At 40.2% G+C, this 288358-nt stretch overlaps 17 protein-coding genes, 2 long non-coding RNA genes, 5 other non-coding genes and 2 pseudogenes across 31 annotated transcripts; 9 read left to right on the forward strand and 17 right to left on the reverse strand.

The window, feature by feature from the left end:
• Positions 1–30633: 30633 nt before the first annotated feature.
• On the reverse strand, positions 30634–35526 carry htatsf1 (HIV-1 Tat specific factor 1). Its single transcript, XM_063486650.1, has 10 exons — positions 35325–35526; positions 34740–34904; positions 33419–33665; positions 33192–33239; positions 32912–33066; positions 32517–32680; positions 32278–32374; positions 32042–32131; positions 31810–31947; positions 30634–31041 (listed from the first exon to the last, which is right to left on the reverse strand). Exons 2-10 carry the CDS (start codon positions 34902–34904, stop codon positions 30787–30789), a joined length of 1359 nt encoding a protein of 452 aa, XP_063342720.1. The 5' UTR covers positions 35325–35526; the 3' UTR covers positions 30634–30786.
• Positions 35527–35585: 59 nt separating this feature from the next.
• On the forward strand, positions 35586–62496 carry LOC134636298 (uncharacterized; annotated as a pseudogene).
• On the forward strand, positions 42504–42575 carry trnad-guc (transfer RNA aspartic acid (anticodon GUC)). The gene has a single exon. It is a non-coding gene; the product is annotated as a tRNA-Asp (tRNA).
• On the forward strand, positions 44954–45025 carry trnad-guc (transfer RNA aspartic acid (anticodon GUC)). Its single transcript has one exon. It is a non-coding gene; the product is annotated as a tRNA-Asp (tRNA).
• trnad-guc (transfer RNA aspartic acid (anticodon GUC)) lies at positions 45605–45676 on the forward strand. The gene has a single exon. It is a non-coding gene; the product is annotated as a tRNA-Asp (tRNA).
• trnad-guc (transfer RNA aspartic acid (anticodon GUC)) lies at positions 46257–46328 on the forward strand. The gene has a single exon. It is a non-coding gene; the product is annotated as a tRNA-Asp (tRNA).
• On the forward strand, positions 46909–46980 carry trnad-guc (transfer RNA aspartic acid (anticodon GUC)). Its single transcript has one exon. It is a non-coding gene; the product is annotated as a tRNA-Asp (tRNA).
• A 111-nt stretch (positions 62497–62607) lies between the features above and the next one.
• On the reverse strand, positions 62608–66614 carry bnip1b (BCL2 interacting protein 1b). Of its 2 annotated transcripts, XM_063486222.1 has the most exons (6): positions 66531–66614; positions 65059–65151; positions 64844–64935; positions 64489–64596; positions 63497–63615; positions 62608–63399 (listed from the first exon to the last, which is right to left on the reverse strand). In XM_063486222.1, the coding sequence occupies exons 1-6, from the start codon at positions 66612–66614 to the stop codon at positions 63203–63205; spliced, it is 693 nt and encodes a 230-aa protein (XP_063342292.1). In that variant the 3' UTR covers positions 62608–63202. The 2 variants fall into 2 exon arrangements, with proteins under 2 accessions (XP_063342292.1, XP_063342291.1); XM_063486221.1 differs by having other exon boundaries at positions 64844–65151.
• Positions 66615–68397: 1783 nt separating this feature from the next.
• On the reverse strand, positions 68398–101314 carry crebrf (creb3 regulatory factor). 2 transcript variants are annotated; one of them, XM_063488424.1, is made up of 10 exons: positions 101189–101314; positions 94141–94374; positions 89514–89639; positions 85772–85947; positions 82445–83595; positions 81721–81918; positions 80792–80981; positions 80500–80573; positions 80070–80189; positions 68398–78974 (listed from the first exon to the last, which is right to left on the reverse strand). In XM_063488424.1, the coding sequence occupies exons 2-10, from the start codon at positions 94147–94149 to the stop codon at positions 78856–78858; spliced, it is 2163 nt and encodes a 720-aa protein (XP_063344494.1). In that variant the 5' UTR covers positions 94150–94374; positions 101189–101314; the 3' UTR covers positions 68398–78855. The 2 variants fall into 2 exon arrangements, with proteins under 2 accessions (XP_063344494.1, XP_063344495.1); XM_063488425.1 differs by having other exon boundaries at positions 94134–94374.
• A 5120-nt stretch (positions 101315–106434) lies between these two features.
• LOC134637755 (prenylcysteine oxidase-like) lies at positions 106435–115845 on the reverse strand. Its single transcript, XM_063488273.1, has 7 exons — positions 114812–115845; positions 113098–113304; positions 112711–112885; positions 111483–111694; positions 111019–111159; positions 110322–110733; positions 106435–109689 (listed from the first exon to the last, which is right to left on the reverse strand). The coding sequence occupies exons 1-7, from the start codon at positions 114918–114920 to the stop codon at positions 109440–109442; spliced, it is 1506 nt and encodes a 501-aa protein (XP_063344343.1). The 5' UTR covers positions 114921–115845; the 3' UTR covers positions 106435–109439.
• Positions 115846–115960: 115 nt separating this feature from the next.
• On the reverse strand, positions 115961–136409 carry tcerg1b (transcription elongation regulator 1b (CA150)). Of its 2 annotated transcripts, XM_063488271.1 has the most exons (21): positions 136358–136409; positions 134674–134905; positions 133088–133240; positions 131666–131942; positions 131338–131580; positions 128602–128661; positions 127369–127569; positions 125932–126038; positions 125738–125826; positions 125468–125628; positions 122674–122755; positions 122413–122548; positions 122156–122245; positions 121930–122048; positions 120837–120987; positions 120552–120716; positions 120120–120302; positions 119719–119898; positions 119489–119572; positions 117896–117996; positions 115961–116690 (listed from the first exon to the last, which is right to left on the reverse strand). In XM_063488271.1, the coding sequence occupies exons 1-21, from the start codon at positions 136402–136404 to the stop codon at positions 116489–116491; spliced, it is 3063 nt and encodes a 1020-aa protein (XP_063344341.1). In that variant the 5' UTR covers positions 136405–136409; the 3' UTR covers positions 115961–116488. The 2 variants fall into 2 exon arrangements, with proteins under 2 accessions (XP_063344341.1, XP_063344342.1); XM_063488272.1 differs by lacking the exon at positions 128602–128661.
• A 1786-nt stretch (positions 136410–138195) lies between these two features.
• On the reverse strand, positions 138196–141620 carry LOC134637949 (transcription factor Sox-14-like). Its single transcript, XM_063488526.1, has 5 exons — positions 141425–141620; positions 141188–141322; positions 139783–140022; positions 139409–139676; positions 138196–138436 (listed from the first exon to the last, which is right to left on the reverse strand). The coding sequence occupies exons 1-5, from the start codon at positions 141618–141620 to the stop codon at positions 138196–138198; spliced, it is 1080 nt and encodes a 359-aa protein (XP_063344596.1).
• A 1671-nt stretch (positions 141621–143291) lies between these two features.
• On the reverse strand, positions 143292–154872 carry LOC134636972 (clathrin interactor 1-like). The gene is made up of 12 exons (XM_063487257.1): positions 154546–154872; positions 152034–152138; positions 151822–151918; positions 151342–151450; positions 150903–151079; positions 150375–150543; positions 149865–150081; positions 149398–149479; positions 149227–149304; positions 147154–147476; positions 146794–146977; positions 143292–145761 (listed from the first exon to the last, which is right to left on the reverse strand). The coding sequence occupies exons 1-12, from the start codon at positions 154584–154586 to the stop codon at positions 145361–145363; spliced, it is 1983 nt and encodes a 660-aa protein (XP_063343327.1). The 5' UTR covers positions 154587–154872; the 3' UTR covers positions 143292–145360.
• A 2710-nt stretch (positions 154873–157582) lies between these two features.
• LOC134635256 (pinopsin-like) lies at positions 157583–161565 on the forward strand. Its single transcript, XM_063484659.1, has 5 exons — positions 157583–157904; positions 158220–158388; positions 159608–159779; positions 159883–160116; positions 161371–161565. Exons 1-5 carry the CDS (start codon positions 157583–157585, stop codon positions 161563–161565), a joined length of 1092 nt encoding a protein of 363 aa, XP_063340729.1.
• Positions 161566–161673: 108 nt separating this feature from the next.
• On the reverse strand, positions 161674–174473 carry LOC134637001 (protein-tyrosine sulfotransferase 1-like). Its single transcript, XM_063487312.1, has 6 exons — positions 174171–174473; positions 169701–170396; positions 168393–168551; positions 167987–168240; positions 163779–163980; positions 161674–162319 (listed from the first exon to the last, which is right to left on the reverse strand). Exons 2-6 carry the CDS (start codon positions 170106–170108, stop codon positions 162284–162286), a joined length of 1059 nt encoding a protein of 352 aa, XP_063343382.1. The 5' UTR covers positions 170109–170396; positions 174171–174473; the 3' UTR covers positions 161674–162283.
• Positions 174474–175718: 1245 nt separating this feature from the next.
• crcp (calcitonin gene-related peptide-receptor component protein) lies at positions 175719–183293 on the reverse strand. Of its 3 annotated transcripts, XM_063487941.1 has the most exons (7): positions 182168–183293; positions 181236–182048; positions 178642–178678; positions 178442–178540; positions 178258–178352; positions 178083–178140; positions 175719–177057 (listed from the first exon to the last, which is right to left on the reverse strand). In XM_063487941.1, exons 3-7 carry the CDS (start codon positions 178657–178659, stop codon positions 176911–176913), a joined length of 417 nt encoding a protein of 138 aa, XP_063344011.1. In that variant the 5' UTR covers positions 178660–178678; positions 181236–182048; positions 182168–183293; the 3' UTR covers positions 175719–176910. The 3 variants fall into 3 exon arrangements, with proteins under 3 accessions (XP_063344011.1, XP_063344010.1, XP_063344009.1); XM_063487940.1 differs by lacking the exons at positions 181236–182048; positions 182168–183293 and adding an exon at positions 179589–179669; XM_063487939.1 differs by lacking the exons at positions 175719–177057; positions 178083–178140; positions 178258–178352; positions 178442–178540; positions 178642–178678 and having other exon boundaries at positions 180680–182048.
• Positions 183294–188764: 5471 nt separating this feature from the next.
• Positions 188765–189427, reverse strand: LOC134635257 (claudin-4-like). The gene has a single exon (XM_063484660.1). The coding sequence runs from the start codon at positions 189425–189427 to the stop codon at positions 188765–188767; it is 663 nt and encodes a 220-aa protein (XP_063340730.1).
• A 1442-nt stretch (positions 189428–190869) lies between these two features.
• Positions 190870–193757, reverse strand: LOC135933602 (serine protease FAM111A-like; annotated as a pseudogene).
• A 2919-nt stretch (positions 193758–196676) lies between these two features.
• Positions 196677–197339, reverse strand: LOC134635259 (claudin-4-like). Its single transcript, XM_063484661.1, has one exon. It carries the CDS (start codon positions 197337–197339, stop codon positions 196677–196679), a length of 663 nt encoding a protein of 220 aa, XP_063340731.1.
• A 2196-nt stretch (positions 197340–199535) lies between these two features.
• Positions 199536–200201, reverse strand: LOC134635260 (claudin-4-like). Its single transcript, XM_063484662.1, has one exon. The coding sequence runs from the start codon at positions 200160–200162 to the stop codon at positions 199536–199538; it is 627 nt and encodes a 208-aa protein (XP_063340732.1). The 5' UTR covers positions 200163–200201.
• A 9475-nt stretch (positions 200202–209676) lies between these two features.
• Positions 209677–213601, reverse strand: LOC134635261 (serine protease FAM111A-like). Its single transcript, XM_063484663.1, has 5 exons — positions 213484–213601; positions 212016–212076; positions 211384–211464; positions 210684–210746; positions 209677–210468 (listed from the first exon to the last, which is right to left on the reverse strand). The coding sequence occupies exons 1-5, from the start codon at positions 213528–213530 to the stop codon at positions 209677–209679; spliced, it is 1044 nt and encodes a 347-aa protein (XP_063340733.1). The 5' UTR covers positions 213531–213601.
• Positions 213602–215301: 1700 nt separating this feature from the next.
• Positions 215302–217649, reverse strand: LOC134637308 (uncharacterized). The gene is made up of 6 exons (XR_010095102.2): positions 217248–217649; positions 216848–216936; positions 216583–216734; positions 216437–216467; positions 215948–216132; positions 215302–215470 (listed from the first exon to the last, which is right to left on the reverse strand). It is a non-coding gene; the product is annotated as an uncharacterized LOC134637308 (long non-coding RNA).
• Positions 217650–224144: 6495 nt separating this feature from the next.
• On the forward strand, positions 224145–228763 carry LOC134637511 (uncharacterized). Of its 2 annotated transcripts, XR_010095127.1 has the most exons (6): positions 224145–224393; positions 224589–224767; positions 225226–225314; positions 226200–226374; positions 226519–226670; positions 228422–228763. It is a non-coding gene; the product is annotated as an uncharacterized LOC134637511 (long non-coding RNA). The 2 variants fall into 2 exon arrangements; XR_010095126.1 differs by lacking the exon at positions 224589–224767 and having other exon boundaries at positions 224150–224393.
• Positions 228764–247920: 19157 nt separating this feature from the next.
• On the forward strand, positions 247921–254971 carry asl (argininosuccinate lyase). The gene is made up of 16 exons (XM_063488274.1): positions 247921–248046; positions 248262–248456; positions 248871–248954; positions 249700–249756; positions 249840–249937; positions 250038–250115; positions 250209–250286; positions 250364–250416; positions 250537–250599; positions 250709–250823; positions 251880–251964; positions 252701–252760; positions 252853–252936; positions 253439–253519; positions 254328–254434; positions 254589–254971. Exons 1-16 carry the CDS (start codon positions 248032–248034, stop codon positions 254731–254733), a joined length of 1398 nt encoding a protein of 465 aa, XP_063344344.1. The 5' UTR covers positions 247921–248031; the 3' UTR covers positions 254734–254971.
• A 2626-nt stretch (positions 254972–257597) lies between these two features.
• Positions 257598–266463, reverse strand: ca4c (carbonic anhydrase IV c). Its single transcript, XM_063484665.1, has 8 exons — positions 266409–266463; positions 263541–263588; positions 260305–260469; positions 260016–260161; positions 259556–259648; positions 259408–259474; positions 258124–258287; positions 257598–257786 (listed from the first exon to the last, which is right to left on the reverse strand). The coding sequence occupies exons 1-8, from the start codon at positions 266461–266463 to the stop codon at positions 257598–257600; spliced, it is 927 nt and encodes a 308-aa protein (XP_063340735.1).
• A 1031-nt stretch (positions 266464–267494) lies between these two features.
• On the reverse strand, positions 267495–280552 carry aldh3a2b (aldehyde dehydrogenase 3 family, member A2b). Of its 2 annotated transcripts, none has more exons than XM_063485966.1 (11): positions 280424–280552; positions 278756–278917; positions 278020–278251; positions 275461–275546; positions 274863–275071; positions 273569–273686; positions 273210–273351; positions 271358–271524; positions 271156–271255; positions 270784–271022; positions 267495–268289 (listed from the first exon to the last, which is right to left on the reverse strand). In XM_063485966.1, exons 2-11 carry the CDS (start codon positions 278915–278917, stop codon positions 268275–268277), a joined length of 1470 nt encoding a protein of 489 aa, XP_063342036.1. In that variant the 5' UTR covers positions 280424–280552; the 3' UTR covers positions 267495–268274. The 2 variants fall into 2 exon arrangements, with proteins under 2 accessions (XP_063342036.1, XP_063342034.1); XM_063485964.1 differs by having other exon boundaries at positions 278756–278951; positions 280424–280548.
• Between the last annotated feature and the right edge of the window lie 7806 nt (positions 280553–288358).

Here is a 288358-nt window from a genome sequence, read left to right on the forward strand (position 1 = left end):
CCCATTTGAGATTTCTGGTTTTTAGACATGAGACAGGCATGAAGTTTTTGGTAAAGTTTCAAAGATACACATTAAATTTGCATGTTTCTTGTCTCTTCAAGCACATGTATTGTTATTTAAGCTCTGGAAAGGAACAGACAGAGCAGCATTAAGCTGTTTTACCCAGAACAGAAAACAGTGATTTTTTTTAAACCGGATAATTAAATGAATGTATTCTTGTGAGTGATATGAAGAATGGCTTTGCAGATCTATGTTGTTCTCTGCTGACAACTGTTAAAGGAAATTTATCTTGAAAGATGCAATCACAGACTAAGGGAGGCGATTATAAACATTTACAGCTGTTGACATCTCAACATTACCGCCTTTAAATCATTGAAATCAAACAGCATGTGATTCATTCTTTGTCTGAGTTTTCTTTTCTTTTTTTGAAAAGCAATTAAGATTTTAAAAAGATTGATTTTTGCATCTCCAGCCACCCCCCATACCTGCCACCCCCCACTGCAACATACACTTAACATACACAAATAAATGTGCAAACACTCACACTCACACACACACTCCCTCGTGAGATCTCACACTGAATGTTTGAAGCTGTAGAGATTGTCAGGATGCATTTTTGCCAGAAAGCCCATGGGCCTCATTTTCATCTTTAAGAATAGGGAGGTGCTTTCACATGTTTCATGTGGCATAGGAGAGAGGGTGATGTAGGTAAAAAAATAAAAATAAAAAAAAGCTGAAGAGAAGCTTTAGCTGTAGAGACTTTTAGATCTCATATTAACAAAAATAACGTGTACAACTCTGAAACACATTTTGTCAGCAGAAACAGAAATTTCATACAGTAGCAAAGAAGTGTGAATATCCCTTTAAAGCCTGAACCATGAAATTATTGGCATAAAACTCTATTTTGGGGGGGGAAATGGAGAGTTTATTGAACCATCGGACAAATTTGTCTAAAAATTATTTAAAATTTGAATTTTCATACATTATTATGAATATTTGCTATACCAGCATTTTAAAAAATGCTTAAAATTTTCTGTGCAATTCATTTAGTTTTTTCAGGGGAAAAAATTACATTGATAAGTCTCAAAAACTTTTTTAAAAAAAACTTTATGTATCAAATATGATAAACTTGGCATTAAGGAGTTAACAGACAGTGTTGGGGAGTAACGGAATACATGTACCGCCGTTACGTATTTAAAATACAAAATATGAGTAACTGTATTCCGTTACAGTTACCGTTTTAAAAGGTGGTATTTAGAATACAGTTACTTTGTTGAAATAAACGGATTACACTGCGGTACTTTCCTGTTTCATATTGTCACGGGTCAGGATTGTTTGGTTTTGTTTGACAGCTATGTTCTGTTGTTCCAGGCGGCAGCGTTACGGTTGCCATGGTTACAGGGCGACGCTCTCTCTGCGACTGTGTGTTTCCTGGGTGAGAGAGCGCCTTTTTGTTGTTGTTGTTGTTGTGCTAAGCTAATAGGCAGAGTGTTACAGGCATAGCTCTAAAGAATGTACCCTCATGGGCAGTGTAGTCCGTGTTGCAGGGAGAATGGACTGCCATACCCGTTATGTGTCTGTGAGTGCAAGGAGGGAGAAAAAGGAGAGTGGAAAAGTACGAGTTGTCATTGAGCAGAAACGGGAGCTGGAAGCATGTAAATATAATAATAACCACTGCAGCCAAGAAGAGTGCCTGACGAGCCCAGTTGTAAGTAAGACTCGACTGTACACTGTGTTCGTGTTTTCCTCCGAAACAATAAGTTCCGTTGGAGCAGCCTTTCAACGCCTCTCTCTGTCTCTCGCAAGCAAAGTTGACCCAGACAACAAAGTAAAGCTATTTTTCGGCTACGAGCCCAACACGGACCCCGCCGTATTAGTCAGAGGTCCCTTTACTACGGTTAGGAGCCGCGGACCTTGAGTAATAGTAATAAATCACACGGCAATAGTACATTCACGTAGTTGTAAAAAGCATGATAATATATAAAGTTAATCCAAAGTATTCAGAATACGTTGCTGTCATTGAGTAACGGAACAGAATACATTACAGAATACATTTTGGGGCATGTATTCTGTAATCTGTAATGGAATACATTTTAAAAGTAACCTTCCCAACACTGTTAACAGACATCTTCAGCAGCAAAGCTAGATGGTTAAGAACTTAAATATATTAGACCAACTGAACCCTAAAGTGCAAAACTAAAGAAAGGAGGTGGCTCTCTTATATGGCAATACATGATCATGTTTGTTTATATTCTTATTATGCATTTTAACACCTGAAAGCCTGGACCAAAAGTCTATCACATTTAACTAAAGAGGAATGTGTCTTGATTCAAACAGATGTAAGCTATGAAAATCTTCCACAACAAGAAGGTTCCTGGTTCAAACCATGGATGAAGTCTTTTTCTCTGTGCCTGCATGGGTTTCCTCTGCACTGCAAATGCCCCCTACAGTCCAAAGACAGAGGTAGATAAAGTGCTTATAGAAGAAAGTGCTGTAAGTATGGTTAAAACTTTGAATGTTCAGTAAGCCTTGAAAAGTACTATATAAATGTGAGAACATTACTTTATTACACAAACTGACATAAGTAGTAATCCTTTTTGTCGTTCTCTGTGTAATTGGAGAGTGGGAGCGAAGAGGATTTAATAAAAACAAAAGGTTAACTTTAGCGACTCTCTGCACTCTTATGCACGAAAAACAAAACATTAAACATTTGAAATATTTCATTTTTTCTGCTTCCTGTGAGTTTAAATTGGTTGTACCTAACTAACTAAAAAATCAATGACCATGGAAACTTTCAGTATAAAGGTTTCTTAAGGACTGCACAGCTAATTAAGCCCATTCAATATACTGTATATACTGGCAGTGATTACACATAAAAACACACACACACAGAGCCGCACACAAATACTGTCGTGAGCATTCAGCTGCAAGGAGACCCTAACTCTTCATTAGGGAGAGTTCCTAAAAAATGATGGTATAATCAGCAGAATTAGTTAAATTCACTGTGTCTCCCGCACCGCCACCACCACCCCAGACAGGCTCACGTGGGTGGCAGCACCAGTTGTTGTCGCTGTGGTTAATGTAGCTGAGGTTAACACAACATCTGTAAATTACTACAGCATGTACTGTTTATAACAATACATGAACTAAATGTGTGTATGTGTGTGTGTGTGTCTGTTTGACCATGTGTCACATCGCACTGCATGTCCATGTTTGTGCGCTGTTCTAATTGAGCAGCCGTTGTGTGTAACGGCTGTGATGTTTATCAGGGTGGTAAGGTCAGGTATGATAACGATCTGGGTTGCCAGGTTTGGTCTCGGGGTTGCAGGACGTGGTCTTGTGTCGAGGGCCCCTCCTGCACTGCATTATGAAGCCTGTAATGAGTGACAAAACAACTTAATAGAGCAGCAGAGGGGGGTTTGCTTTTTTCTGGTTCATTCCCAGAGTACTGAACGTCTGTTATTTATCGTCGCTCAAGTCTGAGAGCCTTTCAATTTATTTATAAAGTTGGATCAGTGGCAGAAGCAGACCAGCCTTAAGCAGCTATTTTGGTCAAATGTGTATACAAGAACGCTTCATTGAACATGGACTTTAAGATTAATTAAACTCTGTGATCAGTGAAGGCTTTTGTACTTAGTTTACCTTAAATGAACTAAAAAGTCATACATTTGTGTTGTTGACCGATAGCAAAGCATTGTGTCAGACAGATGTTATGTCTTGTGGTTCCTAGGGCATTTAAAAGTAGAATGGGAGGCAGAGCCTTCAGCTTTCAGGCCCCTCTTCTGTGGAGTCAGCTCCCAGTTTTGATTTGGGAGACACACACCCTCTCTACTTTTAAGATTAGGCTTAAAACTTTTCTTAAGCATATAGTTAGGACTGGATCACCTGATCATCCCTCAGTTATGTTGCAGTAGGCATAGGCTGCTGGGACATTCCCATCATGCATCACTGTTTCTTCTTCACACATCTCTTTTCAGTACACAACTGCATTTAATCATTAGTTGTTATTCATCTCTGGCTTCTTCTTCTACTCTTGCCCCATCTTCTTTCCATCCATCACAGCAGATGGCTGCCCCTCCCTTCCTGCTAAAAGGGAGTTTTTCTTTCCCACTGTCACCAAGTCATTGCTCATAGGTGGTTGTCTTTCTCTGTGTTATTGTAGGGTCTTTACCTTACAATATAAAGTTTGGTGCTATATAAATAAAAATGAATTGAACTGAACTGAAAGTGCTCACCATGAATGGAAAATGACGAGTTTAAGACTGTATCAAACCTCCCCTGAATCAATCTTGATCTTGACATTTCAATGGGCTTTGTTGAGATTAGGAAAAAATGGGGATTACAGAATATCAGATAACCCAGTATTTGGGTGGTTTAGCATAGACCGCACTGGCAAAAATGTTCACAGACCCAGAGTTTGCTTTCCCAAGTGACTGACCAGACGTTTGCTGTATATTGTTCTTCTACTCTCTATTCCAGGCAAAATGCTTTTATTCATGTTTTTTGTTTTGTTTTCATCTCTATATCAGCTTTAATTTGATAAAGACAGAGCATAAAAGAGGGGGGATTTCATTTGGTTTATAGAATATATATGATATAAAGATGGATGTAGCTCCTGAGCGTGAAACGTGAAATTTTTCAGGTTCAAAACTCCAAGTAGACAACAGCGAAAAGACCACGTCACAGGCGTACGTCCATCTTTTATACTGTCTATGGTTTAGCTCAGCACCACACTTGATCATTCTGTTTGGCTGTAGTTCGTCAAACAAACTGGTGTCAGACTACCAGTCTTAAGCCCTTTTTTTCCTCCCAGTATGCTGTGTAAACATACCAAAACAACACAGACAAACAGGGGTTTAAACACAGCAGTCTAATGGTTTCCATAATGTGTTCAGCATTCAGTGGCCTGAAGGGAAGAATGGGTAAGCCTTACTCTTGAACTTGCAGAGTGCCTTGATGCTAAGATCAGGTCCTGGGCGAATCTTAAGGGCAGCTGCACCCATTCATTTGTGGCCACCCAGGACAAGCCTTTGCATGTAAGTGTATGTGTGTATGTTTGTGTCTGTCTGTGTGTCTGTGTGTGTGTTATTGAGTGAGAAGGCAGGACAGCTGCAGAGGTCTATTCATAGTGCACTAAGACTGATGTCTCCTCCGTGCTCTGAAAACCTACCATCCCTCCATCATCTTGACTTATTTCTGTCAGTTCTACCATCACTGTTCTTTTACAGCTTTCGCAACTATCACATCATCTGCAAGGAGGATGTAACACACCTGTGAACAGGGCAAAGCAGAGATGGACTGTTTTTTATCAAAGCTGCTCGCATCACGCGGATATGCACAAGGCGTCCACAGGAGTTCATACTGAGAGGCACAGAGGTTATGATGAGAGTGGCACACGAGCATTTTGCTCTTTAAAAGAAGACCTGGCATTTAATATTACATCGACACCGACACGACAAGGTATCTCACAAACATAAGTGACAGATTTTTTAAATCCTGGATTACACAGTAAACCCAATACAGAGGACCTAGTCCCTTTTTTGTTTTGCATCAGCCCTTTACACCTTAGTTAATTTTATTTTTCATGACAATGCCATGAGATTGTGAAATGCAAAAACATCAGCTACAAAGTTCACTTGTGTTGTCTCTCTTGTGTTTTACCCCAAACAAGTCCGACAGACACACCACCAAATTTGGAAAAGAAATACTCCCTTGTCTGCTCCATCTGTCGTCCCAAGCTACATTTGATGGTCCTCAAGGGAAATTTGAATGTAAATACTGACAGGGGAGTGGCTTCTCTGTACTCTATATATCTATCTATCTGTCTGTCTATTGTACCTGGTTTTAAGTTCATCTTCCCACACCCTGTTTTCTTGTCCTCCAAATGGTCTATAAGTCCATAACTGTTAATACAGTTATTAGCCTCATCAAAAACTTACTGAACAAAATGCACACACATACACACATATAGACACAAACAAACCACAACTGGCCCAGCAGAAGCACATTTAACCAAGACGCCTCAAGGGACAGCCAGAAGGTAGCCGGAGGGTAGAAAATAGAGCGAGAATGAGGTGGAGGGAAGAAAGAAAAGTGCAAACATCTAAGGTCACATACCTCGTGGTGCAGCTAGCTTCCCTCTTTGATTAAAATTGATTTGAAGTTTTGTACCTACAATTATTAGCATTAAAGAGACTCTGTGTACGTGGGAGTATTTGTGCATGCCAGCATTTCTTGACTTAACTCTGACAGACATCGTCTTGTTCGTGTAAGCCACATTCTTCCATATTTGGGCATCATTCCCATTTCCTGTTATGAATATGTATGTAAGGCGCTGGAATCTACCATAAACAGACCACAGAAGGCCTCTAACACACACACACACACACCTGAATACCAAGTAGAGCTGATTGATGTGTATAACCACATCAGTAGCAAAAAAACTCAAATATACTTAAATATGTTATATATAAGATATATCAGGAAAGGTTAAAGCAATGATCATTATCTGCTTGATTAATAAATAAAGTACCACCAGGTTGGTCAAAGTTAATTGTGTAACTTCCACAGAAACACATAAATTTACCAGATAGTATACCTTCGTTGCTATACTGACTATAACCAACATGTAGCTAGAGTCCTGGAAAATAAGAGAAATGATGAAGATGGCTGTGTTTTGTCCTAACTAAAAGGTAAATAGTGTCAGTCTTTTCATGCAGCTTTCACAACAATTGCCTTTACCGCTGTTAACGTAGAAGTACAAAAATAACTGTCTACAGCTTCAAAAGTTTGAATTTATTGTGGGAAAAGAACAAGAATGTGACGGAAAACTGTGAAAACTGTACACAGGCCAGAAACAACTCTCCACTGCTGAAAACACACTATCAAATCTCTCCAAGCTCTTCCAACGGCAACATGCTAACACTGAACTAGCAGTAAAAAACACTTGAATGCACACAGGCTTGTAGCACCATACATTTCTACCAGTACCTCTTTCTGTCGCAGATTCATCACCACACATTTTTTGTGAACTTTGTTGTTAGCCTTGTTGTAACATTCACTACTGCAGAAGGATCTTGTGCATGTTCTCCTTCTTAGAATGTAGGGATATTTATGTTGTATCCCCTAAACATCCACCAGGTCAGGGCTGGGTCTTGTTTTAGCTACATGCTAAAGATGCAGATTTTTGAGCAACTAGACAATGCAGCTGGCTGCTGAGTTTAAAGTTCTTTGAAAGTAGTGGGAACCCTTAACCCTGACCCTAGATGGGTTGAACTGGTGAATGTTAAGAGGTTAAGTGATCCACTTATGGTTATTTTACTTGTTTTGTTTAAAGCTAGTATAGGAAATAGTATACTAGCTTTACAATAGCTAAAGGTTTCTCTGGCTAAGAAAGAAAATCAGTGGACTTTTTAATAATGCTACATTCACACTAAGGACAATGGTAATGAGGATCACAGCACAACTCTGATGATTGAAACAGTGTACAATGAACTTACAATGTGGTTGTATTTAACACAGAGAGCAGGTGTGCAACCACTTGCAGTCAGTTACCATCTTCAAAGCAACTTTGATGCATGGCTATAAAACAGCTGTTAAAGTCAGTCCATATTAGTTTGCAAATGAATGGGGTAAAGTTAGCAATTACACACAATGTGTTTGTGACAATACAACAATTAACTGTGATAAATCAGCAAAAGCTGCAAATCTGTTGCGTCTACATACAGAAACATTTACGTCACAAGTCATGATTACTGAAGAACATTGATTTTGCGAAATGACATAGGTGCTCGGTAATCTTTTATATAAACATACAACAAGAACACAACCAGTTGGCAACCAGCTGAGAGGAGTCCACTATTGCAAAGAGATGCATCAGAGATGGGTTGTGCTCATCGGTGCAGACTGACTCAGATTGATTGCAACATGTTAACATTTTTCTGCCTTTAGAAATTAGATTCTAACAGTCACCAGTTTTTCTGAGAATGTCAAGTCAGTCCAAGTTTGTTTGGAGGCAGTTTACCTCATGAAGTAACTATTTGACCAGATGAAGTGGCATGAATGCTATTAGAGTTTCTGGTCAGTTGTAAGAGTCACAGACTGAGCTGTCTGCAGACACCGGTAAAATTTCTTTACCTCTCTCTGTGCAATGTCCTCGATTACACTTAATGTCCAAACATTCTGCACATTGTTGTTTGTTTTGTTTTGTTTTGTTTTGTTTTGGGGTTTTTTTTTTGGGGGGGGGGGGGGGGGGGTTGCAGATGATTGCACACTTCAGAATCAAATCATTACATCATTACATTGAGACAATGCTTATGTTTCCAATTAGCTCAGTATCTCAGCCTTTTAGGTAAGACTGCAGAGCTGTGCAGCAGCTATAAACACCTATTGTGAAACAAGAGCGCACAGGACACAAGCTGAGTGAGTATAAGTTGCAAACACCTCTGACATGTTAAGACAATCGGGGGGTGAGGTGAGTATCCACAGTTTTTCCTTATTAGTGTCACAACATTTAACCTCAGCACAGTATCGCACTGCTGGAAACAGATGTGCACCACACAGACACACAGACAAAAACCTCACTTTAAATAACGTGCATATTACACACATAGACATATTCACTCTGTGCTGCTGCTACACTGTGATGTGTGACAATGATGTGGAGCATCATTACACAGAGACAAAGCAAACTATTTTTGTTCTGCAAAAACAAAACAGGATTCAACACTTTGTAGCATTCTGTTTGCAGACAAAGTATAAACAAGCAGTATAATTATGGGCTCATTTCGAGACAAACAACCAACGTATTGTGTGTGTGTGCGCGCGCGCATGCACATGTGTGTAAATCTCTGCAAACAACTACGTTCTCTATCAGGGATGAGATGAGAGGAAAAGGATAAAAGATATCTCTGTCTTACTTGGCATATGACAAATAAATGACGGCACGCACACGCATCGATACACACCTACACCCATGTATACGCACGTGTAACAATCTCGCACGGGCACACACACACACGCACCACACAAATTTGTTAGAAAAGTGACAGAAGTCTCACACTGTCATTACACTGCTTATGGCTGTCATTTTATTGTTTCTCATCAGTACATCACACGGACAAAAAAAAATGTGCTCACACATACATGTGCAAGCACACACACGCTCACACACACACTGCTACCATACTAAGCTGACAAAATCACTTTAACACAAACAGTGTGCGTGCACAACCTGGGAGTTACAAAACCTCTTGCACTGCTACAAAACAAACTGCCTTTTTAGCTGTGATGAAGCTCTAACAGCAAGTGCTAATGAATACAAACACACATATGGTGGATAAAAGGATGTATGTTCATATGGGGTGATATTAGCATCAGAAACTGCCAGTTCTGTTCTCTCGAGGGAAAGCAACACCACACGTATAAATATGATGGGTTTTTAGTGTAAATATCATATAGCATCCAACACCCCTCATATGTCACAAACGTTTAAATGCATGAACAAAATGTGGTTGTGGGCTGACATGACTACGGTCTGTAACAGAATAAATAAATAAAAGGCCAATCAACATCTTAAGACTAATTACTGCTTTAATTTATTTTGCTTGAGCTAATATCGCTGGTGAATTTGCAGTAAATCACCTCAAAATGTGTTTGGAGCAGTCACAGTATAAACAAGCGTGATTATCTTTTGATTAAAACCATCACAAACTTCCCCAGAGCGCCTGTTGCTACAGAACTGGCTCTAAAACAATGCTTTTCAGATTTCTTTTATGACTTCTGACCCCTCGGTTGCAACATGTAAAATCCATTTCTCCCCCCCGAAATGGAAAGACACTGAATCACGAAGAGGTCGGCTCTTTTTTGGCTCAAATTTTCTCTTAAGTAATTCTACCCTTTTTAGCTTGAGGGGGGCGCCAAAGGAAAACTGTGTTATTTTCGCCTTTGTTTGTGCAAACTACCAAACTACATTGTTGCATTTTTCATTATGACAACAAGGGTAGAAAATAGGTCAAACCGAGAGCTATGTCACTCTTTAGCACTGCCTCTATTGAGATTTCCAGCTGCTGGAAAGATCACATCAAGCTGCTTTAGAATATGCATAAATCATATTGTATTCTATTACAGTGTAAAGCGCTGTCTTGTACATTGAAAGAGTGCTTTGGCAGACTGAAGGGTGTGATGGACAGAGCCACACTGCCCCCTGTTGTTATTGTTGTCAAACAGAGTCATATACTGTATATATTCTAAATTAAAGAGGCTCACGGCCTTTCCTCATGAAGGTAACAAATGCTCAGCAAGAGGAGCTTTTAATGTGTCAGTGTGTTCATATTTCTCTGCAGCAATGGCAATTTTTGAATCCTTCAGTAAGCTTCTAATAGGTTAATGTAATAAAAGTTTTAAAGATTAAAAAAAAAAAAAAGCACACATACACGAAAATGAACGTGAACAAGTAAATTAATTCAATTCAAAGTAAAAGTACTCGTTTTGTACAAAAATGACTCATATATTATTAAGTATGGTATTTGGGCTAGTTTAGGGTACTGCTCCAACCTGATGCTGGACTGATGCTGACAGGTGAACCTGTGTTTAGGTTCACCTGTGCACCTGCTTGTTTATGTAGACATCTATTCAGCCAATCACATGACAGTGCATTTATTCAAGCAGACATGGTTGAGATCATCTAATGGGAAGAAATGCAAGACTGCTGATCTGCTGGTATTTTCAAACACGACTATTAGCAGACAATGCTTTACTGATGCCAGAGGTCAGGCGAGAATAGTCAGACTACTTCAAGCTGATAGGATGGCAAGAGGAACTCATATAACTGCCCATTATGACCGAGGTATGCAGAGGAGCGTCTATGAATTGACAAATTCTTGAAGCAGATGGACGACAGGAGCAGAAGACCACATCGGATGCCACTCCTGTCAGTTAAGAAACAGGAAACCAAGGCTACAGTTCACACAGGATCACCAAAATGAGGTAATAGAAGACTGGAAAACTGAAATAGGAAAACTGTTGCCTGCACTGAGCAGTGTTGATTTCTGCTCTTTGTTGCAAAAACAATATATTAAAAGTATGACGTGTATTTTTATTGAGCTAAATTTGAGAAGACTGTCCACGAGTTTCATTACAGCTAATGATGTTATGCTGTTATCTGTGTGTGACAAAAAAGACTTGAAACGTGAGAGCTGGGTCCTCTGCTAAGGGTCCACACATGTAGGGGCTATGAAGACGTAGCTCTGTACAAAGAAGAGGGCAAAGAATTCTACAGTTTACGTTTTTTATGTTTAAAATAATGGATCAGTTTAGCTTTGTTCTTTTAATCTGCTATGAAACTAAAATATATCTGAATTCAATCAGGAGCCACTCTCATAATCTTTAAAACGTTATGTTTTTTATTAGCCTGTCGTGTATTTATATATGTCAGTGTATGTTTTTAATGCCAAAGTAAACTCGAACTGTGAATTCATAGAGAAGGGAAAGGTCAAGTGAAACTGAAGTCTTTAACTCAGCAACAAATGCCTCAGAATTTCACTTAAGGACAGTATTTGAGGAACTATAATTGCTTTCCGCAAACTGGTGATCTGTATAAATAGTGTTTTATCACTAACATAAAAATGCAACTGTGCCTTGTAACATTTTCATTTTAGTTTTTAAGTTACTCTCCCACAAGATTGCACTGTTTGACCCTACATTTCTCAATTTTCTCTTTCTTTCTTTCTTTCTTTCTTTCTTTCTTTCTTTCTTTCTTTCTTTTGCTCTCTGTTTGTCTGGTAAATTTATCCAAACTTGGCCAGATGACTCGCTACTGGGGCAGAGAGCTTCATCACCAGAGGGGGAGGGAGGGAGGGAGGGAGGAAGAGATGGATGAATGCAGAAAAGAAGAAGACAAAGTGTAGAAGAAAAATAGTAAACTCTGACAGATGAGCGACAAAAACAGAGGCCTGAATGGAGAGATTGATGGCTGGCTGCAAGAAAGATGGAGGGTAGAAGGGGAGAGATGGATAAAAACAGTTGAAGCTGGCAGCCAAAGTGAGTGAGAGGTTGAAAGAGGAGATGAAAAAGTAGAGGAAAGGTTCATCTTTCTCCCTCTCTTCCTCTCAATCCCTTCCTCTCTGTCTTTCTCTCTTGGCCTGTTGACAACTCAGTAGGAGTCAGACGACCATCTGTCTATTGGAAAGGAGTGAACACCCTTCCACCTTCTTCTCCTCCTCCTCCTCCTCCTCCTGACTAGCCTCCTTATCTCCCTAAATTTTCTCCTTCTTTGCCTCCTCATGATGAAACTCTTCCTCTCCATTCTTACAGCGTGTGAAGGAAAGAAAACCAGACAGAGCCAACTGACAGACAGGATGCTAATACACTAATATGCTAATCCTGCTTTGCACTTGTATGCTATCTGTGCTCGAAAGAAAGTGTGTGTGCATGTGTTTGTGTATGTGTGTGCGGCAAGACCAAGCCCCTGGGTAATAAAACAATACAAAGAGAGCTTTAGGCCTGCTGGGCCCGCAACAGCACTTGAATACCAAATCAGCCAGCAGAGATCACTGGGGGAAAGGTGTAGAGTGTGTGTGTGTGTGAGTCTACGTGTGCATGCATGCGTGTGTGTGTGTGTGTGTGTGTGTGTGTGTGTGTGTGTGTGTGTGTGTGTGTGTGTGTGTGTCTGTGTTTCTGAAGGAGTGAGACAGATAGCGGAAAGCAGCCTTGTTTTTCCAGTGGTGACCGTTGTTCAGTAACTCCTGCTTCTAAAAGTAGGAGAGCAACTTCGCAACAGCTCTGGGCACAGCTGGATGAATTTCTAAAAAAGAGAGGAAGATTGATGATGGGGGTGCACGAAAAGCAAACAAGAACGGGTATTTATAAAAAGACATGGAGCGCCATAGAAAGGATTGTACAGTTAAAATGCTATTTCTACTAGTTTCACTTCTCTATTGGCTGACACGCGCACACATTCATATAGAAACACACCCATCGCTATTTTTTTTCCCTTTTTTTCACCCTTCTTTGTCGCACCCTTGTCTGTCAGCCAGCCCTTGCCTTAATGGACCATACACACAATTACTACTGATTAATCTACCACTTAGCATTTTGACCCCACTCAGGCAACACACATGCATACTCCCACCACTTAACATTCTGGCCCTGCCCTGGTATCGCTGGCTTCTCAGGTACCCAGCATGCTGCAGTGAAGCTCTGGGGCAGCCCCGCTGAGACCACTGCTGTCTGAAGAGGATGGTAAAAGTGTGCATGTGCATGTGTGAGTGTGTGTGTGTGTGTGTGTGTGTGTGTGTGTGTGTGTGTGTGTGTGTGTGTTTGTGCGTGTGTGTGCGAGATGAGAACATGCTGGTGCCAGCCCCTGAAGGACAACCATCCAGTTCATGTCCTCAGGGAGCCTCGACACTTTAGGAGTGGCACTACAGCGGGGTAGCACCACAGCCAAGAGGCCCACAGGGATGAATGGTGTGTGTGTGTGTGTGTGTGTGTGTGTGTGTGTGTGTGTGTGTGTGTGTGTGTGTGTGTGTGTGTGTGTGTGTGTGTGTGGAGAGGATGAGGTCTAGATCATCATCAAGGGGCCCAAAGGGAAGACGGACTGATATGTGGGACGTGGAAAAAGATTATAAATGTAATGGAGAATGAGTGAATGTGAAGCTGCCAAAGTATCACAATATCAAAGACAAATTTAGCTGCAGTCAAACGCATCACTTATACCGTCAATAATATTAGATTTACTCGTAATGGAAGCATGAAAAAAACAAACAAAACCTGAGAAAACATTACAAGCGAGTGAAAAGCAAAATAAAGGTGGGTTCAGTGGGGAGAATGAGGGCTAAAGACTTAGAATTTTATTATTTTATCATCCTCATGATTCATTTGAGTCATGCAATAATAATACTATTCTTTTGTAGTGTTTTGTTCAGCTGCTATAGGCCAGGCTTGATATGCTTTCCTATCATAAGAGACACTTTTAAGCAATTTTAAATCCAAGAAATCTGTAAGGAGCCACAGAACATATCTGAGTCTTATATATTATAGCTTACTTATTTAAGCCACTTGTTGTATGTTTGTTGTGTCTTGATGAAGGTGATTCAGCCTATTAAGTATAAATGAGCCTGTCAGCGTAAATTTTATATCTTTTACCATGTGTGACTAATCCACAGTGGGCCATTTATGATTATTTCATGCTTTAACTTTCCATTTCACAATAATACCATGTTTTTTATTGAACATATAGAATCACAGAACTACAATACCTGAAATTGTTTGCTAGATATTTACTACAGGCCACATTAGGTGCTAGCTGTGCCTTTGCAAATGAATCAAATTTGATTATAAATTTAAAACAAAACAGCAGACTAATAGGTTTAAATGTAGTGAAAGTAAACAAAAAACAGGAAAGTTTTGATTTTGTTTTGACTTCAGCAGTAGATCAGGCATTGCAGTTAAACTGAGAACAAATCTGTCCCCACACTGTTACATTTTCCTCCAAAACTTATGTATTTTGGATACTGAATCTATAGACTCACCACTGGCCATTTATGTGTTTACAACCATGCTAGAAGCTGCAACAGAGATTCAGCAAAATTGAGAGGAAATTTTCATTCAACAAGTTCAGGACCACTCACTGCGTCTGGCTGTTGTTTGCTGCTGGGCAGGTTTTTGTTTTTGTTTGTTTCAGAGTTTTTCATTAAAGATGTTTGCTTTCTGTGGCTGTTAATGGTGGAGTAACAAAAGCTGAGATGAGCTTCAGAGAATCAGGTGAGGGTTTTCTATTGGTTCATAAATATGAGCCACCCATTAACACCTAATTTTCATTCCTGTATTATTAAAATGTATTTGCCACACACACACATGCTTTATGGCACTTTTTATCATTGCTGCAGTGTATTGTTTGTAAACTCCCAAATCTAATACTTCCACAGAGGGCACAGGAGGACTGGCTTTCACAATTCCAAGACACTCCCTTATGGTAAAGTTTGTCTGCTGGTGATTGCAGAGGTGTTTTACATATTAAATGCTGTGTGTTTAGACAGGGACAGCATGTGATTCACTCCACTGAGTTTAAGAGAACTAAATATTCCACAGTCAACTGTTAGTGGGATTATAACAGAGTGGAAGCAATTGGGAACAACAGCAACTCAGCTAAGAAGTGGTAAGCCACATTAAATCCCAAAGCAGGGCTGAGGTGGAAATTTCTGGAGAGTCAATCCCTGCAAACCTCCAAACTTTATGTGGCCTTCAGATTATCTCAAGAACAGTGCACAGAGTTTCATGGAATGGGTTTCCACAGCTGAGCAGCTTCATTCACACCTCACATCATCAAGCACAATGCAAAGAACTGGATGCAGTGCTGTAAACATGCCACTACTGGACTGAGAGCAATGGAGACGTCCTCTCTGGAGTGATGAATGACACTGTCTGGCAATCTGATGGACACGTCTGGGTTTGGCGGTTGCCAGGACAACCGTACTTGTCTGACTGCATTGTGCCAATTGTAAAATTTGGTGAAGGAGGGATTATGGTCTGGGGTTGTTTTTCTGTTGGGCTGAGCCCCTTAGAACCAGTGAAAGGAACTCTTAATGCTTCAGCATATCAAGACATTTTGAAAAATTTCATGCACCCAACTTTATGAGAACAGTTTGGGGATGAGGGTTACCCCTTCCTGTTTCAACATGACTGTGCACTGAGCAAGTCTGATGTGGAAGAACTCGACTGGCCTGCACAGAGTCCTGACATCAACTAAATAGAACATATGTGGGATGAATTAAAGTGGAGATTGTGAGCCAGGCCTTCTGATCCAGCATCAGTGTGTGATTTCACAAATGCACTTCTGGAAAAATGCTCAGAAACTCCCTTAAACACTCCTAAACCTTATGGAAAGCCTTCCCAGAAGAGTTGAAGCTGAGGTTATGGCTGCAAAGGTCGAGCCGACATAACAAAAAAAAACCCTATGGATTAAGAATGGGATGTTAGTTAAGAGAAGTACTTTGCAAAGTGATGTACTACAAATCGAGTTCAGTATAGCCAGACTATCTTTGCATCGTGTTTCATTTATTGTACCAAAATTGTTTCCATTTATATAGACGGAAAGTCCATGGAGTCATGTTTTCAACCAATGTAAACATGGTCCCATGCAGTCCTCCAAAATCCCAACATGTTGTTCGAAGTGGACGTTGCTGATTGGTTGACAATAGGAAATAGAGTGACACTGGAATTCACCAGGTATGTGAGAAGCTTGAAAAAAGGCAAAATGGAAAGCACAGAAATCGGCTGCAGTGGATACTTTTCACTGTAACACTCAGCTTCACTTCAGCTTGTATGTTAAAACTTTAATCTTCTCCACTGCAAAAGCGAGAGTAGCCCGAAGACGGACTGCACTACATATTTTTGACACTGTCCCCATCTGACAGCAGTAGCTCTCTGCAGGTAGACGAGCACGCCGAAGCTGACGACGGGCTGCGGATGGACTGCTGGCGCACTACCACTGCTGAAGCACAGTTTAGCTGACTCAACAAAACCAAAAACCCTGGTCAGTTATTCTCAACTGTCTCTTTTACCTCAGGATTTCTGCTGCAGCATCTGTGCACTAACCATAAAAGGGGGCGTGTCATCTGACTCTGAGAGGAAGGGGAAACATGTCTATGAAGAATAAGACATGAACAGCTGCAAATAAAAGAGCAATGCTGCAGAAAATGATTAATCCATAAGTTATGTAATTAATTCCCACTCAGTGCGCTCTATGTGGCGATGTCTATTTCTAACATGACAGCTGCACATTAGAGCTGGAAAACTGCAAAAGTGATGACAGAGATCTGGAAAACACTCAAAGATCAAAGTGAAACCATTTTTCCTGGTTTAATATTCTTAATGATAGAAAAGCTACAAAGAGACTGATTAATTCTAATCCGTGCTTTTTTAGCTGCAGTTGAAGTAGTGATAAATGTGGCAAGAAATTAGGATAGAGCATAAAAATGTTTTGTAAATTTTCTGCATAACAGCCTAATCCATGCAAATCCCTGTGACTGATGTGAATATGCATCATATTTACTGCACAGCTTCCTTAAGTGGTGGAACTAAAGATACACATCAGGCCACATGTATGCAATGTATTCATGTAAGCGGTCATAGCTATATATAGTTATATAGAAGTTAGATCATACTTTAAGCGTGTCAGTAGAAAAGGAGGGAAATGTAGTTACTGGTGAACACCTGGTCTGGACACGGTTGTGGGTTCAGCAGGGTGATCCAGCAAGGTCTGGCTTTAGGCTCAGCATACCTCACTAAGCCATTAATTCCACTTCACAGTACACCCCCTCAGGTCTGTAGTCTCTCACAAATATGGTCCAGTTTAAATGGACAAAACTGAAAGGAAAACAAAACAAACAAACAAAATGCTGACTCCTAACACGCTCTAGTAAGTGAGCTCACATTAGAATTTGTTATAAGCATTCTCACATGTACATCCAGAGCACTAAATGGAAAAGCTCCAGGCTATATATCTCAGCTTCTTGTTAAATAAATACATTTTAGTTACTTACTTTTTCCTCAGTGGCTTGGGTCACAATGTTTTTGAAGATTCTGAAGATTCATTTCGAGCTAATGCAGTTCTTGAATCAACACTTTATATATAACATCCAAAAAGTCTGTATGCAGTTCAAATCCATTACGTTTTTGTCAGTGAACAAGTCGCTGCCACCAAAACAAAAAGTTCCTTTGACAAAAGCAAACAAGATGCTTAGATATTTTTTGTCAGAATGACACAAGACTTAACAGGGATGTTTCTCATCTTCTAGTTTCCTTAAAATCTTGCTCACATGTATTCACAGATATTGATAAAACTAATATTTCTTTGAGGATAAGAGAACTGCTGTTTTGTCGCAGCAGTAACATGAATGTGTTGTTTTGGGTACACAGTAAAAACAATATAACAGGTTACACAGAACTTTAAAGAAACATTAACTACTACTACTCATACTTTGTTTCTTCATAATATATAATAGTAACAAAACAGGGCTAGAAATCACTGGAGAGCCTGTTTTCATGTTCCTTTGGACACAAGTAACAAGGGAAGAACTGCAATGTCACTTCCCACACCTTACTCCGACACTTTTAATTGTTTTTACGGGTATGTTCTTGAAATAATGTTCTTTCTGACAGTTTGCCGGTCAACAAGCCTGCAAGGTAATTTCAGGTTTAACCAGAGAAACTATTCACTTTGTTATGGTAAGAGTGTGGAACTGAGCTGAGAGCAAAAAGGGATGAAAGGAACACAAATAGTTAGGGGAATTAAACTACATGAAAAGAGAGAAAGAGAGGAAGTCGAGACGTGCTGTATATTGATAAAAGGTTTGAATGTGGCACAAAGGTAGCAGGGAGGGAGAAAGGAGATCAAGGTATATCATAGGGGGCTGTAGCGATGGTGTGGCAAAGATGGAGGGAGTGCGAGTCAAAGAGAGATGAGAAGGGGAGAGGCGGATACTAATAATTTCCAGGGCAGTGATGTGAACACACCAGGGCCTCATGCACTCATGATGTAAATATGAGCATGCTTCTAACATCACACAAACCCAAGAGGCTTACTTTGTCCAAGACTACAACAGTTTGACAGGTCAGAAGTTTGAGTTTTTATTACTGCACGTTCAGAAGTGACAGGAGCAAACTGGGATTTAATTTATTTTTATATGCTCGACTGAAATTTCTCATCTATGCACAATGCATACAAGAATCTGAGCTCTATTTTCATCAGCGATGAAAATACTGTGAATACATACATGCACTTTTTGAACTGGACTCTTCATATTTACTTGAGTAAAATATTTTTTGCGTTTTCTCAATTTTTACTGTCATCACAAGAACAATAAATAATTTGAATTCAATCAACTTAATTATGCTGACTCTAAAGGCCCGTCAGCCACAGGTAGTGACGAGCAGTGTCATGGAGACCAGAGGCCATGGAAAGTGAATGGGATGCAGCAAAGTCAAGTGATGATGGACAGAATAACCACTGGCAAGTGAAACAGTGAGGTCCACGGTTAAATTCTTCCTAACTTCAAGGCGAACAATAAACACGCTTCTCATTCAGTGTGCAGAGTACCACTGACTGGCATATGACTGGGCAAGAAATACATTACCTAACTATCAGAAACAAAGCAATGTGAATGAGCAAATCATTTCACTTTTGTGGATGAGGCTTTATGAACATGACAGTTCAATAACACCAGACCTTGACAGTTCAATAAAACACCGAATGGCAACCTTATGACTGCATTCATGATGCATATGTTTGTTCACATCTAGTGTGCACTTGCTACATTTTTATGCTACATATTTTATAGATCAAGTTATCAAAGAAAGCTACTATTTATATATATATATATACATTTCAGTGTGTAGTTGCAATTTTGAGTTTGTAAAAGGAGAAAAATATATGCACACAGGTGCACCTTCCACTGTCACTACTTCTGGCTTCTTTTGACAAGAATCTAATGAAACACGTATAAAAAAAAAGAAGGTCGCACAAAAACAATGCAGCCAACGAGGCTCTCAAATTTTATGGTAAATAACATGTTTCGGGAATTATGTATGCATGTTTGTCTGTGTGCGCGTGCCTGTGTGCAGTCCACTAATGAGATATTGACTCCATTGCGACTGTGCTACATTGTTTATCCCACTTATTTATTTATGAACGTTTAATATGTGAGTTCTGCCTAGTTCCTACAAACGCAAGTGGCGAATGATTGAGGCACACTGACGGAGAGATCAATGTGCAACATTAACACGAGATTGTCTTTAAAGTTATTTTCATTTGGAAAACACAGATCCGCTGTTTATTTCCACTTCCACAGTCCTCATTCTCTCGTGATCGGTGCCAGCGGTGCTCCTTACCTCAGCCGTCTCACACCCCACCTCCCCCATCTCCCACACTCTCACATGCATCACCCGGCCCTCTCTCTCTCTCTCTCTCTCCTGGCTTTGTCAGCAGCAGCACCAGCAGTACTTGGGTCTTTGTGTCTCCTTCATATCATCTTGTTAAAAATTAAAGTGATTCTACTTTCCTCCATCTTCCTCTCTCTCTAATGCTAATCTGTTCCCTGTTGGACCAGTATGTAGATGAGACGCAAATACAGCGCAGCCTGATGAATAGTGATGAGCCTGCAACATGTACACACACACACACACACACACACTCAGGCACACACCTGAGCAGCCTTGGAATGCCCTGTGGTTTACCTGTCTGTCTGTCAATCAAAGCAGTGACCTAGTGAGGGAATATTTGTGTGTCTGCGTGCATGCCCTTTAAATTACTCCTTAAACTAGAAAGTACCTCCTGAAATACTCTAATTTAATTGAATATATCATGTGTTTAATTTGCACATTACCAGCTGATATTAGTGGTAAAATTCACATTTTACACTGTCCTTTTAGTGCAGAAAACTTAGCATATTTTCCCTTTGATTCATGGGTGTTATAATGGAAAGCACATTTGTTTAAATGTGGCATGACCCCAGTCTTAAAGTTGGCAAACACTTAAAAAAAAACTCACTGTATAAATACATGAAAATCTGTCAACTGTGAACCCCACTCAAGTGTTCAGCCACTACACTATGCTTCTCTAACTTAACAAGGGAAGTCCCCTTTGCCCCAGTGGGAGATGTATGGTTTCCTGCATGAGTGACCCGTATTTCAGTCCATTACATAGATAGAAAAAGGAAGACGAAAACAACTGGCTTAACATGTCCCCAAATTTGCATCCACACTGTGATAGTTATTAGAAGATGGTGGAAAAGACAGGATGTTTAATCACACCAAACATTATTTGCTAAACTGATGCTGAGTCCACACTGTCTGCAGACTAAGGCCTGATTTGGACTTCTGAGGGAAGTCATAGCGCCTACAACATGACCTACGTCATCGCCTTCTTATGCTTGTGTGTGGTGCATTATGTGTTAATTACCATGCGGTCATGTCCCAGTGTTTTATATGTGGCCAGTCGGCAGAAAAAACAAGGCTGGGTTTTTTTTTCCCTCCTGGGTCCCCACTCTTTGTTGTGGTCAGTTTTTTTGGGGGGGACAAACATATTTGTCCTTCTGGTTTTTCCACTTCTTTGCACAATGCCTCACATCCAGTGCGACAGTTTCAGTGATCTCCCTCCAGGAGTTTGCTGACATTTGTGAGTCCTTATACTGATGCTATGATTATTATTCCTTATATGAGATGATGACTGTTATTCTCTCACTGAAAAATATAAAATCTGTGGTGAAAAAGTAGTCGCAAACACATAGGAGGAATCGAGAGTACTAAAAAGGCCAGTCACAATAGTTGCAGGCTGCGTCCTGTAGTTACATTACTTGAAAGATTAATTCAAGCATTAGGCATAAAACTAAACATGTTAGATGTACACAGTGAGAACTAAAGAACATTAGGAGAAAAAGCGTCCTCGAATGTCCTCGAATGTCCAGTTCTAAAGGAAAGTCTCCCATATTAAAATAGCCACTGTTACAACAGAAATAAACCTGTCTACAGTGTGGTACAAATAATATTTCTTGTTTCTGTAGCAAATTTCCCCGTTCACAGCCCCTTTATAAGGAGATAGATTTTATTATAACTGACATATTAAATTTGTAAAGTTATATATATAATCTGCAGTGTGGTCACTCTGCCACTGTCAGTCTGTTAAACTCACCATCGCTATTTCAAGTGTTGAGATCAGGTGACTAACTTCACCACTGAAGAATATACTGAACTCTTAGGTTTGTAATGTGAAACTCTGATCAGTTTTCCAGCATTTGACAGAATCTGAGCAGACAGTGTGGTCATGTACACCTCACAATTCATCCTGCCACCTCTGCCAGCAGTCACATCTTCAATAAACACTAGTGACCGGCAGTTATACATACCCATGCCATAACACTGTATCCACCATGTTTGACAGATGATGTTGTAATGTAAGATGATCGTGAGCTCCATACTTTTCTCCTCACATGAGTCTGATAGAAGAATTTTTCCAGAACTGTGCCGCTGCATTTAGATGTTTTCTGTTAAAGATAATCTGGCCTTGCTCCTCTTCAGTGTAACCAGTGGTTTGCACTTTGTTGCAAACCCTCTGTGTTTCTTGAATGTATTCGATGTTGTGAAGTTGTTTTTCTGAACCATTGAAATAATTCTGTATCATCCCCTTCAGTGATCTCCTTCAGTCTTTTCAGGGGGGGTTTATGTTGCTGAGCTGGTCACTTCATTCTTTGTTTCTAAGAATGTACGAGATTGTCGGATTAGCTGCTCCTGCAGTTGTTGCTGTCTCTCTGACAGTTTTATTTTGTTTTTTCACACTAACGATAGCCTCCTTTACTTGCATCAACATTTCCTTGTACGTCATATTGAGAGTTCCAGTGAAAAGACACTAAACAGAAGTTAAATACTTTGAATCAAATCTAGATCTTTAATCTGTTTAATTTATCATGAAATAACGAGGGAACAGGCCTCACCCGCCCGTGAAACTGCTTGTCAGTCAATGATCCGATTCATTTTAAGTTCCTGAAAAAGGGGGACTGTGTATAAACATTCTTGTGATTCCTTAACAGTTAATGCAAAAATTCTTGCTAACCCCTCAAATTAAAACTGAAATCTGAACTTTAGCTCATTTAATTTATTTCCAATCCACTGCAGTAGTGTATAGAAGCAAATTTACCTAAATAAAACCCAAATGTGCCATTGTCCAAAAAACATATGAACCTTACTATAAGATAAATATCAAGAAGTTCAGTTAAACTCAAAAAGGCCAAACTGTTCTACAGTTTAGGATGAAAAGAGAGAACGATAGAGAGTGCCTCACATTTCCAGTTGTGACATCGTGTAATGCCACAGATCTGTGCACTCTTACTACATACATATATATTGCTTCTTCTTTCTATAATAGCAAGCTGCTGCTGGTAATGTCGAGCACACACACACAGCTGCAGAGTAGGCTGTTTCCTGTATACCATTCTCAGTGTGTCTGCATTACTGTTCCATCTGCACAGGCATTTCCTGTCCGACCTTGAAATCATGCCCCCAGCCACCACCGTCACTTCACATAAATACATCCTTATCCCCCATTTCCCTACACACTCTGTGTGTTTTCAAGACAGGACATACTTTTTTTCCTCATACACACATCCACATGCTCATCCACTGACAAACCCAACATACGTTAAGCGCTAGAAAGTGTCCAAAATTAAAGAGCAACTTGGCAGAGACAGTCACCAGTGGAATATAAATACATAAATGCCTCAAACATGCAATTATCTGTTGAGAAAAAACACCTATTGTTTTCATGACTAGAAGCTAAAATACAACACAAAACTCCTTCTTTACGAGCGTCCAGAGTTACCCTAATCTGCCACTTTCACGCTGGGAAGCTGTGATGTCATCAATCAGCAACACAGCGTTCGAATGGCGGCCAACCTTCCCCAGATCAGCCACATGTGTTTTTATTCAGCAGGAAAGTTATAGCAGAAAGGTCAGGTCACAGATAGTTTACAATAATATTATTCATGTAAGGGAAAGTGGAAATGATCCCCACTTGTGACCTCACTCTATTTACACAAGCATGCCCCGAATACATTGATATCACCAGCCAGTAAAACTCACCACGTATGCGCACACATAGAAAGAAAGAGAGAGAACACAATACACATTCATTACATGAACTGGATTTCATAAGGTGATGGAAAGGAACCAAGCCAAAGTCCAACAATTAGCAAAGATTTAAAATAACAACCGAGGGCCCGAGGCACAGTGTTAAAGCAGAGGAGACATAATAAGGGTCAGAGTTATGATTCCAGCTCACAGGAGAAACAGAGACGCTGTTGTAGTGTCTGAATATTCAATGCCAAAATGGTTACTAGCACTTGGATTAGATCTCTGGTTGTATTTAATGCTGACTTGATGAGGAATATTAATTAAAAATACGGCCCATTAAAGTTGTTGCATAGGCATTTTATAAATAAATGCTGCTGGCCTTGTTTTAAGACCACGGGGAAGGCAAACAAATGGATAGACCCAGGAGAAGATTATAAACTATGACTATTTTTGCTTTATATAACTGTATAACAGTTATATACTCTGTAAGCTGCCCAAGTGAGAGTTTGTGCTTCTCCTCCCCAACTGGACACGAAAGATCTGCTGCTCGCACAGTAAACCGTGAAACATCGGGGTTAAGTCTTTGTTTCTGGCTAAAGGACTGATGTAATGCAGTGTCCTTCAAAGTGACAAAAACAAGTCTGCGTGTGCGTGTGTTACAGTCATAGTTTCCATGTAAAAAGTGGATGCATCATCAGACACACAGGATGCAGCACCACATTTCCCATGGGAGAAAACAGAATATGGCAAGAGAGACTTAGTCATGACTGAACGTTCACATGGCTGCTGTCAAATAGTTCACACCACGCACATTTATAAACACGAAATTCCTTCTTTACTCCATGCTGAGTCCAAACCCCTGTACCTCCTGTTCGTTAACGTATTTTTACTCAGTTCTGCGTACACCATGATCTCATTCATTTAGCAAAAAAAAAAGGCCTGGAAAGAGACATCTAGTCACTGAAGACCACCATTTATCACATCCAATAGCATCAGAAGTCCTCTATAACCTGTTTATGAACCTTTAAGCGACTCTGATTGTATTTTCATATTAATATTATTTGTAAGCAAACACAGGCAGTTCTAACTTTACAGCTACACGGTCTAACTGTTTGCACTTCAAAACTTTATCATGTGGTTCCCTTTTTCAGCTGTGACTGGCAGCTTTTGATGCATACTTCATATTCAGCAACATAACATAAAGTTGGAGGTTTGTTAGTGATTATGATCGGGCTAAATAGGCTGGTGGAGACCAAAAACAGAGCAAATATTAGACTTACATTAGTCAGAAGAAGGGACTTTTTTGGGGCATTATTTCATATCAAGATTAACATTTTTGAACATTTTGTGATCAGAGTACTTGCAAATAATAAAAAGCTGGTCTGTTCATAGTGTTTTGAGTTCAAATCAATATGTAATCAAGAGCTTTCATGTTTTTCAGCAATACGATGAAAAGAAAAAAAGCATTTGCAAAAGTTTTCAAACTGATGCGTCTTCAGTTCTCCCCGTCTTTACCTTCTTTGCCCTGCTCAAAGTCCGCAGCCTCCGCTCTGTGAATGCTAAGCTGCTGTTAGTCTTTCCGCTGGTCCAACTTTGGTTTAGATTTGGGAGACAATGTCTTTTTCACAAACCCACGCACCAATAATAAACACACCCGCTTCTATAAAAGATCAACCCTGTGTCAGTTTCCCAGTAAACTGGAGCATCTGCAGCAAATCAGTGTGGCTTTTCCATCACTCCCACTTTTCTCTCTGTCTCCCACTCATTTACTTCCCCCCTCTTCCTCTATTTTTCCCCTCTTTGCATTTTTCTGTGATTAGGAACAAGTTTAACTGGCCAGAACTTCCTTTCTATTTTTCTAAAACACACACAGGCTTCTGATCCATGTTTGCTGTCATGAACAGGTGCTTGTCTTCAGCTCGACCTGCCTCATCAATCACACTTTCTCGACCAAAACCCCAAAAAAAGAGAAAGGAAAGAAGAGCTGAGGTGAAATAGGAAAAAATTATTACAGCATTAATTTCCTTACTTCCCAGGCTCTCTGCAGAGCTTAATTCACCATCGAAATGTGGCTGCGTGTAATCACATGTACTTCTTTCCTTCAGTAAAAACAAGTATTCTGTATTTCTGTTGTTGATGCCAGCTTAAATGACTTCTAAATGACTCAGCCTCGGCATAAGATTTCCCTGTAATCATGATTTTAAATTGACTGCATGTCTTCTTGGGCACTCGGCTGCTAAAATTCCTCCTTTACTCAGTGGAAGTGCCCTCCTGTTCGCGCTGTTAATGGACCGGACCTGTCTATGCAATGCGGTGGACAGAATTTCCCATGGCTGATCATCATCTACGGTCATGGGTGCCTTCCAACTCCTCCATCTTGCCCTCTCCCCATCCCAATGCAACAAAGAGGAAAAACAAATCAAACAATTCACAGTTTCCCATTATTCTCTCTGTCAGCATATGGTTCCAATCAACAGTGTGTGTGTGTGTGTGTGTGTGTGTGTGTGTGTGTGTGTGTGTGTGTGTGACACCATGTGAATGTTTTTATTTTCCATACATTACTCCTCAGATACAAAGCTCTTTGTTCACACTCTTTCTCCATCTCTCTTGCTCCTCCTTCCTCTCACGCCCTCGCCATCCTCCAGCTCTCTCTTTGATTCTCAGGTTTAAACTCTCTCTCTCTCTCTCTCTCTCTCTCTCTCTCTCTCTCTCTCTCTCTCTCTCTCTCTCTCTCTATTTTAGTCTTGCTTTTCTTGGCTGCTAGTCAGACCTCAGTCAGACCTAGAGGTCTTTTTCCCAAGCGATCTCCAGGGTGGACTCGAGGGAACAGAAAACACACACACACACTCGCAAACACGGGCCCTGCCCTCACATGCTCTTGTCCATTTCCTCCTCTGTCTCTGCTGCGATCCACAGCCATCTCCTGTCTGCACCTCTTTGTTCATTCATCGTTTTGTTACTTTTAAAAACAAAACAAAAAAACGTGTTACAGTCATGCTTTATTGAGACAAAGAGAACACAGTGTTCAAAATCAAGTATTGTGTTTTTGGCCTGGTGAACTTTCTGCACTCGCTGGTACATTACAAGCTTTGTGGCCTGTTCTAGGACTTCATTTATCCAGGTTAGTCCCTCTGGAGTCAGGCATCTCATTTACAAGGGAGACCTGGCTCAGACTGAGGCAGCACATTTTCTCACAAATAGATCAACTGCACATGCAAACAAATGCACAAGGATGAAGAAGTGATAGAGGAATTAATAAGGCACCAAAAGAACCACAAGCGCTCATTATTCAGTACCAACAACAAGTAATGGGAATTATTAGCTACCTTTCTAGTGCTGTCTAATTAATCTATAGTTCCCAGTAATGCATAAAGATTTTTTTTTGAAGCTTTATAACTTCTACGTAAAGTTAACAAACAAATGTAGTGTATATAATTGAAGATACACTCACCAGACACTTACTGGTACCATGTTGGATAACCCTTTTCCCTTCAGAGTTGCCTTAATTCTTCATAGCACAGATTCAACAAGGTGCTGGAAACATTCCTCAGAGATTTTGGTTCATATTGAAATGATACCACCACACAGTTATGGCAGATTAGTCAGCTACATATCCATGAGCCAAATTTTCCGTCCCATCACACCCCAGAGGTGCTCCATTGGATTAAGATCTGGTGACTGTGGAGGCCCTTTGAGTACAGAGAACTCATTGTCCTGTTCAAGAGACCGGTTTGAGATCATTTTAGCTTTGTGACATCACAAGTTATCCTGCTGGAATCAGCCATCAGAAGATGGGCCCACTGTGAAGTGCGATGGGGATGGTCAGCACCAATATTCAAGTAAGTTTCAGTCTTTAAACAATGTTCACTTGTTACAAAGGGGTGTAAAGTGTACCAAGTGCACTGTTACACTAGCACCAGCTTGAGACGCTGATAAAAGGCAGGATATATGCATGCTTTCATGTTTTTATGCCAAATTGTGACTCATCAGCCTTGATTTTTCCAGTCTTCTTTTGTCCTGTTTTGGTGAAACTGTGTGAACTGTGGCCTCAGTTTCCTGTTCTTAGCTGACAGGAGTGGAACTACAGCCTATGTGCTCCAAGGTCTGAGGAGGTGAGATGGTCTTCTGCATGCCTTAGTTGTAACGAGTGGTTGTTTGAGTTGCTGATGCCTACTGTTGAATCAACAATACACATTTTCTCTTTTTCATACCATTCTCTGTAAACCCTAGACAGGGTTGTGCAGGAAAATCCCAGCAGATTAACCGATTCTGAAATATTCAGATCAGGCATGCTATGTTCAAAGTCACATAAATCACCTTTCTTTCCCATTCTTTTCCATTTGAACTTCAGTAGTCTACATGCCTAAATGCATTGCAGTGTAATTGGCTTGTTAGATTATTTATGAGCAAGTGAACAGTTGTACCTAATGAAGTAGCTGTATGTGAGTGCATAATTACAACAAACTACCTCAAAGCTTTACTCGTGTACAGTATTTACTACCACTGTCTGAAAGCCATATTTAGTAAGTCTCACAGTGGATTTACAGTCCCGACATAAGATTTTACATGTCAGATTTGAAACAGTGGAAATAGTTTCTGTTTACAAAACTTTAAATCTCTTCTTTAAAGAAGCAGTGCTGTTTTGTTTCACCGTGACATAACTGAGAGAGAGCAACGATAAATGAGGTCCGCTAACAGAGGCGACGACAGGGTTACAGTGCCATCTAGTGGTGAGGCAAAGTAGCATGCAGACGTTCTACACTAACCATAATTATATGATGAGAACAAAGAAGATGTTTGTATGATGCTGCCCTCGTTGCTGTTAATAAATCCATCCATAAAGTTTGGTTTTCACACGAGGCATATGTAAAACCTTCACAGTGATTCAGTGATTTAAAAAACAGGGGAAAATGGAAACATTTGATTTAACATATTGTGCACAACATGTAACTGCAATCAAATACTTAGCAAACACATAGCCTGTGTACTCTCAGCAGCATGATTCCCTCTAAATAACCCTGTGTGTTCCCAAACTGCTGATGGTGCCTTTAAACAAATATAGTTTGCATTCTTAAAGATTTAAAGCAGCCACAGTTTGCCAGAGATGATCTACGTCAAATACATGTTTGTTATGTAGCCTGTGATTGAAGAGGGAAACTACCACAAGCCTTGTATTATTACTGATGCTGTACTAGACTTTCATCACTGGAGGGAGTATCTTTTTATTTTATTTTTTTACTGCAGGGAAAGTAGCTGCAGTAAATAAATAGACTAGACACACGCCCTGTGATAGCCTGTACAAAGTGAACCCTTCTGGTCCTAACTGATTAATGCCTTTTACATATTTACTTGTAATATTAACAGTTTACTAAATGATGGGAGGAGAGGTGAAGGGGTAAGAGGGCTGAGGAGAGAACTGGAGCGTAGGTTGGTGGAGTACGAGAGGAGGAAGGATGGACAGGAAGTGGGGCATGTGGAAAGTGGCAGAGTGGCGAAAAAGAAAAAGTTGGAGCGTTAAAGTGATTGATGGGGCTGAGGAGAAAGTAAAAGAGCAGAAGAACCTCTCTCCTTTTTCATTTTGCCCTTTTTTCTCTGTCACTTTTTAAGGCCAGCTTCTGAAATCAGCTGACGTGACATAGTTTAGCATTTTGTAACAGGAGTTTGGTTTCATCCTCCAACTTGGATTCCTTTTTAATCCACTCTTTCTACTTGGTGAGCCACATTTCTTCTGTGTTTTTGTAATGTTTCTGCAGATCTTCCTTTGCTTCTCACATGTCGGGGAATCCTCCAGAGCCATTTTTCCATTTAGCATGTCTTTGGTTTGATCTCCATCTTCTTTCCCTTGAGAAGTTGTCAGAGTGGCCTCCATCCCACTCTATCCCTAGCATCCTCCTCTGTCACACTAACCTTCTCCATGTCTTGCTACATCCATGAACCTCCTCTGAGTGCTCCCTCTTTTCCTCCTCCCTGGCAGCTCCATCTTCAACACCCTTTGTAGAATACATCAACGATCCTTCCTCATGCCTCCTCTGCACATGTCCAAACCACCTCGACCTTGCCTCCAAAACACTCAACTTGAAATGCACCGATGACATAATAATGTCCATCCTGGTCACTTTTAATTAGTGCCACCGTTTCCAAACCATAGATCACAGCAGGTCTTCATTACCATCTTGTAAACCTTCCCATCTATCGCTGCTATCTTTCTGACATGAGTGTCTCCTGTAACACTCGTCAGTGCATCTACCTTTATCTGATTTTAACTGTGAGTCTCCTCCCTGTCTTCACAAAGATGTCTCAAACTAAATAGACACAGCAGTACTGATCAGACTCTTAAACAGAGGCAGGTGAGCAGATGTCCCACCATCGTTGTCTTCACTAACTGGTTCTTGTTTTAAGATTCCTCTCATATTAAGGCCGTTGATGTGCCGAGTAATGTTCAGTCTTTGAAAAACACTTTAATAAAAGTACTTTTTGGAACCAGAAATCATCTTTTTGTTGTTTATAGTGTAAATATGTCTTTAGTAGCCAGCTGTAGTGAAAATTTGGCAATATTCTGAATATAAATACACCTTACAATTTGCACCAAGCAGCTGAGTAAAATAAATGTACAAGGAGGCCCATTTTTAAATTTTTATGCCATTTTTATGTTTTTTCTTTACAACTTTTGCTCAATGATTTTTGCAGTGTGTGCAAACGCTGATTGTTTCTCCCTTTGCAATCTCACATTTCCATCATGTGATTATTTTATGTTCCAATACTGCTCGGAAAATTGTCAGTGATTAAAGAACGAAACAAAGCAAATGTGAAATAAAATGAAAAACATAATGAAGCCAAACACATTCAAATCCAACAAAGTTTCAGTCTCTCTTGTGTTTTGTCATTAATATTTAGCTTTGTCAGCATAATGCATAGTGTCAGCAAACTGCACTGAATTATGGGAGCGCTGTAAGGTGTAGCAAGCTGGTTGAGTGCGTGTCTAATTACAGGGTGAACCACAATGATGAAAATAGGTTAGAGAAAATTAGTTTTATTTTCTACATTACAAAACAGCTCAAACTGTCCAAATTCCTCCTCCCTTTCTCAACAGGAAGTTTTCCCAAAGTTCACTTTAAGCAGGACATCCTAGTTGGTTGACACAGGGCCATAAAAGGAGGATGAGAGTATCTAAGCTTCCTCATCCTCACTTCCTGCTAGGCTGCTGTCAGTGGAGTCCACTTCCTCCTCCTGTTGCTCCTCTGAGGACTGCGGTTCTGATTTGGGTTGCTGCTCTGGCTCAGTGGTGCTGGAGGGCTCGCTAGGTTCTGTTGCTGTGCTGCTCTCTGCAGGCTTGGAGTCCTTCTGCTGTTCTCCGTCTCCACCCTCCAAAAACTGTGACCAACCCTTCAGCCGCTCCTCTCGCTCGCGTGTCGTCTCTTCTACCTGCATGTACAGAACATGAAAGGTGAGAGATATTACCACGTGGAGAGTCTAAGGCAGTCTAACGCATCAAAATAATTCAAATATAACCTGTTTTACTTAAATAAATACAAAATGGGACACCGTGCAATCACTGAGTCTACCATGAACTCCTCTGTGTACCAAATTATTCTAGAGATACATGTCAGGATGTCTGTCTGATAGTTAAATCTGGCCTTAAACTGGGTCACGAAACAGGACAATTACAAAACACTCTTAAAAAAAAAAATACATTTAAAATAAAATAAAATAAAATAAATATTTTCTCTAAAATTTAATCAGCACCTCATGCAATAAAGTGCTGCTAGCACCCAAAAAAGTGACAATAATGTACATGAACGACAGTAAAAAAAAAAAAAAAAGAAGGATGTACTAACTTTCAGGCACAAAGCATATGTTGAACTGTACAACAGAATGCTAAAGACAATTACAGCTGTCAGAAAAACTCACTGGATCTTCTTTAACTAATAAATGAAAGTGAAAGAACAACCAAGTAAAGCTTTAACTGCAAACAGAAGCACAGAAAAGGAAGCAGATTCTAAAATCTGTCCCTTGGAACAATTAAAACTTTCGCAGGTTTCATTTCATGCAGGAACCAAAACGTCACTTAGAAATTGTGTAACTTACTCCAACTTGTCAGGGAGCTAATTATATGACAGGCTAGGTATTACTAATTTGACTGTGAATCACCAAGACCCCAAAAACCTCAATATTTCTGTTGTTTTTATTTACCTGATAGTCTGTCGTTCCATCCCAAAGCTGAGCAGATAGCTGCCTTCCTCCAAACCAGCGCCCATTGAACGACAGTATACACGCATCAGCTTGCTCAGGCTCCTTAAAAGCAACTGATGCCACGCCGTCCGGGTGTCTCTGCAGCACAAATACAGCCACACATCCACTTCATCTCAACTTTTTATTATGTAATTTCCTACCAGGACTTTCAAAATACAGAAATTAAACTCACATCAAAGAGGATGACCTTCTTAACTTCCCCAAACTTCTCACACTCACTCCGCAGATCCTCACGATACTCATTCAGCACCAGTGGGTCCTCCTACAGAGAGCAAAGAGATTAATGCACAATGCTGTCTGTCTGTGTGTGTGTGTGTGTGTGTGTGTGTGTGTGTGTGTGTGTGTGTGTGTGTGTGTGTGTGTGTGTGTGTGTGTGTGTGTGTGTGTGTATACGTGTTGTTCTCACACCTCAAAGTCACTGGGATGGAACATATTCCTGATGATGACAACTTTTTCATGCCTCTTCCTCACGTCTCCTTTTTTCTCCGGCCTCCAATCCAACTGTCTACAAAACAAAACAAAGAATAAAGAAACAGGGGCCAAAAAAAAAAAAAGATTTGTCCCCTCTTATTCCAGTAGTGCTTCTACTGAGGAGTTCATTCCTGCTACGCAGAAATAAACAGATAAGAAAAGAAAACAGAATTTACTTCTGCTGCTGCTGTAGCTTCTTCTTATAATCTTTGCTTTTCTTCTTCTTTTTGCTGGCGTCATACTGCCCCTTCAGCTCAAATCGTGCTGCTTCCACATGCAGTTTATAACCTCGGACCTCTGACTCATCAATCAGGCGTATAGCCAGCTCCACAGACTCCTTCTGCAGAGAACCACAAACAAGTACAAACAGTCATTTGACCAGAGTAAAGAAAGCAAAAGCAGGAGATTTGTCTATCTACTCAACAAGAGGACTACAAATAACGTTGTTGCTTCATGTATTCTATGGCACTCTCTACGGCCAATATTGCCAATATTAAGTGACAACATTTGCACAGTTATGGTGCGTGTCTGGGGCATTGACCAGGCAGATGGTGAAGCAGGACAGACTAACCTTTAGATAGCAGCAAAGACCGTCTCCCTTCAGATTTCCTTCTTTGTCTTTGTAAAGTTTGACCTTGTACTCTTCGGTGATGGGGTCCCGCATTACAATCCCACACTTTGACATCAGCTCGGCAAACTCCTCGGAGCTGATGTCAGGAGGCAGGCCTGAGAAGCAGAGACCAGGAGAGAAAGATTAGAGCAAGAGAGCAACACGTGATAAACAGAGTCAGGTACTTTATGGGACGCCAGCTTCTTGGCATTCAGAAGAAGGATATGTAGGTGATACTAACCTGACACGTAGACATTTGTGTTTTTACTTTCATCAATATCAAACCATCCTACGGGCAGAAAAAGGAAAACTGATCAAAAGCGACATTCCACTTACAACTTAAAAATTACACATAACTATATAAATACAGTTAGTAAATTAACATAATAACAGCAGCGCAATTTCTTATTAGATTTATATTTCTCTGTGTGTGTGTGTATGTATGTGTGTGATTGGATGCCAGTTTACCTTGCTCAGCTTTCCTCTTCTCCCCTTTCTGTTTGGTTTCTTTGCCTGGCGTCTCATGCTGCTCTGAGGCCGAGTTTGGGGCGGGATCTTCTGGTTTCTCCTTTTCTGGTGGTTTTTGTGGTGGTTTGCTGTCAGGCCCGGGTGCTGCTGGGTTGGTGCTGGTAAGGGAAGTGTTCTTTCCATCCGGAGCCGATTCCTCAGTGAAGCCATAGTTGGCCTGGTAGGCTGCCATGAAGTCCTCTGTTATCTAGAGGAACAAATCAAACCTACTTAATATTAACACAGAAATCAACTCTGACCAATTTTGACACATCTAATAAAAGCTGTTATTTTAACAGCTAAATAAGCCTGAGTAGATCCTCTGTCACTCAAAGATATTACATTATTACTGCTCTGGATGCAAACAAAATGATAACACATAGTAGTGCAGTCTAACATTTATCTCAGCACAGTCTTTAACCACAAACCCAAGATTGATGTGAACACGGAGTCCATCATAAATCAGGGTCAACAGAAAATACATTTATTAGGGAGGCTGAACTCTTAATGTCATTTAGGAATTCTTATGTAATTTTTATTGTTCATTTATCGAAAGTCTTTTAACATTTGCTGGTTAATTGATGCATCTACTAGTGATAAAAACTCCCTCAACAGCATTGTTAGTCAAAGTCATTGGGTTAGGGAGAGACACTTGTGTTCACTCAGGAGAAATCAGATGATAAAGGAGGCAAAAACTCATTATGACCATGTTTGGTCATATCCACATTCAGGAAGTTGCTCTCAGACCAGTATGCTAGTAAGCTACAAACAAACTGCCCATCTCTGGCATTAGTAAGTTCTCTGAATCATAAAATAAATGATAGTTTTCACTTTAATTAAATTTTACTAGTCAGCGCTTTTATGCTATATAAAAAAGAAAACTACACACTTCCAATAGCCAAGTAAGAAAACTATAACAATATAGGTGCTCTATCAAATACCAACACTCCACAGGTCAGAGCAATACCCTGTACTAGCATCCCTCCAACAGCTGAAGCATGGCCAGGATGGGGTCATGTGACAGGAAAATGATCCCAAGAGCAGCAGCAAGTTTACCTCTTTTTTTTTCTTTCTTTTTTTTTGAAAAAATTACCCAATTAAAGCATCTAATAATGATCAGATAATTGTTTATGAAGTCCTGACCCATAAAACAAGCGTGACTGTATTTATAAGGTACAGCTGCTTCAATTCAATGTAGACTAAAAAAAAGCTTAAGCCAAGAGACCTTAAAGAAGAAATATAACACAAGAAAGAAAAGCTGAGAGTCAAAGAAAGCTCGTACTTTGGGAAACCAGGCCTTCTTTTCATGATCCCAGTCATACACAGTCCCATCCTCTGGATCGGTGTAGGTGTATGGGTCTGAGCCATCTTCATTTCTCTGACCATAGAGCTCTTGCAGCCGCAGCTGCTCCATAAACTCTTTGTTGGGATCTGATTCGCCACTCATCTACGACAAGAAAGTGACACGTTAGATTACCATGTTCAGACATACAGAGAGATACTGTATGACAACTTTATCACACCGAAATAGCCTGGATTTAATATCCTGCTCTGGAGTCTTGCACAGGTTCATGATCTGGATATTACTCACCCATCTAACTGCCACTAGCCAACTAATCACATATGAGTACCATCACTGTTACTATACTGTAACTGCCGAAAATGTCAGACAGCTGCTTTAATCCTTCATAATGTCAAGGATAACAACCGACTCAATGTAAGCTAAAACCTACAGCCCGTCTTCAAAAGGGGGCTGTATCTGAGTTAATATCAGGTTAATTCGATCATTCACCTCTGCTACATTTTTATGTCCGTGATTAACACTTAGATTAAGTGTGTTGATGTTAGCCAGCATGGCTAGCGGTACCTTTCACAGCGATAGTCCAGGCACAGTGAGCTCTGGCTGGTGCGAAAGTTAACGGTGCAGATTATCTTAGTCAGACTCCCGCCACAGAACCAGCTTTGTGCTTTGAATGTGTTTTAAATTATTCTTTTTTTATTTCTAAATGAACGTTTCAGCGCAGCCCGCTAACGTTTTGATTTACCCTCAGTTAGTAACAACGGCACTAAAACGAAGTACATCCGAGGTTATGCCACTTGTGCGCATGCGTGGAAGAAAAGGGGGAAAGGAGGCATTCGATTTGCACTTCTGCTTCTACCTTTTTTAAAAGGGCGTCTGCTGTTCAGCAAGACTAACGATCACTTTGCCCGCAGTTTGTTCGAGGGTAATGAATCGAACGTACGTCTTGTAGAATAACTAGTGTGGATAGTTAAGTGGTTGGCTAGTTCAATGCAGCTAACAGGTAAGTAATAAAATAGCCTCCTGGGTTTGGCATGGCCGAGGGAAGCGGTAATGTTAACGTCAATCCGGCCAACCTCCCACCGGGAGACCCGCAGCTCATCGGGATGATTGTGGAGCATCTGAAAAACCGGGGTCTTTTTGATGAGTTCCGTCGGGACTGCTTAGCCGACGTCGATACAAAGGTAATCTACTAACTCTGCTTTGTTTCTGTTTAACTTTAGCTAACCTGACATAAACAAAGTTGTCAGTGCCACTTTAACTGTCCTAAATCTATCCGAGTGTCTTTTTAGCTGGCTACAGTATACTACAGTATACTTTCAATGCACAGTGTACTCCGTTACTTAGTGTGCGCTATTGCTGCATATTTACCGCGCTGTTGTTGTTGTCAGCCGGCCTATCAGAACCTCCGACAGAAAGTGGACAACTTTGTCACATCGCACCTGAGCACGCAGAACTGGAACCCGTCCATCAACAAGAACCAGATGAGGAACGGACTGAGGCAAAGCGTCGTTCAGTGAGTGTTTCCTTTGAGCTTTTTGCAACCTTTCAACAATAGTTCCCCGGGCTTTCAGAAAATCCTTCAAAGTTTTCCTTTGGACATTGGCTGCTTTTTCACTCATTTTTAGTCCAGCCTTTGTACCTGACTATTGTTTTGTTTGTTAAGCTATGTAACACTGGCTTATGAATCCTTCAAGGAAAAAATGGGCACCTAACTCAAGGAATGAATCTTTCTTGTTGACACGTAACAGACAAAGACTGTATCTTTTGGCATATCATCTGTTCCGGTTTCTTTAGTTCAATCCATGAAAAATGCCAAAGATAATGCAGTTTGACAGACATAAAATGGTATTTTTGCACCAACAAGCTGACTGCCAAACAGTCATTAGCTGAAAAATTGGTGTAGCTCAGCATGGTGTGCAGTGTGTCCTTAAAAATATGAGGACACTGAATGAGTTGCAAGCCTTAAAAACTATCTACAGCACATGAACAGTATTGAGAAGTCATGCCCTTTAAAAGTTATGCCAAATTACACAACAACTAGACTAAAAATCAGTGCCAACGGGTCTGATTGAGCCATGAATCCAAATATTAAATATTTGGTTCAAATAATATTTAGCATGGATGAGGAGATTTCAGGTGGTACTTTTACACCTTTCAAGGTGTAACAATACCACCTGGAAGCATCTGATTGATAACATCTTCAGTTGTCTGCCTGAGAAAAGGGTTAATTAACATAATTGACGATGTCACCTATAAAAATTAGTTGATGTGGAATTTCATTGTTGATGTGTCATATACTAAAACCACATAAATGTGTTTTTGTAACTGCAACACACTACAGGGAGGTATGAGGGCAGTATCGCCTATATCGTCTGCCAAGACTGCGCTCAATATTAATGAAGAAGAACGTAGCGCCAACCACAAAACAGGACGAATAAAACAAATAAAGTTAAATGCAGACTTTGCAAACCAGAACTTTCCTTCCACGACAGCACTACTGCAGTGCACACTCACATGTTGGTTTTTGGGGTTTTTTACATCTAATTTCTTTACGTAAATTAGTAAAAAGACTGTAGTGAACAGGATTTATGAACAGGTTATATGTAAAATAAAGAAATGATCTGTTTTTGAAGGATCTCTATGACTCTGTGTATTGGTACCCATACTGTCACCAGTTCAGTCCTGTCTGGTCACTAGATCCGTGATGTTATATTTTACAATTTCTGATGCCCTCTTGGCTAGATTCTTAAAAAAAAAATAATAATAATTTTTTTTTAACTTTTTACCCAGATAAATAAAAGATATATAAAAGTCACTTTTCGAAAAATTAATTGCAGCAGCTACTTTGTGACAGGAATGCTTTTTTTTTTTTTTTTTTTTTTTTTTTTTGGGGGGGGGCGGACAGACTTTAGGTCAACAAGTCATTTATAACAGCTTAAATTCCCGCAATGATTTTTTTTGACAAATGCCGAACTCGCTTTTGTGTTTTTGTGTTAAACATTGTATTTCAGTTTATATTTACACATGCTTCAATAAATTGGTGTATCTATTTCCCATTTTCCTAGCAAAATATAAAGAAATGAGGAAGTGACTGAAGACTTTTGCACGACCATGCACTCAGCCATAATTTATTTATGTATTTTAAGATCGGGCATGCTGGAGTCTGGTGTGGACAGGATCATAACTCAGGTCGTGGACCCCAAGATGAACCACACTTTCCGACCGCACATAGAAACCGCCATCCACGACTTTCTGTCAGGGGACAGGAAGGAGGAAAGCACCTCAAGTTTGAACTCTGCTCCATCTGAACAGACAGAACCACAAGAGGCTCCGTCTGCCTCTGGCCCCAAAACCCCCTGAGGTGTGTGTTTAAAACCCAAAGCACAGCGTAAAGTCGACAGCAGCTCAAAAATGAGTAGTCTCTCTCTCTCTCGATACAGGCACACATGCTGGTCTCTAGTGGTCTGCACATTCTGTATGGCTGCATTAACCTTCGGAAAGGTGCAGCATCGGACGAGTGGACGATGAAGAGGAGGAAAGAGGAGGCTGTTTTGTGCCTCCAGTTCAATGGATTAGTCAGGAGTGTGTCATTGCTCCTGCGTGAGGCTGCTTCGGGAGAAGGGCTACAACGCTGAGTGGTGCGCTGTCGTCGTTTGAGTGTGGATTGTTAATTTTTTTTTCGGTACTGGCTTTTTTTTTTGTTTGGTTTTTTTCCAATGTGCATTACTTTTTTCTTCGGTTTTTTTTTTTTTTTAGCAATTCTATATTTTGTAATACAGAGCCAATTGTTCACTCACTCTGTTTATGCCTATCATATAGACATTTTCCAGTAATTATGTTTCCTGTTATTTTTTTTATTTTTTTAGGCTTGCACACTGTCTGCACTCATTTTTGATAGACCGAGGGGAAAAAAAACTAAATTACTGAAAAGCAATGCAATGAATGAATTTGTTTCATGTTTACAGGCCATAATTTTTCATTTCATCATGTCAGATTTTTCTTTGGTGTGTGTGCTTAATATGAAGTTTGTGCATCTCATGTGCTTACATTAAAAACAACTGCCATCATGTCCCTCTTTGTCTTTCTCGTAGTTGCCAAGCTTTCATCAGTTGATAAACCATATTTTTTATCAGTTTGTCTTTAAAGGAGATGGCAATACAGTTAACAGAGAGGAAATGACAGTTACGCTTTTTAAAGATGGAAACCTGCAGCATTTTCTGTGTAAAGAAAGCTGGTGTATGGTGTTTATTAGTTTTCTTTGTTAAGTCTAACATAAAAGAAGCTGTCTGACGCAGCATTTCACTCTTTTTTTGCTAAATGGATCAGTCGAGAGCGATCTACTTCAGTCGAACACATCAGAAGAGCGGTTGATGGAGATTTCTAAGGACTGGCTGAAAAAAAAACTGGTAGTGCAAATAAAATGAGTAAATTAATCTTGTGGATTCATGATTATCACAAGCACTCTGAGCTGGGAATACTATTACCTCAAGTATTTATGCACAGCGGTTAGCACTGCCTCACAGCATGAATTGATTTAAACCAAGCCCCAGACTTGTTCACATCCAGTCTGAGATCTTTCTTTGTGCAGTTTGCATGTTCTCCTCATGCTGCGTGGGTTCTCCGGCTTCCTCACACAGTCTAGAAACATCCACAGGTTTAGGTTAATTGGTGATTCTAATCTGACCATATGTGGGAATGGTGACAACTAGGGCTGGATATTTTCACTGATTTCTATAATCAATTCGATTCCGATTCACAAGGTCCTGATACGAGCTTGACTCAGACAGTCAGAAATATTATAAATCTGACACTTGTCAGACTTCATCAGAGCATCACAGCAGATGCCTTTGTGTCAAAGTAACTGAGGATAAAACAGAAAAACATGAAGGAGATTTTCCTGGCCTGGCTTTTTATAGCAGATAAACCCCTTAAGAACATTCTGCAGTGGATCAAAAACGGAAGAAAACCATGAATCAACTTATGATCATTACCTGATGCTGCTGAAGTGAAGCAGAGCAAAGTTAAAGATGTTTTATTACAGACACAGCTAAGCGTTTCGCAATTTGGCACATTTTAAAAAGTTTACATTTCTTCAGTGTTGAACAGTAAAAATGAGGCTTTCTTGTCCGAGGTCATTTTTGAGAAACAAAAAAAACAGCGGGACAGCACTGCACACAACAGTAGACTGATGCATAATAAGCAAACGAATACAGAAAACAAAGATTTGAGATGGGAAACTGTTCTTGAAGAGAGAGAGAGAAAGAGCTATGCAGGAAGTGTGATTTTATCGTGGTGGAGCAAATCAGCAAAAGTAAGAGGGAATTAATGACGATGTTTATCAAACGTGAAGCGTAGTTTTGATCCTCTTTTTTTTTTTTTTTTTTTTTTTAAACCTGTCCCGTTTGGTTCTTTTGCCATCAGAATTATTGTCTAAAGGCGAAGAAAGATGCCCAACGGATTTACTTTAACAAATTGACCATCCCAGCCTTGCCGTAATGGTCCATTTGATTTACCTTTTATTGTTTATTTTATTTTATTTTATTTTATTTTTTTTACTTGCTAGATACGGGACAGGGGAAAAGAAAAGGGAGAAAGAAAGAGGGGGGAAAAAACAAAACAAAACAAAACAAAAAAAAAACAGCGGAGAAGAGGGACGGGGATAAAGGGCAAAAAACAAAAACCAACAAAATAAGCAGACAAAAAATACATATATCGATCACCTGGATCACCTGTTGAGAAAGAAAAAAGAAAACAAGCAGAAGAAAACGAGAGTAATAGAATAAACAACATCACAATGATATATGGGAATATAACACTAAATACTTAATATTAAACATTATTGTGCAGCACGTAAGATCGACAGCGCACAGTGTGCTTTGAGGTAGGAGCCAAAAAGGGTGTAGTTTGTGTGTGTGATCACCTGTGTGTACACCTGTGAGCATGAGCGCGCTTGTATTTAAAAGGTTCCTTAATGTAATGATCTGCTAGAGGGTGTGGGGGGCCACAGTCCCATCCTCCAGGGCATGAAGCAGGTATGGAGGAGATCAAAACTCCAGACATCCAGAGGCCCCCAGAACACAAGAGACCAAGGAAGACCAACAGAGGGGCAGCCGCGCCACTGTCCCAGAAAGAGCTGAGGAGAGTCCCAGATGAGGGATCACTCAGCAACCGCGGAGCAGAAGCCAGGGGGGGTTGCAGTGACGTGCCCGTGAGCTCCGCCGGCAGCCAGCTGTGCCTGAGTGACCGAGCCCCAGGCCGAGAGGCCGAGGGCACCCCACCCCCGAAGTGGCCCGAGCGAGCCCCAGGTTCCAGGCCCGGATAAGCAGCCACCAAGGAGTGAGCCTATGTGTACCCGGACGCCCACCCCCGGACACAAAGAACCACCAACGCATCGATGTCTGAGGGCGTCTGCCACCGGCAGGGGAAGTGGTGGGGGGAGATAGGCCTCCAAACCTTGGAGGGCCTGAGATGTCCCCAGAGAGGTGGCGTCTGATACCCAGCCTGACATATAGACACAGACATACAGGCACACTCAAATACAAACATCCATTCCCACCCTCATGCTCTCATAGTAGTTTTGATCCTCTTTTGCTGTTTGTTCAGTGAATTTTGCTTGGAGAGTGACAAAACCTGCAGCATCAGAATCTGTGTGCTGTAGGCTTTCAGCACTGACGGTGTGTCTGTGTATGTGCTGTCGGGTGAGAAAGTCAACATCTCACAGATTCTGATGCGTCGGGTCATCGTTTTGTGTTTACCTTTTTGTATGGAATCCGTTCGCCTGCTCTCATTTGCTGTTTTAGCTGTTTGGTGGTTCTTGAAATAGTTTTGCTCTAACCGTTTCTGGAAAAATAAATTTGTATTTAAAAAAATCGATTCAGGATTCAATGAATCGATATGGCGTTATTCAAGCTAAAATTGATTTAAATGGGAAAATCGATTATTTAAACACACCCCTAATAAGAACGGGTCCATCTTCCATCTACCATGTACCTAAACGGTCCTGAACTGTTTCCAATTCATTCGAGTCCTAAACCACTACGAATGTAATATATTTTTTGTCCACTATACTCTTCTGGCGCTGTTGCGAGTTTATACAGTCATGGTTGGTGGTGAGTATCCCCACCTGTCACGCGGGAGACTGGGGTTCGATTCCCCGACGGGGAGGCATTACGTTTTCATTCTTAATGTTAAAAGTCACACTGTGACATCCTTGGGAAGGTCCTCAACTGCTTAATGTTTCAGGGTTTCCTTGAACAGACTCAGGAATGAAACAATATTAAAACACATGACAGTTACTGAACTTTTCTAAACTGTAGCCTCAAAACTCTCCCTGGACAGCGCTTTGAGTGCTCAGGTAGAACAGAAAAGTGCTATATAAGAACTAATCCATCTACCATTTACCGAAGCTGTTTCCATTTCCTTCTCTATGGAAGTCCTAAACCACTACGGATGTAATATCTTTTTGTCCACTATTGTCTTCTGGCGCTGTTTCAACTTTATACGTGATACGTTCATTATGGTTGTTTTGGAAGAGGTTTTGCCTCTTTCGTTGACGGTAGAGAACTCTGCGTTGAGGCTTCTAGTCATACTAATCTCTGTCTGCTATTATTTGCACGTTAAACTTGATATACATTACAGGCGTGCACAACTTCACCTATCAAAACGGGGAAACAGCGATACTATCCCACTGTGGACATAGTTGCGTCACGATCGGTACTGCAACATACGAGTCGGAAGCCACCTTCCTCGTTAGTATAGTGGTGAGTATCCCCGCCTGTCACGCGGGAGACCGGGGTTCGATTCCCCGACGGGGAGGCATTACGTTTTCATTCTTAATGTTAAAAGTCACACTGTGACATCCTTGGGAAGGTCCTCAACTGCTTAATGTTTCAGGGTTTCCTTGAACAGACTCAGGAATGAAACAATATTAAAACACATGACAGTTACTGAACTTTTCTAAACTGTAGCCTCAAAACTCCCCCTGGACAGCGCTTTGAGTGCTCAGGTAGAATAGAAAAGTGCTATATAAGAACTAATCCAAGGGCGTAGATTTGGCATGGATGAAAGGAACATGCCCCCACCAATATCCAGCGATTATTGAATTGTCCCCACCAATAATTTGATCTCTTCGAGTAAAGAAAAACAAACCCGATAGAAAGAAAAAAAACGATCTGTCAATGTCTAATTCACCGAGCGGTGCAGAAAGAGTTAAATTACATACTCTACTGGAGTCCTACCTCTTGTGACAAATATGGCCAATGTGATTGGCTGTGCCTTTCAGGGAGCTCTGTTTAGTTTTAGCAGCGGCAAACCTGCGCTGCAAGGACCTGCAAGGAGGAGAGGAGGATGGCAGCAAAAAGGAAGAACCTGGATATAAGAAAGTATTTTTCAAAAAAACCTGTCAGTCACTTAAAGTCAAGTTCCCTCATAAAATGTGTCATAATAACGTTACAGGCTATGCTAGGCTTTGGCCCACATCAGTCTAAAATTGTATCTAACCATGAATAACGTGTTTGGGAAACTAACTGCACAACAGGAAGCACTATTAGTTATCTCAGTCTCCCAGAGTAGCATTTCTAATTTTGAGTGAAACTGTCAGAGAAAACGGCAGCCTCGAGCAAGCCAGGATATTAGTTTACAGAGGCTGTTAAAATTATATGTCTAACGTTAAAATGTTGGTGACACAATAATTTCATCCTAATGGTACTGACATATTCATAGGGTTGATTTTTGAGACAAAATATCATGAGGTAGTCATGATTGTGCAAATATTCCACCTCGTAGTGCAGTTTGCACAAATTGTTTTAAAAATGCACTCACCCTACAAACATTACTGATGAGTCAAGATCTGCACAAATTGACAGAAACACTGAAGCAGCTACACATTTTATTCTTATTGTCATGTATGTCCTATTTGTAAGGTGACAGAAGAACCAACACAAAGCTCAGAGAGCAATGGTGATGCAAGATCACAGGTGAAATTGGATGATGACTTGGTGGTTCATTACTGTATTTGAAGCACATGCGTGACTGCATGTATTTAGAATGTGTCACTGTTATTTATCAGGTGACAGAGGCAGCTCTGCCATGTTGTAGCTCGGACCGAGGTGAAGAGGCGAGGTCACAGGTGACTGACTGATGATTTGGTGCTATAGATTAACTAGTATTTATTATCATGACAGTTGTTAGGCTGCTGATGTAAATTGATTCATTAGTGTACATTTGACAAAGAATCTGAATTGACAAGTCTCACTTTTTATATGGCACGAATCAATGTGTTATTTTATCAGGTGGCAATATGTCCTAGTGCAGTCAGAGGGGAAGAGCCAGGGCCAAAGGTGAGGCACATCAAGCACATAATAATAATTTTGTGGTAATCTTAGATGAGTAGTTTTATGGACAAAAACCACCAGGTCATTCAGTGTTCCCTTAATGCTAATGTATAAGAGATGTTGGTATACTATAACTGAAGTAATATTGTTAAGTCCTTAAAGTCATATTCTTTTATTGTCATGACTGTATTTGAAGCTATTTTTATTTTTGTATGATACCTGATTTATATGGAATATGGCTGAAGTAAACTAAAGTCTAAAATTCTTAGTCAGTCATTTGTTTAATAGTAATTTAACATTATAAAATTCACATATAAAACTATGAATTGTAATTTTAAATGGTTTAAACACATACAGAATAGCATATGTAGGCAAGTATATTTCTCCCCTTTTTTTTTATCAAGAAGCAAACACAAAAAGGAAAAAAAAAATGAGGGCAGGGTTCGGTGGTTGAATCATCCATCCCCACCAATGCCAAAACCAAATCTACGCCCTTGAACTTGTCCAGCTACCATTTACCGAAACGGTTTCCAATTGGTTCTCTATGGGAGTCCTAAACCACTACGGATGTAATATATTTTTGTCCACTATACTCTTCTGGCGCTGTTTCGACTTTATACGTAATACGTTCATTATGGTTGTTTTGGAAGAGGTTTTGCCTCTTTCGTTGACGGTAGAGAACTCTGCGTTGAGGCTTCTAGTCATACTAATCTCTGTCTGCTATTATTTGCACGTTAAACTTGATATACATTACAGGCGTGCACAACTTCACCTATCAAAACGGGGAAACAGCGATACTATCCCACTGTGGACATAGTTGCGTCACGATCGGTACTGCAACATACGAGTCGGAAGCCACCTTCCTCGTTAGTATAGTGGTGAGTATCCCCGCCTGTCACGCGGGAGACCGGGGTTCGATTCCCCGACGGGGAGGCATTACGTTTTCATTCTTAATGTTAAAAGTCACACTGTGACATCCTTGGGAAGGTCCTCAACTGCTTAATGTTTCAGGGTTTCCTTGAACAGACTCAGGAATGAAACAGTATTAAAACACATGACAGTTACTGAACTTTTCTAAACTGTAGCCTCAAAACTCTCCCTGGACAGCGCTTTGAGTGCTCAGGTAGAATAGAAAAGTGCTATATAAGAACTAATCCATCTACCATTTAACGAAACTGTTTCCATTTCCTTCTCTATGGCAGTCCTAAACCACTACGGATGTAATATCTTTTTGTCCACTATTGTCTTCTGGCGCTGTTTCGACTTTATACGTGATACGTTCATTATGGTTGTTTTGGAAGAGGTTTTGCCTCTTTCGTTGACGGTAGAGAACTCTGCGTTGAGGCTTCTAGTCATACTAATCTCTGTCTGCTATTATTTGCACGTAAAACTTGATACACATTACAGGCGTGCACAACTTCACCTATCAAAACGGGGAAACAGCGATACTATCCCACTGTGGACATAGTTGCGTCACGATCGGTACTGCAACATACGAGTCGGAAGCCACCTTCCTCGTTAGTATAGTGGTGAGTATCCCCGCCTGTCACGCGGGAGACCGGGGTTCGATTCCCCGACGGGGAGGCATTACGTTTTCATTCTTAATGTTAAAAGTCACATTGTGACATCCTTGGGAAGGTCCTCAACTACTTTAATGTTTCAGGGTTTCCTTGAACAGACTCAGGAATGAAACAGTATTAAAACACATGACAGTTACTGAACTTTTCTAAACTGTAGCCTCAAAACTCTCCCTGGACAGCGCTTTGAGTGCTCAGGTAGAATAGAAAAGTGCTATATAAGAACTAATCCATCTACCATTTAACGAAACTGTTTCCATTTCCTTCTCTATGGCAGTCCTAAACCACTACGGATGTAATATCTTTTTGTCCACTATTGTCTTCTGGCGCTGTTTCGACTTTATACGTGATACGTTCATTATGGTTGTTTTGGAAGAGGTTTTGCCTCTTTCGTTGACGGTAGAGAACTCTGCGTTGAGGCTTCTAGTCATACTAATCTCTGTCTGCTATTATTTGCACGTTAAACTTGATACACATTACAGGCGTGCACAACTTCACCTATCAAAACGGGGAAACAGCGATACTATCCCACTGTGGACATAGTCGCGTCACGATCGGTACTGCAACATACGAGTCGGAAGCCACCTTCCTCGTTAGTATAGTGGTGAGTATCCCCGCCTGTCACGCGGGAGACCGGGGTTCGATTCCCCGACGGGGAGGCATTACGTTTTCATTCTTAATGTTAAAAGTCACATTGTGACATCCTTGGGAAGGTCCTCAACTACTTTAATGTTTCAGGGTTTCCTTGAACAGACTCAGGAATGAAACAGTATTAAAACACATGACAGTTACTGAACTTTTCTAAACTGTAGCCTCAAAACTCTCCCTGGACAGCGCTTTGAGTGCTCAGGTAGAATAGAAAAGTGCTATATAAGAACTAATCCATCTACCATTTAACGAAACTGTTTCCATTTCCTTCTCTATGGCAGTCCTAAACCACTACGGATGTAATATCTTTTTGTCCACTATTGTCTTCTGGCGCTGTTTCGACTTTATACGTGATACGTTCATTATGGTTGTTTTGGAAGAGGTTTTGCCTCTTTCGTTGACGGTAGAGAACTCTGCGTTGAGGCTTCTAGTCATACTAATCTCTGTCTGCTATTATTTGCACGTTAAACTTGATACACATTACAGGCGTGCACAACTTCACCTATCAAAACGGGGAAACAGCGATACTATCCCACTGTGGACATAGTTGCGTCACGATCGATACTGCAACATACGAGTCGGAAGCCACCTTCCTCGTTAGTATAGTGGTGAGTATCCCCGCCTGTCACGCGGGAGACCGGGGTTCGATTCCCCGACGGGGAGGCATTACGTTTTCATTCTTAATGTTAAAAGTCACATTGTGACATCCTTGGGAAGGTCCTCAACTACTTTAATGTTTCAGGGTTTCCTTGAACAGACTCAGGAATGAAACAGTATTAAAACACATGACAGTTACTGAACTTTTCTAAACTGTAGCCTCAAAACTCTCCCTGGACAGCGCTTTGAGTGCTCAGGTAGAATAGAAAAGTGCTATATAAGAACTAATCCATCTACCATTTACCGAAACTGTTTCCAATTCCTTCTCTATGGGAGTCCTAAACCACTACGGATGTAATATCTTTTTGTCCACTATTGTCTTCTGTGGACGGGTTGTCACCATTTCCAACATTTAAACTGCTACTCGGTTGTGTTAATTGAAAGTCATTGCCAAAAAATGCAGCAGTGTATGTGTGGTATATACATAAACCATGAATGGTTATTCTGTACTGGAAAAACACCATCAAAACTATAGGAGCAAAAATTGAAAAAGAACTCAAACATGTTTTTTTGTCATGTGCATCATCAGCATCCAAGTTTATGCAGCAGTGTCCCTTCCTCTGGGATTCTTGTGCTTACAGTTTTCATTGAAGAGAAGCCCCGTCACTCTGAAATCCTCGATGAACTCTGGCTTTAACCCTAAAGTCAGTCAGTCGGCTTAGTGTGTGAGTGTGTTTGTGTGTCACTGCAGCTTGGGTAATATTATTGATTTTACTCCTTGTTTTCAGCAAGTGAGTGATCCACACTTTTGCACTGTGTGTATGTTTGCACGGTGTAAGATCCATTGGTCATCCTCTGCCATCCTCCTGTCTATCAATACAGTACTTGTGATCATCTATAGATGTTCAACTGAATTATAAAAAAAACATGTTTACTTATTGATATCTAATAGAAATCAAAGCAAAAGAAGATAAACACGACAGAGATGTCGAGCCAACTGGAACATCTAACCTCACCTTAAGGTGTTTTGATGAAACAATAATGATTAAAAATAAAAGCTTTCACTGAAAATATGACTTTATTGAATTATATTATGGCTACATTAGTGACATAAATAGAAAAATGCAGTTATTGTGGTTTGGGACATTTAAAACCAGTTATATCATCCCTGAAGTTGTCCAAGTTTTGTAACGTATTGTACAAAACACATACATAAACATCTTACATCTAGTAGCGAATCTGATTTGTGTATGCAATGAGTCAGACATGTATCGTGTTTATCATGAGAGGGCAAGAACAAGAAGGCCCTGCATACATACTATTTGCACAGCGATGTGTGTGCACTGGTGTTGTTTTGAACATGCGAGTGTGCATGTTTGTTGTTGGCAGTGACGGGTCATTGTGTGGGTGGTCACCACAAGTTGTGGGAGGCTGAATCAACTTGAAAAGTTATGAAAATAGTCTTCCAACGTCCAAATATTACCTCGTGTGAGAGGACGTCTTCCTAGACTTGGCCCCTGCATGAACACACACACACAAACATGTTCTGTCCTTTTTTTCCTTGGCCTCCTGCTGCAACGCACACACAATGTTTCTCAGTCAGTCCTGCTGAAGGCCACTTGAATGCAGTGAAGATGAAGCTAAGCTGCCAGTAGTTGAGCAGTAGAGTGAGAGTAAGAGAGATGAGGTATTTGTTTAGCTCGTATGGAGACTCTGATGAAACTCCAAGACACGAGTCAAAACATTTAAGCACAACAAATAGAGTGCAAGATGAGGAAAGAAAAATAGGACATCGGAGGCTGGTCTTTATTCAAAATGTACCATCTGATTTTTTTTTTTTTTTTTTTTAGGAATTAATTTAGCAATTAATTTCATTGCTTAATATTTTCACAAGAAATATAAATTATGGCTCATAGCACGGACACATATGAGTGGGCGCGTACAGTTAGGTCCATAATTGGTTTCACAAAGACATTGGTCCATTGGTTCTAGACTTCAGGCAGAGAATGACTGCAAATGATTTTCATACAAATTTTTAAAACAATCCAGTTATGTTTGTATGTCTGTACGATTACTTTTGAGCCTCTGGAATGGCTGCCTGTGTAATAAAATATTCCTAGTTCCTAAACAGTTAATGACATACTTTTGTTAAACTGCTTAAATTAAAGTTGCAAGTCTGCAATTCAGCATCTTCATTGTTTGATTTAAAATCCACTGTAGAGGTGTTAAAAATAAATACAGTGGCTTGCAAAAGTATTCGGTCCCCTTGAACTTTTCCACATTTTGTCACATTACAGCCACAAACATGAATCAATCTTATTGGAATTCCACGTGAAAGACCAATATAAAGTGGTGTACACTTGAGAAGTGGAACGAAAATCATACATGATTCCAAACATTTTTTTACAAATAAATAACTGAAAAGTGGGGTGTGCGTAATTATTCAGCCCCCTGAGTCAATACTTTGTAGAACCACCTTTTGCTGCAATTACAGCTGCCAGTCTTTTAGGGTATGTCTCTACCAGCTTTGCACATCTACAGGCTGAAATCCTTGCCCACTCTGCTTTGCAAAACAGCTCCAGCTCAGTCAGATTAGATGGACAGCGTTTGTGAACAGCAGTTTTCAGATCTTGCCACAGATTCTCGATTGGATTTAGATCTGGACTTTGACTGGGCCATTCTAACACATGGATATGTTTTGTTTTAAACCATTCCATTGTTGCCCTCGCTTTATGTTTAGGGTCGTTGTCCTGCTAGAAGGTGAACCTCCGCCCCAGTCTCAAGTCTTTTGCAGACTCCAAGAGGTTTTCTTCCAAGATTGCCCTGTATTTGGCTCCATCCATCTTCCCATCAACTCTGACCAGCTTCCCTGTCCCTGCTGAAGAGAAGCACCCCCAGAGCATGATGCTGCCACCACCATATTTGACAGTGGGGATGGTGTGTTCAGAGTGATGTGCAGTGTTAGTTTTCCGCCACACATAGCCTTTTCCATTTTGGTCTCATCTGACCAGAGCACCTTCTTCCACATGTTTGCTGCGTCCTTGTTCGGCCTGTGAGTTTAGGTGGACGGCCTTGTCTTGGTAGGTTTACAGTTGTGCCATACTCCTTCCATTTCTGAATGATGGCTTGAACAGTGCTCCGTGGGATGTTCAAGGCTTGGGAAATCTTTTTGTAGCCTAAGCCTGCTTTAAATTTCTCAATAACTTTATCCCTGACCTGTCTGGTGTGTTCTTTGGCCTTCATGGTGTTGTTGCTCCCAACATTCTCTTAGACAACCTCTGAGGCCATCACAGAGCAGCTGTATTTGTACTGACATTAGATTACACACAGGTGCACTCTATTTAGTCATTAGCACTCATCAGGCAATGTCTATGGGCAACTGACTGCACTCAAACCAAAGGGGGCTGAATAATTACGCACACCCCACTTTGCAGTTATTTATTTGTACAAAATGTTTGGAATCATGTATGATTTTCGTTCCACTTCTCAAGTGTACACCACTTTGTATTGGTCTTTCACGTGGAATTTCAATAAAATTGATTCATGTTTGTGGCTGTAATGTGACAAAATGTGGAAAAGTTCAAGGGGGCCGAATACTTTTGCAAGCCACTGTAAATAAAAACTACAATAATTTCCTTTGTCCAACAAATTTTAGACCGAACTGCATCCACACAGGACTGCACAGGTTCTCCTCGATTTCCTGATATCCATCCATATCCATTTTTATATTGTAGTATTAATCTTTACTACAATTATTGCGAATCTATTTGGCCATGATGATTTTGTAGGAAAAAATCTGTCCTGACAGCTGAAAGTTTTTGCACAAATAAATGTAAAAGGAGAGAGCTGTACACATTCTTAAACATGCATATGCAGAGGTGCCACTGCAGTTACACTGACTGGTTCACGTCTGTTAACTCTGCAGGTTCGTGTGCAGCTAAAACTCACTTCTTTAAATTGTATCAAGGCTTAAATGTAATTAAGGGCATGACTGCTGTGAATGACAGGCTATTCATGTATGGCCTTTAACTCACAACTGTTGAAACTGTACTGGGGCTTAAAGTCAATTAAGATCATGCCTGCACTGAATGATAGATGGGTGCTGTTCAGTCTTGTCTGGTTGGATTTCTGTGAGGGTTCAGCTTTTCAGGTTTTCTGTTACACATTGGGGGGTTTTTTTGGCTTCTCCTCCACCTTCCTGCTCAAATAACGTGAGGTTATGGTTACTGTTGGTATAAAGTGTTAAAGGGGGTCTGGCTATATTGAGTGATTTTACATGATATGAGCACTGGCACTATTTTCTAACTGATATCAGATAGTGCTGGTGGATTTATTTCTCTTTAACTCTTTCCCCATAAAGATGACATTTGACGACCTCGCCTGTTCTCTTAATGTAAAGTCTAGACACCTTAGTTTATCTCAATAAAGTTGTGGTTTGACCTCAAGTTCAATATTTGGGGTTTTTCCAAGGGTAACTGCATAGGCAGAGACCACCCTCACTAACCTCTGATGCAAACCCAGTTATTTTGTTCCCTAAGTTTCAAAAGTTGCTTCTTCTAGGCTTACAGGTGTTAAAAAGTTGAAGTTGTTCTTTAATAGTTGATCAAACATTAGTTGAGTCTCTGCTGACCCAATTTTGATTGGCCAGTTGTTCACGGGAAGCAAACAAAAAACTTGATAATAGGTGGCAACACTCAGTCTATCAACCCGACCAGCCTCTGCAGTTAAACACTAATTAGTCTTGTTGGGTGCAAAATTCAAAGAGAATTGCATGCATATTCTGCCAGCAAATGTGTGCCTATATTCACAGCCAAACCCCGCATAAGGTTCATAATTTGAATGTGTAACTAAGTCTCACACAGATAAGTATCTAAGTATTCTCAAATTAATCATTAAGTATTGCATCCAGCTCCAGTAGTCTCTTTGGTGACATTAGGGTGAAATAATATGGAGCGATTACTGGAAGGTGATCTGATATTCCTAACATGCACAAACTGTGCAGGTTATAGGTTTAGTATCAATGATGTGAAGAAGAATTAACTATAGCTACTATATTTTACTTTAGAGCAGTTTTGGGAATGTAAATGGAGGCTATGCAATAGCTCTTTTGTGCACATCTATATTCTCGCTTTCTATTAAAAGAACTTCTAAAACTGTTACTTTAGAAGTTATTGCAGTGCACTGGTACTTCTGTTTGCTCATTTTCTTTGGTTGTCAGTAAAGATGTAGCCATAGATCAGCACATCACAATGTGGGACAATGTCTCAAAAAGCGGAGTGGGCTGCTGTGCAGTCTCAGCAGCAGTCCTCATGGACAACTGGTCACACTACCTGCACTGCTTCTTAGTGGCTTTTGAGAGATCTATAAAGGATTAAGTATTTCGCGTGTGAAAGTGTCCCTGGATGTTTAGTATGAAAATGCTGCGTGTTTACGCAGAAGTTGTTTCACGCTAATATGATGTAGGAAAACTGTAGGATTTCCTAACAGTTGGGAAAACGCGTCTGACACGTTCCTCATTGCACGTCTCTGCGCCTCGCCAAGAAAGCAGCTGCAAGCCGTCAAACTCACCCCCGCAGACTCCGGAGGAACAAGCGGCCTCTATAAGAACATTTTCACTTCTGGGGAGAGCTGATGGGAATGGGATTCACTTTATTTTCTGTGTTCGCTCAACGCGATCCTTCCCATTTCTGCCTGACCCCATTTCTCTCCTCCGTGGGTCCTTCTTCGTGTTTTTTTTTTTACCAAGAAACCAAAAAAACCGAAATCACTACTTTTATCTGTTTCTTTTCAAATTCATCGATCTTCTGCTGGGGTGAGGGGGTGGAGGTTCCTCTTTGTCACTCATCAATGATAAACCTTCAGCTGCACAAGTGCTGCGCGGTCACGGCGCTAGGCTGTGATTGGTGGAGACCCAAGCTCCAGCCTTCGTGAACGCGCCGGTCTCCTGCGGACCTATATATCTCAGCCTCGATCTCGTCGTCACAGAGTAAAGTTATTCAGAGGCTTCGAGCTCTAGCTGCGCGAACATCTACCAAGAGAAGAAAAGAGCACCGCACATACGCTGACTCGACCTCAGTCATGCCGGTGAACGCGTCCGCTGTCTCCACTGTGTTTTTCCTGCTGCTGGTGTGTCATGTGCTGACCATCGACCCGCATGATGTTCTGGAGAAAGAAGTGAGCCAGATGAAAAGGCGCCTCTCTTTGCAGAGCACAGGTGAGTCGCCACATGCAAGTTTTCACAGGTCGTGTAACGGTCGCATTTAAGCGTCGGAAACTGCGTTTTGAAGAAAACTTTACATGACGCGCATGCCTGAGGCCCTTGTTGGCCCTAAAAAAGAGCTTTTTCTCCCCCTTATTGCGCATTTAATCTCATTGTAAGACAACCTGTTGGCCGTGCGCGCCTCTCTAACCTCCTGTGCTGTTGGTGACTGTAATTCAATGCGCGACTCCGGTGGTTCGACCCTGTCCATGCACATTCCCTTTGTATCCCTTTCCCGGTGTTCTGACAAACCATCCTACTTTGGCAACACGTCCTACCGTAAGTAGTTTATGCACATTTCTGCTGTCACATAGTAATTCCAGCACAAAGTTAAGTATGACGGTTTGCCACTTAACTTTGCCCATCAGAGTATGCTTGTAGCTCATATTCATAAAGCCAAGACGGCTTGCCACTTCATTTTACCCGTTAAAGTATGCTTGTAGGTAACATTCACAAAGGTAGCATGGTTTGGCACTTAATTTTGCAGAGTATGTTTCTAGCTCTTATTAACAAAGGTAGGATGATTTGCCATTTTGTCTCCACGCTGCGTTACTCTGCCTCTCCTTCACTGAACACAACTCCCCCTCCCCCCATCGCTTCACCTGCAGGTGGACAAGATGGACACGGCAGCTATCAAAGAGGAGCTCGTCGGTAAAAAGAAAACATTTGGAGATTACTATTTTTAGTGCTGCAGCGTTACTTTCGTTAAAATGACGTTAACGCCATAACTGTATTAACGCGGCAAATCTCCGTTAACGAGTTACCGCGGATCGCCCCGTGCGTGGGGCTGCACGGCGTCAACGCGTTAGCGTTGCGGTTAGCGTTAGCGGTTACCTCGTTAACGTGTTGACGCTGTGCAACTAGCACTACTAGTATTTTGACCGTTTCCAACAGCGCCATAAAGTGCAAAATGAAGAGTGTGTGAAACTGTGTGCTGTATCCCAGACCGCGAAGTCTCCCAGCCTCCTGGCCCGAAACAAACTACCTTACAAAACTCGTATACCGTATTTTCCGGACTATAACCTTTCACTAAAATCCTTTCATTTTCTCAAAAATGGACAGTGTGCCTTATGTATGAATTCTGGTTGTGCTTACTGACCGCGAAGTGCTTTTATGTGTCTAATATCTAAGGAAAGCTGATCAAAAAGTACTATTTAACATTTAAAAATGTCTAAATCCTCTTAATTTACATTCCATACACTTACAGATGGGTTTCTGATAGAGTTGAGGGGATCGATCCAAACATGATACTGTTGATACCAACGTTGCTATTGGATCGATATTAGCTAGACGGGATCGATACTTTGTTTCTATCCTCTTAAGTTCAGTATGTAGCCCAGTGAATTGTTTTTAATTATTTTTATTTTATTTGTTTTGGAAATGGAAAAATGTATACCTCTCCAAAAACATGAGTTTCAAAATGTATGAAAAGCTGAAAGGTGTGCTTCGTTTGTTAATTATTGTGGGAAGTAAACAAAAAACACAGTAATTTAGCGGTCATTAAAATGTGATCAGAATTTGCAAATGGATGATTCATCTACTAAATCATGACACACTCCTCTCCCCTACATAAGCTGCCTGTTTAAGTTAAAAGTATTATTATTATTATTATTATTACTACTGGCCCTGCATTTCCTTTGTGTTGGATTGATATGAAAAATTTGCAGTATGGCACGATACTAATTTCTGAAAAGTGAAGGCCAAAGGTCTGAGGCTTGACAGTGGATGTGTATTGTTTTTAATTCCACAGCAGCACATTATTTGGCACATACATTTACCTGGAAAGTTAATGCTAATCTCTCACTGTGTCTCGTAGTGGAGATCCAGAGTTGCCTGGTGAGTTCAGGTGATGTTGGCTGTGGGATGTTTCAGTGTTTCAGCAACAGCTCCTGTGAAATCCAAGGGCTGTACCACATATGTCTCACTCTGCTGCACAACGCTGGACACTACGACTCGCAGGTGAGGATAAACCCGTATGTCTCACATTCACACTGAAAATAAACTCATTTATTAAGTCAGTTGTGTGTCGTTACGCCTGTGGGGCACTAACTGACAGGCTGAGGGGAAGTTCAGAAGTTGCCTGGGCAGGGTTGGAGAAGGCATATCTGGATACGTGTTTTTATTTCATTTAATCCCTTCCATCATTGCACTCATTTGTGAGGAATGCTTGTTGTATAAGAAGCAGTGTATCGTTATGCATGGCAGCACAGTTACAGAACAGCGTGAGAGGGGAAGTGAAAGGAGAGAACAGGAACATCCTGTCCACATTACTAGAATAGAAATGTATGAGAAAATGATGCAGGCCTAATGTGTCCCCAGTTTGAGCAGAAACAGAAGATGATGTTCTTTAAGGATCTCTGAGTGAATGTACCTGATACAGATGGTCGTGGATTAAAGGATAAAGTGTTGCAGGAAACATCTTCAGTGCTTCTTCCCATTGGGGTAGAAATGTTTCATAACATGATAAAGATGATCACCCAGAAGAATTTTGTAGAGATTTGCAGATCCCCTAAGACCCAATACGTGCCAGCAAAAAGCCCCCCACAGCATTACAGAGCCACCGGATCCCCTCAATGTAGGGGTCAAGCATTTAGGCCTTTACCATTCTCTTAGTGTGCACCACTTATCGCTGGGGCACTAGTTGAGGGTATAGATGACAATCTGAAATTTGTTTAGGTCAGCGCCAAATGTTTTCCTGTTTTCTTCACTGCTTAACTCGCAGATTCAAATTTGTCTTTGTACATGCACAGCCACCCTCTTATTATATCTTACTCTTTCCTCACATACTGTACTAATGCGCTAGCAGCACTGTCATCAAATGACCGTACTCCAGTTGAGCAGTTGGACAAATACACTGACGATTGGGCGAGTTCACCAGCTGTCATGAAGATCCATATAGACAGAGGTCAAATGGTTTTTGTGCTGGGCTGTCAACATGTGTTTTTGGGGGGTTTTTTTTGGTTTTTTTTTTTTTTGTTTTTTTTTTTTTTTTTTTTTTTTTTTTTTTTTTGTTGTTTTGGGTTTTTTTTCCTCTCTCTCTGCTGTAAAAGTGGATGAGGATAGTCTGGCTTTTAGAGCCTACCCCAAGTGGCTGTTAGAAGAACTGCCAACAGTGTACAGAATGTAATTTAGGAAAAATATTTCTCTTAAAGTATACAAAAATAAAGTGAAATGCATAACAAGATATTTAGTTTACATACTCAAAAAGGAGTGTGAAGAAGTGGACATTTATTTAACCTCACCCCTTCTCTGTAAGTCGTAAGTTATTATTTTTCAATACAGTTCTGTTTACATAGCACCAAATAACAAAGACAGTTGCCTTGAGGCACTTTATATTGTGAGGTAAAGATCATACAGCAACACAGATTAAAAACCCCTACAATCAGCTGACCCTATGAGTAAGTGAAAGTGGGAGGGAAAAACTCCCTTTTAAAACAGGAAGAAACCTCAGACAGGACCAGGCTCAAGGTGGGGGGCAGCCATCTGCCATGACTGGTTGGGGGTTTGTGGGAGATGGCTTCCTTATTGATATAAATCTCAGGAACAACAATATATACAAATGATCAACTGCACATAATGTGATATGTGAAATACAAAATATTATCATGTGCAGTTCTTACAATAAGACAAATACCTAAAATATTTAAATGCTGATTGCCAAATGTATATAAACACAGAACAGCACACATCATATCTGGATGTTACACTCAAAATGTTTCACTCCAGACACAGAAACACAAAACCTTTCCTGCTAGTATGCACATTAACTTCAGTCTCTTATAGAAAACATACTTTCAATAATTCCCAGTGGTTGATTGATTTTTTTTTTTTTTTACCACTCTGAAACAGCACAAAATTTGTGCCGTTTGAAATTTCACCAGATTAATTAAATAGTCAGATGGAGTTTAAACTGCTATTGTCCCCCTTTGTTCACAAAATAAAACTTCAAAACATTTTTACCTTCCTCAAGCCATCAAACTTCTAAACACGAGCAGCAGGTAGGTTGCCCAGTTGGTCTGGCCAAAATCACCCCTAAGATCCAAGGAGAGTGAAAATGGCTTATGCTTATGTGGTGTATACACATGTGGGGTGACTTCCGCTGCAATCACATTTCTCCACAGGGACATAAATATAGAGTGACGTATGATCTAATACCTGTTTTGCTTTACTACATCCACCAATGAGGTTATGTTTTTGGTAGCATTTCTATGGGTCTGTAAACATAGAGTTTTGAATGAATTCTGATTAAACTTTGTAGGAGTGTAGAGAGGGGTTCGTGTTAACAGTCCATTAAAATTTGGCTTACATCCACCGCGGCCTTCAAGGTCAAGTTAACAATTTACTGGTTCAAAACTGACAAAAAGCCTTAAAACTTATATAAACTATGACTCTTACAAGCGTGGTGTGAGTTGTCAACATATAGAAAGTAATGTATAAGGATTTCAAATATCATGTCACCTTTGACCTCTGACCCACACCTGGCTTCTTTCAAGTTGACCCCAAAATGTGTTGCAGCTTTAAGGAAAGAGAGAGCTCTGTAGTTAGAAATATACTGTAGCATAATATTATATAATAAGCTCAAGCAAATCAAATTGTTATGCATTACCTACTCCTACATTATGTTTATATATAAAACACAATATTATTCCCTGGAAAGGCCACACTGGCTGCCTTGGAGCAGGCTTGTGCTTTTTGAGTGTTTCCTTCGATATTTGACTGTATTTTTTTGGCACATTGTGTTGGCTTCAGTTTTCAGCTCCAGAGTTTTCTGCTTGGTTGAAAATTATTCAGACGATAGAGGGGAAAAAAAAAAAAAAAAAAGCAGTAAAGTGGAAGTTTTACATATTTCCCAATCCTACTGTTTTCTAACATCTTTCCCATTGATTTGAAGTCTCAGCTGAACCAGTCTCAGCAGTCTGTTGTTTACGGTGAAACCTCTTTGAAAGTGACTTCGGCCCGGTCCACATTAACGCTCCGGGTTCTTGTTTTGTAGATAGACCTCTAATAGATTTCACACCTCATTGTATGTCAGTCATAGTTGCCCTTTAAGATGAACTAGATAACTGAACTTGGTGTCTGTCAGCACTGCAAGCCACTGCATAAACATCACTGTAGTCTCTTCCTGCGTGTATTCTCCTTTGGCTGTTTGTCTTTCCATCAGAGTAAACAGGACAGCACGGCGGCTGATACGCTAACTTAATAGTCCAAACTTGCATCTCCTTTCTCCTGTTAAGAATAATCCTGGTTTTCAGCCAAGATTAGCAGGAATAATAATGGTATTACTAAACTTAAAGACTTATTTGCCAATAATACCTTACTGTTGTTTGAACAAATGACAGAGAAATATGGTTTCCCCCGAGAGGATTTCTTTTCCTATCTACAAATAAGACATTATATAATAAACTGGAGTTTTTCAGACCACCAGCTGTGTGGAAGCATTCCTTCACTGATTCAGGTTTTTCTTTTATGGTCACGTTTCTGTATAGAACACATTTCTACTGTAACAAACAATATAATGTACAATTTACCGAAATATTTATTGTTAAAAAGAATGTCCTTGCTGAGGAGAAAACACTCTAATTTAAAGCTTCACTAATCATCTGTATAATTGGGATAGTGGAAAACTGATTCACATATCTGGTGCTCTGCTGAGCTTTTTATTGGATTTTTAACTAATTATTTTCTTGTAATTTGTCAACCATTAGTCAATGAAGCGCTACAGGCTGTTGTAATCGTTCCTCTTCTTGTTACTGGCTCTGGTCAAACTTGTCGCCTAGTGGAATTTATCAATGCGTTTTTCCAGTGTAAACTAATGTTTTTCACAGTGACCCCATTCACAGAGCATTTGGTTTTCTGGTCTCTGGACACCACCACAGTGGATTTCAAATCAAATCATTCAAGTGCAGATTTTAGCTTTAATTCAAGGGATTTAACAAAAGTATTGCATTAGCTGTCGCGTTAGCAATTCAGCACAAGAGTTCTTCAATGCAAAGAAATGAGATATTCTTCAATGGCCAAGTCAGCAGGTTTTCAGCCTCTGAAGATAAAACTTAAGTTAAAGAGAGCCACAACAAGCTTAAACTGAAGGTGGCTTCAGTATAGGCCTGACATACCATCTGAAGGGAGGAAACACAGCATCTGGTGATGTCCGACGGTTCTAGACGTCACACAGTCGGTCACTACAAACCATTTTCATCCAACTATTTAAAATAAATAAATAAATAAAAAATCCTTATTTTAAAATTATGTTACTTTTCAGCCTCTAAAAATCGAGGACCGTGTATAAAAATGGTTGTATTTCCTAAACAGTATTTTAGGTAAACCCCTTGATTTAAGGCTGTCACATATTGATTGTTTTTTGTTTGCGTAGCACTTTCATAGAACTTAGACCAACTCAAAGTACTTTATAGATGACTGAAAAGATGATAAATCAAACATGGACATAAATAGTAAATCAATAATAGAATACAAACTAAATGGAAGTTTTTGAATCTGATAGAAAAGACTATTGCAAATAAAAACATGGTTGCAATAAAAGATTATGTGGGAGAAAAAAATCATAGGTTTCCTTGTAATCGTCCACTCACTCTTCTTTTTTCTCGCAGGGCAAATCATTTGTGAAGGACACGTTGCGGTGCATGGCGGTGGGGCTGCGGCAGCGTTTCAGCTGCATCAGCCGGCGGTGCTCGGCGGTAAAGGAGATGGTGTGCGTGCTTCAGAGGGAGTGCTACACCAAACACCACCTCTGCCTGGCACTGCGGGATCACATAGACACCGTGGGAAACCTGGTCCAGTTCCACCTAATGTTTCCCCCTGGGTGAGAAACGCAAACACACACAAATTAACTACTAACAGCCACAATTTTATTTTTTATTTTTTTTTTTTTTAATTGAAAAATATGGTGGGAGATGCAGTGCTCTTTCCTGCTGAATGAGGAGGATTCACAGTAATCAGTGGGTTATGAACTGCTGCATGTGTTTTCTTAGGTTCACTTTGGTAATAATTTTACAGTGTTTACATTTTAACATGTCCCAGTTATACATGTCAGTAGTTTAATCACAAAGTAAAACACTTTGGCAAAAAAAGGTAATAATTTCTTCTTTATTGCCATATGTATGTACAAATAAATACATTCAAAATTATTTCATTAATTGCTCAAATGGAAAAATGAATAAAACTGGGACATTATTCTATTGTTGATTTTGGCACTTCCTGCAAGTGACTGTTTTTCTAAATGTACATTTGGACAAAACAGCTAAGTATTTTTTTATGATGACCCTGATGTATTCGCGTCCTGCCAGGCCATACGTGGAGCTGACGAACTTCCTGCTGAAGTGCGGAGACGAGGTCAGGACGTGGGTCGGACGTCGTTTGCGTGAACAATGCGAGCAGTACTGGGGGTCGCTTTGCAGCAGCTTTGCCGGAAACTGCCCCCTCTGCCAATCCGATACCCTCCACCAAAGCACTTCCCCATCCACCAGTGCACCATGGCCCATCACTGCTGGAGGACCCCTGGAGCAACCAACCAGAGCGGCTAAACCAGAGGACAGGACCAGGCTCAGTCATATAGACAACACAACTGAACCAGATTCAGTTGTGTCTGAGAAATCCAGTGTCACTCCTTCATAGACAGATGGAAACAGTACACAAAATTCTATAATACTAGCAGTAGTGGCTAAAAGTATTCAGTGTAGTAATGCATCATAACTTATTCAATCTGCTGGGCATTTGTGCTCCATTAAGGATGGAAGAACAATTATCTACCTCACTTCAATGTCACAGTAGACCACTGCAGCTCAGCCACACACACACACACACACACACACACACACACACACACACACACACACACACACACACACACACACACACACACACACACACACACACACACACAACAGGAATCAGTAGGTCAAGTGTAGCTCATGGCTCCAAGTCAGTATCCTGTTTACAAGCCCAGTTCCAAAAAAAGTTGGGACGCTGTGTAAAATGTAAATAACATTAGACTGCAATGATTTCCAAATCTCATGAAATCATATTTTATTCAGTATCGAACATAGAAAACATACCAAGTGTTTAAACTGGGACACTTTACTGTTTCATGAAAAACATTTGCTCAATTTGAACTTTTACACAGCATCACAACATTTTAGGAACCGAGTTATAAATCTGCTTTTGTATTTATGGAGAAAGTCATATTGTGTACCATGGAGATAAACAGATGAGGCGCAGTGTGCAGAAAGGAAAGCACTCATCGGTCAATATGTGTTAGAAATAGATTTTTAATGTTCGCTTGTTCACATTTCATACAGACCCCTGGTGTCGAGAATGGTGGTTTTCTTTTTTTTTTTTCTTTTTTTTTTAAATTTAAATGGATCACAAACTCTGAACAGTTTTTATTTGAATTTTATTAAAATGCAGTGATACTGATGAATAAAGAAATCTGTTATTTAAATCAGTCCTATCCTGTTGAACAAGTCTTTTAACAGCACTGCAGTTCAAACTGATATTTTGAGTTTTAAGATATCTGCTGGTGCTTGAGATTTTTAAATGAACTCAAACCCACGGGGCTTTTGTTCAACATTCACACAATCTGACACCTTTCAGGGCACCAATCATTCATCGGATTACTGGTTCAGTAGTCTGGAAGGAAGGCACGAGGTTAACTCCTTTTTGAGAAAAGGGGGGGGAAAAAATACACACTCTCCTGAGCACATTCACACTTTATAACAAAAAAGTAAACAAAAACAAAGGTTGGTGCATTTTGCACCCATGACCCTAACTAGTTCTGAATTAAAGGTGCAATATGTAGAATACTGGACTCTAGGAGGGCAACCTGCTTTTTTTTTTTTTTTTTTTTTTTTTAAACAGCACATCTGAACCCTGCTTTGTTTTTTTTGTTTGTTTTTTTTTGTTCCCCCCCTCTTAACGGCCTTTCCTTAATTCTACGGCTTAAGTCAGAAGACACTACTACAGCACAGAAACCAACCATGACTCAACAGGAACAGATGGAGTCCTACAGTGTTGCTCACTTTTCTGTCCCCCTCTTTTCTTCCTGTCTCTGTGTAAAAGTGAAGCTCCAGCTGAATTCAAATAAGGTTGCCCTCCGCTTGGAAGTGGGCAGATCACGCAGATCACCTCTTTGGATGGATTATGTGTTTATTTGCAGCAATAGAGGCTTAAAACAAGCCTCCAGTGGTCCCTTGCTTTAGTCACTGACTCCCAACCTTTCAACATGACTGACATAAGGTCAGAATCACAGACTACCTTTTCTTCCTTTTACGTTGGACTGAAGGGGGACAAAGATATTACATGAGCATACAGGCTGCTGATCTGTTGATGCCGTCTTATTGCATTATTAAACCTACAGTGTGTTTTAAGGTATCAACATTTCAAAAATTGCACACAATTTGGCAAATATGAGCATCTGAACCTTTAAGCTCTGTATTTACTTCAATTTAATGTAAATTTCAATGTAAACACATGAATTTCCTCAAGTTCAGGCTTTCTGAAAAAGAACCATCATCCAGAATGATAGAAATGGTCACATTAAGATAATGGAGTCACTCAAAAAACCCGGGAGTCCTTACTGTAACACCAGGGAGGCAGTGTGAGGCATCAAGGAAAAGGCTAAAAAGCAGCAGATCCCTTCTTCAACTGTGACCATTTGCAACATGCGTTCAAAGTTTTGGCAATGCATTGTATAACCATATCTACTCAAGGCAGGTTGTGGCTTCTTAATGTTTTCTATGAAACTCTGGATGTCAGTTTTACTCACTTTGCTCCTTTCACTGCTGAAGTGGATCTTGAGCTTCAGATATTTTCCAACCCTTCATATTGCATATTATACGTAAAAAGTAACACGTTCCCACTTCACGCCGCCTCTGTGTGCTACAGTCCAGTTTCAGTCCATGTGGTTCATGCTTCTACTTCATACCTCCTACAATTCACTGTGGTAACTCCTTCCAAGCCAGTCCCCACGTCCTTGAGGAAAAACAGATCCAGCGGGTGACCGACCCAGGCGGCCGACTAAATGAAGGGGAAGAGACGTTTCTTGAGGATGTAGAGGACGGTGGCAAAGAAGAGGGCTAGTGCAAGGAAGATGAGCAGCTTGTCTGTCAGCTCCCGTCGGTTGTACTTCAGGATGAGCTTCCTGCCCAGGTGAATGGTTCCTGTCATGCTTTTAAACTCCTCGTTGGTTTCCTGCACCGTCCTGGATGAGGTGGCTGAATAAGGAGGACGAAGAATTAAAGGCATTAAGGGTTTAGGAGGATCGGTTAGGAAATGTGGACAGGAGACGGAAACATAAAATTCGATTTTTACCTAGAGTGCCAATGGTGTCCTCACTCTGCTTCACCTGTTCAGACATCATCCTGCTGATAGACATCAGACTTTCTGTGATGTTGCTGCTGGTTTCCACTAAATTTTCCTTGGTTGCTTTCCTGAGACAAACACACACACACAGAGCAGAGCAGGTGAAGTACTGCAGATGGGTCCTGACAGGCCTAATTTATTATTAGATTATATTAAAATGATTTATTGGAGACTAGAAGGAATCTTTTTCTCATTAAGTAGTTTAGAACCTTGTGTTTCTACCACCAGTGCAACTAGCCACTCTATTTTTATATTCATTTATCTTTTTTGGTTCATTTGTGCCAGTTTTTAATCAATTTTTTTAAAATCACAAATTACCAAAAGCAACAATTAAAAAAATCTTATTTAATAATCATTCATGAAAGCATTTTAAACCACCGACATTAGACAAAAGATAGATTTACAGATGTTAACAAGTGTATCTGTAAATCAGTGTATATCAGATTAGCTGTTGTTTTGACATAGTTGTCATACTGTGATTCATCTGATAACACTCCATAAACATAAACAGACATCTGTGTAAAACAGAAATATTATTGGTGGTCTGGGATTAATACAGGAAGAAAACAGTGTAATTGTAATAACTACAGGAATTAGAGGATAGAAGTTACTGACAGAAACTATGGTATCAGTTTGAAAATCCCAAGCAGCCTTGTTCTCAAGGTGTGTATGATGCCTCTGCCCGGCAGGGTAACAATAATACCCCATCAGCCTTTTACAGCTAAACAGAAACCAGGTAAATTAATACAGGTGACATTAATTTCCTCCTGTTTGGCTGCAGGTATTCAAAAAACACTGATCAAATTTCAGACTGTATATCAGCAGCTCTAACCAGGTGTAGAAGTACGAGAATCTACATAACGCAAACAAACTCGGGGTACACTGAACTGTCTTCGTAGTACAGTGCTCTGTAGCAGAGCCTTGGCAGAAACTATATTTACCTCTGTCTGGTGTTGTGGTTTTCCCCACCATGCAGCAGTTCGTCCTTCTCCATGTTGTCTATGGCAAGTTTACAAGCCAGGTTAGCTTTTCTCCACGCTGTCTGGTTGCTGAAATCAACAGACAAGAAAAAGCAAACAATTTTGAGACTGAAAGTTTCTGTTTTAGATTTTTTTTTCCATCTTAAGTGCTCGCTTGTGTCTGCATTACCAGTTTACATTATCATCGCAACAAAACAGAAACCAACAACATGTTCACTGGGACACGAGGCAAGTGATTCAAGGGGAAAATAAAATGACTGGTGCTGCACACGCTTATTTTTTTTAGATGTGTCTGTTTGCGTCTGTGTCTAAACACCTCAGCATCTGCTTCCATTGGCTCTCGGTCTCTGTTTGGATGGCCAGTCCGTCTGACTCTTTGTCCTGCTCTTTGGCCATCTGCTCCAGATCCTGGAAGAAACCAAAAAAAAACAACAACATCATGGCATCACATGACACAGATCCAATATTAAGCAAAAAAAAAACCCAAACTGTCAGATGCAGCACCGTATGGATGTGTAGCTGAGGCCTGACCTGAATTCTGAGCCTCAGCTTGTTGAATTTCTCTTTGACCTGAGCATTGAGCTCCACAAGAGCAGACTGAGGTCCTGGACAATCCCTGATGTCCTACAGACAACACACACACATTGAGTTAAATATAATGTATTAGTTATATTTTATAATTATATCACATCGAGTAAGACATATATCATGTGAATTCATAAATGCACATATCTTTGTGTGAGCAAAGGAGCTTGTGCTTTAGGAGTATGAGACATCTGATCCATTGTTATAAAGTGTTTTGTCATTGTACACAGTGTACTGAGAGCTTGGCAGCAAGTCAGACTCATTCCCTGTGAATCCTGGACTCCACCAGCTCTGCCCCTTTATCATTGATTCTGTTCACAAGTTTTTTTGGAAGACAGTTTCTATGTGCAGCCAAGAGGTGGAGGCAGTCAAATTCAGTGGACTCAGGATCTCATCTCTGCTTTTTGCTGATGTGGTTCTGGTGGTTTAATCGAGCAATGACCTCCAGCTTGCAGTGGAGCAGTTTGCAGCAGAGTGTGAGGTGGCTGAGAAATGGTGTGTCCACTCCACATGAGCTGCTGCCCCCAAGTGGTGGAGTTCAAAGCAACTCGGGGTCTTGAGAGGGGAAGGGGGAGTAGGGGATGTGGCACTGTAATTGCCTATGTGGTGAAAAGAGATTTAGTGGTCGTTCTACATTCTGGCCCTCTGTCAGTGATGATCTGGCCAAGAGGGCAGCAGAAATCTAAACAAATATAACAGCTGTATGAAGATATTTTAAATGGCCAAAAGAACTTGATTGATTGCAATGTAACGTAGAACCATAAAAATACTTGCAAAATATGTCATTTTTTATTACTTTATATATGAAATCCATTTTTAAATCCTGTTGGCTAGAGCTATTTAGCAACATAACCAAAGACATTAGACAAAGAAACATTGGTGGTCACTTTTTGATAGGACGTGTCTCTGCACCTCAGCTTACCGCCGTTCCACCATCTGGCTCAGGATATACAGTATAAATTTTAGCACATTTTTCTCCATTAAAAAAAAACTTTACATATTTTTTTATATTCATATTTTTTACATTTTCTATAACAATTTTTTTTTACTTATTTTAATTTCCCTTACTAATTAGGATATCACGAACGCAGAACTAAACAAAGAGTGCGTCGTCAATATTTTTTTAAATAACATCTGATAATAAATTATCATTTTCTTCTCTCGGTTATTTGAATAATTAGAGATTTATTACTCAAAAGTATTATAACTGTCTCAGGAATGATTTGTTGCCTAATTAAAATAAACAAAATCAAGAATGTTTTGTGTCTTTTGACTGTCGAAAAGTTAACGTTAGCTTCTTCTTAGCTCAACTTGGAGACCTGTTGTGCGCATGTTCAGCCAGCTCTCCAGAGTTACCAACGGTTCAGAAATGGCTCAGGATGAAAGGACAAACAAGGCGCTCGTTCTTCATTGCTTACCTGAATGAGAGCTTTAATTTCCAGATCATATTTGATAATTTCTTGTGCGCAAATTCGGACGTGAACATCCGCAGAAGACGCCATTGTTGTTTTTGTATGGCAAGCTGGAGGTCCAAAAGAGGTAAAGACGAAGGACCAATGGCAGTCACTGTTAATTATCCGTGGAATAAATAAATATGTTACTTTAAAAAGGAACAAAAAAATACTTAAATAGGATTTTATAATTCCTTTTTTAAAATAAAAAATGTGCAGTTACTTATCATTCTGTAGCTCCACTATAATTTTGTCCTTACTTATTGGACAGGCAGGATCCACACTAAAATTTAAATGTGTTTTCAAATGTTTAAGTTTGTAATATATAAACTATACTTAGATACTCAAAAGTGGCATTTTTAACTAAAAAAAGCTACTAAAATTCATTCAGCCTCGGCTGTTACTAATACAAATACTCTTTTTTTTTATTAACATCATCAACATCATGGATAGAGACTGTACTATTACTTTTTCTACTAAGTGTTAGTATTAACAGTACGTACTGAAAAGGGGGGTCTTGTGTCATTTTTACACCAGCTAATTTTGTGGAAATCCTGTAAAGGAAGAAGGAGGCCCATGTCTGACCCGTGTTCCCAGCAGTAACCCTGTCAAGATAACAGGATAGACACAGACAGAAATTTCTCCCTTTTTCTGATAGACTTTGTGCTTTGTCTAAACAGCAGCAAACCAGCAAAATATGTACAATACAAGAGTGGAAGAGCTATTTTAATGTGGTCTTTTTCGATACAGTCATATACAAAAGACAATAAAACCATGAATAGAACTTAATCATAAGCACTTCCTGTTTAGATGCAGCCCTGTTCTGAATGTGTCCAAACCTAATAAACACATCAGTGAGCCACATTGTTGCTTTGGGAAACATTTTCTTTCATTATGAAAAGGTTGGGAGGGGGAGAAACGCCATCCCACACACCACTGTGGCGTACATGTAGGGCACCAAATTAAATTAAAGTATTTTTTAAAAAAAGAATCAAGGAAATTATATCTGTAGTAGAAGCAGCTGTCTGCTTTCAGTTGTAGTCTCCCAATGACATTTGTTGGTGGTAAAAATAAATTTAGAGCCATCAGCAGAAGTGTTCCTATCAGTGGTTCTCTTTGGCTGGATAAATGTGTCTCTCCATTTCACAGGCACTACTTGTGGAGGAGATAATATGGCATTACTCAAAAATCAACCAGAAACACTGGTGAAGATCTTAAGTTTCACTTCGTTTGAATGATCCCATTTTATTTATATATAGATTGTGCTGGAAACATTCCTCCGAGATTTGGGTCCATACTGACATGACAGCATCACACAGTTGCTGCAGGTTTGAGAACAGTGAACTCACTGTCATGTTCAAGAAACCAGTTTGAGATGATCTGAGTTTTGTGACATGGTGAACTATCATGCTAGAAGCACCTATCGTAAAGGGATAGACATGCTCGCAATAATACTCAGGTGGGCTGTAGTATTTAAATGATGCTCACTTTGAACAAAGGGGCCCATAGCGTACCAAGAAAGTATCTCCTACAACATTACAGCACCGCCACTGTTGATATAAGGCAGGGTGGATCCATGCTTTCATGCTGATTGCACCAAATACTTATGCTGCAATTTTAGTGAGCCCATGCTGATTGTAGTGTGGTCTTCTGCTGCTGTAATATTGGATTTGTTGTGTACTCAGAAATGCTCTTCTGCATATCTTGTTGAACTCTTTATGAACTCATTTGCTTAAAATACCTTTTTAAGCGACGAAAAATTCAAAAATCATTTATAAAAATCAGGTTGGAAAACTCACACACACTCGGTCAGTTAAATAAACAAGAGTCAGACTGGGGTGCTAATGGTTTTATTGTTTTGATATTAAAATCAATAAACATAATCAGACTAACGTGGTTACAAGCAGAGCTGTGGTACCAACTCCTGGTTGATACAACAGAGAAAAACGATTAAAAAAAAAAAAAAAAGAAGAAGAAGAAGAAGAACAGAAAATAAAGAGAGAGGCACAATAACACAACAGAGATTCAGGGCAGGTGTCTGCAGAATGTCGAGCAGCCAGAGACAAAAACTGTCAGAAGCTCTGAAAGAGAATCGGGCTGTTACAGTACAAACCAAAAAATAATAATAATAAAATAAAGGTCTTTTACTTTTCCATGCCTGTGCATAAAGCCACCCACTGTGCCTCCAAGAAGAGAAAAAATAAAAAATAAAAATACAACGTTAAACAAAAAGTTAGTCAAAACAAAAGTATAAACCCAGCACAACATTTATTACACAACATAAATATAACAACTGTCAAGATATTGTATTTGAACAGGCATATATGTGAACTACAAATATAGACGTCATTGCTAAAGAGAGGATCAAGTTAGTTTCAGCAGGATACACTTTTTCTGCAGGTTTTGCTTCTTTATGAAATTATAATCACCAAGAGATCTATTATAGAGCACTTAGCAATGAAGTACAGCCCTCCTACTGAGACTGGGGAGAGGAACACACACAGGACTAACTACAGAAAGATCCCATGCTGTTGATCGAGTCAAATACCATACAAGACCAGAAGCATCGTAACAATGGCATGTAGCTGTGGAGCTCAGTATGGCCGATACCTTCCACATCCTCTACATGTTTGGACTTGTATGGATTTCCTATTATAATCCTCCGTCTGTCTGTCATTATTAAAATTTATAAAGAGAGAATAGTAACCAAACAGATGCTTTAAGATAAATGCCGTCTTTTTTCGGTAAATGTCTCTTGCTCCATGCATTTTGGCAAGTCTGGAAGGAGATGTAAATCATTGCAGTGTTTGGATGATGAGTTGGACGTGTGTAGAAATAGAAAGAGGGGTTTTCTTTTTTATTATTATTATTAAGTGTGGATGGTTGTTTGCTTGAATCAGTCTGCCGGAAGAGGAGATTAACCCTTCCCCATCATTCATTGCAAAGGGGAAGGTGAGGGGTCTCTGCCCACCAGCCTTTAGTGGCCCCTGGCTAATCTCAGGGGTTCCCTGACAAGACAACTGCGAACCAAAGCCCTTCTAAAAAAAAAATTAAAATTAAAAAAGCACCTAGAAGGGGCAAAACATCTCTGGCGCAGTGGTAAAGTTTTACTTCCTTAAAACTAAATTTTCCCCACCAAAAGTTAGAGACCGCAAGCAAGCCAACTCCTGACCTCAGCTCCGTGACGGTGGAGCACCTGAACCTCAGCCCAGAGTCATGACCAAAGAGTCACCTGAAGGCAAGGTTCAGTCTGGTGACCCACCGAGCTTTTCTCAGGACTTATTAAACTTCCGCTTCATGGGCCCCACAGACAGCGATAATTCAAACTCACAATGAAACTGTAGTCTGACTTGGACCTGTTTACTTAGAAAATAATGAATTATTTTTATCTCATTAGACCACCTTCAGTCTTACATCTGCTTAAAGTTTCATTTTAAGTCTCCATCTCTCATCACAGCAAACATCTGAAGTCTCTTTTGGTTGCCTGGCCAAAAGAGAGTCCCCATATATATCTATATCACCTACAAAAAAACAAACGTGCATTTGTGACTATAAAGTACTGGCAGAACCGCCCTACTTTGTCTCCCGTTTCCAGTATTTGTGCTAACTGGCTGCTGGCTGCAGTGACATCAAACTTCTCAGCCAAGTTATAGTAAGAAAACAAATCATCTACAACTTAAAAATGGTTGCAATGCTCCTTTAATGGAGGGAGTCATTATTAGACTATTATGCAAGAGGATGTCTGGGTACATGTCAGCAGAGAATACCTCATGAAGCTCAGTCACACCAATCATAACTCTATTTGCACAAAAAGAGTAAATATTTGTAAGTAATAACTAATACAGGACAATTCCTTAATTTTAGTTGGATTCACATTTGACTTTTTTAAAGTTTGTAATCGTTATGTTAAAGTGTCTATTTTCCAATTTGTGATAGGTGAGCTCAGTTTATTTATCTCTGAGCATTAGTTAATGACATTTACATCTCTAGATGCTATTACAGGTATGTACAGAAAAGAGGGGAAAAATTGAGATTTACTTCCCAGTTTTTTTTTTCCAGACTTTTTTCTCATGATTTTGATTTTAATCTCAGATTTCAGCCTTTTTTTTGGGGGGGGGGGGACTTTTTCTTTTTTTTTCAGTCAAAACTTGAAGATTTTTTCCAGTGGTCCTAATTCTCTTCTATACTAATTAGATCTTTGTCAAAAAATAAATATATATAATTTTTGTATGAACAGTTTCTAGTTTCATTGTGACTTTGATTAAGATCTGTGAATCTCATGACAAGTCTCTGACTTGTGGTAAAGACTGCTTTAGTGGAAAGCTTTAAAGTCTAGCTCCAATCATTGTCTCCTTGCATTGTTAAATTAAAGGACCAAACAAATAAATAAAGAAATGGCAAGAACACTGGGATCAGAGAAGATGACAATAAAATATAATTTAGGGAAAAAAGTGCAACATTTGATAGAGTCAGAGCATAAATATCAAACCATAATATTAATAATAATAAAAAAAAAAGATTGAAACACACAAGCAGGACAGCAGCCATTAAAAGATACAACATTCTTGATCTTTCTGGATCCTGATGACAAAGAGTCTCCCTCTGTTGAGACAACAGGAAAAGCTCTGCCAAACACTCGTCTGTCTGTATGATCCTGCTGAGGAAGACTAGTCTACATTCATCAGCAAAGCAGCAGCAGCAGAATTATACCTCGCTATATCAGCATACAGCAGGTCAGAAGTCAGAAACACAAGACTGACCAGAGTCATCAACAGAAGGAATAATATGGCTAATACAGCTATTTAACACAGCCATGTTAGCACCCAGCCACTGACAGATTAGCACCACAGTGTACCTCCATGCTCAGTTTGTCGCTTCATTCGCAACCTGCGACTCAGTGCCAACACTGACTTCAAGGAGGGTCTGGCACTTCATAATAGCAAAGTTAAGAAATGGAAAGTTCGCGTTTATTTGGGATCTTTCTTTTTTTCCCTGTCTCGACAAGGTCTCAAAAGGTAGCAACAGAGTGCTCCGTGTCGAAACCTTAGAAGAAGAAGAATGCATTGTAATTGTCTAGGTAAAAAGCAGGCCTAAGTCTCCCTCTGTCTCAGACACAGTGGAAGTTTGCTCTTCTCTACGCGGACACACCAGCGGTGATAGCAGCAGCAGCCAATGCAGAATACACGATAACGTGGCATAGTGGGCAGAGAAAGAGTTCAAAACAGAACCAGGTTTCCCAAAACAATTCAATTTACAGGTTGTCTTTTCTGCTCTTCTTCAGCAAGGCTATTCTACAATCGAGACACGACTAACGGCTCTCATCTGCCTCTTAGGTTGACTATTCTATAAAATGCACTGATTTAGGGTTCAGATGAGGTTTTCATTTCATTATTGAACTTCAAGTTTAGGTTTTGGGAAACCCAGTCCCTGGTTTCTGTAGGGAAACCCCCTCCAGACTGACAGAAGGTGCAGATTTGTGTTCTCATATAACTGATTAAGGCACCTGGTTCAGCAGGCATCATATTCAAAATATTTTTTTTTCCTTCTAAGTGTACAAACCAAGTGCAAGGTGAGTAATGCTGTTGGTCTTTTAACTGCCACGGGGAGGGAAAAAAGAAAGATTGGGGGGACAAAAAAAACCAACCAAACAAAAGAAAAACCCCAACAGGTATGTGTGGTATAAATATACTGTAACTGTGATACGGACACCCTAAACCAAAATCTGATGTCTCTTTGTGCTCATTCAATAGCAGCAAGTATGAAATCATACAACAGAGCGTACAGAGAGCCCAAAAAGCCATGCAACAACTTTGTGACAATGAAGACCCTTTCCTGAATTCTTCCCAATCTGCGAGGAACTCACAGACTTGATTCTCTCAGCGCTATGCAGGGAATCGCCATGCAGAGACAGCTGCGTTCTCATTTGGGGGGAAAATGTGGAGGGTAGTAGTACATGTTTTTGTTTGTACAAGCAACAAGGGTTCAAACAAGACAGGATATACATTTGAAATGCCAAAAAACAAAACACAAAAAACCCTCAAAGCCAGACTCTTAGACCTGACAGCACAGCTAGCCCGAGGTTAGGTCATTTAACATTTTTATTCCTGTGATGATTTTTTTGGTAATGTCTATTTTACAGGGTAAGAAGCTTCCTGGAAACAAGTACCATATGTACTTTGGTACCAATAAAGGGGAACAGTAAGATCTTTTTTAAAAAACAAAAAAAAGAAAAACTGGTCACATGACTGTCCTTGTAGCTCTGTTTTGGTCTCTACCGGTTGTTGGCTGCAGCAGACAGCCATCTACTGCAGCCAATAAACCGAGACGATGAGCATGAAGCAAAACCGAAAAAAAAAAAAAGGGTTTACATGTAGACAAACTGTCCAAGTAAATAATCACTGTTTATAATTCTGGCTATAGGTAAATGGCACATTGAGCTGACATGCTGGACTCCAATTAATATAACTGGAAGTTTATGATTTCAATACTTTCTCCTGAATTAGCACCAAATTACACAAAGCTGTACTGGAGAAAACTTACTGGACATTTTTTCGGGAAATTATTACACACTGTAAAACAAAGCATTACTCTATAAAAACCGTCTCAAGAGCACTTGTATGCACTTAATTGCACTCATTCAAAACTGCTCTTTCTGAATGAAGCTACATCCACGTGATCTTTTACAGAACCTCTGTGGCTTTGAGCGGTGGTATCAAATCCGTGAGACTGGCTTTTACAAAAAAGTATTGGTACGCTTAACAATAACGATCATACAAGTCAACAGCACAGAAACTGTGTTGTTGTTGTTTTAAACAAGAAACAGTACAACTCTTCCTCTGATTGGTCCGACAGTGAGTCAGTGAAAGTGATCTGGGCAGAAGTCTGATCTGATCATAGTTACACTGAATGAAATGGTCACACGGAGAGTGTTTTCTGTAAGCACATCTGAATACGGGTGCCTTTTTTTTTTTTGTTTATTTATAAATCCTCGTAGCATTTCTCGGGACAACAAGGCGTAATCAGCACCATGTGACAAACCCCAGCTGGATCACGACTGGAAATCAGAGTGGAAACCATTCAGAGAGGAAGATGCTGCAGATTGTGTTTGCAAGAAGACCAAATTTGGACAAAACTGTGACATTTTGTGAGTTTTTTTGTAACAAGTCTGTTGGCCTTTGCTTTTAACTTTTATAGAGCATTGCACCATAGTGATTGACATTAACGATTCATAACACACACACACACTCTCTCACACGCACACACACATACAGTACGCACAATATTTTGTACAGAGTAAAGAATGGCGACAATAATTGGAATACATAAATATACTTTCTTTTGATTTTTATATGTCATCACATATGTCAGATAGAAGAACGATATTACCCTGATTTGCTGAAGAAGAGCTTTATGGATCCACGTAGCTTTTATTGGACAAGAGTAGCACAAAGTTACACACTCTATTAGCTTAATATTTGACTGTATAGGATTTATGTAATCAGAAATAAAAAATAAAAAAAAAACAGAAAAGAATAAAAGGAATAGTTTTACTGGCGTGGATTTTCACTCATTTCATTGACTGTTAAAATGCCACAGAGTCTCCTGGTTTGAATGTAAAGTTGCACAGCTTGCGCCTATTCTGTTAAATGTAAAAACCTGTGAGGACTCTTTCTTGTAACCAGCCTTGTGATCGACAGCAAAACACACGCACGCTCCTCTTGTCAGCCGGCCGTCAACCAGCGGCCCTTCAACCACTGTTGACCCCTTGCCAGACCTGGATGAAATTATACCCGAAAGCATCGCTTCCAAAGCAGTTCAAACCTTTGGAGTCATTTCCTTTCAGATACATTTCACCACGTCTGCTACTTTAGTCAAGGTTGTTTTGAGCCAGTCAGGCTGAATTGATTTGTTGTTGTTGTTGACCATATCGGCAGAACAATGTCAGGCACGCCACTCTGGGCAGCCGACTTGTCTGCCGTGTTGTTATTTTTGTTTGTGTGTGAAAAGTTATTTAAGAAGGCAATAAGTGTCCGGATTGAGTCTCCATTTGTAATTGGCTTGCCATACAGTACAGTGATATAGTAACTTCCCCCAAGGCGGCCGGGAACAACGTCTTTCAAACAAGCTCTTCCTGGCCGCCCCAGGCTAAACCCTCCTCCTCAATAAGTCACAAGTAGAAATCAGTTTACAAATGATAACAATATAGCTCTCTGAAGAAATGTGTCTACACTGTACATCACCCTGAAGAGGAAGCCAAAGCAGAATCAGTTTTTCCATAGGAAACCTCTACTGAAGGCAAATGAATCGTGACGCCAAGGGGGTCAGCATCAAGATCAACGTAGGGGCCCTGGAATCAAAACCCTCTTGTTTTTTTTTTTTCGTTTTTTTTTTTATAATTTTTGTTTTCTTTTAAGACCACAAACATACTTTCACTCGGTCCCTGACCAGGAAATAGACCTATCCTGTCAAGACACTGGGCTTCCCAAAGCCATGCAATGGTACGCTCTTGTGCGCTCATATCATGTCATGGCTCCAGAAATGTGTAGATCTAACCCTCGTCAGGTCGTACACCTGCCCCTCGCTAGTTTACAGACCTAGCAGAGTCAGGCAATAGACCTATCCAAGCAAGTAGTCGTCAAGTACACTTGCAGCATTCACGCCAGGCCATTTAGCAGCAAATGGAAGAGAAAAAAATGCTTTTCTTTTCTTTTCTTTTTGTTTTGTTTTTTTTTTTTCTTTTTTGGACAAAGTGCTTTCGTTTTTTTTAAACATATAAGATAGAGTATTCTATACATATATTTAACATTTAGAAGATACATATTAACTTATAGTTTATTTACAAAACTGAATCACTACTAAGAAAATAGCTATGGACGGTAAGGGGAGCAAGTCATTAGGCTACAACTAGTCTAAGAATCAAATATGAATCATGGATACTCGTCATTCTAGTTTCAGAAAAAGCACCATTTCTCCCTTTTTAGACGGAACGGAAAACAGTAAAAAATATATGTGTGTGTGTGTAGCACTAGCTGTTATTCAGTCACACAACACAAACTTTATCATCAGCAGACTCACGTCACGCCAGTCTGAATTCAGCTTTGTCAAATTCACATTTTTCTCGTTTTAATATGACCTCCAAATAAATCAATTCTGCTTGAATTGTGAAACATTCCCAGAATAGGTAGCATCTCCTTAAAGGACTTTACCATAACTGGTAACCAAAGTTATTCTTTATGTCTGTGACCAGTCAGGAAGGATATGACTAATGGAGATTCAATTCAGCAAAGCAAGGCCAGAGGCAGCGACGACAATCTCAGGAAAATACACAATTCAAGCAGCTTCATGCTTCAAGACAGAATACAACAGCATGCAAAAGTCTGGGCAAGTTTTACTCTGTATAGCGGACTAATATGAAAAGGCATAAAGTTAAAGATGGAATGATTATCTTTTTATTTTCCTCTTATATCAAAATGACACCAAAAGGTGAAGCTGACCAATATTGTAGCCTGATAAGTGTATTTTCTTTCTTATTAGGGCTGAATTTCCTCAGCAAAAAAGGCGACCAGATAAATCTACTTCAGCTTAGTGGGTGGCAGTAATGATGCCGCTTGGAGTAAAAATGAGTGTCAACCAGATCTTTTTTAATTGTTGTTACACTGATTCCGAGTATTATATGTAGACTATTAATTTGCATGATTGTAGCAATGTTTCATTTTTAAAGCTTAGAGTGCTTTACATTGCTCGTCTTTTTTTTGTTTGTTTAGATCATCTTCGCCGAGACTTTTGCACGCTGCTGTATGCATGAAAATCTAAACGACAGCGCTGAATCCAGATCAGCCACACTCAGATGGCTCTGGCTTTCTTACACCATCTGACACAACACTGTATCTCGCTCCTTATCTGCCCTCATGCTAGAACCGCCAACAGCGGCACTTCAACGTTCCCCCTCACAGACCACTCAAAGTAGACCAGCACTTCGCGGCATTGTGTTTTATATAAATCCAGTCTTGATTCTCTGTATTTCAAATCAGCCAGCTAAGAATAACAGAAAGGGTGGAGCTTATAGATCAAACCATCAGCCAAACACCTCCACCTCTGACCAACAAACACTCCCAAACCAACAGGAAATCTAGCAGGCAGCTAAAATACAAAAATATAACAAGAGCATGTTTTTTTTGGTTTTTGTGTTGGGTTTTTTGTTGTTTACTCTAACTTTCTCAAAGCAAGGATAGGCTTTAGAAATGTGTCATGCTTAAAAATGAATCAATTGTCATGAAAAGTGGCGTTTGACCATTCATAGATATATCATTAATGTTTCTATGTACAATATTCAGTTAATATATTTGTCTATAGACCTCATCTACATACAGAAATCAAACAAGTGATACAGGAACATAAGATTTTGGTTACTGTTTGAGAAATTTTAACAAGCAAAAAAAAAAAAAAGAAGAAGAAGAAAAGAAAATTGTAACATAGCTTATCTAGTAGCACTCTTGGTATTCATCCTAGCTAGCGCCATTAACACAATGAGCAGGTGGAGGGAGGAATCAGTTCAGGAATGAAGGGCTTCCTTAAGCAATAAATCTACTGGAGAAGCCAACAGAGGGGTTCAATTTTAGATTCAAAAAAATAAGAAGAAGAAGAAGAAGAAGCAAATGAATGTTCCTTTTCTGTACAGAATTGGACCCAAGCTAATTTCACAGTTCTATGAAGTTCCCTGACCCTCCCACAAATCTTACATTCAATACGGCGTCAGGTAAGCTGTGCAAAACCTTACTTTAACTGGCTGGTCGCCATTTCGTTGCATGTGTCTTTGGTACAAAACATAATCAAAAGATAGTGTGCAAATATTTTTTTGTAACTCTAAAAGAAAAATATCTGTCATCCTTAAACCCCCCCCAAAATCCCCAAAGACGAAAGTACCAAAAACCAAAAGTAATCTATTGCAGAGCCCTCCTATATACACAGACTCTGTGGCATCACGCGACAAGAGCTTCCATTTGTTTATGTACATTCAGAATATCTTCGAAACAGCTGAAAGACACAACAAACCCCACCAGCGTGTCCCTCATCGCACTCGCTATAAGTAGTCCTTTCCTAGGCTGGGAGTTCTGGCCGATCACCTCTCCTCGTTCAGCCCCGCTCACACTCACTCGCTCTTACGGAGACGCGCGCGCACACACACACACACATACATACACAAGGCACAATGAATAGAACTCTGATCAAACACTAGTATGAACACACCAAACTGCCTGGTCGTCTCTACTGTACAAAAAAGGGAAGCCGGTGCCGTTCGCTGGGAGACAGTTATTTACAGTTTCCTGGAGGAGATGGATCACTGTTTATGTCATCTCTATCACCGCCAACAGCACCACCATCATCATCTTCCTCACTTTCTGTCTGATCCCACACTGGTCTGTTCCACGCAGTCCAGTTATAACCAGCACAAGGCCAAAAAGCACCATGCTACATGCGCTTCCTCTTCACATGGTCAACTATGAGCCGTTAAGCTTCCTCCTGCCTGGAACGAGTTTCAAACCAGCAGGATGCCTCTCGCTTAATAAAAGCTCTAATGATAACTTTCAGCTTTATTGTTTCGCAGGGATGGCATGAACATATTTAGGCCTTCAATACAAAATATTTCTTGCCACCCCGTAACGCCTCGGAACAAGCCGCTTTTTTCCACTGCAGCTTACAAGGCCATTTTCATCAAGGTGCTTTACTCGATTGGGTTAATTTGACAACCTCAAGTCCACTTTTGTTGCCATGTGAGGTGAAAGTCTTCTGAGAAATGATAACTGGAACTTTTTCATGTAAATTCGTCCTTTGTCACTACAACCTCAAACAAACGTGTGAAAGTATTCCAGTGGTTACGCTCATGCGGCTGTTTGTCTCAGCCTCCAACAGAAACAACCCTACACAATGCTATGTTAAACACATCTAATCATCACCAGTGGATTTAGGACGTGCTATTAGCTATACACCTAACCATCACTTGCTTTTAGAGGCGCTTTTCCCCCCCAACGGACGTTCACAATGAGTTGGGAGAACTGTGATGCGCTGACTCTGCACGCAGTGTGCAGAGCCAGAAAGCTAGGGTGTATGCCATACAGGTGGCATGGCAAAAACAAGCACACATACCTACACACAGGAAGTGGTATGTGTGTTTGTGTGACTAACAATGTGCATGAAAGTCTGGGTTGTAGGGGCATGCAGAGGGGAGCATAGTTACAACAGGACAGCACGATCGTAATACTGAGTCCACTGCTCTCAGTGGAAGGCGGCCTGTCTAGATTTTGGAGGTGGGGACTCGCAGGCCGACCAGTCCGCCGGTGGGATCGCCGCGTCCTGTGTTCTCCAAGATCTTGTTGACGAAGTCTGAAGTCTGCCCAGCAACAGGTGATGGCACTGCACACACAGATACACAAAGATACATTAGAACATGTTTATACTAAATACTAAAAGTAAAGTTAACTTTACTTTCAACTGAACTAAAATACGTCTACTGTATCGATCAATTTCACTGCCTACCTGAGCCATTAAAGCTGCTATCATTAGGACTATTAATTTATTATTATTTATTGATTTTATTTTTCATTGCGTAGAAGGCATTTTTATTACTCTTTTATTTAATTGGAGGACTGTTTATGTTTGTCTGTATACACCAAGCACAGCAGTGCTTCCAATTTTGCTGTATGCTTGTACTCAGCTTATCTTATTGTGAAGGTTATAACTGACTGAATATGGTGATAAATATAATCAATGCATCTGCCTATTTATTGTGGTTATTATATCACTTTGATCCATTACTGATTATATCAATATTTCATTATCAAATATATTTGATAGTTTTGCAATGAATTTAATTCTGATGGTCTTTAAAATGTTTTTTAAGTTATTCTTAGTCATCGTTCACAGTCACCGTAAACTACAGTATCTCATTGACTGGTGGCCAGTCAACTGTAAAAAGCCCATATTATGCTAACTTAGAGGTCCACAATTTCATTTGGGGTCCGGCATTTTAGGTTTATATGGTTTAATGTTCAAAAAACATTCGTTTTTCTAACCTTGAAAATCGCTGTAGCTGTCTAAAAGTTAAAAATGTATCTTTAACTCTTTACGCCTTGAGAGCTTACTAGCAGTAACCCTTGTTTCTCTTTTCCCCATCTTCCCCATCTTCAATGTTGTCCCATGAAAAGATACAATAAAATATTTACAAAAATGTGAGGGGTGTACTCACACTTTTGTGAGATACTGTATGTGTTCAGATGCTGTCTAAATGTTACTTTCAGCCAGGGATCTTTTGCCTCACGACTGCGAGCGAGGTGTTTCAAGCAGTTGAGGCACACTGAAGATAAAAACTCCTGTTGACATGGATTTTGTGCTTTGTGAATATGCAGAACATCTGCATGTCTAAATAAAAAAGCTTCAACACTAAAATAAAGTGATAAAACCCCAGAAAGCATAATACGGGCTTAACTTGTGTTTCTTTTCGATTCTCACCAAGTGTCTCCTTTATGAGTCTCTCCAGAGTGTCAGACATGTTGGTTGGACGCGGAGAAGAGTCCTCCACTCGCTCCACTATCTCCTCCTTGATGGCGTTGATCACAAACAACAGCCGGTCTGCAGGAAAACACAAGTTTGACCACAGATTATTCACAAAAGATTCTGTGCTTTTGTCTTCTGGTTAGAAACTGTAACACTTTTTTTAAAAAATTGGTGGCAAGTATGAGCAGTTATTTAGTTATTCTTATCAATCACGATCTTATTTCTAATCTGACAAAGAAAAGAAAAACAAAAAAGAAAAAAGTAAAATGTCACTGTCATCATTGTCTATTAAGTTGCCATTGAACTGCCAACAGTGCAAGAAAAAATACATGCAGATGTTGTTTCTAGTAAAAATTTAGATCACGTAGCGTCAGAGCCACCGTACCGTACTCTGTGCTGAGTCCCCAGAGCTTCACTTTATTTGCTTCGTATTGGGCTTTCTTTTTTAAACGGCAAGCTCTGCAACACACAGACAGAAAGAAGAGTTTCTAATCAATAGGAGGAAAGAGGATCTCACTGAGAAACAGAGGTTATTCTCAAATCAGCATCTTTATTACAATCAGGCTCGAGAGGGTAAAACCTTCTGAAAATAATACTGTTGCAGTCATCACAACTTTACATATGGCTGTTCTCCAGCTGTCATGTGCACACAGCGAACACATGAATGCGTGGTTTACCTGGAGGCCAGCTTGTTTTTCTCCTTGCGAGAGCGTGGCCGTGCAGTCAGTGGCAGCTCGCTCACAGGAGTCAAGTCGCTGATCACCTTGTTCAGTTTACGAAGCTCTGTGCCAATCTGCAGCAGCTTGCGTGGATTAGGAGTCAAGTCTTCCACATCTGTGCGTCGAGACTTCTTCAGCATGTATTTTCCTTTGTAACGATCACCATAACAAAGGAGTTAGACATCAATCGCATTTTAAATGTTTCAGTTCTCAAAAACATGAACAAACAGGAGTTCTGCACATGGCACTTCAAATTAACCAGCCAACTGCAAGTGTACCTCTGTTTTTTTAAATTGCTTGATCTGGTTTAAAATAGAGATTTTCCATGCACCAACATCTGGTAACCTGCAGTGGGTCTGACAGGTGTGTGGATGCATTAATAACCTAATTATTAATCATCAAACAACAACTTTTTGACCATGACCTTAACTTTTAACAGCCTGAAACTATGATGATCAAAATCCAACATGAGTCATGTTCTTCAGCTTAAAGAACTCCCTTTACAACACTGAATAAATAAGAATATGGATACAAGAGAAATAGTTTGCTGCATTTTTTTAAATAGAGAAATCCTTTAATGTGTGAAATAAAATATGCATCTTTTATTTATTTAATAACTCCAATGTGATTACTCAAACTGTAGCATGACTGCAACATGCTGTGCACAGCTGTGGAAAATCCAACCGATCCAACCAGCCTGTCTCTGATCACTCTGCATTATCCACTAAAAGCCGTATACGATCATTTTTACGCTGATATTGGGCATGTAAAATAAAATGTCGGAAACACTTAAATGCAAACGATTATTTAATTCCATATCAAACTGAAACTCAAAGCGAGACTTTAATAATGCCTGCATGCACATATAGGTGTGCATGTGTGTGTACCGTGGAGAGGCCCGTTCTTCTGGTACAGGTTGCTAGGCAGCGTGTGTCTGTCCCACTCGGACGGCTTGAGCATGCGTTCCTGTTTGGAGGGGGTGAGCTGCTCGCTGTACTCCCAGAAGTAGCGGCGCTTTCCTCTCTTTCGGCTGGAGACTCCTGCTGTGAGCCCTTTAATGTCCTCCATCAGCTCCATGTCACAGCCTGACGGAGGCAGAAGAGAGAGACACAGAAGGAAGGGGAGGAAATTAATGCAACAGAGACAAACAGAGACAAAGAAAAGGATGGTGTATTCAGTATTGTGGTGACACCAAATACCAAGTAACACAATACTGTAATCATCTGCTTGTAATGTAGCAATGTATCATATTATTTTTATACGTTCAATGAGATTATAGTTACTGAAAATGTGAACACACGTGCCTTTTCACATGTCCAAATTACTTGACCTCACTCTTAGCCACTTAATTTCTGAATGCTTTTTGTTATGGGTACTTGTTGTGGATTTATATTTTATGTTGTACGTGTAGAATTTTTTTAATGTTTTGGGTCGTACAGCTCCTATCTTGATCAGGTCTCTCTTTTAAAAGAAATTGTAATCTCAATTAGACAACCTGGTAAAATAAAGGTAATAATAATCACTTTAACTATTTTAAATTCAAGATTTATTTTGAAGCATCATTAACATATTACTTGGTGACAAGCTGACATTTTTATGGAGAGTAGCTACCTGGCTCAGAGAAGGCGTCACTCATGTCATCGTCCTTGTCTGCTTCGTAGTCTTCGTCCTCCTCCTCTTCTTCCTCCTCTTCATTCTCAGACAGCTCATGCTCACTGCCAAAACCCTCATCGTGGTCTTCGTCTTCTAGCTCCAACCCATCTCCTTCCTCTTCCTCTGCCTCTTCCTCATCCTCCTCGTCCTCTTCCTCCTCTTCCTCTGTCTGGGGGTGGCCTCTGCTGCCCAGTCTGCTGCGGGTCATGAAGAGAGAGTAGTTGTGCTCCTCTTCCTTGGTCTTCTCCGTACCCTCAACAACCAAAAGACTGCCAGCCCCGCTGCAAATACCATCGCTGATCACCAGCCCAGAGGTGCTGGTCTCCAGAGCCTGGCTCGCCTCAACCAGCTGAGGCACAGTGGCAGACCGGCCTACAGGCATCTCTCTCCTCGCTGTCCCCTCTACTCTCCTTTCAAAGCTCGTCAGGCTGCCCGAACAGCTGGCGGCGGCAGCACCAGGAAGTCCCACTAAGGCGGCACTTGCTGAAGTAGAGGCTTTCTCATCTCGAGGCTGGGAGAGAGGTAGAGTGGGATCTGACCTCTCAAAATCCGTCTGGGGAGGCATGTCCGCTTGGGTCTTATGTACAGCACTGACACGGACTTTAGCCTTGCGCACAAAGTCAGAGCTGTAGGAAGTTGGGGCTCCCATTTTGGTTCCACGCACCATGGGCTTTATTTGAGCATGACCATGGTCCTGGGTGAGACTGAGGTGGCTCTGAGTCTTAGCCATAGTCTCAGTGCTGGAAGGAACAGGTCTGGTTGCTCTTTGGGAGCCTTCAGGAAAGTCCGGGAGAAGGCTGCGCGAAGGACGGGAAGAGGATGTGGAGCTCGGTGAAGGCTGAACAGAGCCGGGGCCTGATCCTTGGCCGGGGACCAGGAGAGTCTTACTGTGACAGGGAAGCTGGGACGACTGAGTCTGGGGCAAGCTCAGGTCAGCGGGAGGGTAGAGCGTCTCACCCACAGGCTGTGAGTCCTCGCTGTTGAGCTGAGCCAGCGTCGGAGTTCGACCAATCACCTCCTCGTCCTGGTAAGGACTGGAGAAGTCATCCAATCCGAGGAAGTCCACCTCTTTGGTGCCCCAGATATCACAGCTGGCCAGCCGTGTGTATCTGTGAAATACAGAGAGACACAGACTAGCAACAGTGGAAACTTTTGCCCTCTTGTCATAGTATCTTCATTACATCTTTGCATTGCAGCTGTTTCCTATTTTTGTCTACATTTGAATAACCTAAGCTTGTTAAATCTTTAGAATACTAGCTTGTTGATGCATATTTTTACCATGCAAATGACCCTGCAAATACAATAATCAGCCGATCAACATGATCATCAGAGAAAAACTAGAATTTACAAGTTATTATTCATGAAAAACTACTAAAACATTATTTCAGCATGCTAAACATTCATGCTCTGCTCTGTTATATATGAAACTTGAAGATGAGTAACTGACTGAAGGGAAATATTGGAAATGTTCAGCAAAACCAGTAATGGAAATATTCATTTACTGCAACTTGCAGTGAAAACCTGTTTTCCCCACAGAGGGGATGCTAAATGTGGAAGTGCACTTGTCTCTACTTAGAACTGCAATGGCAGCCTGTCACATGATGGCAATGGTCCAGTCATATAGCAGTTAAACAGCACAGCACAGCACAGCGTGACTCTTCCACTTTCACTTTTATCTTTGCAGAGCTTGAGACAAATGCATTTTTTCCAAGCTGGAACATTTCAGAGAAAATCTGTAACTGTTCAACTTTCTTTTTCAACTTTACTTTTAACTTAGTTTAAAGTTTGTAACTTCAGTGAGAAACCAGTGATAACAGTGAAGCCTCTTCATGCCACAAGATATAAACAGGAAACTCTGAGGCTCTCTCAGCACTCTCAGTGCGGTGAAGAAAACTATAGTTTGGTAAGACCAGCAAGCACCAACCATTATTTTGGTGCACCAGAGCACAACAATATAACAAAATTAATCTAAAGTTGCCGAAACACACATTCTTAGTCAAAGCTGGAAAGTATGGTTCGCACATTAGAAAAAAAAAGATACAGCAGTTTCCTCTGTTCCACTTCAGCACAACCCAAACCTAAGTCTGTATGCAGCAGATTTTTCAAACCCTGCAACAACCAGCACTATTCCACCCCAGTTTTAATGGACTTTGTTTTTCAGAGACAGTAGTCTGCCCTCAGTTTGCACTCAACATTGAGGAGGGGAGTACACAAGCTACTCTGGCAGCAAAACATCAGGGTAGCTGCAGGACAGACGGAGCATCACCTGAGACCCCGGGAGACTGCGGCAGCCAGCTACTTTGTTGTTTACAGGCCTCTTAAACCACTTCCTGCCTCCCGGCTAACCTACTATCTGCTTCAAATCCTCATCTGCTGCGTCTATTTGAGACCAAAAGGACAGGCCTTCACAATTACTGTTCTACTTCTGTACAAACCTTCAAAGCCTTCTGACCTTTCTCATGAGGCTCATAGACTGACGTCACAACAGATTTAACTAAAACCAGATTTAACTAAAATCAGTTGTATCATCAATAGCAAGCTTATAAAAAGCAGGGGCCCACTACAGGCTCCTCATACTATAAACCTGGCGTGACCACAGTAAGATGAAGGTGAAATATCTAAATAATAGTTTAAAAATACAGCATAACTTTTAGTTTCAGATTTTAAATGTTAGTTTAAAAAAATGCAGGAAGCCTACCTATCCTAATAGCAGCAAATTACATGAAAAATAAACCAGATCAACAACATGTTAATGCATCTCATAATAGTTCAACACTTTCTGCTCCGTCACCTAACCCACGTGGTTCAAAGCAAAGACAGAAAAATTAAAAATTGCATAATTTATAAGAAACAATCACACACACAAAAACCCACAAAGTCAACTTTACGGGACTTTATTGATCAAACACTGGATGTGTTTGTGTATGATTTCAATATTCAAGTTGACACATGTAATATGTGACCTATGCATTTTCAACTGTTGCTAAGGGCTTCTCGTTTTCGCTTCTTTCTTAGAGTCAGTGATTTGCTCCATTTTTCTGCTGCTTTTAAGCCTGGCTTTGTATGCTCTGTATTGGATTTTGTAAAGCACTTTGTGACTCTTTGAAAAGCAGAATAACTAGCAGATATATAAAGTATCTGCTAGTTATTCATTTACAAACCATGCCAGCTTCACAAAGTTTAAGAGGTCAAAGTTTTATGTGTCAGTTACTTGTTGTTGTTGTTTAACATGGCCTTAAAAAAAAAAAAAAAAAAAGCTGCAACACATGAATAAATAATAAGTACCTGGTGAGGTCTTCCCAGTAGGAGTCCCACTGTTCGAACGCCGAGCTGCTGCAGACTGTCTCACATTCACCCAGACCCATTAGCTGGTCCACGCAACCCTCAACCTCCTTGCCTCCATCCCCGACCCCCACAATGCTGTCCCCACAGGGGCTCTGCTGGTGGCTCATGTCTCTGTCCTGAAGAGAGCAGCAAATTAAAGAATTACCTCCATGCAGCTGTTATAGGATAGGATGATCTGTAAAGTTAGAGTGCGTGTCCTTGTCCCAGACACAAAGGATCACGGTAAATGGACTGGTCCTACTCTAATCAAAGTGCTTTATACAACATACCTTATTCATGTGAGTACCTTTTTCTAACTAAATGCTTTTCCAACAGTCATGCATTTACACTCCAATGAAAGCATCGGAGAACAAATTGAGGTTCAGTATCTTGCCTAAGGATACTTTGGCATGCAGACTGGAGCAGCCAGAGATCAAACCACCAACCACCTTCCTCCTAAACTTCAGTCATGCAGTGTCATCATTTCACTATCTAACTGAATGTGAAATATTCCCACAATCTCCTCTTCTGTTACTGAGTCAAGGGCACTGACTAGTGAAGATTTCACATTGAGGTCATGCTGACCTATTGGACATGAAGTGCCACCGTTTCATTTTATCTGATGATTAGACCTTGTGTGAGATTTTGTAACAATTAAATGCTTTGTTGAGTTTAAAAAAAAGACCTTTAAAGTCCTCCAAAGTGTTTAAAGAGACAGAGAGCTGATCAAGGCAGGTGGTAGGGTAGGTGATGTTGTATGAAATTCTACTTAGCTTAGATTTCATTATTGAATGATTTAGTTAACTTTTATAAAAGACATTTACTATAACAAGCCACCACATAATGCCAGCAACCAGGTGTTTGACTGTCTGGAAATTCACTACACAGCGGTCCCAAACAGCAAAAGCCATAAAGAACCTGCATGAAAGGACCAAGATCAGGGAGCCCTGCAACAGATGGTACAACCCCCACAGAGCTCTGATGTCAACATTGTGAAATCAGTCTGGGATTGCATAAAAGGGCAGAAGATGCTGACGCAGCCTCAGACAGGATTTCCAATATGCTTGTTAAAGAAAAGAAGAAAAAACACCCTGCTGTGCTGAATAGCTTAGAAAACTCTGCACCCTGACTAACTAGTGCTGCTTTAATAATAAATGGGTGTCACACCAAATGATAAATAAACTAACTAAAGGAGATGGCAGGTCATCCTGCACAGCATCATCTCATTAATGTGTTACTATGGTGAAAGAAATTGAGAGTGAGGCAGTCAATCACTATTGTTTAGTCTGCAGAGGACAGTAAATTAAGGCAGACACCTGCAGCTGACAACATGAGCGGTGCTTCATATCACCTGCCTGTGAGCCTGGCAAATGTCAGACAGTTTCTAAACAATTAGACACGAGTCTCTGTTTCGATAAACGCCAGTCTGGAAGTTAAGCCGAGTCCACGGCAGCATTCATTAAACGTTTCTATAAACCTCAGGATTTCTCACCATTACTGAAATAATCCCTGTAAATGGTGAGGAATCACATCCGACCTCAATATTTTCAATTGTGAATCTTGGCGAAGAAGTCCTTTTGCCACTGCAGCAGATGGTTTGACAGGTATTATCTGTTCACATGAATGATAGCTTCATTCTACAGAAGCATCCCAGAAAACCAAACTGCCTTCTGTTTCATCCCAAATGATATCCTGCCTGTTTTTCTGTTTGCAATTAATAACTAGCCGTAACTAACTATACTGATTATTTGTGTGAGAATCATCACAGGAAATGACTTTGGCTTGTTTATATGTGTTATGTTAAAAGCCTAGGGAAATATTAGTTTACCACAGTAACACTGTTGTGCCACTGCACTCAAAGACAACTCGGACTGAAAAATAAATTAATCGATTTATACCCACTAACTTCAGATCAGCAAAGTCCCTACATGACAGTCCCTGATTCAGTTTGGCTTGACTGTTCCAGTGATTTCTATTTAGATATTGCACACAGATTTAACAAATTGTCAAACAAGTTGCACAATTTGAAATGTTTACAGGAGAAGACCAGTGAAGCAAAGATGCTGAATTGAGAAATTAAACTGATGAAATAACTTTGGTTTCTAAGGTTTCTTGAAGTCAATGTTAGGTTAGAAAAAGAAGAATTGGAACATTTATAATATGGTTTCCTTTAATCAGAACAAAGATACTGGATTTCCTGCAGCTCTCCTGCTCTGTGGCCCCTTAAACAGTGTGCTGTGTAACCTTATATTGGTCTTTGATATTTGTGGGGGTGCTTGGGCCAAGCTGACCCTTAAGCAGCTGTGTCTGATCAAGCCCCGCTGGCAGAGACTGGGTCTCCACTGGCGAATCTATAAATGTGGCTTAGCACAATCAAAACCTTCTTAGGCTACGTTCACACTGCAGGTCTTAATGCTCAATTCCGATTTCTTGAACAAATCCGATTGTTTTGTCTGCTTGTTCACACTACAAATAAAATGCGACAGCAAACGCGCTCTAGTGTGAACGCTCAAAGCGGCCCGCATGCGCAAAAGAAGACGTCACACACAACGCGCTCTGTTTAGACCCAAAGCAAACAATATTGTTTGACTGATTGCCCTTAATATAAAGACTTCGGACTTTACGTTTCCCAATTTTTGCTTTAAGTTATTTTGTTATTTACATAATAATGTAAATAACCTAATAATTATCTTTATTGCTGTTTTAGAAGAGCGGTGCTTCAAAGGATAGTTGCAGATTTCTGTCAGAATCTGCAGATTGTCCAGTACAAATAAAATGTTCACGTTTCTCCAACGCTGTCTTCCCAACAGTTTCACTAACATCTACACTGGATGTCCAGGAAGTGTTCGCTATGTCTTCTCGGGCGCTTCTCCGGCGCTGATAATTGGTGTCTGTCTTGTGTCAGTGACGTAAAAGACGGATTTAATGTGACCTGACCATTCAAACAGCAGTAGCTTTCTAAAACATCGGATATGTATCGGATTCAGGACCACATACGAAAGTGACCCAGATCGGATTTGAAAATATCGGATTTGTGCCGTTCACACTGTCATACCATGATCAGATATGGGTCGCATAGGGTCAAAAAAATCGGATTTGATGCGCTTTCGCCTGCAGTGTGAACGTAGCCTTAGTTTACAGCTCAGCTACTTGAGTATGTATATGTTTAGAATAATCTTGGTGACTTTCAGTGTGTGTGTGTATATGTATATATATATATATATATATATATATATATATATATATATATATATATATATATATATATATATATATATATATATATATATATATATATATATATATATATATATATATATATATATATATATATATGTATATATATATATATATATATATATATATATATATATATACACACACACACACACACACACACACACACACACACACACACTTGTCAAAAAACATCTTTTAGAGCAACAGTAGCACTTAACAAGAATCAATATAACTGTATATACACACATTCACTGCCGTAAAATAACTTCTTCTTATTTGAGAAAGCTGTTGTGACTGTGATGGGGGAGGATATTGAGTTGCTGCTGCTAACCTTTAAACTCGGATCCTTCATTTGGATGCAACTCAGTGTCAGCTCAGCATGAGCAGCTGTGACTGATGCGAAAAGAAGCCGGATTCAAAGCATGGTTACCAAGGTCTTACGTCTTTGTGTGTGTCTACTCACCAGTTCGTACATGAAATCTGGGTCAGAGCTGGTGGCGAGCAGCTCAGTGCTGGTCAGAGCCTGGTCAGCAATCGAGTAGTTCTGAAAGGCATCCCCAAAGGGAGGCTCCATCCCACTGACGCTGGGCTGCAACAAACACAGGGGGGAAAAAACAAAACACTTGATTAAACAACAATGCACATCAACACAAGTAAAATCTGATCAACTCAGTTCAACCTTTGCCTTCCTTTTAATGTTGCTCAGTTTTTAAAAGATTATTGTTTAAAAGAATATTGTTCTGTAACGTTTGTTGTCATATTATCAGATGTGTGTTGTTGTTTTTTTTAATCATTACTATCTGACAGACACTTCAGAAGTCATATTAATAACTACATGTCCTCATAAGTGCCCCTCATATGTGGGGTCCCTCAGGGCTCAATCCTTGGTCCAGTTCTCCTTTCTTTATGTTACTCTTTTGAAAGGTATCTCCTACAATTGCTGTGCAGTAGGGCTGCCACAAATGATTATTTTGGTAGTCGACCAGTCACCGATTATTTTTGCGATTAGTCGACTAATCAGATCATGCATCCATTGAACGTAAAACGCACAGCTTATTGCATCAGCATGCATCTGTTCTTATATAACTATCATTAACTTACAGCCTGAGGTGTTTAAGGTATGTGCCAACCAAAAATAAAGACAAGATGATAGTTTATTAAACTTTTAATGAAATTTGCAGATTGTCTCGGTGGAGTTCAATAAACTTGCTCCTTACTATCTAAAATATAACAGGACATTGGAGTAAATTCTTTACCATCTCAGACTTCTGTTTAATCGGTTTTCTGTTTGACATTTATTCAGCTGTGTGAAAACTAACTTTAATCTCAGCCAAACCGATTTACTCAGGAACAAATAAAACAGAAAAAAGCCAAACAAGAACATTTTTAAGTTATCTAAGTGACTTATATATCATGTTTAACATGAGTAGCGAAAGACCGCGTGGGGTCTGAAAACGATGTGCCAGGAGTTCGCTGTTCTCACCGGCTCTAGTGAGCCTTGAATCCCGGCTAGCTAGCTAGCCCCGGCTGTAGATATGTATGTGTGTGTGTATACACACACACACACACACGATTGAGATATTTTATATATATATATATATATATATATATATATATATATATATATATATATATATATATATATATATATATATATATATATATATATATATATTCCTGTGTATACAGCAGAGCTGCTGAGACCTTATTCCTCTCCGATAATCTGATCAGTGTCTCTTAATTATTTCATCCTCCTATGTTAAAATTTAGAGGTGACCACACTTTTGAGGTTAAAGCTCCTAAACTGTGGAACAGCCTTCTTAAGCCTGTTGGCTCTGTGACTGTGGGTTGTTTTAACCGACTGATGAAAACTCATTTTTAAAGGACCTTCGCCCATATATTTCTCTTGTTCTTTCAACATGTGCATGCAGGAAAGAATGTAAGACAATATGTTTGAACATGTACACTTGACTTAGTGTGTGGTTTTATCCAAAGTGTGAAGCACTTTGTAACTGTGTTTTAAAAAGTGCTATAAAACTAAAGTTATTACCATTATTTTTACATTTTGTGTGCCATACTTTTAATTCTGCCAGGAATTATTATAAGCTAGACGGAGGAAGCTACAGGTGTTTTCTATGTGTATTTGTGTGTCATTATGATCAATGTTTGTACAACAGCTGAGTGGATACACAAATCCGACTTGAGTGCAGTTATTTGAATTATGTAAGTTCACAGTTTAGCTGACTTCAATTTCTAAAGATAGATGAAGCTATCATTTGCTGCACACAGACCAGTTTACCAGCGGGACTGTTTTGCTACGGAGCTGTGCTCTTGGAATATGTGCAGAATGTGGTTTGACATTGTCTTATTTGAAAGGGTTTCACAGAAGTGCAAGTTACCAATGCACCTCCCAGATGCATCACATCACAAATGCATTTGACCTGTGCAAAAACAGGCTGGCATTTATCGATGCAGTGTTCACAGACAGTGGGTTTCAGAAGTGCTCCCGAGCTCACGCTGTGATTTGCACTAAAAAAGTCATGTCTGCCGTTTTGTTTGTTTGTTTGTTTGTCCAAAGGCCTGAAGATCATCACCAGTCAATATTGCCTTGATTTCAGCATCATCTGTTGAATCTTTTAGGGATATTTTGCACTGTACATGGTTACATTATCCAGGCCTTTGCAATGTGACACTAACAAATGCTCAATTTGCCCACGCAGTCTTTCACAGAGTAGTGATCACCTCCTTATCCTTACTTTAAAAAAATACGCTTTTTCTTTTCTTTTTTTTTTTCCAAATACCCAATCCTGAGTCTTTTGTTGCACCCATGTGCTGCCCCTCACAATTAATAGCATAAAATTGTGTTCATACCATTTACTGTTAATTATAAAGTTTTATATGACTGCCAAATCCTTGAATACTCTTTCTGTATATTTTACATAATATCAGCTTTTTGTGATTTTGAATGAGATTCTCTGGAGGCACTTTTTTTTTGTAACGGAGATTATTACTGAGGAGGTTTCTCAGTTTTATACTCAGTGTTCTCAAGTTGACAGACTCTGTAATGAAGCTGCTAATTTCTCAAAGACTGTATATAAAAGACTAATAGTGAAGCTGGTGCAGAAGTTCCTTGAGCCTGCATGCTTTCTAATGGCTAGCAGGAGGCCAGAACTGGTTAATGAGAAAACAGCCTCAGCTCTCTCAGTATATGAACTTTAAAAAAAACAAGACTACAACATGATGCTCATGACGCTTTTGAAAATACCGTCCCATTCTGAATCAAAAAGAAGGCTCAAAGAGGCTATGACTTAAGTGGAGTTACCTTATAAATGGTATGTCGTTAACATACAAGCATGCATTGTGAGAGCCAACATGCTCAGTTCAAGCATTTAAGACGAGTCTTGCCTAACCAATGGGAGACATCCTGAGGCTACGTCCATCTTTTATATTGAGTTCATGCTGTTTCTCTACTGCTTAAATAGTCTGACAGACTCTGCATCTCATCATTCCTACATAATATAATCAGTCACAATACAATTATCTGTCATTTCAATCTTCCTATAATCATTAGATGTATTTCAATAAACAATAATACTAAAAACTAAAACAGAAAGCAGTGTGCATTTATGAGAGAGAAAAGAAAAGATAAAGCACTGACTGTGCAGTCATGTCTCATGTCAACAGCAAATAAATAAATAAATAACATTTTTTTCTGCATTTAGAGCACACAAAAAAAACAAAAAACAACCAAAAACACTGCACCTATTGTGCCCAAACACGTAACTATGAACTGAGCAAACTTAAGCTGGGCACTGAAGCATAATCAAATACATGAATGGGAGGCTTTTTTCCATTTTACATCCGCTCCCTCATACAGACAACTTTTCATATCTGATTTTATTCTGCTCCCCCTCTACTGCCACACTGGACACCAAAACACGACATAACAGACATGAAAAGTAAGAATAATTTTACCACCATTGGAACATCAGAGGAAGTGTCTGCGTGCACACCGATCTGATTAATAATCAGTATAACCCACAAACATGGCTATTGACAGGTGCATCAGGAAGCAACAGCACCTGCTACCCTGTAATGCTCCCAGACACGCTCCATGACTTTGACAGAGAATAATATAATGTAGTTAAAGGTTATGAGAAAAAAAATCATGTTACATTCAGTATATCAGTGATCTAATATGTCAAAATAATGGATGGCTGTCTGATTTTTTCCATCATCATCATCAAGAAAAAAAAAAACTTCCATCAGCAATAGAAAATACTGTAAAAACACTCCTGCAATTTAAAGTAAAACCCATTACTAATATATCTGCAATAAAGTTAACATCTACAGATATTACTCCAGAGCTGCTGTTGTTATTCTTGTTCTAGCGCTGAAGTTAAACACGTGTCTCAGCCCAACAAACCACCAGCATCTCCTGTTCTTCACTCTAACAGCTGAGGGAATTATTTGATAAGATTGCAGCTACAGACGCGCTGCAATCACAACATACTTGCACATTTTGCAAGATACCACAAAACCCTAAGAAACAAACAGTCCCTGTGGTATCTAATATGAATAATAAAAAAGGAGAAAAGAACAGCAGAAAAAAAAAAAAAAAAAAAAAAACACTGTCAAGGCTGACACCATCATTTCCGGGAGCTGACTTTGCTATGTTGCTATTAATTCGGCACCGCAGAGAATTACAAAAATGTTAAAGCCTGCTCAGAGTTGGCAGTCTGCACTTATTTTTTTTAGAAGGACTGAGAAAGTCGCTCACAGTCAGCCCATCTGGCTTCAGCAGCTGTTTGGATGCAGGGTCTACAGACATCATACAGCACTGGGGTCAGTCACTCTCCTCTTTCAAGCCCCTGAACCGTGTTTCACATCTACGATTCTGTCTGTCCGCAGGTGTTTTGCATACTTGCTCACAGGAAGTTTAGTCTCAGATTTTTGTGGAGAGTTCATTCAGACCATTTAAAAATAAAAAAATAAAGTCACTTTTTGTTCGTGGGTTTATGGGTTAATGGAAAAAAACAAATCAACAACAGCGACAGCACAATTTCCCCTCCTCCTATCGTACCTCTTACCTGAGGCATTGCCAGGGACAGCTTAGAGCTCCAGTGGTGGGAACCTCTGGGTCTCCTGTCCAGTCCCAGTGGTGTGAGGTTGTCCGATCAGCACAATAAATTACTGCTGAGGGAAACAATCGCAGAGTGCTGGTGGATGCAGGGGAGGGGGAGAGGGAGACTGTGAATAATTGGGCTCAACCTGGTCAGGTCTGGTCTGTTGTGGTCTGGTGCGGTTCTTGGTAAGCTTCAGGTCTGTGGTTAGAAGAAAACACAGAGAGCAAGTATTAAAATCAAAAGAGTTGAAAACAAAGAAGTAGATTTTAACCACAGCTGCTGTGTTTGGTTGTTGTTCTCAAACGAAACCGCAGGATGGTAAACTGTGTAATGTTAAAGCAAACAACGAAATAAAGTATACAGAAACAATTCAGTTCTGTTTCATCAAACAACAGCCAAAATGTTCAGCAGACTGAAATAACTTTGTGACATAAATGATGCATGAGGTAAAATTGATGCAAGCAAGAAAAACACACATGAAATACTAAAAATTGTGGGTAAAGATCATTAGTCTCTATGACTCGGGACTATAAACGGAGCACCGAAAAGTAGACAGCAACTCTCTACCAAATTTGTGCCACCTTCTGATCCCTGTCCTCATCAAACATTCGGTAAGCAGCCTCTTTGTCAAACTCAAATGCTGCCAAGCAATCGCTCACAGTTAATCTGATCTGTTCTGAGTCAACCGCGCATCAAGCTTAGCTGCAACCTTTTTAATTACCTCCTTCACCATCATCAAGCTTGGTTCATTCTTTGCTTGTTTGTCATTCGCTCACTTTCTTGCATCGCCAAACGACGGCAACATTTAGATTGATCTGTGGTCCTTTTGCTGCTTTTGCATAGCAAACACACGAGAGTCTGCGTGGAGACACGACCCCAGCAGCAATCTGTCAACACAATATCACACACGAATCACACTCCTCTCTGAGCAAGATAACAACATCACTTCCTCTTGCAAATGAACTTCTCACCCCTGAGCTATGTATACACACTTTTGCATAGAGACAGGAAGTGGGCAAAAAAAAAAAAAAAAAATACACAGCCATGCACGCCTCTGGGACAAATGCATTTGTAAAAGCAACACCTTCACCAACATCAACGCACATGTGAGTAAACAAGCCTCTGCATACACACATGCATGTACACACTAACCACCTTGGTCACCTATAATATATTTGGAAGCTCCTCCTCCTCTGAAATACAAATTCTCTTATTACCATATCATGATGTGCACTTCCTTCCTGGGCAGCTGTGTCTGGTTTCATGTTTAGAAAAAAAAGCAGAGTGATGACATATATGGCCTGAACAATAACAACAGCATCAATCCAAACTCGCTGCTATCACAGAGGGGAAACAGAAAGCCCATGTCCACAACCAGAGGTCCTCAAAAACATGTGGAAAATGAGCCACCGTTATCCAGTCGAAGCAGCACTGAATCTTTTCCAGCAGCACAGTTTAATCCAACTCACTACCCAGTGGGTGACACAGGCTGTGATGCAGAGCCAGATATTTATGACCGACCGTGGCAGGCTGCAAGAACCCAGAAGAAGAATTCCTCTCTCTGTTTGGTCAGACTTCAGAGATAAAAGCGCCTCCATTAGGTGTTGTACTTTAGGACTGAGCTTTGTTTAAGGCCACAGCAACCTCCGCTTATATCAGCATTCTTGTACGAGCTCAATCATTTCTGTTTTTCCTCCAAGGCCGCTTTTGGGAACATTAAAGATTTGCTTTCTTTCTTTTAGAAGGCTTGCTATGAAGATAGAAAAAGCCGCTCAACAGGTCAGATTCTTTTGCTTTTTTGCAGCATAATGTTTACATCTCGGTTGAGTCTAAACCCAGGGTCAGCTTTTACCCATCCATCCCAAGTAATAAAACAAAGCGCTCACCATCAGTAATGTAAATGACTTCTGATTATGCTGCTGGGATGCACTCTGGCTGCATCATTCTACTCACACGCTTTACACCATTTTTACAATATGAATTGTTGTTCTATATAACAACTCTTGGCAACTCATTTTGGCTTATTTGGTCATAGCGCTATTTCACTGCAAATCTATGGTTTCCTGTCTACAAAATGCTTAAAATAGTTGTCTTTGTTTCTGTGTACAATGAACAAACACTGGGTGATTAATATAAATGTCAACCGGCAGAAAAATACCGCTGAATGCAACATTTTACAGCTGATCCGTTAGTATTTATTAAAGCTTGTGAAGTCAACAAAATACCAAAACAACCTTTTAGCAGGTTATAATTCAGACAATCTGACTCTGCACCTGACCTGGGCACAGCTCTGTTTTCAGGCTTCAGAAGGAGACTTTGGCCATAGTTCAGAAAGAGGGCCCTGCATTTGACTATTTTAAAAATGTATCCCATCAGATGGAGAGACTGGCCTGCACCATTTATACACCTGTGGTGCACTGAGTAGCCCAAGCCAGCATATCATTTTAACAATAACACATGTTGAGATGTCTCATCCCATTTAAGCAGCATACAGACCCACCTAGGCCACATGACTGAAGCAACCATAACAAGGTAAGCCTTGCAGTCATAAACTGATCATAACGCTGGTGTATCTGCTTAATGCCAGCTGTTATTTACGGGTAATATTTGCGATCCCTGGTGTAATTTTTTTAAACCTCTCTCAAAGGTTTTCCCCACATTTAAAACATGTTCTCAAGTTTTAAGCTGCCTTATTTTTAATGTTTATAATGAATGTGTCTCACCTATGTGTGCATATTTATTTTGTGTGCTTTGCTGTGTATTCATGTGTGTATTATTAGAGTATGAAGCCACTGCTGATTGACCTGCTACCCATCTTGGCCTTGGCGATTTTCAATAGTTACACTTGTGGCTAAATGAAGGATAATTTAAAAAGTAACAACAACACCTGCTCCTCGTTTCTCATCACTGCACCGAATGATTAAAACGATAGCAAATAATGAGCCGATAGCGAAACTGCTGCATTTTCAATACCAAAAACCATTTACTAAAATTAAAAGCAAAACAGAAAGCGTGACTATAAGTGTGAAAATGCAACATGTGTCACTGTGCTGAGACTAAATCTATAGATTTGTGGGAAAGTAGCGTTCAAAGGCGACCATTAACTTTGAAGCTTCAGACATTTATATGTGGAAAAAAGCATTTAAAAAAATCATATTTTTTAAAACCCAGTGGTGTTTGTTTCCTCTCTTCCCTATTAGTTCAGTGCACTGAGGGTTAAAAAAAAGAAAAAAGAAAAAAAAAGGGGGAGTTAAGTGTTGAGCTCAAATCATGAGCTGCGCTATCATGCAAACAGCTCTCATTCTCCACAACACTGGACGTGGTCCAAGTAGGCCAGTCAGCAGTGTCTTATTTGGAATGAGTTACCTACTGATAGCAGTCAGCCCATGATCCCTACAGTGATAACAAGCATGAGACAGCAGTCTGTTTCTGAGCATGGACATGTGAGGAAGTCTGCAAATATCAGAAAAGGTCACCAATCCATAAGTCGTATAAGAAAACAAAGTATGAGCGCTCACTGACAGGCAACTGTGCTTAAAGGCTGGAGATTATTTATTTATATATAAGTTTACGACTAAGTGGTACAGGCACAGAGCTGTCACTAGAGCTGGCAATTCTTGATTATGTGTCGGCCATTCAGAGGAATCATCTAGTGATAAATGATCACAGTGTTTGTCTTCTGACAGAGAAAAATATTAATAATTTTAGGGAAGCTGCTTTTCACATTTAGGTAACCATCTTACACCTTGAGATTTTCCATGTTAAAACATATACCAACATTAGAAAAGCAGCTGTGTTTATTAAGGATGTACCAACAGATGTTTATCTATTTCTTTCTCTCTGCTCTTATATATCTGGAAATCAGTTTCATGCATTTTTAAGAAAAAAAAAAGTTCAGTTTTTTTACAATCTCCATGAAAAACTGTTATTTTAAACTTTAGCATGAGCCCGGATTTCATCTTTAAATCTTGAGACTGATTTCAGTTTACTGAGCAGCTTTTACCACAGCATCCTCCACAGTGAACAGATCTTAACTCTTGTTTCGCTTTTCTGAACTGAGAGGTTTCTGTCATATTTCAAGCCTGCTTATAGAACAAAATGACAGGGTTTGCACAAGAAGTTAGTGAGGATGGTCTCTGTCTATGCAGCTACCCACAGAAAAACCAGAAAAAAATCCTAAAGGTTTTCAAAGCACGTCTTTTTTGATGTATATTGAGGTGCCAAAATTCATCATTAAGGGTACGTCAAATGTCGTCTTTATGCGGGAAAGAGCTAACGCAGCAATTTCACATGGGAAGATTCAGAGACTTTTTTTTATTGAATATGTTCATATATTAAGCCAGCATATTAAGCTATAGCTCTTTTGCACACATCTGTTTCAAATCTCCATATTTTGTCTCCTTTTCTGTCTTCAGCTATTTATTTGCACTATTTGTATTTATATGTTCTATTGTATATATTAATCGGCATCTGTGGGTGGACAGCAAAGAAAGAATTTCATTGCACAAAGAAATGCCTTTTCTCTTGTGACACATGACAATAAACACTTTGAATCTTCAATCTTGAATCTTATGACCATGTTTTCACTAACCCTGCAGCTCAAAACAAAAAGTAATCTTTGCATTCAGCATCTGACAAACAGCAATCATCTCACTATACATAAGCACTGATGGCTGACGCCTACTTCACTTCAGATGCCTGATTTTAGTCCACAACGTCATACCTGCAAGAAGATTACAGGTAACACAGCGGTTCCAAAACTGCAGGGCGGCTGGCTGCCATTGAGAAGGACAGAGAGTCATTGTGCTGGGTGGGCACGTGATCGGAAGAAAAAAACGAGACGTGAAACTTAACTGAATTAATTGGATTGTCACAGACAAACGTAATGCATACCACTGTGGCAAAAATTCATGGAACTCAGCCACCTCCGCTTCTCCTGCCAAGACAGGTCTGCTTCGAAAGGCGTTGATTAACGTGAATCATTTGGAAACTATACAGAAAGAAGAGCTGTTTAAAGGTCTTAAAGCAGTCACAAGATTGCAACAAACAAAGTTAAAATGCAAAAAAAACTAACAATTTAAAAAAACAACAACAACAAAAAACACTTAAATCTGGTGATCCCCAACAAACCAACACACCAGTCCAGTCTAAAATATTTTCAAATCAATCTCAAGTTCACTATCAGCACTGCAGGACAGCCTTTTGGGTAATTAGGTTTGGCTCACTCTGATCCCAGCATTCCTTCAATGGTAAAATTGCTTTGCTATCCAGGATCCTTTTCTCCTGTTCATGGAAAGCACTGCTTTCAATAACATATGGCTGCAAATTATTTATGATAAAAGCAAACAAAATCAGTATTTCATGCTGGAAGACATTTTTTTTTTAAAACTACCCTGTATTTGAGGCATATGATGGCCTGATAATTGTATGGTACAACACAGATGTTTTTATCCTGTTAAAAGGAGCACTCATAACTAAAATCAAGCACAGATAAAAGGTGATGAATGCAGGGTGAGCTTTGTAACATCAACCCTGCACAAAGACGCAAACACTATCTGCTTCTTCCTAAATATCTTCCATGCACATCTTTGCACCACTTCGTGGTGGATGCATTTGTTTTGCAAAAGCGTGCGCATCAAAACAATCATCGGAGTATACCGGAGTGGTGTACATTACAAATGGCCTATTACAAAACACCAGTAAACCCATAAATGTCACCAGTATCTCACCAGTCACTGCACTCATCACAGATCCTCAGCAAAGCAAAACAAAGCCTCAAACTAACCATTCTGTGCCAACACCCACGTAATCCCAATCCTCCATTGGCCGAGCTGAGAATATGTCCCGCCTCTACGTGTCCTGGAATGGCCGTCGCAGCCGTCAATCAAACGAGCTGCTTCATCACAAACAGCCTGGATTCAGCCTAGGTTGAGGCAGAAGATAAACAACTTGGAGGCCTACATGCCCGTGGCCTAGATAACCGTGTTTCACAGATATTTAAAGTAAAATCCACCACCTACCACAAAACCTCAACGCAGCACTGCAGTATGACTCAATCTGGGGCACGTTTAGTCATTTATATCGAAGAAGAAACACTGAATCAAACGTTTAAGTGCCCAATCCAGGCGATAAACTATAGAGCGGTTGTTAAGGTGAAAACCCAAAGTAATATATTAACACTAATAATCGTCACTAAGGCCATTTCCTCGGTGAAAATATAAGTCTGCTGTTTGCCTTCGACCACATGGAAATTTCTGGCTGTGTCGAGTTTTTTTTTCCAGCTGCTCTCGATGTGTTGTGCATTGGGGGGCGTGTACCTTAATGAGACTTCGGGCTGCCTGCAAAAAGTCACAGTAGAAGGGGTTTCACGCAACTACCGAGGCTTTTCCTACCACAAATACACCTCCAAACAGTCTACCATTGCTCTGCCACACATATAAGGCATGTTGTGTAGTTTTAAGTGCATTCCAAGCGGTGCAGGATGATTGTAGGTAGTTTTAAAGTAGAGTTCAAGCCAATCTTCTTACATAAGTACACTTTTGACCACGCTGATCCAGAATCAGTCACTTCTGGGAACTGACCCACTACACTTTAGATGACTACATCAGCTAAACAGTCTGTTTTTTGTGGACAGGTTTAAGGCTCGGTGATCGAAATTTACCTGAGCTCGTCGTAAAGCATTAGCTAGCCACATTTCTCCACTTTCTACAGGAGCTCGACAAACTGCGGTCCAAAAAACAGAAAAGAAGAAAAAAAAACAACCAAACAGCTTGTGTTTTATTCCTTCTGGCTGTGTTTTTAACGCGGAACTGGACAGTCTCGCTTCCTTTTCAGCTGCAGCCTCAGTCAGTATGGCCTCCGTCCGCCCCCTTCCTCATCCCAGCTGAAGCCCGATACACAACAACAACCGACCGACAGTTAGCTTCAAAGCTAATCCGCCGCGGCGATGAAAACACCCATCCGCTGCCAAGCCCAACTTCCCCCGAAACGGATGAAAAACGGTCGTACTCACTTTGAGGACGCCCCCGCACACGTTTCTCTCGGTGTGGGACCTCGTGTGTGTTCCCGTGTTGGAGATAATAACGTTCCCTTTTCAATGGAGTCCGCACGCTGTTAAAGCTCTCTCGGGTTTGTTTTGTTTTTCTTCTTCCTGACGGGTTCCTGGAAAGCGCGTGACTGCCTTACCACGTGGTGCGCCGCAGGGCCAATAGGAGAACAGCTCGAGGCTGGACCTTAACATTTTTTGCAACACTTCACCATTTTTTTTTCCACTTTCTTGAGGAGGTTCAGCTCATTATTTAATAAACATTTTAATAGACTTCTGTCTGCTTTAGAAAACTGAGACCAAACACTCAAAAGAAACTATCCCCAAATTTATATTTTTTATTATTATTTTGATTTCTTACATTTTATTTAGAAAGCTTTAGATTTTCTTGTGTTTCTTGGGAATCGTGTTTCGCTATAATATGTTTAAAGTGATCTTGAATAGTTCTTCAGGCTTTCGGAAGGGTCTAATCAGTGTCTAAAGAAGTTTTTCTTTAGACACTGATTGCTTTTTCATTCATTTTTGGCCCGGTCCTTGTACCTAAGCATTTTCAGAGGAATATTTTTTGTTTGTTTGTGTGTTTGTTTGCTAAGACAGTGAACTCTGATCTATGAATCATTCAAGCACAAAAAGTCACCTGACTCAAGGGATGAACCAGTGTTGTTTCTACACATAACAAACAACTTGGCAAAGAACCAGTTTAATTTTTTTTTAATCTTTAGTCACAAAACTTTTGCTGAATCTACAAAAATGCCAAAGATAACACAGTTTGACAGAGATAAAATAGCATTTTTTGCAACAAGAAGGTGATTCCCAAAAAGCTGTTAGCTGAAAACTTGGCATATATCATGGTGTGCAGTGTGTCCTTAAAAGTTTTTTGGAAAATAGATAAGTGGAGGACAAAAGAAGAAGGGGAAAGGCTAAAAGTCTATCTGTAGCAGATGTCATTAAGAAACCAGGAAAAGTATAGCAAAGACATGACACAACACCTGAGAGATGCATCTGATCCTTCAGATGATCTACTGCTCACTGACACCTCATCAGAAATGGTCTCAGTGGAAGGGTGGCTGTCAAGAAGCCATTAATAAGAAAGAAAAACAAGGCAAAAAGGTTGAGGTATGTCAAATTACACAAGAACTTATGGAGTGATGAATCCAAATTTGAAAACATTAAGAACAAAACACCATCAGTATGAATGGAGAAGGTCAGGAGAGAACGTCTACAACTATCTGTAAAACACAGTTGAAACATTCAGATACATTTGAAATGTTACAAGACTCAAAACCAGGTCAGACAGTGGAAAACACATCACACAAACACACAAATGAAATAAGCTAAAAAAAATAAATTAAAAAAATCACTGACAGAGGCATAGAGGAAGAGTGCATAAACACGACTGCAACAGTGCAAATTTTTGCATCTGTTGGGCTTTATGAATCAGTCAATAACACTGAATAAAAACAGGAAACTCTATGGGTGTGCAGTCACTAACACTGAGCAAAGATGGACAGATTCCCTTCACAGTTTCTTAAAAGTTTTGAGGAGTGATAATGATGCGGTGATAAAGTGAGAACATACTCAGATGCCATGTGAGTTCCTGGCGAGATCAAATGAACATCCATGGTTATGACTAACTGAGTAAAGAGCAAACAAAGTTATCTAACAGCTTTTTAACAAAGAGTCTATATGATAAAACAACCTAGTGTCCTAGTCGAAGAACAGACACATTCTTTCAGATTCACAGAAGAACCAGTGGCAAGCTGAAAAATATAATTTAAAAGCTTTCAGCTCTCTGATTGAGGAAAAGCAGGACTAACAGAGTAAGTCTCCATTGAGTTCATTCCAAAAGAAATGATCCAAAAGGGGGTCATAAAGCCAACTGTTCCAGGCAGCCTCCACCCACCTCTTCACTGGAAAGAGAAACCACCAAGTGTCAACACGAGTACAGACTGCCACAAACAAATTTAAATTTACCATTAAAACATCCTTGAAAAAAAAAAAGAGCCGACTTATATTTTGATCTGAACTAAAGGTCTTGATGAAAGAAAGGGAGCAGAAAAAAAGGAGAGTAATTTTAACAGAAAATGAAACAACATAGCTCTTTCAGTTTCATTATTACTCAGTCCAAAAAGTGAAAGTCCAAAAAATGTTAGCACAGTAGTGAGGTTAATAATATGATAGTTGGGGGGTTTGATGAATCACCGCTAACTTGACTGGAGGAGTGGTCTTCAGATGTGGGGGTTTGCAGTCAGAGTACTCTCTTAAACAATCACATCGATCTCTTCAACAGACTTCCAAGGCAGACTTAAGTTGTGCTGGTAACACGTGGTGGACCAATGCCTCACTAAGACAAATATGTGTCAGTTTTTCCCCTTTAATTTGTTTCCCATCTGTATCTGTCAGGTCGGCTGAATACAGCAGTCTTACAGACTTCCACTGATTTAATAGCCTCAGAGTAAACAGATCACACGCACATCAAACGGCCTGCGGGAAGCTCTGCCAGGCTGGTAAGGGATGGGAGAGGATCAGATAGAAGAGAACAGTATGAAATATGGAGTGTGTGTGTGTGTGCGTGTGTGTGTGTGTGAGTGAGTGAGTGAGTGAGTGAGAGAGAGAGAGAGAGAGAGAGAGAGAGAGAGGGAGTTCTGTGGAATTTCTGAGCCTCTGCTGAAATTAGGTTTCACAGGAATTCACTGCATCCTCAGAGCAACTCATGTCTGCCCACTCAGCTGCACTGTTATCAATTAAATCCCTTTATTTAGCACACTTTTTTGGTTATGAGTTATTGTTCCGTCGGCCTAGAAAAGGATCATACTGCATAGTACTACATACTGATCATCTACCACAACTGGTAGGGGTGAGGGGAGGAAGACAGGACAAAGACATGTTGCAGATGAGAGCCAGAGATTAGTAATAAGTAATAATAAAATATAATAAGTAGTGTATAAACACACAGTAAGTGTACATCATGGAAATCCCCCAGCAGCCTACACCTATTACAGTGTAACTAAGGGAAGATTCAGGGCCACCTAATCCAGCCCTAACCATATGCTTTAGCAAAAAAGAAAGTTTTATACCTAATCTTAAAAGTAGAGAGGGTGTCTGTCTCCCAAATCCAAATTCAAATCTGGTTACAGAGAAGAGAGGCCTGAAAGCTGAAGGCTCTGCCTCCCATTCTACTTTTAAGTACTCTAGGAAAAACAAATAAACTGGCAGTCTGAGAGCAAAGTGCTCTAACAGGGTGGTATGGTACTACCTGATTATTCAAGACCTTGTATGTAAGGAGCAGGATTTTGAATTCAATTCTGGATTCTCTTTTTAGTCCCTGTCAGTACTCTTGCTGCAGTATTTTGGATCAACTGAAGGCTTTTCAGTTAGTTTTTAGGAAATCCTGATAATGATGGATTGCAGCAGTCCACCCTAGAAGTAATAAATGCATCAACTAGTTTTTCAGCATTTATAAGCTTGTAGTTGTAAATCCATCAGTCCAATTTCTTAACCACTTACCCCACACCTAAAATATGTCTAATAGCAATTTATAACTCTCTAAAAAATGCTATAATCAGTAGAAGTATTTCAGATAAAGATAAACCATTTGGCTTGTGTCTGTATGATACATAAACTCACCAACTACTTTATTAGGCACACCTGCTCAACTGCTCGTTATTACAAATATCTAATCAACCAATCACATGACAGCAACCCAGTGCATTTAGACATATAGACATACTCAAGACAACCTGCTGAAGTTTGAACCGAGCATCAGAAGGGGGAAGAAAGGTGATATCAGCATGAATGTTGGATGTTTGTTGGTGTCACATGGGCTGGTCTGAGTGTTTGTGATGAGAATGTTTACAGAGAATGGTCTGAATAGGAGAAAATATCCAGTGAGGAGCAATTTTCTGAGTAAAAATGCCTTGTTGATGTCAAAAGAGAATGACCAGACTGCCTCAAGCTGATAGGAAGGCAACAGTAACTCAAATAACCTCTCTTTCCAACCAAAAACACACAGAAAAGCATTGGTGAGTGCACAACACTTGAAACCTTGAAGCAGAAAGCCAAACCATGTGCCACTCCTGTCAGCTAAGAACAGGAAACTGAGGCTACAGCAACTGAGGAATGGGCTCACCAAAATTAGATAGAAGATTGGAAAAAAGTTTCCTGGTCTGGCCTGCTGGTGTAAACAACCTGAAAGCATTATAAAAACGACTGGAGAGATGAGCTATTTTATTGTTCCGTTTTCATTACTAATGATGTAATGTCCCAAGTATTTAAAATCAAGGGGAACCTTGCTTCTGAAGAAAACATCTTCAGTCAATTCATTATGAGTTATGAAGTATATAAAGGTGCATGATGACAGGCTTGATGATTTATGACTATGGTCATAACTCATCAAGCCTTTGTAAAACAGGGTAATGGTCACATAAATATTTAATTATAAGAGTTTGACCTAGTTGGCTATGTGCCCATCAACCCGGTTGAGTGAATGACGAAAAAGTGCATAAGTGGTTGAGCCTTGGGAGACTTGCGTTCTATTTTCAGCAGTGTGATTGTTTTCCTGCTGCTAGGAAGCCAAGCAGGAGAAGATACAGAGCCCATTATATGTTACATTACACTGCTGCAAGCCTGGAGATGGCTTTTATTGCCTTAAGTTTCCTACAGCAGCACCATCATCCCTTTACGTGTGATAACCTGGAAAATGCAGTATATATATTTAATTGCATTTCTTTCAGTAGATGATTAAAATGTGTTTTTAATGTCTTTATCTTCAGTAACCATCTGATCTGATCTACATCAGAAATTCTGTGATCCAGAGAACGACCAAAGGACCTCGGGTAATCTTCCTGGAGATAAGGTCAATTCTCCAGGTACAGACGCAGAGACAGGAAAAACAAAACGAATAATTCATTGTGGAATAAGTACTTACCCTGTCAGAGTGATTTAGATTATATGCCAACTGGAGCACAGAATTAAAACTTGACTGGACACCAGGAGGCTTGTTTTTCAGGACTTTGCATTATTGAACAAATCAATTTTCTTATGTGTAATTATTAATAGGGAAGAAATAAAACCCTGTCTGCTGACACATAGTCAGCACTGAAGTAGACTTTTTAGTGTCCTTGTTTGAAAACCAAAATGAACAATAGCTCACTACAATATAATAACTTTTATTCTATTAACAGTCAGAGAAAAATGCAAATTACTCTAAAATGCATTATTATGTGCATCAGAAAGATTAAATGCAACATGTTGATTAATGCCACTTCATTTTTACATTTCAAAAAGAAATAAATTTTGGCAAGTACAATATTTTACAATCAGTGTATGACCTTTTGTGAAATTAAACACTTTGTTAAACATTAACTTGTTGGTTCGAATGAATTAAGGCATCTGACCTCTAGCACAGAAATAGCCCTCAGCTCATTATTGTTATCAAGTCTTTAGGTGGTCAAGCCCCCTCAATAGCTCCTCAGATCTCTCATATGGAGGACTTGATCCCAAGGACAGGAATCACTGGACTGAACTCCCCAGCTGGATGTAAAGTAGGTAAAATTGCCTTACCTCAGCCAGCTACAAGAATAACATGCTGTATACAAACCAATAAGGTCATATACAGTTAGTTAAGTATTTGGACAATAACAAGCATTTCGTTAACTGATTAGGAACTGCAGACATTTTTATTCAGTCCTTCATTTTCCGAGGCTCAAAATTAATTGGACAATAATCCGAAACATTGATGGCCAGATTAAAGATCTGGAGCTGACTCAAAGTGTAAACCTTCCATTTGATAGCTGTTCACTGGAACTCTCTATATCAGGTAAGAAGAAATATTTGATGCCTGTGGGGGTGGACATCATTACGCTGAAAACCAAAATAAACATACAGAGAGACGGGAAAAACTTTAGGAGTGGCTAAATAAACAATCTGGTACATTCCGAAAAAGAAGGAATGCACTGACCAACTCGGAAACATCAAAAGGCCTGAAAGATCACAGAAAACAACTAAAGTGCATTATGACAGAATTATTTCCAATGGTTAAGAAAAACAACTTTACAACATCTGACCTCTATTAAAGAATGCTTTTCATTTACTGAAGACAAACCTGAAGCCACAGACACAAAAACAAGTAGCAGCTGAAGGCGGCTGCAGTAAAGGCCTGACCGAGTATCTAAAAGAAGGAAACACAGCATCTGGTCACGTCCATGGGTTCTGGACTTCAGAGGATTGGACTGCAAAAGATTTTCATCAAAGTATTTAAAACAATTCTGGTATTTAAAATTATGTTTGTCTAATTACTTTTGAGCCTCTGGGGAACTCTGTATAAAAACTGCTGTAATTTCCAAACAGTTAATGCAACACGTTTGATAAACTCACTCAATTAAAGATGAAAATCAGCACTGTGGTGCTATGCAAAGACAAAAATACAAATATTGTGTCATTATACAAATACCTATGGACCTGACAGTATAATGAGTAATACCAAGGGGCAATTTATTACTACTTTCACTCTGTACTTACAGTACAGCTTTATTACATCTTTATGAGTATACTAATTTTTACTTGTAGAGAAACCCCCCCGTCATTTAAGTACTACTGTACTACTCAGAGTGCACAAATTGGAATGGGAACATTTAGACCATAAATACAGGAGTTTGCCAGATAATTCCAATTTCAGACCCCATTCGTCTCACTACTCTTTAATTTGATCAAGTTTTCATGATCAGAACTTTACAGCTGACACAGACAAGTAGTCTGAACAGTATTAAGATGTGTATTTGCTAGAAAATGTACTGTGGCTACAAATTCTACTGTTCTGCCTGAAGAAGCAATTTTTGAAATTTGAAATTAAAAAAAAAAAAAGGCTAAAAATACACAGTTTCCACCACATTGTTTCTGAGGCCATCACAGTGTTTTAAATCAGTGTCATCAGCCACTTTTCAACACACAGCAGAAATCACATTATCCATCAACTGAAGCCCTTTGGAGTCACAAGGTTTTCTAGAAATCCACTTCAGCCCAAATCCAGTGCAGATAAATTAGAAATTCAGAAAACAAGACTACTCAGTCACATGAAGATAATCAGCTGTCAGCGATTTCTCATTGTGTCTTCGTACAAACCTTTTCCCCATTCTGAAAGTGAAACCCAAAATATTCATATGTGTGCTTTACATGATTAAAGTCTTCAGCAGAAAAACTTTTTTCCCACTGAGGCTTTTAATGCTTGCGAGAAAATGGAAACATTTGTGGTCAGCAGCAGCAGCAGCAGCACGGATCTGTCCTCTGCTTTTATTCAGTCCGCTGTGAAAGCCGGCTGGCTCATTTCCCTGAAAAAATAAAAATTTCCGCTGGATTATGCAACAAAAGCAGCAGGAAGGGGAGATAATGATGAAAGGGAGCACTGCACCAGTGGCCACTACCATGGGTTGGTGAATAATTATTAATTTACAGAAATCCTACTGAGATTACTTTAATGAGATCTCATTGGTGGCAACAACCAGTCCATTAACAGTCCCTACATTTACAGAGAGTAGCAGCAGCAGTGCTGTGGTTTTGATTAGATGACAAAGTTAAAACAGTTACATACTGTACAACAGCTTATTGTTCTAAACGCTTTCTTGGCTTGGAAACAGAAACATTTGTTTAAGAAGAGCAGTACCAAAACCATAAACTGGTATTTATATTAAATGGTGTTCATTAACAGCACCACCACCTCCTAACAGTCCATACAGTATACAGTACGCCAGCTGGTGTTCTCCACATTTGCTTGGTTTTCTTATTTCTTGGCAAAGGAAAGGTTCTTGCGGCATCATTTTTGGATGGAAACTGCCAATTAGCATTGGCAATAAATTCACAAACAAAACTGCAACATGTCTCTTTTATGTGGCACAGAGAATCAGTGAAGTGAAACAGGCCTTTTGGGTAGCAGAGCAGGACCAGAGTCTATAATGGTGCCAATATAATGACTTGATTTATGGTTTTTGATGTTTACGTTTAGTTAGGAGGCAGCAGGGTTAGGGTTAGGGTTAAGTTATGTTCAACTTACTGTACTGACTGAATAAATTCAATGCATTCATGAAAGGTTATATTATATAAATGGACATCTAAATCCGCTTGCCACTGGTCAAAATCCCAAAAAGTTTATAATTTGGTTGGGTGACTCCATACACTCAGACATACATCACATCACCCATCTGGGTCTTAGCATTCATTTGTCAGGTTATAGTTCGGTTTTGATCCTGTGCACCAGATCTCTCTGGTCCACCATGTCTGTCTGTCTATTCCAGCGGTGGTAGGCTAGCAGGGCGATGTTTTTGGCAGCCACTGAGCTCATCTCCATGGCGCTACCAGCCCACTCAATCCCATTGAGGTAGTAGAGATTGGGGTGCAGCTCCACAGGTGGCAGTCGCTGGCTGCTGCTGTAGCGAGGGTATGCCTGCCACTCCGTCACCTGCACTGAGTAGTACGACCTAAAATTGAAGAGAACAGTATGATAGAGTAAAGCAGCTAATTTAAAAGAAAAAAAAAGATGATCTATGTTGGTGGTAAGATCACTAAATAACTTGTTTAAATTAAAAAAACAACAACTATAATGTATTTAGAGGATTCTGATAACAATAAATGTTCTCCCCTAAACATAAATACCTAAATTTAACTGGTTTTAACTACCTGAATAGGAATATTTGCTGGTTTTCTCTGTCTTATACAATAGTAAATTTAAAAACTTACACTAGAGCCTGACTGATATTTACCAATATCAGCGTTGGCATTTATAACAGCCGATAAATTACAAATTCAAAAGGACGAGATGTTAGAAATACCCTTCAAACATGTAATAAAAGCACAAACAACAGCTGAGCCAGTCAGAGCCTAAACAAGTAAACGTGGAGTCATCCACGACTTGCTGTAACCACAAATCAAGTTTATTTTTAAACTGAACTGACTCTTAAGAAACGTTAGGGAACGTAATCGGCCAATATATTGGATTCTTACAGATTGGTTTTAAAAATCTCATATCCGTCAGGCTTTACTTTGGACCAAACAAATACAGAATTGCCCAGGCATGACTATGGGATCAACTTCTGGGAAGAACATGGCTAACCTGAATAGCGTTTTGAGCTGAGACTTTTCCAGCAGCTGTGGGGAGAACACCTTGTAGACTCCAGCCTCCTGCGGCTGCTTACGCCGGAACCCTGCTGAGATGTTGACGGGACAAACACTAGCTACGCTGTTAAAAAACAGATCAGGTGTGTCGGTCGTCAAGACGCTGGCGAAAGGGAACAGACGGGGGTCCGGGAACCCAAAGAAGGAAGTGTTGAGGTAACCATGGACGATGGTTGCTACAGTGCTGTGATAGCTGCCAGGCAGCTCATCAAACGGAGGTGTGAAACCTTGAAACTGGACTCCAGACCCGACGCTAGCCTGTAGAGGCGTCGCCAACACTACAATGTCATACAGCTCTGATGCCGTCCCTGTTGCTGTGGTGAAGCTCAGCTGGTACTGGAGTCCCTCTCCTGTATTACAAAAAAAAGCTCTGTGGATGACAGTGTAAATCCTGACAAACCATCTCATTCTTTCTTTCATTACAAAGAGCTCATGACCACGGGCAAGGGTAGGGATGCAGATCAATTGATAAATCAGTAGGTTTGCTTTTATGTTCAGCTCTCTCTTCAACACAACAGGTGGGTGATAATATACAATGGACACACAGACTCACAAAGAATAATCAATACCAGTAAAGCTGTCACAGCTGGAAAAAAACCGCACTTAAAAAACAGGACACATCAGGATGGAGTTACCTGTGTGGATGGGAGAGATGGAGTTGACCTGTGCCTGCAGCAGGTTAGCACTGGCCATTTTCAGCAGGCCTGAACACACCAGCTTGTTGCCTCCTTCCACCGCCCACAGGTTGTTCTGGGCACCAGCTAAAGACACAGCTCCTGAAACACACACAAGCACACGCACGCTGAACAGACAGTGCCAAGTGCTTTAAACCAATTATCAGCTGCCCACACGCTTTCCTGTTCTCTCACTCCCACAGGCCACCCCCTCCCCTCTCACCTTGCCTTCCTCTTCTACTCTCAACCCTGCATCTCTTTTCCTCTCTCGTCCTTTCCTTTCTCCTGAACCAAATCAGAAAGGAAGATGTTCAGGTCATAATTGTCCCCAAATGCACCTTCACAGCCGTTGCCCTCTTACTTCACTACTCATCATCCCTTCATTTCTTCCTCCACTGCTGCTTGCATTTTCCCACTTAGCTGACCTACAAAGGCGGGGATGCTGACATTCTGTCCGTAGTTGATCCTCATCACAGGTGCGATAACCTCATCAATGAAGCGTTGGGACACACCCAGCTCCAGCAGCGAATCGGACAGCGGCCTCCGGGTCATGTTGATGAAGCCGCTGCCCCCGAGAGAGTCCAGCAGTTCCTCTACGGAGCTAAAGGCGTAGCCATGGGCCTGGTATTTGTAGATCCTATATTTCACATGCACAGACACACAAATTATAACAGTTAATGACTAAATCAGTAGACAGAGCAATATGGACATGTTTTTTTTTTTTTTTTGGTTTCGTTTCCTGCTCAAAGTTATTCAGTCAGCAATAATCTATTGGCAACAAATCAGAGACGGAGAGAGAGATATAGAGGCTTGTGGTTGTCGACTTAGAGAGAAGAAAAGAAAGAAAAAAGTGATGAAGAGATAAAAATCACTTCCTGAGGGAGGAAATAGATGTTGGTGGTGGAGGAAGGAAAAAGCAAAATTCTGTTTCTGGTTCATCTTTCAAGGCAAAACTGAGCAGAGGAAATATAAATGTAAGCAAAAGATTTGACATGTTTGGCCCTGAGCGGGTTTGATATCTGAAATACACTCATGCAATTCTACACTGTATATTTGTGTTGCTGGAGGATAAAGACAAGTTTCATGTCAGTGGTCCTTTCTCACTGGCAAATCCCAGGCAGATGGCTATCTATATTTACGCCGACATCATGCTCGGAAAGGCACACAATGAGTCAAGATTTTGCAGTTATTATGGCTGCAGATGCCTAAGGCGCAGAGAACAATAAATAGCTCAAAAACAGGCTTCCCCCACTGACTGCAAAACCAGAAGGGAATGCTGTGCACATTTTAAGGGCAAGACAGTTGTTTTTATAGTCCAACCTTATCTTTGAGATAGAAAAAACAATTTTGGGAAGAAAAGCACTCAAGGCATGAATGACTCAGCTGGATCTGCAGTGCCAATTTTGGAGCATTCATGTCATTACCACTAATCAACTAACAATACTGCCACCAGAAAAAGGCAGGGGAAAAAATGAGCATTAAGAAATAAACAAAGCTTTGCTTCCACTTGCAGAGACACCCACAACAAAGTTATGATACCCTGACAGTGCAGTTTGTAGCGGCGCCCCTGCCACATCCCATCAAGTGTCCAACATGCAAAGAAGCTGAAGAGACAAAATAATAAAAATCAAGGCACTAAAATTTCTGACTCACCTCATAAACTTCTCCATAATCTCCTCCACCCACATCTGCAGACGTATGAAGCTAATACCGTAGCGCCACCACAGCCGGAACAGGTCGAGCAGGTACCAGTCCGTCTCCTCCAGAATCACCTCTTCGCCGTTAAACACCGCCATCTTTCCGGCCACGTTGCGACGATACTTCAAACCTTGTTTGGGCAAACACAGGACGACACGGAGGACCAGCATAGTGTCAGGTTTCTAACTTTCCTCTTGTAAAGTGATCGCTTTTGCTGGGGAATATTTTTAAAAAAACGCAAGAATCCCTCCCTTGGTTTGAAAAAGCAAAGCAAAATTTTAAAATCTGACCTCTGCTGTGACTAATTAATGTGAAGGTAGACATCTTTGTCCATAAACTCACCCAGCTGCTTGACAAACTCCTGCATGTGGAGGTTGAGCGAGTGAATAATGGAGCCTCCAGATTCATAGTCGTTGTGATTGACGGTTACGGTGGCGAGACGGCCTCCCACCTCTCCCTTCTCAAACACGTCCACCTGGACCTCTGGGCCAAAGTGCTGCCGCAGGAAGTGGGCAGTGGCGCTGCCTCCTACACCCGCCCCCACCACAGCTGGAGAGCAAGAGACACAGAGCGAGGTTGGGTGATGAAAATAACAGTTTCATCAGTATTTACTATTTATCTATAGGTGGATTGAGGACGATGACAATAAATTATGCTTTTCTTGAGTTTTTGGGTTATCTTGAAGTATAGAGGTGTTGAATAGGGCACATTGATAGGGCATAATGTTTAATCCCAAATGATCTCTTGTTACAGCACTTCCACTCATCATGGGGATGAAGGTCATTGTAATTCTGGCCTTTTAATGATTTCTTTGAACTATTCTGTTTTTCAGGGTGAAATGACTGTACAGCATACATCTTTACATATGACTTTAAAAAAACAATAATTGGGTGCACAGGTTTTGGATTTTCTTTAATCCACATAGGGTTCAACTTAAACACAGATTCAAATATATATATACACTCAGTTAAATCTTTTATAAGTGGCGCTGAAGGCTCTACAATGTTGTTTAGTTTGACAAGGCCAAGGCCTATTAACTTCTCATTAGTGATCACGATTGGGAAGCTCCCTTGTAGCCATTTGTATACAACTGCAGATTCCAGGATTATCAGACAAATGTAAATGTAAAATTTATTCAGATGTATCAAAACTTTGCCAAGGTCTGGAAGAAGAAGAGCTGTCACCCTCAGACATGAGGAAACTGGTTAGGTCAGACGAGAGAAAGAAGTATTCAAGTATTCACGCAACTTGGCCACAACAATAAGAGATATGTTTGGAATCATAAAGGTGAGGCTTTCAAACCTGAGAACACCGTACTCACTGTCAAGCATGGTGGAGGCAGCATCCTGGACACAGGTGTTTCAACAGAACAATGACCCCAAACACACATCGAAACTGTTTTGAAAAGCTAAATCAGACTAACATTAAGCTTCTGGGATGGTTTTCTCAAAGCCCTGACCTCAACCCTGTTGACACTTTGTGGACTATGCTTAAAAGCTGGGTCTGTGCCAGGAAACTAACCAATTCTGCCAAAAAATTCACCTTGAAGAAGAAACCGCCAAAACAAAAACATAAAAAGACCCAAAATACCATGACATTGATCATGATGAAAGTATAATACACTTCTGACTGCAACTGTATGTAAAAGGGAAAAGGAATTTATTACTTTGATGTTTAACTTAAAAAAAACAAACAAACACATCATTATTTTGTTTTTTCAAGTGTAAGATTTGCTGTATTTCCTCTTTTGTGCTTTTATTTTTTCCGTCATATCTTTAGGTTTTTTGGGCCTCCTGGCTGGTGATGACAGCTGAAGCTTTACTTCCTGTTTATTTGAATAAAGGTTGCTTCAAAATGCAAATTAACAGACAACTCGTGTCTATAATTAAGCTTTCTTAGTCATGTGACACAGGCTAGCTTAGTGTTTGCCTCTATCTTCAGTATTCGGATACCACTGATGGATGCTGCTTATTCATCAGCCCTCAGACTGACTGAGAGGCTAACATTAGCTGAACTAAACAGCTAACTAGGATGGTTTAATTACTGCTTTTCTTGCCTATCTTTGAAGGCGGAGCTCCGTCGACAGGACCGTGTTCCTCCGGGTCTGCGACAACAAACCGGGCTGCCAGCACAGCGACGAAAAGAGGGAGCAAAGAGCAGCCCATAGCGACAGCAAAGCAGCGATGACCGGATGGAGAGGAGAGGATGCGACCGTTAGGCTAACAGCACACGAGGCTAGCTTCTGCGTTCTCTGTGCACTCACAACAGTAGAAACTCAACGGTGTGATGATTAACGGTGTAAGTAAATGAGGCCGAATAAGACGAGAATACAGCACAAAGGATGGATAAAGATGGTGATGATGATGGTGCAGCAGTTGGACCGCCACTCACGTCTACGTCCGGCAATGTCACGTGATCCAAACAGATTGTTCCGACCAATCAGAGACGGCCGACTGCTGTGTCGTGCATGTCAGTGGTTTTCAAGCTTACTGCTTCCAAATTACGCTGAAAAGCACACCTTTAATGATATCTACAGAAAATATGTATATTATATAGCATTTTTGGTTGTCAGATGAACGCAATTCTGAGCATAACACCCACATTTTTGTTCATTGCTTTGTTTCCGGTGCCCCCTTATAGAACGTGAAGGTTTTTTTTAAGGAGAGATTGGTTTTCAGTTGCCTCTTTCACTTGCTTAGCGGAATGCTGGCATTAGTTAATTCCTTCCAGCAAATGACTCACTGTCACTGGAGGCTGTTTACATCCAGCTGAAACCATAAAGCAAACTGCTTTCACAGGAATCCTCCCGCCCCCCCTTAGGTGGTTTTGTGTCAGAGGGACAGCTCTGGAGACAAAATTACAGAGGAATGGCTGAGATGGTTGGGACACGTGCAGAGGAGGGATGTTTTTTTGTTCTCCAATATATTACTTAAAAATTGTGTGTATTGTACAATTTATTTAGGTTTGTCACTAAAAAAAATAAATTTCAAAAACACACATTTAAAATATGATACACTTGTTGTTACAGGGTTAAGGAGTATTTTATAAATACTTGCAGTTTTAATAACTGCCTAAATACGTGTCCCGGTGCACTTAAAGATTTTTGCTGAGCAGCAAGACTTAACTGTTTGACATGTGTTATTTGAGAATAAAGTGTTACCTCGATTTTGACACTTCAAATAATCCAGAGCACAGCATATTGAAAAACAGTGGAAGTCGTCTTTATTTCATTCAACAGAGAAGCTGCTGCAACATTGGAGTGAACCACTGAGCAGAAACTAACATTCACACTGAGCCGCTGAAAAGATGACCTGGCACAGTGGATCTGTAAGGCTTAAGGACGCCTCAATCACATGCATACACACACTCAACCTCATTTACATCGGCTATCTTACACCTGTGTGGCTGCACAACCTGCAGCCTCATTGCTATCCCTCCTCCCTCTAATGTGGTCAGTCAGAGGTGAGGGGTTAAGGGTCACCTGGGGATCAGGTAACCTCTAGTCCCTGCGCCTCAAACGCAGGGCTTTTTCATGACTTTGACATAACACAGAGACGTTAACCGTTCATCTCTATGGTACACATCTAAGCAACGTAACCCCCCTGAAAAAACACTGCATGGCCAGCCGTGGGCCTGGAGAGCGGAGATCAAGGGGTGCTGAGGGAAGGGCATGCTCTGGCCAAAGGGAGGGCGAGGAGGAGTACAGCACTGGCCAAGACAGTAATTAGATTGGTCACTTGGTAGATCGTCGGGTAGGCTCAGAGGCGGTGGGGGGAGGTGGCGGGCCACGGCGGTCTAGATCTTCAATGTAGAACATGATGAGCTTCCTGCGCTCCTCTGGGACACACTCCAGAACAAGGTACCGCTTGTCGTTCTGAAGAATCTTCTCTACGTCCTTCAGATGCTGCTCCGACTCTTGGATGAGCTTTCTCGACCTGGGCACAAGGAGACAGGGAGAGCGCGCTCACAAGCAGGAATACAATAAGATGAACAGCACCCTCTCAGAGTCCCGGGGATGGAGTGTACTCACTCTAGAGCTGAATGTTTTTAAGACGTCAGTCCGATTTAGTTGGACTCAGGCATGCTGCATATAGCTGCCTTCAGTAAAAATAGCTGTGTTAACTGACAGCATGTCACCACTTCTAAAATTGGTCTTCATGAAGCTACAAAATGTAACAACGTTGCATCCTGGATGCTCTGCACCAGATAAAAAAAAGATCATGCAGAGGGTAATAAAACCAGCAGAAAAGATCACTGGCTCTGGTCTTCTTTTGCAATCAAAGAGACTGCAGAAGCAAGACACCACTCAAGAGCTTTATATAAGAATCACTAAAGACAGATCTCATTCTGCACTCACTGTTTGACCTGTGCTAGATGCTACAGGTCCATCAAAACAAGGACACGTAGATTAAAGAGCTGTTTTTATTCAGCTGTGCTACATCAAGCATGATTACTGCAATGCACTATGAGGCGTTCTATTTAATTCTCGACTCCTTCATATTAAAAATTATTTATTATCGGTTACTGAGAGGGCTTGGATTATTGTGTGAATGGCTTGTTTTTGTAGTGTTCTTTATTTTGGGAGTAGCACTTCTGTTAAGTTGTATTATTTTAACACTGTAGACAATAAAAGGCATTCTGATTCTGAAAATGTTGAACCTCACTGCGCTCTGTGTGTGCACATCAAGGACTAGCGAGCTGCTGAGACAAACTTAAGCACTTAAGCAGCGCAGTGTGAGAGCAGGCCAGTGGGGATACAGGGACAATGGTCCTTAGGCGTGGAAACTGGTTCAAGTACTCTTAAATAAAACACCTGCTGCTGAGGTTCTGAGGCACTTCTCCCCATTAAATACAATTTCCTAATGTTAAAAACTGTAATTCAGATATTCTCACTATTAAGCAGACTACAGTTTCAACTCATGCAACCTGTGCAACAATCTTCCAGTGTCTTAACATTATAAAAAATAAAATAACTCAGATTTCACCCACACCAGTTTTCCACTTAAACATTTAACACACCATCTGCTTAAAGTAGCAGAGAAATAAAGACTAGATGAGCTTTATTTATAACAAGTTCCTAGGAAGGGGCGCAACTGTGTCGGGTTATGCAAACTGAACATATGTGAAACAAAGCACAGACCTGTATGTGATGAACTTTGTCTCCTTTAACAGTGTCCTGAAGTCAGCTTTGGCTGTGATGTATTTGTCTTTGATGTAGTCTTCGAACTCCCGCTGTCTCTTCTACAAACAAGGACAAACAGAAGTCAGAACTCCAGAAAATGGAAGTGTACTTCACACGAATAAACTCACATTATAATATGTTTAAGATATATCAGCCACTGTTGAGAAGGTTTGCAGTCCACATGCAACAGCTTTCATTGTAGAAGTAGGATTATGAATAGAAACACCACATGAATTCAAAACAACGTAAGCTGCCAAGTCCTTGAGATCATGACGATGAAAGTAATCATTTGATTACAAGAAGCCTTTGAATAATAGCATGAATTCATGCATGCGTTGTTTTTTTCATGTTGACATTTAATTTGTAATTTAGCGTTTGCTTCGATCTAAACATTTCCTTGAATAGGACGGATGCGGTTCAGGCGTCTACTAATCAGAAGGTCGGCAGTTCAATTCGTGGGTCCCCCTACTCTGCATGTCAAAGTATCTGAACCCCCATCCATTTAAATCTTTTAAGCTTCCCCAAATCCATCCATTGGAGTGTGAGCGTGTGCGAATGATACACAAAAAACTGCTTGTATGAATGTGTGTGTGATGAGTGAATGAGGCTTGTAGTAAGAAACCACTTTGAGGGCTCAAACTCAGTAGAAAGCCTCCTTGTAGACACACCTATGTAATGGATTTCAAAAGCATCATGTCAGCATCAGCTCGCAACCAAAGGTGATCAGGTTTTTGCCGTCAGAGATCCAGCACCACCTTATGGCAACAACCAACATGGGTTTAAACTAAGCAAAAAATGAATTAATTGCTGTTTTTACAAAGAAATAAAATAGAGTATTTGTCCTTTTTCTGTCCTTCTGTAAACGATGGTGATGTTTTTATGCTGCAAACAGCAGAGCGCAGTGAAAGCGAAAGTTGAGACATTTGAACTCGGGAATTTTCTGGACTTCCCCTTTCTCGCATGCCGCTGAACAACAGAGAGAGTTTATCCACAATGATTACCACACACACCACTGAAGATTCAGCAGAGAGCGAGAGATACAGCATCACTTTCACTACCCTCTTGATAAATTCGGATTCAGGGTTTGGATTTTATTAGACGCGCTTTTAGTCTGCAGTTTTAAGTCAAATCATCTTCTGGGCTGACTGAAGAGACATGGAGCAGGACTGGATTTATAATTCACTTTTGAATTATCCGATTCTTTTGTTTAGACTGGCAGTAAGATTAGATAAGATAAGATAAGATAAGGTTTATTAGTCCCACACGTGGGAAATTTGTTGTATCACAGCAGAAAGTGGACAGTGCAAAGTTATAGTAGCAAAAATTTAAGAAAAACACTGGAATAGGATAAGAAGCAGCTGTGAAGACTGCTACAGGGTGTTTACTCCTAAGATGTGGCATTAAGTGAGATTTTAAGTGAAAGAGACGAACACACTGCAAGAGACACACTACAGAGCAATACTGCTTTCTTGTGACATACTTTTGCAACATGACTAATCTCTTATCATCTTATAATAATATACAGATGGGTTGGAGCCAATAACGTCTTACCCTGTCACTGGAAGAGAATTTAATACAGCGAGGATCGTCTTTGATAACTTTCTTCACCTCCTTCCATGTGGTTGTCAGAGTAATCTACAACACACAGAAAAACAACAGCCTTTTCTTTAAAATTGTCAGTGATCGAGCTGCAGATCTATCATATATAACGTATTATATATATATATAACATATAAAATGACTTCTGGCACCTTTTTCTGTCCTGTTTTTTCACTTCTTACCATGCTGGTCTCGTCCAGCAGTTGTCTGAAATGTTCCTTCTTCTTCTTGGCCAGCGCTTCTACATGTTCATTAAACAGCTTCTCCTTTTCCTCTCTCTCCAGCAGCGATGCTGACTCCCAGCGATGGTCTTTCCGCAGGTTACGACGTGTGTCTGACCATGTTGCATCAGAAGAACGGACCTGAAGGGCGAATGCAAAAACAGCCGTGAAAAAAAAACTGCTTGAAGGGATCAAAGAGGGGAAAATAAACCCATCCAGTAGGATTATCCCCAAAATAAGCAACACATGAACTGTAACATTTCAAACACTTTTTGACACACAATGATCACAACTTAATGAAACTCACACATGATAAGAGCATGTGTTTTTTCACACCCCAGTGTTTCTGCAGAGCACCTCACCATGTCAGACATTAGCGCTTTGAAATGCTGGATGGCCTCCTCCCTCTTGTGCTGTTCCCTTTCTCGGTCAATCTCTTTGGTCTGTTCTGATCGGGCCTTCTGCACCTCCCGCTCCCTCTCTCTGAGACTGGCCTCAATACGAGCCTGACGTTCCAGCTCTCGCTCCTTCTCAATGTCCACGTTCTGCAGGTGATATCACAAGAAGTCTGTGTAAGCTTCTTTCGATATGTTGCACTAAATTCTCTCTTTTAGAAATACAAAGTTAGGTTGAGCTGGTGCCATATACATCAGGTCAATGTCCAGTTAGTTAACATTTATTACATGTGCACCTCCCTAAAAGTACATGAACAGTGATTATTCCAATGAATGCTTTCTAACACATCAGATATCAGCACATAAACCCTGACGTTATCTCCACAAAGCTGCTCCTACCTTGGCTTGTTTTTCCATGAACTGTTTGAAAAGCTCTTCTCTGAGTGCAGAGCTCTCCACATTCTTGTATCGCGGGTCAGTCTCTAGCCTCTCTTTCACTTTGCTCCACCGCTGACCTCCCTCTATGTGCTGCTCACTCAGAAGATCAAAAAAGTCCTGCTTGACCTTAAAGAAAAAACAAACACGTCAAACTTTATTATAAATCTGTGTAAAAACAACGTCAGCAGCAGAGACGCAACTCTGGAGAGTTTAAGGCTAAGAAAGAAAGGTGTGAGTGAGTCTTACCTTCTCTCCCCTAGACTTGGAGTCCTCTTTTTCTCTCTTCCTCATAGCGGTGATGAATTCCACAAAGATAGCCTCCCTGTCTTTCATCTTCTCTATGGTCTTAAATCTGGGATCTCGGCCATGCTTCACTGCAAATTCACTAAATGTTGTCCTGCAAAAAAGCAACAATGCCGATTATTAGGAAGCAAAACCACCCGGTACAAAGATATTTAAAGTCTAAAAAGGAAATTGCAAAAATACTGGTGGCTGCCAGTGCTACTCCTTAGCCTCCTAGTAGATGCACACATCTCATTTTCAGAAAACTTGACCTCTGACCTTGAGGTCAAAGACCTGACCTTGACCTTCGAACTCATCTGAGATTTTTTTTTTTTGTCGATTTTTTTTTGGGGGGGGGGTGTAGAATTTCAAAATATTACATTACCTCGTTCTTGCATTTATTCATTCATAGCCAACCAGCCTTTAGTGGCTAAAGGATAAAAACTGTTCAACATGTGTCGAGCTCTTCTCTTGTGATCATGTAACCAAATTTTAAAAAGCTAGAAAACCTACTCAAACAAAAGCCTCCTTTCCACTAGTACCTACTCAGCTCAACTCTACTTGATTTTTAGGGTTTTCCATTTAGTCGTAGTATTCGGTAACAGATACTGTTTTTAGTACCTCAGGGCTTAAGTTCCAAACCCGTGAGTTGAGCTGAAAATGTGATGTCAACAGGCTGCATGGCACTGATTGGTCAGGAGGTGACGTCACTGGATGAGAGTCATTCCTTCACGAGAATCAAACCTGACATTTTGGAAACCCGGCAATGATGTCACCTCGATGTCCTGCATTACTGTGTTGTGTTTGTGTTGCATACAAATTACATCACGGGACTTTCTCACCACCTTGCTATAACGACCCTACCCACATTGAGGGGGTACTCAATTGTATTGGAAATTACCGAAACCAATGGTTGAACGGAGCTTAGTAGGTGCTAGTAAAAAAGAGGCAAACAAGTAATGTAATAAGACTTTTCTTTGAGGGTTATTGTGCTGGTGACTGATTTGACCCCATAAAACCCCCTATGAAATGTAGTAAAAGTGGACTGTCCTGTTACCTTGGTGTGAGCTTCGCCTCCTCCATCATCCTCCTGAACTCATCTTTGGCCTGCATCAGCTTGTTCTTCTTCTCCTTCCTTTCCTCCTCTGCTCGTGTCTTCACATATTGATCAAATACCTGAAGCACAATTATACCAAAATGACTCAAAGACTGCAACAAAGTGTAACAGCTAAAAATACAGTACAGAGAAATACTGAGAAAAGGGTAAAAAGAAAAAAAATAACCTGTTTCCTTTCTTTTGGGTTCAATAGTAGGTAACGTGGGTCAAAAACAATCTTGTGGAGTTCTTTGTCCCAAGTTGAGAATGCAGACACCTACAGGCAGGAAAGACAACAACAAAACTAAACGGTGACCACGTGTCTGACAAAAGCCTAAAAGATTTGACATTTCCGAGCATGTGCAATGGAAAGAAAATCTCAACAAGTGAGAACAATTCATCTCATGTGGTTCTCTCAAACAAACAAAAAAAAGGATGTGTTACCCCTCTCTCCAACAACATATCTTTGAACTGGGTCATCCTGGCCTCTAGTGGCACTATAGCTCTTTCTCTAGCTGCTCGGAGCTCTGCCTCCATGGCTGCTTCCTTCTCAGAGTCTGCCTCTTTCGTGTCCTCCTTCCTGCAAGTGTTAAAAACAGAGGTGGTGGTGAAAGAATCATACATTTTTTTTATTTATTTTTTTTAAAGGTTAATGAATCAAAAAGAGAAAGGAAAAAAGGAATTTTTCACAGGGATAGGACTTACTTCCTCTTTTTGGCTTTGGTTGGCTCCTCATCTTGATTCTCTTCAGCAGCAATGGACAGTTCTGGATCCTCCTTGCTGACACCTGTGTGTGAACACAGATGCAACACAAATATAGTGAGCACAGAGAGCCAAGAATGACTGCAACACTTGTGTTTTTTTTTAGAGGGCTGCCTGCCAAAAGGTAGTGCCACACAACTTCAAAGACTACGAGTTCAACTTGGACTGTTTAAGCTGAGCATTTGTTTGTTCTGAGGGCATGTGCTGTGTTCATGGCTAACTGATAAGAGCTGAGCCTGAGCCTGTAATGAATGTGGCCACGTGGGTAACTGTTGTGTGACGCAGGACTATTGTTGCAGAAAGTGGTTTTACCAGCGTGCAGCCATTGTGAAGTCCACGCTGACAGAGGTGGCTGTAATTAGCCTTAAACTGTATAACAGTGGAACAGCTACCCAAATGTCATGCACAGGGTTTACTGTTCCAAAAGAGAGACAATAAACACCCGATTTGTGCAACTACATCACTGCTGTCTCTCCCATCACTGATACGTTGTAATGTTCAGTAAAAGGTAGTTAAGGGTGAAAGTCAGAGGTCTCAGAGCTGGGTTGAAGACACAAGTGTATGACTGTATCAGTTTTTATCCCTACTGAGCCACAAAGATCGACTGATTATACAGATTCAGATGCTGCAATAATTTGGTGTTACGTCCCTCTGCAGCCCCTAATCATCTTAATGTGTTCAGCTGGTGCTAATTGGCCACACCTAGACAGGTGTGGATAAAAAGCATACCTGAGGCAAGCTCCCAGAGAGCTCACTTGCTTTTGCCTTGGTGTCACCAGCCATTTCAGCCAACCTCCTATCCATTATAAGATAAAACCTCTTCCTACCTACACTCTGCTATTCGTCTCCTTTTTTTATGTTGCGGCCTCGAGCCGGGTCGTAACATAAGCACTTGTTTGTTGTTTTGCTTTGTTGTTTTAGTTTTTTGTGTTTGGTGGTTATCCTGGGTGGGGGTATGCTTCAGGGTTTGGTGGGAGACTGTATCCCTGGTCTGCTGCCTACCCTTGAGTTTGCGTTTAAAGTTGCCTCGAGCCTGGTACACCACTGAAGACTAGACAGGTCAAGTTTTTTTTTAGCATTTTAGGATGGGAGTTGCTCAAAGTGAACCAGTGGCACTAAACTTGGCAGGAGGTTTGAGACCAGTCATTAATTATGATCTGTAGCTGAGGCAGGTAGGCTGTTTTTAAGTTGGCATAATGTGTACTGTGTGTGCATATGTCAGTGTTGATGGATGCTAATGAGATCCTCATGAGGTGAGTGTTTTGTGCTGTGACCTTTAGTGTTGTGGGGAATATGGCTAGTTTGTTGGATCACTTGTGAGTGTTGTTGGCCAGGTGATGGCAATAACACTGAGGGGTGCTGAGCCGCCCTTGACGTGATCATTGTGTGGCTATAGCTCTCCATTTGTGGTTGGTCACTAGTGTGCTTGCTTTACTGAACTTTTTGGATTAAAGTAACTTGTTGTGGTATAGGGCCACTTGTATGTGACTGTTTGTGTGGTGGAGACAACAGATCACTTAGTTGGGATTATTTGCTGCTACTTTTGGTTTTGTGTTGTAGCAGGTCAGGTAATCATTTTGGGTTTGTGACTGTTGTACTCTTTGTGTTGGTCACATGTTACTTTGTGTGTGTTCAGTGTGGCAACTTCAGATCCTCATGACGGGGCATCCATGCTTAAAGATGCTAACTAACGAAATGTCAGTATTTAGTTGTGTTAGGAGACCTGGTATTAAAGTACTCAAGTGTATGCTTTTTGAGGACTTTTTGAGGGATCAAGGCTTCAGAGGGGCTTTTAATTTGTTTAGGGGTCCTAGAGGAACCCTTTTGAGGGAGGAGGTGTTATGTCCCTCTGCAGCCCCTAATCATCTTAATGTGTTCAGCTGGTGTGGATAAAAAGCATACCTGAGGCAAGCTCCCAGGGAGCTCACTTGCTTTTGCCTTGGTGTCACCAGTCATTTCAGCCAACCTCCTATCCATTATAAGATAAAACCTCTTCCTACCTACACTCTGCTATTCGTCTCCTTTTTTTATGTTGCGGCCTCGAGCCGGGTCGTAACATTTGGGGAAAAAACAAAACAACAACAACAACAAACACTGGAGTCTTTGCTTCTGGTCTTGACTTCTTCTCTTCCTATATCAGATCTGATGAGGGAGTATTGTCTCAGTGGCGACACCTCATTCAGGAGAATATGGTAGCTTGCCCCTTAATGGTAAGCATGAATAGAAGTGGCCGTGTGATGATGTTGCCAGCAGCACGTGAAGAGTCCAACGCGGCAGATATACCGGGGCCTAAAATATGTCAGTACTTAGATGAACTGTAACAAGTTAAATATCAGCTGCTTCAGGCAGGCCACACTGTGAATATATTTTAAGTGTTTATTTTTGTTTCACTAACATGTAGTTTTAAGCAAAATAAAAAATATAGGGGAAAAAAAGTTGATTTCAACAGAAATACATTATGTATTCTGTGGCTCGTTATTATGGAAAATCCATAAAGCTCGACATAACTTGAAAAAAAGAGGACAAACACTCAAAAATGTGAAAACATCTGACTGAAAATTCGGACCACAGGCTGTACTCTTGTTGCTTCGTCAAATAAAAAGATAAATAAATAAATACTAATGATAATAATAATAATAATAACAACAATAATTAATATGCCTTTCTTAGCTTAAACCTTTCCTATATCAATACTCACAGTATATAATGTATGATTTATAAAACATTGCATCCACACCTGTCTTCTTGCTGTCCTCCAGACCCCTCTTATGTGGTGGCTCCTGGATGTGCTTGTCAACATCAGCTCGACCAACCAGCTCCTCGGGGCGGTCCCACATGGAGAGCCGAGTTGTCGGGTTGTAGAAGAATACACGATCATCGCCTGTCCACACCACACACCTAAAGCAGATTAATAGACACAGAAGAAGAGAAAAAAAAGGGCAGCATTATATTACCGCCCTGCCATATACCATGAAGGAAAGTGTGCTATGATATGCAGGGTCTGTACCATGGCGTGCCAGGAATAGGGTTGGTGGCTACAGGCCTGGCTTTCTGAGCTGCCTTTTCCTCCTCCGTCATCTCTTCTTCTTTCATCTCCTTGATAAAGAGAAAAAAGAAATGGTTCTCTGTTGCTGCTACCTTCAGATGGTTTACTGGATTCAATCTGTTTTGGCTTGGCAGTGCAAGTGGTTAATCAGATACCTCCTTCTCATTATTAGTGTTTTCCATTTTGTTCTCCTTATCCTCCATCTCCATTGCCTCAGCTTCCTCCTGGGCAAGTCGCTCTTTTGCCTTTTCTGCTTCTTTTTCTACAGAGAAGGGAGGAGGAAAAAAACCAGACATAAATGCAAACGGTGAGATAACTAAAGTTTGGCTTTACATCTGGTCTGACAAGAAAGTCAAAGTGGTTATAGCCTATGAGTTTGGTAAAACTGAGAATGAGCCCTTTTAATTTAATTAACTTTTAATTAATTAACTGAATGATCTGGAGCCTGAAATCTCAGCAGGACTGGGAATCAGTGTAAACAAGCTTCAAACTAACTGGATACTGTGACCATGCACTCACCAGTCACATCATCACGTTGCTGGCACCAGGTTGGACCTCCTTTAACCTCCAGAACTATTTTAACTCTTTATGGTCCATATTGACATGACAGCATGAAGCAGATTTGGTAGCTGCTCACCTATGACGCAAATACCACCATACCCCAAAGACTGGACTGAGATCCAGACACTGTGGAGGCCATTTGAGTACAGTGAACTAATTTTCATGTTAAAGAAGCCAGTTTGAGATGATCTGAGCTTTGTGACCTGGCGTGTTATCCTGCTGGAAGCAGCCATGAGAAGACAGGTACACTCTGATCATAAAGCAATGGACACGGGCAGAAGCAATACTCCGGTAGACTGTGGCTTCAAAATAATATTTGTTTGGCAAAAGGGGCCATCAGCAGAAGCCTGAACTATTGATACAAGGCAGGGTGGAGCTATACTTTAATGTTGTTCACACCAGATTCTGACCCTGCCATCTGAATGTCAGAGCAAAAACTGACCCCAGCATTTTCAGAGAACTGCTGCTTATCGGATATTTTCTCTTTTTCAGATCATTCTCTAGAGATGGTTGAGCAGGAAAATCCCAACAGATCAGCAGTTTTTGAAAAACTCAGATCAGCTTGTCTTGCACTACCCCAACCATGCCATGTTCAAAGTCACTTAAGTCACCTTTCTTCCCCATTCTGATGCTCACTGCGAAATTCTGCAGATCATGTTGGCTATATCTACATGCCTAAAGATAACAGATGGGCCAGTTACATAGAGCAGTGCAACAGAAGTACCTAATGAAGTGACGGATGAGTGTACGTAAAAATGACAAGTCTGAAGCAACATCGTTTCCTGTGTTTTGCAGTGCAGAAAAATCGTTATTACAGATTTTTGGGACATTTTAGAAGATTTAGAAGATTTGAAAAGAAATTCAGCTAGACCCACTATTTGATTTGCATTTAAAAGAACACAAGTCTATCTTTTTTAAAAATACAGATAACAGATAGCACAGTTTTGGGAAAAACTCATAGCTCAAAAGGATAATACTGGATAAGACACATGATGTCAAACTAAAAATTTCACCATGTCAGCAAAGCCTACCTTTCTCCAACACAGCCTGTGGTTTCTCCCAAGTGGACTCTAGCGTCCGGTTGTTGTAGTAGTACGTTTTCCCGTCTGCTGTTTTGTACTCTGACCACTCGGGGAGCTGCAATGATCCAGCCATGGAAGCAGGAGCTGCCGAGAGTGTCAGCTGGGGGTGCATCACGGAAACTAAAGGCGGGCCCATACCAGGAAGCATGCCTGTCAGCAGTCATACAGGGAAGAGAGAGACCATTGTTGGCTGAGTGTCATCTTTATGTCTGAGCTACTAACACTAGCTACAATGGCATTAGTTTAGAAATTAATGAAGGCGATATCATGACCCAGACTGGTGATAATGTGGTGATAATAATAACAAAAAAACCCACATCTTAGTAAAACCAGAGGTAAGAATGACTCACTGCAAGCTAAAAACTGTCGTTGTGAGGGTTTGTCTGCTCATCAAGCAGAGCAAGATGAGGGAAAATAAAAAGAGAGGGTATTGTGATTTTTGTGAAAGAAACTCTTCACGTCTAAAATGCTTTGAACAAGCAACTATATGACAATGAAAACAGGCCACACAAACACAAACAGACAAATACAGTAGTGACCACAAACACACAACCATGCCACAAAGGAGGACGACCACAACAACACATCATGTAGCCCTAACCGTTACACTACCAAAGCCCTGACACAACAATGAGACTGCCCTTAAAATATAAAGATGGTCACTCCTTTCTTTTCTTTTTTTTTTTAAACTGTTTACAGTCGACAACCACATGCCTAAAAATGACCCAACAACCAACAACTCAGTAACATCTAACAATTTAGAACAGTTAACAGCAAAAAAATTACCCCCTACCGGTTCAAACAAAGAATCAGTGTATCTATCATTTATTAAAAGTTAAATCATGTTCTTGTATGTTTGCTTCTCTTCTTCTTTTTTTAAAGTGGGGTGGAAGAATTTAGTTAAGCAGAAACTACAAAAGATGTCTCACAAGATGAGAATGAAACACTGCATGTGACTCTATCTGATCACCCTCTCTGATCATGGAAACAAAATTAAGCTTCTGTTTCTATCAGCTTTAATGGAAGTAATTTCACCACTGTACACCCAATGGACCATGTTCACAGCACTCAACACCATGCCACTGTTTGTGGGTCTGCATATACACCAGACTACGCATGTAGACATCATTCACTACCATGCCATCTACTGTAGATCTGATAGGCGAGCGGCTGGGTGTTTACCGTTGGCGCTGGGGCCTGCCTTTACACAGGTTGCATCTACTATCTGCATCATTGCTACACCTGCAAGAACAACGGACAAGCAAGCATCTGGTTGAACACAGCAGGACACTAGATATCAGCTACCATGTTGTGTAAGAGCTTGTATATGTTTGGCCCAGTTCAGACAAAACACACAACCAGATTTTTTTCTGCCTCTGTTGACATTTATGTGGCTGTAGTATATTTAAAGATGTCAGGAATCAGCTGCACAACATAACGTACGGCCCGCATTGATGGCACATCTGAGAGAGTGAATCCATAATAACAACACCGTCAATCGGGAGATTCCAAGTCTGACGTTTGAAAACCATCTGTCCTAATTGAGGTGTGCTTTCAGCCAATTTTGATTTTAGCTGGCTATAAATTTATCCACCTGCATGACCTTTCACTTTAAATTAGATCTAAATAATGGACCGGAGCTGGAGCCTGCTGGCTACCCAAATCTTTTGTTGTTAATATTTACAACAATAATAAAGCTTCTTTTGGGTGCTCCCTTATTCACAAGGGGTCACCAAGGCAGATGAATCTACATGTAAGATTTGGCACAGATGCTTACACCCTCCTGACACAACCCTCCCAAGTATCTGTGCCTCTTCCCAGTTTTGACCTGGGGATCTCTCACACATCAGGCGAATGTTTTTATGACAGTCACAATTAAAATAAAATAAAAATCTGGAGCGCAGAATGAACAAAATTTGGACTGCCAAAATGCGTTGACAGAGACATTTCAGGGATTTTGACTCAGTCTGTGCTCCAGATGGGTTAAATGAAAATTCCTTCCATTAAAGCTGAGGGGGAAGGAACGTGATGACGCCACGTTAACGCTGACAGCACTAAAAAAATATAAAGTCGACAATTTGGGATTTCTTAGGCGTTAAACCAGATGAAAGGGGCAAACCTAAGGATGCAACCAAAGCGGTGTGCCACTTGTGCAGACGTATAGCGCGAGCTGAGTACTTAAACACGGTTAACTTGCATGAGCATGTACGTGTCCACCATCCAGCTGAGTATGCTACACTATCACCAGCTTCTGCAGCTCCATCAACAAGCATTTGGGTGCACTCTGAGGAGGGTGCATTTCACTCGCAGATGAAAGACGGTGCTGTTAAAACAGCGTTATTATTTTTTTTCTATTGACTGCTCCATCATTATTAGCAAACTTACTCATGGGCAAATAAATAAATAACACCCTTTTAAAAACTATCGTCGATAGTCGATATATTCGTCCAATTGCCAAACCCTAGGGTACTGTATAAAAAACTCCTTGTTATTGCTTTGGTTGCTAGCAGATTGAGGAGGTTGCTTATTGTTTGTTTAGAAGATTGGAAGATCACTACAACTCAGAGACTAAGGCTACGTTCACACTGCAGGCGAAAGCGCATCAAATCCGATTTTTTGGACCCTATGCGACCCATATCTGATCATGGTATGACAGTGTGAACGGCACAAATCCGATATTTTCAAATCCGATCTGGGTCACTTTCGTATGTGGTCCTGAATCCGATACATATTCGATGTTTTAGAAAGCGACTGCTGTGTGAACGGTTAAGTCGCATTAAATCCGTCTTTTGCGTCACTGACACAAGACAGACGCCAATTATCAGCGCCCGAGAAGCGCCTGATAGGACATCGCGAACGATTTCTTGCCATCCGGTGAAACTGTTGGGAAGACCACGTTGGAGAAACGTGAACATTTTATTTGTACAGTATTTTCTGCAGATTCTGACAGAAACCTGCAACTATCCTTTGAAGCACCGCTCCTCTAAAACAGCAATAAGGATCATTATTAGGTCATCTACATTATTATGTAAATAACAAAATAACTTAAAGCAAAAATTTGGAAACATAAAGTCCGAAGTCTTTATATTAAGGGCAATCAGTCAAACAATATTGTTTGCTCTGGGTCTAAACAGAGCGAGTTGTGTGTGACATCTTCTTTTGCGCATGCGGGTCGCTTTGAGCGTTCACACTGGAGAGCGTTTGATGTCGCATTTTATTTGTAGTGTGAACAAGCAGACAAAAAAATCGGATTTGATCAAAAAATCGGAATTGAGCATTAAGACCTGCAGTGTGAACGTAGCCTAAGAAGAAGAAGAGAAGATGCAGCACCTTCTTTGCAATTGATTTCACCATGTGACAGGCTGCAACCAAACAGTTGGGGAATACACATTTTTCCCTAGCAACCTGTGGTCCACATGGTTAGTGACTGACTGCTAGACCTACATGAATGGGGTCTAACAATCACTGTCTCTTTGCTATGCAGTGTAAAAGAGCAGGAATCTGGGGCTGTTTCTAACATTTTCTCTGAGCAATCATCTTAAATGTAATTAAAGCTAAAAATCACAACACTAATTATATTTAAATCAAATTTATGGCAGTTCTGCTGACCAAACGTTTCCTTTTGATTACCACTAAAAGGCCTGGAGTCCAAAGAATAGCATTCAGGAGAATCATACACCCTATAACCAGCCCTACGTGTCTTGTGCACACCTGACTGGATTGAATCATATGTACATCCAAATATTTTAGAAGACCTTAGATACAAAAAACCCTCCTGGACTGTAAAAGACAGCCTTACAGCAACAGCAGCAGGCCATGGTAGACAAAACATTTAAAAACATGGCCCAATGAGGCAGAATAGTCATTACAGTATATACATGTACAGCTTGACTAAAGGTCTTCGTGTCTCATTCTCACCTGGTAGAGGGATGTGCATGCCTGGCAAAGGCACCCTGAAAGGTGGCACCATGACAGGAGGGAAGGCAGGTATGGCTGCGGTCGGCTGGGCCACACTGTGAGGCAGGGCTGCTGGCAGCAGTGGCACGGTCTGCACTGCCGTAACAGGAGATGGCACAGTGGAAACAGTCACCACAGTGACCGGAGAAACAGCAACAGATGAGGTCACTGCGGCAATAGGAGGGAGGTCTGCTACAACGGTGGCTTTTGGGAAGAAAAAGAAGTACTTTTGGTTTTATTCTTGCTTTGTGTGTGTGTGAGTGTGAGATGTTGATGAGGTGCTGTTTACCTGTTATGCTCGCAGAGGGGGAATGGGTGGTGATGGAGTCTGGACTGGAGGTGAGTGTGCGGGAGGGGGCCGAGGATGGAGCTTGAGTAGGGGAGGCTGCTGCTGCTGTGCTTGCTGTAGTGTTGACACTGCTTGAGCTGGCGGTCACCCCAACATTTGCCCCTGAACCTGCAGCCCCAGCCACGAGAAGAGGGTTGAGCTCAGACTGCTGGATGACCTTCACGCCATCAGGTTTACTCCATGATGACTCTCTGGTCCGGGCGTTGTAGTAATATGTCTGTGAATGAGAAACAATCACAGTTTTTTTTTAAATATTGTGAAAAAAATCAGTTTTTTATGATTACAAAAAAATGAAACAACAATTTATATTGAATTACAAATAATTAATAACAAATATTTAATCTTGTTATGGCAGAGCTCTGATTTAGGGAATACAGCAAAAGTGAAAAGGAAGGTTTACAAAATGTTAGTGAGACCTGCTTTGACACATGGTTTGGAGTAGGGGGCAAAAACAAAAAGACAGGAGGCTGAGCTGGTGGTGGCAAAGCTGGAAATGCACAGATTTTCATTGAGAGTGACCAGAAAGGATATGATTCAAAATGAAAATATAAGAAGGACCAGCTCAGGTTGAGCGATTTAGAGACAAAGTTATAGTGGCAAGGTTGAGAGGGTTTAGACATGTGCAGAGGAGGGTTAGTGGATATATTGGACAAAGAATGTTAAAAGTGGAGCTTCCAGGCAGGTGGAAAAGAGGAAGACCACAGAGAAGATTCAGTGAAGGAGAACATGCAGCGGGTTGGTATAAGAGAAGGATGGAAGACTTGGAGGCAGATGATATGATAAGTAGTAGTACAGTGACTGGGAGAGTGGCAGGTGCCCACTTGATAGGCTTATCAATTATAACTACACTCAAAAGGTAGGTCCCAATTAACTACTTCTGAAAAGATGACAACAACATTTACAGTGAGTCGATGACAATGGAAATATGTTAAAAACTGTTATTAGCAGCCTTGTTGTCTTCCAACGGTGACTGAAATGCAAACCAAGTAAAACATTATGTAACCAATATGGGAACTTGACAGCTCGAGTCTGATGACTGAGCTTCTAGGGGCAGCAGCCAATATTTCAGGCTAAGCAAGATTTCTTGTTCTACCAACTAAGGAATTTAGCAAATTGTAAAAATCTCATTTAAAAAAACAAACACAACACACCACTTTTAATTAGAGACAATATTGATGCAACCATAATTTCCAACCTAATATCAAGCAAAATAATTCGATGATTTGCTGTCATTTCCTCTAACCAGCTTTAACTATGTGTACACAAATTATTATTAAAGCTGTTTTAGTGCAATCAACTTATTTATTACACATATCATCTTGAGGATGCCTGCTATCTGCTTTCATAAGACCTCCACCTTACCTTTCCTTCTGGCGTCTTGTTCTCTACCCAGATTTCTTCAGCAGGGTTGAGCGCAGGGTTTCCAGATGCGGGAACGGGAGGCATCCCAGGAGGAAACAGCATTCCTGGTGGAGGTGGCAGGTTACCAATAGGAGGGGGAAGGAACGGAGGTCTCTACATAAAAAAGAGAGGGCACAGAATTTAGCTTTCATATAATAAAGAGCAGAACTGAGAGTCTAAATTATCCTGTTAAAGCACTCTATCCTCCAACATAATGTGTCTGTAGAGGATACAGAAAAGTGCACAGTCACAAGCAGTGGAGGGCTCAGCCAGCAGTTGATGCTAATTGGCCTTTTTGGATTCCAATTAGGGAGATTTGTGCATCATTACTGTATTATACAAGAGAAAAATCACATTGCACCAAAGAATCAATCATGAAGCCAAAGAGATGATAAAACAAAGATTAGTCATATGCCTCCTTATTGTCTGCCCCTCCTTTTAAGAGTGAATACTGCTGTTATGCTGTAACAGAGAAGGACACACTCTTCTTTGCAGACTCTACCTGGGGCTACACGGCTGATCGATGCGTATTCAATAACTTAAAATAATAACTCAATTCACTTCGTCTCAAAAACCAGTGTGAGCACGTCGCCAGAATAGGGTTGTCGCAATATAAGAATTTTAAACTCGATACCAAAACCCATGACAATACTTGATGCCATTTCTGATACCATGAGGAAGATTTTAAACCCATCCTACATCACCAGAATAAATTGCGAAGAAGTCATATCCTCAACTTGCACTCACTGTGAAAGCCCTCACAGCTGGCTACATGAAATAAAGAAACATATTTTTTAGAAATTATTGTAGAGGTAGAAAAGTTAAAGTTTATTATCTAGTTCACATCTGCCTGCAGCCTCGCTCTCATCCAGCATGTACACTGCTCCAACTCAGCCTGCAGCTCTTCACCTCCCCACCTCTGCATTAAGAATTGAAACCGCCTGATTTCCCGCTCCAGATTTCCGTCTTTATTTGCTCGGATTACTTCACCACATTTCCCTTTCTGCTTAGCTCGGCTACGGTTCACTCCCTGCTCTGTACAGCCAGGAACCTGCCAGATTTTCTGTTTCTCCATAACCACCTCTGCCATGGCTAAGTATTCGATCAGCCACTCGTTCAACCTGCAATAATTATTCATCCTTTTTCTAACTACAGTCCGCTAGCCAACACGTTACTAATAACAGACAGCTAACAAGGCTATTGGGTAACTGACAATAGTTAAATAGCTAATGTTAATGTGTGCACTGGTCGGGTTAACATTTTTATCTATTTAATACTTTCATGCTGTTGAAACAGGAGCTTTACTAACCTTAAAAATTCCTCTTAAAGTGTTGTTCAGTGTTATGAACGTTAACTACTACAGCTGTTAATGACAGGAGGAGCCATGTGAAGTTGTGTGTCATGGAGGAAGGAAAGACAGGACTGTTGGTATCAATATTGTTGCAAGTGAGTATCGAGTATTGATTTTTTTTTAACAACCCTACACCACAAGAGGGTAACATTTCCATGATGAAAACCATGCTTGTAAAAGAATGTGGAGCAGTTACCTGTAGGTGGGGAGGCCCAATAGGTGGAGGCATCCCTCCTGGTGGAGGGATTGGTGGCATGCTGGGGTCGAAGGGTGGACGTGCAAACGGAGGTCGTGGCGGAGGTCCCCTCATCATCCCAAAAGGAGGCGGCGGTGGCCTAAGGAGTGGTGGTGGGCCTCTTAACACTGGGGTCTGTGTAGGCGCAGGCGCAGGGGCAGGGCCGCGAAACCGCACCACCTGCTGCGCCATTCTGGCACGACATAATAAAAGTTATAGTTAAAGCTTATGATCAATACTAACATGACACTAAACTGTAAATAAAGCCTTTAAAAAGAGTGCAGAAAGCAATTATCAGCTTAATTATTAAATATACAGTACAAATTATACAGTACAATGACAAATTATCCTTCACAATACAAAAATAAATTACACTATAAAAGTAATAACATCTGTAATATCATATTAACATCTTAATATTGTAATTTTACAATCGAGGAAGCTGCAGTATAAGCCAGGAATGGTTAGCAATGAAAACAAACACTTTCTGCTGACTAATGTGAGACTTGCTGCAGAAATGGGCCAGCAAACAGCAGCGGAAGAAGTACTCAGACCTATTATCAAAGTCAAAGTAGCAATAGCACAACTTAAAAGCACTCTAATAAGAAGTAGAAGCTTTGTGTTACGTCGCAACAATTTAATGCTGGCTAAATGTTCAAAGATGCTATGATAGAAATGAAAGAATTCTCTGGTTCTCTGACACAAAAAATAAACAAATATATATAAGTAAATAAAAAAATAAACTCTGGGCCATTGCCCATCACCTAAACTGCCATTTTAATCCGAATTTGCCTAGAATTTCACAATCGGTGTATCGCTAAAGTATCCATCAGACACCAACATGAGCTCTGTTGTATGCTGCACTTGTGAACTGTTATTACTGATGCATAAACATACGAGCAGCATGTACGGACTGTAAATACTGCTCGCTTTTCTAAACAGCTGACTGGATGGTGTATAACACATTCATTTCAGTAACTTGTAACTATGTCTCTCAGATACATGTTCCTTATTACAAATACCTTAGGATTCTACTTAAGGAAATCATTTAGGGTAAAGTTACTTAATTACTATGCAAGGCTGTTTGAAGACGGTGTGACGTGGACGGGTTGTCCATTCAGACTCTGTGGTGTTTATATTCCCTCATGTCTACATGCTGAACCCTTCAGGGTTATACCCGCTTGGCCGTAGATGAACACAAACATTCAGCAAATGTCGTCTTGTGATAATCGGGCTAACATCAACCTTTTTTCTGTCTATTTAAAACAGCTACTTTCCAATCACTTTAGCATATTTTTGCTAGCTGGTTATAATTGATAACAACCGCCACGTTTGAGCCCAAGCACAAAGCCGGGTGATTGGGGTGGCCTTGCGTGAGAGGTAAACATCTGTCTGTTTAATCTGCCTGGCCCATGTTTACCGCGTGCCGGGGAGCGGAGAGCAGAAATCGAGCCGCTCTTCAACACGGGGGCTAGCTAGCTGGAAGCTAGTTAGCTGGCGTGGCTACATTGACATGCACGAGCGCCACATATCAACACCACTGAACCAAAAGCAACGCAGACTAGCTGCATATTAAATGTCCGCAAATGCTTCATATTACCCTCGGTTAATAATCATTTTAACGCTTTACTCGCTGTTATCTGACCTGTTGTCGTTGAACCCGATAGTCTCGCTCTCTACCTGGTCCGCCATTACAGGAAAATGTAACCGCTTTCTTCCTGGAAACGCCCCTTAGCGGTGACTACTTTTCCTATTCGCCAGGCGCGGACCTCAGTCACGATACAGTTCGAGCTGCGTGGACTGTGATTGGATATTGTCTTTCTTGCGAACATTCAGTAAAGTGTTCATTGGTCCGTTTGGGTCCCATTTTTCATGATGTCTTTGTTCAGTCGGTGCTCCGTGCTGTTGATAATAAGGCGGATTCTAATCACTGGAGATTTGCACACACTCCACTTGTGTTTTGGTGTCCGTGTTTTGTTTGATTTACACCTGGTGAGATGGAATTTCGCTACTTAAAAGAAGTGGCAGTACACCATATAGTGGAAACGCCCTGCCCTTACTGAAAGGCCTTCATTCTGAAATGTAGTCACAACCCTAAAAGTGCATGATATCATCTTAAAATCACTAGTAAATATTATCAACATCTTTTTACGGCCAACGATTTTCCCTGTTTCTCTCACATGTGCTATTATCATTCTGCGAATCCATTGGTAATTAATAATTATCAGCCTATTTCTAATCATTATTTGCTCAGCAATTTTTTTTTAAGAAATAACTGAATGAAGACCTTTCATCTCACAGTATTAATAAGTGCCAATAAGGTTTCAGAGCCAGAAACAGCTGTGACTAAAGTTATCAACCTGACCTGAAGATCAATAGTGCTTGGTTGGTTTGGTTGGTTCTTGACTGGTTGTCGTCATACCTAAAGGGTAAAAGTTTTTATGTTTCGATGAGTAGTTTTAGAGCTGCAGAATGAAACCAGGTGTTCCTCAAGGGTCAATTCTGGGTCCAGTACTCTTTACACATCCCAAACCAGTCAGGAAAGATGGTTGCCCCTCCTTGATCCTGCTTCTGCTGGAGGTTTCTTCCCGTTAGAAGGGAGTTTTTCTTTCTTACTATTGCAAAGTGCTTGCTCATAGAGGGGTCATCTGATTGTTTTCTCTGTATTATTGTAGGGTCTTGACCTTATAATATAGAGCATCTTGAAGCAAATGCTTTTGTGATTTGCAGGATCACCCCCCCCCCCCCCCCCCCCCCCCACACACACACACACACAGAAATTTTACCATATTACTGCAATACTGAAGCCACTTCACTGGCTCTCAATGTAGAATTACCCTTAAAATACTTCTATTACTTCATAAAGCAGCTTTCAGTGGTTTGGCTCCCCTCACAACATCTCTAATTTGATCATTGTCTATAACCTGATTAGACTTCTCAGGCTATTGGGTGCAGAGCTTTTAACTGTTTCCAGAATCACATCCAGGTATGCCAAGAGGGCTTTCAGTTACTGTGGTCCCATTCCTTAGAACAAGCTGCCTGACCTGAGGTCCATTACAACAGCTGTGTGTTTATGTGTGACTGTTAACATTATTTTTTTGTAAAGTGGTTTTACTTTTATTATTTGGAATGCCTTAAGACACTGTAGTTTTTATCTTCTATGTTAAGCACATTGAGCTTTCATGTAATGAAATAGGTATATAATGAAATGTTTCAAGAAGAATTGCTGATTTACTAATTGCAGCAGATTACACTGCTGTTTGAAGCATGTGTGCAGTCAACATCATTCATCCTGTGTGTTTCTGCTGTTAGTTTACATCAGTAGCATTAAAAAAGCACAATTTCTTTTTGTGTTGTGGAGTGCTCTTAATACACGACAACAGCTAAACAAAAAGTAGAATAAAAATGAATAAACAATAATATATGAAAAATGTATATTTGATTTGCTCAAATGCAAATCAGCCAGTGTGTGCTGAACATCTCCTAGAACAGTCCAACCACGTCGATGTCCCCCTCAGATTTGTTCGCCTCGTTTGTGTTTGAAGACAGCTGCTGATTGGTGATGTTGCTGGGTTGTGTGTGGCTCTCAAATGTGAATGAACCACTGAGGACTTTCTCAGTGCTGTTAGGCTGCTGCGCTGTTTCCCCGCTGAGGGAGGCTGGAACAATCTGGCCTGTCTGCGGGTAAATGCAGTCGTGATCACTCCCTTCTTCCATGAAGCTCCTTGGATTTGGACATATAGAGAAAAGCCATACATAAAGACACGGAAAGGTAATTATTAGAAAATGTGGCAGTGAAATAAAATGTCCAGTAGCTGCCAACTATGAGAATCTTTACATTCTGTTAAAGAGCTAATATTACATTTATGCACCATCTATTGCCAAAATAGCCCTGACCTGTCCAGAGCAATGATAATGGACCTGCTGGGTGTCCTGGTGTGTCTGGATGAGTAACACTAACTGTGAGTTGAGGATGCATGCAGCTTGTTTGCGAGCAGTTTTTGCACACACTGCCATTGTCTCTTACTAGGATGGTAAAAGTGGTGACTGGTTTGGGTGCTCGATCAGGTTGGGCTATGGGGAGTTGCTACATGTCAAAGTAACATTCAGACAGACGCAAGGGATCAAACTTCATCTGTCCGTGCGTCTTTTGTTGTGACTGCTTGGTGTAACACTAATGTACAATATGTTGATTAAAAATAAATAAATTCCCTGACATAAGAACTCCTGACTGATATAAGACTTAATCAAGTTGAAACCCTATAATGCTGAAAAATGAAGGCAAAAGTAAAAAAAAAAACTGCATTTCCTTTAGTGGCAACTAGGCGTTGCTTCCAAAAACAAGTTGATGGCCATAGACAGCCATGTTAAAATATCCAACTAAGCGACATTAAAAAGCATATTTACAGCCTCATAGAAAAACTGGCTTGTGATCTAAGGATCGATTTGTGGGAACTTTTTGATAACTCAGGATACAGGAGTTAGAGGCATGGTCGCTTTGATTGACAGGCCTGCTGCCATGATTAACGATTTCCACGTGTCTCCGAGCTCTCAACTCAATAAACGGTGTCACTGAATTGGACTTCTCTGTGACGTTTATGCCATTGGTGTACTGCTGCAAGATTAACGTGTTCGTGAGCTATGTAGCGCTTAAAAGTCTGAGTTTTCTGTGTCGTGAAAGTGGCTCTCTCTTTACCTGGCTAAATCAATATGGTAACTTAGACTGGACACATAGGGGACAGGTAGTAGGTAGTAGGGATTATAGTACACTTTGTTGGAGACAACTGGGGCTAATGAAGATATGATGGGGACTGGGCACGTGGGCTGAGCTGAACACAGTGTTGTCTTTTCTTGTGGGAAAAAGAGGGAAACACTAGACTGGTGCTGCCCCCCATCCTGTCTAGCTTCCTGCACTGGGGTGAAATTTTGTCTGTGCTTCCTCTTTCTGGGTTGATACTCGTAATCTGGCATGATGAAACAAAGACAAGAATCAGTGTTAATGGAAAACAGATCCACTTTACTCTGCAATAAATGTTTACTATCATGTAGTCTAGGGTTTTTGCTTCATACCAGGAAATTGGTGACTATGGATGTTTTTCAGTTTCTGAGCCACTTGAAAGTAGGGCTCCTGCTGTTCCTTGCTAAGCTTGGACCACTCCAACCCAAGCTGAATGCTAATGTTTGTAATACTGCCTCTTGTCATGGTTTTCTGCAGGACCTTGCGGTGTATGTGAGCCCACACCATGAAAGCATTCAGGGGCCGTTTAATGTATCCAGTTGCGTCTCTGCCAGTCTGCATTCGCTTTATGTCTGTGGGAGACATAAAAGTTGTGTAACTATATTACTGGCAATTTTTGTTAATTTTCTCTTGAATTTTTTTAGAAATATTTTTAGAATGTTTTTTTTTTAACCTCTAAACACACTCCCAATAGAGTAAAAGCATACCTGGATAGAAAAACACACAGTCAAACACTTTAATTGATGGATTGGCCTCCCTACACTCGCTTCGGATGTTCACTAGCACCCAGATGTCAGTATTGTTGAAGCAGTGTGGGATCATTTTGACAGAGAACTAAACAGGCAGCCAACATCCAAAGAGGGGCTTTGGATGTCCATCAAGATGCCTGAACTATTCCTAAAGACTACTTAAAGAAATTCTATGAAAAGCTTGGCTAAGAGAGTTCAGGCTGTGTTGCAGAATAAAGGTGGTCATACCAAATACTGACTTTTAAGCTCACTGAAATTGTACAAACTCAGTTTTTCCCTTATGTAGTTCCCTGTATGTCTGCACGTTTCAATAAATTGCTGCACCTAATTTCCATTTTTCTGGCAAAATATAATAAAAAGAGGGGTGACTAAAGACTTTTGCATCATACTGTAATAACATGCAGAAAGGCCAGGAGTTTGTGATTTTGATTTCATAAATGATTCCTGTTTTCACTTAAAAAGTTAAGATCTTGCAATTCTTCCATACATACCGTTACTTTTCACCTAGTATATCATAATTGAGGTTAATTCCTTGTTGGGTTGTTAATATAGATTCTACCTACCACTATACTTAAAGTGACATTTACATTTATGAATCAATAATTATGATCCAACAGTATCATGGACATGGGTCTGTATAATAAATGGTGGTACTTTTACTTTAGATACTTCATTCATTCTGATACTAAAACAGTTTGTATTATTACTTAGTACTTGTATTATTACTGTTTGTAGTATTACTAAGTAATACTGGCTCACAAGAGCCAGTATTACTACTTACCAAGACTTTTACTTAAAAGTTATAAATACTTGTTTCACTACTTTTTAAAACAGTTATTCATTTTTTTTATTTTTATTCATAAGAAAACACGCACTACCTTGTGCTGTGCCATCACATTGAAAAGGTCCTGAAAACACTCCTGCATACACGTTTATTTAATTCAAATACGATTTAGCAGGCTATGTTAACAGCTACTACTTATGATACCTTCCTCTGTTGGTTGGATGGTTAAACAGACAGCCGGAATATCATCTCCCTGTGTGGGTGAGGTTTGGGTGAAGTGGTCGGGTTCCTCCTTCAAATATCCACCAACTCCACAGCCCTGAAACATCCCATTGTGACCTGAAAAGGGATCATTCGTTCACCACCTTTTCTGACCTAGCCCCGTCATAATTTTGGATACTCATTTAGGGGTAAATACTTTCTCTCTCTCTCGTAACTTACCTGTTCCAACTGAGGCGAAACTGGTTTTGTTTCTGGGAGTCGTTGGCCCGCTGATCCCGCTCTGGCGACCCTTTTTTCTGACTGGACAATCCTGAAAGGTCTCCTGACCCGAGCTGACACTGAGCCACGGGTGTTTAGAACTACCTTCTTCGGCCTCTTCTTCCTCTTGTTTTATCTTTTTGGAGTTGGTTTCCATTGTGAGACTGTTGTAGCGATTATTTTGGAAGGGTCTGTGTGTTGTGTGTGTTTTTTATTGAGTGTGAACGAATTCAAAACCGTTAGTTGCCAAACGGGGACGTTATGCACCGCGAGATCTGAACGTTGGATGCTAATGCATTTGTAAAATGGGTTTTAAGAGTTTCACAGAGAGAAAGATGATGCTATAATTAAAAATAGCTACTTTTACACCATTCTGCAAGTTATAACGTTAAAACACTATTTCAAACATGTCTGGAAATGTACAGAACTATGAAAAAGTCTCGAGTTACCCTTGATTCCTTTATTTATTTATTTATTTGTCAGGAAAATTGGAAACCGGTGTAACGAATTACTGCAACATGTGCTAACATGCATGGAAATACAGTATTTAAGGGGGAAAAACAGAGTTTGTACAATTTTAATGAGCTTCAAAGTGAATATGTGGACCGACCACCTTTATTCTTTGTTACAGGCTGAACTCTCTTTTCCGAACTTCTTGAAGGAAATTCAAAGCTCTTCTTTGGATGTTGACTGACTTTTGTTCTGTTCTCTGTCCATGTGCTCCCACACCGTTTCAGTAGGTTGAGGTCTGGGATCTGGGGAGGCCAATTTATGACTGATATTGCTCTATTATGTTTTTTTCTATTCAGATATGCTTTTACTGCATGGACAGTGTTTGAGATCAAAGTCATGTTAAAAAATTTAGTTGTTGCCAATCAGATGCTTTACAGATTGCTAGGTGGACCAAAATCTGATGGTACATTTCTGTGTTCATAATTCCCTCAATTTTGACAAGACCCCCAACACCACTGTCTCAAATGCAGCTCCAAACTATGACAAAGCCTCCCCTGTGTTTCATAGATGGCTGTAGAGACTCACTGTTGTAACCCTCTCCTGACTTTCTCTGTGCATATTAATGATTTGGACATCAAATTTCAAATTTTGATTCAACACACCATAAAACCTTTTCTTATAGCACTATGTAAGAACCAGTTCACTTACCACTGAAACCATTTCTGATGAGGCTTCAGTGAACAGTAGACAGATCAATGAAATCCATCTCTGTGGATATGGTTCTGTGTGAGGTTTTTACTGGATTTTATTAGGCACAACATTTCTTTGGTTCCCAGCTTATCCTTTTCCTCAAATTTTAAGAACTCACTGTTTACCATACTGAGGTATGCCAAGTTGTTGGTTTTTAGCTCTTTGGGAATCACCTTGTTGGTGCAAAAAAACCAAACAAACAAAAAAACCATTCTATGTCTGTCAAACTGTTATTGTCAGCATTTTTTTGTCACTTGTTCTTTGCTAAGCTGTCTGCTATGCATAGACACACCACTGGTTCATCTCTTGAGTTAGTTGCCTTTTTATGCTTAAATGATTCCTGGGTCAGTGTTCCAAAGTAGAATGATCCGCCCTTGCACGTTAGGCAGGCCTCTTCTCTTTCTGAGCTTAAAACTCCTCTTAAGACACATTTATTTGCTAAAGCCTTTGGCAGTCTTTTAAGGGGTTGACTCAATTTGACCTTTTTTTTTTAAAAAAAACAACAACTCTGGTTTTATGTTAAAGTGCTTTATGTATAAAGACGGTATGGTAGTGTTCAGTGGCTTAACAAAAACAAAACAACAACATAAAAAGCTCAAGAAACAACAAAACTACTGCTCAAGACTATAATTTTGGAAACTACCGAATTACAAAAATAGAAATCTCCTTCCCAAAAGTGCAAAGTAAAGTGGTCGGACCAAAGCCTGTTTGTGGGTCTGGCAGGCAGGTCAAGTTCACCATGTCCCCCATAGATACCAAATCTAAATACCAAAAATACGTTTTTAAAAAGACAAGGAGAAACTAGCCTATACAAAGTACACAAAGAAGGAAACTCTCGGTTCATGTTGTCATTTAATTTATTGTTGAATGAATTACAGAAAATATAGGGTACAATCAAATTAAATGAGCTGTACTGAGAAAAAATAAAATAAAATCATGATTTCAGTTAACTAAATTACATCATCAGTAGCTCTCCCATATGAACATAAAATTACAACTAATAAAATATTAAACTAATAGCTATGGTGTTATCCTTTTAAGAGTAACAAAATAAAGATTTGGTCTTTTGGAGTGCAGTGCCTCAAAAACATGACAAGAGGTTCTGCTGAGCTGTGTCTGCACATCAAACAGAGAAAACTACACACACACACGCACACACACCTCTCACACAAACTCCACTCAAGATCCCCAAACCTTCCATAACCATTTATGATAACTAAGCAGATGAAGTATCAAAAGGTGAGGCCAGAGTTTTTCTTAGCAACCAAGAGACCCCCGCCCCCAAGTGAAGTGTGAGTTGACAAAAATACTTTCTAAATAAATGTACCAGGCAGCTGTCTCAAAAAATTCAGCATCGTCTCACTCAAACAAAAATGTTGCAGATTGTGTTTTCAGGTTTGTAAATATTGACCCCGCCCTTTCCCGCAATCAATACATATATGGTGTCCATACGCAAAGCAGAAGAGACCTAACAGAAATATGTAGAAAGAAATGACACAATCACAGGGAGGTTTAAGGGAAAATAGGAGTGGAAAATACTCTGAATAAAATACTGACAGCCTTTTAATGAGGCCTGTAGATGTCAGATGCACCTACAATAAAATATAAATACAGGGCAAGTGCCACTTTTAACAGTAACCGACTGTTATGAACTTTAAATTTCCTCCGAGTATTTTACAGTAGATATATTAGTTTATGTTGTCTTTTGAAGGGCATGTTATTCACATACTGAGCATCCATTATAGAGAAAAGCTACTGATAAAAAGAGAAAAACATGAAAGCAATTAATCCACGCTCATATGGCTCAAGAATAAGTATAAGTATAAGCATCGAGTGGTACCTCAACATGTACAGGTTTCTGCCCTTTGATGGACCAGATTAAGAATTGTCTACACTCCAGAGGTACAAGTGCCTGCAGGTACTGCTGCACAAAAAAAATAAATAAATAAATAAAAAGACTGCTGCAGCTGTCAAAACAAAAAAAATTGTGTGTGTGTCTTTTTTAAACAACTTCTGTTACATAACACTGTAATATTCGCTTCTTTAACCTGTTGAAATCTGGGCTGGTTCTCAAGTCACTGAGGCAGAATTAGCAGTGCGCTCACACAGCGTCAGTGTGAAAGAGATGAAGGAAATAAATGTACCTCTTGGCATGATGGAACAGATTCTATTCTGCTACTGAATTTGGTTGAAACCACACAGAACATGATTTCACAGCTATAAAAAGTTAAGGCAGTAATGCCATTTTTATTGGAGTCCACTGTAGTGATTAATTTCTCTGAGCAGATACAGATGGAAAGATGTTGCAGTGTTTCTGTACTGAAGAGAGATACACCGTGAATAATACTGTATATAAAACCGTTAAAGACGAAGATTTTACCCCCTACAAGGAGGTAATGACTAGAGGCTTTGTGATGACACCTTCTCTCCATTTCTGAGAATTTCATACATCTAATTACCACTGGATGAGGAGCACCAGTGGGCGCTTTCCCCTGCCTCCCCCTGTATCAGCAGACTGAGATGACGAATGATTACTTCACCAAAGGAAGCAGAAGCAGAAAAAGAGACTCATGCAAGGTTGTCTTCGAGTACAGCAGTCCTTTCATAATTCACTCCCTCATCAAGTCAGACATGCACACCCGCACACAACTCTCTCTCACTCGAACACACACATACGCACACAAACACAAACCTTTATTTCCCAAAACTGCCAAAGTTAGCAAAGGCATCTTGTTTGGGTGGGACCACAGCTGGGGTGATGGAGTGTGGTAGGCCAATCCCTACTCCTGGAATTCCCATTCCAGCCATACTGCCCATCATCACCGGAGCAGACATGCCCATATTCATGTTCATGTTCATTCCCATCATGCTTTGGTTTACAGGAATCCCACCCTGTAAACCTGTGGTCATTGAAGCTGGCATACCTGTGGCCAGGGAGCCAGGCATGCCAGTTGTCATTGTTGCAGGCATGCCCATTGTCATGGGGTTGCCTACCATCATGGGATTAGCTGGTGGTCTTATTGATGCCGCATGGGGCGGAGAGCTGAGGTTCAGTCCTCCGAAGTTCTGGGCCAACAGGTTGACGGGAGGCACGCCTACACGGACACATATGGAGAGTTACTCAATATTCTCTGCTGTACAACTTATTAAGTATTATAACATCTAATAACTGGATCATTAGATGGCCCAGTCTAAACAATATACATTACAGCACAAAAGCTTAGGGCAGTTGGCAGAAAATTAAACATCCCTACATACAGAGTAACACAATTATTTTCAGCAACAAGGACGACACCTGCAACAGATCCTTGTCTCACAGAGCCATGCTGTCAGTATCACAGGGATAATGAGGAGACAGAAGCAACTATGACACATTCCTGAAGATATCCAGAACAATAACAGCCAGTATCAAAGTAGTGTGAGGTCACTCAAAGGTTAATGAAGCCCAGTTAGGAAGCTTTGAGCTGAGCTTTTTCATGGTTGCTATCTTTGTGTTTTACACCAAACGGGATGAGCACAGCGTGGATCTGACTGAAGACTTACACTATCTGAGTAATGATTTGATTGGTAAGTTGTTAGACTATGAGCATACCTGGGATAAACTGCCTTTCTGACTCTTAGAATGACAAATTACATAAGACAGTTACATGAGGCTTCATGTTTTATTCTGGATGAACCGAAACTATCAACTGAGCCCATAAAGTCATCAGAAATGAGGTTTACTGAGCTCACAGAGTGAGGGAGCTCAGGGCTTTTTCCCCCCATTGACTGCTCTAGAACTAAAAGTCAACCCCTGCTGGCCATTAAAAAGAATGCAGACAATTCTTAACCCTTGAAGCCACATCCATCTTTCATACCATCAACAGGAGCAACCTCTCTGGAACTCCAAGTACTTTCAATAAATGAGTGCAAGTCTATGGATGAACACCAACTTTATAATGTTCTGTTTATTGCACATTAACTCTTCATGCAGGGGATTATTATTTAAAAACATCTTCACTTTACTTAAACTTTTCTACAGTATTAAATATCCAAAAGGTCTTTTGACTTTGCCATTACACTAAATCTGTAATGTGCATCAATTAAAATCCTTATTTGTTTCCTCATACTGTGTAATACACACATACCTTGTTGCTGGATGATATTGTTGAGTGTGGGTGGTGTCTTAGTGGGGTTGAAGCCTGCTGAAAGGAAGTCCAAGCTGATGTTGACAGAGGGGTCAGACCAGGTTGACCCTAATGTTCCCTGACCTCCAACGCCAACCTTCTGCTGTTGTCCTATGGGTGGCTGAGATGACATGGCTCCCAAACTCTGAAAAACAAATAAAAATGTTTTATTTACACAATACAAAAATAAATATAGTGATATGTATAATAATTGAAAATGTACAGTCTCAACTGAAGTGCCCCCCCCCCCCTCCCCAATTTTTATTTATTTATTTATTGTATTTTATGAGAAAAATGAGACCACCTTGTTACTACACCTACCTGTTGAGAACGAGAGAGGGGCATGGTGGGTAAACCACCAGAAGCGCCGGGTGTCACCCCTCCCAGAGAGAACGTCAGGCTCTGAGAGGCACTAAGTGTTGTATGTGGACTGGTTATTTGATTGTTAACTCCGGCCATCAGGTCCAAAAGCTCAGCAGAAGGTGGAATAGAGGTGGCACTGGAGGTCGGGGCTGTGGGTGACTGGACGCTGCCAAACAAGTCAGCGACAGGTTGGGAGGGACCAGAACTAGATGATGCTGGAGGACTGGCAGAGAAGGCATTCCAGTCCCCAAATTCTCCATTTCCATTGGATGATGCAGCAGCTGCCAATTGGACGGCAAAGGTACGTTTAGTTGTAACATATTGACAGGAGCTGCTCCACTCCTTTACTGCATCTTTCTTTAAAAATGTATTACTAAATATACACTCTCAAAAAAAAGAAAAATCTACATAAAAGTATAGTCCAAAGTTTACATCCACTCAAGGGCACAAATATCACAGTAATTTTGGGTTATAATGATTTCTTTGACAGTCCATTTTTCCAGGGTGAAATGATTGTTCAGCATAAATGTTAAATGACTGCTGAAACACCAGGGTCACTGTCCACAGTGAAGCGAGTTTTACCTCGCAATGGGGAGAGGCTGTCAACTAAGAAAAAAGCCCCTGCTCCAAAATCGACACCTTCAAGCTCAAGTGAAATTTCCAGCTGCCTACATGACCAAGCCAAAAGCCTAGAAAAAGGTTTTATGGACATGAAGTACAGATTGGCCATAACAGAAAGAGGTATGTTTGGAGGAGTAAACGTTAGGCTTTCAGACCCAAGAACACTGTATCAACTGTTAAGCATGGTGGTCGTAGCGTCATGCTCTGGGGCTAGGGGGTACATTGCAAAAACTGAACTAAGAGAGGAGGACTACCTGCAAATTCTTCAACTTCACCTCAAATCCACAGATGGATGGTTAAAACATAGACACAGTTGGTTGTTCCAACAAGACAATGATCCCAAACCAAATGTGGGAATTAATGAAGTACAAATACTTTATTACCGTCCTTAAGTGGAATTTTCAGGTATCCATACTTTACTTGAGTATTTGTTTTTCTGACAAATGTTTACTTTTATTCCCTACATTTTTATACCAACTTTGCATTATTCAAACATTGCATGAAAATACTGGGTAGTTTTGTGCAGGATAAATAAGTTAGTCTGCAGCATGCTTACAGCTTGTACCTGTGGTGAATTCTAAGTTGCACTGGTGCACAGTGGCTATGGTGCTGATGTCAGTATTCGGCTACATAAAGCATAATAGATCAATCTACATTTAAGCTGTGGAAGCTTCAATTAATTCACTGAATACCAATTGTATATGGTCTAGTTAAAAGATAATCTATAGTATAGTGTCACAGTAGGAAATGAAAAGCCGCCAAGTTAGCATATGAGACATTTGCTTACATATTGTTAAATTCAGTTTTGTAAATCCACAAAGAGCAGCAGGTGAGCTGATCACAGCCTGCAAACTTAAAAAAATAATAATACATAAATAAATATGTAAATAAATAATTTACTGGAGCTCACGATAGAAATTGAGTTGTGATTCTTTTTGCCATGCCAAGTGACTACAACAGATCTTAGTGTTCCCCCACCTGCTGAATCCCACCTCAACTGTACTCATTTTTCTGTTTAGGTGTATGAGTTGGGATGTATGGATATATTTGTGCTTGTATGTATACTTTTGACCCTGTTTATATTAGAGAAAATTAATTTAACTCGTGCACCCAGCTCCTGTTTTTTTCCAAGTCATTAAAGATGATTGGTTTAAAATAATTTCACCCTGGAAAAAGAACAGTTCAAAGAACAAAAAAAAAAAAAAAAAAAAAAAAATATATATATATATATATATATATATATATATATATATATATATATATATATATATATATATATATATATATATATATATATATATATATATATATATATATATATATATATATATATATATATATATATATATATATATATATATATATATATATATATATATATATATGAAGCCAGCACTAAAATGAGGTTTACGGTGGAGGTCGGGAGGCTGGCAGAAGCTGCAGGAGATGAGAAGTCTGCAAAACCACCAATGAGGTCTGAACTGCCACCTGGAGAGATCAACACAAAAACTGATTCATATAAACTGACTCATACAAAGTTCTAGAAAAAAAAAAAAAGTGACAAAAGCCGTTTTCATTTACCTGTTGTAGTGCTCTGATTGGATAAAGGGTCGATCACAAGCAGGTCAGCCAGACCACTGCTGGAAGACTGCCTGCTTGATGGCTAGAGAGAGTACAGGAGGAAAGTGTCCAGATGTGTAAGTACACTGAAACTCTGGCCGTTTCTCAATTCTCAAGTACGCGAGCACGGACTCGCGATTTGTGTTTGAAAACGATGTGCCGGGAGTCCGCTGTTGAGTTTTGGACGAAATGCATTCTGGGATATTTAGCTGTACCAAGTCCACACAAGTCACCACCGATGCATGCTCGATAAAACGGGCGGAGCGAGAACACATCCGGGACTTTTTCGCGTTCTCGGCTTGATGCGTACTTCGAATTGGAACAGTACTTGGTCTCCGACTGATGACGTATCACGAGTACACGAGAACGCAAGTACGCATATTGAGAAACGGGGTCTAACACATCTGGTAAGGAGCATGTGCAAATACCTTCTCCTCTGGGCTCTTGTCTCCAGTATAGTTGGCTGCAGCACCCAGGTCCAGGGTCTTGTTGGTTGCTGCCACGGTGCGCTTCCGTGTGGTGGTGGTGGTGGTTTCAGTTGCTTGTGTGATCTGAATGCTCTTTGTTGTGACTGTTTCCTCCTCATCCTTGAACTCGAGTGTTTCCTGCCTACCGTTTCTTGATGCTCGGTCCTCCTCATTGTCACTATGGCAACCAGAAGAAGGATGTATAAGCGCTCAGGAGATTTTTCTTTGGTTTCGTTGTTATTGTGCTATAACTGTATGTCGGTGCACATTATTGGTTGGATGAATAATCCAGGTCCCGGTGGTTTAAACATTAAACCATTTGATGTTCAATGTGTTGGTGACCATGCATTCATTTTTGTTTATTTATTATGAGCACTCAGTTGGCTACTGTGATAACATCTTCTGCAGCTTAAACCCCGCAATCATGCACAGATCAGTGTTCATTATTATTATTCCAGAATGCATGTTTACCTAATTCTGTCAGGCGAGTCATCTCGTTCCTTCTTCCTGAACTTGTTCAGAGTGTCATCAATGGTGCTGCCAATCTTATCACTGATCTCTCCGAGCTTCTCACTAAAAGGGAAAGATCCTCTGCTTTTATCCCAGTCTTCATCCCACTTATTCCGATCCAACTCATTACCTGAAGGGAAAGATGACAGAACTGGAGATGATTCAGTTTCATATGAATCAAACAAAGGATGAACAGTCTTTGGTACCACTAGTATAAACCTAACTGCACATGCATAGTATCTATACTATTTATATGAGATATAGAAGTAGATACGTGTATAGTATCTACATAATCAAAAAAAGACAAACTCAAATACAAGTTAATGAATTAACAGCAATAAATAAAACATGATACAGGTAACACTGGTTTAACATTTTCATAAATAAAATAAAGTCTCCTGTGCTTTGTACAATCTCCTTACAAATGTTTGGATGGGGAAAGTCATGTTATCAGTTGGGCTGTCAAAGGAAACCCAACACAGTACTCACAGTTCTTAAAGCTGCCCCCTCCTCCACCCATACTGTCAGAGGAGACGCCAATGTATTTATCTTTGTTCTTCTTGGCCTTCTTCCTCTCTTCTCTTAATCTGTCATCATCCTGGATGAACTCCACCATCTCCTTCACCTTTTGACGCACATTAATACCCTGATCTTTACCATTCTCATCTGGACACAGAAGACACATGCAACACAGAAATGAAAACAAGACAATTACCTGGACAGCTGTGACATTTATTATCAACAGTACTTCGAGCAACACTGTAACCTTTCTTCCAGAGTCAGCCATCCGGGTCAATGTCTTGGAAACTAAATGCTAGATTTCTAGTCCTAGTTTATTTTAGACCTAACCACATTACAGCTCAAATTCACAGAAACATTAAGAAGACTTTGGACCACAAAGAACAATTAAAATCATTTAGACACACACCAATGAAGTGGTAGTTTTCTAGAGATCTCAGGTCGTAGATGTGTTCTCTGGCACTGGTGACGACCCTTTCAGAGCCATTCCTGATCAGGTAGGCCAGCAGCAGTAAGGCCTGAAAAAAGAGAGATAGAAGTAAGCGAAAACAGGGATGAAAATTCTATTTTTTTTAAACAAAAATTAAATGTAGGATTTGGGTTATGTTAGTGAGAAATAATGTTTCCTAAAAATGCTCAAATTCAGAGTGACTTAAAGTTACCTTTCCTCTTTCTAAAAATCTAAACTTAACACAAACTAATCTCCACAGCTGCGTGACTGAGGCTTAAGTTCATTTTCTTCATATGTAGTCTGACAGCAGACAGTGTTCAAAAATATAAGTAAACCAGTATGTCTGATTTAAAAAAAACAAACAAAAAAAAACACCTATAGGACAAGAGACCAAAACTGCCTCAGTCAGGTTTGTACACAACAATAATCCAACAGCACCTTGTAGACTCGTCTCCAGTTCTTTTTGTTGTCCTTCAGCATCCTGGTCCACAGCATGTTCATCACCTCTGGGAACTGCTCATACATGAAGGTAGATCTACAAGTACAAAAAACAATAAACAGCATTAAAAAGCTCAGAAACCAAATGCAGGCAAGTCATTTACACAGATTACACTACACATATGCTCACTCTGAGTGAATACATGACCTACTTGGCTATTTCTCCCATTAGTTGTCCAGAGGGTCCCCAGGGGTCATCATTGGTGGCCTCTCTCACCTTGGACTCGATTTCTGAGTAGTTCATCACCACATTGGTGCTATTGACACAAATATATGGCACATAATCTTCATGAGCAATTGATAAATCATTTTCATGCACAGGTGAATCTGCTGACTGTTTTTTTTTTAGATAAAAAACAAAACAACAAAAAAGAAACAAGAACAACAAAATAAATGGCTAAAGTCATGCATATATTCATGCAGGATACAAAAGAGTTAAAAAGAATGAAACAAATGTTTCTCTGATAACAAGAATCCCAGTTCACTGAATAATGAATGCACTTTGTAAAAGCCTGACCGCTGCACTTCAGATACTCGAGACAAGAAGGGAGATGTGGGAAAGTAGAGTTTGTGTGTGTGTGTGTGTGTGTATGAAAAAAAAAGGCAAAACAATGCCTGTTTCCTGCCCTCTTTGTATTTCAGGGCTCACCTGCTGCTGTGGTTGTTTGAACTGTTGTGCTTGTGTGCATGTGTGTGTGTTGCATTTTTAATGGGCACAGCGTGGTTTTGCAAATAAACACAGACAAAGAACATCAGCTTAAAGCACCACTCATCCTCTTCCTTATCATAGTCTTTATTTCCTGCTTCCTGATCTTCAACACTCTTATCACTTCTCCATTCCTAAGCAGCTGCTTGTTTTCTCTTCTTCGTCTTCTTTTTTAACCTTTCCTCTCTATCTCTGCCTTCATAGCTCAGCCACTTTCCCAGCTAGAGGAAGATTCAGCTGTGATATTGTCAGTAAATGCGATAGAGACAGACAGCAAGAGTTATAGGTCACCCTGACTTTTAAAAGAAAAGCCACAACTGCCAGCTCTCTTGAGGCAAGTCCGTTCACTATGCCCAGCCAGGTACAACCAACAGCTGGTGGGGACTGTTGTCTATTTCTCCATCTAAAGCTCTGCTGAGATCTCTGCCTAGGCTGCTTCTTTATATCCCCTCTTCTTAAAATCTCCAGATTTTAATTATCCAGATGCCACTTTGACCTTGACATTTAGCTCCTTTTGTATAATTTTTAACCTTATGAGACAATTTTTTGTCAACTGTATTACTTTATTTAGGCTATTTTGTTATAGGTTCTGTTTAGATCTGCGATCCATCTCAAATCACTGTGGGCCTTCGGCTTGACCACCTCAGATTTACCTCCAATTTTATCATCTACTGTTTGGAGATAATAATGGTTGAATGTGAAATCTTACCTTCACATTTGAAAGACTTTTGAAATCTATCTTGTAAAGTATAATAGTCAACCCAATTCTACCATGTTTTTCTTCCCGCACTTTGAAATTAGTATTTACCAACGAATATATCAAAAACTATTAAATATAAACAGCTGAAGTTTTCACTATCTTACCATAAAATAACGGATCAGGATCAATTTTTGGGATGGATACATAAAAAGATGTCCGAGTATTGGCTAATTAAGATATAAAAATAAAATTCAAGCTTTCATGTAATTTAAGCCAAATTAGCGGTGGTTGAGCAGAAAATGTTCAGAAAATATGATGATTTGAGAATGATCCAAAGATGAATGAAAGGACCTTTTCAAAAAAGTTGGTTTACTCTCTGACCTAAATAATCTCAGTAAACTTGAAACTCAATTTTCGTTTCCAGATTTGAGGCAGTGTGGGTAACTCGCTAAAGCTAACCCAGTTTCTCTGTGAGACCTGAGGTGACAGGAAGCTGTTGTTCTTGCAGTGCAGAGACTGTACACATTATGCAGCACATTGTACATACAACAATAGACACCACAAAGAAGCATGCGTAATCTACTGTTCAAACAGTACAATGTGGCAGGCTGCAGCACCAGCATTAGGTCCTGGATCATGTCGTTTTAGTGGCTAACAAGCTTTGTTGTTTGGACCACGGGGACATGGGCCTCCTCAGACTGATGTAGCTTCTCTGAGGCAATGGAAAAATTTACTGCCCAAATACATTTATTCGGCCAGTTACATGCCCATGATTACTGCTTAGCTTTCACTATATATCATATTGAATCATGAAGGCCCATTGAGGATAGCGGGCACCACTGTAGGGTGGGACAGGGCGTGATTCTGCAGCAGCACGCATAGAAACACTCATACCATACCCGACCTGGGCTTAGCGATGCTAGCAAAATCAGCTAATAGGATAGCATTTTCTATGGATGTGAGACAAATACATCTCCGGTTTATAGCACCGCGCATTTTCCCTCCTGACTTTAGTTATTTTTAAGCAACGTGGGTAGAGACAGAGCTTTAAAAAAGAAACAACAAAAAACATCTATATTTAAAGCATCAAGGTTAGAGATTGGCAGCTAGCCAGCTAGTCGACGCAAACAGCTGAAGGCTACCGCCGTGACGTCACAGCACTAAAAGCTGCTGATGCTGCCCGGCTCGAGCCGCCCGGCTAACCGCTTAGCTCAGAAGCCACTTAGCGATTTAGCTCCACCTGCTCCTCGGTACTCACGCTTTGTCCACCAGCTCTCTGACTTTCCACATGTTCAGCATCTCCGCGCACAGTTGCGGGCTTCGCCGCCTCGATACTACGTCGCCCCCGTGTCTCTACACCCCCCCGCCGCGAGCCAGAGGTGGGTGTCCGGTTACCGACGACACTCTTCCCCCCCAATCACTCCTCGATCAGCTCCGGTTGTAAGCGACCGCTGCAGTTATAACGGACCGGCCCCAGTTGCTACGGAAACGTCGTTCTCTGTCGACGTCACCGGCGCGTCGGGATCCACGCATCGCTCGCGGATTGAATCACGTGCTTTTTATGTCAAACGAGAAAGGAAGACTCGTCTTATTTGTTTGCTTTTGTTTTTCTGCATACAGTAAGGCTATAGGACACTTCAGCCTGGGGATGTTTGGCCTGTGCGGGATAATTCGGGTGTAGCTGACGGTATAAATAATGTATTTCTCATTTATTGTTATTTTCATATGTTAAACGGCATTTTTATATACGAAAAAACGAGTCAAGTATTTTTTTTTTATTAGTAAGTAATTTATTCAAAATTGTGTATTCCTTTTTGATGAAAAAACACAAAAATATTCAGTTATTTAATGTCTTATGAATTATATCTTTATAAGTAAGAGAAATATATGTATAATAACACATATATTATATACTATCTATAACTATATAGATGTAAAGTTTTACCACTTTGTATTTCATATATACTGTTAAACAAAAGAAGAAAATAGATGAATATACTGTTATTGTGGTCACTTTAATATAAATTCAGTTTTTACTTTTCTGAATTTTACATATTTTTAGTTTACCTTGTTATAGAATAGAATAGAATAGAACGCTATTATTTGTCATTGTACCTGTGTTCAATGAAATTTGGAGTATCTCTGTGAGCAGTGCATACAGTTAAAATGAAAATAAATAAATAACTAAAATATAAAAATTAGAAAAAATGCATGCACAATACACACCAGAATTACAAGAACTATACACATATCCATTTCACAGTCTTTGGTCATATTAGAAAGTGTATGATTATCTAACATTTGTATTTTTTTTTATTTATGCTATTTTTTCTTTGTAGTGTTATTATTTTTTTTATCTTATAAAAGGTATCTGTTTTGTCATATTGTGAGCATTATTTTATTCAATTAAAAAACACTTTTTCTCTTTTATACTTTTTGTTTTATGTTTGTTGTTTTTAACTTCATTCTAAAAGCTGTAATAACAATTTTCCCTGCGTTGGGATGAATAAAGCGTGTACCTGGGTGTTTGTGTAGAACAACATAAATTCAAATAAGCATAATTAGAAATAGACAAAAGTGATGTTTTCCACATCCCATATATATCAGGTAATACACTAAAGAGCATGAACAGAATCTACATGGAGAAAAAGAAACACTTTAAACTGGAAGCACTGGACCAAAATCACAATATCCTTTACAAGTCTGTAAACAGCTCCAGTGAGTTACAAAATACAAGTCTGAGTGGAAAGGACTACAGAAGACACACTATAACTACAAGTAAAACTACACGTCCAACAACACTGTGTTTAACTGACACAGAGAATACCACCACCAGGAAAGACAAGGATAGGCTCTTCCCATCATCACTGCAAATTATATCATTTTATAAACAAATATAAAAATGTAATAGTTAATTAGCCTGATTCAAATAACAATGTAAGCATTTCTGTACAGTTAAGGTTTGTTTTATCTAGTCTGAAGACCCGAAGATGACGTTTTTAACGGTACTTTCATCCATTAGAAAATGCTCCCTTGAGTGGTTAAAGTGTAGTACTGCATCAAAGTGATCTTATAGACCTAAGTTTGACTTTTGAGTGAAAGCTGTGGGCTTGAATTATTCCATAACTAATAATGGCAGCTCTAAATTAGTTTAAAATTGATGTAAACATTATTTCATTAAAGTACACATGATCCTGTATGATTTTTTTTATATTTACAGGAGAAAAATAATGTTTAAATCTGTCAGCTGATCTCATGCCTGCAGATCTCCTATCATTTCTTCATTCTTCCATCCATAATGATGCCCACCCTCAATCCTCATCCTTCATCACTTCCTAGCTCCACTTCTTTTCCACAGCAGCCCTGCTCCACATCCTGCTGCCGAGCATCACAGAAGCTTGTAACCCAGCATCCAGGTCTTAGTGTTAGCCCGGCTTGTCTCCATACGTTGCTCCAGAATCATTTCTGCATGCTTAGCCTTTAGTTCCAGTTCCTTCGGGAGTAACCTTTCTTCTGCTGCCAGTCACCTGCCTGCCCTCATCTTCTCCCCTGTTCACCAGTTTATTCCACCGCCTGGCCGCCTTCTGCACAGCCTCTTCAAACCTCCCCGCAGATAACAGCCCGCTGTGCTCTGTTTTCCTGCCCTCTGGCCCTGTTGGGCCATTCTCTCAAGATCATCGTTTCCCATTATTTAATTATTTATTTTATTTTTTAACCAGTTTTTGCATTTTCCTTGGATTCTCCTCCAAGAGTCCTCCCACTGACAGGCTTCACTTGAACTTTTTGGACCAGAGTGCGTTCCTGGCTCAGCATCTGAGTGAGCCAAAGCTTATATTATTGATAAGCTGGCAGAGATATTTAGGTCCCCAATCTGGTTCTTAACACAGTATTAGCCTCTAACAGAACAAAATAAAGACATCTCTTCTTTTGATTGATTCTTTTACTTTCATAGAAGTGCTCTTCACTTTTTAATCTACCAAAAAAAAAAAAAAAAAAGGAAAACGGGCCCATCTTAGTATTTCCTTGTTTAGTTTAAGTTCTTCTTTGACAGTATTCAGTGTTTTCATTTGAAGAAATAATAAACTGGCAGCAACTCATACAAATCATATCCATAATGTATGAGAAAAAGACAAATCCCCCCCCCCCCCCCATTCTGCCCACTCCCCTTGAGTATTTAAGCATTTGCAGACATCTTGTAGATGTATTTCCTACTAATGCCTCCAGTGAATTCAGTTTCACTACTTCTCTAAGAGGATACCTCCATACGCCTTTGCTTTGTCTTTCTACTCATTGCCATGGTGACCCACCTGCAGCACAACAACCTCAGCACAGAGCACATCCCGGGTGCCCTGAGCCGAGCAGGTCACACCGCGGCGGCCGTCTTTCTTGGGTTCGTCCTGGTTCTGGGGTTTTTCGGCAACTTTCTGGTGCTCCTGGTGTTCTCACGCTTTTCTGGGCTGAGGACTCCGGCCAACCTGCTTCTCATCAACATCAGCATCAGCGACATGCTCGTTTGCATCTTTGGCACATCCCTCAGTTTTTCCGCCAGCGTACGTGGCAGGTGGCTGACAGGTTCCTACGGGTGCCAGTGGTATGGCTTCTCCAATGCTCTCTTCGGTGAGTGAGGTTAATGAAGCCCAGTTTTACTCTGGGAAAGGAGTGCGTAGTTTAAAAGGCAGTTTTTGAACACTATTGTGGTTTAGATTTTTTATTCTTCACTATTTCCATTAAAAAACTAACGAAGATCCAAATAAGAAAAAAAAAAAAACACAACAAGGCTTCTTTGTATCCTGTTGGGTATAGTTTGTAAAATGTTTTTATAAAATTATTTTATCTTGAAATGTTTCTGCTACTTTGGTTATGAAAAGTAGGAATGCATCAGCATCCTATTTGATCACTGCTGCTCTTTTACCTGACGTCTCTCTATGGCAGGGATCGTGTCTCTAGTGTCTCTGGCTCTCCTGTCCTTTGAACGCTACTCTGTGCTGCTCTGCAAGCAGCAGTCGGACTCCTGTCAGTACCGCAGGGCCTGGCTCGCCGTCGCAGCCTCCTGGCTCTATTCGCTGGTGTGGACTGTGCCGCCACTGCTGGGCTGGAGCAGGTCAGCCAACCTGAAATATTCCAGACCTCAGAGAAAAGTCTGTGATTTACAAAATAATGAACCACTACAGCTGGCAGAAATAGAGGCAGAGTGATAATCAGAAGGTTGGTGGTTCAATTTCTGGCTGCTCTAGTCTGCGTGCCAATGTATCCTTCAAGATACTGAACCCTGAGTTGTTCCCGATGTCATCAGAGTGTGAATATTAGATTAAAGCTCAAGTAGAGCTGAAAAACACAAAATAAGAACCAGACTGTTTACCGCTTTACCAACGAGATCAAAGGCTGAGAAATGTTAGGTCATTAGAGAGCTCTGGCTCATTGTAGTTCACTGTTTAAATGCCTAAAGATGATTAAAGATACAAGATCTCTCATGACTTGAGCACACTTTTATGTTGCAGCTGTGTGTCTCTAATATATGTTTTTCTCTGGTTAAGCAAGTGACACGTATAACTGAGAATATTTGCATTGAACTGAACATTTGGGTAACAGGAAGCTGATTTTTCATCTTTCTTTTTTTAATTTTTTAAAAATCTATTTTCAGGTTTTTTTTATATTAAAGGTAGCTGTGGTCTGGCATGGATATAAACTGCAACTTAAGTGCTCGGTGAAGGCAACTACCTCAGTAGCCACTAATTCTGAGTTTTGCTTTCAATCCATATCCGTGTGATTTTATATCACACAAAAGCAGCTCCATGTTTTCATTCTTTGACTGAGTGGATTTATGTATGTCATGCTGGACTTTGGTGCAGTGCCTTCACTTCCCTTTAAACCAGTTTATTTCTGATTGACTGTCATTCATTAAAAACAGGTTTAAACACTGAGCTGGTGGGACTTCACGGTCAGGGCTGTGTGCCTGAGGTGACAACATTAAGGATATTTGCTTGTTTTGGCTCACAGAGAGTATTTGCACATATGCTGACCTCATTATTTGAAAACTTGGCCATGTTTTATATGCATCCAACACTCTAACAGTACAGATATGGCAGGAAAGCCAAAAAAGGACCTCTTTAAAAAAAATGAAAACATTAAATCAACCTCATTAAAGCTGGCATTTTTCTTGTTTTTCACAACAGAAGTATTTAAAAATCTGCACATATTTTAAAAAACAAGATATTTTTCCTGCTCTGTGCAACCCTTTTGTCTATTTGAGAGCTGCTTGTTTCTGCTTTGTTTGATGAAGGAAGACAGTAACTTACTGTTCATCCTGTGTTGCGGTGCAGCTATGGGCTGGAGGGTCCTGGCACCACCTGCTCAGTCCAGTGGCACCAGCGCACAGTCACAGCTCGCTCTTATGTCAGCTGTCTGTTCGTCTTCTGCCTCCTCCTGCCGCTGGTGCTCATGTTCTTCTGCTACGGGAAGATCCTCCTGGCTGTACGAGCAGTGGCAAGGCAGGTAAGCTCGCAGCTTCACCTTTGACCTCTGCGTAATGTTTGAAATCTGGCTCTCACCTCTGTGCATTTGCCGGTGTGTTTAAAAGAAGTGTGGGTGTCTGCAGGTCACAGGGATTAACTCAACCTACCCTGACTGGAGAGAAGGCCGTGTCCTCCTGATGGTGGTCACCATGGTGACAGGCTACCTATTGTGCTGGATGCCATACGGAGTTGTGGCGATGCTGGCTTCATTTGGAAGGCCGGGCTTAGTGCCGCCTGCCGCCAGTTTAATCCCCTCACTGTTGGCAAAAACCAGCACTGTGATCAACCCCTTCATTTACGTGGTGCTGAACAGTCAGGTAAGAAAACAGGAAAAATTCCTCCAGATTAAAATGACACCAACTGTCATCAGCAGCAACTCCGATACCTGATTATTTGAAATCATTTTCATTAAAAACAAACATAAAACAACAAAAGACTGAAAATATTCATTGGAAAACATTTTAAAATGCAAATACCTCCAATCATAAAGTGATGGACATGGTCAGCAACAATATTCAGGTAGGCTGTATCATGTAAACAGTGCTCAGTTGATACTAAGGGGCCCAAAGCGTGCTGAGAAAATATCCCCCACATCACTACACCAACACTAACCGGCCTGAAATGTTGATACAAGGCAGGGTGGATTCATGCTTTCATGTGGTTTACATCAAATTCCCTATTTCCAGTTTTCTGTTCTTCAATTTTAGTGAGTGCATGTAAACTGTTGCTTCAGTTTCCTGTTCTTAGATTACACTAGTTACACTCAGTAGCTCATCTGCTTCAAGGTTTGATGAGATGCACTTCTGCATTTAATTGATGAAACGATTCAAGTTGCTGCACCTTTAGACTGCTTCCAACCTTTCTTCTCTGACCTCTGACATCAACAAGGTATTTTCACCCAGAGGAGTGAAGCTCAGGGACCTTCTGTTTTTTGGACCATTCAATGTAAACCGTGCAGATGGTTGGCCAGGAAAATCCCAGCAGATCAGCAGTTTCTGAAATACTCAGACTAGCCTATCTGGCTAGTCACTTTTTTCTTCATTCTGATCCTTGGTTTGAACTTCACCAAGTTATCTTGATCATGTCTACATGCCTAAATGCACTGTTCTGCCTTCAAGGTTAGTATACTTAAAAACCCCAAAAACAAACTAAAAGGAGGTGTGAAAACATTTAAGTTAACTGAAATAAAAATAAAAACTAACTGAAACTTGCAACTAAAATAAAAATGTGGAACCCCTGAGAAGATGTCCTCCAGGTGATAGTAATTAGAAATACTGAAACTAACAGTGAAACTAGTAAAAAATTTATATAAAATTGAATGAAGCACAACAAATCCACAGTAGTTGAACTAAAATAAAACCCTCATACAATAAAGCCCCCATATAGGAAAAATAATTAGACAAAATTCCTGTTCCCATTTTGACTTATTGTCCAAATGTTTTCTGAAAGTCTAAAATCCCCCTCATAACGTGTGCAAGAGATGGTCTGAAGATCTTTTTCTTCCTAAAGATTATCATGTGGTTAATATCAGGCATGCATGGATTTTCCTTCTACCTCTGTTTCCCTCTCAGTTCTCCAGGTGTCTCCTGCACATGATCGGGTGCAGCTCACAAGCTCCGCCCACCCTAGAAAACCTCACGCAGCCCAGCAGCAGGGAGATGTGGCATCACGCTCCCAGCACGCCAACACGGGAACAAAATACAGTAACGCCCCAGTTCACGTCCAGAGGGCAGCAGGTCCAGCGTGGTGCTAGTGGCTCAGTGTGAAGCACAGAAGACAACGACTGTCCTGCTTTATGAACATGCTCTGTATTTATAATTAACGAGTCAGTTCTTTTTCAATTACAAGAAAAACTTCACATTACTGCAAGTGTACTGACATATGCAGACTCCGTCGTTCCTTTAAATGGTGCTATGTCAATTTGGCGCCACCGGGTGGCGCTAAGGAGGGCATTAAACTAGTAAACAAATAGGTGGACCACAGCAAGAGGTGACATTTATTTTCTTTTTAATAATGCTCAACAATTTACCACAATTAGAAATTGTTCCAGTTCTGAAATTCCTGAATGGGCAACAGCAAAATAATTTATTAAGAAAATAAACATACGTCTTCAAAAAATATACAGTCATTATGCTTCACGAACACCGAGCTCCCAGCGAGTGAGGGATTGGTCTGAAGACAGATTCACATTGTGATGGTGAGGTCATAACAGCTGACATGATGGTCGAGCTGAAACACAGATTCGACCTGGAGGGGTGGAACGATGAGGGGCGAAGAAGCAGAACTTCCCTGAGCAGGTAGTCCACTCCAGACCTGCATCTTAAACACTCCACCAGTGTACAGACACGGACACCGCACACGAGTCTTACGAACGACTCAGAAACACACATGGAACACTTAAATCTTTCCCGCCAGGTGTAGCTCCTCCAGAACTTGAAATCTGTCGTTGCGGCGCATCCATATCGCTGAACATCACAGCCATACTTAGCTGGGGTTAGGAACATCTGCTGATTTCGCTTTCTATGGAAAGAAAAGACAGAGTCATTCACAGGTCACAGAATAACAGGAGAAACTATCGAGACTGATTTATGGTTGCAAATTGATTCACTCTGGCAGCTACGTGAAGCTCTCTGCACCGCTGGATGTCACTTGGTGAAACATAATATCTGATTAGAGTGGATTTCTTGCTGTATGTTAACATGCAGGTGCAGCAGTGGATGTGCACCAACATCTGGGCTGCAGCAGCTGTCGAGAAACAAGAACTGTGGCTCCTTCAGACTGTTTATCATGGCACTGAAGATTAAGGTCAAAGACCTGTTAAGGAAGTAGAGGACTGTTTGTTACACACTTCCTGCTCGCTGGCTCATCAGTGTGCATAACAAGGAATGAATTATTGCCAGCTTTTGTAATGTAATTAGCTGCTATAGTCTCATATGGCTGCAATCCGACTCTGAACTGAGGAGGTTGAAGCAACATTTGTGTTCTTGCATTTTGCTACGCCAAGTACTGTTGACTGGCTTCACTTACCCTAATGTGGGCAATCAGGATAAGCGGTTATCAGAGACATGAACAAGTCTACTTGATTCTGATGGATTACAACTACAAGAGTGTTTTTTACTCTCTCAGCTGTAGACTCAGTGGTGTTTAAAGCTGCGTACACACACAAACCGCAAGCAGCTACGGGTGAAATAACCACAGGTGACAGGAAGTGAGCAGGACAAGATAAACTTTTCTCAACTTCCACCTGAGCGACTGAAGCGACTACCAGTGAGAGTGAAGAATACAGCTGATTGACATTTGACTTGTCACTGATTTCATAGCCGTTGGTCTCTAATCTTGAGCCTAACCTGCTACAGAACAGGTTTTTAGAATAAGTTAACATGTCGATGCAAGATGTGAACCTTCCTTGTAATACTGAAAACCCAAGGTTAAGCCTGAAGTTAGGTGGATAAGGCCAAATACTACTTTGGAGTATAGATCTCTGGGCTGTGGTGCATTTGTGAAACAGGCAAACAGAGCTTGCCTATATGCAACACCACAAGTAAAATTAGGCAAGCTACCACAGCAAGGTGTAAAAAGACTATATAATGAAAAAGGATACATCTCTCCTGATCATGGGAAATATAATCATTCGCTTTAGTGAAAACAAGCAGGAAGAAGCTGATGTTTTCCTGTTAACAGAAACATATACAAGCCTACTACAGGACTCCCTTGAATCCTTCTACTCAAGGGCAAATCTTTGTTTTTTTAAGGTTTCTCTTGAGAGGAAAAGCTGGCTCGTTAGTTTAGTTTCACCCATTCCTGAATTTAAAAAAGCAGAGCCAACTTTTCTAATTTAGGTAGTTATTGTTCATCTGCATGTCCTTTTGGTGGTACAATAAAATCTCATTCCACTGTTTCATATGGTAAATTCATCATGTTACGGTTTGGATGTCTAAGTGGCAAAAAGACTTTTAACTTTTAACACTTTTAAACTCACATGTGAGTAGTTGAACTCAGGTGCCAGGGGCTCCGTTTTTGTGTAGTCGGGAGGGTTGGCATGGGGGTCGTAGCCCAGGCGAGCCAGCATGGGAGCGATTTCAGCCATGTCGTTGATCACGTCAGGAGGAATCTGGCCCACCCACTTGGACAGTGCCTCCGTGTTCACTGGCTTCATCACCTGGTCTGTCGAACGCTCCACCCTGCAGAGAGCCAAACGCCCACGTCATGTATGTGAGTGCGTAAGTTTTATACAAAGAGAAATTAGTTCTGCTCATTCATTTGATCTCTTTACAAGCAAGGTGTGCCCCTTCACAGCAGCCTCAATGGGAAATAATAATTCATAAGTTACTGGCCACCAAAGAAAGATAAATAAAAGGGTTAAATACTAAAAAAGCAAATTTATTAAAGAACAAAATAAATATATTTTTTTCTGTGTGCATTTGTGTCATAATCATGATTGGCAAGAATAAAACAGTTTAGTTCTTTACCGTATTTTTTATTTTGTTATTAATTTGCTTTTATTTTGTGTATCGACAGGAAATAATAAAGAGCGTCACAAAGAATTGCAGATGAGAACAGAGAGTAACTCGGAGGAAACTAGTCATTTTAAATCTTCCATATAACTCCCTCTAATTTAATTAATGTGTGCACCCTGTTTCAGCCACATTTCCTACTTTAAGCATTTGGGTGACTAACACTGCGCCGGCCGTTGCATAACTTCTCAAAGTGAGGGTGATAATTCTCTCAGAATGTGGCCTAATTCCTTCAAATGCGCGCCAGGTTTGGGTTTAGCAGCCAGACTCCCACCAAATCCCCCGAGCTTCTGGCCTGCAGAGAAATGCTCTACTTGAGGCACAACAAACAAGTGGAGCAACACAAATTAAAAAGTCTTTCTGTGGGAGTCCTGTAAGCTTTACTTGACCCTGAAAGGTTTGGCTGATTTAAAATGAAGATTTTCGGCATCCTGCACGACTCGCTGAATTTAAGGACGTGATCAGTATTTTTTTTTCTCATGGTGGGTTTGCAAGTCTTTACGTTGCCTGTTTTGAGTTGCATTTTTAGACTTGTGCTTACTGCTTACAGTCCTGTTTTACATGAGAACAAAACATCTGAGGTAAAACCCACAGGGTCTATCGCATTTGGTGACATTCCCTTAAGACTAAACCTGAAACTGTTAGGGGAAAAAATCTGCAGTAGTTTTTTTTATAATAATATAAATGTATTAATCAATAATGAAAACAAACACAAAAACATACACTTGAACTTAAAGTTATTTTTTTGTTAAATGTCACATTACATGAGAAAGCAAATGAGTTTCAACTTTAGAAGACATGAAGGTCTCAGTCATGTGACTTCCTGTGGTTTAAGACTTTTGTTTTGAGTGAACAACTCACACATATCATTCTTCACACATATTTTCACACCGTTGTGCACTCTGCTGTATCTGACACTGTCATCTTAAGAAACAGAGAAAATCTGTTGGAATACAAAACATACAGAACCTGCAGGACTGAGGAGGATCCCAGTGAATTAGCTGAGATCACTCCGCACTTTAAACCCTCGGTGCAGACAGAATGAGTAAAAATCTAATTTTTTTCAGGTGCAACAGTTTCACTTTACTTCTCACTAATGCAGATGGAGTACTATCATATAGAAATGGATAAACATGAAGAAAAATGCGGCCATATAAAAGAACTTATTCATTACATTATGGAAGACTTTATTTTAATTGCACTGTTGTTAATAAGGACAGACATAAGTGTTGGCAGCACTGCAGAATAAACAGTCCAACTGGTGCCTTTATTAATCTTGGACCATCATTTAACCTTCAAGCTGTGCTGCTTATTTACCATAAGCGTAAGTGTAAGAACATTTACTTTTACTAATGATTTGCTCTGTATTTTATTACAATGAAACCTTTATATGTTCATATACAGTTACTGAATAAATATCAAAGATGAGTAAGCAAAAATCTGGTCAGCACATGGAGTGTGTGAGTGAGACGTGTGAGAAGCGGGAATCACAGCTGCCTTTCAGAAGCCTGAAAAAAACAACACTTTCTATCCTGAAATATAGCTGCCCCTCAAAGTCAGCGGGGCGTGAATTCACAGGATGAGTAAACCGTTTAAATTCAGCATCATGCATGTGCACAGCGTATATGGCCTAACAATAATAACAGGAACACAGCCTATTAACTGCAAGCTAACTGCATATTCAGCAAATCTGTTTCTTTCATGCAAACCAATTAAAAAACTTCCCTAGACCTCCTCTAGATTGGATATGGCCGGGTGTGTGTTGACCGTTTACTTCATGCGCATTGGAGCATTTTTACCATCCTCCAGCAGAGACTGCATGAAAATGTGTGGGGTTACTCCTGACTAAAATTTGACGGTCTGATTTTCACTTTTGAAACAACTGAAACACTTTTGGTTTCTCAAGTTGTGAAACATCAAATTTTGAAAAACTAGTAAAATGGGGAAACCTCATTGTTGAGTTAGTTCAGTTTTGAATAAGTCGAGTGAATTAGGCACTTTTAAAAACAACAAGGGTTGAACAAAATGCTGTGAACCAAAGAGGTATAAAATGCAACAGGAAAATACAGAAAAACAGAAGACAAACAAGAGGCAAATCAAAAGAAAGGTGAAAACTCAGTCACATTTAAACGCAGCTGCAAATGGCTGAATAAACTGAGTATTCAGCATACTCCTCTCGCAAGGGGCAACGCCTCTCTTTGTCTGTCTGGGTGCTGCAGCTCTCTGCTCTGAACAGAGTAGAGGGGGCAAGACAATGCTCTGTCCAAAGGCACTAAATCCAGCAAAGAACGTTACAACTTCTCAACAATAGTATGAACTTACAGTGCGTCACATCACACATAGTTTCATCCATTTTCTTCGGCTTCAATTCAGGTTTTTATGTGTAGGGTAGGGGGCTGGTGTTTATCCCACCTACCATAAGGTGAGACTGGGCAAGCAGTCTGTCACAAAACTAACATTTAGTGACAGACAACCATTCACACTCATGTTCACACCTATGTGCAATTTTAGAATTACTAGTCAAGCTAACCCCACTGACTGCATATCCTTGGACTGCGAGGAAGCCGGAGTACTTGGAGAAACCCCTGCAGACACGGGGAGAACATTTGAACATAGGGCCTTCTTGCTGCAAGGCAAAAATGCTAACCACTGCACCATCGAGTTCTCAGTCTAAATTTTCATCTAAAACACCTCCGACATCCCTTCTGGATTTCCAACTTGGAAAGCTGGAAGAAAGCTAGCAGTAGACACAACCAGTATTAAAACTTGAATCTGCACTGCCTATGTTGTGCGTTTTTGATCACTGATCAGGCTCTGTTCATGTACCTGTTTGCAGCGGTATTTTTAAGTGTGAAAACAAGTATTGTGCTCTCTTGCTAGTGATGCATGAATCGTTCAACCTCACTAAGAAGCAAAACAAATCCTGGTTTTCCTCACTGTCCTGCCTTTACTACTGGAATGCGCTCAAATGACATCTCAGTTCAGAGCTACCTGGAAGGCGGCAATTAAGTGTGATGACCTCTGCTGTGAGAGAGATAGATGTCAGGAGATAAGCCTTCCAGCTAGGGTGTGTGTTTAACATTAGCATACACCACAACTCAACAGAAAATACCCTCTTACATGCTCCTTGATGCAACCATACTGCAAGGCTGATCCAGCAGATCATTACATAATTTGCATTTAGCCCTGTCTCCCTGTGCTCTTTTTTTTCCCCATTTAAAAGTGTAAACAACAAACAGAAACTTCTGTTAAACTATTTTCTACACTTAATTAATTCATTTCTAAACAGAACTGAAGGTGAAAATGCAAAGTATGCATGTGCATTAAAACCATTTCATGGTTGAAATGTAGGCTAGAACAATTTGCTAAACTTCTTCAGTGCATGCACACATTGCATGCAAATACATTAGGACTACTGCTACTTCTAAAGGTTAAAAATAAACCACTGTGGGTATCTTATCATGTGGAGAGTTTCAGTGTAGTGTGCTGTTTATTATGCTGAGGTTTTGAGATACCCGCTTCTAAAACGTTTGCCACAACAGAAGCTTTCATTTGAAAAGACACTTGAATCAAAGGCAGATATATAAAGGACGGCTCATCTGAAAACTTTTTAACATTAAACAAACTAAACAGATAAGTATCACTAAAGCTAGCACATATTTCATATACTCACTTTGATAGAGACACGCCACCAGCCTTTCCAATCAGCTCTTCGTGGTGCAGCACCGATGGGTCCCACTGCAAATCCAGAAAGTGCAGCAACTTTCTCATTTCCTCCTCTGGGTGGAGGACAAGCTGCTCATATCGGATGGGCTGACACCTAGCGTATCCGACCGCCTGGCACTGGCTGAACATGGTCTCCACCGCACTGCTCCACTTTGTTAGGCAGTCCCTGTAGCTGGTCAGGTCAAAACCGGAGATGGTCACCTATGAAATGACGCAGAGTGTGAAGGTCACCACAGGAATCCCGACAGGGAAAACCCAGCCAGATGGCATGTTTTTTTTGCATTTCTTGTGGCTGCTCGAACAGCCAGCCTGAGAGGACGCTGTATCATGAAGGAGAAAACAGACAAACGCACCTTGCGTGATATCATTGAGTGCACAGTTGCCCGTCCATCCCGTAGCATGAGCACAAACTTTGCTTTCGGGAAGATGTGAGCCAAATAAGACAGAGACTTCAGTGCAAATGGGTCCTTGTTGCAAAGGCGAGGCGCAGGCTCCCCGTGACCAACTATCACCTGGAACACACACACACCCCGAATAAAGTCAATTATCATCATCTCAATATACAGAAATAATAATTGCATCAATATAAGGACTCACAAATGTCAGCAAACCCCTGGAGGCAGATTGCTGAAACTATTGGAATGAAATGAACTTCATCAATCAAAAAACTTGAAGTTGGAAAAATCTGAAGAACAAACATGTTTGAAATTGACCACAACAAAGAGTGCGGACCCAGGACATTTTATTTGTTTCTCTCACCACAGATGAAACTCAGCCACGAGGTAATTAATACGTAATGCACTAGCTCAAACATAAATGCTGGCAACAACGTCAGCCACTTCTTTAGATTGCGTCGCAGCTCTACAAAGATTCCCAGCAGAAGTGTAAATCGTGCTTAATGGCGACTCGCCGCTGTATTATTGTACTAAACAATAAGGTGCTGCCACTTAGACAAAATTTCCACATCAGTACTTTTGTAGGGGAAGAAGTAAAAACTGTAAACATTTATTCCAGAAAGTCTCATCTTATTAAACTGCTGCAAAAAAGGTCTGAGCTTTTTTACTGGTGTATCGTTAAAATGAAGGTAAAAACCAACACAACTGAATTAACTTCCCACTTTTTTTTGATACACCATTTCTGCTCATTGGGAACTTCTTCCTGTCTCCTTCCTGGAGTTTATATTGTTTATTGTTCATGGGGTCTCTAAGCTCCTCTTTTCTATTTCATCTCACCCTATACAAGCTGTGACAGATGTCTGCTCCTCCCTGAGCCTGGTTCTGCTCAGAACTCATATCTGACTGTTAGAGAGAGAAAGAGAAAGAAAACCTAACTCACAACATAAAGCAGGTTGAGACTGCTGTTGCTGTAAAGTGGTCCTATACAGCTAAGACCGAGCTGAATTAAAGCAAAAAAAGGAACTTTTTACAATATCCTGCAGGTTAATCTGGGCAAGCTAAAGATTTTCGGTGCTGAAGAACTAAACGATGAACTACAGCTTCAAAAATATGGAAATTTGTCCTTCAATATTGGCATTTCTCTGGGGATTTATTGGGCTATACATGTGAATACAAACATGTGACCCTGACTCTCTCACACACTCTTCACCATTAAAAAACACAAAGATGTGTTTCAGTATCGCAAAAGCAGCCTGAGAAACCCACCTCCAACAGGAACGCTCGCACAGCTGAGTCCAACACGTGGTCAGTGACGCCGGCCTCATCCAGTCGTATTCTCTCCTTTACTGAGCGGCTCCAAGTGGCCCTCATGGTCAAGAGGCGGGGAATCACACGGGTCTCTTCTCCACACCGCACGGCATTGTGGGCGTCCAGCATGACGCGCATCAGTGTCGTGCCGCTCCTGGGGAAGCCCCCAATGAAGATAATGGGTGTGTCTTCTGGGAAGTGATCAGTCAGGGATAAGCTCTGATTGCCTGAGCCCAGAGTGAGCTCCATCCATCGGCGCCGATGGCTTTTCGGAGGGCAGTCTACCCCGCTCATCCCCAGGTAGAGAAGGGAGATGGAGCAGAGGAGCACGCAGCCCAGCAGCAGGTTCGATCTGGTGCTCCGCATTGTTGGGGAGGTGTGTGTTTGGGAGTTAGGAGGACATAAAATTAATTCAGGGACAGCTGAGGAGACTGGTGGAGGGACTCACTTTAATACAGCCAGGTCAGTTTGACTTAGCCAGTTTGACAGTCAGCTTTTAGGATGAGTGCTGGAAGTGATCCTGAAGAAATCCTGGAGGATGGTGTCTGGGAAGGCTCCTCACTCTTTTGTAGCTCTTTGGACCCGTTATCGGTGAGCAGGATCCAGGTGTGTCGCACTCCACAACCAGCTGTGCGTTTTATCCATGTTTCCTACCTGAGACAAGAGAGGAACATGTCATAAAACTCAGAAAAAGCTGCGCAAGAATCAGCTTATAAACAAAGACACTGTGTTTCTCAATGTCGGTAAAGCACTTTACTATTAGAGTACTTTCCCAGCCTCATTTTCCAGCTTCTGAGTATTAAAAAGCATGATTATCATGTTACAAATTTCCAATAAATAACTCTCAACATTAGCCCAGAGTGAGTTATCATCTGCTAGCAGTGTGCGAATGGTGGCCGTCGTTTTTGCCAAGAACACTTGCGCGCACGCGCACACACACACACACACACACACACACACACACACACACACACGGGCTTTCAGAGGAGCTGAAATGCATCCAGTTTTTCTCCTCAAAGCATCTATTTTGCATCACTCCTCCGGAGAGCCGCCGACTGCTAAAGCCATATCAAAGTTCACTGCGGCACGCAACGCAGACACACTCTCAGGCAATGTTTCTGAAGCCACTAATTACAGCTCCCTCATGCTTTTATTCTCATGGACAGTTTCTGCCACGCTGAAACGCAAACCAATTTGTTAAAGCTCACATTACTATTGACATCCTGCAACTTCCCCATTTATCTTCTGCAATGTGCATACGAGGAGTTTCACAAGTCGGTGTATAATTCCTCTTACTGGCACTCTAAAACAGCAAAGCATGTATAAAGCACCGAGCCACTACTGACTTAAGTAAATGCTTGAATTAATGCAACTGAAACTGCAGCATCTTGCTAAAGTGTATCTGAAATATTCCTCCATTTCTCAGGGGCATTTTGGCATCCTGCTTGTTCTGTCTGGGTGTGGAGGGATCCCGAACATCTGGATGGCATGTGGGGGAGCAGTACCCTCTGTGGGTTGGATGAAACTGCCTGAAAAAATGTTCTCTCTGGCAAAACTAAAAGTAAAAACAGCTGTAAATGAGGACATCGGGGTTGGGCTATGATGGTTTGGTGCTGTCTTAAACTATCCTAAGTCTAGTAGCACCCGAACGATTTTTACATGTAATTCTAATTTAATTTGATGCAGAGATTAAGCCACTTGGAGCCTGCAGAGAATTAGGGCAAAGTACTGAGCCTTGATGCTTTTTTTCGCCCCTTTTTCCTCAACAGATTTAAAAGCCTGGATCAGACATGTTACAGAAAAAGAAGCATATTTTCCAATTTAAACACTCCAGTGTTTTAGTACTCCCATTGCCAGTTAAACAGACATGTATGGATAGTTTTTGTCTTACATACAGATTCAGTTGAAACAAAGAAGGGAAAGAAATCCTCTCGAATGAGAAACATTAGTTTCTGATTATTTGATGGCACCCGAAGTGCTGAAAATCTACTGGATATTTTATTTTTAGAGGGAGCAAAACACTAGGAACATTTAATTTGTATATTTTTTAATGCTTAGTAAACCAAAAACAAAAGTCAGTTCTCCTTTACTGCACTCCAGTGGAAGTAATAACAAATATCTGAAAACTCAGGCAAACCTTTCTGCATGGGTAAGCACGGGTTTAGAAAGAATGGTTAAATTGGTTTCTGCAAAGACAACATATCTGAAAACTGTCCTTTCACAAACAAACCTAAAATAATAAAAGGAATGAACCATGATCACAGTCCATCTGCAGACTCTGCAGTTCAGGTGGGTTGCAAGAAAGCAACACCTTTAACACCTTTGAGCAGAAGACGGTGACGAAACCTCCAAACAAATATATAAACTGACTTCCTGCCAAAGATAAAAATCTTGACAGTTATGTTTTAAAGTTTCAGTGAAGAGACTCTCAGTTTGCAGTTCTCACCACTGAATGTCCATGTTCATTTGTTTTTATGTTTACTTTATTTATACTCTATACCATAATGACAGACTTTCCTCAGTGAAGTGAATGCTCACCTCAGGTCTCTATATTTGTTTTATTCCTCATTTATTAACGGTGTTTGAATTTTTAGCCCCGCTCACCTGTTCTTACACACACAATGCTTCTGGTTTACAACAGTGAACACACTCTCACCACACACTTTGTTAGGCACACCTGTTCAACTGCTTGTTAACACAAATATCTAATCATCCAAACACATGGCAGTGACTCAGTTGGATGTTGTTCCCAGACAGGCTGATCTGAGTATTTCAGAAAGTGCTGATCTACTGGGCTGTTTTTGCACACAATCATCTCTAGTGTTTACAGTGAGGGGTCCAAAAATAAAAGAGAAAATACCCAGTGAAGGGCAGTTCTCTGTGAGAAAACGCCTTGTGGATGCCAGAGGTCAGATGAGAGAATAACCAGTATGCAATAGAGCATCTCTGAAAGCAAAACACGTGAACTGGGAAGCAGATGGGTTACAGCAGCAGAAGACCGTACTGGGTGCCACTCCTGTAGACTAAGAACAGGAAACAGAGGCTAAAGTGCACACAGGCTCACCAAAACTGGACAACAGAACACTAGAAAAATGTTGCCTGCTCTGACGGTAGGGTCAGAATCTGTTGTAAACAATATAAAAGCATGTTCATGAAAGCATCCATCGTGCCTTGTATTGACAGTTCAGGCTGGTGCTGATGTAATAATGTCGGGGATATTTTGTTACCAACTGAGCATCATTTAAACACCACAGCCTACCTGAGTATTATTGCTGACCATGCCTATCTCTTTATGACTGCACTGCGCTCTTTGCTTTTCATGACTATTTCCAACAGAAAGCAACACTTTCTGGTTTCCTGACATGACAATAATTTCACTGTACTCGTATGTGCTCCACAGTCACCAGATCTCAGTGCAGTAGAGCACCTTTGTAAGGGAACAGGAGATTTGCATCATGGACGTGCAGCCAAAAATCATGTCAATAATGACCAAAATCTCTTTTTCATTGAATCTGTGCTATGAAAAATCAAGACAGTTTAAAACCAAACAGGGATCCAACCCAATACTAGAAAGATGTACCCAATAAAGTGTCCAATGAGTTTCTCTCACAGGAAACATGTGGCTCTAAAAGTAATGAGCGGATCTATGGGTACATCCCTTCTGAAACCCAAAATGATTAGCTGACAGAAAAGCAGCTGAAACAACAGTTTTACTGTCATTAAACAAGGAAGAAGTGTACAAAGTCTACTAAATCACTGTATATCCGTCCTATATCTAGAAGACATTTATCCTGCCATATAAAATGCCACGTTAACCCTAGCTTTAGTAAGGAAATAGTCCTTACTGTCACACAAAAACATACCCTTTGCTCCACATTTAGTTTGTAAGGATGTGCCCTCCTACTCTGTGCTGCATTGTTTCCTTTCGGTGTCAACAAATGTGAAATGACGGTCTCAAAGGCTTATGCTGAGTTGCAGCTGCTTCATCCTGAATTGAGGCTCTCTCTCTCGTTATTTATTTATTTATTTGTTTTTGCCGAGTTGCACAAAAATATGTTGGCCCAGCTGGCTGCTGGTGGGTGTATTTTAAACAGGTCACCGCTGTCACTGCAGTGCGCGTGCTTGTATAAATAGGATTACTGCACGGCAGCAGAGCGCAGGCCCAGCAGCCACAAACATCTGGTCTCCCTGCACCCCGAAACAGGAAGGCAAAAAAGCCGCCAGGTGAGTGAGTGAGTGCCCCGCTGGCGTTCACACACTCACACACCGGGGACACCTACGGCTCTCCATAAACGACAGCCAGACTGTCACGGCGCGTTTTCACCGCCTGCACCTGGTATGGATGGGCTAATTCTGTTCCATTTAGATAGCTATCCTAGCTGGAAATGTCTTAACCGTGAAAAAGAAAAAAAAATGGTGTTCACTCACCAGCCGAAATACGAAGAAGAAACACACACATGGACCTTAAGCCAGAGGCAGACAGCTGCTCTGTCTCCCCCCCACCTTCCTTCTCAACACACACACATCGGTGTTTACTCTCATCTACGGGCGAAGGTCACCGCCGTGGTGTCTACACCATTTCCTAACTTCGTGAGAAGTCGAGCTGTATCTAACATTCACACAGAGAGCGAGAGAGAGAGAGATAGGGGAACAGACGATAGGAGCGCAGGCTGGCAGAGAAAGCTGGGCGCTGATTGGACGAGCACAGCTCTCAATTCTAAAACGCATCTGCTTGGACGATTCTGATTGGTGGACGCGTTAAAGGGCAATTTCGTCGACATAAGAGAAGCCGAGCGAAGCAAAGCAGTTGCACCGGAGGCAAGAATTACTTTACCTTATCGATTTGTATGCTCTCAGTAAAAGCCCACCGGGGAAATTTAATCACAGTGCGCGATTTAGAGGAGGTTAAAGCCGCCTCATTTAATTTACCCATCGTTTCATTAGGAGCAGGTTTTTGGCTACCCTTACAGTCGCCTTTATGATAGATTGAGGCCTCTGTGGACGACCATGTGTGACCAAATTACAAGTAAAGCTGCCAACATGCAATAAATAAAATATTCAATATCGACTCCAGTCCATGGATAAGTCATGAGAGACATGAATAATAAATGAAATAACTAGTGAGGTGATGAAAAAAAAATAAAGGGAAAGAATTATGGGCTTTTGCTTTATACGCTGACACTCTCTGGCCACTTCATTAATTTGCCAGTAAGTGGGCATCAAGTCAAACTATTTAGGCATGTAGATATAGTCAAGATAACCTGCTATCATTCAAAGGGAGCCTCAAAAGGAAAGAACCATTTGATTACAGCAATTCTGGTGATTATTGTTGGTGCTGGTCGAATGACCTGCAAGGATTTTCCCACACAAGCATCTTTAGGGTTTACAGAGAATGGTTAGAAAAAAAAGAAATATCCAGCAAAGAGCAGTTCTCTGTGCAAAAATGCCCTGTTAATGTCTGAGGAGAATGGCCGTACTGCTTTGAGGACACATAAGAACAAAGGTATGCAGAAGAGCATCTCTGAAAGCGCAACCAAATCTTAAAGCAGGTGGCCTACAGTAGCAGAAGACCACACTGGGTGCCACTCGCTGTCATCTTAGAACAGGAAACTGGGGCTCACCAAAAGTAAGCAACAGAAAATTGGAACTACACTTGGTTTCATGAACACAACACTGAAATCACTGCACTCAAATGGCCTCCAGACTCACCAGATCTCAATCCAGTAGAGCACCTATGGGATCTGGTGGAGCAGATTCTCATCATTGATGTGCATCTGAAAAATCTGCAGCAACTGTGTGATGCTGTCATGTTAATGTGGACATGGCATCTCCGAGGGATGCCGTGAAGAATTAAAATCACATTGCCAAGTAAATACTGAGTCTAAAGCACATCCCTGTTTTTGTAAATGCACTGTGACTCATTTTAACACCACATCCTATTTCATATGTAGACTTTTTCCCCTTTTTACTTCTCCCCTATTTAAATCTGAAAAAAAAAAAAAATCCCCTCACACAAGCGTAGTCCTCTGATGGAACACTTTAATTACAATAATATGTCAATCTTTTCCCCCAATGATGCCAAAGATATGTTGCCTACTTCCACTTTTACTGTGTTCTTACCAGTCTTGACTGCAGAACAAAATTAATAGTACAGTAAAACTGTCGGATTTGGTAGTTTGTTATCGTAAGAATGAAAGTAACAGCGATAACTGTCATTGTCATATAGAAATTAATAAAGTATTCCTCCTGTTTACATTTACAAGCATGACCGATTTGGCTGGGTTGGGGGGCTTGGCGCGCTCAGATGTGCTGTCCAAAAAAATCAGTGTTCACTTCACTTAGGTGTCCCGCCTCGGTGAGGTACTTAGCAAGCACAGGAAACTGATGTGACATGTCAACAGGAAGCCCAAAAGCAGAAATTTACATGAGTCTAACCAGCACATCCTTCCTCTACTACAACACGAAAGTAAAAACAAAACAAAACTGGAGTAGATCCAGGGCCTGTGGTTAAAGAGTTTGTGCTGCAAACCTGTAGTTTATATCCCGTGTAACCTCTGCACAGTTACAGAAACACATCTCTGTGAAACATGTCCTGCAGTACTGACAACTACGCTCAGGGTAAGCCCTGCAGCCATACCTGAAAGCAGACATAGTGGCTGCAACTTTTCTGCGTGATCCAAAATGACAAACAACCGCTGCTTATTTCAGCTGTTACATCTCTTTGTAATGCAAAGGGCAAAATAAAGTGTCAGCATGTTTTAAAATCATTGCTTCGCAAACTGTGAATAAGAGTTGAGTGACAACCTCCTGGCTTATATTGTTCTTCGTTATTACACAGCCAATCTAATCATACTGTTTGATCTTACATTTATGCTGCACCAGCTTGAGTTTAATCGCACAACTGTCTAACATTGCAGCTTTGGAAATCAGAGTCCAATAATTCCAATTGTGACACACTACCCTGTTTGATTTAATGCAGCTATGTAGTATGAATGCACATAGAGAAACAATCAGTATATCTTCTTCTGGTTATGTAACAGGTCAACTTGATGTGAATTATCAAGCTGTCGGGCAGCATGTATCCCATCATGCACAGTTCAATTAGTCGTGCAAATAATCACAGTCCATCCAGTTCGGCAGTTATCTCCAGTTCTGGCCTGTCATGGTGTCATGACTGTTCGCCGCCGTCATCCATCTCTGTGTCTGCTGGAGCTGCGTTTTCTTGCTCTGGGTCTCCCGGTAGGACATCTGTGACTGTCTGGATAAGCTCCTCAATCTGCTCCTCTGATAGTCGCTCTTCACTCTCTTCTACCAGCTGAACACAGAAAGAAACTTCAGACAGTGCAACACTAAAGCCTCCTGATGTGATTTCATCTTCTGTTTTCAGTTAGTTTTTGCTTTATGTCTTTGTTCTGAAGCTTTTGATCATATCACATGATTTCCATCAGTAGATACAGTTTGCAAGCTTTCATGGAAGTGTCGATGCTTGAATGTCCAACAGGGGCAACTAGTCCCTGAAGTGCCCAGATAAAACTGGGAAGAGATCTGTAAAAGATTACTACAGATTACTGAAAACTGTTGAACTCTACAAGCTGATGAAAACCATGTGATATGAGATTAAAAGCACCAGAACAGCTAATCAGTGAATTCTGCAACAACAGCTTCACTTTCAGACTCAACAGGGTCACTTTATCAGTGCATTCTTCAGCACATTTAGCGTCAGCAAAGAACAACTCAAACTACATTTTTACACAGTCTGAATGAGCCCAGACTGCTGCAGGGACACTTCAATCTACTAACTTTAATGTGCAAGGTGGATGTGTTCTTTTCATCTGTGATTTACAGCACCACTGACAGATTTTTACAGTTGAAATGACCCACAAATCTGCATGTTTGACATCATTTTTGTTTTTTCTTCAATAATGGAGCCTTAAAAGTGGCCATTAGCAAAGGTTAGGTTAGAATGTTACTATGTAAAAACAACACAAAACAAAACAAAAACAGTGTTTCTGTCTGTGGAAGCCAGGCTCATCTATTCCTACTTAAGTGAGCCATCACACCGTTCATTTTTACTATTCAAACAATTTGAGGGTGCATTTGCTTTGCTTGTTATTGCCTTCACAAATGTAGGTGTCCATGCCGCCCGCCTGCCCGGCAGGATTAAGACGATGCTCCATCAGCCTTTTACAGCTCGGGCGTATAAAGCAGAATACCAGCACACCTTTTCTTTAAGTCACTCTGAGAGTACAGAGTCATTTCTAATTAAATGAGAACGATTTAATAAATAAGAAATGAAAATACTGTAGATATGGAGATGCAATTTAATTTAAAAACACTCACAAGCTGGATTTCCACTGCAGTCAGAGGCCGGTGGTTCAGGAGCTGTAGTTTTTCTGCCCTGTTTGGGGGGAAAAACAGTTCTCATCTAAAAAGAGCTGTGCATCTTATGCTGTCTGTAAAGTTCTATTGAAAGCATCAAGGATGGAAGTTACTGTGATGGCCTGATCTTACTGACTTTGTGAGTTTGTGCGGCACCATGGTGGTGAGAAACTCCTTGACGATCTCAGGGCTCTGTCTGCTGCAGGGCATCTTCGACAGGTACTTCAGCGTCTGGTGGAAGTACAAACCAAACTGTGGCTGTGCTTTTGAAAACGGGTAAACATGACAGGCACGAGGAAACGCAGAAGACATTTTCTGACCTCATACATGATGGTGTTGAGGTTCTGCTGCCCGACGCTGTGTTTGTGCTTCCCGCTGTCCTTTCTCTGCTCCTTCAGGTCTGTGAGGAGTTTGAACACCTGAGGAACACACAGGTAAACAAAAGTGTCATCGGCCTGATGAGTTATTCTTTGAACTGACCAATGAAAATAAAGAAGAAAGTGAGAAAATATGACGTTACCTCATAGTTGCTGAGCATTGCAGCGTTAGCATTTTTCCTGAGAATAAAAAACAAAAAAGCACATGTAAGCATTTGTTTTTGAGGATATCTCAGTGGAGGCTGTGGTGTTTAAATTATGTTTATACAAGGTAGAATAGATCCAGGCTTTCATGTTTTTTATGCCAAATTCTGACCCTACCATCTAAACATTACAGCAGAAATTGAGACTCATCAGACCAAGCAACATTTTTCCAGTCTTCGGTTGTCTAATTTTGGTTATCCTATATGAACGGTAGCCTTAGTTTTCTGTTCTTAGTTGACAGGAGTGGCGCCCAGTGTGGTCTTCTGCTGCTGGTGTGTGAATTAACAAGTGTGTCTAATAAAGTGGCCACAGAGTATTTGTGTAGCACATTTGTAAACAATATAAAATACGGGCAATGGGCTACCATAGCAATGGGATTGCAACTATATACTAAGATTATTTGTTCAAACGAACCAGTTTAGTGCTAGGTGTCAAAATCTCAGCATTATTATCATCATTATTATTATTAGTAGTAGCAGTAGTAGTAAATAATGCATCACACAAAAAGAAAACAGCTCCTCGCGTAAGAGAACCTGACATCTGTTTTCACGTGTAATTTATAAATAAATAAAAATAAAAAACAATTTCGATCCAAGCACAACAATCTGGATCAGTAATGTGCTGACAAATGAACTTGTTATTATGTTTTCATTAACTTTCTGCTGCGTTTACTTTATTTATTTGTTTATTTCAGATTATCTGGAAAATGTGACTACAGCCTCACACGGGTCCCAATAAATGAACCGGAAACTAACGAAAGCGAGGCAGATTCTGCACCTTTAACCACAGCGTTTAGCCTCAGGTGAAAAAACAACGTTATACAAATATCAGTTAAAATTATGCAGATATAAAAATGAAATCCATTTTAACTTAAAAACGGTCTTACACTTCCATTTCGCCTGGCACGTCGCTCCGTTACAAATGTGTCCGTGTGGGAATGCTAGTCCGCGTTAAACGTTCCGCCGCTAGTTAACCTCGATGGAAGTTGGAGGGCAGAGGCCAACCTGGTAAAGGAAATACTAGTACCTGGGGTATCAGGTTACTGTACGAAAAATAAAAAACTTTCATCTGTATCTTTTTTTCTTTAATTGTTGAAATCTCCCATTTCTTCACTGTTTTGCTTTATGCTGCCCTCTGCTGTTCAGACTATTTATGATTTTATAAATGCTGTTTATTCCTAATGTGAACATGTGAAGCAGCAGTCTTACAAAAACTTATTAACATCCAGATTAAAGACTGTAGAGATATAGCCATCTGTCTCAGCATGATCTTGCTGAAAGTCTGGGAGGAGGGCCTAATGCATATGACAATGTAACTCCAGACAGACAGAGATTATTCTGCAGGGCATCACTCCTACTCTATGGGGGACCACAAGAGCCACATGCATCGAAATAGAGAATTCTGTGCTTAAATAATGAATTGTACAAAAAATTATGCATTCGTAAAATCATTGTATTTATCCAAACATCAGTAAATTATTACATTATAATGTAAATTATTACAATGTAATGTAATAATTTAAAATAAAAACAATTTTTAAATAAAAATATCTGCTATGTTTTTTGTAAGCTGCTGTGCTCTTCACAAATAAAGCTTGAAGCAGCTCAGACTATTAGAATCAGGACTGAGGCCTGTTACATTTCTACAGTGTTAGAGCAAAGGCTGCAACCTACAGCCTTTTAACTCGTGATTAAAATGCTGACAGTAAACACATCAGTCCAGATGTTAGCACATTACTTTATGATACTGAGAGTTAAAACAACTGAGACAAGGTGATTAAAATAGTAACTGTCAGTTCTCTTGTTCCTTATATGATTGCCCTCTGCTGTAGATGAAACTACTGATTTGAGCTCATTTAAAAATAATATGTGAGTGCACACATTCATTCTCAACTAGACATAAATGATGATCAAGAACAATGTTTAGTTTTATTATTTACATGATGTCTGTGTTTATTAATGCAATTTGAAAGTAAATACTCAAAAGTTGGATGTATGATGGACTCATGAAATCCCAGCTTCTAAACACAGTATGCTGAATCTTGGCATTAAATGCCCAGTATATTCTAATCAGTACAATTTAAGCATTCACTGCACCTACAATATCTACACCTGTGTGGTGGCAAATGTGTGGTACAGATCTCTCTCTCTCATATCTATCTATCTATCTATCTATCTATCTATCGTGTCAGTCGATTAAATTATCGTGACTCATGATAAATCGCAAATTAATCAGTTTTTTTAAAATCTGTTCTAAATGAACTTTAGGATACTCATGTTTCTAATACCCTCAACAGTATGGGAGTGGACAAACTACTGTACCTGCTTTATGTAAATATGTGTTTATTTTTAATCGCAACAATTCAAAACAATGAAAAATACAATGAGGCTTTGCTGAACAGTATTCTGGACTACTCAAAATTATGCCGAAAGGAATCATATACTCCCACACAATGTAACTGTTTAATTTACCATTAGAGTGGGATCAAAACAAGGAGTGCAGTTAGGGTATGAATAAAACAATTTGGCTATACCTCTTTTTGCTCTCCAGTTTTTTTTTTTAAGCAGAGGCTGAGCAACCCAAGCTTCTTCCTCCTTTTTTCCTAATAAAACATGAACATGGAAACAGCACATAGGAGAAACAAAGAAAAAAACAACCCTAGAACATACAGTACATGGGTTGTCACTATTACTTTGCACTAACCCAATTGCTCAAACAGACATGCATTTTAACATTTTCAGATGACAGGGCAGCTCGCTTGTTCTGAAAAACATGCCCAGAAAGTGAAAATAACCTCTCACATGGTATGGATGTGGCAGGTGTTGCCAAGTACATGCGTGCAAGGTAGGCCATCTCACTATGTGCCCCTTCATGCTTGGACCACCATTTCTGGGGACAGTCCTCTATGTCAATAGTTGGCTCTGCCCTGTATCGCTCCACACATTTCTCAATATAGTCCTCCTCTTCATCAGATGAAGACTCTGAGGCAAACATGAGAGCTGATCTTTTCTTAGATGGCTCATATGTTGCTGGTTGTTCAGGCTGTGCAGGCCTCTGCCTCTCCCTGAGCAACGCACTGATCAAGCGCCACACCTCAGCCCTGTCAGGTCTGCTTAGACACTTAAGACCCTTAAACCTAGGATCCAGTGCTGTTGCTACCCTGAGCCACATGATGTTAGTTTTTTCCTTGTGCTTCTCCATTTCTGCTTTAAAGGTCTCCTTGAATTTAACCATGTAAGCTGGGTCATACTCAGAGACCTCCATCACTCGCGACAGGTGACACAAAGCTGGCAGCACCACTGAGCAGGAAACAAACTTCTCCCCTCCCAAAAGTTCAGTTATATACCTGCAGTAATAGAGAAACATACGTCATTAAGAATGTTACATTCAATCACAAAAGGTCAAAATACTTTATACACACACTCTCTATGTCAGAAGTGGTAAGAGTAAGTATTAATAAATTACCTGCAGTGTTCAAGAACCGTCTCCAGCTTCTTCAGTTTCTCCACTTCAGCTGTTGTTGGCATTGTGACATTAGTTGGATGTAGTGCCAGTGCATCTCTCAGTGGTTCTTGATTTCTCAGAACATGCTTGATCATCTCCAGGGTACTGTTCCATTTTGTTGATACGTCCTGTGTAAGTGACTCTTTCTTATGAAAATGTGCAATTTGCTGTTGTTCGAGCTCCAGTGCGTTCGGTGGGCTATGGTTGAAATGGCCTATGACTTTTCTGCATTTTGCCAATGCGCTGTTAAATGGACTGTTCTGTAGAGAAACTGCGATGGCTCGATGGAGGCTGTGTGCGATGCAAGGCATATGCTCTACAGGTAGCTGACTGGCCGCTGCAACCATGTTGCATGCACCGTCAGTGGTCAGCGTGCTGACTTTATGCTCAATTCCCCACTGTCTAGCTACCTGCAGAAATTGCTCGGCGCACGTGTCGGCGAAGTGCTGCTCCTCTGTCTCCTTAACAGTCAGAGCATGCGACTTTAGTTCCCACTGTGGTGAAAAATAATGTGCTGTTATTCCAAGGTAACTGTGATTACTTCGAAAAGTCCAATAGTCTCCAGTGAGTGCAACCGTATTGGTCTGCCCCAAAGCCTCCTCGACTTTGGCTTTCTCATCTTCATATAAGTTGTGGATCTTGGCTACAGTGTTGGCTCTCGAAGGCAATTCATACGTGCAGTCGTTGGACGCTATGCGAATTATTTCAAGTAGCCCCTCATCCTCCACAATGTCAATCGGCCTCCAAGCTGTAGCCACCCATTTTGCTATGGCTGTTGAAAGTTTGTTGGTTGTAGAATTGTCCATACGTCTCCTTTGAAAGCTATCCAGCATGGTCTGCATTTGGCGAGGGAGTTTCTCTGCTTCAGCTGTGTGCTTGGCTAGCAAATGGTATTTGAGACTGGACGTGCTACGGTGATAACGTAGTTCACATCGACAGTAAATACAAATTACTTTGGTCTTGTCAACAGATCCATCTGGCATTGCTTTAAAATTGAACTTGCCGTTCAAAATACGTCCTTTTTTGTCCATTTCTGCTCACTAGTGATGGCTCGCTTGAAGCTGAAGCTCTGGTGCGTCTACAACACACTGGTTCTCGAGGCTTGATTCGTTTGGTCAGAGTCACGTGATCTGTGACGTCCGACGCTTCATCACTGATACGATTCGCGGGATTCGTGGAGTGTTTTGGTTGTGAGAGATAGCAAACCACTGATCATTTTATTAAGAGATATCGAGCCAGCGAGGAAGAGAAGATGTTCTGTCGTGTGGGAGTATTTTTAATTGATTTTGGTCAATAGGGTGGGTTTGTCAGCTTTCTCTTCTTGTTTTTCGCTCATGTTTTCTGTGTGCTTATTTGATCTGAAAACGTGAAAAGGTTAAAATGTCTTAACAAAACAAAAATCTGCTTTTCATAATATAAATATCGTTAAATAACTTTAGAAAGACTTCCATTTGACTCTTTAAATTTTATGTAATAAATATATATTTTATTTTTTAAAATATTCTTAAAATGCTATTCTACAAAATGTGCAGCAATTTAATTTGTTTATTCTTCTTAGCAGATAGTCTGTGGGACCCAGGACGACCGTATAACTGAATCAGTACCAACTTGCATTGCAGTTTCTGTGCACTCCAGCCTCTTCTGTTCCATGCCAGAGGATTTTCTTTTGGGCAGGACAAAAAAGAAACAGACTCGTTCATCACACAGTGAAACAAATTCTCTTGTTAAATAAAAATGAAAAAACGCTACCTTAAAGGCATCAAGTTCATAAGCATTTTCCTTTTCCTGTTCACAATCAATATCATATTATTTATAAACATACCTGTCCAGCTGTCCAGTGATTAATTGCACAAGTACATGGAGAGAGGAACTCACAGCAGAAGCACACTCCATAATGTGTTGTACATTATTAAAATTATTTTTCATCTGTTGTATTTACCAACATCAAGAAGTCACAAGCAAATACCACCATGACACATGTTTAAACAAGGAAAGTTTATTGATCAAAACTATTCATTTAACGAATAAACATAACATTTTTTTTCAACCCTCTAAAAACACATGTTCAAAGCAACACAATGGTGGCCCAATATCAGACAGAATTGTGAACTCCACTCTGTGGGGTGGGCAGTCATAATGAAGCAGTTCGTTTTATTTTGTAGATTCAAGCTGCTTGCCATATTTTTGGCCACTAGATGTCACCAGAGAGGACTGTGTTAAAAAGCCTCGAGCAATAAACCCTTTTTAACAAGCCTCAACGCTTCAGAAAGCTTCATTTGGCCATCACTACTGCTCACCATCTAAAACTGCTGTGTTGCTTCTTGGTTTTCGAAAACGGTCATTGCATTATTTTTTTTAATTTTTTTTAAATTCCTAAATTCCCATGTAGCCCCTGTGGGCGGTCTGTCCTTTCAAGCTCGGGTCCTCTACCAGAGGTCCGGGGGCTAGAGGGTCCTGCGCAGTATCTTAGCTGTTCCTAAGACTGCACTTTTCTGGACAGAGATCTCCAATGTTGTCCCTTGGATCTGCTGAAGCCACTCGCCTGGTTTGGGAGTCACTGCACCTAGTGATCCAATTACCACTGGGACCACTGTCACCTTCACCCTTCACATTTTCTTGAGCTCGTCTCTGAGCCCTTGGTATTTCTCGAGCGTCTCGTGTTTCTTTTCCCTGATGTTCATTCGAAACCGCTACATCTATCACTACGATCGTCTTCTTCTGTTTGTCTACCACCACTATGTCCAGTTGGTTAGCCATCACTATTTAGTCTGTCTGTATCTGGAAGTCCCACAGGATCTTAGCTCGGTCATTCTCCACCACCCTAGGGGGCGTCTCCCATTTTGACCTCGGGACTTCCAGGCCATACTCGGCACAGATGTTTCTGTATACTATCACTTGGATATGGCGTTCTGTGTATGCCCTGCCTGCTAGCATCTTGCGCCTTGCTGTTGTGCTGGATTGTCTCAGGGGCATCTTTACATAGCCTGCACTTGGGGTCTTGCCTGGTGTGACAGACCCCAGGGTCTATGGATCATGTGCTCAGAGCTTGTTCCTGTGCTGCCATGATTAATGCCTGTGTGCTGTCCTTCAGTCCAGCTTTGTCCAGCCACTGGTTCATTTTTACTGCCAGGCGCTCATGGAGTGCAGTCAGCTACTTCAGCCAGTAGGCATGAACCATGTCAGGGCTAAAGCAGCATGAGTACTGTAAAATTTAGTAGGTTCCTGTTAAAAAAATCACACAAGCATCACACCACATCTGGCATATATACTTCCATTTTATACAGTACACCGTTGAAATGATAAACTATATATTCCAGTCATCCACTTATCAGGAATTCTTGAGTAAATGGATGTCACTGATAAATCAGTGCAAGTGTTTTTAACAAACTGTTTCTTGTTTTTGTTGAACTCATCAGCAGCTGTATTTAAATGTCTTCTGTTCACTTTTCCAAACCTGGAAGCTAAGCTTGTGAGTCTTATCCCATGTAGGTGGCTCTTCTATCATTTCTTTCCAAGATCCAAGCTTTTTCACTTGTGTTTTCTTTGCCTAATATTTTCATTTGTTTAATGATTTGAAAGACTTTTTCACACCACTGTATGTACGTAGAAGTTCAGTTCAGAAACTAAGAACAGAATCCAATATCCACCTCAATTGAATTTGACTTTGCTGGTAATGTGAATCACTGCAAATGTACTAATGCCCAGTTTGTAACAACAGACACGATGCCTGATACTACAAAACAACCCCAAGAGATGCGGTTAAATGCCCTCTCCAAGTCCAAAACACCCGACATATATCGACCAGTTGGGCATACTTGTTGACACTGTTCTTCATAGGATAAAGTGCTGGTGCTGTGTTCCACCACCAAGAGCCAAGATCACTTCCACAATTTTTATTTATTTAATTGTAATTCTAGGAATCTTTTGGCACATGGTGTTTTGGAAATGTAACAGTTTCTGTTTGTAGACTTAAAAAAACTACAGTTGATTCATTCTGATGATGTTGTATTACTCTAAATACACAGTGTCTGTAAATTCAAACTAGGTCCTCATGCTACTAATGTCACTTGTAACTGTACTGTATATATATATATATATACACAGGACTACTGATGTAGGGTTGTGTTTTTGTGGCACTTAAGTTTAAATTGGCCTTGGACAATCATTCTTCCATAGCATTAACAACAGACCAAAAAATTAAGAACATCATGGCAGACTTGGACGGTGTGTGTGTTTTTTTTCTGACAAACGTCTGTTCAGCAATATTTTTTGTTCAATTCATTCAATTATTATTGTGTGAATGCAACTGTTACTCAATTCATCTTTATTATTTTAAATTCTGTATGGGTTTTTTGGGTTGCTATAATTTTTGGCATTTGTTCTTGTTGTTCTTTCTATAATAAGCTTTTCTCACAAGATTTTTTAGAAAGTAAGAAGATTGGAAAAAACTCCCTAAAATTAAATGGCCTGGTAAATGGCCTGTATTTGTATAGCGCTTTTACTGAGTCCCGATGGATTCCAAAACGCTTTACACTACATTCAGTCATCCACCCATTCACACACACATTCACACACTGAATTAAATTAAGATTTAAATTGTTTAAAATGCTACTTTCAGCTGCAGAAACTTAGAAATTTTAGTTATTGTGGACTTTCTAGTGAAAAATACCGTCAGGCAACACTGACAACAAAGATCACCTATGGCCACTGAGATGTTGAGATTTCTCCTCTCAACAAGTTTCTTCACACACTGACCAAAATGTCTTGCTGTCAAATGCAATTGCAAACAATGTATTCCTTCAGCAACAAACTCTGAACTCTTCACTATCTGGATAATGTTGCCTTCAGTGGTAATTGGAAAAGGATAACCAAAGTTAATTATACTCTGGGTTTGACTAACAAAGTGTATTCCTAGAGTATTTTATTTATTCAACTAAAAAATGTTTACGATAAAATTGTAAATTAAGCTCAATAATATCCTGCTGCGGCTTCTTCTGAAGTTTTTCTTCTACATGAGTTGGACCAGCTGGCTGAAGATTGTCTAGGCTTCCCTCACTGCTTTATCAATATAGACACTGATGGCCTTCACATGCTGCTGAAGCCTTTCTACATCTTTCTGTGTGTCCTGGTTTCACTGTTGGATGTTGAGTCATGTTGGCCTGAGCTCTCTCTGCCTCTCAGTCCTTTCTGCTACAGCTGACACTGTGTAGTGGCCTCTGTGTACCTTCATACCACAGAGGTTAACTGATATACTGCTGATCGCTGGTTCTGAAAAGTCCTAATTTCATACCGAACCTGGAGGTGGCTCTCACAGTAAGAGGCCACACACTGCAGACAGGAATTGGAGACTTTCAGGGCCCTCCCAGTGCACACACACCACAGGTCACATCTTTAAGTCCAACATAGTGTTGTGGATGAGGAGAGGTTTAGAGTCTAGTCTTCTTCAGCTAATCAGGCGTTTGCAGAACTAGCTTTGGTATGAAGCCCTTTCTGCACTGATAACAGCTGGAAACTCTTCTTAATCTCCTCCTCTTTCCAGTAGTTCTTGATACAGCTTACTCAGTAGTTGTGCCCACAGATAAGAGTTGTTGGATACTTCAGTAAATCCAGACAGATTAAAAAGCACAACTTCTTCTGGTCCAGCTGAAGCCCTCATTCAGACAGTTTCATTTCCTTATAGTAGATCAAATCTGAGCTTTGATCAGCTTAAGCCTGTGTTTCCTGTGTTTAGATCTGCAGCGAATAGGACTCATCACTTTTTTCCTTGTTCTACCTTGTTCAGAGCTGTCTGACAAAATGTGGACAGAGATAAGTCACTGTGTTAGAGAGGAGGCAGCAGGTTTCCCTTCATTCCAGGAAGAGGAGTGCCTTCTCTCTGGCAATGAACAGCAGTTCAACATGCATTGTATGCTTGACAACAGGAACAGAAAAATCTGTGCTGCAAAATATATTTGCTGTGGATTTGGCTCTGAATGTAGAATCTGTGTCCCAAAAATTCCAGCGTGACACAAAGCGTAATAGTTAGTGGTATGGGTAGAATTATCTGCTAATTGGGGTAAAAAGCTGAAAGAACATAGCATTAGCCCTTCTGCTCCAGTTAGCATTAGCTGCTAACATGGCAAGCTGGAGCAGCTAACACTGCTAATGCTGAAAAAAACAAAAAAAACAAAACACTGTCCCACTATAACTTACGCCCTGAAAATCTATCACTTTGGAATAAGTAAGGGGATATAAGACAGAAGAAATTCAATAAAATCTATTAGAACACAAACTTGCTCAACTCAGTTCCCATATCCTATAAAAACCCATGCATGTTAGACGGTATGATGTTTGTACTGACTGTTATTTACCCTGTAAACATTTAAAAAAAGAAACAAAAAACCCCCCCCCCCCAACTTTTTTTGACTGTGTGCTCACAAGCATTCAGAATATTGCACATGTTCCTATCGTATGTTTTGTAGACAGACAAAATGCAAAGATTCCTACATATTTTACTCATATTTCAGACTTTATTACCTGATGATAACAGTGGACTCAGTCAAACAGAGAGTGAAACCATCATGAAACCTTTTTCTTGTTTCTAGTAGAACGCTGTCTAGATGAACGTTGTTGTTTAGTGTTAGTATGTGCAGATTTAACGTCACATTCTGTCTCATTCCTGCAGAAAAAGGAACGGCAGAGAAGGGCTCCTCCCAGGTATAGCAGTCCTGCGGACACCCAGCCGATGTAGAGTGAAGCTCCCAGATCCGTTCTTTGATTGTTGGTCAGGTCAGGATTGAACATATCCTTAACGATGGCGTGTGTGGTCCAGTAGACAGGCAGGGCCACCAAGCTAGCTGCAATGAGTAACAAGACTCCAGAAGCTATATCCGCTTTGGTCTTTCGCCTTGCGTCTGGTATAAAGTTGATGCATTTGCTCCCAACCACGCTAAGCAGAATCCCACAGAACTGGATGATGATAGCAAAAACGATGAGCACTCTGGCATCCTGCAGGTCTTTAGGTAAGTCCTGTATAGAATCGTAGGATTTGCACTGCATATTGCCTGTACTCCTTATCACACACATCTCCCACAGACCCTCAAAGTGGATCTGAGAAACGGTATTGCTTGAACCAAAGAAGACTGAGGTTTTCCATAGCGGCAGTGCGCAGATGAATATCGTCCCTAAAAAGCCAATGATGGATAAGAGCAAACCCAGAACATGTCTACAACAGGCCGACATGATGAAGCTGTGTCGATCTCTTCAAGGAGGAAAGGAGGGTGCTCCTAAGAGTTGTAGTAATTTGTCTGTGAGGGACAATTTCAGCAGGTAATTGGTTTTGTTGCACATACTCCTCCTCTCCATCACAGAGGAGGAGTTTTCTAGCATGAGCTGAAACAGGTTTGTGAAGAAATCTCACTAAACCACCAATGAAAAGTGAAAGTAATGAAGAGCTGAGTACAGAAACAAAGGCTGATATGACAAAATGAATGCATTTTGTGTAAATGAAAAAATAAACAATTCAAATAAAGACATACCGTTTTATAGGGTGTAAAAATTAAGTGTGAAAACAGAGAGACTGAGTGATCAGTACTGAAATAGTCCAGCTGTGAAAGCACTCACTGTGAAACAACTCTTTATTTATTCAGAATTTAGGGATTAAATACAAATTCAGTCCCTTAGTAAGTTGTTTCAGTGTAAATTGTCAGCATTGCTGAAATGTGTGAGATTTATTCGCAGCACTTGCTAACGTATAGTTCCCAGCCAGAACACATCACTTTCAGAGTGACCTGATTGCCAACTGATACTCTTGGATTAATGACTTGCAGAAGTTTGAATATATAGGAGTGATAAATTGTCTTGCACTTTTTTTAACCTGAGTATCAGTGAATGACCAAGAATTCTTGGCACATGTAGGGTCTGGCAGGGAAACCCTACAATTAGTTAAAAAAATAATAATCAAACCCTACACAGCAAAATAAACCTGCATCTTTAGATCTGCTCAGTATTCTGTTCATTGTGTGTAGGGCAGATATTTACTGAAAATAAATCTGAAAGTGACCCTGATTCAGGCTCTCATATGATTAAAAAACAACAACATAAAAAGCAGCTAAACAGCAAACCGTATTTATTTGATATAAACTGGTCATATTGAAAATATTGGTATCATATTTTGAAGCCTTCGATCAACACTCCATATATATTCAGCCACAGTTGATTCTAAATTTGAAATAAAGCATGCACAAAAAAGGAGAAAAATACAGATATAAAACAGTACAAAGGGTATAAATGTAAACCAGAGTTATTTGAGACGGTACTGTGTAAATGTCACATCAAAATGAGAAACTTCAACATGATATTTATCACATCCATATCATTTGAGCTCTTTAGCATCGGAGCAGATTCTCTTAGTTTCTTCAAATTTAACCGAACACAACGTTGGAAAGTCGTTATTACTTGCATTTCAAAAACAACAGAACCAGCATACATGCATTATTATTATTAATAATATTATTTATAGTACATGATGCATCAGTTGTTTAACAAAACCTTATATGAAAGAGTAAATTGAAAAAATTTTAGTTTTTCTGAACAAGTGTCCTGACTTATTAAAAATAACGACTGCTTTTACTGCTCGAACTGTTCTCACTTTATCTTCTGTCTGCAGTTAACCTTGTGTGCACTCAATTAATATCCATGGGCTCAGGCTGCTCTCTCTGAGAGAAGAATTCAAAGAAAGCCTTCAAACTCTCGTCATCTACAGCCACTGAACTGTTCAATACATTTTTAAACCTTGTGAGATTTCTGCTCTCAACGAGCTTTTTCACACCAACCAAAAAGTCTTGCTGTCGAGCACATTTGCAACTGAGGTATTCTTTCAACAGATCAAACTTTTCTCTCTCCACCATTTGAATAATGATGTGCTCAATGATGTCAGAAAAGGGATACCCAAACTCTATGACACTCTGGTTTTGACCCATCACACCAGGGTAGGTGTACCCTCCTGAATGCATTGCAACAACATCGCCGTCCTCGTTAAAGACAGGAGAGCCAGAGGACCCAAAATAGAAACAAGACTCGTAAGTCAGAAGGTGTTTGCGCTGTTTAAGATCAACTGCCACTTTTTCAAAGAACCTGTGTGTCATGGTCCTGGGTCGGTGACCCAGCGCTTTGAGTTTATTATTATCATTTTCTAGTTTATTCTGATTTTGTATTAGTTCTTTGAGTTTGGTCATCGTGTTTATCATCCCTACCTGTGTCTTCCCTCTGTACTCCGTTCGGGTCCTCGCGTTTGTGTGGTAAAATAGTCTGTGTGTTTCCTGTTATGCTTTGTAGGTCTGTGTCTCATTATGTCCATGAATCCCAGCTGTGTGCCCACCTGTTCCTCGTTTCCTCATGTGCTTGCCAGTGTATTTTAGTCCCTGTCAGTTAGTTCTTGTTGTTGTGTCGTTAACATCGGTTCCCCTCTTGTGCTGTGTGTTCTCTCGTGAGTTGTATTCTTGGATTCCCAGTTTAGTTTGTTATCATTTTGTATTCTTTCCAAGCCTGCATTAAAGCAGAGTTTTTTGAGTTCACGGTTTTCCTCTGAGTCCTGCATTTTGGGTCCAATTCCTGCCTGCCACACCGCACATCATGACACTGCGAGTAACGAACTGGACAGGCTCATTATTGTTACTGTAATGCCTTTCCACAACCTGATTCCGGTTCTCAGATGAAACAACCAAACAAGATTCGATCTTTTTCGTTCCACCATCTGGATGTCCAACAATGCTAATGCCACCACTGTGACGAATGAATCCAGTGTGTTAGGAGACCACCAGGCAATATCTGAACATCACTGAGCTTTAACTAAGCCCAGTCAGTCCCTGACACATCAGGTGAGTAATCATAACCAGAAACCTCTTCCACATCTATCAGGCCATCGTTCTGCTCCAGACTTTCATAAGAGAAAGTGACAGTGACCCGCTCATTAAGCCGGCTGTTATCATTACAGAAATCTTTAATAACATGGGCATTTGTGAGGACAAATCTGCTGAACACGAGGAAACCGCTTCCTTGTGGTTTCCCATTTATTCTTACTTGACAAACAGAATGACTGAGTTCCATGAGTTTCCTCATTGTTTTTACTTCTCAGCACGACTGAGCATTGTTCCCAAACTCCAGACGCAAAAGATTCTGGGTGAAATTAAGATCACGAGCTTGTTTTTTGCTGCTTTTGATTGAGTCTTTAAATCTTTAAATTCTGAAGACAAACAATTTTGCATCTGTTTTAAATATTTCCACACAGATTTGGTTTCTTTTTTTGCTACATTGTCGGTCTGATTCGACTGGGTTAGTCTGCTGTGAAAGCTCCTCATACACACCAGAATTACCTGCCTGAGATTCACTCTGCAGCACGTAAGCGTCATCAAGACTGCCAGGCTGACTTTCTGGTGGATCAGACTTGTCAAGCAATTTGATCTTAAAAGTTTCACCATCAAGGTCGTCAACCAGATTGCACAACTCTGTGACCTGGGGTCTCACCTGGTGTGATAGACCGCAGCCTCTATGGATCTTGTGCTCAGAGCTTGTTCCTGTGCTGCCATGATTAATGTCTCTGTGCTGTCTTTCAGTCCAGCTTTGTCCAGCCACTGCTAGGATTTCTGGATGTCAGATGGTTCATTTTTAGTGCCAGGCGCTCATGGAGTGCAGTCAGCTTCTTCAGCCAGTAGGCATGAACATTACAGGGCCTGGTGCTGTCCAACTCTTCATGCTGGAGACCTTGTCTTGGATGTCTGCCACTGTGATGGTTACTGGTCCCTGTTCAGGGAGGTTGCTGTGGTCTGCCCTCAGATCCACTAGCCACTGAGCATTGCCGTTATGGGTTGCATCCTTCTCCCATATGCTCTTCCAGTATTGCTCCATCTCTAGCCTTGGTGGTGCTGTTCTCATATTGTTCCCTAGCCAGTGAGAGCACACCTTGGCTGGTTCTGTAGAGAACAGCTAGTTTATTCTCCTGCCTTCAATCTCTCTGGTGTACCTCTTCGAGTGGCTGTCCAAGGCTGTGAGTCTTTGCTTGGCAGTTTCCAAGGCCTCAGGTACAGAACCAACTTACCTGGGTGATCGAGCATGCATTTAGAAACTATTTAATTACGTTAATAAGCGAGTGCACACATGTCTGTCCTCTTATCACTTACATTTCTGAATCTTAAGAGTGAATCAATTTACAGCAGGAACCGCACACCTAGTCATCAAATGTTTGGTAAAGCAGCATGAGTACTGTAAAATTTAGTAGATTCCTGTTAAAAATCACACAAGCATCACACCACATCTGGCATATATACTTCCATTTTATACAGTACACAGTTGAAATGATAAACTATATATTCCAGTCATCCACTTATCAGGAATTCTTGAGTAAATGGATGTCACTGATAAATCAGTGCAAGTGTTTTTAACAAACTGTTTCTTGTTTTTGTTGAACTCATCAGCAGCTGTATTTAAATGTCTTCTGTTCACTTTTCCTAACCTGGAAGCCAAGCTTGTGAGTCTTATCCCATGTAGGTGGCTCTTCTATGTTGTGCCACGTCATTCCAAGATCCAAGCTTTTTCACTTGTGTTTTCTTTGTCTAATATTTTGAGTTGTTTAATGATTTGAAAGACTTTTTCACTCTACTGTATGTACGTAGAAGTTCAGTTCAGAAACTAAGAACAGAATCCAATATCCACCTCGTTTGAATTTGACTTTGCTGGTAATGTGAATCACTGCAAATGTACTAATGCCCAGTTTGTAACAACAGACACGATGCCTGATACTACAAAACAACCCCAAGAGATGCGGTTAAATGCCCTCTCCAAGTCCAAAACACCCGACATATATCGTCCAGTTGGGCATACTTGTTGACACTGTTCTTCATAGGATAAAGTGCTGGTGCCGTGTTCCACCACCAAGAGCCAAGATCACTTCCAGAATTTTTATTTATTTAATTGTAATTCTAGGAATCTTTTGGCACATGGTGTTTTGGAAATGTAACAGTTTCTGTTTGTAGACTTAAAAAAACTACAGTTGATTCATTCTGATGATGTTATATTACTCTAAATACACAGTGTCTGTAAATTCAAACTAGGTCCTCATGCTACTAATGTCACTTGTAACTGTACTGTATATACACAGGACTACTGATGTAGGGTTGTGTTTTTGTGGCACTTAAGTTTAAATTGGCCTTGGACAATCATTCTTCCATAGCATTAACAACAGACCAAAAAAAATTAAGAACATCATGGCAGACTTGGACGGTGTGTGTGGTTTTTTTTTTTTTTTTTTTTTTTTTTTCTGACAAACGTCTGTTCAGCAATATTTTGTTCTATTATTATTGTGTGAATGCAACTGTTACTCAATTCATCTTTATTATTCTGAATTTTGTATGGTTTTTTGGGGGGGTTGCTATAACTTTTGGCATTTGTTCCTGTTCTTTCTATAATAACCTTTTCTCACAAGATTCTTTAGAAAGCAAGTAGATTTGGGGGGGGGGAACTCCCTGAAATTAAGATTTAAATTGTTTAAAATGCTACTTTCAGCTGCAGAAACTTAGAAATTTTAGTTATTGTGGACTTTCTAGTGAAAAATACCGTCAGGCAACACTGACAACAAAGATCACCTATGGCCACTGAGATGTTGAGATTTCTCCTCTCAACAAGTTTCTTCACACACTGACCAAAATGTCTTGCTGTCAAATGCAATTGCAAACAAGGTATTCCTTCAGCAACAAACTCTGAACTCTTCACTATCTGAATAATGTTGCCTTCAGTGGTAATTGGAAAAGGATAACCAAAGTTAATTATATTATTGGTTTGACTAACAAAGTGTATTCCTAGAGTATTTTATTTATTCAACTAAAAAATGTTTACGATAAAATTGTAAATTAAGCTCAATAATATCCTGCTGCGGCTTCTTCTGAAGTTTTTCTTCTACATGAGTTGGACCAGCTGGCTGAAGATTGTCTAGGCTTCCCTCACTGCTTTATCAATATAGACACTGATGGCCTTCACATGCTGCTGAAGCCTTTCTACATCTTTCTGTGTGTCCTGGTTTCACTGTTGGATGTTGAGTCATGTTGGCCTGAGCTCTCTCTGCCTCTCAGTCCTTTCTGCTACAGCTGACACTGTGTAGTGGCCTCTGTGTACCTTCATACCACAGAGGTTAACTGATATACTGCTGATCGCTGGTTCTGAAAAGTCCTAATTTCATACCGAACCTGGAGGTGGCTCTCACAGTAAGAGGCCACACACTGCAGACAGGAATTGGAGACTTTCAGGGCCCTCCCAGTGCACACACACCACAGGTCACATCTTTAAGTCCAACATAGTGTTGTGGATGAGGAGAGGTTTAGAGTCTAGTCTTCTTCAGCTAATCAGGCGTTTGCAGAACTAGCTTTGGTATGAAGCCCTTTCTGCACTGATAACAGCTGGAAACTCTTCTTAATCTCCTCCTCTTTCCAGTAGTTCTTGATACAGCTTACTCAGTAGTTGTGCCCACAGATAAGAGTTGTTGGATACTTCAGTAAATCCAGACAGATTAAAAAGCACAACTTCTTCTGGTCCAGCTGAAGCCCTCATTCAGACAGTTTCATTTCCTTATAGTAGATCAAATCTGAGCTTTGATCAGCTTAAGCCTGTGTTTCCTGTGTTTAGATCTGCAGCGAATAGGACTCATTACTTTTTTCCTTGTTCTACCTTGTTCAGAGCTGTCTGACAAAATGTGGACAGAGATAAGCCACTGTGTTAGAGAGGAGGCAGCAGGTTTCCCTTCATTCCAGGAAGAGGAGTGCCTTCTCTCTGGCAATGAACAGCAGTTCAACATGCATTGTATGCTTGACAACAGGAACAGAAAAATCTGTGCTGCAAAATATATTTGCTGTGGATTTGGCTCTGAATGTAGAATCTGTGTCCCAAAAATTCCAGCGTGACACAAAGCGTAATAGTTAGTGGTATGGGTAGAATTATCTGCTAATTGGGGTAAAAAGCTGAAAGAACATAGCATTAGCCCTTCTGCTCCAGTTAGCATTAGCTGCTAACATGGCAAGCTGGAGCAGCTAACACTGCTAATGCTGAAAAAAAACAAAAAAAACAAAACACTGTCCCACTATAACTTACGCCCTGAAAATCTATCACTTTGGAATAAGTAAGGGGATATAAGACAGAAGAAATTCAATAAAATCTATTAGAACACAAACTTGCTCAACTCAGTTCCCATATCCTATAAAAACCCATGCATGTTAGACGGTATGATGTTTGTACTGACTGTTATTTACCCTGTAAACATTGAAAAAAACAAACTAAAAAAAACAACTTTTTTTGACTGTGTGCTCACAAGCATTCAGAATACTGCACATATTCCTACCATATGTTTTGAAGACAGACAAAATGCAAAGATTCCTACATATTTCACTCATATTTCAGACTTTATTACCTGATGTTAACAGTGGACTCAGTCAAACAGAGAGTGAAACCATCATGAAACCTTTTTCTTGTTTCTAGTAGAACGCTGTCTAGATGAACGTTGTTGTTTAGTGTTAGTATGTGCAGATTTAACGTCACATTCTGTCTCATTCCTGCAGAAAAAGGAGCAGCAGAGAAGGGCTCCTCCCAGGTATAGCAGTCCTGCGGACACCCAGCCGATGAAGAGTGAAGCTCCCAGATGCCTCCTTTGATCGTTTGCCAGGTCAGGGTTGAACATATCACTTACGATGGCGTGTGTGGTCCAGTGGACAGGCAGGGCCACCAAGCTAGCTGCAATGAGTAACAACACTCCAGAAGCTATATCCGCTTTGGTCTTTTGCCTTGCGTCTGGTATAAAGTTGGTGCACTTGGCCCCAACCACACCAAGCACAATCCCAAAGAACTGGATGATGATAGCAAAAACGATGAGCACTCTGGCATCCTGCAGGTCTTGAGGTAAGGTGAGCATAGAATCATACTCTTTGCACTCCATCTCATCTGTAGTCAGCAGAATGCAGTTCACCCACAAACCCTCAAAGATCACATAAGTAGTGGCAATGTCAGCACTAATGAAGTCTGAGACTTTCCACAATGGGAGGAAACAGATAACTATTGTCCCTAGAACACCAATGATGGCTGCGACCAAACCCAGAATCTGTCTGCAGCTAACTGCCATGATGAAGCTCTGTTGATCTCTTCAAGGAGAAAATGTAGTAAGAGAGTTTTGTAAGAGAAGAGTTCAGCAGGTATTAGTTTTTATTGTCCACACAGAGGAGAAGTCGACTCTGGTTTTCTTTCCTACTGATTAGAGAGTGCTAAAGGAGGTGACAGAGGAGGAGTTTTCTAGCATGAGAAGAAACAGGTTTGTAAAGAAATCTCACCCAACCAGCTTGTTTCAACTGTCTGTGATACGGACAGTTGAGTTTCACATGTGAATACAAAGGCTGATATCACAAAATCAGAAAAATGCAGACATGCAAAATGGTAATTATGAACAATCGGGGTTCAAATACTGGTGGAGGCATACAAGGCACACATCCAGTAGGGGTCCCCAAGGTAGGCTACCTTAGCTTACCTTAAATGTAAACAGGGGGGACTCTGTTAAATAGTGAGTGTGTATATATATATATATATATATATATATATATATATATATATATATATATATATATATATATATATATATATATATATATATATATATATATATATATATATATATATATATATATATATATATATATATATATATATATATATATATATATATATATATATAAAAATGACAGTGATGACTAGAAGTAACTACCCAACTCTGTACTAAGTCACAAAACTACTAAATTAGCTGCAAATGTTGCGAGTTAAAATTGTTTAAAAAAAAAAAAAAAAAAACCCCATTGTTATATATTATCTGAGCCGATATTTTATGTTAATAGGCTAACATGTAACAATCTGCCAATCTGTTTTAATCGGATTCTTTTTAAAGCTGAAATATAAACTGTCACATATTATAAATGTACTCATATTTACTTGCGCTGTCTTGTTTCATCGAATATAAGCTTTGCGTTAATTTTTAATGATAAGGTTGATCCATGAAAATGCATTTTGACATAACTTTGATCAAAATAACTCACCTTTGTTTTGTCTGCTTAATACAACTGGTGTCTTGAAAAAAACGGAGACAAGTCTGACAAGTCTGTGAGCTGATAATAACTTTAACTTAGTATGTGACGTTCTTTAACAAATGTTGTGTAAATATTTGTTAGGAATATGGGGTTTTTCCTTACACTCTCATTCTTTAATGCAAAAATCTACCAAACAAAATAAAAATAAAAAATACATTTTTAGCCTGTTTGGCAGCAAGGATTTACCACAAAAGCTGTAAAGATTCTTTCACAAACACTCCCAAAACCAGATTTAGTGTTAGAATTTCTTTATCGTTTGACATTATTGTAATTATTCTTGCTAACATAATGATATTATATACTCATAAATGCCAGTCTTAAATTATATTGGCATATAATCGTACACAGAAAAAAAACATTGATCAATAACAAATCAAAGGAAAAGTAAGTTCAAACAACACATTTAAATCAATTACTTTATCATTATTAATCAAATTTATATCATTCAAATTTGATATTAAACTGTTTTAAATGTGCATGCTTTAAATTCCACAGATATAAGAGAAAAAAATGTTTAAGTATGTCTGTGTTACTAATATAAAACAACATAAATGGAAAAAGATGTATAGCAAAATTGTGTAAATACAAGAAAATATATACTGGTAAAAGAAAGAAAGGCAAGTTTTATGTGTTGAAACTAGTTTGTTTTAAATCTATTTAAATATATTCTGTAAGTGGTTTTCAGATGTGGTTTATTGGTTTTAATCAGTGGTGGGATTGGTATTTTCGTTAGTGAACACAATGAATTGACTTGTACACTTCAGAACTGGTTCAGTTTGTGTCACCATGCTGCAATTGACTGAAGCTTAGCTGTTGGCATATAAGCATTCATGTATCTTTCATATTCGTGAGATTCACATCTCTGATCTGAGTGTCCTCAACAACAAATCGATGTGTAGATGGGTGACTGGCTACATTACACCCAGAAGAGGTCACATCTTGTACTAAACACCTTGTATATACATATATCATAGTTTTGGTTAACAAAATCCATTTAGAATGCAAACTTACTTGTCATTTTTTGACTAGTATGCATTCACACATTCAAAAATCCTGGGTGTTTGTTCCTACAGTTTGTTTTGAAAGTATGTTTTGAAGCCAAAAAATTTACAGTCAGTTAAGTAAACAAATTATGACTGCTTAACTTAATAATAGACTAATTCAATGGCAAAGAGAAAGTGAAACCTTTATCTTGCTTCCACAGACTCAGCCCTGGAGTATCCAACCTCATATTCAGTCTCATTCCTGGAGGAAAAGGAGCAGCAGAGGAGGCCTCCTCCCAGATACAGCAGTCCTGCAGTGGCCCAGCCGATGTAGAGTACGTCTCCCGGCTCCACTCTATGAATGTTGGCCAGGAAAAGGCTGTTGGATTTCATACTAATGGTGAGGTTGATCCAACATGAGCTGACTGGTAGGGCCACCAAGAAACCTGATATAGTAAACAAAGCTCCGGAAGCTATAACCACTTTGGTCTTTTGCCATTTGTTTGGCACAATGTTGATGCATTTGCTCCCAACCACGCTAAGCAGAATCCCACAGAACTGGATGATGATAGCAAAAACGATGAGCACTCTGGCACCCTGCAGGTCTTTAGGTAAGTCCTGTATAGAATCATAGGATTTGCACTGCATATTGCCTGTACTCCTTATCACACACATCACCCACAGACCCTCAAAGTGGATCTGAGAAGTGGTGATGCTTGAACCAACTAAAGCTGAGGTTTTCCATAGCGGCAGTGCGCAGATGAATATCGTCCCTAAAAAGCCAATGATGGATAAGAGCAAACCCAGAACATGTCTACAACAGGCCGACATGATGAAGCTGTGTCGATCTCTTCAAGGAGGAAAGGAGGGTGCTCCTAAGAGTTGTAGTAATTTGTCTGTGAGGGACAATTTCAGCAGGTAGTTGGTTTTATTGCACATACTCCTCCTCTCCATGACAGAGGAGGAGTTTTCTAGCATGAGCTGAAACAGGTTTGTGAAGAAATCTCACTAAACCACCAATGAAAAGTGAAAGTAATGAAGAGCTGAGTACAGAAACAAAGGCTGATATGACAAAATGAATGCATTTTGTGTAAATGAAAAAATAAACAATTCAAATAAAGACATACCGTTTTATAGGGTGTAAAAATTAAGTGTGAAAACAGAGAGACTGAGTGATCAGTACTGAAATAGTCCAGCTGTGAAAGCACTCACTGTGAAACAACTCTTTATTTATTCAGAATTTAGGGATTAAATACAAATTCAGTCCCTTAGTAAGTTGTTTCAGTGTAAATTGTCAGCATTGCTGAAATGTGAGATTTATTCGCAGCACTTGCTAACGTATAGTTCCCAGCCAGAACACATCACTTTCAGAGTGACCTGATTGCCAACTGATACTCTTGGAATAATGACTTGCAGAAGTTTGAATATATAGGAGTGATAAATTGTCTTGCACTTTTTTTACCTGAGTATCAGTGAATGACCAAGAATTCTTGGCACATGTAGGGTCTGGCAGGGAAACCCTACAATTAGTTAAAAAAATAATAATCAAACCCTACACAGCAAAATAAACCTGCATCTTTAGATCTGCTCAGTATTCTGTTCATTGTGTGTAGGGCAGATATTTACTGAAAATAAATCTGAAAGTGACCCTGATTCAGGCTCTCATATGATTAAAAAAACAACAACATAAAAAGCAACTAAACAGCAAACTGTATTTATTTGATATAAACTGGTCATATTGAAAATATTGATAAGGTATCATATTTTGAAGCCTTCGATCAACACTCCATATATATTCAGCCACAGTTGATTCTAAATTTGAAATAAAGCATGCACAAAAAAGAGGGAAAAAAACAAAACAAATATAAACCAGTACAAAGGGTATAAAGTTGTTATTACTTGCATTTCAAAAGCACAGAACCAGCATACTAGTGATGGGATTTCCGGCTCTTTTTAGAGAACCGGCTCTTTCGGCTCGAATCACTAAAAAGATTCGGCTCCCAACCGGCTCTTCAGGTTGTTTTGTTGCTTTAATTAATTTATTATTACAATAATATAAAATTATGCACAAAAGGAATTACTAATGTAAAAAAAGTGGTTTTATTTATATATGTTTATATATAAATATATACAGTGGCCCCTAGAGACACGTACAAACTCCAAAAAGCACGTACAAACTCTAAAACACATTTCTAGCGTTAACTGAACTTCCAAAACAGAGCTACCTAGATCACTTAAATTACACAATTGAAAGCATATGTGTATTGTTTGTGTATTTATACCCCCGTGTGTCGCCCCCCGTGTGCGGCAGCCTGTTACAGCAGCTCTGCTCATTCCGAGTTTCTTTCCTTCTTATCTTTTCTTCTCGTAATTTTTCTATAACTAACGTATTAGTAATTAGACTCTGCAACCATGTTCTACCGTTTTGTGCTAGTTCATGTCGTTTTTCTTAGTTTTTTTCTACTTTTTTCACCCATGTCTGGGGACCCAGAGCAGGGATCATTTGTTTACAGTAAGGATCAGCTGTTAGCGCTGCGTCCCACAGCAGTACTGCTGGCGGACAGACCCGACATTCCCAGCGAGCTGAGGAGGAAAAGACGGGCGTGTCGTGCTGGGAAGGAGCGCCGTCGCCCGAGAAGGAGACGTTATCGACCATCTCTTCCTTCTGTAATTATTGGAAATGTACGGTCTTTGCACAATAAATTGGATGAGCTCACGTCGCTAACCTGGTCACAGAGGGAGTACCGGCAATGTAGCATCATGATGCTAACGGAGTCGTGGCTAACACCGCTAACTCCGGACACGAGTGTGACACTACCGGGATTCCAGCTGCTTCGAGCGGACAGGACAAGAGACAGCGGTAAGAGGAAAGGAGGGGGACTGGCAGTGTTTGTGAATGACAGATGGTGTAACCCTGGGCACATCACTGTAAAAGAACAACTCTGCAGCAGAGACATTGAGCTGTTAGCCATTAGCATGCGTCCGTACTACCTGCCCCGGGAATTCTCGCATGTTATCGCGATAACAGCGTATGTCCCCCCCCTCGGCCAACGCGGATGCAGCCTGTGACTCTCTCCACTCAGTGGTCAGCAGACTGCAAACACAATCTCCGAGAGCCCTCCTCATAATATCGGGGGACTTCAATCATGCCTCACTGGACTCCACACTGCCCACCTTCACCCAGTATGTGACCTGCCCAACCAGAGACAATAAAACACTGGACTTACTGTATGCCAATGCTGAAGAGGCATACAGTTCATCACCTCTCCCTCCCCTGGGCAGATCTGATCACAACCTGGTGCACCTTGTCCCTGTGTATGAGCCCTTAGTGCGCAGGGAGCCACCAGCCACCCGCACAGTACAGAGATGGTCGCAGGAGAGCGAGGAGGCTCTTAAGGATTGTTTTGAGTCGACTGTGTGGGAGGTGATCTGTGACGACCACGGAGAGGACATCGACAGCCTTACTACATGCATTACGGACTATATTAATTTCTGTGTGGATAACACCGTACCTACCAGGATTGTACGGTGTTTCTCCAACAACAAACCTTGGATTACCCCGGAAATTAAAGCTGTCCTCAAGCAGAAGAGGAGGGCCTTCAAATCCAAAGACAAAGAGGAGTTGAAAAGGGTGCAGAGAGAGTTGAGGGGACTGATAAGGAATGGGAAGGATAGCTACAGGCTGAAGATGGAGAACCAGCTTCAGCAAAATAACGTTGGTGAAGTCTGGAGAGGCCTCAGAACCATCTCGGGCCACAAACATCAGAACTCTCTGCCTGGGAGGGATGTGAGGTGGGCAAATGAACTGAATCATTTCTTCAACAGATTTGATTCAGCCATGAGGCAGTCTCCAACATCGGCTGCAGACTCAACCACCCCCACTGCTGCTGTTCCACCTCTGACACCTCAGACACTTCACACCTCCTCTATTCACCCTGCTCACTCCTCCCCACCCCCAACAACAGCATCCAATACACAATCAACACAAGGCTCCAGCCTGTCTCTCTCAACCACCCAGGTTAGGAGGGAACTGAGGAGGATTAATGGCAAGAAGGCAGCGGGTCCAGATGGCATCAGCTCGAGGGTCGTCAGGTCCTGCGCAGACCAACTGTGTGGTGTGATGGAACACCTCTTCAACCTGAGCCTGAGGCTGGGAAGAGTCCCACAGCTCTGGAAAACCTCCTGTGTTGTACCAGTGCCAAAGACTTCACGCCCCAAGGACCTCAACAGCTACAGGCCGGTGGCTCTGACATCCCACCTGATGAAGACCCTGGAGCGGCTGGTCCTGGCTCAGCTTCGGCGCCTTGTGAGCTCATCACTGGACCCACTTCAGTTTGCCTACCAGCCTGGCATTGGAGCGGATGATGCCGTCATCCACCTCCTACATCGCTCCCTCGCTCACCTGGAGACCGCTGGGAGCACTGTGAGAATCATGTTCTTTGATTTCTCCAGTGCCTTCAACACTATTCTTCCCTCGGTTCTGAAGGACAAGCTGGAGAACTCTGGAGTGGACCATCACCTCACTACCTGGATTTTGGACTACCTCACCGACCGACCACAGTATGTGAGGACTCAGGGCTGTGTGTCGGACAGGGTCGTCTGCAGTACGGGGGCCCCACAGGGAACTGTTCTGGCTCCGTTCCTCTTCACCATCTACACTGCAGACTTCTCCCACAACTCCACCCAGTGCTTCCTGCAGAAGTTCTCTGATGACTCTGCTATAGTCGGCCTCATCACTGATGGGGACGACAAGGAGTACAGAGGACTGACTCAGGACTTTGTGGACTGGTGCCAGCTGAACTACCTCCAGATCAATGCCAGTAAAACCAAGGAGCTGGTGGTAGACTTCCGCAGGAACAAACATCCTCCACTGCAACCACTGAACATCCAAGGTATGGACATTGAGACTGTGGACAGCTACAGGTACCTTGGTGTTCATCTGAACAACAAACTGGACTGGACTCATAACTCAGACGCCCTCTACAGGAAAGGGCAGAGCAGGCTGTACCTGCTGCGGAGACTCAGGTCGTTTGGAGTGGAGGGCCCACTCCTGAAGACCTTCTATGACTCTGTGGTGGCCTCAGCCATCTTTTATGGTGTGGTCTGCTGGGGTGGCAGCATCTCTGCTGGGGACAGGAAGAGACTGAACAGGCTGATCCGAAGGGCCAGCTCTGTTCTAGGATGCCCTCTGGACCCAGTGGAGGTTGTGAGTGACAGGAGAATGGTGGCTAAGCTGTCATCCCTGCTGGACAACATCTCCCACCCCATGCATGAGACTGTGACAGCACTGAGCAGCTCCTTCAGTGGGACGCAGAGATTTCGCAGGTCTTTCCTCCCCACTGCTGTCAGACTCCACAACAAAGACTTTAACTGATCATACACACACATCCACAAATGTGCAATAACACAAATGTGCAATAATCTTTCTGGCACCGTTGTATTTTTCACTCTGTTGTATATAGCATTTGTATTCTATTTTTATCCTATTGTATATTTTATTCTATTTTATTCTACTGTATATAGTATTATATTTTTATTCTATTCTGTACAGTTGTGTACTGTATTTATTCTTATTTTATTTTATTCTAATTGTCCTTCATAACTTTTGCACTGTCCACTTCCTGCTGTGACAAAACAAATTTCCCACGTGTGGGACTAATAAAGGTTATCTTATCTTATCTTATACACAAGCACTCATATATATTCAAATAATTTAAAAAAAAAAAAAAAAAAAAAAAAGTTCATTTACCTCTTACTACCACACACTGGTCGTTGGTACTTGCTGGCTTGTGTAGCCTCTAGGTAACAAAAGCTCAACCACTGCGCCTAGCATTCTGGAGCACTTCTGTTGTCTTTTGTACATGTTTTGGAATTTTTACGTGCTTCTGAGGCTACGTCCACACGTACACGGGTATTTTTGAAAACGGAGATTTTCCGTTTTCGTTTTAAAAAATAATCCCGTCCACATGTAAATGCAGAAATGAAGGAAAACGCTGCTAGGAGCATGCCAAAGCAACAGGTGCCGATATATTCCTAAACGTGTAGAAATGTTGGCCAATCAGAAGTCTAGAAGCCTCGGTGGGAAATAGTAAACAAAGATGGGGCGTAGAAGCAGAACCGAGTCGTATGTGTGGAGGGACAGTAACTGTGTGTGTATATGTAAGCATTTAAACACTGCAGAGAGTACAATTAACAGTATTGTAGAAATTCATTTCACCGAAACAAAACATGGCGCAGTGTGACGTCAAAAAAGGCGCACATCTTTGACGCTGCGTTTTCCTCATCGACGCGTAAATGCAAAAACTGAGTTTTCGAAAATATCCACCCTGACAGCCATTTTTGGAAATCTCTGTTTTCAGTGACCGAAAACGCCGTTTACGTGTTGACGAAAGGTGCAAACGCGGGTATGTGCAGATGTAGCCTGAGTTTTTATGTGTTTTGGAGTATGTACGTGCTTCAGGGTTTGTACGTGTTTTGAAGTTTGTACGTGCTGCTTTGTCTCTAGGGGCCACCGTAAATATACTTTTATTTAGTCACTCCACATAAAATGTAATAAATAAATAAATCATATAATACAAAAACCAACTAGTCACTGTTTTAACTATTTAAATTTTCAGCTTTTCCTTTTAAACAAATTTAAAATGAAACAACACAAAACACTGCAAATCACAGCACAATTAAATATAAATTAAGATATGAAAAAGAAAATGCATATTCTCTGTCATATGGGCCTGCATGAATAAACTTTCTGAATCCTTTATCATCTGCAACTGAATAGTTGTGGATGATTACTATACCTTTTTAATGTGACATTTTTGTCCCTGGCTCTCTTTCTCTGTCTCTCCCTCCTGCTCTGTTCCTGTGCTACTGCAAGTGTAACTACCGCCCCTCCCCCCTCTGCCCAGCGCAAAGCACAAGGCTCGCGTGCGGAGTGAAGCGGAAAAAAAAGTGCGAGAGAGAGGGTGAGAGAAGGGGAACCCCCCCCCCCCCAAAAAAAAACCCCACGGCTCGCGATAAGAAGCCGGCTCGCGTCGTTCACTTCAAAGATTTGGCTCTAAGAGCCATTTCGTTCGCGACCGACCCATCACTACAGCATACATGCATTATTATTATTAATAATATTATTTATAGTACATGATGCATCAGTTGTTTAACAAAATCTTATGTGAAAGAATAAATTGAAAAAATGTATTAGTTTTTTTTGAACAAGTGTCCTGACTAGGGATGGGTACCGGTATCCGGTGCCATTATGGCACCGGTTCTGACATAAACGGTAGTAACCAGACCGAAAAGCAGCGCACATTTCGGTGCTTATTTTTTCTTGAGATGTCATACACTTTGGATTCTAGCCAATCTTTTTACCTTTACAAGGATAGTAGGCGGGCCCAGGTACGTACGTTCTTTTAGAGCAGAGCTACAGATTAAAAATGCCCAAGGCTGTACAAGAGATGCAAAAGATGCAAACTCAGCAGCCTGCAACAAGTGCTTTAAGCCCCACGCTCCCGGTACCGCGAGCAAAAAGGAGGAGATCACGTTTAATCAGTTATAACACGGGGTGAGAAATATAAGTCCAGACATGTGTGGTATCTACAGAAACCTCTGAATCTCAGCTAAAATGTCATATAAACCATTTCTACAACCACCAAACTCAACGAAAACAAGCCGTGATTAAACGAGCAGTTATGTAAATGCGCACAAGTCCGCTAAACAAACAAGGCGAACCAGAAATTCTCCAGACTTCATGTAACCGGTTAAAGACAGGCTGGTTATCTTCCAGAGCTATCACCAATTCCAAACACCATGTTTCACCACACTCTGACCAAAATTCACTGAATGAGCCGCAAAAGAAGACCACAAAAACACACAGCGGCGCAAATGCGCTAAGACAGAAATTGGCTTACCGTCCCGATTTCCTCCGTTATTTTCGCCGGTAGCCATGTGATTACCAGCAGTTACCACGCCTACCTAGCCGCATCAGAGTCGTTTTCCGTCAACAACCTCCATTTTAGACCCACCTATAGACACGTGACTGGACAGACGTCACATGCAGTAAATTTGGGCCCACGTGGGTTTTGACCTTGGAACGTCTGATTGGTTGAAGTAACGTGAACGTGGCATCGTTACTGTGACTCTATTGGCTCAAACAATTAAAAAGAGGTGTCAATCATGCAAATTGACCAAAAGAAACCAAAGTTACAGCCCCTCAGAGTTTAAAGGGCCAGAAGCCAATTAAACGCTCCATGGCAGAAAAGGCCCATTACCATGTAAATGTGGGGTTAATTCTTCAAAAACGTATTTTAAAAAAAAGCATTTTTAGGCATGTTAATAAAATTAATTAATGTCTGCTCTTAAATACCTAAAAAAATCAACTGGCATGGTGTCTAATTGTGTGCCAGAATTGGACATTTTTGTACAACGTCTGGCTATAGCTCTGGTGACAGGCCACACCTGTCACCCCCCATTGACCATCGACGGCGCTGCGGTGGAGAGGGTGAGCAGCACCAAGTTCCTGGGGGTGCACATCAGTGAGGACCTCTCCTGGACCACCAACACAGCATCACTGGCCAAGAAAGCACAACAGCGCCTCTACTTCCTGCGCAAACTCAAGCGGGCAAGTGCTCCACCACCCATCCTGACCACATTCTACAGAGGAACCATTGAAAGCATCCTTTCCAGCTGCATCACTGTGTGGGGCGGTAGCTGCACTGACTATAACAGGAAAGCTCTACAACGCATTGTGAGAACAGCTGAGAGGATAGTTGATGTACCACTCCCCTCCCTGCAAGACATCTACACCACTCGCCTCACCCGCAAAGCCATCACAATTGTCAACGATGCAACCCACCCCGCGCACTGTCTGTTCAGCCTCCTGCCCTCTGGAAAGAGATACAGAAGTCTCCGCTCCCGCACTACCAGGCTCACCAACAGCTTCATCCACCAGGCTGTGAGACTGCTGAACTCTCTTCCCTCCCGGCTCCCAGCCAGCAGAACCACCAGATTGGCAGAAGTATAGGAAGACAGACTGTACTCTACCCCCCCCCACCCCCCACCCCCCACCCACGCACACTCCCCAACAAGGAAACACTCTCTGAATCAAGAACTGGAAAACACTCCTGACTGGAAACAACTACCTCTGCATTGTAATTGCACACACCTGCTGCTATATATTTTTAGTATTTTTTTTTAGCACTATTTATACTATTTATATTACTACTACTGCTGCTACAGTCTTATGCTGCATTAAAACAAAAACCCCTACCAACCACAACCTGGGACTACCTCAAGTAGACTAGTATACTACTTTCCAGGGCACACTGTTGAAACACTTTATTATATGTTAGGTCTTGTCTTGTTATATCCTGTTACCTAATGTTACCTAAATATAATGCCTTAAGTTTACCTGCACTTCTTTTTATTTAATATTACCTTATTGTTTGGACTGTTTTTGTTGTGCATCTGCATTTTATTGTTGTCAATGTCTACGCATGGGACAGTGTGAAACGTAATTTCAATTCCTTTGTATGGCAAGTACATTTGAAGAAATTGACAAATAAAACTGACTTTGACTTTGACATTCATGTACTGACAGTGCTGTAATTTTTCACTGTTTCACTTTAAAAACATAAATCTTTGCACAGATGATGTTTATATGTTGTTACGGTTCTTATCATTTTGCAGAAAAAAAGAGACTAAAAATAAAAACATGAGAGGTTTTAGGACAAGTTTGTGTTTTCCATTCTTTAAGCACCGGTTCGAGCACCGTTTAAGCACCGGCACCGTTTCAAAAGTACCGATTTGGCACCGGTATCGGATAAAACCTAAACGATACCCATCCCTAGTCCTGACTTATTAAAAATAACGACTGCTCTTACTGCTCAAACTGTTCTCACTTATCTTCTGTCTGCAGTTAACCTTGTGTGCACTCAGTTAATATCCATGGGCTCAGGCTGCTCTCTCCGAGAGAAGAATTCAAAGAAAGCCTTCAAACCCTCGTCATCTACAGCCACTGAACTGTTCAATACATTTTTAAACCTTGTGAGATTTCTGCTCTCAACGAGCTTTTTCACACCAACCAAAAAGTCTTGCTGTCGAGCACATTTGCAACTGAGGTATTCTTTCAACAGATCAAACTTTTCTCTCTCCACCATTTGAATAATGATGTGCTCAATGATGTCAGAAAAGGGATGCCCAAACTCTATGACACTCTGGTTTTGACCCATCACACCAGGGTAGGCGTACCCTCCTGAATGCATTGCAACAACATCGCCGTCCTCGTTAAAGACAGGAGAGCCAGAGGACCCAAAATACAAACAAGACTCGTTTTTTGCTGCTTTTGATTGAGTCTTTAAATTCTGAAGACAAACAATTTTGCATCTGTTTTAAATAAATATTTCCACACAGATTTGGTTTCTTTTTTGCTACATTGTCGGTCTGATTCGACTGTGTTAGTCTGCTGTGAAAGCGCCTCATACACACCAGAATCACCTGCCTGAGATTCACTCTGCAGCACGTAAGCGTCATCAAGACTGCCAGGCTGACTTTCTGGTGGATCAGACTTGTCGAGCAATTTGATCTTAAAAGTTTCATCAGCAAGGTCGTCAACCAGATTGCACATCTCTGTGTTCACTTCAGTGCGCATGTTAAAGAGCACACAATTCTTTTTGAACATGGTATTGAGAAAACGACCATCTCTTCGTAGAGCTTGCTTCACTTTTTCCCCTTCATATGCATAAACAGTAATTTCCTGCATGTCTTTTCTTAGTTCAGGATTTTTCAGGATTCTGACAACATTTTTACCTCCTCGTGCCATGACATGAAATATCACAGGCTTGCTAGATTGTCTCTTTTTGCAGGGATAACCAGAGCCGCTAACTGGTTTCTTTGGCTTCTCCACAGCTTTCACAAACTTCAGAGTCAGACGTTCATTTTTAATTACTCTGCATGGAAAGTGTGAAGCTATCGCTTTCCCACTTCTTACAATAACAAGCTCTTTGCCCTCCTGCTTTTCTGCAGCTGCTTTGAACTTTGGACTTTTCTTCAGGCAGTCCTCAATAGTTTGCGCTTGATTGCAGGTATGGGTATAGATGTTCTTCCTGTAACTCCACTCAAAAGAATGGGTCAGATGAGGCTCTTCTTCCTAGGAAGAACAAACAATCAGGTCTCATTTACAGGGGAATCTTATTCTATTCAATTACTAACATGTTCTTAAGTCACTTTGCATTATTAAAACATTCCAAGCTAACAAAAAACAGGTACACCTATAACTCAATTAAACTGCCTGAAAATATGTGGGTGTTTCATCCATTTCTTTTTATTGCCAACACAGAAAAGAAAGAATGAATAAACCTTTACCTTTGCAACAGGACTTAGATCAGGAGGTGGGATATTTTCCTTATCCTGGGAGCGTGTTGATTCCTTGAAGTAACAGAGAGGAACATTAACACAGATGTAATATACAGTTTTTAAAAGAAAATAATGTCCATTATAAGAGTTAGGTACTATTGGTAAACTGATATAATTACAAAGCATTGAGAATCCATTTCACCTGCTTTGGTGTGCAGTGACTAGAGCACTGGAGAGGCAACGAGACAACTGTCAAAAATGGAATACTTTCCACGGACCATTGCTCAAGACTAACCTTTATCTAGTTCTGATTTTTGCTATGGTCCTCGTCACTGCTTGTACCATGAAACAGTACCTGTAGTTACATTTAGGACACACAGGCAGTCAAGTTCCTCCAGGACGGAGCATCTATATGAGCAATGGCGTGTGCTCAACACCTGTAAAACAGTTTTTCTGGGGGTGGTCTTGTTGCCACTCCAGCGCACCTGTTTTCCCTTATTGCACTAAAGCAAATTAAACTGATTCATAGTGACTTATGCTCCCTGCCTGGTTAAGTTTAACACATTTTGTATTACACTGTTGATTATCAAGTTTGAGCAGTGTATTGTATGTACACCATAACCTTACAAATCAAAACATCCCTGTACATAAATTCATTCATAACAACTTTAACTGCTTCATAAACTTAATTACATTAGAAAATCAGCACCTTAAAATTGTCTCTTGGAGGGTTATTTCTGCTCGTCATTCTTCCTGTTGAATTTGACAAATAGGTACTGCAGTTTCTTACCTGAAGAAAAGTGATTTTTAATCAATTACACAACACATTTTACTGTGTACATTAATGTCAATGTGATTTAATAAGATCAACTTCAATGCCAAAGGAAATGCATAGAAACACAAAAGCAGATAACCAATGCCAGTTGTAGATTACAGAAGTTTTAAAAATTGGGCTGTATTACATCACACATAATTCTTAAATGTGACAATATCTGAAGATAATCCAAAACAAAATTCCTTAAAATGCAACCCTAAAAACATAAAAGGTAAATAAAGGTAAAAATAATTAATACAGCTTTAGGCTAATAAAACAAGCCAAGATAAAATGCAAAGACAATGCAGAAACAAGTATCTGCTAGTGTTATATACTCCAGGAAGTCCAGGGGATTTAAATTAAGAAAAGTCTTAGTGGAAAAAAGGTGGCAAGGAGGGAAAATTGTCAATTTCAAAACTAAAAGAGATGGTGGAGCTAAAGTGACACCTAAGAAAATGAATATTATTAGTAATAAGTTATATTACTACTGCTCTTTGTTTTTGTAATAAATCACACACCAAACACACTTTAAGGGGGGTGAGCGCCCTGTCTGGGTCTCCTCTCTCCAACTGGCAGCAAGGGCGGTACCTAAACCAGAAAAGAGCAAAAACACACTCAGGCCAAAGTCACAGTAGCCCCGCTGAGGGCACACAGTCAAACTACTGAAATCTGTCCGAGAATACGAGACAGGTGCATGTTTCTTCAAACTTTCATGTCTAAGGCATGCACATAGATATTGGATGCTGTGTTTGTATTGTAATAATTAAAGTATTCAATTCTGAGAAAACCCCCCCCCCGTGAAAATTAAACATTTTTAGAGGATGAACGAAACAGCAAATCACAAATTGATTTGTGCTCAAAAAAGAATTTAGGATTTACAGAAAACATGCAGGAACATAGTCATGCACACTCTGCAGGATATTAATATTGCACGATTTCAGGGTGACACCAACAGCAGTACGACATCTGGCTGTAATGTTGACAGCAATTTGCTGTGAAAAGCACAAAGGTGAGCAGTACTGGTCAAAGTGGGTAGTCTATCACGAGCAATACGTGGAGGTGAAGCAATAAAGATGATTCTGGTTGTAAATAAAAGTTCTTTCAGGAAACAGTAGGTTGGTTGCCATTTTAAACGTCCTTTCAGTCACTCCTGTCTCTTGTGTAGCAGGACCTCCCACTTATTAAATGGCGTTTTTTCCGCCATTTCTTAACCAGACGGGTTAGAAAAGTGCCGAGAAGGCTTCCCATACCCACTTGCTAGCGCAGTGGTTCCCAAACTTTTTTTGCTGGGCCCCCCTTTGTTTACAAGAAAAATGATCGCCCCCCCACCGCACGCACACATCCTCCAACCACACACACCCATATTTTGCTCCATTGCGGTTTATTTTACACCTCAAACATTCAGTAAAAAAATTAAGCAAATACAAGTAATCTGCAATAAATTACAGGTAGCAATGAAGTAAACTCTTTCACGCTACATCCACACCTACAAGGGGATTTTTGAAAGCGCAGCTGTTTCGTCCACACGTAAACGGCGTTTCGAATCACCGAAAAGGAGATTTTTTAAAACTCCTTTTTTGCGTTTACGTGTGGACGAGGAATACAGAGTTCATCACTCAACGTCAAAGGTATGTGCCTTTTTTCACGTCACGCTGTGCGCCACGTTATTGTTTACATGAGATGAATTGCAGAATGGCAGATAGAGACAAAATACTGTTAATCTGACTATCTGCAGGTTTTACACGCTGACATATACACACCCAGTTACTGTCCCTCCATTTAGAAAGGCAGAGGGCTCACGGTGTAATTATTTTACCTGTAGTTGTTTTTTTCATGTGTAATAATATTCAACATTGCTATCAATACATTTTTCAAAAAATGTCTCTCTGTGCAAAATGGGTTCAAAAACATAAACAGCTGTGGGATACTGTTTGTCCCTGATTTCAACAGCCCAGCGCTGCTCCCGACACAGGGAAAACTGCAGGGGAGACCTACCTCAGCACTTGTGCAGTTGAAGCCAAAGGGAAGATGTGCTTCACCATATTTTCTAGTCTTTGGCTTAGAATGAAGTTGGTTTGGAAACATATTCAGCGATGCTTCATCTCCTGCTTTGCGTTTCTGTGGCCGCCCCGTGCTAGTAGTGTCCAAGCGTTTTGTTTTCCCCCCCTCTTTCATGCCCCCCCTAGGGGGCGGGCCCCACACTTTGGGAAGGTCTGTGCTAGCGTGTGCATGTTCACGTACTTTAGGAGTCCATATAAATTGACGAAAATGAGCCATTTAAGGTGTCTTTTGTTTTGTTTATTTGAACCCTTACCTAAAGCGCGAAAACCAACTGCCTGTAGCTTATGCAAACGCAGACAAGTTTCGCGCCTTTTCTGTCTAATGCTTGCGTGTTTCCGGTTTACTGTAGTGATGGGTCGGTCGCGAACGAAACAGCTCTTAGAGCCGAATCTTTGAAGTGAACGACGCGAGCCGACTCCTTATCGCGAGCCGACTCCTTATCGCGAGCCGGCTTCTTATCGCGAGCCGTGGGTGTTTTTTTTTCTTTCTCTCACCCTCTCTCTCGCACTTTTTTTCCGCTTCACTCCGCACGCGAGCCTTGTGCTTTGCGCTGGGCAGAGGGGGGAGGGGCGGTAGTTATGCTTGCAGTAGCACAGGAACAGAGCGGGAGGGAGAGACAGAGAAAGAGAGCCAGGGACAACAACGTCACATTAAAAAGGTATAGTAATCATCCACAACTATTTTCAGTTGCAGATGATAAAGGATTCAGAAAGTTTATTCATGCAGGCCCATATGACAGAGAATATGCATTTTCTTTTTCATATCTTAATTTATATTTAATTGTGCTGTGGTTTGCAGTGTTTTGTGTTGTTTCATTTTAAATTTGTTTAAAAAGAAAAGCTGAAAATTTAAATAGTTAAAAGTTGAACAGTTACTAGTTGGTTTTTGTATTATATGATTTATTTATTACATTTTATGTGGAGTGACTAAATAAAAGTATATTTACGGTGGCCCCTAGAGACAAAGCAGCACGTACAAACTTCAAAACACGTACAAACCCTGAAGCACGTACATACTCCAAAAAATGTAAAAACTCAGAAGCATGTAAAACTCCAAAACACATAAAAACTCAGGCTACATCTGCACGTACCTGGGTATTTTTGAAAACTGAGATTTTTCTATGCGTTTGCACCTTTCGTCAACACGTAAACGGCGTTTTCGGTCACTGAAAACAGAGATTTCCAAAAATACCTGTCAGGGTGGATATTTTCAAAAACTCAGTTTTTGCATTTACGCGTCGATGAGGAAAACGGAGAAAACGCAGCGTCAAAGATGTGCGCCTTTTTTTGACGTCACACTGTGCGCCACGTTTTGTTTCGGTGAAATGAATTTCTACAATACTGTTACTGTTAATTGTACTCTCTGCAGTGTTTAAATGCTTACATACCCAGATAGCAAGGAAACATTGAAACAATGTTGAGTCAATATCAGACGATGTCATTGAACCAACGTTGAGATCTGACGTTGACCCAACGTCACTCTTGCACCCATTTTTAATGTTGAAACAACGTCAGGTTTTGATGTTGAATCAATGTTGAAACCTGACATTGATTCGATGTTATATTTTCTAATACTGTTGACATTGAAACAATGTCAGATTCTGATATTGAAACACTGTTGAGCTATGGTGTTGATTTTCCACCTCTTTCGCACAGTTGCTTTTTATTGAAAAAAAAACAAAAAAACAAAAAAGGTCAATAGACATGTATCATTTGCAAAATACTTTATTAAAAGACAAAGTTTCCTATTTACATTTCTATGTTTTACGTCACTTTTTATTATTTACTCCGGGATGGGGATGGATGATGTGCGTCCTGCGTGCCACCCGTACGATCTGGAGCATATCTGAGCCATTTCTGGACTGCTTGAGCAAAGACCAACTCAGACATAGAGTTCGCCCCTACCTGCTGCGCCAGGCCATCTAGGACAAAAATAGACACACACACAATAAAACAAAGACAAAAAAAGGGAATTAGAGCACATGAATAAGCTCTTGTTAATTGTCTTCAGCAGGGAGAAAGTATGTAAACTCCTAGGCTGATAAACATGAAAGTCACCAGGCGGAAATCAGCAAACTGCCGCATTTGATTCCCAAAGAGCTATAAGCTGAAAATGTGATATGTCTTAGCATGGTGTGCCGTGTATCCTTTAAAAAAAAGAAAGAAAAGAAAACATGGGGTCCTCGGGCTGTACAAAGTGTACAACCCGAGGACAAAACAAGCCGAAGACCAAAGACTCCATCTGCAGATTAACCGGACATGAAAGTCTTGTTATTAAGAAAGACAAAGTAATATAGCAAAAAACAGACATAGGAAATGTGAAATGCACCCAGCACATCAATTGATCCCTTTATTGTTCACTTTAGGCTCATAAAACTACAATAAATGTTAAAACTTACCAAATATGCATCTGCACAGCGCTGTCTCTTTAAATGCCCTTTTTTGCTTTGTCTGGTCCTTGGTATTTTTTCCCCTGCCCAGTTGAGTACAGAGGCCAGCTCCTTTGTAATGGCATAAACCATTACACGGCGGACTCGCACCTCCAGTGTGGTCCAGCAGCACCAATCAACGCAAAGCGTCTCACCTATAGACACATTTTAAGAGATGGAATTAGCGTGTCTCATGTCTTAAATGTGTATGCAAGTGCTTGTGTGTTTACTTCGTGTAATTGATGATAGAAACATGTCATTTGGTTTTCCCTAAAGCCTGATTTTCAAGTCATACAAAGAATAAACCAAAGTATTGGCAGTACAATGTATTTCTATTCCCTTTTGTTGGATATTCATTTGTTAGTTCTTGTAACTGCTAAAAGTGTTTACTAGTTTTTGCCTGTCACATATATTTGTTATACCATGTAAACTGTGAAATTCCAAGATTTTCAAACTTGCCTTGTAATAGTGGCCTCACAGTCTCTGGAATCTACAGAAAAAAAAAAAATCACAACAAGATGACATTCAGGAGTATAAACTGGTGTTTTGAAGATAAGAGTACAATGACATTGTGATGCAGCTTTAAAGCTTTTTTAAAAGCATACCATCTATAGGGAAGACATCAGACTCTGCATGCTGGCGAGATCGCAAAGCTGTGTCGGTTTGTGCCGGAGTGGCGAAAGGTGCCGGAAGCTGGGTGGGGCATTATGATGGTTGCTATCAGTGGGCTGGGGGGCAGACTGCGGAGTGATGAGGGCTGTTTAGAAAAAGATAATTTTTTAAGTATTTAAGAATACAGACAACTTGTCAAAAAAGTCTCCTTGTGTCAGACACAGATATGTACACAGACACTAGACAGTATTTTATTACCTGGTATTTTCACTCGAGGGGCCTGGGGAAACCGTTTTTTTGTAGGCTGCTCATCCTCTGAGTCCGTATATGTGTACAGGGGATTTGGTCTAAAGAAAATAAATTAAAAACGGTCTTAAGTAATTGTAAATATGCTTTTGGCATATTGTTTCCTAAAGTTAGTTTGATTTCTAACAACACACACAGGAAACAGAGACGTGCAAGAAGGTACAGTATACAATGAATTTTTGAAGTGCACAAGTGTACACGGCTTTGCATTTTTAAAAAGTTTACAAACTTCCACTTTTTGGACTATATTATGTGGCGATATTGCAGTATGCAAACACCACAGATATGTATAAAAGACAAGATCATAAATTCTTAACAATCAAAGATATGTTTGTGAATAAAAAGGTTTTACTTGTGCTTTCTTTTAAGACTGGTCTGGGTTTCTTCTTCGGACTGAAGGTCAGACGTATCACAGCGTTCACGTGGATATCTCTGAAGACTGCGTTCTGCTTCGTGAAATGTGCCTGGAAATACAAACACAATGTACGGCCAGACATACATTACGTGTGGACAAAAGGTGCAAACGCATAGAAAAATCAGCGGTTTCAAAAATACGCTGGTACGTGTGGACGTAGCCTTATTCATTATTCAAGGCACAAACGGAAAGTCATGTACGCGTGCAACTTAAAGTTAGGTGAGCGTGCAACGTACAGTCACGTGGGCATGCTGCGTGAGCTTTCAAACTGAGTCTAAAGTTTTCGTGTGCGAATTGAAGCGAGTGCTCTCCAATCATCAAAAGTAACAAAGTCATTGAACACGTTTATACAGTTAACTTTACGTTTATCAATCATATATCACAGATTTAGAATTTTTTGTAGTACTAAGCAACTACAGAGCGAAAGTCTGGGTCAAGCGCCGAGGCGACGGCAAGAACAAAGGAAACCTCGAAGCGTTAAAGCTAGCTTTGTAAGGGAATATAACGAAGAAATTATGAAACGAAAATGTTTTCTTTGTTGATATACTTTGTCCGCAGTGCAATTTATTTGTTGCCGGATTTTAAGAAGTATAGACACAATTTCGGGCTCCCACATTTTGTGGGAGCAACGTAAATAACTGTAAAAAACTCGTTAATGTACAACATTAACGAGTTTTTTACTGTTATTCAAATGCAAACATGGAAATAACGAGTAGGAAAAAAAAATCATTCATTCTTACCTTATACTAATCGTGGTGCAGGCCAGTGCAGTGCATGAACTGATGCCTTCTCCGGTCAATTTCGCTGAGAGTAAATCAAATGTCACGCTCTACTGTAGAAGACAATACCTGGGGGGATGTACCAATGTGAGAGGGGTGCTGTGGAATAGTCCAAGTGATCGCTGCTTTAATTTCCCGGTCAACTATACATAAATTGCACGTAGACACGATTTTTTAAAGCTGGTGAACTAGACCAAGTCATTGATAACAAATGAACAATAAATCTACTTTCTCTGGTACTTTATACCTGATCAGTTGCAATGCAATTTAATGCTCAACTACAAATCGATGGTTTTTGATGGTGACCAGAGCCGATCGATCGTCAACTATAAATAGACGTTTTCTCGACGTTGTTGTTGTCACCTGGTCGACTATAAATAGATCAAATGTCAATGACAAAAAAACAACGGTGAATCAACATCGTTACAACGTCTCTATAGTAAGACCGTCGGTTTACCACAGTATTTCAATGTTGTTACAACATTGGCATTTCAACCCCGACCATATACGACGGTTCGGATGAAAAATCAACATAGATTCAATGTCGTCTTGATATCTGGGTATACACACACAGTTACTGTCCCTCCACACATACGACTCGGTTCTGCTTCTACGCCCCATCTTTGTTTACTATTTCCCACCGAGGCTTCTAGACTTCTGATTGGCCAACATTTCTACACGTTTAGGAATATATCGGCACCTGTTGCTTTGGCATGCTCCTAGCAGCGTTTTCCTTCATTTCTGCATTTACATGTGGACGGGATTATTTTTTAAAACGAAAACGGAAAATCTCTGTTTTCAAAAATACCCGTGTACGTGTGGACGTAGCCTCAGAAGCACGTAAAAATTCCAAAACATGTACAAAAGACAACAGAAGTGCTCCAGAATGCTAGGCGCAGTGTTGAGCTTTTGTTACCTAGAGGCTACACAAGCCAGCAAGTACCAACGACCGGTGTGTGGTAGTAAGAGGTAAATGAACTTTTTTTTTAAATTATTTGAATGAGTGCTTGTGTATAAATACACAAACAATACACATATGCTTTCAATTGTGTAATTTAAGTGATCTAGGTAGCTCTGTTTTGGAAGTTCAGTTAACGCTAGAAATGTGTTTTAGAGTTTGTACGTGCTTTTTGGAGTTTGTACGTGTCTCTAGGGGCCACTGTATATATTTATATATAAACATATATAAATAAAACCACTTTTTTTACATTAGTAATTCCTTTTGTGCATAATTTTATATTATTGTAATAATAAATTAATTAAAGCAACAAAACAACCTGAAGAGCCGGTTCGGAGCCGAAAGAGCCGGCTCTTTTTAGTGATTCGAGCCGAAAGAGCCGGTTCTCTAAAAAGAGCCGGAAATCCCATCACTAGTTTGCTGCACCAGCAGCAAACAGGAAACACGCAGATCGCCATCTAGTGTACCGGAGTGTGTAAGACAGTCCAGACAAAGCTGCAGGATGAGATTCAAAGGCAAATTCTCCTTACATAGAAACACAGTAATAATATTAATAAAAAGATCGGTTTTAAGGTGAAGAGACAAAAATCTGAATGTGACAAATAAAAGGCTTGATTGATTGATTGATTGATTGATTGATTGAATTAAAGCTGCAATAACAAGGAAAGAGAAGAGAAGAGTTAGAAGTGTTCGAAATGTGTCATTGTCTCTCTCAGAAGCATTCATCTTCATTAAACAGTTTTTAAAAATTCAACATGCATCTTTCTTCTCTTTTGATGGAGTGGTACTGAATTTGCATTAACTGCCTTTGTCTTGCCTCTGTCTTTTAGTGTATAGCAGTTTCTGAAAAAGGACAGCATTTACAACACCACCTTTTTCAGAAACATTCAACTAAAATAACGCAGAATAATCAGGAGGGGCAAGAGCTGCAACTTGATTTGGGCTTGTTTGGTGGTTTTGAAGGGATCTCCTTCCTTACAGGGAACTGCTTCCTCCCGCTGTGGTTGTGCTTTAGGCTGTCGCATACAGAACAGTATGTCTCTTTGTCCACTTTGCAGTTCCTCTTCCAGTGTCCTCTTTGTAGCAGGTGTCCACTTGTTGGAGGCTGGTGGGCCCCTTAAGCTTCTTCTCGTTCGGATTCCTTACCATGATATTTGCTGATGATGCACAATGCCCTGGTTTGGAGGCGTTCCCCACGTTGCTGGAGCTGGTGGCCATGGCTGTTGTTGCTGCTATTGTATCTCTATCTTCAAATTCACGGGTGTTAGCAATATTTGTCCAGGCCTCGCCTTTGTGTTGGCGGCCTCCGTGTTCTTCTCTGCCACCTGATGTTTCAGCATTTCTTCTGTTAATTTTTCCATTTCTTTGCAATGTTGATCCTGTTTTTGACACATCTCCAGTCTTTGGGCTGCTTCTTCTTTCAACAGTTGTCTCAATGGGTCAGTTTCCCTTTGTTTAACTATAAAAAGCTCCTGGAGGTGCTTTAATGTAGTTTCCACATTCTTTATCATTGGTTGAGTTGAGTTCATAAATAGGAAGGGATGTAGAAGTGGAAACCTATATAGGTATGGACTCTGCAGCCACTGGTCCAGTCTCAGGTTCTTCAACACTCTGGCTTTGTGTTAAATGATTCTGCCTCTTCCCTTTAACCATCATTTAACACATTGTGGTTATTTTGACCAGAAGATCTTTTTGTTATCCATATCAGCCTTCCTTGGACTGATACGGAGCCTTACAGATAAACATAAATCCCAACAGTACACATCCAGTATGGGTCCCCAGGCTATGCTACCTTGAAATATGAGTGAGAACCATAATGGCCTCAGTTATATGTAAATGGAAAGTTATCTTGGGTATGCTGAACTTGGGTGTAGGGCCCCTTTTTTCAATTGCTGTGTTGCTGTTATACTTATTAAGTACCTGGTGAAGGTAGGAAACCAAAACAAAGTGACGGCACATCTAACAGCTTCAAATGATGTCCCAGCAATTGGTCATGCTTGTAAATGTAACCAGATGAGACTCTGTTAAATAAAGAATTTTTATATATGAAAATGACAATCATGACTAAAAGTAAAGGACTCTTTCAACTACCCAACTCTGTACTCAAAGTTCTTAAAATTAATTAAATTCCCAAATTAACTGCAAATGTTGTGTTAAAATCGCTAAAAAAACATTGTTATTTAGCATCTGAGTCTATAGTTTATGTAGATAGGCTAATTTGTAATAATTTACCAGAAAAAATAATATGATTCCTTTGTAAAAATGAAATATAAGCTATAACATAAATTTGCATACATGCACTCAGATTGACTTGGGTTTCTTGTTTCCTCAAAAAGAAGCATTGATTTTTGCTGATAGTTGATCCATGATAATGCATCCGGGAAAGATATCAGGTTTGAGAGTTTGCTTGGAAAGGACGATAGAAATGACTGAAGAGGTTGTCAACCTTAGTGGCATGAGCCCTAAAACTGCTGCAATGATGAAGAGAATTCCAGAAACAAAATTCACTTTGCTCTTTTTCCTTTCATGTGCACAAAATTTGTGCGCTTGCTCCCAACCACACCAAGCAGAATCCCAAACAACTCAACATGATGGCAATGATGATGAACACTCTGGCAGCCTGCAGATCATGAGGTAAGGTCAGCAGAGAATTGTAGGTGTTGCATTCCATGTGTCCAGTTCTCTGTAACATGCAGTCCTCCCACAGACCCTCCCACAGCACATGAGAAATGGTGTTGTTGGCATCAACGAAAACTCTGATAATCCACATTGGGAGAACACAGATGATGATTATCCCTAAAAAGCCAGTGATGGCTAAGAGTTAACCCAGAATATATCTACAACAGGCCAACATGATGAATCATGTTGATCTCTTGAAGGAGGAAATGGTGTTCTTGAGAGCTGCTGTAATTTGTCTGTGAGAGATGATTTCAACAGGTATTTTTCATTACCCTCGCAGAGTCGAATGTGGCTTCCTCAATGACAGAGGAGTATTCTAGCGTGAGCTGAAACAAGTTTGTTAAGAAATCTCACCCAGTCGGCTTTTTTCAAAACATCTGTGAGAAGGACGGCTGAGATAGATCAAATATGGTATGACAAAATAAAAAAAACAAAAAACGGTACAGAATGTGCTGTATGTTTTGTAAATGAAAACATAAAAAATTCAAATAATGACATACCATTTTATACTGTTATTGCTTAGATGTGATACTAAGTATGAAAACAGAGAGACTGAATGATGAATACTGAAACAGTCTGGCTGTGAAAGTACTGGATGAAAAAAAAGTTGTTTCAGTATCAACCCTTTATTTATTCAGAATGTTGGGACTAAATACAAATTGAATCCCTAAGTTGTGGTAAGCAGTGTAAATTATCAGCCATCAGCATCATTGAAATATGAAACACATGACTTTCAGTGTGACCTGATGAGCAATTGATACTTGTGGGTTAATGACTTGTGGGAGTTTGAATGCCTACGAGGAACCTCTCAGCAATAAAACTCCCTATTCTCCTCAGTGAGTTGGTGAAATAGGAGTGAGGAGTCAATAGGAGTCAATTATCTTGCAGTTCCAGAGGACCTTTTTCATTTTTATTTTAACATCAGTATCAGTGAATACCCATCAATTCTTGTTCAACACATGCAGGGTCTGGGAGGCCAACCCTACAACCCTAGTTAAAAAAATCAAACAATCAAAACCTACAGTAAATCTGAATCTTTTGATCTGGTCAGTATTCTGTTCATTGCGTGTAGGTCAGATATTTACTGAAAATAAATCTGAGAAATGCTGAAAGTGACCCAGATTCATTCAAAATCTATACTTTCAGTATAAAATGATCATATTGAAAATATTGACAAGGTATCATATTTTGAAACCTTTGATTAACACTCCATATGTACTCAGCCTAAATTAATTTTAAACGTGAAATAATGCATTTAAATTGAAACACAAAAGTAGAACAGGTAAAAAAATGAAACCTGTTGAAATTTGAGGGTTGTTTGAGGGTTTTAACATTTACTTAAACTACTGTAAATGTCACAAAAAAGGAGAAACCTCAACATGATATTTATCACATCTATACAATTTGAGCCCTTTAATAGCTGGGCAAATTCTCTTGGTTTCTTCAAACTTAACTGGACGTTGAACTTTAACAGCACAGAATCAGGATACATTTATTATTATTATTACATGGTAAATGGTAAATGGCCTGTATTTATATAGTGCTTTACTAGTCCCTAAGGACCCCAAAGCGCTTTATATATCCAGTCATCCAAACACACACATTCACACACTGGTGATGGCAAGCTACGTTGTAGCCACAGCCACCCTGGGGCGCACTGACAGAGGCGAGGCGGCCGGACACTGGCGCCACCGGGCCCTCTGACCACCACCAGTAGGCAACGGGTGAAGTGTCTTGCCCAAGGACACAACGACCGAGACTGTCCAAGCCGGGGCTCGAACCGGCAACCTTCCGATTACAAGGCGAACTCCACGACCGCATAATTACAATTACACTGTTAACCTTTGCTGTATTTTTCACAGTAAAATACCACAAAATGCCCAGTAACTTACCTGAAAACATTTCTACAGTTAATTACTGTAATTTGCTATGCATTATGGGTATATTAAGGTTATTTACAGTAACTTACTGTATTTTTTTAAAATTGCGGTAGTAGTTATACCTACCGTTAACACATTAGCAGTAGTGCTACTGTATTATGTGATTTGAATGGTTCATCATACTGTTTGTGTATTTTTACTCTTTCAGTGGTTGGTTGCAATAGTGCATTACATTTTAACTCTTTCCCTGCTAACCATTTCCAGATTTTCCTCCAACCTATGCCATTTGTCAGTATGATACCAGTGAAAGTATTATGGTTTTGAATTTTTAGGGGACTTGATTTCACTTAGGCTGTTGCTGCTGTCTGTTTTTGTGTAATTTTGTACTTGTGACAAGTAGTGAATAAAGTTATTTAAAAAAGACGCAGAAAGGCGAACTTCAGTCAGTGGAGAATATTGTAATAATTTGGCGGAGGCTTCTCAGTCGAGCAGTAACTGAATTGCTCATTTACTGAACGTGTAACATGTACAGAACTCTTCTGGGAACTAGTCAACCCAACTCAGTGAAACACACACTGAATGCATGCTGGCCCCGCCCACCCACCTACCTCTACCAACCACCACTCCATATCCTGACTGACATGACCTGTGATCCAGTGATTGACAGGAGAGGAAAGACAGGCCAGCTTTGTTAGCTGTTCGTTAGGATATGCTCGAGAGGACAAAAGATTTTGCACCTCCTTATTGTTGGACCTCTGTGTGGAAACTGCAAACGGGATGTTATAAGGTAATGCAAACGACTCTCCTACCTAACATACTCGTTTATTAATTTTTAAGAGCATATATATTTTTTGTGTGTGTGAGGGGGAGGGGGGGCTTAAACTCGGTGTTAGCTTGGTCGAAATAGCACATTAGCTGAATTATTCTGGAAAAAATAGGTTGTGTGTGTTTTTTTTCTTTTCTTATTTAAATATATATTTAGATATATATTTTCCACGGGGAGGGGCGAGGAACACAGGCGCAACAACGGTCTTTGTCTTTTTCCCGCCGAGTGTGGTGCATTGTCCTCCTGCGCTTCTGTTCTATGACTATTGAGAAGCTGGCCATGCTAACAGTGGGACATTTAGCTTCAGCTCTTTGAAAGACAAGACAAAGCAGCAGGTAAAAATACACATTTAATGAGAATAAAGAAAGACAACTTTTTTTTGGAAATTTAGAGACTGCTAAAACAATCTTATCCAGTTTTGAGCTTGCTCATGTAGGTTAGCCTGCTTTATCTAATTTTGTGTGAGCTGCAGTACACAACATTAAAAAGTTAATATAACATTAGGTTGGTGTCACGAGGAACTCCAACCTAAGTTTTAATACTTATTTATTTTTTTTAAGTGGGAAGGGGAGCATGTTTTTTTCCTTTAATACAGCGTCTTCCAGGGTCTTTTTCATAGGAAAACCATGTAACCTCTGTGTTAGGTTGGTCAAAAGAGCAATTAGTTGAATTATTCTGGAAAAGATAGGTTGTGTGTTTTTTTTCTTTTATTTACTTATGAAAATATATTTTTCAAGGGTTAAATAAATGCAACATTAAATTAACAATTGTCTCTCTGTCTTTTCCCGCCCAGTGTGGTGCATTGCTGTCCTCCTGCCCTTGCTGGCCACGCTGACATTGTGATGTAGCCTCAGTTCTTTGAGAGACAAGACAAAACAGCAGGTAAAAAGACATATTTAGTGAGAATAAAGTTAGACAACATTTTTTTGGAAATTTAAAGACTGCTAAAACAATCTAACCCAGTTTTGAAGTTTCTCATGCAGGTTAGCCTGCTCTAATCTCAACTGTGGTTTATTGTTTCATAGGTTCCATTTAAAAAGCAAGACAGTGTAGTGGTCTGTAAATTAGTCGCAGTTAGTTGCAGTGCCATTGTTAAGGGGTTTAACGTCAGCTTGACAGACCCTCCAAAATTTTTCCTCCAGTGTTTCAGGGTCTGCATGGTTTAAGTTAATAACATTGATCTATAGATAGTTTTTCTTTTAACTTTTTCCCATTTTTGATACAACCCAAGCAATGTAGATCCCTTCTTTAATAATAGAACAAACAGATAATAGATTGAGATGTTTTTCAGTCACTGTTGTGTTGTTGCCATGCTCTTTGCAAATTAAAAGTTAAGTCAAATTCACACACATGCACCCATGTACAGGTGTAAATTTTGTGGTGTTTGTAGTTCAGAATTAAGACAATTTTGTTATCATATGAAGAAACATCAGCACACAGCTAATTAACAGGGGTTTGTCTGTTTTATATTGTATAAAAATAGAATACACACAGTTTGCTGCTGTTCCTCTTATTATTTATTATACACAATGACCAACAGGAAAAAACAGCCTAACATTTCAGCACAGGCCAAAATGCCAAAACATTAGGCAGTTTTTTCCTGTAATTGATCATAATTTTCATTACATAATAAATAATAAGAGAAATAGGAGCAAACCGTGTGGATTCTATTTTTGTACAGTGTGAGGCCTGCTATCCAGCATTCTTGTGGAAACCTTATTTGTAAGGGTGAGCACATTGTCTTATTGGACTCTTGTCTGTTTTTAGGGAATAATTTTATGTCTGCAAGCCGCTGGATGATCAGTTTGGAGGGCAAGGTATTTTATGAGCCTGAGCAGATGCATGACTTTGGCAGCACCCTTGCTGTCTTCTTTGCGTCATACTACGTTTTGAACCTTGAGTATCAGGAGTCAGCGTCCATCACACTGGAGATGATACAGAGGTAAATACTTTACACCATTAAAGCTTACACCATTTAAGAATGAAATATATGTGATAGCTTGACTACAGTTGCAGAAACATGTAGGTGATTGCTGTAATGTATGTTTTAATTTTGAAATTAAAGCAGCCTTTTTTCCGTTAAAAGGTTCTTTGTGAGGATCCAGACATGGGAACAAAATGCCCTGCAAAACTTGGTACAAGCCGCAAGACAGGTCGTGTCGTAAAGAGGAAGGTTACAAGCATCAGCCCTCGGATCACCACCTTCCTCCAGCGGCTCTCTGGAGGACTTCCAACTAGGTAAGAATACAGAGATGATAATATCTTTTACATAGCTGATAATTATATACAGTTAAGCCCATAATTATTCATACCCCTGCCAAATTTTGACTTAAAGTTACTTTTGTTCAACAAGCAAGTTATTTTTTGAGCAGAAGTGACACAGGTGTCTCCCCAAAGATAATAAGACGATGTACAAGAGGCATTGTGGAAAAAAATATTTCTCAGGTTTTATTTATATTTTAGCAAAAAGTATCATGTCCAGAATTATTCATACCCTTCTCAATAATCAATAGAAAAGCCTTTATTGGCTATTACAGCAATCAAACGCTTCCTATAATTGCAGTCCAGCTTTTTGCATGTCTCCACAGGTATTTTTGCCCATTCATCTTTAGCAATGAGCTCCAAATCTTTCAGGTTGGAGGGTCTTCTTGCCATCACCCTGATCTTTAGCTCCCTCCACACATTCTCAATTGGATTCAAGTCAGGACTCTGGCTAGGCCACTAGAAAACGTTAATGTTGTTGTCTGCTAACCATTTCTTCACCACGTTTGCTGTATGTTTTGGGTCATTGTCGTGCTAAAATGTCCACTGGTTCCCAAGGCCAAGTTTTTCTGCAGACTGCCTGATGTTGTTGTTGAGAATCATCATGTATTGCTCTTTTTTCATGGTGCTGTTTACTGTGATTAGGTCCATTGGCTAAAAAACACCCCCAAAGCATTAGGTTCCCACCACCATGTTTGACAGTGGGGATGGTGTTCTGTGGGTTGAAGGCTTCTCCATTTTTATGCCAAGTGAAGGCAACATCATTGTGACCAAATAATTCAATTTTTGTTTCATCTGACCATAACACTGAAGACCAGAAACCTTCTTCTTTGTCCAGATGAGCATTTGCAAAGGCCAAATGAGCTTTGCATGCCTTAGAAGTGCCTGGAGAAGTGGCGTTTTCCTTGGTCTGCATCGGTGGAACCCAACAGTGTCCGTTGGACTGTCTGCCTTGAGACATTGCCACCAGCAGAGCCCAGATTCACCAGAATGGCCTTGGTGGTGATCCTTTTCACCTCTCTCACTATTCTCCTGGCCAGCACAGGTTTCACTTTTGGCTTCTGACAACGTCCTCTGAGATTTTCCACTGTGCGGAACATCTTGTATTTTTTAATAATACTTTGCACTGAAGCCACTGGAACTTGAAAACATTTGGATATGGCCTTGTAGCCCATTCCTCACTTGTGAGCAGCCACAATGCACAGCTGCAGGTCCTGACTGAGTTCCTTTGTCTTAGCCATGAATGTCCACAGACCACCTGCAGAGAGCTGCTGTTTTTCACCTGTTGAGTTGATCAAAACAGCTATTTCCAATTAATCAGGGTAATTAGGATGCTTTAGAACAGCTTTGACTATTTGGAATGGTATGGAACTTTGGATTTTCCCAGAGACTGTGACAGTTTGTGAAGGGTATGAATAATTCTGGACATGATACTTTTTGCTCAAATGTAAATAAAAGCTGAGAAATATTTTTTTTTTTCACAATGATGCGTCTTGTACATCATCTTATTATCTTTTGTGAGATGCCTGTGTCATTTCCAGTCAAAAAATAACTTGCTAGTTGAATGAAAGTAACTTTAAGTCAAAATTTACCAGGGGTATGAATAATTATGGGCTTAACTGTACATACTGTACACACATCCATACAACAGTATGAATGATCTCAGACAGATGTGAAAAAGTGAATAACCTGAGCAAACATGAATATTGATGATGTGTCTTTGACAGGTGGTGATGAAGACTACGATAAACCCGACCATCCTGGTAACGGAAATCTAAATCCCATGTCACTTTCTATTTCCTGAGACCCACTGATAATTATTACATTTCGTAAATGATTTTTGTTTTACAATTGTAATAGTTTATTTAATGTTCATGCTGGTGGGTTTGTCCTGTTTTTAGTGGAATGAAAAACTGTTTTCCTTAAAAAAATCAGACACAGAAAGGTGAAGGACTGTGTAGTTTTCATGTACGCTTCTATTTATTTTGGTTATTGACATTGTTTTTATTCAGTTGAAAAATGTTTTTCTTGTTAAAAAAATTATCAACAATAAATGTTGGTTTAATTCACTATTCTGAGACTACTTTATTCAATTATATTTTTTTTTCTAAATGTTCTTATATTGAATATGAATGTTAATATTTTATATGCTGTAAAACACAATTACAGTCTAAACAAATTATACTGTACACAATTACAGTGTTATACCATAAACCACATTTGCAGTACAGTGATACTATAAAACTTAATCACGGTAAGTCTTTCTAACTGTAAACCACGTTTACAGTAACGCTGCATTACCACAAACAACATTTACAGTAAAGCTGTTATACTGTAATATATGTTTACAGTAAAGTGGTTGAACTGTAAAACATCACAACAGTAAAGATACTGTAGATCAGTAATTACAGTAACTTACTGGCAATAGTGTTGCCAGTAAGTTACTGTAAAAATACAATAAAATGTCTAACAGTGTATTTATAGTACATGATGCAGCAGTTGTTTAGGAATAATGTGTGAATAAGGCGAAAACTATTTCAGCTTTTTTTGAACAAGTGTCCTGACCTTATAAAAAATCACAACTGGTCAAACTGTTCTCACTTTATCTTCTTTCTGCAGTTAACCTTCTGTGAACTTGGTTAATATCCATGGGCTCAATCTCCTTTTTCCCAGGGAAGAATTCAAAGAAAGTCTTTAAACTCTCGTCGTCTACAGCCACTGAATTATTTACTATATTTTTAAACTTTGTGAGATTTCTGCCCTCAACAATCTTCTTCACACCAACCAAAAAGTCTTGCTGTCGAGTGCATTTGCAGGCGAGGTATTCCTTCAAGAGACCAGACTTTTCCCTCTCAAACCTCTGAATAATGATGCGTTCAATTATATCAGAAAAAGGACGCCCAAACTCTATAACACTTTGGTTTTGACCCCTTGTTTCATTGTATAAATAGCCTCCTGTATGCATTGCAACAGCATTGCCATACTCTTTAAAGACAGGTAAATAAAAAACGCTATGCACACACATGAATTTCTGTATCGTTGTTGGTATGAAGACTGTTCATGCTGTCGTGATCCCTTAGGAAAGGCTTTGTTCAATAAAGCTCAGAAAGCAGTTTGGTTTCAATGATAAATGTATTTTTGATTCACAAATTACATGAGTCAAGAAGTCAACGGTAGTGATGGGATTTCCGGCTCTTTTTAGAGAACCGGCTCTTTCGGCTCGGCTCACTAAAAAGAGCCGGCTCTTTCAGCTCCCAACTGGCTCTTCAGGTTGTTTTGCTGCTTTAATTAATTTATTATTAACAACTATATAAAATTATGCACGAAAGGAATTACCAATGTAAAAAAAAGTGATTTTATTTATATATGTTTATATATAAATATATACAGTGGCCCCTAGAGACAAAGCATGTAAAAACTCCAAAGCACATTTCTAGCATTAACTGAACTTCCAAAACAGAGCTACCTAGATCACTTAAATTACACAATTGGAAGCATATGTGTATTGTTTGTGTATTTATACACAAGCACTCATATATATATTCAAATAATTTAAAAAATGTTCATTTACCTGTTACTACCACACACCAAATCCGGTCGTTTGTACTTGCTGGCTTGTGTAGCCACTAGGTAACAAAAGCTCAACACTGCGCCTAGCATCCTGGAGCACCTCCATTGTGTTTTGTACGTGTTTTGGAGTTTGTATGTGTTTTGGAGTTTGTACGTGCTTTGTCTCTAGGGGCCACCATAAATTTACTTTTATTTAGTCACTCCACATAAAATGTAATAAATAAATCATATAATACAAAAACCAACTATTTACATTTAAACTTTACATTTACATTTCAATCTCAGCTTTTTCCTTTTAAACAAATTTAAAGTGAAACAACACAAAACACTGCAAACCACAACACAGTTAAATATAAATTAAAATATGAAAACAAAAAGAAAATGCACATTCTCTGTCATATGGGCCTGCATGAATAAACGTTCGGGAATCCTTTATCATCTGCAACTGAATATAGTTGTGGATGATTATTATACCTTTCTAATGTGACGTTGTTGTCCCTGGCTCTCTTTCTCTGTCTCTCCCTCCCGCTCTGTTCCTGTGCTACTGCGAGTGTAACTACCGCCCCTCCCCCCTCTTCCCAGCGCAAAGCACACGGCTCGTGTGCGGAGTGAAGCGGGAAAAAACGTGCGAGAGAGAGGGTGAGAGAAAAAACAAACAAACCCACGGCTCCCAATAAGGAGCCGGCTCGCGTCGTTCACTTCAAAGTCGGCTCTAAGAGCCGTTTTGTTCGCAACCGACACATCACTACAACACAGAAAAACTTTTTTTCTACACCAGCGGTCCCCAAACTCCGGGCCAGGGACCAGTATCGGTCCGTGAGTCGTTTGGTGCTGGGCCATGAGAGTTGAGGCTTGGGTGTGAAATTTATGGTTTTCAGGGTTTTTATTGTTAACTCGGTTTCCCTGGGTCTTCGTAGTTGTGTTTCTCAATTTGAAAGAAATATTTACATGTTACCATAGCGCCCAGAAAGCATTAAGAGGCAGAGAGGACGACGTTACTCTCAGTGTTGTCAAAGCATTTTCAGGAGGACACTGCTAATAAAGTTACACAATTACACAGTGAATTCGTATTTATTATTATATTTACAAAATACCACAGTTTTTGTCTTGGTCGTATTATTCCATTTTGCTGTATTTATCTGTGACACCTTAAAGGCGAGTCTGTGAAAATATTGTCTGAGATTAAACCGGTCTGTGGCGCAAAAAAAAGGTTGGGGACCGCTGTTCTACACCATCTGCAATTCAATGTCCTTGATGATGCTAGACAAAAGATAACCGAAATCCATGAGGCTCTGAGGCTGACCCTTAGCATCATGGTAAAAGTATCCTCTTGAATGCATTGCAACAAGATTACCTTCCTTGTTAAACACAGGAGAACCAGAAGAGCCCTGATGAGATTTAGATTTGTATGCCAGTATGTCATTGAGTTCTGGAATTTCTTTTACCACGCGATTAACGTAATCATCATTGGAACCTGGATTTTTCCTCCAATTCTCCTCCACAACCTGTCTGCGGTTTTCAGGACAAACAACTGAACAAAAATCTACTTGTTTTCCTTCGCAATTAGGATGTCCAATAATGAAGATGTTAGAACATTCAGTGTCAGAAACTGACTTAACGTGTGGTAAAAGACCATTGGGCAGTGGCATACTGTCATTGACCTTTAACAAAGCCCAGTCACGCTTATTATCAAAACCATAGCAAACAACGTCTTCTACAGCTACACAATCCCACATATATTCTTGAATTTCATATGAAAAAGTAACAGTGATGTTATTAGTAAGCTGACCAGTCTTAAAATTATAAGCAGATTTAATAACATGAGCGTTTGTAAGGACAAAATTATCATACAGGAGAAAACCACTTCCACGTGGTTTCCCGCCTATTCTCACTAGACAAACAGATTTACTGAGAAGCAAGAATGTATTGGTATGTATTTCATATGGCGATATATTATATATGAACAATTTACGATTATAGCCAAAAAAACTGCCCCATGTCTTTGTGTCACATATGCCACGTGAGACACACTTGGCATATGTGACACAGCACTCTTCAGTAGAGTTGCAGCTGCTGGTAGGCATTATATCACGTCGACTGCACCAATCCCAAAGCTCCTGGGAATAAAAAATAAACAAGAAGGAAAAAAAAGAATTATATTTAAGTTATTCCTACACTCAAAAAAATGAAACTGGGTGGTTGCTACATGCATAAGATCCAAACTTGTAATTTGAACTAAATACTTCCATGTTTCTATGGTGAATGTAAATAAATCCTGTAGCACCTGCATGAAATTCAGCAACTTAATTTGTTTTTGTAGAGATGACATGATACAATCTAGTCAGGCAACTGACCACTCTTACTAGATTGTATCATGTAGTACAAATTACAAGTTTGGATCTTGTGCATGTAGCAACCACCCAATTTGATTTTTTGAGTGTAATTAAAACATATTCACAGTGATAATAAACATGTTAAAGAGCTATGTGATTTTGCCAATTTTATATATAGTGCTGTGCAAAAGTATCTGCCCCCTTTTTTTCTTTGTTTTGTTTAATTGACACTAACATGTTTCAGATCATCAAAAAAAATTTAATATTAGAAAAATAATAGTCAAATAAATGCAAAAAGCAGTTTTTAAATTATTTATTTCTTTCAGTTCATTTATCACTCACCAGTAAGGTAATCAGCACCTTAAGTCCAGCGGCTTGGATGCCAGTTTTGGGGGCCATTGTACCTGCAGGAGAAAGATGAACCAATGAATCAATAATTTCCAATTACTAACACTACCAGTGTACCCAGTGTACTGTGTCTGTTAACATCAAAAGAACATTCAATATGATTACTTTGACCGCACCAAAATCATGAAAACACATGATTTTGGTGCATCTATATCTAATGCAGGACTCAGAATAACTGAGTTTTCTACAAAGCTTGTTTTTTCCAGAAAACTAAAACTAAGTGGAAAATAAACTGCTTAATATTTCACTCTTCCTACCACGATTTGAGGACTCTCCACAGCCATTAGGAATATGCAGACTCTCTTCACAAGATGCACCTTCGTTCATTTCAAGGATTACGGAAGGCACCACACCCCCTACGCCTTGTCGCGGTGCCTCTTTTCCGGTCTGTGAAATTAATGCACAACTAGTTCAGAAATTAAGATAATGTCGTTAAGGTATATAAATGATTTATTCATTATTAATATCCTATAATGTGTTATTATAGGAGAAAATCAACACCTTAAGTCCAACAGCTACGACGCCAGCTTTGCGTGGCATCATATCTACAGGAAAAAGGTGAACAAATTAATCATTTATTTCCAATTACTAACACTACACTGTTGATATCAAAAGAACATTCAGTATGATTCATTTTACAGCATCAAAATCAGTGCAACTATACAAACATACAACAAAAGATCAACAAAGTTATCATTTATTTCTAATTACCTTCACTGACTGTCAAACTGTTAAAAGAATAAGATAATCAATGCAGAACCTCCATTTTGTAGCCAAACTATTTGTAAACCAAGACGTCAAGATTGTTGATGTCTTGGTTTACAAAACATTTTGGCATTGTTGATAAATGAGTTGGTCTGTGTACATTTACACATTTATTTCCATTTCTTTTGTTTTTTCTCAGGAACAAAAGTTGCATCTGCCTACGCATACCTGAAAGTAACCAATTATTGACCATGGGCCCGACGCCAGGCCCATTTTACAAGCGCTCTTTAAATAACTGTAACTCCGTCATCATTTATGCTAGAGAGAAAATGCAAACGGTTTTGAAAAGAAGAGAAACTGCGCTTTACGAGAATATATGGTGTATTAATAACTCCCACGAAGATGTGTGTTACCTCTCCTGCATGCAGTAATTAAAAGCTTGGCCACAGCTGATTGCGTTGCAGACTTTATTAACAGAAAATTCCACCACAGTTGATACCCTTCTTGATAGGTGGATACAAGCACTAACCCCGTGGTGTAAAGGTGCTCTGGATACCTGTTTTTGTCATGTGCTTGGATTGCACTTTGTAAGGCCTCTACCCTAAGACCTGTCCAACTTGGGTGTCCCACCTGAAGGCTAAGCTTCTGCTGGTCTAGCTCTTAGGGTCACTGAGGCACCCAACCCCCTGACCACGTCAAGGTGACAATCTCTCATGAGGAAAAATGAAAAATGAATTGCTGTTTCCCCTTCCAAAAACTCTTAACAAATTCATCCATACCCAAGTTATTTGTTATGGACTTCTCATGGGCCCAGATCACCAAATTTCTCTTTCTTTTTTGTAACATGGTGCAAAAAACCATGTTACAAAATGTTTGATATGTTTTCCAAATGGTTAGAATTTCTTTTCCTTCTAGTAAAGGAGGTGCCCCAAAGGGGGAACTCCAGACTGAGGCCAGATGAGAAGTTTTCTTTTCTTTCTTTCTTTTTTTTCAGAGTAGCAGAAAGAAGAAGGGACCACTCTAGGCACAGCTGACAGCCTGGACAGTGGTTGAGGTCAAAGGTTAGATGCTGAGGAAGACAACAAGGGTGTACGATGTGCTCTGCCCTTTCAACCTACAGTTGCATTATAAATAACTTGATCTAGCTAAGGTTGAAGTTTTCTTGTTGCAGATGAACGACTAATGTTGCTTCATATTTCTGTGTATAATCGTATATTTTTGTTTTCTTTTATGTTATAACTGTCATCCTTTGAACAAAGGGTGGAGACTCAGATAAAGAGGAGAGGATAGTGAGAGTGAGGATGACCATAAAGTGTGAATTTGTTTTTTCCTTCTGACTGTAGGAAGGATACACATTGTGAGATCCTTTGAGTGTGCAATTGTGTTGATGTTATGTTCAGTAGTTAGAAAAGAAATCTCCATGTGTTTTTATGTGATTCTTAATTAATTATTCTTAATTCTTCATTGATGAATCAAAGGATGGAATTGTACTGGCACATTTCTTTATTCTTTGTATTGATCACATATTTTAACCATATCACTTTATTATAGCAAGATCCCTCCTTTAACCAGTTGTATACATGCATGTAGAATATTATCACAAGTGGTCCCCATGTTAAGTGCACGTTCACAGAGAGCCCATTGTAAAGTGGAAGACACCCAGGCACCCTGCTCAAGGGAGGTGACCGGTGGTCATGGGAGGGGGTCAAGGATGAGCTGGACAGAATGTATAGGGACATATGATGTGCTGTCGAATGGTCTTTGTTTGAGAGTGTCGTGTGAGTATATAAGATGAGCAACCCCACCCAAATTTCAGAGATCACCCTAGTGTTTGGCTGGGATGTTTCTCTCCACATTGCAATGTGTTTATTAAACTGAATTCAAAAGATGCTCACGGGGGTGTTTGCAGGTTATTTAAAATGTCCACAACAGCAGACAGAACACACAGCTTGGTGAGGGTACAATGCAACACTGACAGAGAGAAACACAGGGCTTAAATACACTGAGGGAAACTGAGGGCATGAGACATAGGAGGGAAACATAGCTGGGAGAAATTAGACCTAACGAAACAAGGGAAGCAAAACTATAGACACTGACATGAGACAGACTTTCAAAGTAAAACAGGAAACACGCGACAGGGACAGAAACTATGACATCACAGACATGGGAACAGCGGGAAAACAGAGACATGGAACCAGGGCAGGCACACAGACTAGACACAGAACAGAGAGGGCTCAAAATACAGAAACAGAAACCGAAACACAGGATAATAATAATCAACACAACAAAATAAGAGAATCAGAACATAACCCACAATACACAATCAAACCAAAACATAAGAAACTCAAGAACCGTGACAGTATGTTTTTCCCCAGCAACGTGAGTTTAATTCGACACCTCAATGCTATTGAATTTCCCTCCATGCCAAAAGCACAGTGCCAAACTTGTGGAGTCAGTTTTCCTCTTCATATTTTTGCCATACAGATCCAGATTGTTTCAGTCCCCTCTGTGCAGTCTAACATGGAAATTTCTCTTGGAGAGGTTGAGTTTTTTATATTATTATACTGCTTTTTGAAATGTATACATTAACTTCATGCATGTGAGAAACTTAATAATCAAATGGTTCAATCGACATCAGAAGTTTCCTTGCCCTATCTGTTTTTTAAAAATTCAATCCAGAGTTCCTAGAGAGCCATGCGACCATGTGTGGAGAAAGGTAACTGACATTTTGGATATTTATGTGATTTAGATGTATATGTTACTTCTAATGCTTTTTATGATTTCTATTAGTATTAACGTATGTCTTTTGGTGAAGAATAGAAGATTGTGGCATAGCTGTGTCGCGTGTCATGAGCCAAGACCGTGAAAATGAGCAGATCACTGGGTAAATACTGTGCCATTTAAACGCATCAGCTTCATCATACAAACATATTGTTGCCTCGAGGCCACTGTAACCACTTTTGTATGGGCTCAAATTGTGGTCATAAATATTTTGTACTTGTAAATCAAATGTGGAGTTGTGAACTGAGGTTTGTAACCTTGTAAACCAAAATATGTGAAAATTGTATGTTTGTGCATCTACAGATGAGAATTTGTGTTTGTAAAAAACATTTACACAAGTTTTTTTTTTTGTTAAGGTCTGGTGACAGATACAAAGCAAAAAACTATGTGTAAAACTCTGCGCTCAATTTCCCTGCTTGTGTACAACTTTCAACTTACAAGTATGAATTTTGACCCAATTTTTCTTCTTTTCAGCTGATTGGTCAATGCCATGTCAATCACAAATTTAACAATCCAATCAGAGAACAGATGGTTTTGGCTGTTGGAGGGGTGCTTTACTGAGCTACAGGTCCTGGAAAGGTAATACAGGTTGAAGCTGGATGATCTCTATTTAAATATCCCATAGGGGTCATACAAGCTAGGTCCCTTAACCTGCAGTAGCTGTTGAAAGGATAAAGTTGTGGTATACCAGTGGACAGAAATACCATTATTACTTTAGTATTACTTTAACACAAAGTCAGGGCTGACCCGGGACCATTGGTGTGAGTCACCTGCGCAGCATAAAGGCCCTTTCACAGCGGATGCTGCACATGCTAACTTCTATCTAAGACTGACCCATTAGCTGAAAGGCAGAAAAATTGGGTCAAAATTCGTACTTGTAAGTTGAAAGTCACACACAGCCAGGGAAGTTGTATGGGCTAAAATTGTCGTCATAAATATTTTGTACTTGTAAATCAGTTTTGTACTTGTAAATCAGGATTTGTATGTGTAAAAAGAATTTGTGTGTGCGTAAAAAAGATTTGTGTGTGCCAAAAAAGTAAGTGTGAAACTCTGCACTCAAGTTTCAAGGTACAAGTACGAATTTTGACCCTATTTTTCTTCCTTTCAGCTGATTGGTCAATGTCATGTAAATCACAAATTTAACAATCCACTCAGAAAACAGATGGGTTTGGCTGTCAGATAGTGATGGGATTTCTGGCTCTTTTTAGAGAACCGGCTCTTTCGGCTCCCAACCGGCTCTTCAGGTTGTTTTGTTGCTTTAATTTATTTATTATTAACAATAATATAAACTTATGCACAAAAGGAATTACTAATGTAAAAAAAGTGGTTTTATTTATATATGTTTATATATAAATATATACAGTGGCCCCTAGAGACAAAACACATACAAACTCCAAAACACATTTCTAGCGTTAACTGAACTTCAAAACAGAGCTACCTAGATCACTTAAATTACACGATTGAAAGCATATGTGTATTGTTTGTGTATTTATACACAAGCACTCATATATATTAAAATAATTTAAAAAAAAAGTTCATTTACCTGTTACTACCACACACCAAATCCGGTCGTTGGTACTTGCTGGCTTGTGTAGCCTCTAGGTAACAAAAGCTCAACACTGGGCCTAGCATTCTGGAGCACTTCTGTTGTGTTTTGTACAAGTTTTGAAGTTTGTACGTGCTGCTTTGTCTCTAGGGGCCACCGTAAATATACTTTTATTTATTCACTCCACATAAAATGTAATAAATAAATCATATAATACAAAAACCAACTAGTCACTGTTCAACTTTTAACTATTTAAATATTCAACTTTTTCTTTTAAACAAATTTAAAATGAAACAACACAAAACACTGCAAACCACAACACAATTAAATATAAATTAAAATATGAAAACAAAAAGAAAATGCACATTCTCTGTCATATAGGCCTGCATGAATAAACTTTCGGGAATCCTTTATCATCTGCAACTGAATATAGTTGTGGATGATTACTATATCTTTCTAATGTGACATTGTTGTGCCTGGCTCTCTTTCTCTCTCTCTCCCTCCTGTTCTGTTCCTGTGCTACTGCGAGTGTAACTACCGGCCCTCCCCCCTCTGCCCAGCGCAAAGCACAAGGCTCGCATGCGAAGTGAAGCGGGAAAAAAGTGCGAGAGAGAGAGGGTGAGAGAAAGAAAAAAAAAAAAACCCCACGGCTCGCGATAAGGAGCCGGCTCTAAGAGCCATTTCGTTCGTGACCGACACATCACTACTGTCGGAGGGGCGCTTTTTTGAACTGCAGGTCCTTGAAGGGTAATACAGTTTGAAGCTGGAGGATCTCTATATAAATATCCAATAGAAGCTAGGTCCCCTAACTTTCAGTAGCTGTTGAAAGGATAAAGTTGTGTTATATCAGTGGTTAGAAATACCATCATTACTTTAGGATTTGTTTAACACAAAGTCAGGGATGACCCGGGACCATTGCTGTGAGTCACAGTGCGCAGCATAAAGGTCCTTTCACATCGGACGCAGCATGTGCTGCTAATGCTAACTAAAAGCCAAGGATCCAGAATTTGTTGCGCTGGCTGCTGAGCTCTGTGGGTTTTTGCAGCAGCTCCACCTGTTCTAGATGCACCTGCTCCTTGTTGTTTCTATCTCTGACTTGATGTCCTCTACAAGAGTTTCTGGGGTTTTTTTTATCTTCAAATGTTCAATAAAAACATGAATCACTAATTCATAACGAAGAAAGCTTTGTAACTATCCCCACTAGTGAAGACTGTGTCATTTCCACAACACTGCCGCAGCGCTGTGGAAAAGGCTCTGGAGGTCCCTGTATTAAGCACATAATCCTGTGACACAAAAATCACCAAACTCAGACCACCACACACTGTTTTCCTTCATGGTGATGAAGGAAAATGCTGGGATGGCATGTAAAAGGGCATTCATTCCCTCAGGACCTGAAGCTCCATAAAGCACCCCTCCAATAGCCAACATGACATTGACCAATCACATGAAAGGAAGAAAAATAGGGTCAAAATTCATACTTGTAAGTTGAAACTTGAGTGCAGAGTTTCACACATATTTTTTTGGCTAAGTCCACACACAAATCTTTTTTACACAAACTCAAATTCTTTTTACAAATACAAATCTTTTTTACACACACAAACTCTTTTTACACATACAAATCCTGATTGACATGTACAAAACTGATTTACAAGTACAAAATATTTATGACCACAATTTGAGCCCATAAAGTTGAGCGTAGTTTTACATGTAGTTCTTTTGCTTTGTATCTGTAACCAAATCTTAACAAAAATAAATAAATAAATAAAATTGTAACTCGTGTAAATATTTTTTGCAGACACAAATCATTTTTACACACACACAAATTGTCATCTGTAAATGCACAAACATAAAATTTTCACATATTTTAGTTTACAAGGTTACAAAACTCAGTTCAAAACTACGCAGCCTTATTTACAAATACAAAATATTTATGACCACAATTTGAGCCCATACTTTTGGACCATTGTTAAGCGTTGCATGTCTCTGGATGGGGTTGAGAGTCTGTGTATGTTTGTGTTCTCTTAGACTATGTTAATAATTTCATGATTGGTTTTTGATTGGAGGAGGTGTCTGGGCGGGAATGATCGGGGAGTTACACAGGTTAGTATTTAATTAGTGCTTGTTTCATGTCGGTGAGTTTGAAAGTGCTGCTGCTCAGTGCTTTAAGAGAATCTGCCTCCACCTTCCTAACATAGTTCCTAGCCAGAACACATGACTTTCAAAGTGACCTGATTAATGAGTTGGAGGAGTTTAAGGATACAAGGAAGATTCTGAGATAAAACTCATTGTTCTTTGTGCTCTTTGTAAAATGAAGCTTATGCCACGTTATGGAAAATTCTAGTTTATCCTCACATTTAGATTTATGTATTTAGAATCTCACTGTAGGATTTGGTATAACCTTTGTATGCTTAGGTGAAGTGTGTGTGTGTCTGTACGACCTTGTAAGGAAAACTGCTTAGCTAGGCGTAATGATATTTCACTATGTTATCTGCTAACTTTTTTGCTCAGACGGATGAAAGTCAGGGCCAGTGCCAGGAGCTTCCTGGGAAAAGATAGTGGGAGTTGCTCTCTGCCCAGCCACAGCCCGTGGGAAAGAAACCTGTTGTAACTAAAAGATACAGAGAGTTGTGTGTGTGGAGGGGTTTAAAAGAGCTGAGACATCCCAAGGGCAGAGCTGGCATGACTGTGAAGTTTGATGTGTGCGTTGGCTCTCCTGCGCAGTAATACATAAATAGCTTGATCACAGCTCTTTCCCTGTTGCAGACTGTATTTACAAAATTCCACGACAGTAAGTTCAATAAGGAAGATCTATGGTCGGACATATGTCCGCTCTCAGGTGTTGCCGGTTAAATCTATGCTTCACATCACTTCAACTTTCCCATGCTATCAAGCTGTTTGTGACATCACTGTTCTAGTCTAATTGTCTTCTCCTGGCCTTCTCCAGGCCAATCAGCATTCATCGCGCACACTTTAAATCTCACTGTGCATTTGTCATTCTTTGCAGATGCCAAATCCACCCCCTCTTTATCGCCACCTCTCATCACTCAGGCTCCATCCAAGCCACCATCTTCATCTCCACCACCAGCATCTAGACTCTGGGGTCCTGCTCTAATCCCTTTCATAGATGAGGCTCTGTTCCGTAGAGATGGGCCATCAAGGCCTTCCTCCCACAGTCCAAAAACCATATAGATCAGGGGTAACCCTAACCCTAACACCTATGTGGCAATTTAGATTCATCATTTAACCTAACCACTATCTATATCAGGAGTCCCCAATCCCAGTCCACGAGGGCCGGTGTCCCTGCAGATTTTAGATCTCACCCTGGGTCAACACACCTGAATCACATGATTAGTTCATTACCAGGCCTCTGGAGAACTTCAAGACATGTTGAGAAGGTAATTTATCCATTTAAATCAGCTGTGATGGATCAAGGACACATGTAAATCCTGCAGGGACACTGGCCCTCGTGGACTGGGATTGGGGACTCCTGATATAGATAGTGGTTAGGTTAAATGATGAATCTAAATTGCCACATAGGTGTGAATGTAAATGGCTGTCTGTGTTAGCCTGGCGACCTGTCCAGTCTGTCCCTTTAAGGTACCATATTTTGAAGATTTTTTAGGGCTGACTATAATAACCTCAGTTATCTGAATTTAGAAGTATAACCAGGTGTGTTTTTTGGCAGCATAAAGCAGGACGTCATCTTCATCTTCAGTGAAAATTAATGTTATGCCTATGTTATGCCTTATGAATAGCAAAAATTGATTTATCTCACTGGTCATATTGAAAATATCTAGAAGGTATCATAATATGAAACCTTTGTTCAACACTCCATATATATTCAGCCTCAACTGACTTTAAATGTGAAATAATGCATGCATGCAAAAAAAATTGAAATAAAAAAGTAGAAAAGGTAGAAATTCAAACCTTATTTGACAGTTTTTATTTAACCAGACAGAAGGTTGGAAAGTTGTTTTACCTGCGCTTCAAAGGCACAGAATCATGATAAATGTATTATCACCAATACGAGTATTTATGGTACATGATGCAGCAGTTTAACAAAAACGTGTATTGTATACTGTAATACTAAAACAAATAGTAAGGCGATAATCGTTTTTTTTTTTTTTTTAAACGTCCTGACTTATTAAAAACTCCGTTAATATCCATGGGCTCAGGCTCAAGCCTTCAAACTCTTGTCTTCTACAGCCACTGAATAATTGACTACATTTTGAAACTTTATGAGATTTCTCCTCTCAGCGAGCTTTTTCACACCATTCAAAGTGTCTTGCTGTCGAGTGCATTTTCAACCGACATATTCTTTAAACACAAGCTTTTCCCTCTCCACCATCTGGATAATGATGCGTTCAATTATGTCGGACAAAGGATACTCAAACTCTGACACTTCGGTTTTGACCCTTTGCATCATCATATGGATACCCTCCTGTATGCATTGCAACAACATTGCCATCCTTGTTAAAGACAAGAGAGCCAGAATATAAACAAGACTCAAAAGTCAGAAGGTGTTTGTATTGTTGAACATCATCTGTCACATTTTCAAAGAAACGTTCAGTAATAAGATGAAAACAGTCTTGGTTATCCCTCCATTGCCTCTTTGAAACCTGCCTACAGTTCTCTTGTGAAACAATCAAACAAACACAGACTTTTTATTTATTTATTTACACTTTCACCCGGATATCCAATAAAAAAAATTCCACCACTGTGGTGAATGAATCCAAAGTGTGTTAAGAGACCATCAGGAAATTTCTGATCAGCACTGAGCTTTAACAAAGTCTAGTCAGTCCCTGACACTTGAGGAATGTAATGAATACCAACACAGCTATCAGGCTATCTTTCTCCTCCAATCTTTCATGAGAGAAAGTGACAGCAACCTGTAAATAAGCCAGCCTTTATTATTACAGAAGTCTTTAATAATATGGGCATTTCTAAGGACAAACTTGCCAAACAGGAGAAAACCACTTCCATGTGGTTTCCCATTTATTCTCACTTGACCAACAGAATGACTGAGTTACTGAGTTTATTCATTGTTTTCACATCTTGACATTTTTAGCACTGTGCCCAATCTATGGGCTCAAATTGTGGTCATAAATATTTTGTACTTGTAAATCAGGATTTGTATGTGTAAAAAAAGAATTTGTGTGTGTGTGTAAAAAAAGTTTTGTGTGTGGACTTAGCCAAAAAATACATGTGAAACTCTGCACTCAAGTTTCAACTTACAAGTATGAATTTTGACCCCATTTTTCTTCCTTTCATCTGATTGGTCAATGTCATGTCAATCACAAATTTAACAATCCAATCAGAGAACAGATGGGTTTGGCTATTGGAGGGGTGCTTTATGGAGCTTCAGGTACTGAGGGAATAAATGCCCTTTTACATGCCATCCCAGCATTTTCCTTCATCACCATGAAGGAAAACAGTGTGTGGTGGTCTGAGTTTGGTGATTTTTGTGTCACAGGATTATGTGCTTAATACAGGGACCTCCAGAGCCTTTTCCACAGCACTGCGGACCTCGAGGGGGGGCAGTGTTGTGGAAATGACAGTCTTCACTAGCGGGGATAGTTACAAAGCTTTCTTCGTTATGAATTAGTGATTCATGTTTTTATTGAACATTTGAAGATAAAAAAAAAAAAAAAAAAAAACTCTTGTACAGGACATAAAGTCAGAGATAGAAACAACAAGGAGCAGGTGCATCTAGCACAGGTGGAGCTGCTGCAAAAACCCACAGAGCTCAGCAGCCAGTGCAACAAATTCTGGATCCTTGGCTTTTGGTTAGCAGTTAGCATTAGCAGCACATGCTGCATCTGATGTGAAAGGACCTTTATGCTGCGCACTGTGACTCACAGCAATGGTCCCGGGTCAGCCCTGACTTTGTGTTAAACAAATCCTAAAGTAATAATGGTATTTCTAACCACTGATATAACACAACTTTATCCTTTCAACAGCTACTGAAAGTAAGGGGACCTAGCTTCTATTGGATATTTATATAGAGATCCTCCATCTTCAAACTGTATTACCCTTCAAGGACCTGCAGTTCAAAAAAGCGCCCCTCTGATTGCCAAACCCATCTGTTTTCTGATTGGATTGTTAAATTTGTGATTGACGTGTCATTGACCAATGAGATGAAAGGAAGAAAAATAGGGTCAAAATTCATACTTGTACCTTGAAACTTGAGTGCAGAGTTTCACACTTAGTTTTTTGGCTAAGTCCACACACAAATCTTTTTTACGCACACACAAATTCTTTTTACACATACAAATCCTGATTTACAAGTACAAAATATTTATGACCACAATTTGAGCCCACACCAATCTCCAGACGGAAAAGATTCTGGATACCAGAAACCTTAGGTACTTGAGCTTTGTCTTTTACCAAATTGCTAAACTGTGCAAACAAAAAAAAAAACGGCAGCTTTGCTGAATCACCTTGTTGGTTCTCTAGAGTCATATTTCCACAGAGATCTGGTTTCATTTCGACTGTGTTAGTCTGCTGTGAAAACATCTCATTCCCACCAGTCTGAGATTCACTCTGCAGCACATAAGCGTCATCAAGACTGCCAAGGTGACTGGCTGGTGGATCGGACTTGTCGAGGAATGTGACTTTGAAAGTTTAACCATTGTGATCGTCGACTAAAATGCACACCTGTTTCTACTTCAGTGCTTATGTTACAGAGCACACAGTTCTTAGTGAATATTGTACTGAGAAAATGACCATGTCTTTGTAGAGCTTTACTGTTTCATCTTCTCATGCTTAAACAGTAAGTTCCAGTATTTCTCTCTCTTTTTTTTTGAAGCTCTTGAAATAAAGCTAATCCTACATTAAGTTTATAAAGCTCTAAATAGGCTACGAAAAAGAGACAAAAAAAGGGGACCTTTAATTACAGTTAAAAACAAATTAAAACAATAATGTGACTTGCATGATTACCAAGCAAAAAACAAGCACCAAAAGCTAGCAGCTAAATTGTTAAAACAAAGAGTAGGAGAGTAATAAGTGCACACCGAATACACTCGATGGGAGATGAGGCACTCTGTTTAGGACCCTTCTCTTCAGGACCCTTCTCTCCATCTGGCATAAAGGATTGTGCCTAAAACAGGAAAAGAAAAATCACAGTAGCCCCAATGAGGGCGATTATAACAATAACAAACAGAAAATCACAAACGCACAAACACACCTACGCACACGCACACACAGACCTACGCACACCCACGCACACACAGACCTACACCTACTCACACACCTACACCTACTCACACACCTACTCACACACCTACACCTACTCACACACCTACTCACACACCTACGCACAAACACACACCTACTCACACACCTACGCACAAACACACACCTACTCACACACCTACGCACAAACACACACCTACTCACACACCTACGCACAAACACACACCTACTCACACACCTACGCACAAACACACACCTACTCACACACCTACGCACAAACACACCTACTCACACACCTACGCACAAACACACCTACTCACACACCTACACACACACCTACACACACACCTTCACACACACCTTCACACACACCTTCACACACACCTACACACACACACACCTACACACACACACACCTACACACACACACACCTACACACACCTACACACACACACACCTACACACACACACACCTACACCTACACACACACTCACACACCTACACACACACACTCACACACCTACACACACACACTCACACACCTACACACACACACTCACACACCTACACACACACACTCACCCACCTACACACACACACCTACACACACTCACACACCTACACACACTCACACACCTACACACACTCACACACCTACACACACACACACTCACACATCTACACACACCTACACACATCTACACACACCTACACACATCTACACACACCTACACACACTCCTACACACACTCACACATCTACACACACTCACGCACACAAACTTACACCTACGTACACACGCACGTACACGCACGCGCACACACGCGCCCCCGCGCGAGCCGGCCAAGGATAAGCAGAAGAAAATGGAACTAACGTGAAGCGCTGCTATCAATTTCGATATAAATGAAGACAAAACTAAACACCAGTAACGTTTGCAGGGTTACTGAAGTTGGACAAGCTGGTAAATAATGTGCTACGTGGTGGCTAGAAACAGAGCTGCAATCGCATGGCAGGAAACGGACCAAACTATAGTCAGGAGAGCAGACGGGAGAGCATCAATCTATAACACGAGTTTAATCAATTTAATGTACTGCTACATGGGATGGGCTGTAGTTAAGGTTTAAAAACAGAGCTTTAAAACGTGCTGCCGATGAATTGTGCTTAAAAAATAAAACAAAACCAGAAACAATATTAAAAAATAAACAAAAACGAGAGGCCGACAGTGATCACCGTTCTTTAAGAAAAAGAAGAAGAAAAAGCCTCAAGAAAAAAGCACTTGGGGCACCCATCAGGAAAAGGGCGGGTGCTCAATTTTTATTCGAGGTTAGTAGAATCTATAGTTTTCACTGGTAGTTAATGCTTAGACGCTGGCACTGATTAGAAACCTGCTGACATATCAGCATATGTGTAGGGACAGCTGTAGACACGATCACGGGCGCCTGATATCGGTCACAAATTTGACAAGCTGAACGCATTGTGTACTGTACAGGAGACACCGCACGAGACTGATTGACAATCAGGACGCGCACACAACGCGCTGTATAACAAACAAACAAACAGAAAAATATATACAAAATTGCACCAAAAAAAAAATTAGCGTGATTTCGCGATTACGCTAACAATATCAGCGGTAGATCGCCACTAAATGCCCAAGAGTTATAAAAACCTAATCCCGGCGACCCGAGCACGTATTATGAAGCCAAAGCTTTTGTCGAGAAAAGGGAGTTTAAGGTAACTTTTTAAAAAAAAAAAATTTAACTTACCTCAAGACAGGAAAACAGCAGCGTCCAACTCTACACTCTTCGGCGTATTAAATTGAACTGCTCGCTGCTGTCACAAACACGCCTAGTCATGTTGAAACTTCGCGCCTTTTCGCCTGTTTCCTGTTCCACAGGCAAGAAAAACACAGAACGCCATCTAGTGTACTGGAGTGTCCAACACATAACAAAGAGAAGGACAGGACAACTGAACGGAATCCCTTTATTGTCATTGTACACAGCACAATACACAATACACAATACAAACACACTAAAATAAACAAAATAACACAAAGATTAAAAAAAAATCCTATGAAAGATCTGAAAACAACAAAAAGGAATCAAAGTCGCAAAAGCAACGCAGATAAATGTTAAATATATGGTTGTGTTTGCTATCAGCAGTCAGTGCAACTTAAATAGTTTCCAGTAGACATGTTCAAAATATGTGTACTTGTCTCCTTAAGAAGTATTCATCTTCATTAAAACGTTTTTGGTTTTAATTTTCTTACAAATCCAACATGCATCTTTGTTCAGTGCTGATAGAGTGATAATTAATCCACCATCACTGCAAACATTTCTGTGTTAATCGTTGGTTTAGTTTAGCAAAATATATAACTTTGGAGGTCTTTCCAAAGAGTTAAATGTTCAACCATGAAAAACATAAGATATACTCCCTCGCAAAAGTGTTGTAAAAAGTTAAAAATTGTCATCAACATTTAGGATTTAATTAATATATATTACAGACAATTTCCAAGATACCATGTTTGAAATCAAGAGTACAACATTTTAATAATAATAATAAAAAAAGACGTTTCCCAACGGAACGACGTCCACTCTGCTGACTGCACACCTGTTGCGTTGCAACGGAGCCCTTAACGTAGCAAGACGCCGGGACGTCTCCTCTGACGTTTTTTAAAGCGACACCAACCGCTTCAGTGGCAGCAGCCTCGTTCTCGCCAGACGTCCGAGCGATTCAGCGTTAATTCAGCTAAGCTACAACACCAACATTAAATCGCTACAGACGCCTACCGTCAGTTAAACATGACCAGTACAGAGGTAAGCGTGCAAACGACGTACGGCCATTGGCGCGTTTGTTGTTTTAACACCCAGCTGGACACTTAACAACAAAAGCAAGCTGTCAAACTGGGGTCTCTTCTCCATTGAGGGCACATTAGCTAACAATAAACCAACCAAAGCCATGGAGTTTTAGTTGTAAAGTTAATGTTTTAACCTATTGGAATGTTTTTTCTTGTTACCCTTTTCTTTCTCAGGGAAGTAAACTCTGGGGAGGTCGATTTGTTGGAGACACAGACCCTATTATGGAGAAGTTCAATGCCTCAATCGCTTATGACCAGAGGATGTGGGATGCAGACATCCGTGGGAGCAAAGCTTATGTTAAAGCTCTGGAGAGGGCAAAGCTTGTCAGCACGGACGAAATGGAGCAAATCTTACACGGGATGGATCAGGTGAAGTCACAACATAAACCGCAACTAAGAAAGATAGTTCAGGAGCAACCACAGGCTTGCAGTAGCAGAAAATCACTTGAATGGTTATGTGTATCACTGCCTTCCCTTTGGCTGGTTAATAGATGACAGCTGAAAATGTGCCATGGTGCAGGATTCCTCTACTGAGTGTGAGCTGCACAATGGTGTCATCATGTGACATGTGTCAGCTGCTAAACAGCCTTAGTTCTTCTTTCATGCAGCTCATTTTTAGGGTGCCCTCTCTGTCCTGAGGTTCTGCTTTATTGGTGCGATTGTCATTATGTAACCAGAACTGACATTTGCTATACTCATGCACAGTTACTGAAAACTTTCTATGTATTAATATATTTTATTTACGGATTATATTTTAAAATTATTCCTCATTTGTTTCTGCAGATTTCTGATGAGTGGTCTAGAGGCGTTTTTGTCATCAAACCCGGAGATGAAGATATTCATACTGCCAATGAGCGCAGACTAAAGGTGAGTTATGGCTTGTAGAATGTCTTTTTTCCTTTTGTTTTCACAACAACACTCAGCTCAATATACTTTATATCATAAGGTAAAGACTCTACAACATTACAAAGAAAAGTGCAGTGAACAGAGTTCGACTTATGAGGTAGTGCTTGGTGACAGTGGCAGAGACCTCCAACAGGACCAGACTCAGCAAGGCACAGCCATATGAGATGACTGGTTGGGGTTAGAGGAGAAAGGATAAAGGGAAGAGGAGCATAGTGGAAGTAGAAAAGTATTTTTTAAAATATACAGGTTCACAGTGTTCTAATTGTTGAATTAATCCTACCAAAAAGTGCTGCATGGTGCAGCAGAAGCTTGATAGAGCTTATTCCACATCAGTATTTTCCAGAAAACAATGAAAATTAAATTTATAAGCTCTACTGTTGATTTTAGTAGAACAATAAATGTGTGTGCTACCACTGCTGAAAACAATAAAAAAATGCATACACATATATTGGATTCAGATACTGGTTATCGCTCCTGATGGCTGTTGCGATTTCTATTAGACGAGAGTAAGATTCTGTAAAATAGCTTTGGTCTCACCCTGATGTGTGGAGGATTTAGAGGGAAAAAACTGCCAACGATAAAATGTAATTTGAGTGTTTTATTGTTTCAGTTTTGGGCTATAAAACACTGATCTCCTCCTCCGTTGAGGGCTTGGTGATCGCTGTGGTGACAGATGTCATAGTCGTGTGGCTACATGTTTTCTCAGGAGCTGATTGGTGCACCTGCAGGGAAGCTGCACACAGGCAGGAGCAGGAATGACCAGGTCTGTGTTTGTGATATTAAAACTGTAATGATATAACTGTTACAGAATAGAAAAGGTTAAAATATTGTGTTTTGATTGATCAGGTGGTGACTGACATGAGGTTGTGGCTGCGAAGCGCAATCTCAACCCTTACGGACAACGCGCTTCAGTTGATAACTACCATGGTGGAGCGGGCGGCAGCGTGAGACAAACACACGCTGGCATACGTAAACATATGCTCTGCTGTAACCTTGCAGTTTTAAAAAAAATGATATTTTCCGTCACTTTTTTCTGAAACTCAGAGAAATTGAAGTCCTTTTTCCTGGTTACACCCACATGCAGAGGGCACAGCCAATCAGATGGAGCCACTGGATTCTGAGGTAATCTTCCTGTACTGACATATTTGCACTTTTCCCATCTTTCATATGAGACAGTGTGGTGTTCACGTCAGTCTCGTGCATCTCTGTCTCCAGCCACGCTGTTGCCCTCAGCAGAGATGTGGAGCGGCTTCAGGAGCTCAAGAAAAGAGTTAACGTTTTACCTCTCGGCAGGTACGCCCTGAACGCGCTCGTGTGTGACTTTCATTTTGGTCTCACAGATATGATAAAATGAATCCTGTTGTTTTCAGTGGCGCCATTGCTGGGACTCCATTCAACATCGACAGAGAGCTCCTGCAGAGAGGTCAGGCCAATTGGCTTTTTGTTACCGATGTCTTTTTGTCATTTAACTGTTGTTTTTTTATAAAATATGAATTCGAAAATGAGCAGAAATTATAACATTTGCTGTCCTCTGGATCTGTAGAGCTGGGGTTTGATAGCATCAGTCTAAACAGCATGGATGCCACAGGCCAAAGAGACTTTGTTGGTATGTAAACTGTACACACCAGTAAGCTTTCAGACTAACATGGATCCAAGGAGTGAAAAACATGAACTCTACTCTGAGTCCTTTCATGTTCACTTGTCTGTTTATTTAGCTGAGTTCTTGTTCTGGGCTTCATTGTGTTTGACCCATCTCAGTAAGATGGCCGAGGACCTGATACTGTACAGCACAAAAGAGTTCTCCTTCATCAAGCTCTCTGATGCCTACAGGTCGGTTCATGCTTTTATTTTGCAGTTCTTTAGCAAGATTTGTGACATTGTGCATGAACTTCAATAATAGATGAAACATCACTTTCATATAAAATCAGTGTATGTAAAGATCTGTGATTTACATATTGGAAAAAAATTACTGGCACATAAGAGGAGAGCTGTTCAGGAGTTTATTTACTTCATGAAAGTTTCTTATTACATATTTTATGGGTAGTTTCAAGCAAATTAAATCAATAATCAGTGTAAAACTAATAATTCAATTAAACAATCTAAATCAACAACAAACAAAGAAACTGCAATAATTTTAATCTACACATCCAATCACAGTTAGACAGAGATCGGAATGCTGCAGCAAGCAAAGGAAAAGGACTGAGTGGGGAAAAAGTAACCCAAGCCCCGTAGTTCAAATGTGGCTAACGTGAGTTGAAGCCAGGTTCTTCCAAGGGGCCATTTCCCCTGACTTATTCCTGTTTCCTTTATTTACATTTTCTAAATGAATGAGAAAATAAAACAAGCACTCTAGAAACTGTAGAGCAGGGGTGTCGAACTCCAGGTCTCGAGAGCCGGCGTCCTGCAGGTTTTAGATCTCACCCTGGGTCACCACACCTGAATCAAATGATTAGTTCATTACCAGGCCTCTGGAGAACTTCAAGACATGTTGAGGAGGTCATTTAGCCATTTAAATCAGCTGTGTTGGATCAAGGGCACATATAAAACCTCCAGGACACCGGTCCTCGAGGCCTGGAGTTCGACACCTGTGCTGTAGAGGTTTGACAGTTCACTGGATTTCTGTGAGCATAATCTTGGTATTCAATCTATAATAAAACTGAGCCTAAAAGTGTACATCTCATCATTCAACATTTACAGCACCCAAAGTGCAAAGGCTGCAGTCACAAAGCTGTGTTAGAAGTTAATAAAGTGAAATGAGAAGTTATGTTTGAATCATTATTTTCTCTGTAGTTGTGTCCATTTAGCACTGATCTCTCTGCTATGACCTACTGTATTTTATTCTGCATTTTCATTGCCTTTCATGTATATTTGTGTGTCTGTGTGTAGCACAGGCAGCAGTCTGATGCCCCAGAAAAAAAATGCTGACAGTTTGGAGCTGATCAGGAGTAAAGCAGGCCGTGCCTTTGGCAGGGTAAGACTGAAGGGTTGGCTTTAATGCTGTCTTTCTACGCATGTCAGTAGCTCACACTTGCAATTTTATTTTGCCAGATAACTAAAAATATGTATAATATAGAAACACCAATGATGCTACAATAACTCTTTTCAATATCTTGGTATAGCTGTAATGTGCTGTGTGAGATCACTTCCATTAGTTCAAGTGTAGACCCTAAATCCTGCTTCTTCCTGTTGTAAATAGTTGATTCTTTGCTTTCATATTTTAACTTCTTAAAAAAGGGTCGATATGTTTAAAAGTGGAACTAACTGTAGATTTTTCTCTCTGGAGAACAGCTTGTTTTTCCTCTGCAGTACCAGCGCCCTCATGTGTCCTAAAGCAGTCACTAGTTTTCTGTCACTAGAATCACAGTTGGCTGGCTTCAGTATAAAAGTACAGCGACAAACTGGAGAAAAACACAGATTAATAAATAGTCTATTTTCTAATAATTTAATATGTTATTATAGTGATACAATAGATCCTCCATAATTTATCATCAACAGAGCTCTGTATGATGAAACCTGGGAACAGGAGGCAGAGGCTCATCAGTGCGGAGGGTGATAATAGTTTTATTGTAGTTTTCTGCCTCGCAGCTACAACAGTTTCACCTTTCATGAGCATTCAAACGTGCTGTGCTCTCATAATCTTTACTGCTTTCATTCTTTACTCGCTGCAGTTTTCTCACAAAACTCTTCCTGTGATTTTTGTATTTCAGTGTGCGGGCTTCATGATGACGCTGAAGAGCCTACCGAGCACGTACAACAAGGACCTACAGGTATGAAAGTCTGTCTTCACGTGGTTTCACTTGGAAGGAAGTCAAGTTTCTCCTAATATCCAGCTCTCTTTATCACTGTGCTCACCTTTCAGGAGGATAAGGAGGCCATGTTTGACTGCTATGATAATGTTCAGGCTGTGCTGCAGGTGACCACTGGAGTCATGTCAACTCTGAAGGTCAGACAATCAGTTCACTGCTGTTTCCTTTGAAAAATAAACCCAATACATTTCTTGGTTTGTAGATGGTAATTGATTTCCATAAAGACTATGTTAAAAAGTTAATATGGAAACAGTAACTCCTGTGTGGTTAATGAGATGCTTCACTTAAAGCTGAATCATTTCCACACTTCAGTGACATCGTAGCAGTTTGAGCCGCAGTGTTTGTATGCAGAGGTGGATTATGAGAATTGCATCGCTGTCAGTCATCTTCCAGCATTAAACATTTTATTACAAGCACTGCTGAGGATTTGACAGACGATTCTCTGTGGAGACGAGCAAACGACATTAACGTAGAAAGATTTTGTAGGGTTTTAGGTTCTGGCTCCATAAATTCAAGGCTGGAAGTTGAGACAGTTTTCCAAACAAGGAGAGGAATTTCAGTTTTTCTTCAGCCTTTTTTCAGTGTACAAATAATCTTGCAAACGTTGAGGGTGTCCTTTAATTTTTGCTTATGTTTTAGATCAATCAGACTGTAATGGAAGCTGCTCTCAGTCCTGACATGCTGGCTACTGATCTGGCCTACTACCTTGTGAGGAAGGGGGTGAGTAGATCATATATCCTTAACATCTACATAATATAATATTATAACTATTACATGATGTTATAGATATTCAGGATATGAAATTAATCTATATTATTATTTTTTTAAATTTCAATTACAATTTTGTCTTGCAGATATTTTTAGAACAACATAACAAATTACTGAGTATCAGTTTTGTACTAATTTTCTAGTTGTTGTTGCCTCTTGAACTAACCTCCCTCACGCTGTGGCAGGTTTAGTTCATTTCAGATGTATTTAGTTTTAAGTTCTTCAGTTGAATTAGTATTAAAGTTCAAGGTAATCATGTTACTTAAAAGTTAAACTTCAGTATTTGCAGTGAAATCAAGTTAAATATTTGTGATCTCTGTATCAACTAGAATAATTTAGATTTCTAATGATTTTTGCCATACTTGAACAGATGTAATGCAGTTGTGTACAATATTCGAGGAAGTAATTACAAAGAAATGATTTCAAATGATGTCTACAGTTTGTATAGGAATTCAAACACTCTTCAGAGCCTTTATTAGGATACAAGTTTATTAGTCCTAGTAACTAGTCCTAGGTAAACTAGAGTCTCTGGGTAGTGGTTTATCTAACAAGTGAAAGCTACCCAGTTTGATCCTGGAAGGAGACATAAATCTGTCAGCAAGGGTATCCAGTATTAAATCTTCCAAATCAAATGGTCTGTTTTGTCATTCCTTTTTTTTTTTTTTTTTTTTTTTTTTTAATATGAGTTTATTTGCATGAATTTTTCACTGCAAAATACTTTGTGTGTTACAGTGTAGCTCTGTGTTATTGTGTGTTGCAGGTACCATTCAGAGAGGCCCATGGTCTCTCTGGCAAAGCTGTGTTTACAGCTGAATCCAAAAACATTGCCCTAAATCAGCTCACTGTGGAAGATCTCACTGCTATAAGGTGGCTTTCGTCTTCTCACACACACAGACTTTTAAACTAAAAGCCTAAAACCTTCCAAATGAATCGTTTTCTCTTCCTTTGATTTCTGTCATGTTTTTCATACCATAATTTTAAACTCCTCTTTCTTTTCTCTTTGTCTGCTCTGTACCTTCAGCCCTCTGTTTGGAAGTGACGTGTCCTCAGTGTGGGACTACAGGAGCAGTGTGGAGCAGTACAGCGCCCCTGGAGGCACAGCTAAGAGTAGCGTCGCTGCACAGGTGGAGCATCTCAGGAACTGGCTGAAGAAACACGCACAGTGACCTCTCGGTGTCACTCGGTGTAACCTTTAGAATCAGATTTGCAGAGCGAGGTTGAAGTGAAATCTTTATACTTTGAGAACCACATTGCCTCCCAAACATTTCATTCTTCTCTCTTTAATATGGAGTGCCATTTCGATCCTGTGCAAACATGTGATGTTTGTCATTGATTGTGTACAAACTGTAAACTGACCAGTTTTAAATACCCGAAAAGAAAATAAATAGTGCCATGACAGGTTGATTAAGTCTGATTGATTTCCACCACAAAAACATCTGATGTGATTTACTTTACTGTCTAGCCAGGCTAAAGACACACACAGCCTATTTTACTGCACAGACAAGAACGTGTATTTATTTATGTCACATAAGTGGATCCAACATTACTTTATGGCAGGTTTAGGCAGGATTCACACCTGCGCTGACAATTGAGAGAATCTCTGAGGTGCCTGTTTATTTAAATGCTCCAGTGTGGCCGTTAACCAGGAAGTCATGTAATGCAAGCATGGTTTCCTGTTGTATAGGAACAAAGTTACTAACAGTCGGCTATGATAGACACAACTGACTGGGGCAGAATGAACTGCAAAGCAGATTTATTTCCATGGTGCTTAAAACAGTCAGTTTCATTCATTTTAAACTGCTCTAATTGAATCTGTAGAAATCCAAATTGGTGAATACTCAATATAAAATCAGTCTCACTCACAGTACCTTAAGGGTTCAGATAAATCCACTGACGTCAGCTGTTAGTTTACGGATTGTGAAGTTTTGGCTTTGGATTTTGCACATCATAAGAAGTCAAGAACAAGTTATTACTCTGGCAGAGGATTAATAATAATGTATACTTCATTGATCCCCGTGGGGAAATTACTCTCTCTGCATTTGACCCATTCACTCTGTGAAGCAGTGGGCAGCCACTAAGCAGGCACACTGGGGATCAATGTGTAGGGACAGTACCTTGCTAAGTGGTACCTCAGGGTAGCCGTTCAGTGGATTCGAACCCCCAACCTTCCGATCATGGGGCGACCACTCTACCTACTGCTCATTGGATTGCTGGAGGATTACTGGAGTTTAGATCTTAATTAAAACATGTACAGGTACATTTATGAGATGCCTTAATTACCAAATACTTTGTTAAACTCTCTAAACAACAAAGATACAAATATATACATGAAAAGCAAAGACAAAGATAGTAGAATAAAGGTTAATATTTAAAGAGTCTCTCATGTTTTGAAAAAGGAAGAAAAATATGTTAAACCTCTAATTCTATATATCTGTTTATTACTTTTGTCCACAAAAACATCTAGGAAAAAATAAGCGTTAATATAAAGCAGTAAAACATGAATATTAAAAAGTGACCTCCCCCCCCTAAAGCCCTAAGTGCTGCAGGGTACTAAAGCTCACACACATACTATGTTGGTTTTCTGTTTCCTAGGTCAGAAATACTGACATAAGTGCAGTCAGTAATACTTTCAAATTCAAATCTACTGCCATGTTAGCGGCTGGGTGACTTCAGCTGAAATCAGCATGCTTACATGCTTAAGGTGACAAAGTTAAAGAAAGAATAACGCTGCCAGTGTTCACCATCACAGTATGTTGCTGTGACAACTTTATATAAGCGTCTCGAGGCAACTGCTGTGATGTTGTTGGGATTTGTCGCCATATAAATAAAACTGAACTTAATTGAATGTCCTAATTAAATTTGATCATCATACAAATTTCTGTTTGAGATGAAGATGGTGCTGCTTTATGGTTTCAAAGTTTTAAATTGGTCTGGTCTGAATCAGTTGATTGGTTTGTTTTTCTTTGTTTCAGCTTCTTTCCACAATGAGAAAAATCCCAAAGAATCGTCATGCATCCCTTCAAATCACCAGAAAACGTTCATGTAGCTCAGATATGTCTAAGGTGGGGAGGAAGAAAGTAAATATAGGAAGAAGGTCTTGTTAAATAGCACATATATGTTTGCATTTATGAAACACGCCCAGCTAGCTGTTTTAACTAGTATTACTGTGGAAGCTGCCATTCTTTGCATGCTCCATCATAGCTGGGATATCAGGCTACAGGAGCCGAGTGCACTCACATTTTAGTCAAAACTTGCCTGGATCATTTTCACACCACTACCGAATTAGTTTGGCGACTGAGACCAGTTCCTGTAAAGGCTGCTGTTATCATTCTGCTCAGTACAATATGTGAATCTGTACAGATTTAATGACAAACAATCCAATATCTTCAGAATCAGAACACTTTAATAATCCCTAAGGAAATAAGTTTGACACTGGTCCACTGACTCACAATCAGTGGTGCTAGGAGAAAACTGTCTCATAGGGTTCTACGAGACACCGCCTGGCAGTCATGAATACCTAAATTTGGGCATTGCTGCTGATGTGATCAACTTTAATTGATGGTAATTTGTCAGGAAAATGGATCATCTTAAAAAATGATTAAGTATGAATACATTACCAATAATTAATGCAAAACAACTGCCCCTTTTAAGGGTAGCAGTGGCATTTTTAATAAAAACATTTCTTTGCATCTCTAATTTTTGCATACCCTCTGATCTACAGAGGAAGGCTGAGCTGTATGTATCTAGCTCTATGTACTTATCTTCTGCTTAACTCAAAAAGGGACCATTACTTACTAACGATACATCATGCTTTATCATGTGACTAAGATTCATCAAGAAAATGTGTACTGAAGTTATAACCCAAGGAAGGGGTTATAAAGGGCAAATACTTTTTCACAGAACTGTATATATACAATCAGACTTTGAGAAGTCACTCCCTGCTGGCCATAAGAAAAAATGCAGATTTAAGACTTTGTGCGTTGGCTTTGCTCTTCAGACTTGAAGACTATGCCCATTTCTTGCTGCTCATTCAGTGTGCCAGACCCAGCGTAACAGTCACAAATGATAAAAACAGACACCAAAAATGTGTCGCAGTTGTCTGAGCTGTACCCGACTTTGAGGAGTACACAATCCTGCCATCCAGCGGCTGCGTAGGTCGGAAAATGTCAGTCATGGGCTGCCCTGTCCAAAAGCGACACTGCTTAACTATCGCATCCAGCTGTGAAGTGGAGAGGGAAAAAATGTGTTTGAGGAAATGAAGAGTTGTTTAAAGAAGGAAAGTTGTTGTAGGTCTTGACCTCTTAAATGCACAGTGTTTCTGAAAAGTTTTTTTCTTCCCCCAGGCATTTTCTACTTTTGTAGTTTTAATAGTTTTATTTTGCATTTTAATATCACATCTCCATAACTTCTTCAAATATGCTGTTTTTGTTTACATTGTGAAAGAGTAAAGAAATGTCCGTTTGGAGGTTCACAGGTTTATGGATGAAATGCAACCAAAAGCACTAGTTTCTCTACTGTGAGCCTTTTATCTCTTTCACTTACTTATTCTTGCTCACCTGTCGACTACTGATGGCCAGCTTCCTGTGAAACACTGTCCAGGCAACTGCCTGCTCACATCCCGGCGTTGTCATGGAGCCCACGTAGCGGTAGTAACCTTGTAGGTCCTTTGCAGCTGGGATAATGTCACTGAGTCTAAAGTTTGGGATCACTGTGGTGCTGCCTTCATGTGACAAAGAAAGAAGCAAAGTCAGGACTGAATAAAGCTTATTGTGCCCTGATGTGGGAAACAATTATTTGATCCCAATCTGAATCACCTCCTCACTTTATTTTAATGGAGAGAAACAGATTATCCACCAAAAATCCTGAAAATAAAAAATTACATGAAAGCAATAAACTACTTATTGAATTTAAGTATTTGATCTCCTGCAAACCACAGATGGGAAGATAGATTACAATCAGTCGATTAATTGGAGATACTCCTCAACTGGTTATATGTATAAAGCACACCTGTCCACAGAAATCAGTTTCTTCCAACCAAAGAGCTGTCAAAGGACATCAAGGAAGAGATTGTAGAGTTGCACAACACTGGAATGGACCATGAGACCATCAGCAAGAAGCTCGGTGAGAAAGGGACAACTGTACGGTAATGGAAGACACACTAAATGATCAACAGTTGCCCTTGGTCTGAAGTGCCATGCACGGCCTCATGCCTCATGATAATGAAAAAGGTGGTGTAGCACAAAACTACACAGGAGGAGCTCTTTAAATAGCTGAAGGCAGTCCATTACAGTACACTGTAATGGTCTTTAGTTTGTCACTGGGCATCTAAATGATTACAGAAGGCTTGGGAGAAAGTGCTGTGGTCAGATGAAACCAAAATCAAGCTCTTTGGCATCAGCTCAGCCCACTGTGATTGGAGGAAAGGAAATGCTGACCCAAAGATCACCCTCCCTGCATGGTAGTGGAAACATTATGCTTTGTGGCTGTTTTTCTGCTAAGAGTAATAAAACAAGGCAGTAAATGAGTATACTGAGGTTATGGAGATGCCTAGTCATTCTAAAAAGATTTATAGATCCTAAAAGATTTATAGAGTCAATATAAAGAGGAGTGGGCCCAAGTCCCTCCTGCAATGTGTGCTGTCCTGGTGACTAACTTCAGGAGTGCTTTACTTAGGGATCAAATACTTATTTCACTCAGTGAATTGCAAATCAATTTTTAACTTTTATGTAACGTGATTTTTTTCTCCATTTTTTGGTTTATTAAAATTAAACTGCCATAAAAATTAGCGACTGTTCACTTCTTTGTAAGTGGGGAAAGTTGCAAATTAACAGCATATATACCGTTGTTTTGTACTCGGCCCAGCGCATCTATTACTGTGTCCAAATGAGGATGATCGTCCGCTGTTTCCTGGAAAGATACCATCAATACTATGGCGCAAGTCACGTCTTAACATTTTATTAAGAAGGTGAAAACATCACAGTGTATTACCTCAAACAGGAAGGCGAGCAGAGCTATACCTGCTGTGTCATGTTCGGCCTCTGCCAGAGAGCTGTACGGCTCCTTAATGTGGACTATGTGCATCTGTATAAAGAAAAGATGGTAAATGGTAAATGGACTGATTCTTATATAGCGCTTTTCTACTCTCCTGGAGTACTCAAAGAGTACTGTACTGCATCAAGGGCCCTTTCTGCTTTCAGAGATCAGATCAGTCACATAATTTTTTCAACGATGGATATAACAATATTAATAAAATGTTATTAATGACCCTCCTGTGTCATTGTGGTGTATCTGTTAGCCTTACTGAGCAGATTTAAGGGAATAAAACATGAAATTATTCACAGTAACATAAATGCCATGCTTGAACATTTTTGATGTCAGAAAACCAAAACCAAAACCATTGACCTCTATATATTCAAATCTTTTATAACTTTAATAATGACTCCTTTACCTCCATGGGGAATCTCTCTCCGTCAATGGTGTGCTCTGATCCTGGTCTCCCATTCCCTCCCCAGTGGAGGTGAAATTGGGCGGCTCTGTAGTGACCTGGCAGAGCTCCCCCAATGAATCGAACAGACGGCGGCAAAGCAAAGTGGGCTGCAGGGGCGAGAGATTGTCACTGAGCAAAGGTATTATGTTACTTTAACAGTTATTTTTATGTAAACATGTTGAAAATATTTGGTCGTTAAGGGAAAAAACAGCTCTGTGTGTCAGACTGGATAAGATCGGCTCTTCATTACCAGAGTGCCCTTTGTTTTCCACTGTCATGTTGATTGTGTCGGTGTGGCCAATGAAGTTGAAAGGTGACAGGGCGATGTCGATGTGGACTTTGCTGGTCACAATGTTAATCGGTGACTGGCGTAACCCTCCACATTTAGGGAATTGAGTAGCCCAGTGGTTGGGGTCTAAGCGACACAAACAGGAAAGCAACAGCATCATCAGATTTTAGGCTTCACTGACCATACAGAGTGCTGCCTCTCAGAGAGTCCACGAAGACTGCCTCCCCCACCCATGCTGGCTGAAAAGACAGGATGCCTGCCTATTTATATAAACTCTTACATATTGTATTTTTTAAAGACTTATTTTGGGGCTTTTTTGCCTTTGTTCATCAGCTGAACAGCGAAGAGTAGACAGGAAGGGGGGCAGGAGAGGACAGACTCAACTTTTAAAGCAACAACAAAATGAATAGTGCTCAGCCAATTCACCTCATGAATGACGAATATTTGCTGGTGCTGTAGATCTCAATGAGAATGAACATCACTTTCTTCTGCTTTCATTTTGCTACTTTGGTTTTGCTTCTCATGAACACAAGAAACTGCACCTGTGTCCTGTGGCATCTTGGTTTAGATCACTCGTTACATTAAGAAACTTTAAGATGAAAACGACTGTTTGAATTACCATCAAAATGATGCATTAAGATTCTCATAGGCACCCTCATGTTTTTAGTCTTCAACTATATTACTTAATATATTAATATATCACGTTGGTTTTTTATAGTGATCTGATAGTGTATACATTTTTTGACACTTTCAGAACACTGGTAGCAAGTTTATTATAATTTTATATTTTTATTAATTTTTTTCTTTTTCTTTTGCAGTTTAGTTTCAGCTGGTCTCCAATGTGGGTATTATTGTTTCAGTTTGTCTGAAGATCTTTAGTTTTAATTTAGTTAAAATTTTTTTAGTCTTTTTAAGTATTATTGTATTTGAGGCATACAGTGGTGTAAAAAAGTGTTTGCCCCCTTTATGATTTCCTAGTGTTTTGCATATTTGTCACACTTACATGTTTCAGATGATCAAACAAATTTTAATATTAGACAAAGATAACCCGAGTAAATACAAAATGCACTTTTTAAATTATGATTTTATTGACTGAGGGAGAAAGGGTGAACTAATCTAAACCTACCTCGTCATGGTCAACACATCATGTCACGATCTAAAGAAACACCTGAGAAACAAAGTCACTGACATCTATCAGTTTGGAAAGGGTTAAAAGGCCATTTCTAAGACTTTGGGACTCTGATGAAGAGTCATTATACACAACAAGAGAAGACTTGGAACAATGGTGAACCTTCCCAGGAATGGCCAGCTGACCAAAATTACTCCAAGAGGTCACAAAAGAGCCCAGAACAACTTTAAAGGACTGCAGGCTTCACCTGCCTCAGTTAAGGTCAGAGTTCATGATTCAACAATAAGAAAGAGACTGGGCAGAAATGGAATCCACGGGAGAGTTCGAGAAGACCACTGCTGACCAAGAAGAACACAAAGCCTCGTCTCACATTGGGTAAAAACCATTTTGACGATCCCCTTGACATCTGGGAAAATGTGGACTGACGAGACAAAAGTTGAACTTTTTGGAAGGTGTGTATCCCAGTACTTTTGACATAGAAGTAACACAGCAGTTCAGAAAAGGAACATCATACCAACAGTAAAATATGATGGTAGTGTAATGGTCTGGGGCTGTTTTGCTGCCTCAGGACCTGGAAGACTTGCTGTGGTAAATGGAACCATGAATTCTGCTGTCTATCAAAACATGAAGGAGACTGTCCGACCATCTGTCCATGACCTCAAGCTGAAGCACACTTGGGTTCTGCAGCAGGACAATGATCCAAAACACAAAAGCAAGTCCACTTCTGAATGGCTTAAGAAAAACAAAATGAAGACTTTAGAGTGGCCTAGTCAAAGTTCTGACCTGAATCCAACTGAGATGCAGTGGTACGACCTTAAAAAGGTGGTCCATGTCTAAAAACCCACCAATGTGGCTGAATTACAGCAATTCTGCAAAGATGAGTGGGCCAAAATTCCTCCACAGCGCTGTAAAAGACTCATTGCCAGTTATTGCAAACTCTTGACTGCAGCTGCTGCTGCTCAGGTTGTTCCAACCACTTATTAGGCTTAGGGGGCAATCACTTTTTCACATAGGTTTGGATTTTTTCCCCTTAATATTAAACACCTTCAAAGATTTGTTGGTAGAAAACTAACAAAATACCTTCTAACTTAGAAACTATGACAAGAACTTTTTGGCATGGGATACGCTTTGAGTGTAGTTGGGTTTTTTTAATGACTTTGTGTATAGTACACTAACAGGTTATTACAGTTAAAACAGTTTTATTACATGTGCAATGTTTCTGAATAAGTAATATTTTATTTGGAAGATAACATAAATTTGTGTTCAAAAACTTGAATGAATGCCACATATGTATTATAGCCACATAAATAAAAAACTCAAATTAACTATACTCAGAATTATGTCAAATATATTAAAATAGGTTTCAACAGGACAAAAAACAGGACCTCCACCTGTTTTTGCACTACAAATGTCTTAAAATACAAATAAAACAAAATGTTTCTATATAAAATAAATGACTATTCCTTTAAAAGTAAATACTGCTCAGAAAGTGAGCTGCCTTGGTGAAGGTTTGATCTCATTCTCGATTCATTCAACTATAGTTTTTCACCCGGTGGCTGTTGCTCAGGAGGTAGAGCAGGTAGATCACCTACTGATTGGAAGGTTGGTGGTTTGATCCCTGGCTCCTCCAAGCCAAATATCCTTGGGCAAGATACTAACCCCAAGTTGCTCTCCGATGCATCCATTGGAGTGTGAATGTGGTTAGACAGCACTAAGTTTAGAGAAAGTGCTTGGGCTAATGTTGTAGAGCGCTTTGAGTACTCCGGGAGAGTAGGAAAAGTGCTATATAAGAATTAGTCCATTTAGTTTTTATATTTTCCACATCTAGTTTTAGTTTTAGTTAAATGCAATAACTTATTCTGAAACTGATGAGGTTTAACCAAACAGATTTTTGGAGGCCAGTGAGAACCTCTGTGGTTAAGCCCAATAATAAAATAAATGGTTACTTCTGCACTAAGGTTAAAGAAATGTTCATATCGCAGTGGTTTACATCCTTGACTTGCAGGATCTTTGACACTTTTTGCATTTTCCTCTAAAATTTTGGAGGTTCCTTTCTTTCTAGTCTTACCTCTGCACGGGTCATCACAGGCATTCTGGTTTTGATAACACCAGTTAGCTGGAGAAAAAGTAAAACACTCAGATTAGACCCAGAAACACACACAAACAGACACACAGATATAACCTGCAGTGTACACAGCGCTTATATTTATGTTCAGGACGGTGCTGTGACAGGCCAACAGTCTCCCTGCAGTTAATAAATGAATATTAATTAAGTTCACGCTCTATTAGACACAGCTTTTATTTTTTTCTTAGTCAGCAACTAGCTGATCTGCTCATGTGTTTGTCCTCTGCACCTGAACTTTGCAGCTGACATATTATTAGTCTTCACATGACACATGTGCTCAGCGTGTTAACAATATGCTGTGTCCATTAATATGTTATCTGATAAAGCACAGACAGAATGTAGTAACATGATGTGTGATTACAAATGACTGATCCTTACGATTTATTGATTTATTACAATGAATCACCCTGCCTCCCTGCAAATTTAGTCAGACTGCTGAGCTCAGTGAACTTTGAAAAAGTTGCACAAAACCTACCTCTGCAAAAAGTGAAAAAGACATCCAAAAAATGTGTTCACAGTCAAATTCATAGACCCCCACACTTATTTCCTTTCTTTACAAGAACAACAAAAGCTGTGACAGAACAAGAGAGTAGTATAAAAGTATACTGACCTAAGATCTTACAATAAATATGAATTAGCAGTTTACATTTAGTTTTTAAACATGTTTTACTCAGTTTAAATGTTGGAAAATGTGTCTGTGTGTGACAGTGAGTGGAAGAGATGCAGGCAGATTTTAATCACCCAGGTCAGCTGGTTGTTATTACACTGATTGCTTTCAGTGCAAAGTGGCTTTATCCGACTCCTTAGCTGCCTCTGCACCGCTGCATTAAGCGTGTTCATTCAGCAGATGCTGATGACGTTATTAGAGTTGTGCCGTGGTTGTGTATTGTGTTTCTGATGTGAATGAAAGTCCGGTGCTTGACTCTGCAGTGGGAATGAAAGCCGCTATAGAGAACCATTTAGCTAATATAGGAACACAGATTAGCCCCGCTGACTCCCACAATGCCGTCCTTTGAAAAGGGGACAGTGGTTCTCACCAACTGAGAACAATACACAGCTGGAGGCTGGCTTTACACCACCTGGCTCATTCACCTGTGTGAGACTGAGCAGCGGGGAAAAATCAGAGTGAAGTCTATGCAGTGATTACCTTGCTAAATTCCCTGTTTTACTTTCCTTATACTGACAATATCTTTTACAGTTCACCATCTGAGCTTTCAGAGTGGCTCGATGTAGCCTAAACTTGGAGCTTACACATGACAACGTGAATCCCTGTGAGAAAATAATTAAACTCTTACTGCATTGACAGAAATTAAGAAAGTAAGTAACAGCAGGTGCTGCTGATCGGTTGCACTTAATATAGAGTGAGCACCTGTGTAAAAGCAGATGTTTTGGCAGTTTGCTGATCTGGAGCACTCGGGTGTGTGTTAACACGATGTCACAATCTTTCCAGGAGTGGAAGTCCCAGCAAATTTTATATGTCAGACTGTGCAGCGCTCAGAGAAACTGCAAAAACATCCAAGCGCTACATCTCAGCCTCCAGGCCTCGGCTAAATGTTAAAGTTCATTACAGTAACCAGAAACCACAAGACATCTGGAGCAATGTCCTTTAGATATTTGGCCATGTTTGGCAGAAAAACCTAATACCAGCTTCAGGCGAGGTGGTGTAGGGGTGATGATAAGTGATTGATTTGGAGCCTCAGAACTTTGGCACCTTGTAGTGAATTAGTCGACATGAACTCCTCTGTATACGTGAGGAGCCATCGCTCTACTGGCTGAAGCTTGACTGAAATCGTGAATTGAATTGGAATTACACAGCAGCAAATCTACAACAGAATGGGTGAAAACGAAACATCAGGGTGCTCAACCCGATTGAAAAGATGCAGCAGGACCACAAACCTGAAGCTATGTTCAGTTCAAGCTATAAGAATGGCCCAAAGCTCCTCCACAGTGATGTGAGAGACTGATAAAACTATAAAGAAAATGTTTGCTTTAAATTAAAATGTTGTTCTTAGGACCTGTGGAAATGTTCTTTTCATAGGACTGTAGCTCAGGACACTTTTCTAAAACTTGTTCTGGTTGGTAGCGATGAGTTTGTTGTGGCAGGTGTTCTTAAACTGGAGAAAGATATTGCTGCAAAGCAGACACTGGTTTGTTGATTTTTATGGCTCTATTCTTGTGACTCTTGTGAACTGCAAGCCAAAACACCTGCTCCCCGGCAAACTTTCAAAATCAATTAATTTTTTAAGTAAACTTTAGGAAAATGACAAACTCATAGATGTGAGATTTGCAAATCCCCAAATGGGAGAACTGGTTGCTTTTCCACTGCTTTCATGATCTAGATGAACTGTTTTTGAGTCTTGGGCTTTGTTTCAACAGAAAAAGACATCTGATGTTGCCTCTAATCCACTTTTTTCCACTATGATTTGCAGGGCTTTGCCATTTAATCATATAGAAAAACTAATGAGCCTATTAATTAGTAATAAAAATCATTGCTGTTTGCAGTTCAGCTCGTGATCTTTCCAGTTAATATTTAAACATTCATGAAGAAGTAGCAAGAAAATTCAATATATGTTTTAGACAGTTGTGTTGCTGCTTTGATTCTTAATAATCTCACGGCACTTGTCTTCCCACAAATTACAGCATGTTTAATCAAGTGTGGCTGCAGATGTTTTATCGTCATATCCACCCTTTTGACTTAAACAAGAACAAGTTCAAACTAAAAAAATAGGCACAGAAAACTGAAGCCCATCATAGTTTCTGCATTTAGCTTAAATGCTGTTATACTGTGTATATTATGTGTGAGTCCCCTACCTGTGCAGCTGGAAAGGAGAAGATGCAGAGTCAGGAGGTAGAGAGAAAAACCCATGATGAAGTCGGGCGAAGCTCCTCATAGACTAAATTTCAGCTGCCTTCACACACCAACTCAGTCACCTTTGAAGGTGGGAGGGAGGTAATTATTGTGCGTTTGTGTGTGTGTGGAAGTTATTCTAAACAGGAGGGGGGGTCTTGGTGCAAACGTTCCTAATTTTAAATTGTGTAAAACGAGAGAGACAGACACCTGGTGGCAAAATGTAGAAAATGATTTCAGCTGTTCCTTGTTTTTTATTTTTAACTCGATACAGCAGAAAAAACACTGAGAAGCTCCTGCTGCAGTCTCACTGACTGAACTTACACTGTATCACTTAAACTATATTTTGCACCAGGCTTTTACTGAAAAGGAACAAGAAAGTATTTTAACTCACAGGACAAAATGTCATTATTTACATCTGATTTCCTTTTTCTATAATACATTAGCGCACATAATAAAGTGGATGCGTTTATTTGGAAAAACTTTAAAATTAAGCCTGGAGCTTTTGCTTTGCTATTTTTTTTAAATTTAAAATTGGCAGCATTTTTCCTAAATTGCCTGCTTGTCTTCTATTTTCCACATAGTAGGGTGTACTTAATAAAGTGTCCGGTTAGTGTTAGTGTCTATGGAAGTTAGCAGTGCAGCATCATTAACATCAGAACAGTTTTCTGTGTCAGAACAAGCTTTTGTGCACCAGTGAAGGTTGGGTGTGGTTTCTAGTCCCAAAGATCATGAGAACTGAACTCTGAATTTTCTGAATCTTTTAAATGTTATCATGTATTGCAGATGATAAAATCTCCAAATTCATTGAAATTTGACTTTAAGCAACACTCTTCATAAGTTCTTGACCCACTTATGTAAAAATGTTTTTCATGACCTTTAACAGTTAATTTAACAACGTATGAGGCTGAACTGTGAATCTATTTCTAACTCACAGAGGAGAGCTGATGAATATCAACTCTGTATTATGCAACATAAGCTTGTAAAATACAGAATAAAAATAACTTAAATTTCAAACTGATACATGTAGCAATTTATTTAGTTGAATATTAAAATAGAAATGCATATATATTTCTTTAATTGTTGTTTATAAATTTAAATGGCGTGATATAGGCAAATATTTAGAAACAACTACACTTGGTCACTTAAATGTTTTACATTTGGTCATAAAAAATAATTAAAAACTTCCTTCACATGAACCTGTGTGATTCGGATGAGCTGAAAACAAACACTGAAATCTCACAGACTGGACGGATTGTCTTCATTCCTGCCAGACACAGCCTAAAACTACTACTCTGGGCTGAAATCAAGTGCACTCGGGCTGATTGTCAGATTAATGGCGGATCCATTACTGAAACAACAAGCTAAAAATACCCTACAGGTAGCTCCTACATAATAATAATAATGATAAAAAAAATCATTTTTCATTATTAAAATGAACTTCATCTTATGGCCCTTCATGTAAACATGTTTTGTTTATAAATGTAAGGTGGAATAAATGGACATCATACTTTGAATCATGCAATACCTCTACACTTACACTATTACTTCATTTAAAAAACTAAATCATTCATATTTTAAAAAAATGTATTAAAAAATGTGGTGATGAATTAATGGAACGTAGTGATTCTTGCATAGATGAGAATAAATAATTATCTTCATTAAAATAAACGGCTCTCAGTGAGCTCCATGAAACCTCACTGAAATGTGAAATGGAAAACGGCCACCCTGAAACAACTCAACATTGTTATCTTGTTCATGCATAAACAAAGGAATCCTCCTTGTTCCTCTTCTGCGGCCCAGACAATAAAGGAAACAGCAGAACGGCTTCAAAGGAGGTAATTCTGTAAAACAAAAGACACAAACAGAAGAATCAACTGGAGGTTTTTCTAAACATTTGCTCTGCATTCATAATGCTTTTAAAATGACTGATGGGTGTCTCAGACGTAAGCTGTGACGCAGCTGTAAGGAAGTGTTTTAACACTATTTCTATTTGAAATAGTGTGTCTATTTCTATTTGAATCCTGTGTTGCTACTCAGCAGGAAGGTTGGGGTAAAAACGCAGACTGTAGAGGGCAAAAGGTACGGTGGCCCTGAGAGGCCAAACGGACTGCAACTTAAGAAAACACCAGCAATAAGAAAAACGCTGCAAAAGCACACAAAACACAACAAAGGAAAAACGACAACGGAAATAAGAAAAAACAAAACAGAAATAGGAAAAAACTCATTTCCACAAGCACAAGGGAACTATTTCCGGGGAGACAATTTAACCCGACGAACCAGTTGCAGGAACCCAAAACATGGTAGGCGTGTTTTATCATGATTCATATAATACTGATGACGGATTTTTAGGCTAATAGTTAGGTTAACACACTTACCTCTCATCTTTTCTTTCCTCACAAAACTGACAGATCCTCCACTTCTTTTAAGTGTCTCCCAGCGCAATTCTTAGCATAATTCGGGTTCTGTAACTGGTCCGTTGGGTTATTGTCTCCCCAGAAACACTTCCCTTGTGCTTGTGGAAATGAGTTTTTTCCTATTTCTGTTTTCTTTTTTCCTATTTCCGTTGTGTTTTGTGTGCTTTTGCAGCGTTTTTCTTATTGCTGGTGTTTTCTTAAGTTGCAGTCCATTTGGCCTCTCAGGGCCACCGTAAAAAGGAGTACACAGAACAGAACTGAAAAATGCCACAGTGCAAAAAAAGTAAATGTCACACATTCAACATTTATATATGTGAATACTGAATAAAAACAACAAAAATAATGTGAAGTATTTGCATTGTGAACCAAAAAAAGAAGAAGAAGAAAGAAAAACATTCTGCATCTTTGTTGCCATTTGACCCTTTCCACATCCAGATCTGTGTGTGTGAGCCAATGACTGTAGAAAACAGTCATTGGTGTGAGCAAGGCTGTATCTGCCACATTCACTGGATAGCATTGTTTACTGAAAGAGCCCCGGGTTGTTTACTTACAACTGTGTAGCTGTTACTGAGTGAGTTGGGAATGTTTTTTTTTCAGATACAAGAAAGTTTTGTCATTGTTGTGTTGTTCTGTTTATTGGCCTGTGTAGTTTTGGATCATTCAACTCTGTTTTCATGTGCGTCGTGGATTCGCTGCCTATATATGGACAGCTTGCCAATCGATCACAGACGACCATTTATCATCAAATCTGCCTCAGAATCACTGATTAATCTTTGAACTTTTGGAGGAAAAAAAGGCTGAACCACCACCACCACTTCCACAGGACCGAGCACTAAACAGCTCAAAACCTGAATAAATTAAATCTGCTTGAAAGCACTGAAACAAAACTGGGCATGCCTACAGTATGACAAGCCAGCTGGTGGTTATGTAACCCTTAACCCTAAATCTGTCTTCACCCAGAAGGAGCTTTTCATTAGGCCTTTGAACGTAGATGGAAAGACCAAAGTTGAGCTTAAAAAAATACTGGATGTGTGGATGGGGGACTTGGTGGCACTTGGATGGTTCAGTTCCCATTGTGCAGCATGACTGGAAATACTTTATATTTCTATACTGTAGCATGTTTAGAAAAGTGATTTACAATAAGAAATAAAAATAAAAGATACAAATTCATGGTACACACATTTACATAACAAAAAGCATGATGTCTTTAGCTAAGAGTTAAAGACAGACGTAGGTGACGCATTTGTGAAGTCACTTGGAAGATCATTCCAGCGTCTTGGTGCAAGCAAATTAGCTTTGACTCTGTGATGGTCTAGACTCTAGAGTGATTAGGAAGTAGACCTTAACCCTGTAAGGCTGAAAAATCTGATGTATGCAATCAGACACATGGAGTGCTACTGCGAGACAAATGATACAAATTAAAACTCATATATGGAAATTAATGTTTGCTTTTTTTTAATTGTCAGAAAGTTCAATAAACACTTTTTTCCCAAAACTTTTTTTGAAACTGTGAAAAAAAAAAAAAAAAACAGTTTCAAAAAAATTACAATCGTCCGGCAGTCATTGCATAGTTCAGGCTTTACAGGGTTAATGATGTTGAGAGAGAGTATGGACACAGCATAAGTCTCTACCACAAACGCAGGTGCAAGGCCATTTAAAGCTTTAAATACAATAGCGCACTTCATGCTGGATTCTGTGATGCGCAGAGAGCAGGTGCAAGTCTGCCAACACTGGAGTAATGCGATCGCTCTTTTTTGTCCCACTCAGTAATGCACATGTGCACTGTGTGACACTCAAAGGATGTGTTCAACTACAGAAAGGTTTAGGTTTCTCTGCTCCTCTTAGAACATTGCAGTTAGCTGGGAAGCTCGTCCACTGATACTGCCCGTGTCAGTTATTCCTTTCTTTCTTTTCAACTCACCTGAATCACAACAGCAGCCACCATAACCAGAGCAGCTAGGAGCGCCATCCGTCCCACCCAGCCCACATCTACGGTATTGAGGATGAAGAAGCGCGCCCAGCCCAGTTTCTTCAATGTGTGCGGTGGGTAGCGCATGTCGTTCACCCCCTCCATTTTCAGCTTTTTGACCAGACAACCACGCAGGTGGCTCAGTCGGTCAAAGCTGAACTTGCCGTGGTAGCAGCCTATTCCACTGTTTCCTGCACATGGAACATACACAGATGCTGGCATCAGGTTTGACCACTTTTAATCAACATAATAAACCAGTAATACAGAGAGTAAAGTCACTAAGGGGTTAAAAAAAGGCTCCATTTGCACAGTTTCTCTACTTACCCACTCCTCCAAATGGCAACGCGCTGACAGAATAGTGCACGAGGCAGTCGTTGGCCAGGAATCCTCCACTCGAAGTCTCATCTCTCATTCTCTCTATCACCTTTACAGAGAAGAGAAAACAAAAAACACTGACAATAAGTCTCGACCTAAACGCTGGTTTCCACGTGTTAACTGCTTTGCTGTGTTGGGTGCTGGTAGATACCTTGTTATCTGGTGAGAACACATAGAGAGCCAGAGGTTTCTCTCCCTTATTGATCAGCTTGATGGCTTCGTCCAGGCCGCTGACTGGTAAGATAGGAAGTAGAGGTCCAAAAATCTCCTCCTGCATTACCTTTGCCTCTGGCTTCACGTCCCGTAGAACTGTTGGAGCTAAGCACATCACAGAAACACTGCATGACTTCGTCTTGTTCCTGAAGGTTCTCCTTTCAGATATTTTGGTTCATCTGTCTGAGTTGTTCTTTAGCCCATTTCAGTTTGATTCATATTTTAGTTTAAAGGTTATCAACATTTGTCTTCATTGTAACTTCTATTGTTATTTTCCCCTTATCTTCCTGCTATTGAGTATTGACTCTGTATATGGTCCCTGAAGTTATATTCTCACGTTTCCCATTTACTAGTTTCTCATTGTGGAGTTTTGGCATTTTCGATTGTTTTTCTCTTGTACTTTTTGGACTTTCTTGCCTTTGCTGTTCTTTTGGTTTCACCCTGTTTGTTTCTAAACAAAAGTTCCTTATTTTGTGTCATCCATGTCGCTATCTTTTATGAATTTTGCTATTAAATATAACGCTAAACACAATCCTATTCATGTGTTTGGTATTCAAATAAGGCACCTGAACTACATTCTCATTTATACCTTACCAAATTATAATAATAACTACAGCCCGACCGATATAGAAGTTTCAATATTGATACTTGTATTGAAATTTGTACATTTAAAAATCTGGTGTATCAGCTGATATGTTTTTTTTCCAGACACATGTTATTGTGGTTATTTATCTGTCTGCAACAAGATAATATCGCATTGTATTTTAAAAATGAACTTGTTTTACTGTCACAAGCAGTCGTGGAATACTTGTTTATGCTCTGCTCAGATCAGAGTGCCCTCTGGTGGACAAACTATGCAACATCAGCACCCTTGTCATATCTGAGGGGTGTTTCTCCAATCGCTTGTCTACTTTTTAAAAAAAAATTATTTTGGGGAAGTCATAAATGACAATATCAGTAGATTGGCAAACAGCTAACATATCAGCCTCACTGATATATTGGTTAAGTTCTAATAATAACTTCATTTGTATACCGCTTTAATAGAAAGGCAAAAGCAGGATATTCAGATGCTAAATCATAACAGAAAGCAAAATAACAAGAGATAGAAGGCAAAATAAAAGTGAAAGTATCAACAACAACAAAAATGCAAAAAATTTAGATGAATAATTGTGAATAAAAACATGAAAAACTAATAGTAAACAACAGTTAAAGTTACCAAAAAAAGATTCTGCAAGGTTGAGCTCCTCAGTAAGGTTGATCCAGGTTGTTTACATGTTTTATGACAAAATGTAACCTCTTTGTGGGTGCTGTAAGTATGTGCAAGTTCACATTTAGTTAGCTGAGTTGACATAATCTCAACTTTACTTTACACTGTGTCAAAAAAAGGCTATCAGCCCGTGCTCTGAACGCCAATGAACACCAAAAATGGAGGACAGCTGGAGCCCATTTTAATATAACAAAAGAACAGGAAAGAGAAGAGAGCTTGGAGAAATGTCAGAGAAATTATATATGTTTCTGTTTCCGTCTGAGCCACAGACCCACACCTGTATCTAAGGATGTGAACTGGCTTGTATAGGGTTATACATTTTGTTATATATTTATACCCAAGCAAGGGGTTAGTAAAATCTTAAAATATAAACCAACAGAGAGAAGCCAGGGTTGGGAATGATATAAGCTGCTGAATGGAGTCTCTTATACTAAAGCCACAAAGGAAGAAGGTGCAGCTGTCAAGGCCTGAGAAAATAAACACAATAATGACTTTAATATTTTAAAAATGAATTAATTGTTACCTATGTAGCAGTCTGACTCATCATTTTCCCCTCCTACAGCGATGTTGCTGTCTTCTAACATGGCCATGACCCTCTTGAAATGGCGCTGGTTGATGATGCGACCATAGTCCGGGCACGTCTTTGGGTTGTCTGTGTAGAACTCCTACAGAAATTATTTTAAAAACCAGTGAATTAATGGACAAACACATTAAATACCCCCCCCCCCCCCCCCCACTCTGATGCACTGTGTTGCTACCTTGATAATGAATCTTTGAAGCATAAACATTTCTTTGAGGTTTGTATTGAAATAAAGGACTATATTTTTTTCCTTAGTTTTAAAATTCTCAACTCAAAGTTATGTTTTTTTCAGTCTTCAGTACCTTAATACACTTCTTGACCTCTTCAATGACCCGGTTCTGGATGCTGGGCTCACAAAGGATGTAGTCTGGGGCGATGCAGGTCTGACCACAGTTACTGTACTTCCCCCACGTGATACGCCTACAGAGCAGAGGAAGTGTTACCGGTTACTGGATTTAAAATAGTCTTTTTGCTATTTTAAACGAGACAAAGATTGAAGCTGTTTTGTCACAATGACAAGTGGTATGTTTGGAGGAATAAAGGTGAGGCTTTCAAACCTAAGAAAACTAACAACTGTCAAGCATGGTGGTGGTAGCATCATGTTCTGGAGCTGTGGTACCAGTACATTGCACAAAGTGGATGAAATAATGAAGGACGACTATCTCCATATTCTTCAACTTTACATTAAATCAACTGCTTTTATTTGGTGTTCCACCTGGACAATGATCCCAAACACACATCAAAACCAGCTTTGGAATGGATCAGTTAGGCTAACATTAAGCTTTTGGAATGGCTTTCCCAAAGCCCCGACCTCGACCCTATTGCAAATTTGTGGATTACTCTTAAAACCCATGTGTTTGCAAGGAAACCAAGTTATTTCATTTAACTCTACCAATTCTGCTACAAAAGGTGGTCAAATGCCAGAAACTCACTCATGACCATCAGAAGTGTAACTTAGCAAGGTGCGACTTGCTTGGACACTGAATATTACTGATGGTGTGTATGTATACTTTTGACCTTGTGTGGATTAGAGAAAATTAAAAATCATTAAAATCATTAAAAGCCCCAAATTACTATGACATCCATGTCCACGACTAGCGTATGTAAACATCTGACCACAGCTGCATATGCTTTGACAGCACTCACTGGATGGACCAACACTCAGAACAAAGGTGGATGCTCATATTAAACATGGCCTAAGGTTGCAAGTATTCTAAAGCCCATGCTTTAGATTCCTCTTAACATCAGAGAGCGTAAATATATTTATTATGCTCATTTAGGGTACACAGTTCTGAATTTGAGCACAACAGCTCCTCCCACCCGCTGTTTGTTTATGAGGTGTAGTCAACCACAAAAAAGCTGACTTTAAGGCAGGGTGGTTGAAAGAAGTGAAGCTTAAACTGATAATGACAGATAATGAACCAACGGCCACAAGGCTAACATAAAGGCTGTCTTAAACTGTGATCATGCAAAGCTACCCAGCATATTCAGACACCCTTAATGGAAATATTAAGATTCTGAGTGACTGTATTTAAGAAAGAAAAAAGAAATTAAAATTTTAACATGAAGACAAATAACACTGAGCACTGCTTTCACCTGCAGGCTATGCTTATTTCACAGTTCTTGTCGATGTAGCAGGGGCTCTTCCCGCCAAGTTCCAGGGTAACTGGTGTCAGGTGTTTGGCGGCAGCTTCCATGATCACTTTTCCCACCGTGCTGTTGCCGGTGTAGAAGATATGATCAAATTTCTGGCGTAGCAGCTCCTGGGTCTCCGGCACTCCTCCAGTTACAACAGGGTAAAGCTCCTGACACACAAAAGAAAACATACACGCAGGTATCACAAAAGGTCCGGAAACAACACGTCTCTGTAATTTAAACAATTTGAGATGCAAGGCAGTTTTCTTCTTTAGATCATTTGCAGAATAAATAGAGATAAATAAAGCTGATTATAAAAAACAAATACAGCACAAGTCAAAAGCTTTTCTCTGCTCGACTACCCCCATCATGTTTATATAGTAAACACAGTTTCCCTGACATCTTGTGTTTTCATGAGAAACATTTCACAGTTTGTTTTTATATGACACAGCATAAAACTATAAGTGTAAGCACAGATGCAATTTGTAAAGAATAAACAGCTTATAACAGAGCCTTGTTTGGCTGGACGTTAGGCTGCTGTCATGTGACCTGTCCTTACTTTGTCAATGTAAATCGGCAGAAGGTCCTCCATGACTTTGGAAGTGTGCACACAGACCTCAGAGGGCTTCACCACAGCTGCATTACCTGCACAGGTAGAAGAGAATGGCAGCTCAATATTGTCTAACAATTATTTTCAATCATTTTCTTTGCTGATGTTTGTCCATTTTTGGATGTTTCCAGGCTGGATTTTTCCAGCCTGTGGATGGATAGCTATTCAGCAGAATGCAGATCATGGCTTAAAGTCCAAAAAAATATCCAGTTCTCTTTGTGTGCAGGCATTTGGCAACATTATCTTACATTTATGGATCATTATCTCCACTAAGACAGCTGAGATCACACGCCTACCCCCAGACGTTCACCTTTGTCTCTGCTGGCAGCCTCAGCTACACCTTTGGGCTTTTTTTTGGGTGATCGACAGAGTTCTTATAATTTCGTTTTTATTTTCATTTCACTGTGACTTTTTGTTTTTAATTCTGTTTAGTTTCAGTTAGTTTCTAAAGTACTGCTGCTTGTTTCACTTTAATATTTATTGCTTGAAAACATTTTCAGTGGTTTTACTTTAGTTTTTATTGGTTTCAGTGTCAGTTTTAGTCTTTTATTGTGTGGAGGACACACGACAGAGGCAAGATTATGGAAAATTAGAACAGGCATTCCAAAAAATACAACTTTTTTAAAGCTATTGACTCTCACTCTTTTAAACATCCATGTCTCAATTAACATGTCCATCAAAACCTCCACAGCTAAGTTATGATAGCAAATTTTAACAGATAACAATGTCTAAAGCTAAGGATATCTATATTTTTATTTTACTTTAATTCATTTTTCACAATAGCCACAATTGTTTCGGTTGTTTTTAACCTTTCTTCGAGTCTACTTTTTATTTTTATTTTTAGTTAACTATAATAACCTTGAGGATCACTGACACGTGAAATGCAAATCTAATTGACTCAGTTGAACAAGTATCATTATATATATCAGAGTTTTTATATGATGGTATATATCATGAATTATCAGCCTATTACATATAGTACATACGTTGTTTATGGGTCTCTGTTTTACTGAGATTAATTGAATTATTTTTACTACCTGGAAATAAATGACACGTATATCCTGCTTTTCTACTCTTTTCTAGCGCTCAAAGCACTTTTATACAACTAGCCTCATTCACCCATTCAAACACACACATTCAGGCTGTGGCTGCCCAGACAGAAAATGCTAACTTACTATTTTAACTTGAAATTGTGACTGTAAATATTAACCAATCACAATGAAAAAATATTACGCACATCAGTGTTTTATTACATTATTACAATACACTGAAAAAAATGAACGCATTATATTTTAAATGTATAATTCTTCAACAGTTTTTTGAACTGACAGTTGCCTTTGGCCTGAAAATAATCAGAAGAAAAGACTTCTGACCCACTGAGCTGATACGAGCATCTGTGTAATATCTGATATTGCTGGTGCAAAGAGCAAAGTCCATGTTGTGCCAGCAATCACAGAATATTAAATGGTGGCACAAAGTGCTGCACAACTGCACTGACGAGTGCTACACTTTTTCAGTATTTGACACTAAACTGGATTTATCCAAATGAAATACAAATGAGCAGCCTACGTGCAAGCACTAATATGCAAAGCTATCACTGGACAACCACAAATACTGCAGTGTCATGCTGTGTAGTCACAAGAAACCTCTTCATGACATCGTGATTAAAGCTGAGTCGCACAGTTTGACCACTCAGGCTGACCTTTATGAAGATAATGTATGAGAAAGTGCACACACATCACCCCAGAATAGAAAAAAACATGATCCCAGCATCTGATGAGTAAATACCTACGTACAAGGACACACACAATGAATCTTTTGCCGTTCCTAAAACTTCTGCTCTCATTATTGCAGTATAGAGTTCACAGAGTGGCCTTTGACCTACTTATCACAAGCTGAAAGAGAACACTTGGCAGTGGCTGGATAGAAAGGGGAACTTGAGCGGTTGTGATCACGGGACAAAAGAAAAGAACTGGCCTGAAAAACAGACGAATAGAAAAGAACTAAATACACGCCTTGATTTCCAAATCTTAGGCAGAAATGTTGTGGTCTTTGCTGTCTGTTGCTAACTTATCCAAAGACATTTACATTTACTCTGAATTGAAAAATGCTACAATATCAGAGCTAATAAGGCTGTGTGCTTAAAGGGGCAGGCACTACAAACTGTAAGTAAATTGTATATTTTAAATTGAGAATTTGGTGACATATAAGTTTACTCCAATACTTAATTATATAGGTAACTTTGTTTTCAGTTATTATTTAATATGTACACAATAATTATTATTATATATAAATGCTAATGCTTTATATAATTTGACTTTTATGCTATTTTATGCAATTCTGCACTTGAGTAAGTGGCCACAAGGACACAAATTGCCTGTGGTATTCTTATCATAAAAGATGTTACAGATGTAAGCGCTACTCAGGCACAAAAATATGAATGCTGACCTCATTACATCACACTCTGCCCTTTCATCCACCCCAAACACTCTCAGCATGGTACAGTACCGGCAGCAATGGCTCCAATGAGCGGCCGGATGGTCACAGCCCAGGGGTAGTTCCAGGCCCCGATGACCAGCACCACCCCCAGCGGCTCTGGATGGATGTAGACAGTGTCAGACATGGTCAGCAGGTTCTTCTTCACATGCCGAGGGGCTGCCCACTCCTTCAGATTCTTAATGAAGAGGCTGATCTCACCCTCCAGACCCAGAGTCTCATAAAACTGCGCCCCAACCTCGGTCTGAGGAAGAAGAAGATGAACGTAGGATCTCCTTATGATGCATACTCTTCAGTTTCTGTATGCTTCCATGAAAGGAAACTATTTTGAACCCCATGTCATATTTATCTAGTGATTTATGAACATTTCATAGGTTTTATGATCTGACCACTTTAAAACTTCTATTCATATTTCTTAACAGAGCAGTCCTATACGTATATATTTATTTATAGCAATCAGATTTCCAGAGGAAAGAAAGGATCCCATCCAGCTCTTTCTATGTCAGACTGCTTGTGTGTCAGCACAAGTATGCACAACTACCAAGGCATTAATGACACAGACAAAAAAATTCAGGATTTAATTGGGTCCAGATGACTTTGTTTAGAATTGCGAGATGTGCCTTGGCCTTGGCAGAGGATGTGCTTTCCGGGAGCTTTTGTGCTTACCTAAGAAATAAAATGGGAAACATCGGAAGCCAGTCTGTAAAAACACAGACAGGAGTCTATGTGTTTTGTACTCACTACTCACCTTATTGAGGTCTTTCTTAATGGCAGCTGCAATCTCTTTCTGTCTCTCGCTGAATAACCGCTGCAGATTCTTGAGCTGGTTGATTCGGTACTCTACAGATTTGGACCTGCCTGTTTCAAAGGCTTTCCTGGCACGAGCCACCGCTTGCTGCTCCTGGGACATCTTTTGAGACCAAATGAAAAAGATTTCCTCAAAGCTGCAGAAAGCAGAAATCAAGAAAAGGTGGATAACTTTAAAAATACACAACTCTCCTACTGCAGCTCTCTTCTCACCGGTCCAAGCACGAGCAAGTGCATCATACACTTTAAAAAAATAAGCCCGACTTTCGGCTTCACACAAGACCAACAGTCTCTCTCAGGTCAAACCTTTTGATTAACTATTCCCCACCTTATATCATTCACCTGTGATTGCCTGAAGTCTCCCATTACATGGTAAACTTTCTAAATACCATCTGATCTGTTATAACCATAACTATCCTAGTTTTATTGATCTCTCGTCTATAAAGTAAGATCTGTTAAATTATATAATGTCATTTGAGGTTTTGGTGGTAGTTTAGTAACTTAAGCTATAAAGGTTAGGATAGTTTAGTATTTTCTGTTATATTTAATTGTGATTGTTAAGGCCCCCGGGAGCCAAAATCAGCCTGCTTAAGATTCCAGTCCAGCCCACTGAACATCTTTGGAAAATTTAGGAAAGTTTCAAATGTAATTTCAAATATTTTACAGTTTGTGTTACTGATACACTGATATAGACCTGCCCCACAGCCACTCATAATGCAAAGTAATTAAGTAATATATAAACAGTTAAATGACAGAAAACGTTTTTTCACTATCTACTATATATATTTTTTAAATTTAATGATGTGTCCACAGTAAAACAAATGACTGACTGACTGACTGACTGACTGAATGAATGAATAAATAAATGAATAAAATAAATAAATAAATAAATAAAGTGGGACATTTTCTGTGAACTAACAAAAACCTTTTACTTAATTACAGGACAGTGTGGGCAATGAGCAGAAGTTTTTCTGTAATTTGTTTCTTATAGTTGTGCTGAGAGATTTCGTTCATTGACTACAGCAGCATTGCACTGCTTTTTCTTTTATTGAGACAAACCCACTATATTATAACAATGACAGAAATGATAAAATACATCATCGTTTTGCATATTAGCAATTAAGTATTATATAAGTACGTTTTTCTGTTGTTGTGTTGGCTCTCTGTACTTTTAATTATATGCATACGTTATTATATACTCCTGATAACTTGGATCAAGCGGAATATTTGTCCATTATTGGGAGGGAGCCTGATGCTTTCTATGCTTGTATGCTGTGATAATGACAGCAAAGGGAAACCATCACAAACACTAGGCTACGGCGGCTGGCTCACACTTAAAGGTACAGTAATTAGAAACTACACATACAACATCCGGTATCCTGTTTCACGTTAAATGCTTCACGGCTGACGTTGGTTATTCTGCACAAACTTTATAGGATACATTATCTTCTCAATGTGTCCGTCTGGCTGATTAAAGTTCGTGTTTTTATTGTTAGTCTTATTAGTTTTTTTGTCTCTTCACAAATCGCTCCCGCGGGTCGCTCTCTGTCTGTTAGGTCAGGAACTAAAAAAGCGAAAACACCTGTGATCTGGTTTTGTTCAGTCCTACCTTTATAATATCAGGTGCGGTTAAATTCTGGAGATCCTGAAGCGTCTCGATGGTGAGATAACCTGCTGCGGAGGAGCCGGACGGGTCACACTGGCGGAGAAACAGAGATCTCCTTCCCCGTTAGATCCCACCCCCCGCTGGGGGGGGAGGGCCCCACACTCCCTCCGCTGGGCTTAGCTTTCAGCCTCAGCGCGGCTCTCTGGTCCACACCTACAGTTCATAGTCCACACCGAAATGTCTCAATATGGACATGGTTATTTGTCATAAAAAAGACTTCCAAACGTTAAATCTGACTTTAGAGACCCGCAGGCATGTTAGTTGATATGCTGTTTCTGTATTTTGTCTGCAAATTTAACAAGTGGAACTAAGTAAAGGTGTCACAGAGATGTAGTGCACCGCTGGACCTGCAATCGACTTTCAAACTGAGCCAGGAGCACACAATGCCACAATAAGCAAAAATAAATGAAAAACTAAAATAAACAAATAAACAGATAAAATTACAAATGTCCCTTATGCACATGAAACAAATCCCCTTCTCTCTGTATTTATATAGAAATATCTTAATGGACTTTTTCACTGTGGAAAATAACGGTTTTCTACTTTTAATAAAATATTAATGTTTCAGAGATTTAGAAATTCTGTAAATAAGATGGTCTGGAAATATTACCTTTGCGAGTCATTCATGACAAATAACCAAGTCCTTATTTTTGCACAGGTTCAACCAGGTGCTGGAAACATCCCTCAGACATTTTGGTCCATGTTGACATGTCAGCTTCACACAGTTGCTGCACATTTTTCGTCTGCATGTCCACAATGAGAATCCTTCCCACCACATCCGATATGTGCTCTATTTGACATCTGAGGACTGTGGAGGACATTTGAGTACAGTGAACTTATATTAAGTTGTGATCAAGACAGTCATTTGAGATGATTTGATGTTTGTATCATGCTGTGTTATCCTGCTAGAAGCAGGTCAAAAGGGGATGGAAAACAGCACCACTACTCTGGGAGACTCTGGTGTTTAAATGAGCCCAAAGTGTGCTCATTCATACAAGGGAGGATGGATCCATGCCTTCATGTTGTTTGGCAGCACATTTTGAACTTAATTATCCAGCCTTTTCCCCAGTCTTCTGCTGTCCACTGCAGCCTCAGTTTCCTGTTCTTAGATGACGGGAGTGGCAACTGGTGTGGTCTTCTGCTGCTGTAGCCCATCTGCTTCAAGGTTTAACATGTTGTGTGTTTAGAAATGCTCTTCTGCATACCCTGCTGGTCAGGTGGCTGAGTGAGTGTGAGTGTGCACTAGGATGCAGAATAAAATGTGTGAGCGAGACATGTTGAATAAAGAGCTTTGTGTGCTCAGGCAGAAAAATCACTAAATAAGAGCAATTCCATTTACCATGTTTGGGTTGTAACAAGAGGTTATTTTAAGTTACCTTTGCCTTATTATCAGTTTGAAGCAGTCTGACCATACTCCTCTGACATCTGACATCAATAAAGCATTTTCTCCACTCACTGGATATTTTCTCTTTTTCAGATCATTCTCTATAAATCCTAGAGATGGTTGTGCACCTAATAAAGTGGCCAGTAATTGCCTACTGCAGTTAGGATATCATTTTTTAGCTTCAGACTTGGCATATTGACGATTTAAAATTATGTACTGGTAACATCTAACAAATTATGCTATTGTTAGTAACAATGCACTAAAATCTAGTGTGAATATTGCATATATTCATATCCAAATCAATTCCCTGCTGAGGCTGAATCCATCTTTTATCAGATGCCAGCAGTCACACGTCTGCTTTAAATCTCAGTACCCTGTGACTCCTGGAAATAGGGGAATGATATTCTTGTCTATGCATGATATCCAATCTCCCATTCAGGCTTCTGCAGACCCCCCAAAACACTGCGACAATCCAACACATAGACTGAGTCAAGCAAGACTGCTTCATTCATTCATTCCTTCATTGAATGTACTGTCATGTCAAATTTATTTATCAGTACATATAAAAACAATACCTTTGGACCAAAGTGCTGCACATCTAAAAAACAACAACAAAAAACAGTGATATAAAACAACAGATTTAAAGAACATAGAATTAAAGCAAAAAGAGTAAAACAACATAGATAAATAACAGTCAGAATTCAGTCTTATCTAAAAACCAAAGAATAAACATGGGAGATGCTGATGTGAAGACGCAGTTTGTTCCACAATTTCACCTCCTGTGTTTAATTAGGAGCTCAAGACAGGCAGGAGCATTTGCTAAGCAGATCTCAGTGATTCAGTGGAAGTGCGCAGGGTTAAAAGATAAGCACTAACCCATACAGTGTCAAAATATAAAATCTTAAACTATATTAAACTAAACAGCAGCCATTATATTACAAAGGAAGCTATTATGGATAATGTATGGTGTACAATGTCCATCAGACACCTGTGCTTGAGAAACTGTAGCCCAGGTTGGAGGAGCAAACAAGTTACATCTGAACATCTGTTCATCAGCAGCAATAATTAATCACCACCTGTTTGCACATACAGGTTGTGCCTTTGGTCAGGATTTCGACAGAAAGACGGGTGAAATTAATTTCTTTAATTTCACTGGGAAAAAAACATCAGTAGTTTCAGCAGCTAAGTGCACAAAAATGGCCAAAAAAACCAAAACATTAAGCTACATGAATAATAGGAATAATAGTTGCATGTTATATGTTACTTTGTTGGATTTAATTCAGTTTATGAAGTTCACTGAACAACATGTGATCTACAGCCACAGTCTTCTCCTTCATTGACTTTATGCTTTGCTTACTTATCCAAAGTCAAGTTGAAGTCACACTGACCTGTTGGATCGCAATGCTGACAGAAAATTTCAGCTTCCTTTCCATCTGAGCTGTAATACCCATTTATTTTGTATCTCCAGCTGCACTAAATCGTGTGTGATGCTTTTGCTGCTTGGCCTGTTGTCCTTTTATCCATAGCCAAGCTGGATTCACACTTTGCTCCTACTTCTCAGATCCAGAGGGGCCTTTACAAGCACGGGACAAGAGGCGAGGAGTAACCCCCTCGCCTCTGCTATGCAGAACTCAAGATTGGGCCCCCAAAATCTCTCAGGTTGACAGGAAATGTGGAATGAGTTTCCACATCAAATAGAGGACTGAGGAGCAGCGTTTGTGTATTGTGAAGGAAGGAGCGAGGACTGAGGTGACGGAGAGGAGGTCAGAGCGTCATTCACACCTGAGTGTCAATCCTGATTTCTTAGAGGGGAGTGTGGACACAGGAGTGCAGCGTTTCTCTGTGTGCACACCTGAGTTTGTGAGGTATACACTGAGGCATTCACACACAGAGAAAAAGACAGTTTGTGTATTGTGTTTTTTCCACGGTGAGGTCAGGAACACAGTCTGGGCAGAGGAGCGGGCAGTAGAGTGGAAAAGTGAAGAGAGCGACTACTGAGTGAGAAGAAAAGATGAAGTCTAGATCGCCCTGTCAGTTTATGATTAGTAACAATTGAAGTACAAATGAAATGAGAAGAAATCTCCATTAATGTATTAATGTTCTTTGTAGATGGACAGACGATAAGAAAAAACACACACAAAGTCTCAAACAGCATTCACTAGATAACTGGACTGTACAGGAGGGTTGAACATCATCTGACCAGAAATATCATTTTTTAGGAGTCCACTTTGCATCTTTATTCCACCATGATCTTTTGCAGCTTTTGGATTTAATTTGTATTTGTGAGCTGTCATGCACTGCTAAAAGAATTTGTTTCTTTATGACTTGCAGTCAGCTGAGACTGAAGAAGTCACTTGGATGAGTGACAAAACATTTCTCCCACTAAAAACGCTACGTCCAGATGGACAGAATCAACTTTTGGAGATTTACTTACCTGGATGATTGAGCATGCATCAAGATGTCTCTTTATGACATACAGTGGACCCAACATCCCAGTTAACATGAATCAACATTTGGATAGAACATGAAGTCCATTCAAGTTGTATTATTAACCCAGCAGTGTAGTTGACCTTGCTGTCATACTTTAGTCAGTTTGGATTGGTCCAGTGCAATTGACCCAGATTTATAAGCTTTAATAGTGAGTAGATTTTATTGTTTCTGGCAACCCTCAAACAAACTCTATTCGAAAATTAATTTAACATCTATTTAATAGATAGATAGATAGATAGATAGATAGATAGATAGATAGATAGATAGATAGATAGATGCGATTAAATGCTGCCATCTAGTGGATCATTTCATCTCTGCAGCTGTAGCTTTAGAAAAAGCTTTACAATAAAGTAGGGCAAGTAAAACGGATATTTTTGTACCAAAAGCACATCACAAACTTTTCAGCTGTCCACTCACATTTATTGTAAGCACATGTGTCAATCATCTGCAGAACCTGCTGATTGGTGGGACCATGCCTCCCACTTTTCATATTAAATGCATTTTCCTGCTTTTCCACATACAGAGACTTATAGAAACTGTGTCCCACATTTTGATTGGCTCTAGCATTCAAAAGTCAACACTGCAGGGCACTTTTCTTAAGTCTGAGAGCTGGGAAAGCTGCCACTGTGGGTGCCATACAGGTTAATGTGTCACCTTTTACTGTCAATGCTAAATTCAAAAGGGAAAATTTCAGCTCAGAGGCATAAGCTATGGCGATTTCTGGGGAATAAGATGAAACCACACACACACACACAAAAAGGAATTGCAGCAGTGACGGCCAACCAAAAACTGTGACTGAAGCCACAGGAAGGCAGTTTTCATATAGTTTTCCCATTTCTTCTTCCACTCATTAGTCATAGTATTTTCATTTTTGGGGAGAATATTTATATGAAGTGTTGTTTAATAAGAGATATGCAAATCTATCTTCATTACAGTGAAACCTAAAGATTATTATCTGAAAGAACCGGAGAATACAAAATGATCACTTAATTAACAATTACTGATAACAATTTGAACAGACAACACTCGACTTAATTTTATGTGATTATTTACCTACAGAAAGCATTTAAACTGTTGCATTTTTATAAAACAGTGCATTTATCCATCATATGCTAAAACTGTGTACCTGCATATTTTTAGGCCATGACCTAAAACCAACGTGTTCCTAACAGCAGTTTGTGTTTGCAGGAAGCTTTTAATCCTTTCTGTGTAGTTTTATTTTTATAGAAGACACTGTCACGGTTACACTTGGACCTGGTAGATTTAAAAGCATCAAGAGTTTTCTTTACTACACAAAAACTACTAAACAAAAAAAGAAACAACAACAACAACAAACAGTCTGAGCTTTCCCGAAAATGGTTCCTTACAGAAATTATTTCTGCTACAAGTCTGTAAGCACCATTTAAAGCAAACTCTTTCGAGGAGAAGTTCTTTGGCCGTGTCCCACACAAACACAGGCCAGTCTTTGTACTACACAGTTTGCTGGGACCTATTCGACTGCATTATTGGTATGTTATTGTATTTAATCAAATCACGTGAGCTTAAAAAGATCATAAGCCAAGCTCACGTGATTTGATTAAATACAATAACATACCAATGATCTTTTTAATGGCGCTTTGTTCTCTGGAGAGAGGGTGAACGTAGAGTACTTCACAGCTAATTTGACCCAATCAACAAGGCCGCCGTCTCAATTGAAGTGGGCTATTTTTTATTTCATGCGGCCTCTACAAAATATATTGTAGCATTCAAAAAATCTGCTTATAAGCAAAATCAATGGACGTGTTGTAATTTAATACATGCAGCCTGTTTCTGTCTGTTTGTGATGGAGCTGCGAGTCTGGCACTCGCCTGGGAACTGGCTGAAAAGGACTACGAGTGATCCGGTGTTTTGATGTCTCGTTCGGTGGAAACACAACCGACAACGAAGAAAGGGGTGGAAAATAAGTAGCCTGATTTGTCACCTTCACACATAATAGCTGACAGAAGCGTCACTCCCACAACTTCTCCAATACGCTTCCACTGCTCGCTTTCATGCGCACCAGGAGGCGGCGCGCGGTAGAGGATGTGCCGCAGACTGGAGCTTCAAATCAGTAAAACAGTGCCGGTGTCGCTTCGCTCCTCGTAGTGCGGACGCCTAATACTGTATACGTTCATGAATATCATTATGACGGGCACTATTAAAAACAAAACTAGACCCGGATCAGAGCAGCCATTCTGGCGCTTCAAGGTGTTTCCAATCATTTTAATTTGACCCCCCCGGTGTTGATTAGTAACACATGTGTTTATAATTTCAGGCCAAAATAGTTGCCATAAAATCAGAGTGTCTTGCTTCGAAAATGAGATTACAATGAAAGAAAACACGCCCATAATAAGTTTATTTCTTCACCTGTGGGTGTCTTTGGTTCATCTTTCTGAACCATTTTAAGGTTTCTGGAGCATCTCGTTGTCCGCAGCTGAAGACAAGCTGTCTCTCTGGTCTAAACGGGGCCCATTAACGGGCCATAGGGGATCAAACAGACACCTATTATCCAGACAGCCATTAACAGGTGAGCAGCACATCAAAGCCACGCGTTTGCAAAGCCTGATCGCGTCTGTGATGTGCAAGAGGATGCCACGCAGGGGGTCGTGTTGTGTCTGCAGAACTCGGGTATAAAATCCCTCTGACATCATGCCTGCTCACTGGAGAAGCGTCTGGGACTCACTCACGGAAACTTATTCCCCCTTTTAGCTGCGTGCTTCGGACACAATGGCGTGCGAGTTGGATTTTACCAGTGGTAATGTTTCTGAGATCATCACGTTTTTCTCGGAGCAGTTATGGCCTGATGCACTGACTGACAGCAACAACAACGGGTCGGCACAGAGCTCCAGCACGGGTAGGTGGAGATGTATTTATATTTGCACAAAATGTGATATAGTTTAAGGCCAAACATCTGTATAAATCTGTGGGCTATTGACTCTGCAAATTAATTTCTGCATTAAAATGTAATTCTAAGTTTTAACAAAACGTTTTGCCCTCCCTCTGAAGTGCACCATGTTCCATACACGATCAACTCGAAGACAAAGTACCGCCGGAAGCGCACAATATTCAGCAAAGCGCAGCTGAGCCAGCTGGAGAGGGCCTTCTCTGCTACACCCTACCCGGATATCAATGGGAGGAAAACCCTGGCCTCTCTAACTGGACTACCGGAGTCTAAAATTCAGGTAGGACACGTGCGACCTAAGGCTAATTTAGACAACGTACACATGTTTTGTTGACTAAGAGATTCATGTAATTCTCAATTTTCTTCAGGTTTGGTTTCAAAATCGGCGCGCACGCTTCTTCAAGACCAAGAAATCAACTCGAGGAGCCGCCAAACCCCCGCAGGTCAGGCACAAGACACCGTGCAGTCCTCAGGTGGCTTCTCCTCCACCTCCTAGTCCCAGCCTTGCGTCTCCAACAGGCTACCGTGTGCCCAGTCTACCTCAGTCCACCAGGCTCTCGTCAATCCTGGACATCCAGGCCAAGTCACCAGAAGTTCCCCAAATCTTTTGCCACCAATCCCAGGACTTCACCAGCTACTGCCAAGACATGTTGCCATACGGTGGGCTGGATGAGTTGGATTTACCAGAGGACTTTGAAGCTTTTCTCAATGCACGGGGGGTACAGCCAGCAGAACGTAGCCATCCTGTCCACAAGGAAGACATCCAGAGTCGGCAAGGCCTCCAGGCTCTCTCCAGCTCTATAGAGACCCTGGCCGACCTGTCGGATCTGTGCTTCCAGGACCTGATGGTCCCCAGTCTGCCCAACTTGGACAGCTCAATGATTGACTACCTTTTGGCATGACTGACAAAACGGAGAGCAACATATTGAAGACCACGACATGAATGGGTCCACGTGCAACAACACATCCGTTTGTGTAACAGCCACGAGCCAGCCTGCAGCAGGAAGTCTGTTACATCAGTGTATCCGTTCTCACACCCATACGTCCACGCTGTGTCGCCAGTTGCCGTGGTGGCCTCCACTAG

This window comes from Pelmatolapia mariae, linkage group LG10_11 (genome assembly GCF_036321145.2).
Source record: "Pelmatolapia mariae isolate MD_Pm_ZW linkage group LG10_11, Pm_UMD_F_2, whole genome shotgun sequence".
Classification (NCBI taxonomy): Eukaryota; Metazoa; Chordata; class Actinopteri; order Cichliformes; family Cichlidae; genus Pelmatolapia; species Pelmatolapia mariae.

Bases quoted from the DNA above. Each gene is read 5' to 3' on its own strand.
- LOC134637755 (XM_063488273.1), bottom strand. From the start codon at position 114,920: ATGGGCTGCTCTTTGCTCCCTCTTTTCGTCGCTGTGCTGGCAGCCCGG. The intron at 113,305-114,811 runs GCAAGAAAAGCA...CTTGCTCTCCAG, and splicing joins AGCTCCGCCTTCAAAGATAG to CTGTGGTGGGGGCGGGTGTA. The intron at 109,690-110,321 runs GTTAGCCATGTT...CTTCAATTTTAG, and splicing joins CAGCTCAAAACGCTATTCAG to GTCGTACTACTCAGTGCAGG.
- htatsf1 (XM_063486650.1), bottom strand. From the start codon at position 34,904: ATGAGTGGCGAATCAGATCCCAACAAAGAGTTTATGGAGCAGCTGCGG. The intron at 33,067-33,191 runs GTTAGTATCACC...TCTGCTTCTCAG, and splicing joins CACAAATGTCTACGTGTCAG to GCCTGCCTCCTGACATCAGC. The intron at 31,948-32,041 runs GTGAGTTTAATT...TTTGTGCTGCAG, and splicing joins AGAAGGTCATCCTCTTTGAT to AGACACCCGGACGGCGTGGC.
- LOC134635260 (XM_063484662.1), bottom strand. From the start codon at position 200,162: ATGTCGGCCTGTTGTAGACATGTTCTGGGTTTGCTCTTATCCATCATT.
- ca4c (XM_063484665.1), bottom strand. From the start codon at position 266,463: ATGGGTTTTTCTCTCTACCTCCTGACTCTGCATCTTCTCCTTTCCAGC. The intron at 260,162-260,304 runs GTAATGAAGAGC...TCGCCCCTGCAG, and splicing joins GGAAAACAAAGGGCACTCTG to CCCACTTTGCTTTGCCGCCG. The intron at 259,475-259,555 runs GTAATACACTGT...GTATCTTTCCAG, and splicing joins TGCTCGCCTTCCTGTTTGAG to GAAACAGCGGACGATCATCC.
- LOC134636972 (XM_063487257.1), bottom strand. From the start codon at position 154,586: ATGCTGAACATGTGGAAAGTCAGAGAGCTGGTGGACAAAGC. The intron at 151,919-152,033 runs GTAGGTCATGTA...TTGTACTTGTAG, and splicing joins CTAATGGGAGAAATAGCCAA to ATCTACCTTCATGTATGAGC. The intron at 146,978-147,153 runs GTAGGTGTAGTA...TTTGTTTTTCAG, and splicing joins CCCTCTCTCGTTCTCAACAG to AGTTTGGGAGCCATGTCATC.
- LOC134635257 (XM_063484660.1), bottom strand. From the start codon at position 189,427: ATGTCGGCCTGTTGTAGACATGTTCTGGGTTTGCTCTTATCCATCATT.
- LOC134635261 (XM_063484663.1), bottom strand. From the start codon at position 213,530: ATGGTGAAGCACATCTTCCCTTTGGCTTCAACTGCACAAGTGCTGAG. The intron at 212,077-213,483 runs GTAGGTCTCCCC...TTTCTGGTTTAG, and splicing joins TCAACTGCACAAGTGCTGAG to GTACCGCCCTTGCTGCCAGT. The intron at 211,465-212,015 runs GTGTGTTTGGTG...ACTTTTCTTCAG, and splicing joins GGGCGCTCACCCCCCTTAAA to GTAAGAAACTGCAGTACCTA.
- LOC134637949 (XM_063488526.1), bottom strand. From the start codon at position 141,620: ATGGAAACCAACTCCAAAAAGATAAAACAAGAGGAAGAAGAGGCCGAA. The intron at 140,023-141,187 runs GTATCATAAGTA...TGTCTCCCACAG, and splicing joins CATCCAACCAACAGAGGAAG to ACATAAAGCGAATGCAGACT. The intron at 139,677-139,782 runs GTATGAAGCAAA...TCATCATGCCAG, and splicing joins CCATAGTCACCAATTTCCTG to ATTACGAGTATCAACCCAGA.
- LOC134635259 (XM_063484661.1), bottom strand. From the start codon at position 197,339: ATGGCAGTTAGCTGCAGACAGATTCTGGGTTTGGTCGCAGCCATCATT.
- crebrf (XM_063488424.1), bottom strand. The intron at 83,596-85,771 runs GTACTTATTATT...TGTATTTCACAG, and splicing joins TACTGGGAAGACCTCACCAG to ATACACACGGCTGGCCAGCT. The intron at 80,982-81,720 runs GTACACACACAT...ATCGTTACAAAG, and splicing joins GAAGAACGGGCCTCTCCACG to GAAAATACATGCTGAAGAAG.
- LOC134637001 (XM_063487312.1), bottom strand. From the start codon at position 170,108: ATGCGGAGCACCAGATCGAACCTGCTGCTGGGCTGCGTGCTCCTCTGC. The intron at 163,981-167,986 runs GTGAGTATATGA...GGCTCTCTGCAG, and splicing joins GGTGGCGTGTCTCTATCAAA to GGTGGAGCGTTCGACAGACC. The intron at 162,320-163,778 runs GTGAGTTTAAAA...TTCTTTCCATAG, and splicing joins CTGAGTTCAACTACTCACAT to AAAGCGAAATCAGCAGATGT.
- aldh3a2b (XM_063485966.1), bottom strand. From the start codon at position 278,917: ATGTCCCAGGAGCAGCAAGCGGTGGCTCGTGCCAGGAAAGCCTTTGAA. The intron at 275,547-278,019 runs GTACTGTACCAT...CTACCTGTGCAG, and splicing joins CATTGGAGCCATTGCTGCCG to GTAATGCAGCTGTGGTGAAG. The intron at 271,023-271,155 runs GTAAGTAGAGAA...TTCCATGTGCAG, and splicing joins GTTGCCATTTGGAGGAGTGG to GAAACAGTGGAATAGGCTGC.
- bnip1b (XM_063486221.1), bottom strand. From the start codon at position 66,614: ATGGCGTCTTCTGCGGATGTTCACGTCCGAATTTGCGCACAAGAAATT. The intron at 64,597-64,843 runs GTGTTTAGACAC...TGTTGATTTCAG, and splicing joins CAATGGAAGCAGATGCTGAG to CAACCAGACAGCGTGGAGAA. The intron at 63,400-63,496 runs GTAAAAATCGAA...CTCCTTATTCAG, and splicing joins GGACACCATTGGCACTCTAG to CCACCTCATCCAGGACGGTG.
- crcp (XM_063487939.1), bottom strand. From the start codon at position 183,237: ATGGACAAAAAAGGACGTATTTTGAACGGCAAGTTCAATTTTAAAGCA. The intron at 182,049-182,167 runs GTAATTTATTAA...CTATTACTGCAG, and splicing joins ACGGTTCTTGAACACTGCAG to GTATATAACTGAACTTTTGG.
- LOC134635256 (XM_063484659.1), top strand. From the start codon at position 157,583: ATGGTGACCCACCTGCAGCACAACAACCTCAGCACAGAGCACATCCCG. The intron at 158,389-159,607 runs GTCAGCCAACCT...GTTGCGGTGCAG, and splicing joins CCACTGCTGGGCTGGAGCAG to CTATGGGCTGGAGGGTCCTG. The intron at 160,117-161,370 runs GTAAGAAAACAG...TTTCCCTCTCAG, and splicing joins ACGTGGTGCTGAACAGTCAG to TTCTCCAGGTGTCTCCTGCA.
- tcerg1b (XM_063488271.1), bottom strand. From the start codon at position 136,404: ATGGCGGACCAGGTAGAGAGCGAGACTATCGGGTTCAACGACAACAG. The intron at 128,662-131,337 runs GTGAGAATGAGA...TTGTTCTTGCAG, and splicing joins CATGCACATCCCTCTACCAG to GTGTAGCAATGATGCAGATA. The intron at 120,717-120,836 runs GTAAGACTCACT...TTTTTCTTTAAG, and splicing joins CCAAGTCTAGGGGAGAGAAG to GTCAAGCAGGACTTTTTTGA.
- asl (XM_063488274.1), top strand. The intron at 249,938-250,037 runs GTGAGACAAACA...TCTGAAACTCAG, and splicing joins ATGGTGGAGCGGGCGGCAGC to AGAAATTGAAGTCCTTTTTC. The intron at 252,761-252,852 runs GTATGAAAGTCT...CTCACCTTTCAG, and splicing joins CGTACAACAAGGACCTACAG to GAGGATAAGGAGGCCATGTT.